General features: G+C 35.6%; 2 protein-coding genes across 3 annotated transcripts; one reads left to right on the forward strand and one right to left on the reverse strand.

Annotated features, from left to right (window-relative positions):
- Positions 1 to 38,331: 38,331 nt before the first annotated feature.
- On the reverse strand, positions 38,332 to 234,546 carry Vps13c (vacuolar protein sorting 13 homolog C). 2 transcript variants are annotated; one of them, XM_027925076.3, is made up of 83 exons: positions 234,372 to 234,544; positions 216,268 to 216,311; positions 214,359 to 214,401; positions 210,486 to 210,581; positions 209,332 to 209,433; positions 199,167 to 199,276; positions 196,036 to 196,095; positions 193,420 to 193,479; positions 192,523 to 192,603; positions 191,659 to 191,716; positions 189,949 to 190,076; positions 188,253 to 188,359; positions 187,350 to 187,521; positions 186,085 to 186,147; positions 184,988 to 185,114; positions 184,374 to 184,468; positions 155,293 to 155,435; positions 154,287 to 154,479; positions 152,651 to 152,765; positions 151,891 to 152,027; positions 149,490 to 149,613; positions 147,754 to 147,871; positions 145,349 to 145,478; positions 144,445 to 144,523; positions 143,683 to 143,822; positions 139,419 to 139,572; positions 137,921 to 138,000; positions 136,353 to 136,412; positions 134,614 to 134,773; positions 133,770 to 133,886; positions 132,702 to 132,805; positions 132,337 to 132,504; positions 131,873 to 132,177; positions 129,973 to 130,120; positions 129,155 to 129,263; positions 121,803 to 121,936; positions 119,958 to 120,114; positions 118,894 to 118,973; positions 118,309 to 118,368; positions 117,323 to 117,485; positions 115,475 to 115,591; positions 114,323 to 114,426; positions 113,633 to 113,800; positions 111,795 to 112,099; positions 110,537 to 110,684; positions 103,450 to 103,600; positions 101,369 to 101,481; positions 98,483 to 98,652; positions 96,877 to 97,124; positions 95,457 to 95,686; positions 94,153 to 94,245; positions 93,033 to 93,398; positions 92,529 to 92,615; positions 91,193 to 91,342; positions 90,765 to 91,029; positions 90,197 to 90,357; positions 89,141 to 89,262; positions 88,121 to 88,415; positions 86,530 to 86,919; positions 84,928 to 85,032; positions 84,065 to 84,229; positions 82,325 to 82,453; positions 81,917 to 82,050; positions 78,031 to 78,157; positions 74,108 to 74,343; positions 69,051 to 69,192; positions 67,907 to 68,047; positions 66,947 to 67,028; positions 66,767 to 66,836; positions 66,051 to 66,162; positions 65,808 to 65,921; positions 63,829 to 63,968; positions 61,913 to 61,994; positions 60,821 to 60,934; positions 60,045 to 60,120; positions 59,607 to 59,770; positions 58,294 to 58,339; positions 55,321 to 55,444; positions 54,730 to 54,844; positions 49,116 to 49,204; positions 43,218 to 43,341; positions 40,563 to 40,646; positions 38,332 to 40,250 (listed from the first exon to the last, which is right to left on the reverse strand). In XM_027925076.3, the coding sequence occupies exons 1-83, from the start codon at positions 234,469 to 234,471 to the stop codon at positions 40,149 to 40,151; spliced, it is 11,124 nt and encodes a 3,707-aa protein (XP_027780877.2). In that variant the 5' UTR covers positions 234,472 to 234,544; the 3' UTR covers positions 38,332 to 40,148. The 2 variants fall into 2 exon arrangements, with proteins under 2 accessions (XP_027780877.2, XP_027780885.2); XM_027925084.2 differs by lacking the exons at positions 38,332 to 40,250; positions 40,563 to 40,646; positions 43,218 to 43,341; positions 49,116 to 49,204 and adding an exon at positions 53,608 to 53,857 and having other exon boundaries at positions 234,372 to 234,546.
- A 6,081-nt stretch (positions 234,547 to 240,627) lies between these two features.
- Positions 240,628 to 242,387, forward strand: C2cd4a (C2 calcium dependent domain containing 4A). The gene is made up of 2 exons (XM_027923589.2): positions 240,628 to 240,648; positions 241,161 to 242,387. Exon 2 carries the CDS (start codon positions 241,205 to 241,207, stop codon positions 242,315 to 242,317), a length of 1,113 nt encoding a protein of 370 aa, XP_027779390.2. The 5' UTR covers positions 240,628 to 240,648; positions 241,161 to 241,204; the 3' UTR covers positions 242,318 to 242,387.
- Positions 242,388 to 288,358: the final 45,971 nt, after the last annotated feature.

The raw sequence follows: 288,358 nt of genomic DNA on the forward strand, positions 1-288,358 counted from the left end.
TGTCCCAGGGTTTATTCCAGAGGAACCCAACAAAGACAATGTCCTATTTAAGTTCTCTTCCCCAAGCCAACTGTTCCTTGTGCTTTCTCTCCCACTCCTCATGTGATCTTGTTCCCAGACCCAGCAACTCTGGCTCGGTTTCTCTAGTCATCTCACTTGCAAAGGTCTCTCTCTTAACGCCTGGGGCAGGATCTGATGTTGCCAGCACCTCTGTCCAATTCCTATAATTTCTGTTGACCAGAGCACTACCCTGCTCTTCTTAGTAGTAATACTGCAATTGCTTTTTCACTGCATCCCTTTCTCAGATTATAATCTCCTTCTTGATAATACAAAATGCGGTGGCCCACGCCTATAATCCCTTTACAGAAGGGAGGTTGAGGCAGGAGCATCACGAGTTTAAAGCCAGCCTCAGCAATTTAGAGAGGCTCTAAGCAACTTAATGAGACCCTGTCTCTAAGTAAAAACATTAAAAAGGTCTGGGGATGTGGCTCAGTGGTTAAGAGCCCTCAGGTTCCATCCCCAGTACAAAAAAAAAAAAAAAAAAAATGCTCGGGTCTTCCTATTGGAACTGCTAATGCTTATTATTACTTATTTTACTTTGGACTGGATAAGCATGTTCTCTGTATTTTTATCCAATCATTTGATATAAATGTTAGACAGGACGGGCTCAAAGGTGTGGCCCTACAGCATACCACTGGACACCTTTGGTTGGCAGCAATTCATTAATAAAGTCCTGTGGGCACAAGTTGATCAGCCACGACACATATATCTCATCATTCTCATCAAATCCACATTCTCTCTATTAGATCCGCAAGGATATCATTAGAGACTTTGCAAATGTCCTACTGAAAGCCAGACTCACAGTCCAAAACACTGAGTTTCAATTAAATTAAATCCCAGGATCTTTCATCATCCTGCCTTTTCCTGTCTCCACGTCTTTTGTCTTTTCCCGTGCTCCATGGTACTGCCTTGCTCAAATCATGCCAACATCAAAATCATTTCTCATACCGTTTGCTTTCCAGGTTCTGACACATCTCCATATAACTGTTAACATAGAGCCACAGAAGAACTGGCCAAAAGCCTGGAGAACAGAGACCACCAATCTTTTTCTGTAAAGAGCCAAATACAAAATATTCGAGTCTTTGAAAATCAGAAGTCTCTAACATAGCAACTCCACCATTTGAGCACAAAAGCAGCCATGGACGGTGGTGTATAAATGAAGGGTTACAACTGTGTTCCCATGAAAGTTTATTAACGGACACTGAAATTTGAATTTCATATCATTTTTACATGTCACCAAGTATAATTCCTTTTTGGTATTTTCTCCCCTACCATTTAAAAATGTAAAAGCCATTCTTAGCTCCCAGAACATACAAAAACAGTTGGTAGGCTAGATTGAGCCCATGGCTGTTGTTTGATGGTCCTTTCTGCAGAGCAAGAGAAAGAATGCAAGCTCCACTGATGGCCTGAGTCCTTTTATTTCCAGCCAGGGATCTTGGGCACACCCCTTACCCTCTGGCTCAGCTCACTTGCAAGGAGGAATAATATGGCGAGTGAAGGCAACAGAGAGCCCAGGGCTGGGGTGAAGCATGCCATGCACAGGTGTGCAAAACATCTGAAATCCGCTACCCCAGGACAGCTCTCTCACTGTGACCCTTTATCTCTAAATGCTCAGACCACTAGCTTGTAATTTCTTTTATACATTGGCTGGGGATTTGTATGCAGTATGTTCTCTTTATGAGAAGCCAAACAGCTAGTCTATAAAGCTCTGACCCTTTGGCTATGTGTGGCCTCTGTAAAATTCCTGATGGAGGTTCAGTGTTCACATCTCCAAGAGGTTCTAGGACCCTGAGCTGCAGCTGGACTCATCCCAGAGGACAGTAGATTTAAAGGTGCTCAGGAAGTCTCTCTTATATACTTAATGTTTTACCTCATTTGGGCTAGAGTTATTTCTCCTTGATGAAGAGGAGAACAAGTGATGTACCCTAGCATACCGGGCACCCCATCTGCTATGGTCTGAATATTCCTGTATCTCCAGAATTCCTATTGAAACTTCATCTCCATTGTAATGCTATATGGGAAGAGGAGCCTTTGGGAGGCAATTGGGTCCTGAGGACTGTGCCCTCAAGAATAACTCCTGTGGACACAAGTTGATCAGCCATGACACATATATTGAATAAGGTTGGAGCCCCAACAAAAAGAGGCCCAAGAGAGGCCCTTCTTTGGACACATGAGAACACAATAGGAATTTAGCCACAAACCGGAAAGCAGGTCCTCATAAGGCACTGATTCTTCTGTCTTTGACTCTCCAGCCTACAAAACTGTGAGAAATAAATGTGTATCGTGTGTAAGTTACCAGTCTATGATGGTATTTTGTTATGGAGTCCAAACTGACTAGAACACCCCACATCCAGTGTATGCTAAGTGTTTCCACCATCACCTCCTGATGGCTCTCCAGTCTTCTTGGGACTCATAGAGTGTTAGTGTTCTTGTCTTTGCCCTTGGCCATATACATGCCCTTTGTGGTGATTAATTTTTTTATCGGTTTAATAAATGACAGTGGAATGCATTACAATTCTATTACACATATATACCACAATTTTTCATATCTCTGTTTGTATATAAAGTATGTTGACACTCAATTCAAGTCTTCATACATGTACTTTGGATAATGATATCTACCATCCTTGCTAATCCCCTGCCTCCTCCCTTTCCCTCCCACCCCTCTGCCCTAACTAGAATTCATCTATTCCTCCCATTCTCCCCCTCCCTACTCCACTATGAGTCAGCCTCCTTATATCAGAGAGAACATTTGGCATTTGTTTTGGGGGGATTGGCCAACTTTACTTAGCATTCTCTTCTCCAATGCCATCCATTTACCTGCAAATGCCATGATTTTATTCTTTTTTATTGCTGAGTAAAACTCCACTGTGTATATATGCCACAATTTTTTTTTATCCATTCATCCACTGAAGGGCATCTAGGTTAGCTCCACAGTTTAGCTATTATGAATTGTGCTGCTATAAACATTGATGTGGCTGTGTCCCTGTAGTATGCTGTTTTTAAGTCCTTTGGGTCTAGTCCGAGGAGAGGGATAGCTGAGTCAAATGGTGGTTCATTCCCAGATTTCCAAGGAATCTCCATACTGCTTTCCATATTGGCTGCACCAATTTGCAGTTCCACAAGCAATGTATGAGTGTGCCTTTTTCCCCACATCCTCGCCAACACTTACTATTGTTAGTCTTCATAATAGCTGCCATTCTGACTGGAATGAGATGATATCTTAGAGTAGTTTTGATTTGCGTTTCTCTGATTGCTAGAGATGATGAGCATTTCTTCATATATGTGTTGATTGATTGTGTATCCTCTTCTGAGAAGTGTCTGTCAGGTCCTTGGCCCATTTGCTGATTGGGTCTTTGTGTGTGTGTGTGTGTGTGTGTGTGTGTGTGTGTTCTTAGCTTTCTGAGTTCTTTATATACCCTAGAGATTAGTGCTATATCTGATGTGTGAGGGGTAAAAATTTGCTCCCGGATGTAGGCTCTCTGTTCACCTCACAGATTGTTTCTTTTGCTGAGAAGAAACTTTTTTAGTTTGATTTAATGTTTCAACTTGGTTAAGCTATGAGGCCCTTGCTTGGACAAACACCAGTGTGGATGTCATTATAAAGATGATTAAGATTTAAATTAGTAGACTTTGGCTGAAACAGATTTCCTTCCACAGTGTAAATGGGCCTCATGCAATCATTCTTAACCTAAGAACAAACACTGAGGTCCCCTAAAGAAGATGAATCCTTGAGACTTTAACATAGGAACTCTGCCTGCGTGTACAGCCCAGTGTTCTGCAGAATCCAGACATCAGATCACACAGCAACTCTTTTGTCAATCTCTGTTCTATGGGTTTCTGACTCACCAGTATCCACAATCATGTGAGCCAATTCCTTAAAATGCACAGGTCCATCCTATTGGTCTCTTTGTCTAGAGAACCCTGATCAATCCATTCTTCATCCCCTCTTTTGCAAGACTGTTCTGGTCCTATAAGAACATTCTCCATTTCTTTCTTTTTGGGTAAAAGATATGCTTTTTTGTCTGTTAACTTCTTCCATAATAAAATCTGGCCAGGCTTCCACACAGCAATTCCTACAAAATATATGTTCCTCCCTTACGAGATTTTTATTTCACTTTGTCATTCAATCCCTGTTGACTAGTATCTCTAAGGTACTGCAGATTTTTTTTCCCCGACACCATTAATTTAAATGTAAAAGTATGGGCAAATATTTAGTCAGGATGGTGTGACTCTTATCAAATCTTGCAGAAGAATTGCCAAGGGATTTCTGAACAAGATCAAGAGTGATGGTGAACATAAGTAGGAAAATGTAACAAAAAGCTGCCCTAATCAGAGCAGTAATGGCAGTCTAATAAATAAGTGGATCAATGGGAAAGCACAGAGGGTATAGAAATATATCTGAGTCTCTATGGCAAGCTCATATATGATAAAAGTGGCATCATAGTTCCTGGGAAAAACAGGATTCCCCTTCCCCCCAAAAAAGGAAACAAAATTAGACACCTGCTTTCCCATGGACAAAAGATCAAAATATTGCTTAAAAGCATAAAATTATTAGAATACAATTGAGACTAGTTTTATATTATAAAGAAAGTCTTCTGAAGGGAGCAAAATCTGAAATGAATGAATAAATTTTTGCCACATCAAAATTAAAACCCTATTTGAAAAAAAAACATAAGAAAACAACAGATAGGATATAATGTTCACAGTGTTTACATCTTATGTAAAAATATATGTAACAACTTTATAAGAAAAATATAATTCCTTTATAATAGAACTAGGTAGAATATATGAACAGAAGAAATAATGGCCAATAAACAGGTAAGAGGGTGGATAAATTCACATGAATTAGATGATCAGTGAAATAAATATGAAAGTAACAGGATACCACTTTGCACTCATAGGTCCAACAAAAAAAAAAATTAACAACAGCATCTAACAATAGCATGGGTGTGGAGACATGGAGTTGGAAAAATGAATTGGTGCTACACTTCTGGGTGTCGGCTTTGTGATATTTATGAAGATAAAAATGTGGATAAACTCTAATTCCAACACTTCTAAAAATATATTCAACAGAACGGTTTGTACACATGTAGAAATATAAGTTAAAAAGACCTAATAGCAAAGTGATCATATGTGAGTAAGTTACCAATAAGGGAAAGCTAGAAAAATCATGCTGCATTCATCCCCAGAATGCTAGGCTGAAGCTAAAAGATCAAAGATCAGTACCAATGAGATGGAAGAAAGGAGGTCTAAATATACAGAGAAAGCAGTTGCAGGCCAAAATGCACAGGCTGATTCCATTTATAAAGATGATTCTGTGTCCACACAGATGCTTCTGCATCTCATGGGAGGAAGTTGGGAAGGACCCACCCCACACTATGGTCCCCTTGGAACCAGAGATTGCACAGGTGAACGCAGAGTCTCCTGTCCTATGTGATCATGACCACTGCTACACAATAGCAGTGGAGTTAGAAGACAATTTTCCCTTTTTGTCTTTTTCTGTATTTTTCACATAGATGTTTAAAACTAAAATCTTTCATTATAGCACCTGGTACAAATCAACTGTTCTTTCAAAAGGAGTAGCTATTATTTTGATCATTATTATGTGCTGTGCTCTGGTCAGTTTCCTTCTGTCCTGTTCTTTTAGCCAGCGGTTGTTATCCAAACTCTGCTCTTTCTTAGTTGGAAGTGGAGGCGAATCTCCCACCTTTCCCTGAAGATGCTGAATTTCTGATTTGTCTCGGCTCTGCCTTCTCCCTCCCCTACCACCCTTAGAGTTCATGTCCATTTGGCTGGTGGCATTCATTTCCCACATATCAGAAGAAAGGGTTGGGTGGACAACTGTGCCAAATTAGGGACACCCTGCAGAGGGACAGCTGACCTCCGGACAAACTATGCCAGTATTATTTGAAGACTTGGTGAAGCCAGCCACCCACCACTTTGGGCTCTTTCTCCTGAGCCTTCTCTAGGGACACTGAAGATACCCAGCTCATCCCAGTTTGCCCAGTTTTAGCACTGAAAGTTCCACATCCCAGAAACACTCTCAGCCCCATACAAACCAAGGCCTCTGGTTATTCTTTTGAGTAGCTGCTGTGTGTCTGGTGTCTGCTAAGCTTGGGCACAGGAAACAAAGATGAATAAGACACTCTCCAACTGCAAAGTCCCCTTGCAATGCGAGAAGGACAGACTGATGAGCTGCCCACCCTGCCCCGATGAACTCAGGGGTAGGGGCGCAAACCACATGCTCTGGGGAGAAAACAGAAATGAACTCTGCCTTCTGAGGTCTGGACACTCTCCACACTTTGAGGAGTCTCCTGCGGGCAGCACAATTTCCAGGGATCTGTTCTGGTCTCTCCTAGGCCATGCTCCCCCCGCTGCCCACTCCCTGCTCAGAATTCTCTTCTGACTTAGCTCCCAGGCCCCTCCCTGGCCCCTGGAGCTTTTCAAGAGCAGCGCCTCTCATCAGGCCAATCTCTGACAGGAGAGAAAAAGCACTACTACAATAGGCCTGAATTTCTAGAAATAGATCCCTCTGAAGGGCCACCCTGAAAACACTGCCATGGCAAATTGGCCTTTGGTCCCCAAAATTTCAGCTGGCCCAGCCACACTCCACCTTCCCCTTGGAAGCACGCTTGACTCATTCGCACCACCTCCTGGGATCAAAACCAGCTTTCTTTAGCAAGCAGCTGCCCCTCTGAGCCTGGGCAGCAAGCTTTTCAAATGCATCCCTCACCTCTTGTCCTGTGTGTGCTGCCCTTCTCCTTGACCTTCCTTGTTAGCAGGGGCTCTCCTGGGGTCCCCATGAGGTGTCTGGTAAGGGCTATCAGCCAGGCCCATGCTGGAGCTCTGCTGGCACCTGCACAGATGGGGTAAGACTGAATCTCACAAGGCATTCAGCACTGGTATCATTTAACAGCTCCCCAGGTGATTCACTGCTCACCAGGATTGGACTCACTAGCCTTAAGCTGTTCTGCTTTGTTTAAAGGGTAATCCATGTCAGATGTGTGAAGTATAATTCCATAGGAGAATGGCTAAGTGTTCCTTCTCTTATTTAAACACTGTCTCCTTATTTATAGATTATTCCTAATGGCAGCACTTACCACAAATTCATTGGAAATATTCAATGAATCGATATAAAATTACCTAGCCCAATGCCTGACATACACTAAAAACACCACAATGTTAGCTATCAGTCACTCACTCTTTAGTATGAAACAATGTATGTTTGTCACCTGGTGGGTGGTCTTAGAAGGGGAGCAAGAACAAGGAGTTTGTGTGTCTTGAGGATGGTAGGCATCTGGACCAGGGAAAAGGAGAGGGAAGGACCGAAGCCCAGATTTGTTGATGTCATAGACTTGGCTCAAGGATGTGACTTGCACTGATTTGTTTGTCACCTTTGAGGAGTCACCTTTCCTCTCTCTTTCCTTCTTAAAGGTAATGGTATTACTGTCCCCTTTGTAGCTCAAGGTGGGAAAAAACATGAAAATCAATGCTTTTTCTTAGGAAAATTATCAGCAGTCGTATGTTCGGGGGGCTCCTCATTCCTGGTTTGTGAGGTCATTCCCCTGGACAAACAGAGGAAACCAGGACTTGGCTGGAAGGGACCTGGAGGCACCAGGCCAGTTGTGAGCTCAGTTTAATTTCACCAGCCACAAATCTTTCTCAGTGTTGTCCAGTCTATTAAAGGCACTTGATGAATATTAAACAATTACACCACAAATCATTCTCTTTATCCTGCAGAGTCTCCCCTGAACACCAAAGCCAGAACTTGCCCAAGGAACTTTTGGAAGAAAATCCTGTCTATCTCCTTCCCTCCGGGCACCCCACGCAGCTGGAGAGAGATCACAGGCTTCAGAGAGCTCAGACTCATTGCTTCTGCCACACCTGGTTGGCTCCAGGCCCCTTCAGAAGTGGGACAAGGCTCAGGAAGGAAGCAGGAGAAAGAGAAGTGGCAATGGCCCCCAGGTACTGACACACATGACCAAAGTCTTCATGCCTCACAGTCAGTCCCCTGCCACCACCAGCAGCTGAAAGCCTCCTCCTCCCCTGCAGCATGCTGCCTCAACTTCCCCAATATCCAGGATTCCCTTGGCCTGTCCATCTGACCCACTGATTGTGAATGCCTTGAGAAGTGCATCAAGAAGGACTGTGGACTGGGGGCTGAGCTCAGTGGCAAAGCACCTGCATAGCATGCACACAAAGTCCTGGGTTCCATCCCCAGCACTCCAAAGAGAAGAAGAAGGAGGCCGAGGGGGAAGGAGGAGGGGAGGAGGGGGAGGAGAATTATTTGCTGGAAAAGGCAGCATGAATCCGTAGTTCCAGCCCCAGCCACTCTCAGGGTTGAGGTAGGAAAGTCACTTGACTTCAGAGCTATTAGCTGCCTGGGCAACACAGCAAGATCACAACTCTTTGTGGGTATGGGGTAGGGGCAAGCAAAGAAATAATGAAAAAAATTGTGGGGTGCTTTCTTTAAGGTGGGATGATGCATCTCAGGAGCCTTCTGCATGCCCTTTTGTACCTGTTGGAATTTAGGAATTACCCACGTATTACCTTCCCAAATTGGGGGAAAAAATAAATTTAAAACATTTTAAAGGGAAGAGAGAGAAGCTGCATTAGGCTGAAAAGAGGGGAGAACCATGCTCTATTAGCCAAGTTGGCTATTGTGGGGAGACAGGAGTAAATGCAAATATAAAGAAGAGTTAATCCAAGACAAAATTTAAAAAAAAATGTTCAGAAAAGACAGAAAGCTAGGGAAACCAATGTTAAAAGGATGGAAAATGGAGAAATGTGTCAAAGAATCAGGGTGGGGAGAGAAATTCAGCATTAAAATCAGTGCCCTCAGGCATCCAGGACATGTAGTGAATCAATGCAGTGAATGGTTCTAGTTATGAACAATACTTGGAGAAACTGAGGAAATCATTGCTCGGATCCTCCTCTGTATTCTGGGGTTCTGATGAGGAACCCAGTACAGAAGGACTGCAGCAAACAATCAAAATGAGTAAATGGGCCATGTCCCAGAAAGACCAAGCCAGACACTCCCAAGGAAACAGCAGCACCCCTAGTGGCCCAGGACAGAAGCAAGGATGGCAATGGCAATGATGTAAGGATTGCCACTTAGTCATTCTTGCAGCTTTAGTTTTCCTGTTTCTCCACTAGACTGGAAACTCCAGGGGGAGCATTTTCTTGTTCAGGGCCCATTTCTCCAGCACCCAGCCCAGCCAGCACCTGGCACAGAGGAAGTGCTTAATAAAAACTTGCTGATGGGAACGAATGACAGATGGGCACTAGTGGAACCCGGAACCACCAGGGATGGTTGGTAGTGCTCAGCTGAGGGACTCCAAAACCTGTTTCATGAAGTCAAGATTGAGGCCTGATGTAAAAGCCAGTCAGACTCCCCCTGAGCTGATGAGCCCCAGAAAGGCCACGACCTCCTTCCAGCCGCCACTGCATTCAGAAGCCCAGTCATGACATGGAAGCGGGAGACATCCGAGCGTGTCTGCCGACCTGCAGGCGGGCGAGCATCTCTGCATTCTGAGGAGACACCCAGGGAGAGGGGACATATTACTGTAAGTGTCCACCTCGTGCTCAAATGGAGCAGGCGGAGAGTGACCCACCGGCAGAGCATCCTGAGTGTGTGGTTCTAAGGGGGAAGAGGAATTTCCAGCCTTCTTGGCCTTGCCATGGTACCCAAATATTAAGTTTCAGGCACCAGAGAAAGTATGGTTTGGGAGCGAGTTAAGGTGCTTCCCCCGCAATGCCCACATCGCCCCTTCAGCTCGATGGCCACCTCAGGAAAACTGAGGAACCTGTGGGTTGGGGAGAAGGGAACGATATCAGGAAAGTTGAGGTGCCCACACAGGGACTCTGTGTGAGGGAGCATCTGGGACCCTGTCAGGGGCAGGAAACACAGGTAGGGGCTAGGGAAGGGTGAAGTTTGCAGAGGTCAAGTTCAGTGACTTCAATACTGACGTGGCAGTGAGAGGGAATGTCCTGGCCGAGTGTTGAGGATGGACACCCTCTGGATGCTGCCAGTTGCTCCTCACCCAGGGAAAGAGACTTGGAGCCAGAGGAAGGGAAAGGACTCCTGGACAGACAGGCTCACAGAAAAGCCTGTCTTTACCAATTCCCGTGTCCAGCAGGGCCACTAGCACAGACAGAGCCCAGCAAGAGAGTCAGCAACACCCTCCTCCCTGTTTTGCGGATTTGAAACCCCAGGCCCTGAGAGATGTGCTCACCTGCTCAAGGTCACCTGGGTAACTCAAGTCCCTGGTTCCTAGTCTTGCTCTTCAGCCTCCTGTTGTCCCTGAGGGTGAGATGTTGTGTGCTCACCCTCACTCAACTGTTCCCTCCATCTGTCTCCCAGGAAGGTGCTTTCAGATTGTCCCCTTTGTGCCTGGCTCCGGAACTCCGGGCTTGGGAACTGAGCATGTGGCTGCTCCCCACACGCTTTCATCAACCAAGCAGGAAGAACCTGCGGGAAAGCACAGCTCCCGGAAGCCACCAGGACCTGGTCAGGACACCCATTGTCTCCAGGCACCAGCATGGACCTGAGTCTTGATTACTGGGTCAGGAAAGGCAGCCTGGGGTTCCATGACCAGGGGTGCTCCTACACATGGGAGCTTGGAGCAGAGGTAGAAGAGAGTGCCCATGGTCCAGAACCCTCCAGGCAGGAGAGGGGTCTTTCTGTGCCTCTAAGGGCAGACACTCCTCCAGGGATGGCAGTTGATGATAAAACACAGCAGTGGTACCCCAGGAGGACAGTACCCCCGGCCAGGCAGAGCCACAGGCCACAACCTGGTCTCCTCTATCTTCATCCCACACTCATTTGACCAGAGTGATAGGTTCATTCAGGTTCATTCCAGCATCATTTACCCTTTCTGGGGCCATGATGGTGTGTGTCCCATCTCTTTAGGGCTGTGTCCACTCACCTTTAATTTCCCACAGTAGCTGCTCTATAAGCACGAGATAGGTATTTGTAAGAAAGTATTTGTACAAAGCTTTATTTAGTTGATGGAGAGAAAGGGATAATAGCAATGGCTGTTATTTCTTGAGTTCTTTCTGTGGGCGCCGTGAGAAGCCCCTATGCTTGTTTACTCCATCCCTAACACAACATGCTGCTGTGGGCATTGCCTCCGTCCACACGCTGGAGGCACACAGATCCAAGAGCCCACATTCATGGCCATCTGAGCAGCACCACTTCCCCATCACAAAAGAATGGATTCCCAGGGCTCTGACTTCTTCTCCAAATAAGCATGACTGTTTGGTCTTAAATTCCTGGCACCCAGTGGGCGTGCTATGAGTGTCTATAAAAGAATAATTTCATAAATAATGCAGATGTCAACACAAAAACAAACATCAAATGAAGAAAGAAGGTAAATATGACACACGTGAGCAGATATAGCCCCCATCATGTGGCATGTGTTGTGCATGGGATTAAAACACAGACAAGTATATACATCCCACATAAGTCTATGATCTTGAATTTGAGAAATTGAGAATTAATTTCTCCTATGAAAAAATTCAAGGCTTTTCTATGCCTCTGGGAATGCTTGGAAATGCTGATATTCAACTTGCCTCTGCTAATCTTGCCAATGCTACTTAAACTTCTATTGTCTATACATCATGGCATCAAGGGCTTGGTGAGAGGCCACAGGTCTACCAGGTCATCAGTGCCATCTCCACTTGCCTCTGGGCTCATCAGCCCTGTGTGTAGAACCAAGGCTCACACACGCATGGCAGACAAGCAAGACCTGCTCCCTCAGGCTTAGAGGTCACCCTGGTCCTCTGTGTGTGAGTGCACAATACAGCCTGTACATTGCAGAGGGTCCAAACTCTTCCCAAATTTACATATTTTCTTTCACTAAATATTTTCCCCCTAAGTATAGGGGTTCAGAAATGGCTTGTTGCCCCTTAGACATTATTCCCCCAAACTTAAATGATCCTTTTTAAGAAATAGTGAGTGAAAGAATGAGGACTAACAATCTGTAAAAGAAAATCCAGTTAGAAAGGGGGAGAAAAGCAATTATTTTGCAGTTCCCAAGGTGAGCCTTGGCAGGACAGAGCTCCGACATCCTCTGCCAACTAGTGGGGCCACGGGTGGATTTGACTTTGGCTGCCCAGTCCTTCTGAAGCAGCCACTCCTATGTCTTCAGAACTTAGCATCCCCTCTCCTCACAATCTCGGAACACTAACATTAAGAGTTTTCACAAACATCAAGCACATATTACTAAGTAAACTCTTCATAGGTTCATTTTGCTGACAGGAGCCAAGTTTCCTGTCTTGAGACCAAGAGGGAGGGAGAAACTTGAGTCACTGCGCCATCGTGTGGCATAAAGAAGAATTGCATGCTTTGCACAGGACCCAAAGCCAGGCTCTGGAACAATGAGCTCTCAAAGCCACATACAATTTTTAAATCCATAATAAGATGAGCACCTCCTAAAAGTCTCCACGGTAGCAATTAATTGGACTGGAAATTTCCTGCTTTCATACAATAGTATGTAAGTGTTCGTGTTTAAAGGAACTGATTCATCTATTTCTGGGTGCTTTTGTTCTACAAAATGTGGTTAGAATCCACCCCCAGGTTTGTCTAATTACTCCCGTCAAGGAAGGACACCCTCATTCCAACTGGGAAACAAACATAGTTTCCACTTTATGAAGAGTATTTGGAAGGAATGTTACAATCTCCTGATAACATACTTGTGCATTTGAAGGTCAAGGACTCCAGTTTTTTCTAAAGTCAAATTCAAATTCCCACTGATGCAAAGACCTGAAGAAAATGTCAGCAATCCCTACTGAATCACATGGTATGAATTCAAGTTCCAATTTCAGCACTTTCTTGCTGAGCCTTATTGTTTTCATTTGTGAAGCGGGAGGGATGTGCATCATAATTTCCCACTGTGCCCTGGGCCTAGGGGAGTTTCAAATGACCTCACTTGTGCAGAAGTACGTCTTAAGGCTTTTGAAATTGCGGTGGGAATATAGTCCCTGGTTATTCTTAGCAAATGTTTCAAAGTATCAAAAGTAATTCATACAGGGCAGGTTGCTTAAAATTAGAAGGAAACAGAATGGGGCCTAGGAAATAGGATGGGGCAGGCTCAGGTTAAGGGGACTAGATACATCACAGCCTCCTGCTGGGCTTGGGGGTTACAGAGCACGGGGGAGGGGGAAACAGCACCTGCAGCGCCAGACCCAGTGACCTGATGTTAAAATTCTTAGATCCGTGCTCTCCCTACCCATACAATGCCTGTGCAGAGTGACTCAGGGGCAGGAAGACCTGGGACTCTGTGACAGCTTCTCCTTTATCAGGGAGACTACATTATGGATTTTTCTGAAGTTCTGGTTTCCAATGCTCCAGGCTGTTGCTCCCATGAGGACACATGTCTTGGCAAGGTTTGACATCTAGGGTTCAGGAAATATCCCCAGAGCCCCGGATCCATCATAACCCATCCCTGCAGCACCCTTTTGAAAGAGACACTGAGGATAGAAAATGAAAAATCCTCATCAGGGTTTTAAAGTCTGGTCCTGTAACGCGGGGGGTCTCACGGTCTCCACCCTCTCCAAAGAGTCACTTCTGGAGGGATCCCTGAAACCGAGGCTGGGCCCTATCCCCCTGGGTCTGTGATTGGCAGGACCTGTCTGCTAGGCCCCAACTCCAGAGCGCAAAGGGCAGAATCTGAGGAGATGCCTCCATGGAGCACGAGCACAGCTGGTGGCCGCGCGCCCTCTAGTGGAAGACAAGAAAAAGACAACCTGGTGAGAGGCAAAATGAAATGCGGCCAGGCAAGCCAAGTGGGTTTTGCAGCTGGTTTTTCTTTCCTCCGCTGCAGGACTGCCAGCATACATCTGCTTCCACGTTGACTGGGGGGCGGGATTCGGTGCCTCCGACGATCCAGTCCAGGGAATGACCTTCAATTCATAACAAATCACAGGAACCTTGGAAATTTTTCTAACAGCAGCTCTCTCCACCTCCAAGAAAAACAATGAAGTTTGGTTTGGGGGAAGCCTTACTCCCTTGATGCGTTTCACACATGGTTCTCTGGGTTCAGGGAACTTCCAAGTCTGGGCATCCAATCCAGGCAGAGCCCTTTCAAAAAGGAGGTCTGAAAACCAAGACAAGTAGTGGCTGTTCTTTTTAAAGAGCCTCACTTCGTTGGCAGGGCATGTGGTCTTTTTATTAGTCCCTTTAAAATATAAAATCCATTCTGCAGTGCACACCCATTCATATAAACTAGATTCCTCAGAGGCTTCCAGCAGATGCACACAATCCTATTTTGTGGTTATGACCAAGAGGTGGGCCTACACTTTCATCTAAACTAAAAGATGCAACCAAGATGGAATTATTTATGCACTATATAAGGGTGATTTTTAGTTGTTTGTGATATATGCTTTGTAATTAATTTTTCTGTGTTTTAGAACTGATACAATCTACAAATATAATAAGGGTATGTGAATGTGGGCATTTAAAAGGAAGGTTGAGTCAAACATTATAAAACCAAAGAGCATTAGCTTTAAGGTATTAGCTAACTTTTATTTGGCTCCTCTGAGCATTAAGCATCACACTTTACACACATAATTCCATTTAATTCTCCTAACACTTCCATGAAGTAGGTGTTATTGTTAAGGAAACTAAACAGTTGCAAAATGACTGGGCAGGGATTCATACCAACCAGTCTGGTTGAAGAGTCTATGGTCTCTCCACCTTGCTTTATTGCCTCCTATTGAAGTGTTAAAAGTACTGGCAACAATAACCCACTCTGAAGTACCCTATACTTGAGAGTACGAGTAGAATTGGGAAAAAAGTATATGACAAATAGAATTTCAAATAAACAAGGTCAAATTAAAGTAAATGCTTAAAAGGAAAAGAATGTATATAAACATTCCCCCAAAGGTTTTCATACAAAGATGCTTCTAATCCAAATTACATGAATATATTTGGAAACTTGAAGACCAAAATAAACTTGTACATAAAACAGTGGTAAGGAATCCCAGAAAGACACAAAATATAAATTTACCAAAAGCACAGCTTTTGAATAACAGATTTGAAAACACAAATAGACACTCTCTGCAAAAAGACTGACTTTTCTTTGGTAAGATTTTAGTACTTAAAAAAACCTTCAAATGATTAATTAATCTTACACTTTACCTTTCCAAAATTAAATGCCTCTAGTTTCAGGGCATGGGTTCTGGGTCTGGAAAGAATTTAGTTAGCATTTATAAACTGTCAATGTAAATATCTTTTCAAGAAACCCATATGATTATTTTCATTCAAGAAGCCAATTCAGCATTTATAAAAGGTAACTAAATCCATCAGCATGCCTGTCCATTTTTCTTTTTGCATTAATAAGATTGTGCTTCATAATTTAACTCTGAAGTACACAAATCAAGTGTGTTTAGATTAATAAAAATTGTGCATATATTAATGATATATATATATATATATATATATATATATATATATATATATATATATATATATTAGATTGTAAATTTACTCTATTACAAGAGAATTGAGGGACATAAACTTTATTCTCCAGATTTCAAGAACAATCAAAATTACAAAGTTCAGTTAGATGTGACTGATTGTTTCTTCCTTACCTTGGTGCTCCATGGAACAAAAGGCCTGGATAAGCAAAAACAATTACTTCTGTGTTCCCAGTCTAGCATGGTGTTGAGCAAATGGTCAGGACTCACTAAATGTTTCTTTAATTGACCTGTGCTAGCAACTGCTAGATTGCAGGTTTGATCACTGGAGAGATGAGATCTAAATTTCACCAGGACAAACAAACATACCTGCATACCTGTCAGTCTTAAAAAAAAGAAAAATACCTCTAAGCTCACTGCAACTTGTGTTGTTTAATGTGTGGAAGTAGGGCTTCCATTGGAACCAACCTACTCCATTCTCATCAAGGACACAAACAAAGAGAGGTGAGGGTAGTTCTAAGAGCCCTGCCCAGGCCTGGTGCTCCTCTCTTCTGCCAGCATAGCTAGGGTCTCTCAGGGTGCCAACAGCACAGGATAACCATATCTCTTCTCTGCCTCCGGTCATTAGCCAACTGTCACATCCTCAGAGTGGCGTGTTCCAGGCAAACACAGTAAGCAGCCCACTGGCCATACTGGATGCCAACTTAAATGACTTAGTCTTTCCTCCTGAGCAACTGAGAATGAGGGAAGGGGTAGATACAAAAATGGAGTTTGGGGAATGTCTTAATTTAGGATATTTATGATGGAGAACACCCCTTCAATAATTAGGAGACAGAAGATAAAAATAAAGACTTTATTGCATACATGTCCTGTGGTTGGGGTGGGGGTACATGGCATACCCGGAGGACACATGGAGGTCAGAGAACATGTGGAAAGAGAGAGACACCTGTAGTCCTATGCCTTTATTGGGCCCAAACAAGTGTCTCTTGGAGACTTCTAATTGGTGGGCAAGTGGGTATGAGTTCCAGGAAGTCACACTGTGACTAACAGCTTTCTGTGTCATATCTGCTCAGCCCATGGGGAGTTCTAGGGTGAGCAGGAGCAGCCAAGTAGCCTGTGCATAGCTGGCCCATAAGAACACTGTCACCAGAAGGAAATTGTATAAGGCAGATTTCTTCATGGACCACTCAGAGGAACTGGGTGGGAGATAGAGGGTTGAACTAGAAACCGTGTCAAGGGTGACCAAGCCCTGCTTCTGGTATGGGAAAGTTAAACTTGTGTTGGCAACACACACCAAGACAATATAAAATTTTAAAAATTAGCTATAGGGGGATGGGAGGGAAAATCTAAAGGTGGGATTAAACGGAGAAAATGGGCACTCTGTCGAAGCCACTCCTTAGTCTAGCACTCCAGTGTGGCATTGTGTGTCCTGTTGGGTTTCTCACTCCGATAATTAGCTCTGTGAAGACCAGAGCCCCTCTGAAGGACATCACAGAGTATCTCTGCAGAGCAACTCCCTGTGTCTCTCAGAAGGATAAAGCCATGGCAGAGTCCCCAGAGCAAACGCGTGGAGGCTTATCTTTCTCTAGGCGGCCACATCATCCCTGCTTATCTTTGTTTTGACAAAGATGTAGAATCAAAAGAAAATGTTACCAGAAGCAACAAGAGAACTGCCCAGAGCTCTGCTTTGTTCTTCTTAATTAATTAATCGGATCAGCCCTCAGTCATGCTGGCTATGGATATCTGGTCCTGCCTTAAAAGGGGGATTTCCAATCAAAATGCTTCATTAGTGGTTAAATGTTATCCGTCCAGGCCTGGCTGCCATAGGTAAATGCTAAATGAGTGTCCACAGAGGGTCAAAAGCGTTCAGAGTCTGAACCACATTCCTGTCAGGTGTGCTCAGGCCAGAAACATTTTTTTTTTTTTTTTTTACCTAGGAAACCTCATTAGTGTGAATTGCCAAAGTCATTCAAGCTAGGCCTCTGCTCTATCAATGAAATATAGAAGTTAGGTAGAGCTAATTAATAGTATAAAGTACCACTTAAATTACCTTTCAAGCATTCTCAATTACCTTAGAAGGAGCAATTGACAATCATTTGGTATATGAGATATGAATCAACTTTGTCTAATTCATTAAGGCGGGTCCCCCAGAGCCCTGAGCAGACCACACTTTGACAACCTAGTTTAAGTGACTGAAACTATTTGTACCTGAAAATAATAGAAGTCGATTGCTTTAGAAATTCCATTCTGCACAGTCTGATTTTGTGTATTCTGCTATACCCTATAGCATTTCTATCTTAAAGGGGGAAAATACCTGCATTAATGTGCAGCTGAATCTCAAGTCTGACTTCCTTTCATTCCTCTCCCAGGTAGGCTCCTTGCTTGCCTGGGACTCACCTCACCCCTCTGTCAAATGAGGGGCCTCTTCTTTGAAGTTCATTAGCACTCCGAGTCCTTGGTTCCCCTCATTGCAGCGGCCCTCAGATGTCAGAATCAAACCAAGCTATCTTGTTGGGAGACTCTCAAACGTCAAAAATCTCTAATGTCAAAAATCTCAAAAATGTCAAAAATCTCTTGGGCAAATCAGTTTCTCCAGAGGAAAAAATACCCATGTACCTGTCTTAGATTCTGTGCCTGACTTTCCAAGCTCAGAGCAGAGAGTGTGAGGAAGAAAGGGAGACTAAGGGTCTCCTTAATCACAATCTTAATTTTTCTTAAAACATTCCCACTTCCCAGGTGGCTCCTCAAACTGCCCACCCTGGGCCTGTATCCCAGAGCACAGAAACCCAGGGCCGATTCCTCCAGGGTGACTGCCACCCCATTGCCCCACACGCTGCTACGTTACCTCCTTTCCCCCACCTGCCCTCGCCAAGCAGGAGGAGCACTATTAACTGTGGGATGCTAGGGTGTCTTAAAATTGCACATTAAAAACTTTTAATCATATGGGTGACTGTATGACCAATGTGATTCTGCAACCTGTACAACCAGAAAATAGAGAAATTATACCCCATTTGATTCAAATGTATGAATTGTCAAGATCATTGTACTGTCATGTGTAACTAATAAAAAATTAATTAATTAATTAAAAAAAACTTTTAATCAATCCTCTTATTTTCCCTTCCACTCAAACTTGGCCTTCTCTTTATTTCATAATTAGCTTGTCACTTGCTCACACTAACCCCTCCAAAGCCTTTGTTTCCCCATCTGCTTTGCTGGCTTCTCTACCTGCTCTTGCACCCTAGAGGGCATCCTGCTGTCAGTCTTTTCCTGGCTTTTGGGTGGGATGTGGGAAGAGCACAGGTAGAATAGGATGGCTTTTGCTTTTTGTAGTCTCAGGCTTCCAGGGTCCTTCCCCCTCCCATCTCTCCCTCCTCACATTTGCCAGCACACAGAGTGACTTCAATACCTGCTGTCTGCTCTAATAGCCCCACCCTCATCAGGAGCCCTGGCTTACAAATGGATGCTTCCTCAGACGCAAGGCCTGACTGCCCTCTGGGTTCTGTGCATCTATGAAGAGGAGAAGGAGGCTCAATTCCTGCATTCAAGTACTTCCCTGACAGTGAGGCCATACATTTCTTGTCCATCTCTACCTCTACCTCCATCCTTTAAAAAAAGAAAGAAGAGTACAAGATGAACTGGTCATGGTGGAGCATTCCCGTAGTCCCAGCAACTTGGGAGGCTGAGGCAGGAGGATCACATCTTCGAGGTCAGCCTCAGCAACTTAGTAAGACAAGACCCTCAGCAACTTAGTGAGACCTTGCATTAAAATAAAAAATAAAAATCACTGGGGATTTAACACAGAAGTAAAGGACCCCTGGGTTTAATCCCAATACTAAAAATAAAATAAGAGATGTTTCATGTACAGAACATATAAAAAGTAATCTTATAAGCATCTGTGTACTTACCACCTAGATTTAACAGCTGTCGACATTTTGACATTTTGGCTGGCAGTTTCATTCTTTTATTTGATGAACAAACCATTGCCAATAAAACTAAAACCCACCCTTCTCTGACCCCATTTCTTCTCTCATCTTCCCTTCTCAGCAATAATCACTTTCCTCAAGTTGGCATATGTAATTTTCATGTATGCCTCATGTATTATGTGCCTTAAATTTGCATGAACTATATCTGAACATGAACTATATTGGCAACTGGTACTTTACACTTGCACTTTTTTTAAGATATTATCTTTCTCTCTCTCTACACATTCTCTTCTATTCTTTAAATCCCCTCAAAGCTTATTTGTAATACTTAATACAATGTAAATGCTATGTAAATAGATGTGCTATATTGTTTAGGAAATAATGACAAGAAAAAAAATCTGTACATGTTCAGTCAATGCAAATGCACGTTTTCCCCCAAATATTTTCGATGTGCAGTTGGTTGAATCAAGAGTTGTGTCAGTCAGCTTTTCATCACTGTGACCAAAATATTTGACAAGATAAACTTAAAGCAAAGAAAAGTACATTTTGGGGCTCATGGGTTCAGAAGTTCGGTCAATAATTGGCAGGCTCCATCACTGAGCCTGAGGTGAACCAGAACATCAAGGTGGAAGGGCATGGGTAAGGAGAGCCACTTAGTTCATGACAGTAGTGAAGCAGAGAGAGCATGAGGAGCCAGGAACACGCCCCCAGTGACGACTTCCTCCAGCCACACCCCACCTGCCCACAGTTACCACTCAGCAAAAGAGTCCTTCCAAATTATTAGCCCATCAAATGGATTAATACACTGATTTGATTATAATCTCTCATAATCTATCATTTCTCATAATCTATCATACATACTCCTGTATTGGCTACCAGGAACTTTTAGGAGATATTTCATATCCAAACTATAACAGATTTGTACCCCTCAGATATGAAGAGCTCATATATGGGATGGTCTCATATTCTCTCTCTCTCTCTCTCTCTCTCTCTCTCTCTCTCTCTCTCTCAACATATTTTATTGCTTATGATGAATCTCCCTATTTTATTATTCTTTTGCATATATTTAGTCCACTACCTATAGACAGCTGTTTTGCACATTTTTGGTTTTATCTAAAGTGTTGCAGAGGAACTCAGGTGCTTAATTATTTTTGCTTGTATGAAACCTCCCTCAGTTGGACATCTAGAGGGCACTGATGTGTTTACCTGCATGTGTTGAGCAGCATGTAGACACACTGGAAACCACCCTCAGAAAGTAATTTACCTCCCAGCAGCAGTGTTTCCTTGAGCATGTGTCACTGCATCCTGTGAAACACCAGCTGTTCTCAAACCTGACAGATGTAAAATTACAAGACATCTCATTGTTTCAATTTGCATGTTGCTGTGACCTGCGCAGCTGAACCTGAGAAACCAGCAAGGTGGTGTTGGGGATTAAGAAAAACACACACACAGATATTGAGATAAAGCTGGGATCAGGTGGAACACTGCACTCTGATGGAGAAACAGTGACTGAAAGCTGGTCCAGCCAGTTTATTTATATAGGTTCTCATAATCAAGAATTTAAGGACTGCAGAGGCATTGTTCTTGGGGCATTAGAAAGTTAGAGGGCTAGAAACAGTCTTGTAGCTATTTCACTGTTGCAATGCTTGGGGCTTCCTATGGTACCTAGGAAGCCCCTTGTTCAAAATCTCTAACATTGTAGTTATCTTGCTGTGCTCAGAATCCTCTATCCTTGGGAGCTGATGTATGAAATCTAGATCAAGAGCTGAATGGCTCTGTGGCTAGCACAGAACCTCCTTTACAACAGGGCATCACCATGCAACTTGATAGGTGCCACTGCACAGAGAATATTCCCAGAGGGGAATAGCCTCTGTCACAGGACGGTTACAAAACCCATCCATTCAGTCACTGCTCCCAACAGCATGTCCTTGAATAACTTTCAGGTTTCCTTTTCTGTGCATTTACCCATTTTCCTATTGAGTTGTTGTCATTTTCACATTGAGTTAAATGAGTTGTCTTAATTTGGATCTGTAATGTCCCCCAAAGTTTCATGTGTTGAAATACCATGCAGCGATGTTCAGAGTGGCTTTTTGAGAAGTGACTGAACCACTGGGGCTCTGATTTCATGAACAGATTACTTCATTGATGGGTTCATAATTGAATGGACTTTTGGGGAGTGGTGGAAACTGTAGGAGGTGGGGTCTTGTTGGAGGAGGTAGGTCACTGGGATGTGCCCTGGCAAGGAATATACCCTCTCCTCCTGCACTCTCCGCTTCCTGGATGTTAGGCAGTTTTCCTCCGTCATAGACTCCTGCCACCATGAGATTCTGCCTTGTCTCAGGCCCAAAGCAATGAAGCCAGCGACCTTGGACTGAAACATCTGAAACCACGAGCCAACAGAAATCTTTCCTGTAAGTTGATTTTCTATGTAATTTTGTCACAGTGTTGAAAAGCTGACTAACAGGAATTCTTCATATATTCCAGACAACATCTCTTTGGCAGTTGTACTGGTTGCAAACAGTCCCTTCTGATTCGTGGCTTATATTTAACTTTTAATATTCTCTTTTCTCCCAGAAACTTCTAGCTTCTCAAGACCAAAGAGGTATTCTCTTACATTTTGTCCTACAAATTGTAAAGCACTGTTTTGTATTTAGGATTTTAATAAACCTGATGTTTATTATAATATGTAGTATTAGGGGGAAATATTAATTTTACTTTGGTCATATGAATAAAGCACTATTTGATGAATGCTTGCTGATTCAAAAGTTTTTTCTTGAGGCAAAAATTCACATTAACAATTAAGCCAAAGCATACAGTTCAATTCAAAAATTACAGTCACAGTGTTGTGCAGCCACAACATCTCTCTAGTTTCACAAGTTTACCACCCCAAAGAACACTTTGTACCTGTTAAGTAATCACTTCCTGTTTCCCTTTCTCAGAGCCCCTGTCAACCACTGATCTGGTCTCTGTATTATAGATTTGCCTAGTCTGGATATTTCATATAAAAGGAATCACATAAGATACAGTTACCTTTCAGGTCTGCCTTCTTTAATTTAGCACATGGCTGAATAATATTCTATTGCATGCGGTTGCTACAATTTGCTTATGCCTTCATCTCTTCGTAGAGATTTGGGTTATTTCCTCCTTTTGCCTATTATGAATAATGCTGATAAGACTGAGTAAAATGTAATGCCACCTCTGAGGATAAATGAATTAGAATGTGTAAAACACTTTCAGAGTACTTTTAGAATAGTGTCTAAAACTTATCTAGCAGGAGCCATGTAAGTTTTAGTTACTATTCTTATTATACTTCATATATATTGATATTACTCATGTAATAAATATATTTTTTATATATAGTATAAATATAGATTATAAACTACTATATGACTTTTATTAGTCTCTATTTTGTTCCATTTATCTGCTTATCTATTTCTCTGAAAAAAGCACATTGTTTAATTACTTCAGTTTTATAGTAAATTTTAAAATCAAAGAATCAGAATACACACTCCATTTTATCTTACTCCCAAAATTGATTTGATTATTCTAGGTATTTCACTTGTACTTGTGAATTTTTAGAACCACTTCTCAACTTCCATAAATTCATGGGATGGTGATTAAAACTGCAATTTATTGATGATTTTTCAGCATTATAACTTTTTAATTACCATCCCTGAACATTGTATAGCTTATCATTTAGGAAATTTAAACTTTGTTTCAATAGTTTTATAATTTTATTCAAAATCTTATAAAATTTCAATAAACTTCTTATGCACCTTTGTTACTATTCTAAATGGTATTTTAACTCTATCATTTCCCAATGTTTTGTTCCCATTGCTTTTTATGTTTTATTCCCTCTTTATTGGTTATATTTATGTTTTCCTGAAGAACATCCTTTAGTAGTTTTTGAAGAAATTATCTGCAACTAGAAAACTTTGTCTTTTTAATTCTGAAAATGAGATTAATTAGTCCTCATATTTGAGTGGTAAATAAGCTGATTAAAAACAGCTAAATAATTAGGTTTTCTTTCAATAGTTTGAAGATATCCCATTTTCTCCTGAATGCTATTTTTTTTTCCTTAAGAATTCTTCTGTCAGTCTTAATTGTTGATCCTTTGTCAGTAATCTTTGTGTTTTTCTAATTAGTTTTTCTCTTTGAATTTTCTATGTTACAGTTTCAATCCAAGGCCTCTTAGGTTTGGATTTACAGTACAGGGTTGGTTCACTTTTTTCCCTGCATATATCAAATCGTATCTGTCATAAATTCTGGAACTTATCAGTCATGTCCTAGGATGTGGATTAGAGTATGCTAGATATTATCATGTATCCTTTACATTGCTTAACTTTTCTATCATATCTTCCATCTCTATGCTGAATTTCAGTAAATGTATTAAATCTGTCATATTTTCCAGCTTACAAATTCTCACTTCAACTACATAAAATCTAATTTATGGCTGTCCATGGACTTTTTATTTCAATAATATTTTGATTTATAGAAGATATTGTGTATCTTATTTAAATATGCCTCTTTTTAAAGAAATAATCTTATTTTAATCCATCTAAGTGTATCTATTAAATATTTTGAGTAGTTCTTATTTGAATTTCTTGGCAATCTAACAGCATTGAATCTGATGTCTTCTGCTCAAGAGAGCTGCATTTTCATCTTCAATGTGAGCAAAGTGTGGAAGATGTGTATAACCTGGGTTGAGGGTTTATCTCCAGTGAGTAGTTTTGATTTTGCCTTTGTCATTTATTCCAGGTATACTACTGTACCCACATGTTTTATTTTTATTGGTGCTTTAAGATTATTCATACTATTGGAATTCATTGTGATATATTTGGGCATGCATGTAATATAATTTGTCAATTTAATTCCTCATTATCTCCCCTTTCCTTTCTTTCCTCCTTCTCCCTAGTCTTCATCCTCTCCTCTACTGGTTTCCCTTCTATTTTCATGAGATCTCCCATTTCTCTCCCGTTTTTGCTCTCAAGCTTCCACGTATGAGAGAAACATATCACCTTTGACTTTCTGAATCTGCCTTATATCTCTTAACATGGTGTTCTACAGTTCTATCCATTCTCCTGCAAATAACATAGCTTTGTTTTTCCTTATGTCTTAGTAAAACTTCAGGTATGTGTGTGTGTGTGTGTTTCTTTATTTTCCTCTGTTCACACCTAGGCTGGTTCCATAACTTGGCTATTGGGAATTGTGCTGCTATAAACATGGTTGTGCGTGTATTTTATAGCACTGTAATATGCTGACTTCAGTTCTTTGGAATAGATAATGAGGAATGGTAAAATTGGGTCAAATGGTGGTTCCATTTGCAGTCTTTTGAGAAATACCATTACCAATTTTCATAGTAGTGGTATGGATTTACAATGCCATCAACAATGTGTAAGTGTTCCTTTCCTACCCATCTTCTTCAGAATTTATTATTATTTGTATTCTTGATGATTGCATTATAAATGGAGTGAGATAAAATCAGTGTATTTTTGTTGTTGTTTTGTTTGGACTGGGAATTGAACCCAGCGGCACTTAACCACTGAGCCACATCCCCAGTCCATTTTACTTTTTATTTTGAAACAGGGTCTCACCAAGTTGCTTAGGGCCTCACTAAATTGCTGAGGCTAGTTTTGAATTTGCAATCCTCCTCCTCCTCAGCCTTCCAAGCTGGCTGGATTACAGGCATGTGTGAAATATCAGTGTAGTTCTAAATTGCATTTCCCTGAGTGCTGAAAGTGTTGAGCATTGTTTTCCATGCATTTATTAGCCATTTTTGTCTTTTGAGAAATGTCTGTTTAGTTCAACCCCCCATTTATTCATTGGCTTATTAGCTTTTTGGGTAGTGAGTTTTGGGGGTTCTTTATATATTTTGGATAATAAGCTTATGTCAAAAGAGTAGCTGAAAAGTATTTTCACCCATTTTGTAGGCTCTCTTTTTTCTCTAACTTATGTTTTTGGTATTTTCGTCAAGGACTAGATGATTAAAACTGTGTGGGTTTTTTCCTTTGTGTCTTCTATTCTTACTGTCTGTTTATCTGTTCTTATGCTAATATCATGCATATTTGTTATTAAAGTTCTGTAGTATGATTTGAAATTGGTGTTGTGATACCTCTAGCATTGCTCCTTTTGGTCTTTTATTCTTCTGTATGAATTTTAGGGCCATTTTTCCTAATTCTGTGATGAATGTCATTGGTATTTTGAAAGGAATTGCATTAAATTTTTAAATTGCTTTTGGTAATATGTCTATTGTATTAATTCTGCCTATCCAAGAACGTGGGGGTCTTTCCATCTTCTAATGTCTTCTTCAATTTTTCTTCAGTGTTCTATAATTTTCATTGTAGAGGTTTTTCATCTTGGTTAGACTTGTTGCTAGGGTTTTTTTTTTTTTTTTTGAGGCTATTGTGAATGAAATTGTTTTCCTTATTTTTTTTTCAGCATTCTTATTATTGGTTTAAAGAAAAGCTATTGGTTTTTGTATGTTGATCTTGTATCCTGATACTTGCTGAGTATATATATTCTTGCATCATTCATATATATATATATATATATATATATATATATATATATATATATATATATATATATATTTGGGGGGGGTACCAGGAATTGAATTCAGGGGTACTCAACCACTGAGCCACATCCCCCAGACCTATTTTGTATTTTATTTAGAGACAGGGTCTCACTGAGTTGCTCAGTGCCTTGCTTTGGCTGAGGCTGGCTTTGAACTCACAACCCTCCTACCTCAGCCTACCAAGTTGCTGGTGCCTCTGTGCCTGGAAAGTTTTTTTTCTTTCTTTCTTTCTTTTTTTTTTTTGAGAGAGAGAGAGAGAGAAATTGCTTTGTGACCTAAAATATAGTCTATTTTTGTGTAGACATATCCATGAGCAGCTGAAAAGAAAGTGAATTCAGCTGGTTTTGAATAAAATATTATATAGATGTGTATTAGGTCCATTTGATTTATAATACTTTTTAGTCTAAAGAGTCTTTACAGAGCTTATATCTGGGTGATTTATCTATTGATAACAAAGTTGTGTTGAAATCACCCAGTATCATTGTATTGGTGTCTATCTGATCTTTCATATTGAGTGGTATTAGTTTCATGTAATTAGGTGCCTGGAAAATGGGACATGAATATTTACTAGTATGATATCTTCTTATTGAATTGTTCCCTTTACCAGTACAAAATGATCTTTTGTCTCTTCTGTTAATGTTGGCTTAAAGTCTTCTTTTTCAGATATGAGTCTTCACTTCTTGCTTTTGGCTCCATTTTCAATGAATACCATTTTCCATCCTTTTGTTTTCATTCCATGAATGTCATTGCCTGTGAAATGAGTCTCTTGAAGACAAGATGTTGTTATTGTTGAGTCTTGTTTGTTAATCCACTCTGCCAGTTTATGTCTTTTAATTGGAGAAATTAGCCCATTTATACTGTTTATTATGATAAGCTTATTGTTTCCTAATATTTATTTATAATGTTTAATTTGGTCCTAAATCTCATTGTTTAACTACTCTTCTATGAGATTCATCCTTATGTGAGCTCTGAAATTTGTTTTTAATTTTTTTCTGTGTGTAGCATTTCTTTAAGTATTTTCTTCAGTTCTGGCTTAGTAGTCATGAATTATTTTTGTTTATGACCATCTTGAAAGATTTTTTTGTTTCTTCTTTGATTCTGAAGGATAGTTTTGCTGGATATAGCAATGGTTAACAGTTGCTTTCTTTTGGGTCTTGAAACACATACAAATCCTCCTTTATTTTAGAGTTTCTGTTGAGAAATAAGATTTTATCTAATTGGTTTACCTATAAATGTGACCTGACATTTTTCTCTTCAGGCTTTTAAAATTCCATCCTTATTCTGTACACTTGGAATTTTAATCATAATGATTCCTGGAGAAGTTCTTTTTTCAATATTGTCTATTTGGAGTTCTAAATCCTGTATATAGATGTTAATTTCATCCTGATGTTCTGGAAATTTTCTGTTATTATTTCATTGAAAATGTTATCAATTTCATTAACCTGTATCTAGGTTCCTTCTGAGATTCCAATGAATCTTAAATTTGGTCTATTAATTCTTGAATATTCTGATCATGGTTTCTTCTTATTATTATTTTTGTTCTTGACCAATGTTCAAGTTCATATATCTTGTCTTCAGGGCCTAAAATTCTGTCTTATATGTGTTCTACTCTACTGAGGAAACTTTCAACTGAATTTTAAGACTCATTTATTGAGTCTTTCATTTACATTTCTGTTTCTTTTTATGAATCTCTCTTTTGAAATGCCCTTTCAGATCATGTATTTTCTCTTTAGTTCATTACTTAGATCTTCTTTTAGTTCACTGATCATCTTAACAATCAACATTTTTAACCTTGGGAAATTACATCTACCTAAATATTTGTGAATTCAATTATTGGGGGATTATAACCTCTTGGAGCTATCTCACTGGCCTGCTTCCTCATGTTTCCTAAGTCCTATATTTCTGTAACTAGAAAAATATCTAGAGATAGACTTCTATCTAGAGATAGATTTCTCTTCCTCTTTTATGTGGGGGTCATTTAAGGTGTAGTTATCTCTTTATAATAATCCTTGGGTGGGGGGTATATGTTAGCTTCAACCCATCTGATTAGCACAATAAAACTATTAACTGTAACACAAGTACCAGTTTCAGAATAGTCACCACAAACCATAATAATTTAAGAGCAAACCATACATCAACATATGCTATAAAAGTTATTGTTAATAGCCAGGCACACTGGCACACACCTGTAGTCCCAGTGGCTTGGGAGGCTGAGGCAGGAGGATTATGAGTTCAAAGCCAGCCTCAGCAAAAGTGAGGTGCTAAGTAACTCATCAAGACCCTCTAAATAAAAAATACAAAATAGGGCTGGAAATGAGGCTCAGTGGTTGAGTGCCCCTGAGTTCAATCTCTCATATCCCCTCCCCCAAAAAGTTATTGTTAATAATCTCCACAGTTCTATTAACCAAAGAGACAGGTGGGTGAGAAATAAGGTAGAATAGGCTGAAAAGATTAAGGAAAATAATAGTATCCTAAATTGAATTAGAAGAAGGAATACAAAGTAAGGTGGTAGGGGAGGAAAAGGACAACAAAGATATAATGAGGAGATTAAAGAATGGAGAGAAGAGGATGGTGATGGGAGAGGTACTGAAAGATGATCAAATTAATTTTAAAAATCCATACAATTAGAATGCCAGCAAAACAGAAATGTGGGGAGACCCAGGGAATCCATATACATCAAGCAATTAACACAGTAACTGTCATAATAAATTTTTTGTTGTTGCTGAAATTTTTAAAGTGGAGACTTTTCTTTCCAGAGTTTCAATTTTAAAATCTCCCAATTATGAGTAAGTTATGTGGCACACATATGGAGCTATTTGTTCTCAGCTCTGAACCAAACTAGCCAAACTTGTTAGGGGAGTCTAAATGCTGAGCTCTGTCCTTCCTTTCTTGGCAGCTTTGTTAGGTGAACATTGTCTGATTCAGAGCAGACTTCACCCTCAAAATGGCTTTGCTATTGTGACCAGGGTGGGAATGTAATTCTGACAGGGCTGCTGGCTAGCCCTCTCACCCCAGATGCCAGTAGACTAATCTGGATAGTTACTCCTCTCTTTTGGAGAGCCTCAGTTTGTGTGGTGGTGGTGGTGGAGTATGTTGGATATGTTAGTCTATCCTCCAGACTTTTCTGGACCTGGGGAAGGTGGCATAGCAGAGTATCACAGGATCACTACTTTCCATCTGACTCTGATCCATCCCAGTTCCATCCCTTCAACCATGCTCCTTTTCACAGAGATCAAACCACCAGTTTCAGATAAAATTGTCCTTCACTCCTCTCCTCTGCAGATTGATAGACCAGCAATCAATGCTTCCATTGCTTACCTGAGCTTCTCCCCCAGTCTGTGATACAGTCCCACTCCAATGCCCAGAGACATTGGGACTCAACGTTCTAGTAAAAAAAATCAAGCTTAAGCAGCTGTTTGACCATAGGTATTTGAAAAGTAAGTATATCAACAACAAGACAAATAAGAAAAAAAATATAGAATAGAAAAACAAAGTTTAAGAAAAAAAACTATGAATAAATGGCAAAGAGATCAATAAAGGGAAGGGAGCAAGGGGTGGGGGAAGAGAAGGGGAAGGAGAACTACTGGGGTCAAAATTAGAATATCCCATACTTATATAATTATGTCAAAATAGATTCTATTGTCATGTGTAACTAAAAGGAATCAGTAAATGTATTTTTAAAAGAATGAATGGTGTAATAGGCTATATTAACTTTGAGAATGGAATAAAGAATAATATAGAAAATTAAACAAAAAGAAAGAAAAGAAAAAGGTAAACTGCAGAGATTTCCAGTTTTCTGCTCAGGAAGTCTAAAAAGTCTTTTTAAGTTTTTGTTGCAGGAGAGTGCTGGCTCAATTCACTGTATCTGAGCTTATTTTCTGCTCATACTGTGAATTTGTTGGACAGCAGCACCTGCTTATTTAAATTAAATGAGTGTGAGAATTTCTTTTGGCTCAATGGAGGGGCAGTTTCCCTCCTGCACTAAGCCATCATACCCCCAGCAATGACACCTATTCCTTTTACTAATTCTCTTTCTATTCCATAAAATGGTATTTTTGGTTTTCACCTGGTTGCTAGCTTAGTTGCCAACCATCATTGTCCCACAGTCTTTCTTCTTCAGTGTGTGGCTGCAGCATTGTTTTAATTCAATATTGTAGATTCCTCTGATTCAATCCCTCCAGATGCTTTTAATGTTAATGTGTTTACTTGGGAGCTCTAGGACCACACAGGTACAGATTTTAATCCATAAACTCATGTGGAGGAGTGCAATGATTACACTTCTCAGAGGATAATTTTTATTTTCACTCAGAATGCAGGCAAAACCATCTTTATAATTTCCCAATGCCAGCAGGAATTTTTTTCTCATCTAACATTGTCCTACAAAGAAGTTTCTAGACTTTATATGGGGTTCTGTTTTAGCTTTCATCACCAACACAAACTACCTGAGAAAAAAACAACTTGGTGAAAGGATTTATTTTGGCTCATGGTTTCAAAGGTTTAAGTCTCTACTTGACTGACTCCGCTGCTTTGTGTCTGTTATGGTTTGGATATGAGGTGTTCCCCCAAAGCTTCTGCATTAATGCAGGACTATTTAGAGGTAAAATGATTAGGTTATGAGAGCTGTAACCCAATCACCCACCCTGGGTGGTAACTTTAAGCAGGTAGAGTGTGGCTGGAGGAAGTGGGTCACTGGGGCCTGCCCTGGAAGTGTTCTTCCCTTTTGCCCTTTCCCCCTTCTTCTCTCTTTTTAGCCTCCATGAATGGAGGAGCAGCACTCCTCTACCACACCCTTCTGCCATGATATTCTGCCTCACCTTGGGCCAAAGCAATGGACTCAGCCAAGCATGGGCTGGACCTCTGGAACCATGAGCCAAAATAAACTTTTCCTTCTTTAAGTTGTTCTTGTTAAGTACTTTGATCACAGCAGCGAAAAGTTAAGAGAGGGTCGAGGTGAAGGAAAACATCATGGAATTAGGGCATGATGGAGGAAAGTTGCTCATCTCATGGCAGCCAGGAAGCAGACAATGTGCGAGGAATGGGCTGGGAACAAGATATACAATTCAGGGAATGCCCCCAGTGATCCACTTCATACAACTAGGCACCACTTCCTAATAGTCTATTCAACTATGAATTCCTCAGGATTAATCTATTGATGATGTTAGCGCCTTCAGGATCCAATCACTTCCCAAAAGCCCCACCTCTGAGCACTGTTGCACTGGAGACAAAGCCTTCGATACACAAGTCTTTGGGGGAACACTTCATATCCAAACCATAACAGGTTTTAAGTTCTCTTCACAGGGTGCAAGACCTCGTCTCCTGAGTATTAAAATCCAAGCCTTGAAATTAATAAAATTGGGAGATCCTTCAGTACTCTGGGCTGCAATAATATCACATTTATTGATTTAGTGGTAACTTCCCTTTACATTACAGTTCATAGAGAATTCTTTTACATTCTTTGGAGCTCAGCTATTCATTTCAGGAATGTTATTGTCTTTCTTCTATTTCTGTTCCATACAAATGGCTTCCTTGTTTTTAAGCATTACTGTTTTTTTTTTTTAAGAGAGAGAATTTTTTTAATATTTATTTTTTAGTTTTCGGTGGACACATCTTTATTTTATTTTTATGTGGTGCTGAGGATTGAACCCAGTGCCTTGCACATGCCAGGCAAGCACGCTACCGCTTGAGCCACATCCCCAGCCCATTACTGTTTTTTATTTTCTTATTTTACACTTCATCTACTATTACCATTTGTTTGAATCAGACTGAAGAATTTAAATTTCAGACAATGCCACCTTGACTGAAAACTCTAGATCTCTATTGTTCATTATGGCCAAGGCAATAATAAATTTGAATATTCCCTAAGGTAAGTATGTGTGTATGTGAATGTGAATTCCTAAAAAAGGTAGAAGAGGACTATGACAGACAATGCTGGTTGGTTACCAGGTAGTAGCCATCCTCCTTATTTTCTTACTGAAAGATATTTGGTTTTGTTTTGTTTTTCCACCCTTCCCTCATTGTCTCAAGGGTAAATGTTAATTTCTCTATGTCATTCCCAGTAATACCATTTGCTTTAGTGGTAGATTTTTAGCTTTGCTAGTGGTAGATTTTTAGAAAGAGACAATCTTGAACCATGGAGTCTGAGGGAGGTCTACTGGAGCCTTCTGAGAAATATTTCTTTGCTCTTATGAAAAATAGGCAGAATTAAGCATTTGCATGGTAAATTCATCAGAGGATATTCAGATATGTTGTCTGAAACTGCCATGGGCATTCTGAGACCATGAGAAGAGATGCCCACCTAGCTGGGGATGGCAAAGCAGAAAGATTCTGCCCTCTTAGATGGTGGTGAATTAGTAAAACAAATAGATTCCTATGTCTTGAGATGCCACTTTTCAATGTTAGATAATAAATTACCTCTTTATTAAATCAGAATTTTTTATTACTTGCATCTGAAAACATGCTAATAGATTCAACATGGTGTAAACTTGTTACCTACTATTGGTAATAGTCTAAAAAGGCAAAAGTGAGCATCAGTTCATGACAACTGAGAGAACGCTCTAATCAGATGACTGGTTTAGTGGTACATGCATTCCTCTATGAAAACATATGTACTGACCTTGATAGGAGAAAAGACCTGATGATATAAAGCCTAGAGAACATGAAACTTTCCTATGGAAAAAGGGTAACTGAGAAGTTGAAGCCACAAGAACCACAGGATGGCTTTTTATCTTCTCGTGAAAGAAGTAGGTCAGATGAATACATCCTAATGCATGCATAGCTAGAATCAAAAAAAAATCTCAAGCTGTATCCATGTTAGTTATAATTTGCTTTATCTATCTTGCTTTCTTCAAGCTGAAAAATGGTCTATGGCTGCTATGCTTATAAAGTAGTGAAGTGTGATAGAAAAGGAATGTCACTTGGACCAGTTCCCAAGACCATACTTCCTAATTATGTGAAGTTGGGTAAATCACTTCTACAACTTTTTCATCTGTAAAATGGAAATATTGTTATCTGACATATGAGAAAAAATCTGCTATTAAGATCAAAAGAGTGAAGTATTTATAAACTATAAAACTCTTTACTAAAGCAACCTTTTTCTGATTTTGTAAATTAAACCATGGTTAATATTTGCATTACTTTATCCAAAGCAATGATTCCATATAATTTCAAAAGACAGGGCTGGCCAGCAAGAAAGCCTTCTGAGTGGGTGATGTCTTACAGAGGGTGTAGGGGTGCAGGTTGGTTTAGTGTGAGTTACAACCACATAACACAGCACATATCCTCAGACACCTAAAAGGCACAGGTGAGCTCTGCCTGAGAAGGGAGAGCAGGATCCCACTTTCACAGCAATTGCCTGGCTCCAGACAGCAGCTACCTCTGCTCTCATGCCTCCTAGGGGCTTGCTGTTGGGACTCAATTATACTGTCTCTACATCCAGACATGTTCACAAGAGAGGGCTAACAATCTCTCACAGTTTCTCCTTTTCATTTAAAGGCTGCATTAAAAAAAAACTAATTAAGAATATATATTTAATGTTTGCTGGAATATTGTGAGAGGGAATAAAAAATTTTTCAAGTTAACACATCTCACACCTTAAAAATAATTCTACAACTGATCATTTTATTAATAATTTTAAAATCCATTGGATCACAAAAAGGCACCCTTGGCCTAAAGATCTTATTTTCAAATAAAGAAACAGGCTGAGAGGTAAAGGGATTTTCTCAGGGTTGTCTGATTTTTAAATTTACAGTATCAAATTTATTTCTACTTTTAGTAAAAGTGGTAAATCAACAATATTACTACACAAAAGCTATGATATTGACAAATTATAATGGGGACATTTCACTTTATGTAAGTGTTTAAATAGATTGAATTTTTACCATCAGAAAAGTAGCAACAAATATGAAATTGTCCAAGTATCACTCTTCCTCAATGGAGTCCTTCATCACTTATGCTGATCAAGGTACCATATCCTAAAATGGTAACATAATAAAGTGCGAATAAAACAAAGGGACACAATTATTATTACTATTTTAGGGGAAAGCCATCAAATACGTGGGATGACTCTTTGAAGTTATATCTAATTAGGGATGGCTTACGTAAAAAAAACAGTGAGAACTTAAATACTTATATGTTTGCTAAATGACTAGTAGGACATAAGGCCTGCCTTCAGTTCTCCTCAGGAACACCCCTACATACAGGTTTCCATATACAGCAAGAGTCAAGCTCAGTCTGATGGCCCCCCAAAATTTAGAATCAAGGGATGAATTTCACAAGAAAATATATGGACCTCCCCACCATGAACTATTCCTGTAATAAAATACAATTAAAACATTATTTTATTTTTAATTATAGTACAATTAAAAATAATTCCCAGGTGAATTATTTTCTCCAAAAATGATAGTGATATTAAAATTAATCCATTTGACATAAAACAAACATTAGTGTTTCTAAAAGAGCTGCTTTATAGTTTGACACTAGTCAATTGAGCATTAATTTTAAGTAGTATATATTCTTATCAGTCTAAATCATTGGTAATTAGCCATTATGGCCCTTATCAAACAGTGCTTTCAAAGGTATCCATTTACCATTTACACTGTAATATTTAGACTTGCAAGATTTACCCTCTGTTCATTTGGGGTCAACTCAAAAGGAACATTTTCTAGGTCTCCAAACTTTCACCATATGAATATTTCACATAAGCAAGCCATTGTTTCCTGCTGTCAATAATTCCAAATATGTTTGAATGTTCTACAGAACTTAGTTATTCCCGAACCTCTCAGGAATACAACTCTACAACTCTCTTATCTTGATTTAAAGAAAAAACAACTCCTACAACCATAACATAGTTGGTTACAGATTACTCAAATAAAGAGTGTTCAGAAAATAATTTTGAAAACATTAATCCTCTAATTCTTTTTTTAGTAATATTTTTCAAAGCATGAATCACTCTGAATTGAATGAAGTAGGAAAGTGATTGGAAATATTAAAGTAGGTTAAGACTCTCTAATACAACTCCACGGGAAAGGAAAGATGTCATCTTCAAATATGGCTGCTTAATTTAAACCATCAATAACTACTTGCTTAACTAATTTGCAGCAGCACCCTCTGGTGAAGCTAAAACTTTATAGCTACCATTCAAATTGCAATTTCTGAACACCTGCTCATTTGTTACATTACTAATCTATAATACCAGTACCATGCTCAAAAATATCATTTCTTCTTTGGCAAGACTCTAGCCAGTTGTAATCAAGTTCATATCTTGGGCATATTTTCTCTGCTCTGGTAGCAAAACAATCTTAATGGTTTATAGTAGAATCCCTTATATTTAATTTTTAATTCTCAGAGTATATCAGCAACAGAAACAACTTTTAGGTCTTAAGTGAAAAAAATTTTTCCTCATTTTTATACCTCAAAAGCCACATATGTTATTAAACTGTAGTGGGTGATGTCTTACAGAGGGTGTAGGGGTACATGTTGGTTTAGTGTGAGTTACAACCACATAACACAGCAGTAATGTTAGATCACATGTAAGAGTCCTCCAGGAAAAAGAGTAAGGTGTAGTTTAGATTTGGAGTGTTAGCATGGGAAATACTTATGTAACTGTTGGATTAAAACATACACAGGGAGAAAACACGTAGTTGGGGAATAAGTGCATAAAGTTCTAAAAGGAATTCAAGAGGCCAACATTGGCCATATTCATTTCACCCAGATCTGAGTGTCCCTGTTTCTACGTAGAGGAAGGAAAGGTGGAGATAGAGAGGGATGCTGATAAACATTGTTGAATCTTGATTTCAGTTCCAACTTCAGGATTTTCGATAAGTCACTTAATATCTATTTCTGTCCCATCGTGTGATCAATCATATGGTAAATATGGGATAGGTAGACTTTTTCTGTAAAGGATTGGACAGAAACAGACACCACTAGTATAATAACTACTTAATAATGATAACTGAATAATTTTAAAGAGGTATCATAAAAAGATAAATAAATTTAACACAGGAAGACATAAAAGATAGCAAAAAGGAAAGTGGTTTAGCTAAGAGGAAAAACTGGTATCATAAGGTAAATGTCCTACAAAAAACAAAACCTGAAGACCAAGACCTCCAATTTATTTTGATGACAATTATGTACATGAAATTTTGAACTACAATTAAGAAATTTTAGACATTATAGTCAATCTCTGAGGAAGTCATTTGGAGTTTAAAAGAATTACTTCCAAAGAACTAAATCCTCTTTGTAAAGTGTTCATTATCATCCTAGTGAATACTATCGACCCAGCGCACCATGTTGGCTTATTTTACCACCATTCTAATTATTTTCTTACTAGAGGTCAATTTTAAAAATCTTTCATCCAGAAGATGATATTTATCCAATATACAAAAGGAATAGAAATCATGAGAGTCTTGTTTTATACTTTACTCTCGTGTCATAAATCCTTACAATGCATGATCAAATAGCAACATTTCAGTCTTCTATATGTCAACATTAATTACTTTAAACACTTTAACAATTTACCAGCATAACTGTAAAATAAAATAATGACATGGTCTGAAAAGAGAGAAAATTCTGTAGTTTCCCATGCTTCTCCTATAGTCTATGACTTTTCTACAATTTGAGAAGCAAATTTAATAAAGTGAGAATTCTGAGGATATACAGATCTATAACCTCTTAATCTGAACCCCCTGGGGCCAGATGTGTTTCAGAATACAGAACTCCAAACTCAAGAAAGCAATGCAGTTCATAAAACATGCAGATCATACATCACCAGTGAACTCCAGAGCAATATTCCATAATCACATATACTGACATTACTACATCTTCACTTGTTTATACCAAAGAGAATTAAGAGTATGAGTGACTCACATCAGTTTAGTACAGATTTGACGGCCAAAATAACTTTGTTTCAAACTTGTGAAAAATGTTTTGGTTTTCAGAGCTTTTTGAATTTTTCAATTTTAGATAAGGGAATGTATATAGGCCTGTGGTATGTAAAAACAAAACAAGTCTTCCTGAATATTTTCCAGCTCAAAAGGAACCACAATATCAATTACTTGAATGACAAACGATAAGATATTTTCCAGTATGAATTCAAGAATGAGCTTAAATTCTTCTAGTGGAGAAAGATCACCAAGAGAAATGTGCTCCCTCTGCTTGGATAGTCTCAATGTCTATCCAGAGCCAACACACATGGTACTGTACTCCCTGGCATCAGCAATACTGCTCATTCTGGCAGCAATTCTCAACCAAACAGGTTTGTACTCAAGGACTTGGGATTCTAACATAAGCAACCACCTATCCTTTAAGAATCTTTGGTTTTTCTCCTCAATACAAAGATGGTTCTTGTAGTTCAAGTAGTAACAGCAACTCTATATTTTAACTGGTACTATTCTCGGTAGAGCCCTTTAAGAATTTGAATATTTTATGAGCATTACTTTTTAGTCCTGGTTGTGTTTTAAAAATACACATGGAAGTTTGTTAAAAAATACAGAGGTCCAGGTAACAGCAGATCAATACATTTAGAGACCCAAAGCACCAAAGAGACAGCATTCTCATCCGTAATTCAAAATAAAACAATACTATAGATAATGAAGTACATGTAAGGAAGTCTCTATTATATTGGATTTTTCACACAAAGTTTGCACTTTTCTTCCAATGTTTTGGTCCCTTTTGACTTTGATGCTCCTGCTTTGTCAAAGTGCTCAGCATGAACCTCTTCTTCCTACTAGACAGTCCAGGTGAGCCTTCAGATTTGTAGTCTGAGTCCCCAGTAGGAGAGAGGGGGAAAAGAGAAAGAAACGGTGGGGATGGGGTTGTGGCTCAGTGGTAGAGTGCTTGCCTAGCATGTGTGAGGCACTAGGTTCGATTCTTAGCACCACATATAAATAAATTAATAAATAAAGTAAAGGTCCATGAATAATTTAAAAAATATTTTTTAAAAAAAGAGAAAGAAACGGAGGAAGAAAAGAAGGGATGGAGGAGGATAGGGAGAGCAAGAGAGTGGGCAGAAGCATCCCAGGCTGCCATGCAATGTGTGAAAGATTCTGCAAAGTTCCTGAAGTGTCCTCAAGCCAAAGTTGACTATCAGGAGTTGTGAGTCTCCCAGGATGGAATGTTTAGTACTGTGCCACACTCTGTGGGAGATGAGAGAAACCACAGAAGGCATGGCCCCATTACAAATGAAGCACTAGGCCTATGCCACAGATCACTAGTGTGCCCAAGGGGCTCAGCAGCCTCAGGAAAAAGCTTTTCCTGACTAGTATCTTTTAAAGGCCTCTGTAACTATCAATCTACCTTCTCACTATTATAGGACTACTTGAATATTTAACACAAACCCACAAAGTTTCACAACTGTAATGCATCAAATGTTTTATTTCTCTCAGTTTATGAACAAGTAATTGACTGAAATGCGTTTTTTAAAAATGCAATATATATTATTAATGGATTACTTCTGTCCCAGATTAAATCAAACAAAACTGTTACAAATACTTGAAAGTTTAAGACAACTCAGATAATGAGTTTATAGGTTTCTATAAATTTCCTTAATTTAATGTGCTATACCTGTGTTTTGAAAATAAACCATCAGTGCAATATAATTTCTTAAATATTTAGGATACTGTTAATAGTGGTGATTCATATGAAAAATCTAATTAAATATCCCAAATTCCTGATTACGTCAGTTTTAAAGACACAAAATACCAGAAATACTTACTATAGAATTGTTTATAATGCTCTTTTTAATAAACTACAATCAACTACTAACACAGAAATGATGTTTAAAACTAGAAGTTTTATATATGATACTTTTATTCACCAAAATAAAAAAGAATGTTGTTGAAAAGGCAATGTCTACCAAAAATCAAACATTCTGGGCATTAAACAATGCACTCTCTTCTGAGATTTAACATTACATATCACTAGGAAAATTAAAAAAATTTTATAACCAGGTCTTAAAAAACATGAATAACACTAATAATTCACACATCACAAAAACAGCCAACCAAATGAATCCACATCTTGATTTCATTACTGACTCAGTGATTTGAAATAAATGCTAAGTTCAATACTATGAGCACATCTAAAGGTTCAGCCAAGAAAATTAAATACTTCTTGAGTATTTTGTTAAAGTTTTAATAAGCAGAACATCTCTGATCAGCATAGAGATATACAAAAGGCAAAAATATATTACACTGAATTGATTCTCATCATCTTGCTCCTCAAAGAACACATGGAACATTTTCTAATGTTGTTATACATTTATACCTTATTTTACTTATATAAAGCAACTGAAGATTTTTCATTCTTCCTACTAAGTATTTAAAATACATTATACATATGTATTATAACAAAATATTAATTTATGATGCCCTTGAAAGTCTCTCAACTTTTAATCACTATTTCTAGAAATACAAAAATATTGTATTTTACGTATCTTGAGTCCTGAAAAACTTAAAGTGCAATGTTATCAGCAAATTTTAATTGTACAATATGAGCTCATCTTGAAAGAGCCTATAAATATCTTTCAAAATTTTATGACTATTACATCACAGACAACCAAGTAGAGCTATTTAAAGGTTTGATTGACAATATCTCTTCTATTATAATGCAAGGAAGAAAAACAAGCACCAAAGTAAAAGTTATCTCATTAGAGAAAAAACAGTGTTTTTATGGGGGGGGGGGGAAGGAAACATGTCATTTCTCCATTTAGTGGGGTTTTTCCATCAATTACCTGGTTTACCAAAAAATGTTATCTCAGTTCAATTAATGAACAAATTACCTTTAAGCAAAATGTCAAAGTGCCCAACATTTTGTGGCTAAAACCATTCAAAAAACACTAATCATTCTAAATTCTTTCTCATTCTTTAGTTTAAAAAATTAATTAAAAATAAACCTATTGCCATTTGCTTCACAATTTTAATATTAATGAAAATTTCATTCTGAGTCTCAAGTGGCATTTCTTCAAAGATCTCACTCACTTAAGCAGCAGTGTACAATGGGTTGCTAACACAGGCATGGTTATAAAATTAAGAGTCAAAACTATAGGGGAAGAAAAAAAACCCAACACTAGCTATTCTATTACATAAAACTAAAAAGTTGTTTGCAAACTTCTCTCTACCATGGTAAATATGAGTGATTTTTTTCCCCCACCAGCAGCCCTCTGGGATCTATAATTATGATGGTGTTTGAGGCCTGAGAAGTTTCTGTGATGATTGCTTCATCAGCTTTTGTTGGTGTCTCAATGACTGTGCATCCTCAATGGCATTAAATGCTCTCTGTAAAATAAAATGTGTATTATGAACTGTGAAAACAAGTTCAGGTTCATCTGGCAGAAGAAGAAAGTACAGAAGAGATGGAACTCTCCCCACAGATCCAGTAGCTGAGAACAGAGCTTCTGTTCCATATATCAATGCAAACACAAACCTTCTGCCCCAGTAAGTCCACAGTTTATTATTTTAAGTTTATACATTCACCCAATTTATAACTAGAAGATTTGGGGGGATAAATAACAGGTGTTAGTTATAACAGGCTTTAAAAAAATCTTTCAGCTCAAAACCTAAGGGGTATTCTTTAAATAAACAGTTTACCTCTGCTGTGGTGGTGTCCTTCAGGTAAATTTTCCGAAGACAGCCTAGATTGGCACTATCTCTTTTGTGGAACAGACCCTGCTCCTATTTCAAAAGAAACAATGGAAGAAAAGAAGAAAAAGAAAGCATAACCTTTAATTGGATGCTTGAATGTCAACTCTATTTTATAACCACTAGACTACCAGAACATACATATTCAAGAAAGATATAAAATAAATCATCTTGGTACAATGAGAGTGATTTCATATGAGTTGTTAGAATTTATGAAATTGGATGTGTATACATCTATCTATAAAATAATGGCTTTCTGCAGGCAATAATAAATAGCCTACAGAAACACTACTTGATAACTAATCACATCTGACAAATCAAAAAGCCCTTCCTTCATTTCCTTGGCTGACAGATAAAATTCTTATATAATGTAAAATATATTGAATCAATTCTCATCACTGAGATGAAAGCAGAGTGATAACTGAGAAAACTGTAAAATATATGCAGAGTGACACAGTCTGCCCTAGCATGAGAACTGTTTCAATACACCAAGGTACTCTTTAAATTCTAGTACTGCTGAAAAACAAATGGGTAGGGGAACATGGTAGTTCCTCTTACCCGTAAATTTCCATAAAAAGCAAAGTAAACACAAACTAAAGGAAAACAACTCAAAGTGGATCAAAGACTTAGGCACTAGAACAGAGACCCTGCACCTAATAGAAGGAAAAATAAGCTCAAATCTTCACCACATTGGCCTAGGATCTGATTTCCTTAACAAGATTCCTAAAGTGCAAGAAGTAAAGTCAAGAATCAATAAATGGGATGGATTCAAATTAAAAAGCTTCTTCTCAGCAAAGTAAACAAGGAGGAGAGAGCCTACAGGTTGGTAGAAAATCTTTACCACATGCACTTCTGATAAAGCATTAATCTCTAGGATATATAAAGAACTCAAAAAACTTAATACCAAAACCACAAATAACCCAATCAATAAATGGGCTAAGGAGCTGAACTTTCTTTCACAAAGAAGAAATACAATCGATCAACAAATAAATGAAAAAGTGTTCAACATCTCTAGTAATTATAGAAATGCAAATCAAAACTACTCTAAGATTTCATCTCACTCCAGTCATAATGGCAATCATCAAGAATACAAACAACAATAAATGTTGGCGAGTCTCACTCATACATTGCTGATGGGACTGCAAATTGGTGCAACCACCATGGGAAGCAGTAAGAAGATTCCTCAGAAAACTTGGAATGAAACCACCATTTGACCCAGCTATCCCACTCCTTGATTTATACCCAAAGGACCTAAAATCAGCATATTATAGTGACACAGCCACATCAATGTTTATAGCAGCTCAATTCATAATAGCTAGACTATGGAACCAACCTAGGTATCCCTCAATAGATAAATGAATAAAGAAAATGTGGTATGTATACTCAATGGAATATTACTCAGCTTTAAAGAAGAGTGAAATTATGGCATTTGCCAGTAAATGGCTGGAGTTGAAGAATATCATGCTAAGCAAAATAAGCCACTTCCACAAAACCGAAGGCCGAATGTTTTCTCTAATATGTGGATGTTAATTCACAATAAGGCGGGGGTAGAGGGACACTAGGGAAGAATAGTGTTACCTTAGATTAGATAGAGGGACATGATGGGAGGGGAGGGAAGGGATGTGGGGATAAGAAAGATAGTAGAATGAAACAGACATTATTATTCTATGTATATATGTGACTGCATGACCAATATGATTCTGCAACATGTACACTTAGAAAAATGAGAAATTATATCCCATCTATGTATGATATATTAAAGTGCATAAATACATTCTACTATCATGTATAACTAATTAAAACAAATACAAAATTTAAAAAAAGGAAAACAATACTCTCATATTACTAAAATTTTGTGATAAAAGCTTTCCAGAGCATTTCAATAATACAGATAACATCACTATTATTTAGAAAAAAACAAAGATACTACAGAAATTACCATAATTAGAATGGAAACTATAAGTATTTTTAATAAATGTAAATACATTTATATTATATGTATGTTATAATAAACATGTTTCAAAGTTAAGTGAGTCTGAGAATTAAGTAAAAGATGAGGTATCATTTTTGCAAACTACTAAGTGATTAAATAAAGTTTTTAGAAAATGATGTGGAGATGAGACAAAAAAAAATTGCTTAAATTGTATTAGCATTCTGTAAATTCCAAATAATACAAAAAACAGCTATTTCTGACATATTATTTATTTTCACCAAGCACCTAGTAATCTTCTAAAAGCCTAAAGAAGGATATATTTCGAGAAATGCCTAAGATTATAGCAAAATGGGTATTCATATGAAGTAAAAACAACAAAAACACCTCAGTTTCACTATTGCTTAAATATACCAAAAAAAGAAAGTATCAGTACACCAGCATCCTAACTTTTTTTGTCAAACTGATATTTCACTCTATGCAATCAAGGATTGTCAGAAAATATAATTACACAAATAAATGGGTTGTAACTTTCTTCATATTTCAGCATAAAATAATAACAATAATGTTCCTTTTAATGTATTGTGTAGTTAAATGAAAAACAGAGTCAGAAAGCGCTAGTTTCCACTCATAATGAATGCCTGGATCTAGAGGTGTAAGTTGTGTTTTCTTACCTTAACTGAAATTTTCAGCAGATTTTCATCAGTACTAGGAGGAAGTACAAAATCTTCAAAAGGACACTGCCAGTCTATGGACATATGGCCAAGGATTTCAACTTCTTTTATACATAGTACTCGCCTATTTTGCAAAAAAACAAAAACACACAGGTAGTGATAAAGACAGCTAATTATTCTCTCTACTAGTTCAATCTGTACATAGTACATGCAGTGCTCACTCAGTAAACAATGAAAACTGGCACTGAAAAGAGTATGCTTCCCATTAAAAGTCTCGATATCTGTCAAATGAAGAGAAATATGACACCTGTCATCTAACAAAGTAGACTCTCAAAAATTTCCCTTCTGCTAATCTTGCAGAATTCAGAAAAGTAAAACATTCTCTAATTGACCAAAAAACTGATAGTGAAATCATCTTTGAAACACATAAGGGACAGGCTGTACTCTCATCTGGGACGCTTTAATGGCAGAAGTCCCTGAAAATGTTTTACTTGGGGAAATTTTTAATTGTTCTTTACTGTCAGTCATTTATGCCTTCCAGTCACGAAGGAATGTGCAGGAAATGTCACAAACCTCAAATGTCAGCAAAGATTCACTTGAAGCCTACTAATAAATATCAGACTTGAACACTTTAACTTTAATGCACTACATCACAGAGGGAGTATCTTATTTTACTCAATAGTAATAGAAAAAAAATAACAGAATCCTTAAAGGGCATCCACATTGATTTCCCAGTCTGTGATTCACATTAGTTACCAATATAGCCATACTTGATTTTAAGTTTCTATTACAGAAAACAAAACTTCAGTAAAGTAATTGAATTGCTAATTCAACAAATATCTAGGGTGTAAGAGAAACCAGAAAGATAAGGTTTCTCTTTGAGAGGTACTCAAAGGCTAGAAGGGGAAATAATCATGTCAATAAAAGCCCCTGTACAGCAAGACAAGTGCTGGTGAAGCAGGTAACATGCAAGGAGGTTCTCTACTTGAGAAAGGGGAAAGAGAGTCCAAAGGGAAGAGCACGCTGACAAATACAGGGATACAAAGAAGGGAAGATTTATTTAAGGAATGTAGGGGTCTACAGCTGGAGTATCAGAAAAAATACAATGATGAGACACTCTGGATGGGAAGTTTCTTAAGAGTCCAATCAGGAGGCAGTGAGAGCCTCAAGTAGGGCAATGGCTGTAAGAAGGAGGTGTTTGGAAGGTAGGATTAAATGAACCTGGTGACCACTGGAGTGCAGGAAACTGCAACAGGCCTCTGGACTGCATTTCTCAACTGAGAAGCCATTAAAACATTGGGCTTGTTTGGGACTGTGTTATGCCCTGAAGGAGGCTCAGGGACAACAGCCCCCAGCCTACCAAGTGCCATAATGCCAGGACCCCAAGCTGCTCAAACAACTTTCAACAACCCCATTCTTTTCCAAATATCTCTAGAAAGTAGATCCCACTCCCCCTACCCTAGGCCCCAGTTTAGATCAGATGATAGAGCTAAGAGTTAAAGCTGGCTGTTACAAATCCTTGTGCCCAATGTAATTCACTATTCTGTATATCTTTAAACTCTTCTTTTGACCACCAATATTATTGCTCTCCTACCACCATAAGTCTCCTTCACTCTCTTAATCCTGTTTCATGTTTATCAAAGTTTATTAAATCTCAGTCATTTTCTACCCTTACAAGGGGACTCCAAGATCTTGACTCCAGACTTTTAACCAAATTCCTATTGTTTGTCTATCTACCCACCTACCTTTGTTTCCCTATCTACTGAGGCATCTCTACTTTGATGTCTCAAAGCTGTCAAAACCCAGTTAAGTTAAAAAAACAAAAACAAGAAACACACCATTTTTTTCCCTCAAATTACTAAAAATAGTACCACTAATCCTTTTGGTGTTCAAACCCAAAGCCAAAGAGTCCTTTTCTATCCCTTTTTCTTTCATTTTCAGTCACCAAGGCCCATCTATTAAGCCTTCTCCTATTCAATTCTTATTCTTTTAATTTAGGCTCTTATCACTTCCTACCAAGACAGCTATCACAGTCTCTGTGGCAGATAAAATTCTAAGATGGTCTCTAAGATTCCCTATTCCTTCATGTATAGTTCTGAATAATCTCAGGACCATATATATCACAGATTTCCTCCCATGATATAGCTTTGGTTATTAAGGCACAGATAACTAAGTAAAAATAATTCATGCAGCAGGCCTGACCTAATCACATGGACTCTTTAAATATAGACCAGAGACTAAGAAGTCAAATTCAAAGTGCCCTTTTTGGCTTGATGGAGGGAGACACACAGCAAGGAATGAGGTGGCTTTTAAGAGCTCATAACAGCCCCCTGGCTGACAGAGTTCAACTGAATTCTACCAACATTAAATGAGCTTGGCACACTGGGATATTTGTTGTGCAGCAACAAAAACTACAAGCCACTGATTCCCTATCTACACAGACTCTTCCAATCTAGCATCTAAACTAGAGCTGCCAGAGATTTTTAAACTACAAACCTCATCATATTACTTATTGTTTATAAGCCTTCAGTGGGAAAGAAAATAAAAAGCAAATTCTCATTTGTGTGCTATGTTCAAAAACTTGTATGAGAAGCTGCCAGTAATACCACACAATAAAATAAAAGGCTATATCTTAAAAGAAAAAAAAAAAAGAACTAGTCATTCTCCGTCACACTAATAATAACACCTAAACCTTAAGATAACAGAAGCAACCACAAATGACTCTAGCTTCATACCCCAATACTTTTCTTGCTAACACTGGACCATCAGGCCACTGCCGTGATTTGACTCTTCCAAGTACCATTCCATTTTATATCTTTGCTTTCCTCTTGTTACCAAGTGGCAGCGACACATACTATAAGACTCAGCTCCAGGACCCCCTCCTACACAAAGTTACTACTCTTCCCCTTGGCACTTTGGTCCCCACATCAATGTAATCAGAACTTTTCCTATGTCTTCAGAATCTCTGTACATCACTTTTTCCTAGCACCTATCACACACAGTAATGTCACTGATGGTTTGTAGGTGCCCCTTCAGATAGGGAGTATATCTCTCTACTAACAGCTAAAAAATAAGTCTGCCCAAGGATCAATTTCCTAATAAAGATTACCAAAATAAACAATGGGGGAGTTAAGATCAATTAGCGGAACTACAACCTAATAAATTTAGGTTATGAAACATGTGCTTTGTTTCTAAAACCACTAAGTAAAAGAACCTTGAAATAAATTTTGAATGAAAACCCAATATATAGTGGGAAATAATACATCGGGCAGAAAAAAACTAATCAATAATTTTTGCAAAAAAATCTAACCTCCAAAATATCCTTTATCCAGACTGGCAATAAGCAATAAAAATAAGCTATTTTTACCAGTCTCGATAAAGGATATTTTGGTAACAATAATTTGCAAAGTACGTTTTAAATTCAGTGAGAAAAAAAATAAACCATTGAAAAATTAGAAGTAATTCACAAAATAGAAAATATAACTGGTTGATATATTAAAACATTCATATTCATCAATAATTAAAAATTGGTAATGAAAACAAATTATTTTCCACCATTACTAGCATCACTTAAGAAAGGACACATACAGCTGTACACAAAGCTAACAGAACCTTTCTGAAAGATGACTTGGCAATACATAAAAAGGCCTCAAAAACCTCACAACTTTTAAGCCAGCAATCTCACTTTTAAGAATTTATTCCAAGGAAATAACAAGAAAACGATTTTGCTGCAAAGATATAATACACTATTGATAAAAGGGAAACTGAACAACAAATAGTAAGGGAATACTTGAATAAATTGTGGTACATACTATCTAGTCATTAAAAGTCAGGTTGTCAAAAAATTTAATGGTTTGAGAAAATGATAATAGTAATATTGATATATAAAAACCTAGATTACCAAAATGTACATAATTCATTTTTTGCACATAATTTTTTAAAAATACATGTACTATACTACAACAATCTGATAAGTCAGCTAAATAGTGGTCACTTTGGATGGTAAAACTGTTGGTAAAGAATATTCTATGGATTAAATTTATTGTACATACCAGGACATTCTAAAAATAAGAGAGATGGCTCTTAATAATTATACTGGGACAAAAGATATAAACAAGAATGTCTAGTTAACTTTAATTATTTTCATCTTTTAAATTATCTGTATTAGGGGTAGGAAACTATGGCTGTGGAGCCCAATCTAGCTCAAAGCCTATTTCAATAAGATTTTACTGGAGTGTCGCCATGACCATTTTTTAATACACCGGTGGTCATGGCTATCTTTACCATCACAAGGGCAGAGTGATTCAAAAAGCTGAGAAAGAAAGCACAGTCCTTGAATTTATACCTTGCCCTTTAAAGAAAGTTTATTGATTTTGTTCAATATTATCTATAAATGGATAAATATAACTAGCAATAAAAAAAGCTATTTTAAAGAATGCTGTATTTGGAAGAAATGAGATAGACAGATTTTTTTTTTTTTTTGGTAATCATAGGGTCAAAGAGATCAACATAATAATAACTATCTCAAAGAAATCCATGTTAGAATGTTCTAAAACTAGCAGGGGCAACAATGTCACTATAGTGGTCAGGAATGCTGTTTTACTAACAGCCTCATAAAAAGTTCCCTAAGAGGGGCTGTGATTGTGGCTCAGTGGCAGAGCACTTGCCTAGCATGTGTGAGGCACCAGGTTCAATTCTCAGTACCACATATAAATAAATAAAAAATAAAGGTATATCGACAACTAATAAATATTTTTTTAAAAGTTCCTTTAAGAGACTACATAAATTACTATTCTTCAAGTTTCTTGATGCAAAAAACAGGTACATAATGTATACAGTAATATTTCCACAGAATGCCTTATATCAAACAAAACTAAAAGTAATAATTATCACACACACACACACACAAAAAAACTGGATCCCCTTATCTAACATTAATTTACATAACAGGTATAATAATTTTAAAATTAACATACTGCCACTGTCAGCTAAACACAATATGCAGCAAAATAAACATTGTTTTTGTTTTAATCTAATGGAAACAATAACATCACAGGCATACCAATGAGTGATTACTTGTTGAATGTGTAAAATTGTAAAAAAATTAAGCTGTTTTTTAGATGAATTACTTTGTGTTAATTTTTAATAGATGTGAAGACTACATAACATTCTCTTACATGACTGGTTAAACTTCTCTTTAAACAAACTTGTTTATCTCCAAGTCCTTATATTCCTTCCCATCCAGGTGTATTTAAAGGCAATTCTGAGGAATCGAAGGCAGAGTCTTGTCTATCTTAAGTACTTTGCCTTAATCACTTAGAAAGTTCTGAAAAATTATTACTCCATAATAGTCGTTTTGAGATGAATTTATTTCTAGGGTAAATTCCAAGAAAATAAGCAGATAGTTTAATACAAATCCTTTTCTTTTTTCTTTTTTTTTTTGAAAAAGTATCTAGCACTTAAAAAATGCTTAGGAGGGTGTGGGACAAATACACAGAAATAATGTCATCCCTTTAAAAAGATATAGTAATCACCTCAAATAAAACCCAGTAAGAATAAGTCACTCATGTTTTAACCTCTATAACTAGAACTGTAACTCATTTACACTGGTGCCACTACTGCTGGTGTAAAGCCCACTGCAGACTCCAATCTCAGGAGTCCTCTCATCTGGATTACTTCGTAAACCATGCTAAGTCTCAGTTTCATCATCTCCAACATGAGGGCATTGGAACAGATGATCTCAAAGGACCTATTTAGATCTGTATTTTTGTGATTCTATGGCAATTAATATTTTTCCACTGCAGTACAGTCCTTTAAATCCTCAGCCATTTCAGCCTTAAAAATTCCTATGATCTATACAACTAAGTTGTACTTGAAAAATGTTGCCTAAAATAATACCTATTTGTAACCATCAGTACTGTTCTCTTGCTTCCAGGAATAACACAGTGGTATCGGTAAGTCTCTCCTTCCAACTTTTTGATATGATTCTGAAAAGAAAACAAGATTTAAGATTTGGGAAGTTTATATATTCAAGTAATATTTGTGTAATAGCTAATTATAATAAGAACATTGGAAAAATTTTATTAGGAACAAAAGCACAGTTCTACATATTGGCACACAAAGCTAGAAAAATACCCATAGTGTGTTTATAAGTTAACTTCCATTGCTGCCCTTAAAGAAAAAATATGTATTAAGTGCTTACCAAGTGATCATCTGGTATTTTATTCTGTGGTGACACAGAAATTTTAAAGTATCTATCAGAAATAATCACACATTTTAGGTAAGAAACATAAACATATGCTAATACAAACTGCTGATTTAGCATTACTGAAGTTCACAGCAAGGACTTTCAGGTGGATCTATGAACTGTCTAGCATAGAATATAAAATTTTTAAAATGTGGTGCTGAAACAATTTTCAGAGGACAGATCATGTGTCCCATCAGAATTTTTTGATGGAGGTCTAAAATCCATCTCCAAAGTTAAGACCCAACCAATGATTTACAGAGAGGTAGATGTTATACCAATGATAAAATTCCAAAAGAACTGATGTTCAATGTTTTTAAATACTTGGCTGTATAGATTAAACATGTATTAAAAAGCAGATTTATATGTAAATCATATTTCTTACAAAAAGAAAATATAATGATATTAACATGAACATGGAGAATTTCTAAGATTTCAAAATAGTTGGCATAATTTATTTCTGAAGACGAATATGAGCATGAATAATATAATTCAAATATAAATCATAGCACATTAAAATATTTATTTTCCTTCTCCACTATCTTAAAATTATTGAATTAGTAAATACATCTTAAAAACAATAAACATTTTTATAATATATGCTAATAAAATAATTACTGAATGTCTAGAATTCATGATTAAAGATCAGGTGATAATATATAATACAGAACATAAACACTGAATAAGACCATAATGCTTTACAACCAAGATTATTCCACTAATATTATTAAAAAGGACAATATAATCAAAATCAACACAAGCAGAGAAAGCACACTTGACATTATTTTAATGCTTAAATACACATTTTTAAAAGAAGTCTGGTCCCCAGTCATTCTTTGACAGTTACAAATAGCCATGAACAGGGAAGAGAAATCCCCACAAAACTGGGGTCTCATCTGTAGGATGCATCTCACAGAAGAGCAGTTTTCACGGCGATGGTCACTTGTTTCAAGCCCTCCTATGGGAATTAGCAAAAAGCTTTTGCTATTTATAAAATGCCTCAATTTCTTCAAAGAGCAAAATGGGGGAAAATATAATAATATAGTGTATTTTTTAGCATGAAAGTTAAATGTTAAAATATTTAGATATGCAAGTACAAGAAAGTCTACCGTCTTTTTATCTTTTATGCATTTCCATTAGTTCTTAGACTACTGTGTTTCAAATTAAGAGTTTTTAAAGTATAATTTATCACCATTAACACACTTTAGAAAAGCATCTTTTTCATACACTAAAAATCCACTACAGTCTGAGATTCAGATTAAGATATTCAGTCACTGATGACAGCAGTGATTGAATATTCACCCCCCTCTTTCCCAAAATGCTACTTGAGTAAATTAACAATACTTTTCAAAAGGCCATTCTCCAGTAATTATTTCTTAAAATTAATTATAAGTAAATAACACAAAACATGAAAAAGCAAATATGTTATCATGTTTATCAGAGCATTATTACTATTAGTAAAATGAACAACTTTAATGTCAGGAATTAAAAACAGTGAAGTATACAGTGTAAGGCTACCTCAGCAGATGGCAATGCAAGGGCTTAGTGGTAGAGTACTTAAGTAATTAATGTACTAAGTATATTAGTACACTAATGACTTATTGGTAGAGTACTTGCCTAGCATGTGTGAGGTGCTGGGTTTGATTCCTCAGCACCACAGAAAAAATAAATTAAATACAAAATTTTAAAAATAGATGGTAATACAAGAACTTTAAATGCTAGTAAAACATTTCTAAGAACATGAAAAAAATAATTTAAAAGAAAAAGCAATGAACACCATTTCAAATCTTGTATGATCATTAACATCTAAACCAAAATAGACATTAAATTTAAAAACTTGCCACATGGTGTGCAATATAAGCATTGTATGTAATATAAACAGTAAGACCTTAGGATAGCAGACAGGCAGAAGAACATATCCTATGACATCATGGCATATGATTTAGAAATCCTAAAAGCTGAGTATTAAAGAACAATGCAGTATTCAGCAGAAAGAATAACTTACTTAGAATATACCTATATTACAATAAGATCTAGGATTTTATTTACTCATTTTATTATACATGGTCCCTTAAGGTCAGAGTCTTTTTTTTCTTCTGTATATCCAGCATAGCTTTAAAAAAAATCAGTAAATACTTTTTCTTACCCAACTAGCCAATCATAGCAAGATGGGTAAGGGTGAAAAAGAACACATATCTCAAGTATCAAATGCCTACACTTGCTACCCATGAAAAAAGCTACTAAATCCTCTTGGCAGTAAACAATGTATTTCTTTCAGTAAATGATAATACAGTGTAAAGGGCTGCGTAATCTTTTTTTTTTTTTCCTTGTTAATGGGAATTTAACCCAGAGCTGCTTTACCACTGAGCCATATCCCAAGTCCATTTTATGTTTTATTTTGAGACAGGATCTCACTAAGTTGCTGAGGCTGGCCTAGAACTTGCAATCCTCCTGCCTCAGCCTCCTGAGTTGCTGGGATTACAGGTGTGCACCACAGCGCTCAGTAGGGCTGTTTAATATCTTAGCAAAAAACTAATAAATACTACTATACATATGACTATATGTAGACAATGTGACTATACCTTTAGCTAAAATAACAAAGTTTCTTGAAGTTTTGTGCTTATTGACATATAATTGTAAAAAGGGAAATCACAAGGAAAGATTTAGTAACATAAAGAGATAAACAGAAAGTAAACAATAAGAAAAAAATCTTAAGTTCCCAAAAGTTGTCTCATTTAAATTGCAATACACCAGGAAAATAAAAAATTACTGCATTTATCCAAGAGCCTTGGGAAGGGTAAGTATTGGTGATGATCAAGAAAGCATCTTTAATCATTATTGTGCTTGATTCTCATAGAAAACTGTACATGTCATGACCTGCTTGCCTCACTTCAATTACCTAGGCACAGGAAAAGCCTGTCAGCTACTCTTAATACTTACATGTTTGTTATACTTGGTCTCTTACAGAAGTCTTTCTTTCTTTCTCCACCTCTCTCTCTCTCTCTTTTTTTTTTTTTTTTGTGGTGTGCAGGGGATTGAACCCAGGGCTTTCTGCATGCTAGACAAACACTCTACTACTGAGCTACATCCTCAGCCCCTTGGGAAGAAGTAATATTTCTTCCATATGTCCAGCACAGGCTGGTCTTTCTTTTTTCTTTAAAGTGTTTGTTTTTATATGTGAAGTATTTAATTATTTAAATAATTGCAGTTATCAAAAAATACATAATCCAATTGATAGTTTCACTATCTTCAAATTTACAACACATTAGAAATCTAAGTTTTACTTTGGTTTCAATTTTGGGGAGAGTGTGAAAGGTGTGAGACAAGATATCTTAAAAAGAAATTCAAATGTAACTTACAGAATTAACTTATGGGAGTAATGATTTTAAAATGATAATTTATAATCATTATTATTTTGTTCTCATTAAGATGAATCTTCCCTAAGGATTTAAAAGCAAAAAAGGTTTGGTTTTTAAAAATAAATACATATTCAAAAACCACATAATTTGCCTAATTACATATTCTACTTCTATTTATAAAAAGTAAACCAAACAATTCTGAAATAAGCATAACTAACAAGGAGATTAATTTTTTTAAAACTCTAAATACTTAAGGCTGAAAATGTATGTAACATAATTAAAAATTATTGCTATTTATTTAGGAATAGTACTAAGGGATTATAAAAGAAAACACAGAGGTTGGGTTGGGGATGTGGCTCAATGGTAGAGTGCTCACCTAGCGTGTATGAAGCCCTGGATTTGATCCTTAGCACCACAAGAACCAAGGGGTGGCGGTGGAGAGGTGTGGAGAAATAGAAACACTGAAAGAACATATTCTCAAAATTCATGTGCCAGCTCTCATTTGAGGATGAATTCAGTTCAGTTATTAAAACATGTACCCCACTCATAGTCCCATACTTGAGCAAATTTAGAGTGATTTGTGAAGCTGAGATGGGTGTAATTCCATCATCAGGACTCACAAACATAAAAAAGTTATTTATTAGACTGGACATAATAACTATCCCCTTTTTCAACTTTACATGAAATGCACATGAACATCACCTGAAAAGGTAAGATTTTCAAAATAATAGTATAAATGTCTACTTCTGGACCCAGCAGTCTTTCTCCCATTAATAGAGAACAGAGATTTCCTGTATTCTTTTATTTTTTATGGGGATCTCTTAACCCTGTATAAGTATTACCAGATATAATACCATTTTCATTTGTAGTCATTACTGAAAAAAGTTGAGAGGGAGGTGAAAGCCATAAAGAAAATTTCACTAAAATTGACTCTCAATCAAATTCACACACAATTAATACCACAGTTTGTTTTGAGTTTTAAGGATGAAATCAAGTAGTAGTATAGGAAACATTTACTCCTGTATTTCCAGTTCTTGCTGTGTAGGCAGAAAAAGAAAGAAAAAAAAGTTAGAAACACACAAAAAGTTTAAACATAGTCATATATAATAAAAAGCAAAGGTTAAAAACAATTAAGAGTCATTTTAATATCAAGAGGAACATATTTATTTCTTTTGGGGGAAATCAGTCATGGGAGAATAGCAGTTTATACATGAATATATTACTTTAAATATAATAAAGTTAAAACTAAAACAAAATATAAAAACTTTAATTTTCAAGGTTTAATGAGATTATAAATCATATACACTCTTTTTTCTCTTCCTCCAGTTTAATGTACTTAAATAAACCTAGATGTACAAAGTAGTGCAAATAAATTAATTTGGTGGTGAGAAAAGAAAGAAATGACATTCCAGTATTTACCTATAAAACAGGAAACCAAAACTAACACCATTAACTACATGAGTTTCCACAGAAACAGATATAGCCTATGACATCTTCTGATATTATCTTTCCTGCACACACACACAAAAGCTTTATTCCTGTGCCAAAAAAAAAGTTACCCATTATTTCCATTTAAAATGTTATGTTAAAATTAAAAACAGTCAAATTCTACTCTACAAATCATTTATAATCCTTCAAAAAAGTTCACGATTCAGGGACTTAAAGACCCATCCATGAAATTCTCACCCTTGAAATCTTTTTTTTTTTTTTTTTTTTTTAAATTAAGTATCACTCATGGGCTTGGGTCGTGGCTCAGTGGCAGAGAGTTTGCCTCTCACATGTGAGGTACTGGGTTCGATTCTCAGCACCACATGAAAATAAAACAAAATAAAGATATTGTGTCCATGTATAACTAAAAAATATTTTAATAAAAAAAATATCACTCATGACTGTGAAGAATAGAATTTACCTCAAATAAGTCATAGCCCTCAGATTCTTGTCTGTCATATGGACGAATGATACCATCTTCCTGAATCAGGCGTGGGGGACGGAGGCTAGACACTTCCTCAGTTGATTCTGCTGCCCTGAATAAGAAAGCAGAAAAAGGGTAAGAAACTAAGTGAGAATCTTTCAAAATAATACAATTATACATGCTGATTAGACACATAAATATTTTATAAAAATGATCAATAATTTTAAATAACTTGTCCAAGATAAAACAAAAAAACATTAAATCCATGACTATCTGACTCTAAGGCCCTCACGCTTTTCTTAAGGAAAAGAAAATGTCAAATAGTAAAAGCACAGATTGGATTATTTACTCTTTGAATCCTTGGTACCTGCGAATCAAAAGTATGAGCAAACATCTGTGGAATAAAAGAGAAACTGAGCCATAAAATGTTTTTTCTTATTCCTTTCTGGTAGCACTTTACCTTGTAAAGCTGAAAAGCTTCCAATGAAACATAGAGCTTTAAGAGCAGGCAAAACATCTCATCTATCTATGCAGTCCTAGTACCAATTAGAACACAGAAACAGCTCACACACAACATGCTCTCCATACCTCTGAATGCCTTGGAAAGTACTACTGGCCATATCTATGATTCCACCAGTTGGACGAGCCACCGCACCCACAAGCCCTTTTCCAATTCCTTTAAAGAATCCAGCAGCTCCCTCCTTTTTGGCACCTTCAGAAAACCATAAATAATGAATATAAGATATTTTAAAATAAGCAAAAACCTGAGCCAAACTTGAAGTAGGACAGAAAAGCCTGAACACCTAAGGAATTTTCAGGAAGCAGGTTTATTGACTGCAGTCAGTCCAAATTCTCTGATCAGAGATTTTGGCAATTCTTTGAACTATATTTATAGCTAGTGGGAGGAGGGGCTTAGAGGTTTTACATGACAAGTGCTTTACTTCCATCCTCTAGACCAGGAGTTTTGCAAGTTTTTTTTTTTTTTTTTCCTGCAAACCTGGCATTTACAAAAAGAGGAAACTACCAACCACGATATCCTCTGCATGCAGAAGTTTTTTCTTTTCTTTTTTGGTACTGGGAATTGAACTGGGGGTGCTCAACCACTGATCTACATATGCAACCCTATTTTGTATTTTATTTAGAGATAGTATCTTACTGAGTTGCTTAGCACCTCACTTTTGCTGAGGCTGGCTTTGAATCTCAATCCTCCTGGAGCCTAAGCCTCCTGAGCTGCTGGGATTACAGATGTGTGCCACCTTGCCTGGCTAGAAGTTTTTTCTGACATCATATGTAAGAAGCTTTCTGAGAAAAGGGGGGGATTTACAAGCCACAAATATGGTGGGGGTTTCTGCTTAATTAATGGTGAGGGTCTCTCGGTAGGGGGGTCTCTGACCTGCTTCAAATCCAGAAAACTTCAAGAATTTGAAATTCTGAACAAGTTAAATTTAAATTTAATGTGATAAAATCGTGGTTCTCTAAGTGTTAAATGCAAATTCACCCCAGACCTCCTAAATCAGAAATTAGAAGGTGCAGGGACAGCAATCTATGTTTTAATAATCACTTCATCAAATCCTTAAGGCATGCTCAAGTTTCAGAACTATTGACCTAAGAGTTTAGTCAGCATTAGTGACTGGAAGGTCTAAGAACTGACAGGAAAACCTTCTCTCTCTCTCTCTCTTTTTGTGACAACCATCAAGATTTTTCAAGCAGTGTACTTTTAAAAATTATAACAACCTTATTGCAAAAGTTTTCACATGAAACAAAGCCTATGGCCATTAGCAATCTTCCTCCATTCTCCATTTTCCCCTACCCTTCCTCACTTGATCCTACCACCCAGTTTACTTCCTTTCCCTGCTCCCTCCCCAGAGCTAGGAAACCATCTAGAGAAACTTCCTATCTTTATGGATTTTCCTATTCTGGATTTCAAACAAATGGAATCACTGAACATGTAGACTACTATACCTGGGCTCTTTTTACTAAGTATCATGTTTTCAAGCATAGGTGTCTTTCATCTTGTAGCATGTGTTCAAGCATAGGTGTCTTTCATCTTGTAGCATGTGTTAGTACCTGATTTCTTTTTATAATTAAACCCTATTCCATTGTATAGATATGCCATGTCTTAATTTATTCATTCATCAGGGGAGAGACATTTAGGATTTTTCTACATTTTGTCTACAGTGAATAATGCTATGAATATTCACATACAAGCTTTTGTTTGGACACCTTTTTCAGTTCTTTTGGATATATATCTTTGAGAAGAATGACTGAGTCATATGGTAACTCCAGGTTTAACCTTTCGAGGCAAAGCCAGATTATTTTTCTCCAACATGGCTGTACTTATTTATATTCCCACCAGCGGGGCATGAGGATCATATCTCTCCACATTCTCTTTAACACCTGACTTTAGTAGTAGGTGTAATGTAGTATCTCACTGTGGTTTGATTTACATTTCCATGTGACCAATGAAATATGTTTACTAGCCATCTGTATATCTTCTTTGGAGAAATGCCTATTCATGTCCTTTGCCTATTGAGTTATAAGAGTTCTTCACATACTCAAGATACAAGTCTCTTATAATTTGCAAAAAATTTTCTCCCATCCTGCAGCTCTTTTCCTTTTCTTGTTGGTGCCCTTTGAGAAACAAATATGTTAAAATTTAATAATGTCCAGTTGACACACATCTAGAAAGGCTTTACCTAACCCAAAGTAATAAAGATTTATTTCTATATTTTCTTTTGAGTTTTATACTTCTGCTCTTATATTTATGCATTTAATCTATTCTGAGTTATATAGTTTCTCTGTTACATTTATGAATTTAATCATAAATATACAGTGTAGGTAAGGGTTCAATTTCATTTATCATGTGGATACAAGATGTCTCAGCACCATCTGTTAAAATGATCATTCTATTCTATAGAATGGACACAACCTAGTGTTCAAGGAATAGGCTTATAGTCCTAAAAGGAATGGGAACCCCTGTCAAAGATCAATTAACCATAATTGTAAGGATTTATTTCTGGACTCTCAATTGTATCCCATTGATCTATTTGTCTATACTAATATCAGTATCAAGCTTAGTTTACTGCAGCTTTATACTGTAGTAAGTTTTAAAGTTGGAAAGTGTAAGTCCTTCAATTTTGCTCTTTTTTTTTTTTTTGAGATTGCTTCCGCTAATTTAAGACTCTCCAATTTATACATAAATTTTAGATTCATCTTGTCAATTGCTGCACAGAAGTCACATGGGCTTTTGATAGGAATTATAACAGAGAGCACATTATTTTTTTTAATGGGAATAAAAACAAATAAAAAAACAAGCCAATTGCTCCTAAGGGCCCCAAAGAATCTAGACTGTCGATGGAACTGTTGAAACCTGCACTCAAAGTCTAAATCACAGACACTACATAATCTTTCTGCTTTCTGAAGAAAATATATTACAGTTGAAGACTATGTATATAAAATATAGTCCGTACTCTCTCTATTAAACATCTAGTAGTAACAACAACTGCTAGTCAAGCATCAGCTCTTCCAGCTCTGCACAGGAAGGAGCCCATCTCAACCTACCTTCCACAGGCTTTGTTATTATTCCTGTCACTCCACCAACAACTCCCTGGGGAAAAAAAAAAAAATCAGTCACAGCCTTGACTGAAGGGAAGGTGCTTCATTTTAAACCAACACTAGGGGTCTCTACACACATACTAGAAACGATTGCTTTTTAAAAAACAGGACTTGATAATGTGAACAACATGCACATATAAGTGAGCACTGTGATTTTATAAATATTAAATCACAGAAAATTTTAAATTAGAACACCTTACAGAAGTAAAATCTTATAATAGAAAGAGCAGTAAATAAAAATATTCTAACTCCGGTTCTGGTATATTCAGCTATATAATCCAGGCAGTTGATTCATTATCTGTAAGCCTCAATTTCTACGTCAGTAAAAATGAGTAGAGTGAAATATCTCTAAGATCTAATTACAAATTTTAATGAGATTACTTTGCAAATTAGTGAAAGTGTAGAAAACTGAAAATAAAGGAAACTCCCAAGGTAGCAAGTAATCCTGACAAAGTACTTTAGAGTATATAACAGACATTAAAAGTCACTGGCTCAAACACAGCAGTTGCAGTTTCCTAAAATTATTTCCAAACTTAAAATATTAAAGTACTTACATGTTCTTAATAATTTCAAGTAATGGTACTAACTAAAATTACTTTTATATTCTGTAAACACATAGAAAGAGAACTGAACACACATTAAACTGAAAAGATTACATACCTCTAGAAAGCGGTGAGGGGTGATAAAAAATACTCTAGCTTTATCTATGTTGTTTTAATACTTTTTATTAAAAATAGAACTTAAATGTTCTTGTAATGATTTGTAAGGAAAGAATTCACTCAGTACCTATATAATTAAGCAGTAGTCACATGATATCTACATAAGTTTAGAAGTTTTAAAAAGCAATGAAAGGCAGTTCCTGGTTTATCACTTAAGTTTCATACATTCCTTGCACAAAAATGGATGACTAGAGGACTAAATCTGCCTCTCAAGAGCCCTTCCTCCCTCTAATATCACCACTACCATATTCCCCTGCTGCTCACTTCCTCCCCTTCCACACTAGGGCTAAGGTGCCATCAATTAGAGATATCCCAGTCCAAATGGAAAACTATGTTGGGGATTTGGGAATAGCACTGGTGGAGCCAGGGAGGAAGGAGAGCAAAAAGGAAACCACAGCTCCCAAAGTTATCACTATTGCTACTCTGACAGACCTAGACTCATAAGTGGCATTCTAAGTTTCAAATGATAGCTAGAGTGCATATTTTAAAGTATACATATATAAAAGTCAAGGGTTTTTGAAGAGTCAGCTGGAGACTTACTCGCAGAAAGCCCTTCCCTCCTCTGGCCAGGCTGTCTCCAAAATCTTTAGGCTGTCGACCCATCTCTTCTCTTCTTTTTTGCTGATATTCCTTGTCCATTGTAATTGCTGCCAAACCTTTCCCAACAGAACCTGTGATTCGAGATACAACTCCTGCTGCACCACCTACAAAAAGGCCCAGGAGAGTGAGTCACATTGTTTCTTTAGAAAACCATCATCACAGTACACAATATACAACTGTTTTAAACTAATAGGTGCTCAAAATCCTCATATGCAAAAATGTAGAAATTATTTTTTGCCATTTATCAAGAAGAGGAATAAACTTATTTAAATAAAGTACAGTGATTCAACACCATCAAGTTATACTAGAAAATCAGCAGGCTACTTTTATTTTCCATTTAAAAATAAGGAAATATACACACACATAGGTGATACATACCTACTGTGTGTCCAAAGAGACTTCTTACTCCAATCACTAATCCTTCAGCAAATTCTTCAGGGCCTTGAACAGCACCCTGGCTCAAAGAAAAGTTTACTACTTAAAATTTAAATTAGTTTAAGACATTCAATCTAATATTTCAGGGTTTCTGTGAAGACACAGAATGTGTTATGATCCATAAAGACTGGGATGCAACAATTTTTATCCTATATCCCGAATAATGACACCACACCCACTGTGATAGAAAATATTTTAAACACACATGACCTCAGAGGATTCCATAAGATGACAAATTTAACAGGTGTGAATCATAGGCTTTAATTACAATCTGAAGTTGGCCTTCCAGTATAAAGTTCCTTTAGAATGCTCAAACTGACTACACTAGCAATAGACTAAGTCCACATATTTTGGACTCTTTGTTCTTTCATTTATTCTTTCTGTGTTGTCCTATTAAAACCCTCACTATACTAGGCTCCTGAACAAGTCTGTTGAAAGCCTGAATATGAAGCAAAGTCAGTTTTAATGCCCCATTAATCCTTTTGTGGAAGACATGGGCACATTTATTGCCCAGAAGAGCACTAGACATGCTCATTTAGTTTTAAAATAACCTTTCAATATCATCTCAAGTACTTTTAAATAAAAAATGTAAAATTGATTTTTAAGTATTTAAACATTATTCAGTTCCTAGATACAATTAAAATATGAATTATTATTTGTCAATAAAAATAGAATATCCATTTTTCTATATGTATACTGAAATTAAAAAAAAATAATACCTGGAAAGGTTCATAGAACAATGCTTCCACTCCTTCAGACAGACCTCTAATTAATCCAAATGGGTTTCCAAGCACATCTAAGCCCAATACAAGGACATACATCTGTTTTAAAAACTAAAGAAGAAAAAAAAAAACAGTAAATTATTTACTACTGTTGACAGAAACAACATCCAGCCACACTTAATAGGAAAAAAGTGGGGATGCTGACTAAATTAGGTTTGTGTTTTCAGGCAAGCTGGTAGAACAACAACTACATACATTACCAGATCTTCAATATTGTAAGTACAAGGCACTGTGTTACACTTTACATGGAGCTCTCAAATTAGACAGAACTAAGTTTAAGGCACAGTCTGTTAATAAGCAGTTATGTGACCTTGGACAAGTCACTTAGTCTCTATCAGCCTCAGCCTTTTCATCTATTAACACAGGAGGTTATACTCATGTTGCATGGTGAGAATATATTAAATGAACATGTAATTCAGTAATTGTTAGTTGTTTTTTATTGTATTATCATCACTTTTACTAATGAACTACATGAAGAATAATTATTAACTGAAAAAATGGACAATATAACTTATTTGAACATATAATAATAATAATGTCTATATTACTATAGGTGAAAAGATCTTCCAGAAGAAGATGGAAAAAGAAATATCACCATGCAGCTCCATGGCACAGCAATGGTACTTGAGTGGCCTGAAACAACTACTTTTTGTATACACACCCAAACCATGAAGTGACTGATGCAAAGGAAGGAAACTGGCTTAGAATTCCTCCTACAACTCCACTAGACTACATTTAGAAACTGCTGTCACCGAAGAACTTAAGTTAATGATTCCAAAGTCACTATTATTTCCCAAAGTTGAAAAGGTATTACTGCAAAGGGAAAATAGCATGGGAATAAATTTTAAAAGGAATATAAAGAGTGGTAGAAGAAAGAAAAATTAATCATTTAAGAAATCACTAAGTATTGAGATTACAAATTGAGGTAAATATGTAAACATTACCACACACTATACAATTACATGCAAATATTTTGCTTAAATATTTTATGAAGTATATTCCTTATGAGCTACTATGATGGGAAATTACCTGCTCACTGTAATGCCGAACAACACTCCACATGAGCTGATCTCGCTTGTAAAACTGGTATCGAATTTCATAATAAGCAAGTCTGGGAGGAGAAAAAGGAAAGATTTAATGATATTAAGATTATTTTCTGGACAAATGTATGATATATGATATGTCAAGATCAATGTAATGTTTTGAGCAACCAATACATTTCTGATGTTTAAAATTAAAAAAAAGAGATTATTTTCTGAAAAAAAAGGACTTGAAATTTCAGCAATAGCTGAAATAACTAGTCATAGTTATTTCTTTCACAATTAACTTTGTATATCTGCCACATACAATTTATGGTTGATGTCTTATCATTATGGTAACAAAATTATTATAAATATAGTATAGTTTCATAAATTTTTCATAAACAAAAAGAGTAATAGTTTAAAAAAGTCAACAATCATCCACCCATACCATAATTTTTAAGTTTGTTCTCATTTCCCACTTTGAATTCTTTCTTTTCTGTGCAACTATAAAATATCTAAAACATTTTGTATGCCACTTTTATTCTAAACATTGTGCAAACATATTTCTCTATATCTTTATTCAAAACTCCTATGTCATCATTTTGAGCAGATGCCTAGCATTCCGTTTTGTGGTGGTGCCATAAAGAACAATGGTCAGACATGCCCAATTTCTGGTTTAAAAAAAAAAAATTAATGTTACCATGTGTATATTTTATGTAACTCTCTGGTTGCATTTTAAAGTTTCTTAAACTGAATTCCCCCATAAAACAATTACTAAGGGAAAGATAACAATAACATATGTGTGATATATATACATGTATATATTTATGATGTAAATATAATATTATATCTCAACACACACACTCACATCCTTCCATTCATACCAAAAGAATAAAAAAGTGCACATTTTTTAGATCCAACTCGCTCTAGTACTAGGATTACTCATATTTTGAAATCTTTGACAAATTATATATATTGTAAAAATAAAGTCAGACAACTCCAATACCTGTCAATCATGATCTGTTTTGTAAATTATCTCTTATTTTCCTATGGCTATTATCTTTAGATTTTTTTCATCAATGCTCAATATTAAGATGATTTATCACCTCTGTCATAATTATCAGTATTTTCCAGTTTTTTCCTTAATTGTTTTCACCAATTTTGCTATAAAGTGGTCTCTCCCTCTCTCACTTTGCAGTGATGGGTGTCAAATGCAGGACCTTGCACAACCTAGGCTAGAGCTTTACCATTGAGTTATATCTCCATAATTTTTATGTAGTCAAAATATCTTGTATTTTTTTTCTCAGTGCTTTTAAGCTTGAAAGGACTTCTCAAAATTTGATAATAATTAACTTCTCTTAAGTCTCTTCACTTTGAATTTTGTATTTTATCCTTCATTTCCTCTGAAATTTAGTGCACATGTGAGATGAGAAATGGACTTTTTTGTATTCCCAAGTAACTATTTGTTCTAATACCTTAGTTAAATATTGAATTCAAATAATGATTGAATGTACATTTGTCTGTCATACATAAACATTCTCACATTAAATGTAGCAAGGAGTTCTTATTTCCAACTTTGCTAAATGGTTATACTGAAATCTTACCCAACTGCTACATATTTCTTAAAATAACTATTTTAAAATACAGTTCCTTTACAATATTCTATACTAAAATAATTCCATTTTTATTCTACATTCATGCATTATCTAGATATGAGTATCCAAAAAAATTCACCCTTAATTGTAACAAATAAAATAAGCATACCTAAAGTATATAAAGAAATGAACCAAACTTTTCAAGTATGAGTAGTAAGAGACATCTATTTTCTAGTCTAATGTGGTACAAATGGAGAGGATATCCAGGAACATAACCTTGGCACAAATGGTACAAATGCTTTCCAATGAACTTTAACAAAAGTCTTACTTGAATATAAGGTCATCCACATCAGTTAGAGTAGCACCTATGCTTTTCAACAGCAGGTTAACAGAATGAATTGCAATCATTTCCTGTTTTTCTTTGTCTGATTCTTCACCTCCAGAACCCAAAGACAGACTCAAATGCAACTGAAAGAAAAATCATGTTCAATAAATGAAACATAAAAACAAAAAAATTAAATACTTAGGTACCAGATTGTCGGATGCAACCAAATGTATCCTTCAAAATCAATTTGATTCCCAATCTATTCCTGTGAACATTACACAGAATATACTTTTGATTCTCATTTTTTTTGATAAAAAAATTACAGTCTAACTCAAAAAGAAAGCTCTATTTGAAGTATAAATACCATTTTCATATGGAGGAGAGCTTTCACAAAAATGGCATAATCATCTTAAGAAAAAAAAACATGTCGCAAGTAGTCTGCCATCAGAACAATGGATATTACTTATTTTCAATTAAAGTAAATCATTTATGGAAAAATTAAGATAATAACTGATATAACTATGTCACAACAATAACATGACAAATATGGTAATAGTTAGCAAGTTGCCATAAGTTTTTAAAAGAGTAATAAGGTTTTCAGCTTCCATAGACACTCCCACTGATTACTTAAATGTGGGATTTTCCCATTTCCATCTGGCTTACATTTTTTGCTGTATCAACACTGGCGTATAGTGCAAGAACACATATATAAAAGATAATTCAACATGACAAATAAAGTTGATCACTCTCCTTTCTCATTCTGCATTTTTTAGGCATTTTACCTAAATGATGTAGAGCTCGAGTAGAATGGACATAGGGTGAGGCCAGGAAAACCTGGTTTGTTTTTTCTTTAATGTGGATTACCCATGTGTAAAGTCAGGGAGTGTTGAGGTCCAGGAAGATAAGCTCAGGTGGAAAGAGCTCCTACCTTTCCCTAAGGCAAAATCACCAAGTACTAAGAAAATAACTGTGGCTCATTATTCAACTTCATGGCACAATTCCCAGTGTGCCTAAAAACATGAGTAAGTAAATCACCTTTAATACTCCCCAAGATTATAAATTCCATGAAGTTATTTTGTACCTCCATGGCAATTTTATAACAGGCATTCAGTAAATTTTTGTTGAAGGTATTGTTTAACCCCATAAATAACTGATTTTCATTTACTCGTAAGAAATTGTGTATAATATATCATATAAAACAATATAAATCTTACACTTGATACTGTTGCTATGTCTGATACCATCAAACTAATATATAAATTTAAAATAATTCTATTTTATAAATCCATTCATTTAGCTGAATAGATTGAAAATGAAAATGAAACTGCTATCAACAGTTTTTGAGAATGTAAAGGATCATCGATATTTTAAAGAGTTACTTAATTGTAAATCTGGCCCATTACACAAGTTCAGAGCATTATGGTTGATAGCATTTGTATATTTGCTAGCTGTAGTCTTCCCCTGTAAAAGCAAAAACAACAAAAAGGGAAAAGGAAATGGGTTCATAAAGCACAAAATCAGGCAAGTGAAAGGTATCCAATTTTCCACTTCCTTAGTTACAAACAAATTCTGGAAATGAGAAGAACACCCCATGAACAGTATACTACCGACTTCAGCGTTTTCACATTCTGGTCAAGAGCACTCATAGCTTACTGTTTAGACAGTGCTAGTAGTTACAAAGTGCAACCAAAACATTAAATCTTGGTGAGCACTGCTATGCTTAATTAAGAAGTGCCTTTGTCAGCTTCTTCCTTGAATAAAGAGGTGATTAATTCAAGACTAGAGAACATGATCTGATGGTTTATCTGTGAGAATTATGACTGACATACATTACAGAGAATTGTCTTAATTATTATGATTAATCAAACAAAGTTCCTGGCAAATAATGTGATGAAACAAATAAGAAGCTACATTTAAACACAGACCCTTTAAAAGTTCTAAAACAATTTCACTAAATTTTCAAGATAATTATTATAACAAACCTTAACAGGAGATATATGGAAATGTTCAAAGAAACTAAGAATTGACATATCAGTCATTGATGTCTCCATTAATTCTGTGTTTAGAGCATCGATATCTTGTTGGATTAATTTTGTCTGAAAAAAATTAAATAGAAAAATGTAAATTTTTTTATCTACTATAATTTGCTCAGAAACTTTTTATCTATTATAATTTGATTTAAATTTTTTAACTTTATATTTTTCCCAAGGAATAAAAATCGTTACCCGTTTTCTTTCAGCTTCTGGATCAGTTGTTGGAGTGAACAGTGCAATAATAGCTCCAAGAAATCCTTGATCAACTTTTAAGGCCATTTCTTGAATAAGGACCATAAAATACCTATGGAAAAAAAAATTAAGATGGAAAAGGGTTTCAATCAATCCTGGTGATTTTCAATGTTAAAACTATGATTTTATCAAAGTCCACAGTAAGATCTTATTTCTTTGTCTCTTAAAAATCATGTTAATAAGATTGAAGTCTACTTAGACTGATACTTTCAGTACACTAAAAACTTCACTGAGGTAGTAGAGAGGTACTGAGTAATACTGAGGTAATATATGGTATTAATAGCACTCAGAAGTCCCAAGCACTCAAATGTATCGTGTCACAGTAAACATAATTATAATTAGAAGATGTAGCAAGAATCACCCAATTTTTAAAGTGTATAGCAAGTGCTTGAAAGAAGACAGCTCACAAATACATACTTCATTTCTTTTTCACTATTTTATATTCTAAAATAGTGAAGGTGGTTGAAGGAATTCTACATTTTAAAACATGCACTATTATATAAATACTCAAAAAAAAATTACTCAACCAAAAGTACATTAATAGGTTCAGTTGGAAAATAATTTTTATACAGAAGTCATTTTCAAAAAGAGTAATATTTAGTTTCAAAACAGAGTGTTTTAAATTCCTTTAGATAAACAGCAGAAATCTTTCTTACTTGAATTGTAAGACTTTGCTGTACTCATTAAATCGTGTGATGATACTCACATCAATGAAAGGTTTGGGCTCTAAAAGAAAAAAAAAAGAATAAAGGTGAAATTATCAAAGCTTAATACTAGGTCAAACTAAGGTCTAACTTCTATGAATAAGGTATACCTGTATTTCTTTTGTTTTTTACCTGAGTCCAAAGCAATAGATTTTGGAGGGGCCACAGGATGAAATACAACAGGGAACATTGTACCTGGTAACTGATTATCAACCTGAAAGAAAAGGAAATCAACTGAGCAAAATTTTAAATTATTTAGACATAAACTTTCAGTTTCACAGGTATTATGAAAAACATTAATTTAATCTTAACTATCAGCACATACATATGGTACCAATAAAATTTTTACTTTAAATCTTTAAAACTTTTTATACACTTCAGAAAGGATAAGCCATTATATAAAATAACAGCTGTACAATTGTATTAAGAATTGTACATCATTAATGCAAATATCTGTACCTGCATCACACAGGATTTCAAAGTTCTACAGTTTAAATAAAATACAAGAACAGACTGAACATGAAAACAGAGGATAAGCAGAAATAAGAAAAAGAATAAAAATGTCCTAAATAATACTTAATGGTTAAAAGGAAGTACAGAAGGGAGGCTGTGAGACAGTAAGCAAGCAAGTCCCCCAAAATAACTTCCAATAAAGCCCTGCTCTTTGCTAGGAAGAATGGGTGAACAAAATCTTATTTGGAATCCCTTAAAATATTTCAAGAAAAATTTAAAAATCACATAATCTCAGTCTAAGAAAATACTCTTGGCAGGTTAAATGGTCAACTCAGTCTCACAATGGTTACACGGTCTCTAGACTTGGACTGTGGGTGAGATGCTGAATCCATGGAATATAAAAACAAAAAGAAAAGATACAACTTATGGGTTGTATGTATGTATGTATGTATGTATGTATTTATTTATGTGCGGAGGACCTCACACATGCTAAACATGCACTTCACCACTAAGCTACACTCCCAGGCACCCCAAAATTGCCTATTTCAATGTAGATTATAACAATATAAAAAAGAAATTTCATTTCCAAGATTCCCAAAGTGATTAGAACATCCATTTAATTGAGGATGACAATCTTACCTGAAGCCAGTACAACCTGGCCCTTAAACTTCTCTGGTGAGGAGACTGCTTAAATTCAACTTGAATTCCTGATAAAAAGTCTCGTTTAATAGGGCACTGAACAGGGAGACGCATTTCCATTGGAACTTTACCAAAATTAACCTGGGGAGAAAAAAGCATATTTTTTTCTCGGATTAGTTACCCTATTTTAAATATCTGTTTCCTCATCAGGCAGAAAGAAAAGGTTATTTTTATCTCAACAAAAGAGATAACTATATTAAGGTGATCTATTAAGATTTCTGAAGTAGAAGCCATCACTTTTCTAGCAAATTACTAGAAAAAGAAGAATTCTATAAGTTTTCAATTATAGATGTAATACTTAAAAATTATTTATATAAAAAATTTAACAGTAAAGGAAAATTCCAGCTAATTCTAAACAACCTTTGTTACACAGCAAATAATTAATGGCTTATTTATCCTTGACACTAGTAGTATAGTTTATTTTTCACTGAAGCATAGCCAATACTAATTGGGGCATTCACAGAGAATGTAACAAACTCAATCTTCAGATATTAAAGACAAAGAGAAGCCAAAGTATATGACTAAACCAGATTGAGCTAAAAACCACTGTCAAGCTTCTGGAGTCTTCTTGGAGTAAAGATGACATTTTATTTCAGCTTTGTAAGGTCTCCTGGAGAGCACACCTTTATTTGTGGATATCTACCCACATCCAACAATCATTCAGTGAAACAATTTAATTGAGCAGGATTCATTATTTTTCATCAATGAAATACATAAAGCAGTCTTTATTTAACAATATACAGGTATCATTTGAAATATAAGAGAAAAAAATTTCAATAAGCAATCATGATTTCCCCACAGTATTACTAAAAACAAGTTCCATGAAAATGATTTGTAAATAGAACAAATTGCAAAAACAAAGACTTAAAGCCTGCTTAATAGTATGAGTTAATAACATTTTAATTCAAAATACACTAGCAATCCTACTACTAAATAAAAGTTTATTTACTAATATGTAAATTAATTTCTGCACACAGTGAGCATTAAAATTTTCTTTACTCCCAACAACAAAATAAACAAAGAAAAACTATAAAACTATGAACTACAAACATATAAGGCTTAAAACAAAAATATTTTGGCATACCTCAAAATTACTGTCTAGCTTAATCCAGCCACGGTCTCGTGATACTTGATATTTCTGATATGACTGTTCCAGTAAGATTATCTGCTTTTGACTAAAAGGCTTCCATTTCTGCTTTGGTTTCATCTCCCAAACAACACCAGAACTAAGATAATTCACACACAAAAAAATTAAATTAGAAATACATATATTTAAGTTTGTGGAACTACTATTCAACTCCAGATTAATGTGACTACTAGTTAACCATGGAAATTGTATTCATACAAGAGATTTTTTAAATACCAAACTATAACTGTGTAAAGATACATAAGGAATAGGGTCAGGAGAAAATATTTTTCAATCACACACTGATATCAATCAATTCAAGTATTGGCAAACTTTTTCTTCAAAGGGCAATGATGTTTTTGAGTATTGTGGGCTGACACAAAATCAAGATTATAATGTATGTAGTTAAGTATCAAGAAAAAAAAACTTCCATAAATTTTTTGAGGAAATTTAAAATATAAAATAACAACTGAGTATAATTTTTTAAAACAAAGGTCTATCAGATAAAAATATTATTCTATTAAGGTTTCTTAATATTAAAATCTACAAATATTCATCTATTAATGCTGATGTTGTAATGAATATCTACAATGTTTTTTCACACAGATATTGCTGAATACTGATATTAATATTTTATTTTTTAATTACTTTATTACTTGAAAGGCATTTATAAAATTCTACCTATTTCTTTCTCTTGATATTTGCTTTTTTAGCCTATTAATACCTTACAGGTCAATCATTTCCAGTGGAAGATTAAAGATTCTCAATTGCAAAAATTGATTCTGAAGTGTAGACATTTCTCTTGAATTTATATTAAAATCAGAAAAAAAATGTTGCTGGAACTGAAGGTGCAGGTCATAATTGAATCAGACATGATTCAATTAATTCCTTGTTGGTTAAAAACTTCATGGGACTGATGATGATTAAGTTCAGGGGACTTCATGAAGTTCACTATTGGACACTACGGGTTTGACAATATGGCAGATTCAAATATTTTCCATAAAAATCTGCTGACCAATAATATAATACAAAACATACACTTGAAGTGCTTCACACTTTGAAACCTTTGTCCAAGTCCTTTTCTGCTCCACACATCTTTTCCCCATAGTAAGTTTTATCTCAGAAGATTTTACCTAAGTTGTACTGAATTAGTATTTCTTCAACCTGTTTGAAAACATTCTTGCATATAAATATTCTATGTGAACTACTGATAAAGAATAAATCTTTGTCACTTCAAACTCAGCACTGACTTCTCAAATATACAGCAACTGAGCAGTACTAGGAACATCTGTTGACTCATCAGGAGCCATGGAAAAACACTCAGTATCATTTGCCCTGCCTTTTAATTGACTATTGATGTTGCTCTGAATGTCCTCAATTCTTTATGCAACTGTTCTCATGGAAAGGCTAATGGCCTTAGACAAGTTTATTTTCTGTGGACACATTTCTTTAGCTGCCACAATCAGACATGATTTAATTAACTCCCTATTGGTTAAAAAAAGCTTTCTGTGCTTGATCAACACAAATGAGTCATTCAGAAACTTACTTTGATTATAGCCTCATTTCTGTTGTTTTATTTTTGTGAAGAAATTCTGCTGCTATGAGATATTCTGTCATAAATTTTCTAATTTTTCTGGCCCTGGTTTTCCTGTGATTTTGAAATGCTGTCATGTGTGCCTAGTATGAAAATGTCAATATATTTGGTATTACTTTAGCACAGGTATAATATCATTAATTTAAAAAAAAGCTTTTGATTAAGAAGATAATCCATATTCCACTATAATGTAGAAGAGTGACATTCAAAGTCCACTATTCTTATTTTCACATGATGGATGCCCATTGAGCATCTTCACATGCAGTAAAAGCAATGTGTACATCACTCACTCTGATCAGTAGTATACTGTGCAGCATGGCTATGTTCCAGTAAAATTTTACTTATGAGCAAAAAAATCTTAAGTTCATATAATTTTCATGTATTACAAAATATTTTTGTTTTGGTTAAAAAAAATCTCCTTTACATTGAAGGCTATATAAAAACATGCAGTGAACTAAATTTGGCTTACTGATCATACTTTGCTGACACGTGCATTAGAGAATACCGTTAGCAATATGGCAAAATATGAATTGGTAAATTTTAATTTACATTGTTGATATTAGTCGACAGAATGTAAACAATGTCTTCATTATATAATATGTTTAGGGCATGAAGTCAGTGAAGGTACTGAGTAAATATAAATTTGTTGTAGTTGTTGATATAAATCCAAGAACTACACATAATAAAAACTCTGAGAAAACTAGGAATGGGGGGGAACTTCCTCAACTTAATAAAGGGCATTATTAAGATCAGGAATAAGGCAAGGACATTCATTCTCACCCTCCTATTTAACATTGTACCAGAAGTCCTAGATAGTGTAGCTGGACAATAAAATAAAACAAAAGGTCCAAATAATCTGAAGGTACAAATAATCTGAAGGGAAAATAATGCTACCTTTGTTCACAGATGACATCACTGTCAACACAGAAAATTTCAAAGAACTAACAAAAACATTCCTGTAATTAATAAGAAATTATAACAAGGTTGACAAGAAACAAGATTAATATTATTCAAGTCAAATGCTTTGATATGTTTGCAAAAAAACAACTGGAATTTCAAATTTAAAATAATATGATTTACCCTAGCACCAAAGAACTGAAATACTTAGGTACAAACAAAATATGTACATGATCTATATGAGGAAAACTACAAAAGACTGGTGAACAAAGTTGATGATCTAAGTAAACAGAGAAATAAACATGGATATAACAACTCAAGATTGTTAAGATGTCAGTTCTCCCAAATTAATCTACACATTCAGTCCAATCCCAATCAAAAAAGTATTTTGTGGATATCAACAAACTGATTCTAAAATTTATATGGAAAGGCAAAGAGACTTAAAAGATAAAATACTGAAAAAGAGAACAAAGTTGGAAGAATGATACCCTACTTTAAGAACTTTAATTTATTGGCCAAAAAATAGATGAACAGATCAATGGAAGGGAATAGAAAGCCCAGAAACAGACCCAAACAAATACAGTCAACTATTTTTTTTAAAAAATAAAGGTAACTGTGGAGAGAGAATAGTCTTTCCAACAAATATGTTAACGACTGATCATCCATATGCAACAAAAATGAATCTAAACATAAAGCTTTATTTTTCAAAAAATAAAAACTCAAATTGGAATGAAGAATTAATTGTAAAACGTAAAATTAGAAAACTCCTACAGGACAAAAGGTGAAAAATCTAAGTGACCATGGGTATAGCAATGACTTTTTATACACAGCAAAAGCACAAACCATGAAAGAGAAAAATGATAAATGGACTCCATAAAATTTTAAATTTTTGCTCTTTGAAAGATACTGTTAAGAAAATGACAAGAAGCCACAGACTAGGAGAAAATATTTGAAAAATAGATATCTGACCAAAGTCTGGCATAACAAATATCCAAAGAATTCTTAAAAATCAACAAAAAGATAGGAAACAACTGGTTAAAAATGGGCAGAAAAGATCCAGAGAGCTGAGGAAAAATATATTGAGTTGGCGAATAAGCCTACAAAGGATGGTCAACAACAGGGAACTGCAATTTAAAACAAAAAGGAGATTCCATACATATGATTCGAATAGCTAAAGTCAGTAGTTTCCAGAAGTTCAGGAAGGAGAAAGCCAGAGATGACAGGCTGAAAATAGGAGAGGTTAAGGCACTATATGACACTATAATGGAGAATATGTTTCCATACGTTTGTCACAAACAATTCAAAAAGCAAACCCTAAAGGAGACTATAGACTTTAGATAATAAAAATATATCAATATTAGCTGTAACAAATGTGCCACACTCTTGCAAGACCTTAATAATAGAGAAAACTTGGGAGTGTGCAATATAGAGGATCTCCATATTTACACACTATTTTTCTCTAGTTCTAAAACTGCAAACAAATAAAACCTATTTTAAAAATTATGCAACTTAGTATTCCTTTGAAACTTAGATGTTACTGAATTTGTATGATGATTTTAAAAATCAATCAAGTTATTAAGATGAATTTCACAAATGTCCTTTAACAGGTCAACCTAACAAAATATCATAGTGTCTATAATACTAAAGTTTAAAGAAGTGATATCAAAGAAATAAAGAGAAGGTAAAATTGGATATATAAGACTAAAAAATTATTTTCATATTTAGTTTAAAAATTCTCTGTAATATTGAAATGTAAGGACTTAATGGCATATGTGATACCATGTATAGTACCCATAGGTGTTTTGCAAAGTATGTTACATGCATTATCTGTGTTCTTATCTAATTTTACTTTCCTACTTAGCGTTAGGATTAGGAAAGTAAAATTCTCAACCTATGCTGGTTATATTTGGTATCATAATTATCATAACTATTTCATTTAATATCCCCAAGAAAGAATGAGTCTTTTATCAAACTCAGTGTGATTAAATAATAATAATAATGTTTTTCTTAAGTAGGTATAAACAGAACCAGAAAAAATAACTGTTCCATAAGTATTAAAAGTTCTCAAATGAAAGATTACTCATATCAAATCCAATTTCCTTTATGAACCTCTTTTCTAATTTATTTCTGATGGCTTTTCCTGACCCATGCCATTTTCTAGAACCTCTAACTGACAAAATGAGTAAGTTAGTTCCACCTGTTTACATTGCAAATATATATAATTCTTTGTAGCATTTCTCAGTGTTTTTATAGTTTATTTAAGAAAAACCACTCAATAAGGAAAGAAGAAACTACTTTCTTCCCCACCAAATGACAATGGATATTGTGACGGTAAAAACAATATCTTACTCATCTTTCTATCTTTTGGGATTTTCAGCCAGCTGTTTAATTATTCGGTAAGTTTTACTGCATGAATGTACAGCATAACAAATTCAGAAAGAGTATGTTTACTCTTATCAAATTGAATATTATAAACTCAGTGCCTTTTAAAGATTTCTGATGTTTTATCTTTCTTCTTGTATACCTGGTTATTCCAATGTATGAAACTTCCTGCTTATTTTCATTGTTCACCAATGAGAGCCCAAGACTGTGGAGAGACAAGGTTATTTCATGATCAGCCTGTTCCATTTCTTCTGCCTGCAGTGCTTTGGAAACCAAGGCAACATCATCGGTGAAAAGCAAAACTCTCTGGCGTCCATCTAGGAATGATACCCAATGTATCTGGATGTTTGCATCGTATGGAAACTGTCCACATTCATCCTGAGAAAAGAAAGACTTTTCATTAAAGCCACACATATTTTTTTTACTATTTAAGGTCAAAGGACAGTAACTGAGAAAGATTAGAAAACTGTTGTCAAACCCATAGTGTCCAATAGTGAACTTCATGAAGTCCCCTGGACTTAATAATCATCAGTTCTATGAAGTTTTTAACCAACAAGGAATTAATTGAAACATGTCTGATTCAATTATGACCTGAACCTTCAGTTCCAGCAACATTTTTTTCTGATTTTAATATAAATTCAAAAGAAATTTCTACATTTAGAAAACTTTAAAAAGCATGTCCATAAAATGGAAAACTCTTAACCAACAAATTTATAAATAAAACTATAATCTATGTTAAAATGTACCATTTTTTTCAAACAATGACAAAGATTAAGAGTACTTAGCATTTTTATATCTTAGTTTGTGCTGTCCAGTTAATGATCAAAGGGCACTGAGTTCTCAGAAGCAAGAGAATCCTTTGCTGGAACCAATGCCACAAGATAATTACTTGTATTCAAGCTGGAAAACAGTCTAGTTCAGATGTTTATTAGAAAAGCAACCTGATGCAAAACTAGCTTGATCTATTTTTATGTTTTAATAATTTATAACATAGCAAATATTTATGTAAATCACACTGCTAAATAGTCTAACTATGGTAATCAGTTTGAACTAAGTTTAAGAATAACCTTCGTGGCTAAAGGTTTTATATAGCACCTAAAACTATGAAGTTTGATTGGTTAGTGTTTTAGGAGACTAAATTAATATATTATTAATAAAATCCTTTTCAAAATTTTTATGCTAAACATAAACTTAACAGTTCCTTTCAACAGGCAATAAAAGTTCCTATTATATGCCTTTCCACCTTGTGTTTTGTTGGGAAAAAAAAAAAAAGATTTTACAAAAAGCACATTTTGTTATTGTTATTGTTTAAATTTTATTATTACTTTAAAAATATGCTGTATGGCAAAATTAACCTGTCCAATTTTTTTAATGTAATACTCAAATTTTCAAAGATGCCTATTAATAAGATGAACTTTGCAAACTATGAAATTTGATATGTATTTTAGTTTCAATCTCAAATTATCATTCCAATGTTCTGTTTTCCATCTACATTATCTGTTAAAAATTAAATGGAAAAAAAAATAAATAAGGTATCAAACTCCAAAAAATGTGTTTAATTAACTTCTAGCATTTTAATGCAATGTTATTCACGGCATGAATACTTGTGGTGGCCCCTCATTTTCTGTCATATTATGACAATCCAATAGTTGTGCTTTGGATTATAGTTCATTGAAACTAAAATGCAATAATTTGCCATATTTTTTTATTCTGTTTGCCTATTAAATCTTCACTATCTTTTCATGCTTAAAATTTTCTTGTTGGTTAGGTTAAGACAGATTTCTTGTAATTAGCACATAGTTAGATACAATATTCTTTTTAAAGAAACACCATCTTACTGTGTTGCCCACACTGGCCTTGAACTTCTGGCAAGTGATCCCCCTGCATCAGCCTCCCATGTAGCTAGGCCACAGGCACAGGCCACCACGACTGGCTTCAGTGTTACATACTGTTTTTTTTTTGTTTTGTTTTGTTTTTAACTTAATCTGAGTATCTTTGTGACTAGAAGAATTTAAAGCATTTTCATTTACTGAAATAACTGCTGGGAAGCATGGTCTAGAAGGAAAAGTCTAGGACTATGAAGCCAGACAGAGCTGATTTTGAATCCCAACTAGCAGTCCTAAGTTATTACTATAAAAATTAATGATAATACATGAAAAGTATCAAGATATGATAGGCACTCAATAAAATGTTATTTGTCACTTATTATATACTTTCTTACACTTCTTTCTTAGAGCAAATTTTTCTTTAATTTTCTCCATTGTTTTAAAATCCCTTAACTCAATGATTTTAGTTCTACTAATTAATAGCTTTTTTAAAAAGACAATCTTTACTCCATAATTTCTCTAATTAAAATTTAGGATTAAGTGATATACATATTCTATGCACACAATATATTGTTTCCCCCTCTGTTTTCATTTTAATTTGTTGTCATTTAAAAAAAATTTCCCCTTGCTTTCCTCTTACTTCTGTTGTCATATCTTTATAACTTAGTTGAGGAGGTATGGCATATATTTTGAAATTTTTCTTCTGATAAACAAATTTTCTAAGATCTAACTTACCTTCTCAATCTGTATGATAATGATTCATTTTTCTTGTAAAGTTTTTTTTTCCATAAATCCTATTGATTTTTTCCTGTTTATTCATACTCAGTTGAGGAAATATCTATCTATTTATTTATTTATTTTTTGGAAAGATATGTTTATACCTTATCTAAGTTTGTCAAGAATAAATGGACTTTCTTTGGACTCCCTTTTCAGGACCACTTACACCTGGGCAGAACTCCCTTCTCACATCAACTTAGTGGACAAAGAAATGGTCCATTTCCTTGTTTCTAGATCACTTTTCAATACCTAAAAGTCTATCTACTGAGTAGTACCATCTGCTTTTTCAACTGCCTGTTTCACTAACAAAAAATAGAAACATTAGAAACTGAAATCTGTTTAAAAACTGACACTGTCCCTGGGCTTCTTCCTAGACCTGCCTCTGTACACAGACCTTCATAGCCCTCTCCATAATGCTTCTGCCACCTTCTCTCTGTGTCTGCAATGTTAATTCCTAAGAGTTGTGGTTGTTAAGCAGTATCAAATTTCAGGAGAGACAAAACAATCCCAGATAAGCATAGGGTCTCCTGGTAGAGTTACTGAGCATCTGAGTCAGAAAGAAAAAAGGATCGGGCAACTGAAGTCTTGTTCTTCTGCTGTAAACCTGAGAATTTGTTATGAAAGTAAAGCACAAGCAAACCAACAGAGTGCCACCAAACTGTCTTGGTGAAAATCACTCTAATAATCTCATAACATATGAACTAGCAACCTCATTTTTCAAAGATTAAGTCTTTATCTTTTATAGGCATCTCTGAGAGAATATAGGAAAAGATAATCCAGTCACTATTGCCCAATTACAACTTCAAAGTAAACATCAAGAAAGCCTTCTTAACAACTAGCATTATTGGACAATGGAATATGACACTATATGAACCTTTCTTCATGGAATATATCTCTACAGAAACTGGATAACATATCACGAATTTAAGAGCAATTCTGACATCAAATAGGAGGCTGGTAGATGAATTCTTAGGTTCCTTCCAGAGTCTTATATCAGAAACATATTTGATTAATTTAGCTATCTCAATATTACTTCAACAAATATTTCTTATGAGATAATTTATATGCTATCAAACTCCACTGATTTTAAAAAAATAGAGCCTTATTTAAAAAAAAAAAATGCTGAAAAACCTCAGTTAACAGTGGTATGGATATGTTTAAAGTTGTTTTTCACCAATCTTAAAATTCTTTCCTTTTAAAAAAGTTAAGAAGGTGCTTTACTTAACTTGGACAGGAAGGAACAGAACTACTTTTTAAATTGTAAATTTAAATTATTTTGACTCATCTACGATAAAATATTCAGTATGAACTGTTTGTAATCTAAAGTTCCAAAGTAACTTATTCTAAAAATATTTCCAATTCACTTTTAGTTCAGTAAGGACCAAGACAACCTGGTAAACTAGCTTGTTTACTTCCCAATCATCAGGAAAACCATATAGCACCTGATCCCATCAAATGATACCTTTAACAGATCATGTTCCCCAAGAGTTGCTGCATATCTCCATGTAAGTTTTCTTGTGCCAGTAGGATCCGCCCAGGCAAAAAGTCGAGCTTGTTTTGGCAGCAATTCTACTTCCTCCTGTGATCCACTAAAATACAATCAACAGAGGGAAAATTAGAATATCTTGGCCTTTAGAATCCCAGATCTGTAGTTTATTGAGAAGGGGATTTGCATACAAGCACTATGAAAGTGCTTCAGTTAATAAACCACAACTCTACCTAAAAATAAATACCTGAAAATGTCCAATAGACTAATACTTTTGATGTTTGGGGAAATGGAATACTATAGTATAATTTTCTTTCTAAAGGTTCATTGAACTATGAATTCATCCAAGAAGAAACATACCAATGAAATCCATTAAGGTAAATAAATTGGTACATAAGTGTTCACCTACAGAAATGGCTGTGATAGTAAATATCTTTAGTAGAAGAACTTCACTCAGTGCTGAAGTTTAAACTTTTGTTAATCAAATGCATACTTAAGATGTATTATGGGTCTCAGCATTAAAAAAAAGAAAGGTCCATGTGAAACAGCAGCATTTCCTAGGGACTTGCTGGAAACGTAGCCTTGCAGCCAACCCATAAGTTTAGAAACTATAGGTCCATATAATACAAAAACATTTAGAGAGAAGTGAAATAAAAGTAATCCAACCAGATTTTGATCCTTTCTGTACTTGTAAATCTGTTCCTAGATTCATACTATGAGAAATAAGAACAGGGAAATCTTTAAGGAATTTATATATTACATATATATACATATGTGTATATATATGCATGAATGCATTTATGAAAGTACTATTATGTACTTTAAAGGCTTAAATTTATTTGTTATAGCATTAAAGAAAGACATCATCAAAATGACAACATAAAAGTAATAATAAAATTCCAGATATAATAATAAATTCAATATCTCTCTCTACTCACTGACCTCCATTTAACCTTTTATTATCCCTAACCAAAAAACTACATTTCATTTATAGGACAAGACTAACTGAGCATTACCAGATTGCAAAGGGAAGGTAATACTTTAAAGAGTTTGTGAATATACTTAGTATACAACCAGAGATATGAAAAATTTGTGCTCTATATGTGTAACATGAATTGTAATGCATTCTCCTGTCATATATACATAAAAAAATTAATTAAAAAAAAAGAGTTGCACAGTTCTTTATCAGCAATTCCGAAATTCAAAGGCTCTAAAAGCCCAAAAACTTTTCTGTAAGTTTGTTGTCAAGAAAAGTTGGCAGCAGAAAGAGAAATTAGGAAAACTACCCCATTCATAATAGCTGAAAAAATAAATAAATAAAATGCTTGGAGCCAGGTGTCTGTAATCCCAGCAGCTTGGGCAGCTGAAACAAGAGGATCACGAGTTCAAAGCCAGCCTCAGCAAAAGCAAAGCACTAAGCAACTCAGTGAGATGCTGTCTCTAAATAAAATACAAAATAGGGCTGGGGATGTGGCTCAGTGATAGAGTGCCCCTGAGTTCAATCCTCAATACACCTAAATAAATAGTTGAATAATTAAATAAATAAATAAAGTACTTGGGAATCAATCTAACAAAAGAGGTAAAAGACTTCTACAATGAAAATTACAGAACACTAAAGAAAGAAATTGATGAATACCTTAGAAGATGGAAAGACCTCCCAAGCTCCTGGATAGGCAGAATTAATATTGTAAAAATGGTCATACTACCAAAAGCATTCTACAGATTTAATGCAATTCCAATTAAAATCCTGAAAACATTCTTCATAGAACTAGAAAAAGCAATCATGAGGGGCTGGGGTTATGGCTCAGTGGTAGAGCACTTGCCTAGGATGGTTGAGGCCCTGGGTTTGATCCTCAGCATCACATTAAAATAAATAAATAAATAAATAAATAAATAAACAACAACAACAAATAAATAAAGATTAAATTCTTAAAAAAAGAAAAAAGCAATCGTGAAATTCATTCAGAAAAATTAAAAACTCCAAATAGCCAAAGCAATCCTTAGCAAGAAGAGTAAAGGAGGAGGCATCACAATATCAGATCTTAAACTATACTACAGAGCCATAGTAACAAAAACAGCATGATATTAGCACCAAAACAGACATGTAGACCAATGGTACAGAATAGAAGACACAGAGACAAACCCACATAAATATAGTTATCTCATACTAGACAAAAGCACCAAAAACACTCAATGGAGAAAAGAAAACCTGTTCATTAAATGGTGCTGGGAAAACTGGAAATCCACATGTAACAAAATGAAATTAAACCCTTATCTCTCACCCCACACAAAATTCAAAATGGATCAAAGACACAGGCACTAGACCAGAGACTCTGCACCTAATAGAAGGAAAAAATAGTCCCAAATCTTCACCATGTCAGCCTGGGATCTGACTTACTTAATAAGATTCCTAAGGTGTAAGAAGTGATTGAATCAATAAATGGGAAGGATTCAAACTAAAAAGGTTCTTCTTAGCAAAGGAAACAATCGATAATGTGAAGAGAGAGGCTACAGAATGGAAGAAAATCTTTAGCATACCCACCTGAGATAGAGTATTTATCTTAAGAATATATAAAGAACTCAAAAAAACTTAACACACACAAAAAACCCCCACAAATAACCCAATCAATAAATACGCTAAGGAACTGAACAGAAACTTCACAGAAGAAAATACAATCAATCAACAAATATATGAACAAATGTTCAATATCTCTATCAATTAGAGAAATGCAAATCAAAACTACTCTAAGATTTCATTCTCACTCTTGACAGAATGGCAATCATCAAGAACACAGGCAACAATAAATGTTGGCAAGGATGTGGTGAAAAAGGTACACTCATACATTGCTGGTGGGACTGCAAATTGCTGCAATCACTATGGAAAGCAGTATGCAGATTCCTCAGAAAACCTGGAATGGAACCACCATTTGACCCAGCTATCCCACTCCTTGGTTTATACCCAAAAGACTTAAAATCAACATATTACAATGATGCAGCCATATCAATGTTTATAAGCAGCTCAATTCACAATAGCTAAATTATAGAACCAATTTAGGTTTGTTTTAATAGATGAATGAATAAAAACAATTTTGGTATATATATCGTATGTATAATATATATACACATGTATATAATATGTGTGTATAAGTGTGTGTATATACTATACATATAATATAATGAAATATTAATCTTAAAGAAGAATGAAATTATGGCATTTGCTGATAAATGGATGGAGCTGGAGAAGATCATGCTAAGTGAAATAAGCTAACACTAAAAAAAAACCAAAAGTGGAATGTTTTCTCTGATATGAGGATGCTAATTTGCAATAGGGGGGTCGTTGTGAAAAGAATAAAGTTACTTTAGGTAGACAGGAGTAAATGGAGGGGAGGACGTATAGGGGTAGGAAGAATAGAATGAATCAGACATGATTACCCTATATACATATATAACTATACAACCAGTGTGATGCTTCAACATGTACAACCAGAAGAATGAGAAATTATACTCCATTATATATGATGTATCAAAGTTCATTCTACTGTCATGTATAGCTAATTAAAACAAATTTTAAAAATTAAAAAAAAGTTGGCAGTAGAACCTAATTTGAATTGATGTGAAACTATTAATAGTTTTAATTTTATTCCACCTAGTGTGAATATTCATAAGTTTTCATGCATAAATATTAATGTGTTTCATTATAGAATACTGTCTCAAGACATGACCAGGGTATTAATAATAAGCAACACATGCTCCACATGACCTTTCTAAAATCTGAGACCATGTGGTATGTGAAAGCTAAATGTATCTCAGAAGTTACTGTGGCCCAATAAAAGCCAGAGTTTCCATCAATCCCCTTTCATACCTCTGTTTATATGTGAGGATGTCCCATGGTGTATGGTTTATTATCAGGGCGGGTGCAGATCCCTCATGGTAATCAGAAAAGGTTATGACAGTTGAATGTTCAGCAGTGTTAACATCCACCAATATACCTCCATTCTGTTGTAGGGAAAAAAAGTACATATGCCATGTATTGGTTTAACCTCACTTACATATGTAATTTCAATCAGTTATGTAAATACAAAGGCTTTTTCTTAAGTTCTTACTGAAAAGCAAACTGGCTCTGATTTCTTACAAACATTCATAAGGCATTATATATTGATATAGCAGCATCTTCAAATAATTAACACTAAATTTTTATAGCATGGTTCAGTGAAATGTGTGAAGCAAAAATTTTTAAAAAGACATTTTATTTTAAAATATAAAAACTTACAAGATCTTCTAAACTCAACAAAGTGCCATTATCCTGTTGGTTATAAAAGAATGGTTTGGAGGATCCTTCACAGCCCACCACTCTCACACAAAGTTTGCCTGACAAATTTTCGGGCCAAAATGGAAGGCACTGAAAACACAAAAATTAATATCAGTCTTAAAATAATGCTGTGATATAAATAAGATATTGGCTAATTAAGTTTTTACCTCTGAATCTGATCTTGATTAAATGATCACCAAGTTCCTTAAAATATTTCCTTTACATCTCATATTAAGACCATTGACAATATAATGACTATTATGTTCTATTTATGACTATTAACATTCACCAGAAGAATACAGATATATTAATCCATCTATATATACAATGTCATATTCACTCTATCATATTTATATGTTAAAATATGACAGCCAGCTATCCATCCACATGTACAATATGAGAAACCCAAAAGCATGTTCAGTAAGCACATCTCAAATACCTTGAATAATTAAAAATTATAATATTTATAACATTTACTTTTGTGCATATCCCATTTTACTTCATTAATGCATGAAGAATTCTTTCATAGACTATCTTATCTGAGATAAACCAGAAAGAGAATAGAAAACAGAGAAGAGACCATCATTAACCTACTGAAAGTCCTGACATCACCTTCCTAGCTATTTGAACTTAATCAAAAGTCATAGTTCTTTGAGCCTGTTTCCCTATTTATAACACTGGGGTTTTCATTCCTAACATTATAGAAAATGTCCTTCTGTTATAGAATACTGGGTAAATTTTGCTTCTGAATAAAAAATACTACTGTTGCCAAATCTACATCAAAGACAAAAAAATAAAATAAACAGTTATTGCTAATACACAGAGATCATTTGAAGTGCCTTGAAGAGACCATGCATCTTAGAGCTCTAAATACGTTTTTACTGAAATAAGAATCCTTCCTTTTGAGTCTTTTGCTAAGTACTTTTAAAAATAATTTCAGAACATTTTTTGAGCAGTACTAAAAATGAACTTCAGCTATCCTGAAGGTCAGCTAGTTTGACTGAAAACTGGGTCAAAGTCAAGGACTACTGCTCATCTTTGCAGTAGTACCCTCTTCCCTCACTTTATCCCTCATTCTTTTCACCTCATTAAATATTACTGAGCCTGCAAAGTTCAGTTCAAATCCCAACTGTACAACAAAGCTCAACCTTTTGATATAGACCACGAATGCCCATCAATTCAATTATCAATGACCTTGTTGACCCTGTAAAAGTGTTAACCTGATTTCTTTTCTGTAAAGTGAGAGAGCTGAATTCCAAGAAAATTCCATCTTCCCTACTCAGAAATTCTATAACCACTTATAACTTTGTTTACACTATCTTTCTCTCCATTTGTTAATTGATATACAGCTTAATCCTTGCCTATAAGATTATAGTTTCTTGAGTACAGAGACATCATCTTGACAACTGAGACTATACAGAGTACATTATCTATGTGTACTTTTCACAGTACATAGCAATGGTTTATATAAGGACTAGAGAAGGACAATTAATCATTTAGATTGAGATACGGGTAAATATCAACAATTATCCTCTTTTTTTAAAAACACATATATATATAATATAAAAATCTTTTAAAGCTGGCCATCATATTTTAACACATAAATATGATAGAGCAAATATGACAAAGAGATACACAAAATCCTTATTTACATGTCAATACTGGTTTCTATACTGTAGGAATACGTAAATGAAGACTTACCTCTGAAGAAGCAATATAGTTCCATTTATTAGTTGGCATTGAGCCATCAGATGCAATTTCACCAACTTCTAGTTCTAATGATGACTTGTTTGTAATGGTACAAAAGGGAGTCAGAGTAACTATTCGTGAAAGATTAAAACTGCTCATTTTGATGCTAACACCAACCTGTGAGAAGGAAACAAGTTTATTTCCTAATATTTTATGCAATCTCTAAAACCTACACATATTCCTTCATTTACACACTGATTCTTAAAATATTTTAAAATAAGAATTCTTACATTAAGTAATGAACATAAGCTATGAACATAAGATAATGAGTATCTTCTCACTAAAAAGAAAAATTTTTGTCCCCTAATATGACTCTATCAGAAACCAATTCAAGAACTTCAATCAGGAATTTAATGACACCTTGCAAGGACAGATTTAAAGTGTCCTCTGTTATTTTTATTAGACACTTTAAATATTCCAAACACAAACTGATTTATAATTAGTGGAGAGGCTCAAGTTTTGTGGCTTTATTATCTGTCATAAAATAAATAAAATAAAAATTTTGTAGTCCTAAAACAGTTCAGTTGGTATCCAATTATTCAAATTTATGCTTGGCAGGGACTGTACAGAATGAAGATTCTACCATGCCATCAATATTTACCAAACTACACACTTGGGTAGATTCAACCCATTGTATTAATCTGTGACAAATTCCACTTCTGCTTTATTAACAGTGATCAAAGAAACTGGTAAGAGAGACCTCTCCACATAATACTTTCAATTCTGATATCTGTACTCTTTAGGACCTAAGCGGTTTAACTGAATTGTGGGATTGGTGAATGGAGTCCAAGGTAAATAGGCAAGTCGACTCTTACCAGGTATTCCATATTGTTGGCAGGACACTTCACACACCCATAACTTCCCACTGTATCCAATGAGAAACTATTGGACCAAGAACTAGTTGAAATTTTTAACTGAACCTGTAACAGAGAATAATATCATCATATAAAAAACCTGAAAGATGATATTCATTTGATTTGATGGAAAGAACTGCAAGAAATTTCTTTAGTATCATAGGACACAAAAATACAATGATAGCCATACTACAAATGAATAACAGAACCACAGAAAACACTATGGAATGACAACCACAGCACAGCTCTGACTTTCCCATTTACCTAAGCAATGAGTATAGTGAACTGAAGAGACATTGTTTTTTTTTTTTTTTTGAAGTTGTAATGCAAAATGATATGTTCCAGTGTTAGACTTATTATATAGAGTTAACAGATTCTTAACAGTTTGAGAACTCTGAGAATTCATCTTTAATATTATTCAGCAGGCACTAAATGAAAGGTATTGTGAAAGTAAGAATGGGAGAAAGAAGGACCCAGTTCCTGTCTTCAATGAGCAACTGGACCAGAGAACAAGAAATACACACTAGTAATTATGATGCAAGACTCAATGTGACAAGAGCCATACAAAAGGTACAAAATGTTATCAGGGTGAGAAGATAATGACGCTAGGATTTAGAGAATGTCTTACAGAAGAAGACATACCTGTGCACCAGATTTAGTCTCACCCGTATCTACCCAACTAGATTATTAAAAAAAAAAAAAAAAAAACTGAGGATAACCAGAGGCCAGACACATAAACAGATAATCACCACTCCAAAACAGTGGTTCTCAAAGTGGTCCTCAGACCAGCAGCATCAGCATCACCAAAGAATCTATTAAGGATGTGGTCTCTCAGGTCCTACTCAGACAGACTGAATCAAACTCACTTTGGGGGACATAATTCAGTAAATAGTTTTAAAAGCCCATTCTAATGTACACTGAAATTTAAGAACTATTCTGAGAGAACATGAGTGGTATGTCCAGATTTATTTAAAATAGTCAGAAAATCTTCACACATATCAGGCCTAAGCAGAATGCCAAAGGACAAACTATAGATAACCAGGAAAGATGAGGGAAACAGGAAAAGGGTAGGGGAAGAGGCTGTCTAGGCAGAAGGTGAGGCATATGCAAAAGCCTAGAAGTGAGCACATGGGAAAGTAAAGAAGGCAGATGTGCATCTGAAGAGGAAAGAAGGGACCAGAACATAAAAGATCAGGCTCAAGCTTTAGGCTTCTCTACCCTAGCTTAATGCTGTGCCCACCGAAGACTCAGCTAATGTAAGTATATTCAGTCACCATATCTTTAGAAATGCTTTATCACCAGGAAAGTATATGAAATAAAACTATTTTATCTGTCATGAATTTAAGAACAGAAGTAATGCTACAGATAGGAGAGAAAGAGCAACTGAGTCTTATCAAACTGCTGTAGTTCCTGCCATCCCACTTGATTTTGCACTCCTTAAAGTCCCACTGGACTTAATTCACACCAATGGTACTTAAAAAACAGGGAAGCATAGTGTCAGGTTCCTAAGTTTCTAGAGAAGAGATTCTCCTATTTAAACTTGCTTTATGAACAAAAATATACCTTGTTTTTACTAAAAATGTTCTTCTTCTTAAAAGAGAATAAAATAATGTCCCTAAAATCAGCTGGATGTTTCACGTGAATATCTTCTGAACGATACTGAAGAACACGAGAAGTCTTGTTGATCAACCAATAGGGACTAAACACAGAGAGCACTAATCGGCTGCCAATTCGCCTGACATGTATGGACAGATCGACTGTCATCACATCTGTGGAGTCGGAAGAAAAGCACACAACAAAGAATTCGGGAAGTGTATCACATATGCGGAAATGTCCATTCCAGTTTTTGCCCAGGTATTTCACCAGGACTAATTCCATGATCTCTCCACTGATTCGTGAATGTAAAACATCAGCAGTACTGCCTTCGGTTAGTTCATGAGTTTCTGCTGTTCCCTAAAAATAAACACACAAAAAATATTTGCTCAGCAATTTTTGAAACTTTTGAAATAGCAAAATTCATGTTTTACACAAATGCTAAATTAACTACCAACTCTTCAAACAAGAACCTTGTTCAAATATTATGACAACCCAGTAATCACTAAGGACTAAAAAGAAAACACTGTGCCATAGCCACAAGCAGCACTGTCTTTTGGCCATTAGTAGGCCAACAATCATAAGTTTTGATAAAATATTCATATCTATATCAAGAATCCTGGGCTAGATTCAGAAATCCTGGCTGTTGTCCACCAGAGCTACATCATTAAATAAGCCTCTTAAGTGCCTGGGCTTCAGTTTCATCCTCTATTTAAATATCACACCTGATGGTTCCATAAGGATGGAATATGGAAAATGATATTGAACTACTCTGACAAGTTATCTATGGTGTAATTTTTTTTCAAAATAAATAATAGCAAAATATAAATCAGGGTTTCTTACTAAAACTGTCTTTTGTATAAATACTATTTAGTTCATTTAATTAATTTTTGTCTGTACAACTCAGGAATAGCTCATTGTTAGATTAAAAAAAAACTGAGGTGCCATACTCTGTGACTTTAAAATATCATAGCATGTACAAATTTGAAAGTATTTATCATACCCCACTACTAGGGAAAATATTTCTTATTATTTAAGACAGTAATTATTTTTGTTTTCATTAGAACTGTAGACCAAATAATCATACTATTAACTCTTTTAAATAAAAACTTTAAGATGAAGTATTTTCTCATTGATTTTTTCTCCCCTTTAGATAATAAAATTTTACTTAATGAATGAAAAGATGACTATGGTTCTTAATTTCTGATAGATGTAGCAAGGACAAGTATTAGGAATTGAGGAACTGAAGTGCCTATGTTTAAATCCTGGCTCAAATACTAAGTGGATATGGGATGGTGGGCCAATCATTTAACCTCTCCCTAACTCAGTTTCCTCATCAGTATCTACTACAAAAAGTTACTATAAAGACTGAACATGCCAATACATGTAAAGTACACAATACAGCTCCTGACATATGAATGCTATGCTGCTTTTTCCTATCATTAATATTATTAAAGCATTATCAACTATGCTATATAAAACACGGACTTCAACTAAAAATGCTATAAAACAAAACTAGAGTTCATTCTATACAATAATAAAAGCTAAACAAGAAATATACCTCAAGTAAATATCTTAAAGAATAGGGGAGAAGATTCCGCAGAGTGAGAGGAGGGTAAAGATGAATAATGTAAGCTGGATCCCAATCTTCCCCATGTGTGCTGATATAGCTTAGTTCATCAGGCACAGCAACTGTATTCACTATGAGAGGCAGGAAGTTGACTTCCACTGATGGACACTGCAACCTGCATCTGACTTCCCTGCTCCTGTGAAGTTCTTCCTTCCAGGAAATATAAGTGGTAGATTCTTTGTACTGATGCTCTAAGATTCCGGCTGGTTGAATAAACAATTGACATCTGCAGAAAAAGAAACCAGGAAGGAAAAAGTTTTGATTGAGATATAAGAAAAATAATCTCATTAAATCTTCTTGATAACTCTACAAAATAGGTACTATTATTCTTCTCTTTACAGGTTAGGAAGTCTTAGCTAAGAAAGGTTGGGAAACTTGCCCACAGTCACATGTCTAACTCACAGAGGAACTTTCTGGGAAAAAGCACTCTGTAAACAAGGGCAATGTAAAATTTTTTTCATTTCAAATACAAAGGCAGTCAGATAAATATAGATCTCAGATAATTCTAAAACATCAAATATATATAAAAAAGAAGGCATTTCATCTTGCAAGTTCATTAATAATATAAATGTGTTTTTCTGCACTTAAAAACTGTCTTAAACCTAAAACTGCTTTTATAGCTCTTACATTATAAAAATATAAGGTTATTTTTTTCCAGAAAAAAGATGCCTAGCCAGGCACAATGGTATATGCTTGTAATCCCAGAGACTCTGGAGGGTAAGGAGGAGGATCACAAGGTCAAGGCCAGACTCAGCAATTTAGTAAGACTCTGCCCCACAATAAAAAAAGAAATAAAAAGGACTGGGAATGTATTTCAGTGGTAAAGTACCTCTGGGTTTAATAACCCATACCAAAAACCAAAAACCAAACCAAAACAAAAAAACAAAACATAAAATTCAAAATATATATTACAAAGTTTTTAAAGCTTTATATATTCAATGAAATATCTACCTATATGAATTTAAAGGAACATGGAACTCCTCTTCAGGTCTGGCTATTCCAATGGGCTCCAATAGCTTAATATTCTTGACAAATTTATAGATGATAAATGCAATAGAGAAATGGTTTTTAATCTGTTAGACAAAAGGACATACAATAGTTTAAAAACGATAGACAAATTAAAAAGCTGCACGTAATTACTTTTAGGTCTAGAAGTTTTCAAACCCAATATTGGAAGGCATTTTCATTGGTAATTGAAAAATTTTAGGATAGATAAATGCAATGTATATTAAACTTGAGATCTAAATGAAAATTAAGATATTCACATAGTCCTATAATTACATGCTTATGTTTATTTTAGTTTATTATACTATCTTTCAAATATGCATTGCTCTTTGTCAATTTCAGTCAGATTTTCTCCATTACAACCATTTATGTATGCATCATATGACTAAACTAAATAGAAGAGCAAAAGCTATTTGAGAAGTACAGTATAAGTTTATTCTTGACTACAGTATATTTGCTGGAATCAATAATAAAGAGAGATTAATTGCCAAAATTTGAAATCTTTTCAATTTTTATCTGATGTTATAGAAATGAAGAAATGTCCTTTTGCTGATCATATATTGATCAGATCCCAAAATCTATAATGTGCAAAAGAAGAAAAATGTTTAATAAAGCCTTAAAAGTAGAAAATATTTATAGATTAAAATGCTAAATTCTTTTCAGGAAAGTAGATAATTCCAATATTTCTTCATATGCACTTGAAAAATGTGATTCCAAATATTGTACAAAGAGAAGGAACTATTATCCTATTTTACAACTAACGATAATTACAATATTCCTCAGTTCTGAATTTTTAAAAGAATACAAAAACAATTTCATTAATTTAAAAGCAGGAGATAACAAATGTATCAGACATTTAAAATAAAGAATATTATAAAATCAAGTTATAGAGTAGGAACCTTTTCAGTGCACTATAATGAAGTTCTACTATATATTCTTCTATTCGGCTAAACAATATTTTCTGCTTTAGAGAAAGTGACACAATTCACCCTAAAGCATTACCTGCAGGGGAGAACGCAGGGTAATTACTTTATTCCCTTCAGTTGCATCAATCTGTACCAAGACTGAATCAGAATGACTGGCATTGGGATTCCGTACATTGTACAATCGCCGTCCAGGTCTGGCAACAGGGATGTTTCCAACTTCTGTGTATCCATGCGGTACTAAGACAGAGCATAAGTGAAAATAAGTCCAAATATTTATTCATTAATAATCATCAGCACCTCAAAATAATGATGAATATTTTATAGAATTTGAGAAGGTAGTAATTACTATCAATATTTTAGGACTTCGGAATATCATTATTTTCTCTCATTGAAATCTTATTCTTTTTGAAGCATACTATAAGTTGTATTACTAAAGAACATTGAAATAATCTAGTTTTGCAAAGTATTTCTTGAATTTAATCTTTTTCAAGTTTAGAAGAAAATAAGACATTAGTTTATTAATTATTTACTCTAAGCCTTTAGAAAGTTGTCTCCCAAGATATCTGCTGCAAAATGTTTCTTTATCTCTTATCAAAAATAAGCCCACAGCAATTCCTAAGACATTCTTAAAATAACTAGCATACCAAAGGTCAGAGTGAAGAAGGAGCTTTCTTGACGGCTGAGTACACACAGTTTCCCTTGATGTGAAGGTTCCATGCTGGCATATTCCAGCTCCAAGTTCTGACCAGCATCCACATCATAAATGCCACTTTTCTCAGGGGGGCCCATCACTCTGAGATTACGATTTGGTTGCACCTTAATGGGAACACCTACAGCATTTTTTACCATAAAAGGAGCCCTGTCTTTTAAGGAGTAGTCAAAAGTAGAAGCAGCACCCTGTGAAAAACCCTGAAAAGGAATAAATCATCATCATTTTTACAATATGTATATTTCTTTCAAACATTTTACCACTATTACACATTTTTTAACTAATTTTGATGACAAAAAAATATCCATACATGTTTCATTCTCAAGTTCTATTTAATATATTCCAAACAAGAATCAAACATACTTTTGCTAAATTGTTGAAAACACTAAGACAACTTTTGGATATTGTTATATTCATTGTATCTCCTGAAGAAATATGAATTGCCATTTGTGGCTCAGGAATAAAATCATCTCCTGGCATCAAACTTTTGTCCTGTATTTGGTTCTTCTTTACCTATAATTAAACAATATAACAAATTTAAGTTATCAGTCAATAATAAAATTAAAATATAGTATTGAATTCTTCTAAATTGGTTGCTTTACATTAAGGCTTTTCAAGTCTCATTTTCAAAAATATTCAGAGCTTCCCACTGACTTAGTGCAGATGAGAAATCTTTCTTTCAGTGCATAATCCATGGGAAGATGCTTTTTAGAACCATAACATGAAAGCACTCAAAGTCAGCTACTAGATTTGCCTCCTGTGGATCTCCCAGAGTACAACTAATTACTTAGTGTGGACTAAGTGATGATTATGAGTTGATTAGCAACCTAAGACGGCCCCAAATTCTACATTAGTCCTTATTTGGTGGTATCATCTGGAAATAAGTTTTTTCCTTCTGTTTTCTACAATTAACACATATACAAAAGTAATACTAGCTTTCAACCAGCCATCAGATTCAACCTGTTGCAGTATCACAATCATGTTTTTATTCTAATAACATTTCAAAAGGCTGTAAAACATTCTTTCTTAGCTTCTTTACATCAGAGAGACAAATACCACTTCTAGTTCATTATTCAGAGTATATAACACCTTCCCGTTATTCTAGAAAAATGTGCTTTGGTATATAGACTTCTGAAGTGCTCTCAAGTAATACATAAAGAAGTAATACAAAAGACTTGTTCATAAATAATAATAAAATTCTCTCTCCACTTTTTTGGTCTGTCTCTTAAAAATCACTGAATATCTCAAAGAGCTTCTAAATTTATCTGAGTTACATCTACCTATATCCACACTATTCAAAATGAAAACATAAGATTTTAATACACATTTGAAAATGTTAGATTTAAGTTATTTAATGAAAAATAACTATATAAAATATATAAATAGTGAGAAATGGGGCATTTACAAATCGCTTCAGCACCTGCCTTAAGAGATGAACTCTGATTTCTATTGTGCACTCAATCTGGCTCAATATTATATTCAAGAAATCCCTTGGAAACTCCATAGTTCATTCATGAGAGAATGAAGACAAAAATGATATGTTATGTCTGAGTATTACCATGAAAAGAGTTTTAATCACATGGACCCCTTGAAATGGCTTCAAGGATCCTGGACTGCATCTTGAGAATCCCTGAACTAAAAAATATTAATAAATATACAGAGTGTCACTCTATACAAAAATATTTTACGGTTTCCTTACATTAACCTTTAAATTCCATTGTCGCTTCCCCTCCACTCTCTCAATCAGTGGCTCCCACACAGCATGGATTTCATTGTAATAGTGAACCTGAAAAGTCAGAATTATGTTAGTCTTTCAACTTTAATTATATAACTCTGTAACTAGCATAGAAAAAAAATGTCAAAAACCATTTATAAACCCCACTGAAAGATACAAAAAGTGTCAAGTGTATTTCCCTTTATCCTTTCTTTATTGTCTTAAACAAATTATTTAGCCAAAGATTTCTTAAAATCAATTCCCACAATACAATTATACATCAATTTATACAAATTAAATGTTAAAATATATTATCTATTCATATATGTATTTGTTGTTACCATGCATAAACAAAAAATATATTATCTATTCATATATGTATTTGTTGTTACCATGCATAAACAATAGCAACAAAAAATCTCATCTCTTGATTCTGCAATTGTACTTTCAAGAAGTTGGCTCTGAAGATTCTAAATGATGTATCCATACCTGTAGTGTCATGTCAGCTGCAGCAGCCATCAGAGAAGTCCAATTTTTAATACTGCCTGAAAACATAGACTCTGCCAGTAATAAAGGTACTGTTCGATGCCCAAGGCCACATTCTAAGGTAATCTGAACTGACTCCACAGTAATAGCACAATTTTCCTCTATCCGTGGTTGTTCACTGTCTCTGAAATTTTCTGTTAATTCTGTTGCCAAGTCAACACCAAGAAACCAAGAGTTATAATCACTAATAGATCTGACATCCCAAAGATTTTCCATTTCCTTAGATGTATCTTTAGATTCAACTTCTTTTGCCTTTGGAGACATAGCAGCCATGATTGTCATCACAGTATTAAGAATTATGGGTGAGATCTTTATAAAGGAAAGCAGAAAAACATTTAGAACAGATTCTTTCCCAGATGAGAAGAATTAATACATATATGATAGAGCTTTAAAAATTAATTAAAATTTTAAATACATTAAGTTCACAGCTACAGAAAACATATTATTGGCATCAACTATCTAATTTTTGCATCCTTTGGAAAGAAAAAAAATGGATTTCAGAAACCATTCTGAATTTCCATTTGTAACTGGGCACAAAGTCATATTTAAAGAATCTGAATGCCACTAAAGAATAGAGAATTTTTTCAATCCTTTAAATTAAAAAAGCAAAATCTAAAAAGTTATTTCTAGCACACACCTGTCATTACAAATACTTTGTAAGTCAAATAAAGCATTTAATCACTCACTTATTAAACTGATTCAAATTTTACATCAAATAATGTAATTTATTTCAAATGAAGTAATGGCAACCTCATCTCACCACCCTTTCTTCCCTCTTTTTCTCCCCATTTCTCCTCTCCCCTCCACATGCATGCAAATATAATTGAGAAAACCACTCTGATCTTTAAAAAATATTAAAAAGTATCCTTTCAAAGGAAATCAAAATAAACATTTACATTAAAGAAAATGTCTTTTAATGTTAGAGGTCTTTGATTTTTCAAGATGACTAACACAAAGCTGGAGTGGTAAGAGACATCAAAAGATACCATTTTAAGTAACTGCAAATATACAACACTGTTAGAAAAATAAGAATTTTCACCCAAAGAACATGATAGGTACTAACCTTAATTATAAATTCTTTAACCATAATGTTTATGTTTTGTTTTCCTGAGGCCCATGTACATTTTTCCATAAATAATGAGCAGGGCTGTAAGACCTAGAAACAAATAAATGAAATTCACACTTCCTTAGTAACAGTTTCAGTAAATGTGTAACAGACCCTTATGAGAGCTACCTCTTACTCAAGCTTACTATTAAAAGCAAAAAAGGAAATCAAATTAACTAAGAACTTTGTAGGAGGGCTTCTGTGAACTATGACAAATCTATGAACATTGTTAAAGAACATTTAACAGTTCTCATAACTTTTTTCATTCTAAATTGTCAAGTAACAATGCAACTTATTATTAGAAGTTTAAAATGTTTCCTTTTGCTAAAATATTTTCATTGATACCCGCTGTAAAATATATTTTTGAGATATCTATAAAAATGAACCAATAACTGTAGTAAGGTAGATAAATGACCATTTTCAGATAATTAACAATTTAGTCTTGAATACCACCAAAAGTCCTTATTAGAATGAATCTCAAATCTTCAAAACTGATTAAAATGATGAAGTCTATATTCTTATTTACAATTAAAGAAACAAAATAATTTTGCCCCAAACTAAATGGGGTAATTACTATGGCATAATAATTTTGAAAAAATTAGGATGATCTTTCAATGAAGTGATTACTATAAGCCTTCTGTGACATATCAAAAGATGATCTGTCAAAGAACATTTCATGATAAAGTATATATGAAGCCTAGAACTATATTTTTATGCAAGTCTCTCAGCCCACAAATTTTTAAAAATTTAAACTAACACTGCCAATGAGTCAAATAACAGTGGTCCTTTTATCATAAAAATTATCACTAACATTAAAAAATAATTGGTGTTAATTGTTAATTAACTAAAATCATATTTTTCAATAATGATATGAAAATAACTGAAATTAACTTTTAATAACAGAAGAACACCATCTATTTTGGTTCTCTGACTCCATATAAATTTTTCATTTCAAAATTAAATACTCATTCATTCACTTATTGGGCATACCACAGCGAACAAAACAATAACTAAAACAAAAAATACTGATGTGTACTACAATTTAAATACTATTTAATAGAGGATAATATAAAGAAAACTAGTCTGAAGGTAACTCCTACTTTTATTACCAGCAGCTATAATTAAGTTATTTAATATCTTTGGAACTTAGTATCCTTATCTGAAAAACCCCAAGGTTTTAGTAAATAATCCGTAAAGTCCTTAAGAGCTCTCCTACTTAGGATTCTGCCCTTCTCAAAATTATGATACAAGGCAATTCTTACTGTGGTAATGTTTTTCCCTCTCTTTTCTCTGAGAAAAGGGCAAGCGAGCACTTTTAGATCTCTCACAGAAGCTTCCATTATCTGCTCAAGTTCAGATGTTGACAGAGAGAGGTTACACTGGAAGGAAGCTGTCAGAGCAGGAGCATCAGCCTTTGTCAGGTTGGCAACAAACACCACTTCCGGATCTGTGATCATGGCCTTTAAAGTTATATTTGGTCTTATAGAATCATCTGAAGAAACAAAAAAGGGAACAAAAATTTTTTAAAGTAAATTTTCACTTATCTATACATCATCTACTAGTTACTAAGTTGTTCTCAATATTCTTACTATGATGGATATGTTGAAGTTAATACTAGTAATTGGTTTATCAACACTAATTATTAAATGATATTATCAAATGCTGATAGTACAAGAAAACATAATTTGAAACCTGTCTAAAAAAGTTCATTCTCACTTTGATATTTGATTTAGTTGGGAATAATGGTGTTTTGAAATTCTTGGGCCAGAATTAAGGTATGTGCCTGTATATACATATGATAATGTATTATGCTATGTTGCAGCAGCAAGGAGGGGAAAACTAGAGAAAGAACTATCCGGGAGAAAAAAAAGACGCTGGTAAAGCAGTTAAACTGTTGTCATTTGGTTTCATCCAAAACTCCATAATCAGTATCATATAATGTATAATATAAATATATTTAATGGGGCTAGACTTGTGGCTCAGTGGTAGAGCACTCATCTAGCACATGCAAGGCCCTGGGTTCGATCTTCAGCACCACATAAAAATAAAATAAAGGTATTGTGTCCAAATTACAACTTAAAAATAAATAAAATAAATAAATTTAATATGTAAATAACTACAAATAAATAAATAAATTTAATATGTAAATAACTACAGAGATATCAAGAATGATTACTACTTAAGAAACATTAAAAGTAAATGGAAAAATAATATTTGACCTTGCCAATAAAAGTTAGTTTTCCAATCTTGTTGGGTGCTGCACTGGAGGAAAAAAATGCCTGATCTTAAATAATTATAAATGAATACAGAAAATCACTGATTTACTTGGTAATGCTAGAATATAAAAAAATTACAGAGTTGAAAGTGACTTCAGCATACATCTAGGTCTGACACTGGTAAATTTTCTGACACTTTAAAGTATTAAAAGGTGATAGGGTAGTCATGCTAGGTCTCATTTTATCTTTTTAATTGCTCTTCAATGTGCTACAATTCTTTAAAGCCCAATATATTTCTACTAAACCTTGCTCTTAAAAATATTTTCTCACTAAAGCTTTTATATAGAATATGTTTAAATTTGAAAGTCTAATTTACTTTCTCAAATTCTCTACTACTCTTTCCTTCTGTTTGTAACTTTTGTTAAAAAGCACAAGTAGTCATCTCTAACAGGTAAATTCTGCTAACCTTTCTCTATCTTGACTTTCCCTGTGGCAGTCTGTCTTGGTGGAATCTGTATTTCTTTTGCCATATTTTCAGGATTCTGTGGCATGGCTTTGATAAAGAAATCTGCCACAGTCATCAGAAACTCCACACTGGCACATACATATAGCTTGTCAAGAACAGCCTCAATTTGACTTCCATTTTTGTCTTGTTTGTAACTTATATCAATCATAGAACTGTTGTTATCTTGGTCATTCTTTTTGTCTATCATCCTGAAACAAACAAACAAACACCATTATTTCAGTTCTGCTGAAATAAAAAAGATGAAAGTTTTCCTATACATTTTAATGATCTTTCTTTCACTTTTCAGTTTCTAATCTGAATAGAAAACAGGACAGTGTTAACTGGTATGTATTTACCTAATTAGCAACCAAGACATGGTCTCCTAATCCCCAAAGTAAGATTTATGTGATTAAGCAATAACAGAATATTTTAATTAGAATGCAATATTAGAAACACCAATGATTGGGGCTGGGGTTGTGGCTCAGAGGTAGAGCGCTTGCCTGCCACACATGGGAGGCCCTGGGTTCCATCCTCAGCACCACATAAAAATAAATGAATAAAATAAAGATATTGTGTCCAACTAAAAAAGAAACACCAATGATGCTGGAAACAAATTTAGGCAATTAACAAAATATATCAATGTGGTTCATAAAACATAAGACAACCTCTATTTTATTAAATAAAATCTTGCTGAAGGAATTTATTTCCAAAGATCATCCTATGCACTTCGATTTGAAAGTATTCACTGCAACTCAAATCAGCAAGTGTTTATTAAGTGTCTTCACAAATAGTTCTTATACATCTTCACATGGGCTAGGAAGACCAGACTACCAAACAGATGGTGGCATTTATCAACCTTACCTACAGAGTTGTGGACTGCTAGATATGAAATTTAAAAACTAGAAAAGCTGGGTGCATAAAAGCACTCTTTCTTCATTTATTAATTTCTCAGAAAAATAAAGAACTCAGAACTATCCAGTATGTATTCAATGAAGTCCAAGTTTAGTAACACAGGTTTTTTTCCCTTAAAAAAAAAAATCAAGTACAAAGTATTATGTGTTTCATTAGAGAAAGGAATACAAATATAATTAAACTATTGTAGTCAGATATTTTTCTCTTTATAGTAGGCTGATCTATGTTAAACTTTCAAAAACTAGGTTGATAATGTTATCATGCTAGGGATTCAATTCCTATTAAAAGTAAAACAAAATTTGCAGAATTGTTTTGAAAGACACAGGCCAAAAAAAAAAAAGATCCATAGCTTTAAGACTGCCTATAGGAGATAATTTGGGAAAATATATTACCAACATATCACTCATATGAATTTAACAATTAAAATTCATATTCTCTTAGTCCTCATTTTCAAGATGGTACTCCATTTTACTAATAAACTTCCCTTTCATTTAAACTAAATTAAATCAAATCTAAAGCTAAATCTGATATTAGCACTACTTCTTAATGCAATTCAAATCACAAGGTATGACCAGAAGACAGATCTCTTTTGATGATCCCACGCCCAAATGCCTGGTAACAATACCAAATGCAAAGTCAACCTTAATGTACAAACCTTGATGTTGCTCTCTCAATGCCTTCTCTGAGATCATCAAGGGTGCATGTCTTAAGTTTAAGGCTGACATTTACTGAACCATCCTTGAATATCTTCCCTGCAGAGGCCATCAGATACAGTCTGAGCTCACCAAGGCGGAAACTGTCATTATGAAATGCAAGTTTGGATTCCTGTGGTGTATTTTTCAAGCAAAAAAATAAATAATCTTTAAATATTACATACTTATTTTTAAACATATTTCTTAATTCAGAGCCTAAAAATAAATAAATTTTACAGATTTTTAAAAGTATTAGTGCTAAAACACACAAATGGATCCAAGAATAATATGCATGTTTATGAATATAGACATGTATACAAGTAAATACATGTATGTATGTGCTGACATTCAACAATGGTTAATGTATAAAATTAACTTGATACACGGTCTGATGCAAATAAAAATAACCATGAAACATTTGTGTCAGTTAATCACATGATCTACTAAATATTTAAAGAGCTCTTCTATTTAAAAAAAAAAAAAAACAGTGATAAGAACTATGGAGTTTATGAGAAAGGACCAGGTTGATAGGTGATCTCCATGAGCTTACAGATTAAAGAAACATCACAAAAACACAACTGTAAATTGTGAATGATAAAATACCTTGTGATAAATAGTAATTTTATTATTATTTATATCTTTCCACATTTCAATATTATCAAACATTGGATATTAATTCCAAGTTTATTCAATATTAAGTGGCTAGGTAAAGAATATATATAATGAAAACTAAAGAGTCAAATAGATCATTATGGGATAGGAAAAATTCATGGAGAAAGTGAGAACTTCACTGCACACTGGCGGCTAAATGGGATTAAATAGCTAAGAGGATAGAAGACATTCTACATTGGGTAAAAACAGTTGATGTTTCAAGATGCGTTTCAGGGCACCAAGTAGAGTGATTAGGCTTGAACATTCCAATTAAAGGATGCTAGGGAATGAAATTAGAAAGAAAAACAGAGGCCTAATTAAGGTCTCAAATCCCACAATAAAGATTTAAACTTTTATTTACTCCACCATAACACAAAAGTCTAAGTACTCTAAGAAAAACGAGATTTCATAAAGAACAGATCCCATCTAAGAAACCAAAAGCAAAAATACTTCATGGAAGTAAAGGACATCAGTCACAGCTTCTCAGTTGGGTCCATGGCCTTGGTGAGAGGTATGCTGGTGATGTGCAATCCTTGGCACACTGGTTACTCTACACCTTCACTATTCCAGACAGTTTATTACATGCAAGTAGGTCAGAATGACATCATTATTGGGAAGTTTCTAATACATTTAACTTATAAAAATGGAAATAATTCACAAACTTCTGTTCTGTAATTATGGTTAGAAATGACCTGTGACAATATAATGATCACAACATAAAATGTTTCCTAATACAGTTACTGATATAGACAATTTGGACCACTGGATGTATTTTTGTTGTTGTTATTTGTATTTTTTTTCCTTTTCATAAAGGGACACATACATAAACACTGAATATTCCTATTAGAATGGGAATTTGCAAATGGTTCCATGGATTCACTTAGGACACTGAACTTGTACCAGTGTCTAGGATGGATGAAAGGAAGCCACTGCAGTACATGTGTGAGCCACTAAGGGTCTCAAATAAAGCAATGTGAGAACTGACAGAACAGAACAACATTCAGTCAAAGAAAAACTGATAGAACTCAGTATTTATATGAATAAGAAAAGAGAACAAAGAAGAAGCAAAGAAGATAGCAAGATTCTAAGGCTGAGGAACTAGCAGATGACTGTCCTTAAGGGAAATGAAGATCGCATTTAACTGTCCATTTTCTACTAGGTCATTTTCTGATGTTTTCATGAATATTAAACATTAGAAATGAAGGCAGTTTACTGCACAAATGACAGACATTAGCACAAAGCTCAACAGCAACAATATATGAATACTATCTAATTTTTAGAAAACATTATGAAATATGAATTTGTGTATAAAAATGAAAATTAACAACAGATACAATGCCTATATATTATATGACATATATTATGGATATTAACATGATATAATTAACTGATATAATAAAATGTTTTTAGAAGACTATATATAATTAATAGCTTTCTAAAATACCAACGATATATTATTTAGTTCAAATCATTATAGCACTAGACTTCCAATTTTTTAATTGGTATTCTTTTTTTTTTTTAAAAGAGAGAGAGAGAGAATCTTTTTTGTAGATGGACACAACTCAATGCCTTTATTTTTATGTGGTCTGAGAATCGAACCAGGGTCCCGCCCGTGCTAAGTGAGTGCTCTACCGCTGAGCAACAATCCCAGCCCAAATGGTATTCTTAATATAAATCTACCATATATAACATCTATTCAATATAAACATAATTAATATGCTTATATCACGGATAATCATCTAAGGCTCCAAAGCCACTACTAAATTATTTTTATTAAATAGGTTTATATACATACAAATAAATACACAACCTATGTAATAAAATTGAGCGTATAATTAATCACTCTTATATATAAAAGTCCTCCGTTAGCAACAGTGCAAAATGTGCTTTGGTGCTGATGTTACTTAAGAAGAAATGAACCCTGAATGATTTTCCTTAGCCTAATAAACACTAAAACAGTGAAGACCTATTAAAACATTTTTAAAGGGTCATATCAAAAAAATGCCAGGGGCTAGAGTTGTAGCTCAGTGATAGAGTGCTTGCCTCACATCTGTGGGGCACTAGGTTTGATCCTCAGTACCACATAAAAAATAAATAAAGATATGTGTCCATCTAAAACTAAGAAATAATATTTTTTTAAAATGCCAATATTCTAAAACAAAGCAAAGAATTTTTCTCTACAGAAATTTAATACACACCTGATTGATATCATTGTTATAAAGGACAATGGAGAGAGATTCAAAATGAAAGTCATATTGGAGAGTAACATTCTGGCCCACAGAAGGCTTTGAGTCTGTCAAATGTTCTTGATCTGATAGAACAAAAAGAAACATGAATATGAAATTTAGCAAGATTTTAAGTAGGTATATTGCTTTGTACATATTTAAAATCTGGGACTATGATTTATTATTCTTAGTTTATATCCAGCTTCCTAATGTTCTTTAACTCATAAGACAATAAAAATGACAACGATTATTCCATATATTTAGTACAGGGCAAAGTGGCAGAGGCAAATTATTCACAGCTTTAAAAAAGAGAGACTATCTCATACAAAATAATCAAGACAACTTTTAAAAAAGTCCCTCCAAAGTAAGACTTATAACAGAGGTATAATTATAAAGGTACTTTTATCTAACTGATTCAAGCCATTCTCAAGTGATTAAGAAGTTGGAGTACAGAAAAGCCAGATTTTTTGCCCTGAATTAGAGAGCAAAAGATACTCTGCTAGTCAAGCACTCTTCTCATTATCTTTATTTATCTGTATTACCTATTACCTCTATAAGAACAGAATGCAACTGTATTACCTATTACCTCTATAAGAATAGAATGCAACTCAACAGCAAAATATGTCAGGTGGGGAAGCCTCTGGAATTTAGTGAAGACGTTTAGAGAAATATTTTAGTCTTTTGTCTCATCTTCAGACAGATAGGACAGATGAAACAGATTCTGCTTTCAAACACTTTTATAATATGATTCTATAATCCTTTTGGAAATTGATTCTAATTTTTCGATCATTCTATAGAAAAGGCCACTCTTGTATAATTTTAACAATGTAAGGCTTCCCCAAGATGGGAAACCCTAGTTTGTTTTTGTTTTTCCTCTACTTTTCCTGAAAATAATGTATATTCCAATCTTCATTATTTTGCAGCTTTCCACCTGAATTCACAAATTTTCCGAAGGGCCACATCAACCATATAATGAGAACCAGATACACAAATTAGATCACAGCTGAACCTTATGAGATCATTAATCACATAAAGTCTGCCTGTCACGATTTATTCATCTCTACATAGTTTTGGTCTATAACAATGACCTGCTCATCTAGCATTTGTCTACATGGTAGCACAAACCCAACCTGGTGAGGAAAGAAATGCTGGCCTCACCAAGCTTATGTAACACTCATCACTGTCTACCAGAAACCTTATTTTGCACATTGTTGTCATCATACGTTTGTGTAATTCCAAAGTATGCCTGGCCTTTCTATAGAAGAAGTAGTGTTGGTGAAATTCTATTAAGTGGCAGCTTTACCAAGTAAGCTGATGGTCTGAGAGCATTCTAAAGGCCCAAGGAGTAGCCTGTGACCATGTTAAAGACAAGAGGCATTTCATCTCTTTTTAGCCATTTAAATATTAACCTATTTACAGTTTAATAAAACATTTAATAATACCAATGACTGTCAATAAAAAACAAGTGAAAGCATATTTCATGTAATTGCTTAAGAAAGAAGAAACCTTATATTTTAGAAAAATTGTCATTTAAAAATGGTTGAATTTGAAAGCTTCAGTAACTTTTAAAAAGTTCAGTTTTAGTAGTCTGAAGATTCTCTGATATATCTGATTATATCATTTTCCCAGAAAGTCAGATCTAAAGCTGTTACTATGAAAGAATGCATTCCTTTCTCATGGTTCTGACCTGTTAGCATGATTATATCACACAAAGGGCCTTTTCTCTCTACATTATTTTCGGACCTTACTTCACTGTATGCCCACTTTGATTTTTCTCTCAAGGTACACACTACCTCAGTGCCTACTGAATTCAGCTTCTAACAAGTATATGCAAATAAGCATCATGCAATCAAGGACAGATAACCCTTCCTCCTGTAACATACAACAGGCTTCTCCAGGGGCTTAAAGAAGCAAATCTGGCCCTCGCAGATTTTCCACAGTAAACAATATGATAATGAATCAATTTATACCACACTATGCTGGACAACTAAAATATACTAAATATAAATATCACATGGACAATAATCAATGCAAAAATCTTCATGGATTTATACCTTTGAGGAAGACAGGACCACTCAGAACATCTTTCCTCACTCTTACAGCCTCCTGTACAGATTGTGTAGGGATTGGCTGTGAAGAAGCTTCTCCAAGATTTTCCAGCAAAATTTTCATTAAAACTGTTAAGTCATCTTCACTGAGAGCAACCTAAAAGCCACCAATAATTTGTTAACAGAAAGTAATAAAAAATCCAGAATATGATGTCTATCTCAATGTATGGTTCCTCAAATTAAACAACTGTTCATGTCGTTTGTTTGTTTGTTTATTTATTTATTTATTTACTTATTTATTTATTTGTTTATTATTTTCAGTACAGGGGCACTTAACCACTTAACCAAGCCCAGATTGTTGGTTTTTTGTTTGTTTGTTTTTGTTTTTTTCTTTTTTGAAGACAGGGTCTCGCTAAGTTACTTGGGGCCTCCCCACATCTGCTCATCTGTTTTAAAAAGAAAGACAAGAAGCTGTGAGCACAAACATCAGGAAAAAAAAAATGTGATCCTGTTTAGTATGGGACTTCCTCTCTGTGTAAACAAAATTTTGCCTCTTCCCACAGCCCAGTCCCTGCCTCTGCCACTCCCACACCATTCCTGCCTGGCATGTGACTCTGTTGCTCTGTTCCTAGACATGAGCTGTTCCCATTCCTGTCTCTCCATTCTGCCTCTCTTCTCACCCAGGACCAGCTCCCTCTTCTGCATTATTTACTCCTCTCCATATTCAACGTCAGGAGAGTCCTGTTCAGTTTCTCCTGTTATGTGGTTGTATTCTCAGTACACATTCATTTGGACATACAAAAACAATCTATTTAATTTATTAAAAGTACACCTCTAGAATAATAACAAATACAACTACCAAGTATTTTTTTAAACCAAAACATACACCAAGAAGGCAACATCCTATTCATCTTTTACCTTTACAAAGGGTATGAGTGACCCCCCTACCAAAAAAAAAAAGGACAAAGCTGCCAAGTCAGGTAGATCCCTATCAGCTTTACCAGATTCAAGTTTTCTTGTGGCCAAGATTCTCAGCTTCCTCAATTCAAGTCTTTTATTCTTTAAAATAGGAATAAAAGTATCTTCCTCACAAGTAGTTGCAGAATAACGGGAAGTAGCTCGAAATTTCCACGTCCTTTAAGACTCATTAAATTAGTATTTCCTGTGAAGCTGGTTATCCTTCCACCTTTTGTAAATTTTCCCTACAGACACAGTGGTCCAAAAGGTTTAAGTTTTCATACATAATTTTACACACGCAAGCATACATGCACAGTACTTTCTCCTCTGAATGCCACAGTAAACTCTGTCCCCAGAATTAAACTCTATGGCCTGGAAAATTGGTACTTCCTTGCTTAAAGGAAAATAGAGAGATATTTTAGCACAAGGTAATGGTCAAGAACTTGTTTGTAGCAAGCCCCAGTCCTCAGATAATAGTTGTGACACTGGTACCTCAGAAATTCCATTCCTGGATTTGAGCCTTGCTCCCTTTTCCCTGTCTCCTGTTTCCCTATCTCCCCACCTCCATTCAGCCTTTCCGCTCAGCAAGTACCAGCATCTTCTACATTATTTATTCTCCTTCAAATTCAAATACAGAGAGAGTGCTATTCAGTTTCTGGCTCCCACTAAGAAGTAAAGAGATTTTCTCTTGCTACATGTAATATATTGTGATACCAACCAAAATATTACAGCTGCCTGAAACTACTTCAGGATTTCCAGTTTGCTGTGGATAAAATGAACAACTATATTAGATGTTAGACTGACCTTCAGTAAGTACAAATTACAATTATAAAAGGTAGCCCTACAGTTCTCTGAGAAAAGTCAAGCTGATTCACTGGAAACAACCTGTTGGTATTGGTCACCTAATGCTCTTTCTTAGCTACTCCTCAAACACAGGAAAACTATACAGTCCATGAACATAGAGTATTTAAAGAAACCTAGATCACTGACAATTTAGGCCGTGAAAACCTTATCTGCTGTGGCTGCATTGTTGCATTAACAAGGGTCATCTTTGGGCTGAGGATATATAGCTCAGTTGTGCTTGCCTAAGAATGCTTGCCTCCCATGCACAAGGCTCTGGTTTCAATCCCCAACACCACACACAAAAAAAAAAAAGAAAAAGAAAAAGAAAAAAAAGAAAGGGTCACTTCGGTTAAAGTCATAATCACACTTTGATGTTAACATGTTCTGCTACTTTTTTTGTTTCTTTTAGAATATTTCAAGCACAAAGGAAAAGAGAGTACACTATAATCAATCCCTATGTATCTACCACCTAGCTTTATGGAATCTTATCAAGTTGCTAAATTTCCTTCAGATCTTTATCCCCTTTACAAATATAGCCCCATGTGTACCTCTGTAAGATTATACTCCCTTCTACTTTCATCCCCATGGGAAGAAACTATGCTAAATAATTATTTACCACTACTGCATGCCTTATAAACTATATATGTACATATATATGTCATATGTATATATATATGGCATTGCCATGCTGCAATTTTCAAATAATACAGAACTATCTATCTTATCATTTTGCAATTTCCTTTTTTTCATTTTTGTATTTAACGTGTATTCATCTGTTTCATGCAGTTCTTAGTCATTCATTTTATATGCTTTACAATGTGCATACAGGGAAAGAGCATAATTGTATTTACATTCTCCTACTGATAAGATATTTAGGTTTTACTTTGGCTTTCAGTAAACTTATAACTACATAATCTATGCAAAGAAGGGTCAAATATTAGTCCTGGAATCTACTTTCTTCTAAGAGAGGATACTTATACTATGAAATAGAAACTATACAAAGAATATCTCCAAAAGACATAATTCAATAAATTTTTTCCATATACTATTTTGACCAATACATACATACAGAAACTTTCATTTCCACAAGATCCAATTTTAATTTCTTTCCTAGTAGAATTTTACTACTTTCACCCTTCCTATGTTATCTCAGAACCAACTTGAAAGTAATCACAAATATCAAAACTACTAAACTACTAAATTTGCATACTGTTCAATCACTCTCTTATCCCAGTCTTTGCTGTTTGGCTTCAAACTGTTTCACATGTAAGAATCACAGAAATCAATTGTGCACCATGACCAAGTAGGATTCATCCCTGGGATGCAAGGCTGGTTCAATATACGGAAATCAATAAATGTTATTCACCACATCAATAGACTTAAAAATAAGAACCATATGATCATCTCGATAGATGCGGAAAAAGCATTCGACAAAGTACAGCATCCCTTTATGTTCAAAACTCTAGAAAAACTAGGGATAACAGGAACATACCTCAATATTGTAAAAGCAATCTATGCTAAGCCTCAGGCTAGCATCATTCTGAATGGAGAAAAATTGAAGGCATTCCCTCTAAAATCTGGAACAAGACAGGGATGCCCTCTCTCACCACTTCTGTTCAACATAGTTCTCGAAACACTGGCCAGAGCAATTAGACAGATGAAAGAAATTAAAGGCATCAAAATAGGAAAAGAAGAACTTAAATTATCACTATTTGCAGATGACATGATTCTATACTTAGCAGACCCAAAAGGGTCTACAAAGAAACTATTAGAGCTAATAAATGAATTCAGCAAAGTGGCAGGATATAAAATCAACACGCATAAATCAAAGGCATTCCTGTATATCAGCGACAAATCCTCTGAAATGGAAATGAGGACAACCACTCCATTCACAATATCCTCAAAAAAAATAAAATACTTGGGAATCAACCTAACAAAAGAGGTGAAAGACTTATACAATGAAAACTACAGAACCCTAAAGAGAGAAATAGAAGAAGATCTTAGAAGATGGAAAAATATACCCTGTTCATGGATAGGCAGAACTAACATCATCAAAATGGCGATATTACCAAAAGTTCTCTATAGGTTTAATGCAATGCCAATCAAAATCCCAACGGCATTTCTTGTAGAAATAGAGAAAGCAATCATGAAATTCATATGGAAAAATAAAAGACCCAGAATAGCAAAAACAATGCTAAGCAGGAAGTGTGAATCAGGCGGTATAGCGATACCAGACTTCAAACTATATTACAGAGCAATAGTAACAAAAACAGCATGGTACTGGTACCAGAACAGGCGGGTGGACCAATGGTACAGAATAGAGGACACATAAACCAATCCACAAAACTACAACTATCTTATATTTGATAAAGCGGCTAAAAGCATGCAATGGAGGAAGGATAGCATCTTCAACAAATGGTGCTGGGAAAACTGGAAATCCATATGCAACAAAATGAAACTGAATCCCTTTCTCTCGCCATGCACAAAAGTTAATTCAAAATGGATCAAGGAGCTTGATATCAAATCAGAGACACGGCATCTGATAGAAGAAAAAGTTGGCTACGATCTACATACTGTGGGGTCGGGCTCCAAATTCCTCAATAGGACACCCATAGCACAAAAGTTAATAACTAGAATCAACAAATGGGACTTACTCAAACTAAAAAGTTTTTTCTCAGCAAAAGATACAATAAGAGAGGTAAATAGAGAGCCTACATCCTGGGAACAAATCTTTACTCCTCACACTTCAGATAGAGCCCTAATATCCAGAGTATACAAAGAACTCAAAAAATTAGACAATAAGAGAACAAACAACCCAATCAACAAATGGGCCAAGGACCTGAACAGACACTTCTCAGAGGAGGACATACAATCAATCAACAAGTACATGAAAAAATGCTCACCATCTCTAGCAGTCAGAGAAATGCAAATCAAAACCACCCTAAGATACCATCTCACTCCAGTTAGATTGGCAGCCATTATGAAGTCAAACAACAACAAGTGCTGGCGAGGATGTGGGGAAAAGGGTACACTTGTACATTGCTGGTGGGACTGCAAATTGGTGCAGCCAATTTGGAAAGCAGTATGGAGATTTCTTGGAAAGCTGGGAATGGAACCACCATTTGACCCAGCTATTCCCCTTCTCGGTCTATTCCCTAAAGACCTAAAAAGAGCATTCTACAGGGACACTGCTACATCGATGTTCATAGCAGCACAATTCACAATAGCTAGACTGTGGAACCAACCTAGATGCCCTTCAATGGATGAATGGATAAAAAAAATGTGGCATTTATACACAATGGAGTATTACTCTGCATTAAAAAATGACAAAATCATAGAATTTACAGGGAAATGGATGGCATTAGAGCAGATTATGCTAAGTGAAGCTAGCCAATCCCTAAAAAACAAATGTCAAATGTCTTCTTTGATATAAGGAGAGTAGCTAAGAACAGAGTAGGGTCGAAGAGCATGAGAAGAAGATTAACATTAAACAGGGATGAGAGGTGGGAGGGAAAGGGAGAGAGAAGGGAAAATGCATGGAAATGGAAGGAGACCCTCAGAGGTATACAAAAGTACATACAAGAGGAAGTGAGGGGAAGGGGAAAAATAATACGAGGGGGACAAACGAATGTCAGTAAAGGGGGCAGAGAGAGAAGAGGGGAGGGGAGGGGAGGGGAGGGGAGGGGGGATAGTAGAGGATAGGAAAGACAGCAGAATACAACAGACACTAGTATGGCAATATGTAAATCAATGGATGTGTAACTGATGTGATTCTGCAATCTGTATATGGGGTAAAAATGGGAGCTCATAACCCACTTGAATCAAATTGTGAAATATGATATATCAAGAACTATGTAATGTTTTGAACAGCCAACAATAAAAAATTAAAAAAAAAAAAAAGAATCACAGAAATCTTATACTTCCATGATGACCTTTGACCAGTCTCACCTACTTCTGTGAGCTGAACCTAACCAGCTAACTTACCATCAAAAATACTGCTGCATTTATATGGTTACCAAATAAATACACTTGCCTATTCAGCATAATGTTCACTTTTCTTACTAAAAGGAGGTTTTTACACATAAAAATACTACAAAATCACTGTACTTAATACGTACAAACACTGCCAAATTTTTTTTAAAAAAAACACAACTAAAGTGCTTTTGAATGTGTTTTATGAACACCACTCTGCACTCTCTTACAATTTAGCTATGTTATGACTTTAGTAAAATTTTCCAAAATTTAGACTAATATTTTCAGTAGACTCCAATAGGTCTGATTTATACTTTTGGCTGACTTTACCAAATATCTAACTAAAATGAAGTAAAGAAAGTCAGAATTACAGCTATTATGAAGACAAGCAACAATAAGTGTTGGCGAGGATGTGGGGAAAAAGGTACACTCATACACTGCTGGTGGGACTGCAAATTGGTGCAGCCAATATGGAAAGCAGTATGTAGATTCCTTGGAAATCTTGGAATGGAAACACCATTTGACCCAGCTATCCCTCTCTTTGGTTTATACCCAAAAGACTTAAAAACAGCATACTACAGGGACACAGCCACATCAATGTTTATAGCAGCACAATTCACAAGAGCTAAACTGTGGAGCCAACCTAGATGCCCTTCAGTGGATGAATGGATAAAAAAAAATGTGGCATATATACACAATGGAATTTTACTCAGCAATAAAAGAGAATAAAATTATGGTATTTGCAGGTAAATAGATGGCCTTGGAGAAGATAATATTAAGTGAAGTTAGCCAATCCCCAAAAAAACTAATGTGAATGTTTTCTCTGATATAAGGAGGCTGACTCATAGTGGGGTAGGGAGGGAGGGCATGGGAGGAATAGATGAATTCTAGATAGGGCAGAGGGGTGGGAGGGAAAGGGAGGGAGCAGAGGATTAGCAAGGATGGTGGAATGTGATAGACATCATCATTCAAAGTACATGTATGAAGACACGAATTGGTGTCAACATACTTTATATACAACCAGAGATATGAAAAACTGTGCTATAAACATGTAATAAGAATTGTAATGCATTCCACTGTCATTTATTTTTTAAAAAAAAGAGAGAGAGGGAGGGGATTTAAGCTAGGGACAGGCCATGAGAGGCACAGGAATAAATAGGGACTCAAAAAAGAAAAAAAAAGAAAGAAAGAAATGTGTGGGAAATAAGGATGACCTCACTTGCAGTTAACAAAATATTCCTTTTTAATACACACTAGAACTGCAGTATGATCAATGATAAAAGCCTATCTAGCAATTTTACATTTAATACTACATACAAACCTGCATAGGTTTTAGTTTTCCTTTTATCTCCATCCCTGGAATCTGTACATACCACATTGCTGATAAATTTCGTTGTACAGACAAAAGCATGTTGACTGGTTTTAGAATTTCAATGTCATATGGTGGCAAGCCAGACTGCAAAATAGTTCTGAAAGAAAAACAAAAATTTATTATATATTTTAAATATACATTTTTAAATGAGGACTTTCATACTTTGTAACAGCTTCTACATAGATCTTTCCTAAACATTTAAAGACTGGAACCAGAATTCTTTTAAAACGTATTTCTTTAAACAAATCAGAATAAATCAGGTTATATGCAGTTATCTAAAACAAAGCCTATATAACACTGATTTCAAAGACATGATTTCCATAGTTTATTACATTACTATCTTTTATAAAGACTGTTTGATATAGCAACTAGCACAATGTTATACCAATAAAATTTAACCCTTCTAAAATTGAAGTATAAAGGAAGTATTGGTATATTTAGCCCATATATTATTGCTATTCTCCAAACTCAAAGGAAAAACACACCAAAGCTTAAAGTAAGTGAATATATGGTAATAGTCACTTTTAGCCTATCTGCTAACAACTATTTCCACAACCAAATGAGTACTGTTGCCATTCAACACAACCAATACTCTCCCATCAAGAAGCAACAACCCTTTAGATACCTCATTCAAAATTACCAAATGTGACAAGATTTGGGAATGAGAAATCTTAAATCTTATCATAATTTAGGAAGTTTTATCCCACCTACAGAAAAGGAAATAGCTATGTGCTTAAAAAAAAAAGAAAGAAAGAAGAAAAACCATAATAGAAAGAAGGAAGAAAAACCATAACAATAAATTAAGTATTACTAATTAGCCATATTTTCTCTATTTTTTTTTTAGATGAGGTCTTGCTATATTCCCAAGCTGGTCTTGAACTTGTGAGATTCTCCTGCCTCAGTCTCCCAAGTAGCTAAAAAACATGTGTGCACCACCATGCCCAGCCAGTAAACTGTAATTTCATAAGTAACTTCTATAGAATAAAAAAAAAAAATCATATTCTGAATTCTGTAAAACAAAATACAGACTGTGAGGCACACTACTATAAACCACTGGCCAAAAAAAAAAAAAATTAGTGGTCAGGCTTCCTTAGTTAAAATAAATAAGGACTGGGATCACAAATTATTAGACCATTTTACCTCAAGCCAAAATTCTATGAAAATCCTATGCTTAGGTAAGATTCACAATTGGATTATATATTTATACCTGGACAGCTTCAACTGAGTGAGCTGGACAATCATCGTATCAACAATGGGGGGAAGAGAATAATGTTCCATAGGAACCAAGCTAAATTTGTTTTCAATTCTGATTAAACCCAGATCTGCTATAATAGCATTAGGTGATACTGAAGACTGAGGAATAATAATAACTGGTGCTTTCAAATTGATATCCATCAAAAGGCGGAAACTCTTTTGAGCCAAGTCTTTCATGCTGGAAGCAGCTCTTTCTGCAGCCTGGACTGTGGCTGTGCTCAAAGCTTCTTTGGCAGTTTGGAAATTGTTGAGAAAGTTCTGTTGGAAAAGAATGATGATCAGATAGTTCCCCAAAAAAGACTTTTTTTTGGTACCACGCATTGAATTCAGGGGCACTCCACCACTGAGCCACACCCCTAGCCCTATTTTGAATTTTATTAGAGACAGGGTCTCAGTTGCTTAGTGCCTCGCTTTTGCTAAGGCTGGCTTTAAACTCAAGATCCTCCTGCCTTTGCCTCCTGAGCCGCTAGGATTACAGGTGTGTGCCACTATGCCCTGCCATAAACATCTATTTTTAAATAAAAAATTTCAGAAAGTATTTACTCTTAAAAAAAAAACTAAACAGAAGCGATAACATAAAAGAGATATTACTTGTAACTATGTATACAGAGAAGAATAAAGTCATTAACAGTTATCTCCAGGAAAGAAAAGTTCTTTAACTTTCATTTATATTTTTCAAAATTATTTGATTTTATGATAAATTTTTCAACTTCTCAAAAAATCTTTTTTATTAATAAATGTTAGTCATGTTAAATTCAAAATTTAAATGAAAGGATTGAGAGAAAGCACTTTATTTCTCCAAAAGTGGGTTCCATTCTATTACTCTAGGTCACAGGAATAAAGATTATTCTCAGAAACTAAGGATCTGATTATTTTAAATGTACCAGGCAAGAGCACACATTGTTAATTATGTATTACCCTGGAATCATTAATAAGAATCAAAACTTCTTTGTTTATATTAAGAAGCATTTAAGCAATACTCTTAACTTTCTTCTTTCTCCCAATACTAGGGATTGAACCCAGGGACACTGAACTACATCCCTGGCCTGCTTTATTTTTTCATTTTGAGACAGGGTCATACTAAGTTTCTGAGGCTGGCAATCTTTGCAATCTTACTGCCTCTGTCTCCTGAGTTGCTAGGATTACAAAGATGCGCCACAAGCCTGGAAAAGCAATATTCTTAATGTTCATCCATTGATAATACAACAGAAACTTAATATCTTCTTCCTAGCTCAAAATAAATGACTTTCTAGAAAAGTGAACATGATATTTTGGAAAATTCATGACTGTTGTAGTCGGCAGCTCTGTTAAGAGGCACAGGAAGATTTAAACTCTTTAGTCCATGACTCTTACATGGATATAGTAAAAATGAAACAATTTCATGGTCTTGTTGATCAGAAATACAACCAAAATCTGTAAGTTCCAATATTAGTTTTTCAAATAGCTGATGAGTTTTATTAAAAAGTTCTTCTAGCTAAATACCCTAAGGTATTTCATCAAACAAGTACCACTGAAAAGCCCTAAATTAAAAATTACAAAAATACTTTTAAAATATGTAGCTATATGTTTAAAATATGTAGTTTAAATGTTAGAGAATGGCAGTTTCTATGTTTAAAACAATGATTTAAAAATCAATTTGGTTAACATTATATAAAAGATCTCTACAGAATTGAGTTCGGCATCAGGGTGTTTAGTAGATAGCCTGAGAAGTGAAGATTTTGACTATCTAAGGTTCAGGTATATAGACAAAATATTTAGGTCTCAATAAGAAATAAATTCATATAAACTTACCAAAAGAGACATGAAGAATTTATGAACATAAACAATTTGAATACAGCCCACTTTGAGACTAAGTTTGCCATCCACTTTAGACATATCTGTATAAGCCTTTCCTTCTGTGGCATCTGGATACAGAGTCATTTGAAATCTGAAGACTTCATCTCCCAAAATAGAGACAGCCTAAAAGTATGCAATACCTAGGCATTACTGCAAACTCCTTATTGCTCTATCCCTTATTATGCAATCCTTGATATATGAAGAAGCAATATATCAATGTAACCCTAAACAATTTTATTAAAAACATTTTATTTAGCAAAAGCTTTTCCTATTTCTATAAAAAACACTTTTTTATTAATATAAATATCTTCTTTGTTTTTGTTTTTTTTGGTAGTGCTGGGGATCGACCCATAGCCTCAGACATACTAAACAAATATTCTGTCACTGAGCTACACTATACCCCTGGCCCCTTATTATGAAAATATCTATCTGTTACTGAACTGTTCAGAAGTAACTTTTCAAATCACTGTGTAGCAGAAGGCCTGGTATACATACAACATGAAAGCCAACTGTTATCAACTGTAACAAAATGCCCAACATGTGACAGACAACTAATAAATGTATACTAAATACACTTATGAATATTAGCATCCCAAAGTCAAAGAAGAAACTAAACTTCAATACAAAAATCTATTTTTTAATTACCTTTTTGTGAATGGACAGCAAATCAACATTTGTAACTATGATATTCTGAAGTCTGGCAAACACATCAGTCTGCTTTGGCTTCACAGATACAGAGGCATCCATTCCTAAGGGAGACATATTATTTATAAACTTTTTACTCCATCTAAATGAACCAATTCAGTGGCATTTTAATTCAATAATATACCACCAAGATATAGAATGAATAAAAAACTACTCATTACTAAACATATTAACAGCATCAACTTTCATGTATGAGTCACCCAAGAAAGTTTACAAAACCTTTAAATGCTACATGCATCTCATATATAAAAGTTGTGGAAATGAAAACAAAAACTGTACTTTTTAAAGTACAGTCTTCTAAGATTTCTCTTCAAAAAAATCTGTCATTCTCATAATGTCTAAATGTCTCATAGTGTCTTAAACTGTCCTGCATCTGTATTCCCTATAAAACAGATATATGGTGATATCTGTTGAACAGTGCTAATTTTTTTAACCGTTTAAAAAACTGCTTACTGTGTACCAACCACTTTTCTAAACATTTGTAAATGCATAAACTTTTTTAATGCTCACCAGAACCCCATGCATAATTATTACTGTCTTCATTCTATAGAAGAAGAAACTGAGACATAGAAAAGTTAAATAATTTGCTCAAAGCTGCCAGTATTAGTTAGTTAGTTAGAACCTTGGCAAATTCTCCAGAACCTATGGACCATAATAACATGCTACCCCATTCTTATATCAAACTAATATAATGGAAATCACTCAGAAAACATCTTTCAGAAACTTTTTCAATGCTATGTGTGTACAAAAGACAAGGGAAAATAATGCTAATGGCATTCTTTTCAGTCTGCGAAATATTATGATATTCATTTCTCTGTCTAAAGTGATATTATTTTTAAAATGCACACCAAGAATAGACTAAGTCTCAGATATTCTGAATTTTTTAAGTACATAAGGAATGCCTCAAGTCAGTAAGGAATCATAAAAAATATACTTCAAACATTTGAAAGTACACCTTTACAAAGCTTGCAAAGTCTTCAACATAAGTAAATCATAATATGGCTCAGAAGAAATCCATTGTGCATAAGCTCATTTTCCCTGGATGCTTATGCAAAGAAATATAAAGACCCACATCAAAAAATAATTACTTACCATGTATTTTAATATCTGCTATGTTACACTTCTGATCACAAACAAAGATATTAAATGCATTTAATTCAGCTGTGACCTTTAAATCAAACACATCTTCTTTAGAAATGGTGCTGGATACTGAAAATCAAGAGAAATTTTGTAATCAGCAAAGTAGAAAGAAGATAAAAGATGCAAAATAATCTCAAATCCACCAAAATAAAACTACATAAAATATTATAAGGAACCCAAAAAGATCTCTGTTAAGATAACATAGTTAATATGAATTTGAATCAATTTTCAAATACTAATTAGACAAAAACTAGCATGTTCCCCTTCAAATGAAGAATAAAGGCAATAATTAATAAGACCTTCATGTACCATTTACGAGATAAATTTTTTTTTTCATCTTCTAAGAAAAAGATAACCCTCTAAATTCAAATTCTAGAATTATTTTAGTTGAAAACTGATTTTGAGCTCCTTTTCATATCACATATTAGAGCAAAGAACAATTAATGAAAAATTATAATACTGATGAACAGTTATTAAAATTCATAGTAGTATCATTTATAATACATGTTATTTAATTATAGAACCAATTCATTTCTCTATATTATAAGCTACTGTTACTGCTTCATAAAAAAATTGCACAACAAACTCAATGAAACATGAACACAAAAAGGCTGACGATTAGGGGGAAAACACATAAAATAAGATGTAAGAATCACAATTGAACTGATTACCTTAGTCTACTTTAGTGCAGGTCCTGATTAATACATTTAGAATACACTTTCCTACAAATCTGTCTTACCTGAAGAAAACAGAACCTTCCCCAGAACTGCCAGAGCAGGAGGGTATCAGTCCTGAATTACCAATATGATAACAATTTTTTTCCTTAATATTTATTTTAGCACAATCAAACCATAGAGACCAAACATGAAAAAACAGATAATTTCTTTGGGTTAATAGTATTTGTAATTCATTCTGAATCTAAATATTAATTTTTCACTGAACTGTACTTCATATATGTCATATAAATGTTAAATAAAGAAGAGGTATTTCTAAGGATATTATCTCTAAAAGATATTACTGTGGCAAGAAAATACATTAAAGACAAAGAAGGTAAAACTCTTTTACTGCAGTTTTAACAAAATAATTGCTCTGTTCCATGATTTTTAAAAAATCAGATCCCTGTATCAGATCTAGTAGTACTAACAGTTTTACACTTAAGATACCAGTAATTCAGATGTCAAACTGGTAATGGTCTGAAAATTAAATTATTCGATGTTAGACATTTAAAATGTACAATATGAAAAATTAATTCAATGATATTGGCCAATGTATCTTTATTCACTCAGGATACTTCCATCTCTAACATTTCACAGCACAAGTCATATGTCTGAGGAATATGTGCTCAAATTTATGTGTGATCAAAATATGGATTTGGTTAGAAAACCAAAGTGAGTGTCTTTCTTCCGTGACATTCCTTCTTTGGTACCCACAAAGCCCTTATAACTGTTGAGCACAAGGCAGGACTAATGGACCTTTGTTCCATGCATGATTGTATTCATATTTTAACTTCTTTTCTCACTTTCATTGGACTAAAAACTGCAAAAATATGTCAATGCAAATTATATACAACTTCTATTTAATGAAAAAGCTAAACAGTAAAATTGAATATAAATGATTAATACTAAACATTTTTTCAAAATCCTTCAATAAATTGCCCTATAATTCCAGAAAGATAAAATTTGCTTTCTCTGAAACTAACCTGACAGACCAGTTTTAATATCAAAATGTTGAATATTTATCTTAGTTTAAAAATGTAAGTTTTTATATGACAGTATTAGACCATAAGGCAAAAATTAATACCAGTTTTGATGGCAATACTTCCAGATTCCCCCACAAGGGGTTTTTGCTCAGATTCCTTCTCAGAAAAGGAAGACTCAGAGGATGGAACAGCAGATGATAGAAAATCCATGAAGGAAAGTAAAGCTTCCAAATGAAGTACCAAGTCCAAGGATGAAAATGAAACCTAAGATAATGAACAATTAGAGAGGCAGATTCCAGATATGCAATGCTTTTACCTTAAACCTCAACATATACATATATACAACTAATTAGCTTAGTTAAAGGGCTTTAAATTTTTTTTTAAAAGAATCACTATTACCATGTTATTCCTTAGGATTACTATTGCAATGTTAATCCTTACCAACAACAAACTGACAGCCCACTCCCATGTGCCACTGCAATTCTAAACTCAAAAGGATTTGATGAGTTTTATGATATAATAAGCATTCCAAGACTGATTATATATTCAATAGACTGTGAGCAATGTCTGAATGAGGCCATGCTTTATCCTTGTGCCTAGATTTGTTCTAATCCTAAAGCAATACATAATTCAAATGTTTAATATGTCCATCAACACCAAGTCAAATAACCATGGTGGAAGAAAATTCCCTTTAAAATATACAATCAACAAGTAATAATTCACATCTGAGAAACAAATATTTTTCTCAGAAATCAAATTTTTTAAAAGTTTTATTTCAATTCTTCATCCACCTATTTTATTTATTTTCTACTACTTTATTTTACATATTGTGTTTGTGTGTGTGTGTGTGTGTGTGTGTGTGTGTGTTGCTGCGTACTAAACCCAGGGTCCTGCACATGCTAGGAAAGCACTCTACCACAGGGCTACTTCTCCAAGTCCATCCACTTATTTTATCTATAAAATTAAATCTATTATTATTGTCACCCTTATTCTAATTTTAGAACTTACAATCTTCTAATTGAAAATGGCTGTAAAGCTACATTTAATCATTATGAACGCAACCTTATAGTGAATTATAAAAATTTACCTTCAGTCTCTGTTTGGTATTGTCATGAACAGTGTTAAATTCTGGTCCATCACTGTCCGCCTACAAATAGTGAATAATTAAAGCATTGGGTTACAAACACTAAAATGTAATGCATTGAAAACACTTTATTTTTTAAAACTGTTCAAAGTATGCTATTAACACAGTAAAAACATACTACTTACAGGCAAAAAGAACATATCCCCAAAACTGACCACATAAAGCATGTCTCACATTCTACAGATGCAAAAACTCAAATTCCTCATCCTACTCTGGAAGAAATGCTAGTATATGTAGATTAGGTGGACCAAACCTAAATGTAGGAGAAATGCTAGTCTTCTAGATTATAACACACTTCAGAATACAGCAGAACTATGTATTACTCATATTTATTCAACACCAAAGGATAACTCAGAAGGCTAATAGAGTATCCAGAATCTTAGGATGGTTGGAAAATTCACCACAATCAACCAATTTAGAATGAAAAAAAAAGGGGGGGGGGAGAAAATTGAAACATTAAATATGAGAGCAATATGTATAACTTCATATTCTTAAATATTCAAGAATTCTAGAAATGAAACCAGGTACCTTGATCAGCAACATTTTCAGGAGAGGTTCATCAGTTACATTAGAAGAGTTAACAATGTGAAGAGGTTCTCCTTTAGAGTCTAGAAGGGAAAAAGACAAGGTAACATCTCTTAAATACTTCAAACCATCTTTTAAGACAGAACCAGCCAGTTACATATATGTATGCTTATCAGAACTCATAGAAAAGGATGAATTAGCTTTACTATATAGAAATGATGTCTCAGTAAGCCTGGCTTTGAAAAAAGAAGCTCCATAAAAATAAGAGATAAATGAACAAACCCAGCAGTAGTCAATAACAACTGTTACAACACTTGGTACTACTGTTATTACTCTCATTTGAACAAATCATAATATATTAAGGAATGAACCTAAAAAGTTTATGAAAAGTAAGAATTACTCTCAATGTAAGTTTGCTTGTAAGATATTTCAAGAGTTTCTATAAACTTTAAATACTCATAAAAACTCTAAAAGTTGGCTTGCTATAATTCAGAAAGTGAATTACAAAGGTCCAGGATACCCACTAAACAATAACTTACGTTTATTTGGGAGGAAAGGAATGAGACTACAAGATAATGTTAAATTGTTCCTTCTTTATTTTTCTGTATTATTTAATTTTCATTTTTACAAGCAAGCATTAATGTAACTGACAACAAATTTAAAATCTCATTTAATTTAAACAGATTTTTAAAATAAGAAATCATGTTTCCTTGTAAATTAACTTTTCAAAAAAGTCCATGGGGTCTGTACCTGGTTTCTGATTTCCTAAGATGTCAGTTCTAATGGCATAGTAATGTTGAAATGGTGCCTTTTATAAGTACTGAAGTGTTATATATAGACATATGGTTAATTTTTTAGGTATATTCCATTTTATGTTAAATATATACATAGATATATTCTTTATTTATGATAATTACATGAGTGTACATTTTTTAAATATCAAATTCCTTGTTATCACTGTAATAAATTTAATCTAAATAACTATGGTGACATAAATAAATGTTTAATATTGACAAAAGGACCATCTGCCTAATTAATAATTGACACAAATAAAACTTCACACTCACCAGTAAAATCAAAGCACCGCATACTAATTTTTTTTAGATAAGCTTTAGCAGTCATGTCATATGTTTTAACTCTAGCTTCTACTCCAAGCTGCAGAACATTGAGTTCATGGAAAGGCCTTCCTTTCTTTTCTGCTTTTTTCATCAGAGTAACCACAACCTAAAAGGATGCATCAGTATTACCACAAACAATCTCATTAATATGCAATGTAGATAAATCAAGAATTTAATAACCATACAGAGTGATATGACCAATAGATTTAAACAATGTAAAAACATTTATTTCCATTTGTGCCTGAAAATTGTTTATTGTTATTTACCTCAGGAGGCACATATAACTGTTAAAACTTTGGAAGCATCACCACTATTTTCTAGTGGTTTTCAAAGGTAAAGTACAAAAATGACAATAAATAGCAATTTGGCCTAATTCCCAGATAATCTGGTCTTTCATTTGAAAGTCTGAGATTAACAGCTAATTTGAATAGAACTCCTAAGGCAAGGAAATCTCAATGGTGGCACTGCTGACATTTTAAGATGACAAATATGCATAACGGGGTTGTTACAGTCCTGTGCACTGTAAGATATTTGGCAGCATCCCTGCCTCTACCCACCAGTTCCCAGTAGCAGCCTCCCACTATGTAAGTAAGAACCAAAAATGTTTTCAGACAACATCAAGTATTCACCTGGAGGATGCAAATTTCTCGCCCTCTATCCCAATCACTGTCCCAAAGGACAGGAACTATCATAATATATATTACAAATGATATTAAAAGGACTTACAGGTTTTTTACATACACACATTAATTAAGAACTTTGGAAACAGAATTATTTATCTAACAATGTTTGAATTGTCAAAACTTAAAAATCTTTAGCAACTCTGATATTAACCAGAAAAAATACTGGAGGTTTAATATAACAAAGTTAGTCTCAACACCCTTTTAGCAACACTACAAGCATGTATTTCAGTTCAAAAACACAGAATCCATTTGTATAAAAAGTTTATAATTTTTAGCTCAGAGAACACAAATATTTAATGATGAAGGGCTTTTGGAGAAAGGTGCTTGCAGGTCCCTAGATCTACTCTTTTCTCACTTATTCAAAACTTTAAGCCTATTACTTTCTATCCCTACCCTAGCCCCTTTTCTGATCCCCCTTTTTTAAACTATTTATTTTTCCTTAAAAACTCAACTCAAATGTCACTTCTTCTAGGAAATCTTCCCAACCCTATTAGAACATCCTCTCGCTACCATCCATACCACAAGCTCCAATGTATACACTACTCTGAGTACATTTTAAATGAAAACATAAATACTTCAATTGTCTGAATTTGCATTCTGCCTCTGCATCTTTGGCATCTAGCACATACAATTTGTTCAATGTGTGAATAAAGAAGAGGAAAATCCACTTAATCTTTCCTCAAGAATCTGTAAATGGAAAGCATATGCTATATAGTAATAAACATTTATACCATATAGTAATAAACATGTTTTAAAATGCAGACATACTGTATTTTATTCTATAAGAGTTTCTAGCATTTGCAAAGGATTTCTCAATCATTATTTCCCTTTCCTGCCTTTCTTTTATGGAACTGCAAAGCAAGCCACATTCCAACTGTCCTGTAATTATAATAGTGAAAAAGCAAGTTACATGAAATACTATTATTTTTCACTATGAAATAATATACACCCTATATATACTCATTCTTAATAAACACTCAAATTTGAAAGCACCATTGCTACATGAAAACAAACTGTGTAAGATTTTTCTCTGCCTATTATTTACAGAGGTAATTCTAAGTATCTATTATTTATCTACCTCCTTTTACAAGAACATATGAAAATTACATACCTCTTTAATTTCAAAATTCAGCAAAATATTAATGATATCTACAGATCTAATTTCTTCCATTCCAGCTGTTAAAGTATCTTGTGAAGCATGTACATCTTGTGATATAGAGGTTTCACAGGGCTCTTTAATTTTACCTAAAGATGTTCAAAAGAAACTCATTTAGACATTTCTTTCACAAATATTTACTAAGGACAAATATCAGTACTTTGGATCTGGCAAAGGCCTAAAAATACAGAAATCAGTCATCTCTCTAGTCCTTAGAAAACTCATGGTATAGTACAAGACACATATTTTTAAACACAAGCAAAACAAGCAGGCCGCACTTATTGACATTAAGAGGGTAAATGTTAATAAAAAATATAAAATGCACAGAAAGCACAGAACAAGGTTTAACACCATTACAAGTAAATAAAGAAAGGTTTAACACAAGAGGTACCATCCAAGTAGAGCTCAACGACCTGCACACACAGAGAAGATATTCCAAGAAAAAGGTAAGAAATTGGGGGAAATCACAGAGTAATGACATGGGAGAGGTTTTATAAACAACAACTACAACAAAAAAGAAAAGTCATATGAATATGATGCTGTCTTTCTGAAATCAGCACATCCTGAAATACAATAAAATTGCTTTTTAAATTGTAATACACAAAATAGCAGTTGTCTCTGCTATGAGTATACTTGGGCACCAGATATTGTACTAAGTCTTATACAGGGATGGTCTCATTTAGTTTTTATAATATTCCTTGAAGGTAAAACTTTATTGTCCTCAAAATGCAGATAAAAAAATTGAGGGTTCAGACTCATTCAGTACCTTACCCAGTGTCACACAGATTACAAGGGGTGGGGTCCAAATTCATCAGTATGATTTGATAGCTTTCACTTTCAACCAACCCTCAATATCATTACATCATTCCTAACATTATCTTGACCACTGAAAGAGCAAACCAGAACCCTGAAATATCACCTACACAAGAAACCCATATAGAAAACCACTGCTATTGTTGCCTTTAAGAAAGCAATGCCTATGGCAAGGTTTCTTAATTTTCATTGTTTTCCAGCACTGCTCCAAACATAATGTGAATAGCCAGGAGTGTGGGGTGGTCCTAACAAATATTTTGCTCTTACAAAACAATTCCAGGAATACTCAAAGATTTCTTAAATATGAAATACAAAGCACTAATCATTTTTAAGACAGTAAATTGGAGTTTAATATTAAAGTTAACAAAGTCTACTAAATTTTATTAATCAAAGGACCCATGAGAGTTAAAAGGAAAACCAGAAAGGAAAAAACATTTCTATACATATACCAACACATATATTTAATACAAAAAACTAGCAAAGGACTCGTGTCCAGGATGAACAACAATAACAAAAAACTCCTACTTATCAATAAAAACAATGAACACCTTGGTAAAAATGACAGAATAGACTTGAAAAGTCAGGTCACAAGAGGGTATCCAAATAGCCAATATCACCTGCCCCCCATACACTTTTTTTTTTAAAAGGTGTTCAACTTCATTAGTTATTAGGGAACAAATAAAAAACATAGTAAAATATTACTGCATATCCACCAGAACGACTAAATTTTAAAACACTGACAATTCCCAAGTAATGGTGAGAATACAACACAAATGGGACTCATATATTACTAAAAGTAAACTGGTACAAACACTTAGAAAACCATTTGATATAATATGGTATAAGTTACTAAAGTTAAAATGAAAATCTAACATAGAACCCAGTACTTCTACTCCTATCTACATATCCAAAAGAAAAAAAAAAAAAAAAACATATGAGTAGCCTCTCCTCCTCTGAGGGGGATATATTATAAAACACCTAGCAGGAGCCTGAAACCACAGATAGTTCTATATATAACACACCTATGATACAGTTTGATTTGTAAATTAGGCACAGTAAGAGATTAACAACAATTATATAATTATTTTTTTAGTTGTTGATAGAAGTTTTTTATTTTTTATTTATTTTTTTGCAGTGCTGAGAACCTAACCCAGTGCCTCACACATGCCAGGCAATTTGCTACTGCTGAGCCACAGCCCAAGCCTGATAAAGATAATTATAAAAAATAATGTGTAATAAAATTGCCACCAATGAGTTTCCACTACACTTGAACTTTGTGGTCATATTAAATACTAAGGGTCATTTGAATATAAGCACTGGGATAGCATAAAAATCTACCTGATAACTAAGACAGCTACTAAATGAATGACAGAAAAGTAGCATATATCATGTGGATATGCCAAGCAAAGGGATGATTAATGTCCCTGGCAGAGCAGAATGCAATTTATAACTTTTAAGTTATTTATTTATGCAACTTTCCACTTGACACTTTCAAACCAGTATTGATCACAGCTAACTAAAACCCTGGAAAGCAAATCCACAAATAAAGAGAATTACTGTATGCTAAAAGACATATACAACAACACAGCAACTTTATTCACAGTAGTCAAAAACTAGAAACAAACCAAATGTTCATCAAAAATAGAACAGATAAAACAATTCTGGATACATTTTTATATTTGAACATTACATAGGAATAAAAAGAGCCAACTACTATTAAGTACAGTATCAAAAGAATTTCAGGAGGTGTTGAAAAAAAGCAGCCACATACAAAAGAGTAATTTATTCATAATTCCATTTACGTAAAACTCAAGAAGAGTTAAAACAATCTATAGTATTATAAGTTGGAATGATAGTTACATCTGGTTGGATTTGGGGGCACATGGAACTGACTGGGAAGGACATCAGGGAGGCTTTCTGAGATGCTGAAGACATGCAGTCTCTGTATCATGGTGACAGAATAGCTGTATCCACATGTAAAAGTTCATTAAGTTGTACACTTAAAATTTCTGTACATATATGTTATGTTATAGTAAAAAATTAAATGATGAAAAAATGTAGTGAAATATCATCTTTAACTCAGCAAATGAGCAAAAATTTTAAAGTCTGACAATACACTATATTAACAAGTTATAGGAAAACAACCTGGTGCCGGGCATGGTGGTGCACACCAGTAATCCCAGTGGTTCAGGAGGCTGAGGCAGGAGGATTGTAAATACAAGGCCAGGCACAATAACCTAGTAGGCCCTGAGCAACTTAGTGAGACCCTATCTCAAACTAAAAAATGAAAAAGGGCTCAGTGGTTAAAACACCCCTGGGATCAATCCCTGGTATCAAGGGGGGGGGGGGGGGAACAACCTGGTACAAGTACAAAACAGTACAAGTCCTATGGAAGGTAACTGACAGATCTATCAAAATTTTAAATTATGTTTTTAAAAGTTTATTGATTAAATTACTAATTAAATTTAAATTAATAAAGATTACATACCCTTTAACTGGTATTACCCTACAAGTACTTGTAAAAGTGCATGTACAGGATATTGAATGCAACATGGATACAGTGAAAAAATTGAAAGCAAACTAAAATGTTTATAAAATGGAGACTTGCTAAATCATGATATTTCCACAGACTCTAACACCAGGTAGTCATTAAGAAGAATAAAGGAGATCTATACATAGAACATATACCAATATAAAATGAACACAAGACATAATTTAGGAAAAAATGAGAAAATTGCATATACACACAAGTGCTACCATTTTTTTGAAAAAAAAAGATTATATGTGTGTGTGCATGATACATTCATGTATATACATATGTGTAAAACAGCTTAAAATTTGTACTATAATTACCTTATTACTAAATCAAAAGGGACACAACTAATAATTTAAATTCTCTTCATTTTATTGCAGTATAATTTTTCAGTATCATCAGGGAATAGTACTTTATCAGCAAGTGCAATTCTTTTTTTTTTTTTTTTTTTTTTTTTTTGCATGGACATGTGCTTTTATTTGGGGGAGGCATATACCTAGCAGTGGAGTCCTTTGACTGTATAGTATGAACTCCATGTCTAATTTTCTGAAGAAATTTAAAATTGTTTTCTAAAATAATTGCATCATTTTATATTCCCCACCAGCAATGCATGAGGCTTTCAGTGTCTCCATATCTTTGCCAACACTTGTTATTCTGTGTTTTTTTTTTTTTTTTCAATTTATCAATATATTTTATTTTATAGAAATGACCTTGAATAAATATACATTAGAAAATGGCCTAAATTTCATTATTACTTAATTTTTTTTTTCTTTATTGGTTGTTAAAAACATTATAAAGCTCTTGACATATCATATTTCATACATTAGATTCAAGTTGGTTATGAACTCCCAATTTTACCCCAAATACAGATTGCAGAGTCACATCCGTTACACATCCACATTTTTACATACTGCCATATTAGTAACTGTTGTATTCTGCTACCTTTCCTATCCTCTACTATCCCCCCTCCCCTCCCCTCCCATCTTCTCCCTCTACCCCATCTACTGTAATTCATTTCTCTACTTGTTTATTTTCCCATTCCCCTCACAACCTCTTATATGTAATTTTGTATAACAATGAGGGTCTCCCTCCATTACCATGCAATTTCCCTTTTCTCTCCCTTTCCATCCCACCTCATCTATCTGTTTAATGTTAATCTTTTCTTCCTGCTCTTCCTCCCTGCTCTGTTCTTAGTTGCTCTCATTATATCAAAGAAGACATTTGGTATTTGTTTTTTAGGGATTGGCTAGCTTCACTAAGCATAATCTGCTCTAGTGCCATCCATTTCCCTGCAAATTCTATGATTTTGTCATTTTTTAGTGCTGCGTAATACTCCATGGTGTATAAATGCCACATTTTTTTTATCCATTCATCTATTGAAGGGCATCTGGGTTGGTTCCACAGTCTAGCAATTGTGAATTGTGCTGCTATGAACATCGATGTAGCAGTATCCCTGTAGTACGCTCTTTTAAGGTCTTCGGGGAAAAGTCCAAGAAGGGCAATAGCTGGGTCAAATGGTGGTTCCATTCCCAGCTTTCCCAGGAATCTCCATACTGATTTCCAGATTGGCCGCACCAGTTTGCAGTCCCACCAGCAATGTACAAGGGTACCCTTTTCCCCACATCCTCTCCAGCACTTGTTGTTGTTTGACTTCATAGTGGCTGCCAATCTTACTGGAGTGAGATGGTATCTTAGGGTGGTTTTGATTTGCATTTCTCTGACTGCTAGAGATGGTGAGCATTTTTTCATGTACTTGTTGATTGATTGTATGTCCTCCTCTGAGAAGTGTCTGTTCAGGTCCTTGGCCCATTTGTTGATTGGGTTATTTGTTTTCTTATTGTTTAATTTTTTGAGTTCTTTGTATACTCTGGATATTAGGGCTCTATCTGAAGTGTGAGGAGTAAAAATTTGTTCCCATGATGTAGGCTCCCTATTTACCTCTTTTATTGTTTCTCTTGCTGAGAGAAAACTTTTCAGTTTAAGTAAGTCCCATTTGTTGATTTTTGTTATCAACTTTTGTGCTATGGGTGTCCTATTAAGGAATTTGGAGCCCGACCCTACAATATGTAGATCGGAGCCAACTTTTTCTTCTATCAGACACAGAGTCTCTGATTTGATATCTACCTCCTTGATCCACTTTGAGTTAACTTTTGTGCATGGCGAAAGGAGGGGATTCAGTTTCATTTTGTTGCATATGGATTTCCAGTTTTCCCAGCACCATTTGTTGAAGATGCTATCCTCCCTCCATTGCATGCTTTTAGCTCCTTTATCAAATATTAGATAGTTGTAGCTTTGTGGATTAGTCTCTGTGTCCTCTATTCTGTACCATTGGTCCACCCTCCTGTTTTGGTACCAGTACCATGCTGTTTTTGTTACTATTGCTCTGTAATATAGTTTTAAGTCTGGTATCGCTATACCGCCTGATTCGCACTTCCTACTTAGAATTGCTTTTGCTATTCTGGGTCTTTTATTCTTCCATATGAATTTCATGGTTGCTTTATCCATTTCTACAAGAAATGCCGTTGGGATTTTGATTGGCATTGCATTAAACCTATAGAGAACTTTTGGTAATATCGCCATTTTGATGATGTTAGTTCTGCCTATCCATGAACAGGGTATATTTTTCCATCTTCTAAGATCTTCTTCTACTTCTCTTTTTAGGGTTTTGTAGTTTTCATTATATAAATCTTTCACCTCTTTTGTTAGGTTGATTCCCAAGTATTTTATTTTTTTTGAGGATATTGTGAATGGAGTGTTTTTCCTCATTTCCGTTTCAGAAGTTTTGTCGCTGATATACAGAAATGCCTTTGATTTATGCGTGTTGATTTTATATCCTGCCACTTTGCTGAATTCATTTATTAGTTCTAGTAGTTTTTTTGTAGACCGTTTTGGGTCTTCTAGGTATAGAATCATGTCATCTGCAAATAGTGATAATTTAAGTTCTTCCTTTCCTATTTTTATGCCTTTAATTTCTTTCGTCTGTCTAATTGCTCTGGCCAGTGTTTCGAGAACTATATTGAATAGAAGTGGTGATAGAGGGCATCCCTGTCTTGTTCCAGATTTTAGGGGGAATGCCTTCAATTTTTCTCCATTGAGAATGATGCTAGCCTGAGGCTTAGCATAGATAGCTTTTACAATGTCGAGGTAAGTTCCTGTTATCCCTAGTTTTTCTAATGTTTTGAACATAAAGGGATGCTGTACTTTGTCGAATGCTTTTTCTGCGTCTATTGAGATGATCATATGGTTCTTATTTTTAAGTCTATTGATGTGGTGAATAACATTTATTGATTTCCGTATATTGAACCATCCTTGCATCCCAGGGATGAATCCTACTTGATCATGGTGCACAATTTTTTTGATGTGCCTTTGTATCCGATTCGCCAGAATAATAATTTAAATTCTCTTCATTTTATTGCAGTATAATTTTTCAGTATCATCAGGGAATAGTACTTTATCAGCAAGTGCAATTCTTAAAAATATTTTACTACTAAGCCTTACTTAAAAATCACAAGAAGTATGCTACCATAAACAAGGACAAATTAAATATTTTTTTTCTGTACATGTAAATACAATAATTATCCCAGAAATCCACAACTGAATATTGACCCCCTTCTTAATGTCCTTCAACCAACTTATATAATTTTTTTTTTAAATGTTAAAATGACAATGGATTGACTGATTAACTAAAAAGAATCAAACATCTCCAAATATAACTTCTTGTTTGCTTTCTTGGTAATACAAATTACAATTTGTAAATTATATTTGTTTACTTCTCTTATATTTTCTCTTTCAGGCTAAGGATACATGTAGCTGAGTGATATAGACTCTGTGCTTTTAACATGCACAAGACTCTGGGTTTGCTACCCAGCACCACAAAAATAGGAAAGAAAGAGATTATTGTCTACTAAATTATAAAATAAAATAGACATATTTAGTATGCCACCTATTGTCAGACTCTTACCTGTCTCTTGTATTCTTGGTTTCACTTTATCTAGGTCTTCAGTAGCCTCACCAAGATTTTCTCCCAATATTCTAAATAAAAGATTAAGATCTTCCTGGTTTAGACTAACCTGTGAGATATTATGTTAAAAAAGAAAAAAGGCATTTCATTGTACAATGAAACAATTTAATGCAGAAAACAAATTCTCAGTAATAAAACACAAAGGACAGTATAACCTAACAATCAAAAATTTATATAATTACTATCCACTCAAGTATTTCACTACTCATTTCATGTTAACATTTTTATTTTCAAAGAAAATGTTTATAGAACAATATAATTTAAAAGTCAATATGAGCCACAATGACTTATCTTTATAAAAAGTTAATTATGATTCAAGAAATCTGATCTTTTAAAAGTGACAAATTTTGAAAATGCACACACTTCACTTTTTAAACAATAACAATTCCGGTGAAATAAAGACTGTTCTTAATATTAAAAATAGGCATTTCCCTCAATGCTATAATTATCTTTGGAGTACCTTAGGTATTCTAAAAATAAAAGTATATATTTATAATAAATAGTATCAAATGGAATATGTTAATAGTTTACACACAGATCTCTGCAAATGCTTATAATAACAAATATGAAAGTTAAGTAACACTATCTGAAGATTAAATTTTACTGAAAAGAATAAAATAACCCTGTTGAATATCATCTGGCTGGAATTGTTCTTATATCATTCAGTAAAATATTCTACCTTTTATTTGAATATATACTAAGAAAGTCTCCAGAGTTTAAAATTTCAATGATGAAGGATTTTTCTCTCATGTACTCACATTCATTGAATCAAGATGTCCTTTAATTTCCACAACAGGCACTTTGTGGTACCAATTTGCAGCTAGATTTCGATTTACAGAAAACTCCAAATTAATTGGGTGCAACAGCTGAATATCAGGATGGGAGATGCCTGGCTGGATTATTGTCCTAATAACCAACAGAAATGATACATATGCAAAAATAGGAGGAAACGCAACATATAATTTTAAAAAACAAAGTGAAGCAGCTATCTTCCACTCTAAGTAATGACTTTAAGCTGAACTTATAATTAAATTAATTTATAATCCATTGGCAAGGTCAGATTAAAATATCTGATAAACAATGAAATTATTATGAATACCTTTATCTTTAAATAGCAGACAAGTGATAACTGCAAACATTTTGAAAACAAAGTCACACTCTTAAAAACATTGGAGAAATCATCAAATTGTTATTCAAGGATTAAAAACAGTTATGTGCCAATAATGATGTGTCAGTGATGGACCACATATATCACTGTGGTCCCCTGGGATTCCTCTTGCCTAGGGACTCTGTAGCTGTCATAAAGACAGTGCAATACATTATTTCTATATTTGGGGTAACACCAGTATAGATAAACCTACTACACAGCCAGTCATAAAAGTACAACATGCTCAATTACGAACAGCACATAATACTTGGTGATAATAAATGACTGTTACTGGTTAATATATTTTCTAGTCTTTCACTACTTAAGAATGTACTCCTTCTACTTAAAAAATGTTTACTATAAAACAGTATGTCATGTTAAATTGGCTGAAGCCTCATACAACATATGTCTCATGTTTACTGTGTATCCTGACCATATAGATTCTGACCAAGAGATCACATGGAATGATTGGCTGATACCACCAATGTTTGTGTAAGGACACTCTGTGATGTTCATACAATGATGAGATAACAAAATGTGCATTTCTCAGAATGTATCCCCATCATTAAGTGAAGCATGACTATATATTTTTAGGTACAAAGACTAAGGAAAACATTAGCAACGTGCATGCTAACAACATTTTCTTGGGAGTTTCATAAAGTTTTTCTCCAGAACTGTTTTATGAACTTGCTTTACAATCATTACCTTTTTATTCTGGATAAAAATCTCATTTGATAGGGTAGAAAATAATTTTCTAATCTTCTTGTGTTTTTATGCGTCATGTGTGAGCACTGATGATACAAAATTACTTACAAAGTATTCCTGCCAATAATGTCTAAGCTCCATCAAACCATGATGAATCACTCAGATAAAACTAAATTGAGAACTGTTCCAGGAAGTAACCAGACTACACTCTTCAAAACCACCAAAATCGTGAAAAATACAGAAAGGTTAAAGGACATTCCAGAATAAGTGTGTATTAGTACAGAAATCCCTCTTAATAGTAGAGAATGCAATTAAATGCCATGTGTGATTCTGGTGGGGGGAATTTACTGTAATGGACATCACTGGATCAACAGGTATAACCTCAATATTGAATGCACATTGGATAATATTATACCAATACCAAATTTCCAGAATTTGATAATTATATTATAGTCAATATAACTGACCTTGCTTTCAGGAGGCACATTCTAAAATATTTAAGGGCAATGGGTCAAGATATCTATTCTCAAACCAGTTAGCAAAATATGATTTAAATAATAATACTATGCATACATATATTAAAGCAATATAAAATTGGTAAAACTACTAAAATGTATAAAGTACACTCATGGTACTATTTCTATAATTTTTCTATAGGCTTAAAATTTTTCAAAATAAAAAGCTGTTTTAAAAACAGCTGTATGTAATATGTAGGGGAAGTTTGTTAGGTATGAGTTTCAAAATCACAAAATTTCAGAGCAAAAATTAACATAATACTTAAATCCATAACTGCAGAAAGAGCATACCTAGAAAGCTTGAGTTTTGTGAGCTGTACATCCATTCTGTCAATTACTGGAGGATTTAAGGAGTCTTCACCAGACACCAAACTAAAATGATTTTGAACTCTGATTAATCCAAGATCTACCACTACAGCATTGGTGGAAATGGAAGACTGTGGGATGATAATAACTGGTGCTTTCAAATCAATGTAGAAGGAAACACGAAGGCTCCTCTGAGCAAGGTCCTTCACACTCGTGGCAGCCTTTTCTGCAGCCTGGGCAGTGGCAGCACTCAGTGCCTCCTTAGCTGTCTGGAAATTGTTCATGAAGTTCTGTGAACACAAAGTATAAAAGGAAAAAATAAACACATAAATAACACTTTCTGTATATATATGCTTATTATTTTCAATGACTTTATAACATTTGTTATCATAATTATCAGATTTACTTATTTCTAAATTGAAAACTCAATATTTAAATAATGATTTTACCAGAAGTGACATTAGGAATTTATGAAGATAGACAATCTGAATACAGCCAACATTCAGTGATAGCACAGCATCCACTTTGGACATATCAGTATACGAATCTCCCTCAGTAGCATCTGGATACAAATCCAAATTAAAACGAAAAACTTCATTTCCCATTATTGACACGGCCTGAAAAACAGAGTTGTGAATGTTCTCTATCCAGGAAAGTAATGACAAAATAAAATCCCATTCAGAAAATGTTTTACATTTCTAACCTTTATAAAAATAAATATTTAATTGAAATATATTTGTTTTTAAAAAATAAATTATAAAATAGAATTTCATATTCAATCATCAAAAAATATTAACTGTTTACTATTACATACTTGTTTATGAACTGTCTTAGGATCAATATCTGTGACAATAATATTTTCCAGTCTGGCAAAAAGTGATTGCTTCTTTGACTGAAGAGAAAGGGCGGAATCAAGGCCTGAAAAAAACATGTTATTATTATAATTTCTACAGATCTGTCATAAATAAGATACTTATTTCCACTGTATAAAATTATTTTAAAGTTTTAATTTTTTAGCAATGTCTAAATCCCAATGAATAAAGTTCTAATATTAGATATTTTTTAGCTTTATAAACATCAAACCTATACATTTATCAAAAATTAATTATCCGAAAAAAACACATTTAGTATATCTCAGAATTACACAAATCCTTTATACTTTAGGTTATTTTTATGGAGCCTGTTAAAGTCTCATGAACCAAATTCAGACTAGTAGATGTACTGTCAAGCCAAGACAAAGAAAACAAAACAAAAAAGAAAAAACCCAGAGCTTTCTGTTTTTTTTAAATTCTTAAAGAATTTCATTAAACATATTACACATATTCTTTACCTTTACCAGATTATAATAAACTGACAAAGTTAAGGCCAGGAGAAAACCTAGATGAGTTTAGCAGATTTGCCTAAATGAACATAATGGGCTCACAGATTTTCTTCTACATTATAGGTTTGCTTTGCCTAAAGTACAAATGAATAAATATGGTGTACAATTATATGATTATATGTAAAGATAATATGAAGCTTAAAAAGGTCTAGTAATGATCAAACATTACATAGACCTTCAACTGAATTGAACTGATGCTTCTCCCAGCCCATCAATGGTGTTCTAACAGTAACATTAGTATTCTTTTCCACCTCCTAGACAACTCTCAGAAGGCCATAGCACATGTGTGTGGTTCAATTTTAAGGTCAAGTTCTGACCAACTTCTACAGTCCAAAAAGAAAGCATCCAGTCTAATCACACACTGGCAGGTATTTCACAGCTCAGAGCACTCCATTTGTATACTCCCTGGTATTGAGAAAGGGCGGGGGGGGGGGGAGATCACAAGAGAATGAGTGTGCAGGCTAATCTCTTAATGAATTTTTAGTACTATGAGATCTTTACCTTGAATCTTGATTTCAGCAATATTGCTCTTCTCATCACAAACAATGACACAGAAAGCATTCAACTTGGCAAACAGCCTAAACCCAACAACGTCACTATCTTTAGAGGACACAATCACTAAAAATAAAACAAAGAATTCTATCACTGTGAGATTCCAGTAATCCATATTTTGTTAAGCTTTTTTCTCCATATTAATTAAACCATAATTCTGCTAAATATATGTAAATACACATTTTTTAAATTCTCAAACTCTTTAAGATCTCAAATACTTTTGTTTTGTACATCCTACAGAGGTATGTTACTTTTATAATTTAAAAGCAAAAAAAAAGAAAGAAAGAAAATGCAAAATAAATAAATAAAGACACTAGACATTACTTAAGGTCACACACCTTAAGTAAAAGAGTCAGAATTTGAGTGGAATTCTTTCTGATCTAAAATCTGAACTTATTTAATTAGATGCTGTCCCTGAACCCCTTCCTTTGGTCTCTGGGTCTTGATTTCCACATGTCTAAAATGGCAGGGAAGACTGATATGGAACCTCTTCAGGAGCCACTGAGAAGGGAGGGAAGAGCTCAGAATAAATACAGGTCTTGTTCCTCTATTACCCTCTCAAAGGCAACCACCACCAAAATAAGAGCAAAAACAAACATTTTCAAAAACAATAGCATGGGTTATATTTGCCCTATAGATCAGGTGCTCACATATGATTCAATTTGAAGAAAAGGGCACAATGAGGGGGAGAACATGCATTTGAATGATTAAATTAGATGATCTCTAAGATTCCTCATTTCACCCTGGAGTACTAAAACCCCTGCTAACAATAAACAAAACACATTTTTCATACCTTTCTGCAAAGGTGAATTTTTTTGTTTTTCAGCTGAAATCTGTACATCCTTGACAACACCCACATTTTGACTATCTGATGGAATAATGGTTGTCAGGTAGTTAATAGAAGAGAGAAGTGCTTGTGCTTGCAAGAAGAGATTTAAAGATGAAAAGGCCACCTAAAAAGATGTTTTAGGAAGAAAATTAGTTTTATTTGACCATTTATAACTTGTACTCCACACAGTGACTCACCCCCCCCCCACGCCCCACCCAGAGGCTCCCAGCAGACTTTCTACCAGCTGGAAAGAAAAGAGAAAAGGAAGGTTCAGGACTCCATAAAGTAGGGAGTACATGGAAAGCAAGTTACACCCACAAAGTTGAGGGGTACATTAGAATACCACAACAACTTAATTACTCCATCCTCCAAGCATAATGATAACGGAATTTATAATCTGCCTCTCATGACCATTCTGATATTCAACATAAGCCATCCATAATGACTTACTGGATTTTTTAAATATATTTATCTTTTGGGTGTAGCTGGACACAACACAATGCATTTTATTTTTATGTGGTGCTAAGGATCAAACCCTAGGTGAGCGCTCTACTGCTGAGCCACAATCCTAGCCTCCTTACTGGATCTTAATGGCACATTTATTATGATTATTTAAAAGATATAAATCAGAAAATAAAACTCCAGAACCACTACAAAACTCCAGGACCACTATGGGCTACTAATATGTTTAGAAATGATTCCAAAAGTAGCACCCATAAAATTTAAATACATAAGATACAATTGTAAGTTCCCAGTTACTAAGTGATCTTCAAAAACCACAATAATGGTTCCATCATTTAAAAAGAAACACAGAATATATGACTTGTAAGAAACAAGTACTACATGTTTTAAAAACAAAGACTCTTTAAAGCGAAGGTAGGAACACATATTAATTCCAAGAATGTGTGGCTTTCTAATAGCACATTTAAATAAAATCAAAATTTGTTCACAGAAAACAATTTTTCATTTCCTCAAAACACTAAATTGATACAAAAACCACAAAAAGGAAGGTTCTGAAGATTATGGCAGATTTTCCCATCTCTCAAAAGCATTCATTTAAAGTCATATCTCTCATTTTCATTTTAGTGTAACACACAAGTACTTTTCTTCTTCTTCCTCTACAGTACTGCCTAAGAAGTAATAACTTCAAAATTACTTACCACCTTTCTTTATACCTTATGCACTTCTTCACTCCTATATTCAAGACGTTATTTAGTTTGGTTTGTTTAGAATCCTGTTAGTTATTTATTAATTTTTTATTTATATATGACAGTGGAATGCATTACAAATCTTATTATACATATAAAGCACAATTTTTCGTATCTCTGGTTGTATACAAAGTATATTCACACCAATTCATGTCTTTATATATGTACTTTGAATAATAATGTCCATCACATTCCACCATCATTTCGAATCCTGTTAGTTCTCTACATATCAAAGTTACCTTTTCTATAGTACTCCCTTCCCTAGAAATAATACCGAAATCTTAGAAAAGATTATAGTAGGATATGATACAGTAAGTCAAAACAACTGCTTTAATAAACTGAATCAGACACAGAGCAAGCTAAGTATCTACAAGGTTAATTTATAACTTTCAATGGTCTCATCAAATAACTCATCAATATTCCTTACAGGACAGTGAACACTTCCAGAATAGGTTATTTTCAAAAGGAATATATTTGTTTAATAAAATCCCTTACCTTAAGTGTTTGTTCCGTTTTTTCAAAAGTAGTTTGAAAGCTTGGTCCATTCTTATCAGCCTGAAAAAAGAAAGAAAATTTCTAAGGAACGAATTAAGACCAAAGCAAATAAATCCTTTATTTATAATATCTGGTTAATTTATTTATATTTACCTATAAATATATTTGTATGTATATTATATATTTAATTTTACTGTCATTATTTTAATGTTATATCCAAAAAACTTATTGTAATAATGTAAATGTTTTCTCTTCAAGCCTGGGATGATGTTCATTGAATTCTGGGAAGAATGATAAACTCTGAAGGCTGGAGAATATAAATTCCATAGATTCCATCCATTACTTAATGCTTAAATCTCTCTATAAAGTCTTTGGCAGAGCTGGGTGTGATGGCACATACCTACAGTCCCAGCTACTTTGGAGGTGAAGGCAGATGATTGTTAAGTTCAAGCAGAGCCTGGGAAACTTAGTGAAACACTCTCTCAAAATAAAATAAAAAGGGACAGGGATGTAATTCAGTGGAAGAACAAGTACTTGCCTAGTATACAAAATCCTAGGCTCAACTCCAATTACTTAAAAAAAAAAAGTCTTTGGCAAATATAAATATATCTCTCCAGTGAAAGAAATCTTGTCTCCCTACAAGGAATTGCAATCTTTACAGAATATTTTGTTTCAATGAGTTCTTCATACTGAGTAAAAAGCAAACAAACAATAAACAAAACATTCATCTCCCATCATAACCCACATAACCCACCCCTGGTCCTAGTTCTATCTACTGGGAATAAACATAGTAAATTTAAACTCAAAAAATTTACCACCTGTGAGAAACTTTTTGGCCAGACTAGTTTCCCTAACTTTCTGCTCCTACACTACTTTGTGCTTTTCTTTCTTAGAGAATCAATTATGTTGTCCACCAATCAATATTATATTTGGTTGTTTCCTTGCCTATCATGCCATTCTAGTATATAATTTCCTTGAGAACAAAGAGTATTTCTCATATCTGTATTCAAGTGCCTAACAGTAAAGGCATTTGATAACAGACATTCAATAAATAGCTGGTGAATTCTAATTAAACAAATCAACTAATCCTGAATGCAACCAAATATCATCAGTTTCTTCTTCAGCATTTTTCATGTAATCTATTTTTCTAGTTTTGTTGTTTTGCTTTTTCATGTGATATATTTGAGTCTCTTTTCAATCCTAGCAGTTTCCTCTAACCCAATCTAAGTTAACTTTTCCTTTTGATGAAGAATACTAGGCCAAATGTCACCTTTGGATACAGTGAGTGGAGACACATGAATATGCCCCAGAAGACAGAAACAGCACCAACTTTATCCCAGGCTTCCACCTTTGGGGATTAGTAGCTTAATGATTTCATAAAGCCCTATACTGAAGGGCTATTACAGTGAAAGAGAAAGAAGGTATACAAATGGAAGAGGAAATAGTAGTTATCCCTATAATTAAAAATGAAAACACATCCAGAACCATTAGTAATACATTGTCATCTTTTTTCCTCAGAGTATAATTTTGAGTATACAACAAATACACAATCATTCTATGGTCCTTACCTTAATATATTCCACTTTTAAAAGATCTAATCCAGGTTTGTCAGAAGAACTAATCAAGTGAAGGGGTTTCTTTCTAGATCCTAAATTGAAGAAAAAGGGAAAAAGGCTTTCAAATAAACAGCTCTTCTAAAATTTTGAAACTTTCTAGGTATCTTTTTATTTTCTAAAAATACTAGTTAAGCTTTAAAAAATATCTGTTCATATTTTCATGGTTACTGAAAATTACAAATCTTTATATAAGAAATCCAACTTACTTTAAAAACATTCATATTTACTTTTGCTTGATTTTTTATTTGTTTTCAAAATAATAAAAACATCTCCTACATATTTTTAAGGCTGTCTTGTACATGTCTAGGGCAGCAGAATAAACTATAGGTTTAAGAATCAGGAAATATGACTTCTAGTTCATCTCTATCCTTACCAAAGGCTACTTATTTTTTTTCTCAATCATATAACAAAAAGGCTGGACTAAAACAATCTAATATCCTATTGCACTATAAAATTTTACAAAAAGTAATTTATTCGAGAAAATTAAATAATTTTCCTTAGTTTAGGCTGAGAGTCAATTTACATAGAAAAGGTTTTTTAAGGAAGGAGAATTATTAAAACTTTCTTTTTATCTTAAGAATAAGAAGTTCTATTAAATGTCCTCTAAATCCTATGTAGAAGTGCCAAGGTACTGCCGCCAAAAGCTATGCAGAGAGGACTGATAGAGCCACCATTTCATCCACATTTTACTATTCACAATCTATAACTCCTGCTTCTAAGACATCTAATTTTCCCTTGTCCACTGAGGTCTCAACCTTCCCTTAAAAAAAGGCTTAGAAATACATTAATTATATATTTTCCCTTAAGGCAGTAATGTAAACTCTGTATTAAGACAATACCTACAGAATATTAATAACATAAAACATTTTTCTTCCAAACGAAGGCTTAAAATTATAAAACATAGGTCTTTATATTTGACAAAAGCATTAGGCAAATATTAGGTCATTTTAAGTATGTGGATTTATCCCTTCCTTCATGTCTCAAAAATATGAGCACACAAGGTAAATGGTTAACAAACTATAAAAGCTTCTAAGAGCTGACTTTGCATTCTACCATTTTAATTTGGATAACTGGTGCTTCTTATTGATACATGAACACAATTAAATAAAACAAGACCTTCAATATCATAAGACCAGAGACAAATTCTATGCTTTTGCCATTCATGAGTTACATGATATTGAACTTGGCAATCAGCCTAAAGCCTACTTATCAGTTCATTCATGGATAAATTATATGACCAATCTGACCAATCTATGACTTTGCTAGATATCAACTGGAGATAATAATGCTACCTATTTCACAGCATTGTTATAAAAATTGAAAGTTATTATTTGTAGTGAATACTGTAGAACAGTATTTGCTATGATTTATTATGTAAATAAAAGTGCTTCAGACACACAAAAGTGCTATTTTTATTACTGGCCATTATTTCTATTTTTTAAACTATTACCTTGAATTTCATGGTAATCCAAGCTGATTTTCTTTAAATAAGACACTGCAGTTAAGTCAAATGTTCTTACTGTCGCCTCTGTTCCTAATTGTGTAACATTAAATACTAGAATTGTATCTTCTTCTTTCTGTTGTTTAGTGAATTCCAAAATCACCTAAAAGAATTATCACATCCAATAAAAAAAGTATATGTCATACTTAAAATAAGAAAACCAAAATCTTTCTCCATACATGTCACCATGACAATAATGGAAACACTACTCATATTCCTGATTGGAAATTATTATCTTAAATTTTATTATCAAGAATATAGGTACACTTATAAAATATTCTTATAAAATTTAACATTATTGATTTTTAAATTTAGAAAAATAGAAAAACTACGAATTCTTAATATGATTTTCTTAAAATAAGTCATGTTTGGTGATGACAGAAGCATCACCAAAAGCATTTTATTAAAGTGAAAAGTAAGACAAGAATGTTCATTAGCATACTACTACTTAATTCTAGAAATTACAGACAATATATTCAGCCAATAAAAAAAAGAACATGTGTGGCAATTTGGTGGTGGTGGTGGTGGGGTTACTGGGGATTGAATTCAGGGACACTAGACCACTGAGCCACATCCCCAGCCCTATTTTGTATTTTATTTAAAGACAGGGTCTCACTGAATTGCTTAGTGCCTCGCTGTTGCTGAGGCTGGCTTTGAACTTGTGATCCTCCTGTCTCAGGCTCCCGAGCCACTGGAATTACAGACATATGCCACCACACCAGGCACATGTGGCAATATTTTAAAACTTGCAAGTTCTTTAACATACTCATCAAAAGGTAGAAATCTTTGTCCCCACCTTTTCAACCTGGCCAGGCTTGTGAATACTTCAATCAATAGCGTGTAAAAAAAATTATACTATAATGAATTTTGCAGGAAGCTATCCATGAACTGTGAGTGAACTAAAATGATGTTGAAGCCTTTTAGGGAGGAAAGCCTGGTATGGGAAACTTCCAGCAGCAACCCTGCTAGTTTGAGAAAGTCTGGTTCATGTGGTTTCCTACCTCGCTCCATCACAAGTTCAGCACAGCACCGCACCGGAGATGGGGTGACTCGCTGAAGCCACAAAGCCTCTCAGAGATGGGTGCAGCTTGACAAAATGCCAATGAACCTGTTTACTGCAAGACCCCAGCTACATTGAGAAGCAAGCACTGAACTCCTCCCGCTGAAACCTTAACCCTGCCTTTGATGTACTCCCCCTTAAATAAAGAATCAGACCCTTTGTTTAGTTGTTCAGTTCCAGCTCTATCAGGACTGAAAAACCTATTATATGCTTCCCTTTTTATTAATGTCTGGCTCTGTCTTTATTTCTTACTAATTATTTCAGACTTTTTACTTCCAGGCGTCTCACACCTCCTAAGCAGGAACCTACCCTAGTGGGATGCTGGTCACCTCGCAATAAATTCTGATGACAGAATTTTAAACTCCCACCTCAGAAAGTTGACCCTAGAGAAAGCTAATTGCCATGTAAGAAGTTCAGCTACCCTGACACTATCATTCGGGGGAAGGCCTGAATATGTGCTTCAGACAATAGCCCCAACAGGGCCCCCAGCCTACAACCAGTAGGAGCTAGCAGCCTAGTGAGTGAACAACTATGGACATCCACCATGGACTTCAGATTGCATCCCCAAGCAATACATGTCTGAAATGAAAGACTATACATAAAATAACCCAGTTGGATCCTTCTAGAATTCCTAACCCACAAACTGTGAGCAAACTAAAATAGCTGTTTTAAGCTCCTAAGTGTTAGAGTAATTTGACAGCCAAGAATAGTAATCAGAATGACAAAAATGCTGAATAAAAAAAGGCTAAAATTAATCTTACTAGCAGATGACACAATTATACTTAATTACACACAATTTTACTTAAGAAAAACCAGGAGTGTTAGCAGAATAACACTAAGATAACAAAAGGTAGCACAATAAAGTATTAAGTACAGCTGGGCACGATTGTGCATGCCTGTAACTCCAGCAGCTCAGGAGGCCTAGGCAGGAGAATCACAAGTTCAAAGCCAGCCTCAGAAACTTAGTAAGGACCTAAGCAACTCAGTGAGACCCTGTATCTAAACAAAATACAAAATAGGGCTGGAGATGTGGCTCAGTAGTCAAGTGCCCCCAAGTTCAATCTCTGATAACACAAAAAAAGTATAAATATAAAAGTGATAAACAAAAATAAACATCATAGAAATAAATTTTTTATTAAATGATATAAAAAGTAATATATAAAATCATGTGTGAGTTTTTGTTGTTTTTGTTTTGGGTCTTGCTATGTTACCCAGGATGGTGTTCAACTTCTGAACTCAAGGGATCCTCCTATCTTAGCTTCCTATGTGCTGGGACTACAGGTGACACCACCATGCCAACCAAGTATTTTTATGATAATTTTCTAAATATACACTAAGAGTAGGACATAAAGATAAATTTTATTACCGATTTATTTATTTATTTATTGGTGCTGGGGATTGAACCCAGGGCCTTTTGCATGGGAGGCAAGCACTCTACCAACTGAGCTCTATCTCCAGCCCACAAAATATTTATAACTTCAAGATTGTTTAAAAAAAAAAAAAAGTCACACTGGGAAAACATTTTCAAATAGCAATACTATTTTTTCCTTCAGTGTCTGGCTGTTTTTCACTTTACTTCATCATTCAATATTCAATGAAATATTTACTGGGTATTTTCTAATATGTATCAGGCTATGCCATCAACCAAGGACACACCAAGGAAAACAGACCAGACATGGTCCTTGTCCTAGTGAAGATATATTCTAGAGAAAATGAACATTGCTATCATGTGTTGTGTGATCAAGACTTTGCAATAAGATGACATTTGAGCAATACCTGAAGCAAGTAAAGAATCAAGCCATGCAGGAAAAGGGTGTCCCAGGCAAAGGAAAAGGCAAGCACAAAGAATGTGCTTTGGTATACATAAAAAAGAAAAAAGAAAAGTGTAAACTCCATGAGGCAGAAACATTCCTCACTATTGTTTCCTTCATGTATAATGACTGGTACATGATGGTACCTGGATACATATTTATTGAAGGAATAAACGAAATATGACTGCAGCAGAGTGAGCAAGGTGGGAAAGAACTAAAAACAAAGCCAAACATTCATGTGGGGTGACCTGTGGAAGGCCTTATAGGCCACAGTAAAGACTGAGTCATTACTCTGAGAAAGATATGAAGCCAGGGGTTTTGAAGAATAGTGATATGATTAGAGTTTCACTTTAAAAGGATCACTTTGGCTATTATATGGAGAACATAGTATTCGATCGAAATAGAGATAGTTAAGAGGCTACTGCATGATCCAGGTAAGAGATAATGATAACTCAGTACAGTAGCAATGGAAGAGAAGAGCCATAATCTGAATGCATTTGGAAGAGTCAAGGGACTGACTGATATTGTGGATCAAAGTATAAAAGAAAAAGAGAAGTCAAAGAAGGCTAATGGTAGAAAACATACCTCTCTTTAAAACAAATACCAATAATACTTATATTTGTACACACAATTCATATCTGACATTATTTTAGATAAGCTCTCACTTTAGGATCTAAACAATCAATAAGAAACATCTCTACTGTGTTTTGTTTTCTGTTACCAAGGTAATATAAACTTATTATCAAAATTTAGAATATGAAAAAGGAAACAGGCAAAAATGAAAAACTATAATCCCACCATCCAGACATGAACAACTATTATTAACCAAAGAAAATGTATACACATAATTTTAAATGGATTTATAATCGTTGGTATTATAATGTTTTTTCTCCAGTTTTATATTGTAAATATCTTTCCAGGTTTTCTTTTACTATATGACTTTAAAGGCAATAAAAAAAACACGTTGGTAATTTTAGGTTGTTGACATTTTTCCAAATTATAACCATGACAATAAATAATATTATTCAACACAAAAGTGGAAATCACAAATAAATAAATAAATAAATGTCACAGAGATTTTCTGCAGAAATGCAAATTCTAATTAATAGTCTCAGGCAATTCCAGAATAGATGGGATTATTCCCATGGGTCATCCTTACATTGTTCTTTAAAAACAGTATTTCATTTTTCAAACAGCCCACATGTTTAAGTGTAAGCATGCACATGCATTGGGCAATAAGAAAGGCAGAGCACATTTTCAATATACTTGATACCTGGGTCTAGCTTATAGTTAAGAAGATAGTGGCAACAAAAATATATTTGTGGACAAAAAGTCTACGTACTTCTTTAATTTCAAACTTGAGTAGAAGATTAATGAGTTCCTCATTTGGAATCTCTGCAGCTTTTTTAAATTCTGTTCCTTTGATACTTTTAGCAATCTGTGAGTCTCCATCTTCAGCATCAAAATACTCATCATCAGACTCTAAAGGAAAAAGATATTCATTTAGTCTTACATAATATCCACTGCAAACTGCACAAAACACTCAAACCTGAATTTCCCAAAAGTAAAATTCATTAGCTATAAACTTCATATACAGACTCAAAAGTCTGAATTTTAAAAGTTCCATAAAGTGATTTAATTTGGCATGTGACAATCAAATTAAAAGTCAAATAGCACTACTGTTTTCACTTAAATAATTCTGCTTTTTACCTTAGTTCATTTATTCAATATGCAGTAAGATATTTATTGGGATCACCTATCTTATAAATGCCCAGGATAGACATGATCTTGCCTTTCCAAAGCTTACATTCTAGTTCAAAATTAAAAGAAATCAGACCAGGATAGAAAAAAGTATCACAAAGAGAATGAAGCAAAAACTAAAATAAAGTAACTTATTTAGAATCTTAAGTACTATCAATCACAAACTGTCATTCATCCAATGAAGGCAGCTGAGCTTAAAAAAAATAAGTGACCCAAAGTCACAGCATTCATTAGTAGAACCAGTAAATTACTATAATACTTTCAGAATTCCTTTATTTTTTGAAAATGTTATCTCTAGGTAACAATTTATAGGCTTGGCTTGGCAACAGTTTATATTTCTTACCTGATTCCACTCCATCTAGCAACAGTGAAGTACTAAGTAGACCTTTGGTCCCTCCTGAAATAATAGGAATTGAGGATATCTGGCAAAGAATATAAAAAGCTTTCTTAAAATTACTGATTTAGCAAGACTAAATATACATAAATGAGGCAAAGAACAAAAAGTAATAGAAGGCAGAGATGAAAAGATACATACACACAATACACAAACTTTCTAATAAGACATCTCATGTAATCAGCTAATAATTGGTTAGATTCTATAAATTATTAAGTTTAACATCCACATTTACAAAGACAAAACTAAATATAACTCCAGTAGGCAAGTCTATTTCATCATTCTGTGTCATTTAGTTGTTTCTAACAACAATACTAAAATGCACGTTTATACAGGTCCCTGCAAAATGGTATCACCATCAGTGGACTCTCTGATATTTCATTTCAAAGTAAGTAAAAATACAACATTTCTTTTATGCTACAAAGATCATTATAATTAAAGTGATCTAGAACTTTTAAGTCCTACATATAAGAAAATTTTATATCATTAGTTTATTGGCAATTTAACAAAGAAGATTTCTATTTTGGGCTCTATTTAAAATGTTTTACAAATTGATAACGTTTTTACTTTCATTTCTTTATTTCTTGTACTTTCAGTCACAAATTCCATAAATCTAACTTTCCATGAATACTTAAAAATAATAATTTTCTAATCAGGCGTGGGTGTGGTGGCAGAAGATCAAAAGTTCAAGGTCAGCCTGGGCAACATAGTGAGACCCTGTCTCCAGATAAAATTTAAAAAGGGTTGGGTATGTAGCTCAGTGAGTTCAATCCCCAGTACAATGAATGAATGAATGAATGAATGGTAGTTCTGTGAAAAGAGAAGCTTCAGTATATCTATTATAACCACTTACCTGTCTCTCTGCAGACTGTGTAGATGATTTCTGTGGCAAAGGTATACTGTTAATCAAACACAGCATATCTTTCATCTTCTGGTCAGAAATTCTCACATGCATCAAAGGAAGTCCTCCTGATACTTTAAATCTAAAAATATAAATTAACTATAAGGTTTCAAAGTCAGCTTCTCTGTATTGTGAAGAGGGGATAAATTTGAGAAGGGACTATATTGTCAAGTCAAAGTTGCTTTGGACATGTTTTAATCTAATTCCACTCATGCTTCATTTAGACAACATTATCAGGGAATGGAAAGTTCTATGTAAGATAATTTAAGTGTTCCATTCTTATGCAGTTAGAACTTTTTACATTAACTAATTGTTATGACAATCCTTCACAATTGTCTACTTTTTAAAACCAAAATCACCACACATACATTATTTCCTAAAATCTCCGATTTCTTATCAGTATCAAAGAACACCTACCCCATTATTCTCTATCTTCTCACTTTTATTTTTTATATGTATGGCAGTGGGAAGCACCTGACATATCATTTGTACAATTGTTTATTTTGGGTCTCCTGATTAAAATGTAAGCTCCATGAGGACATCCATTTAACTAGTAAATCACCAAGCCTGTATTTATCTGTCATGTAAATTTGGGCAGCTGCTCTATTCTGTTCCTTACTCAATACAACTGCTTGACATTTGTTTGTGTCAATAGCTTCCTGGCAGCTATTTGCTACTCATAGAGCTCTTTTAGGTTTATGTTTGGCTTCCTGACTAAACTGTGAACAGTTCAAGTTGACAGATGCCCAATTGCTAGGTGGATTATTGGGGTAGAATAAAGCAGTATTTAGGGAGAAATTTATAGTACTAAATGCCTATATCAGGAAAAATAAAAAGCCTCAAATTAATTACTTTAGCTTCTATCTTACAAAACTAAAAATGAAAAGCAAATGTAACTCAAAGTAAGCAGAGGAAAACAAAAATAAGCAGGAGAGTAGAAATCAGGAAGATTAAAAAAATAGAAACAAAATATAGAAAATAATTTAAACCAAAAATGGGTTCTTTCAGATCAACAAAATTGATTAACACTAGTCAGATTAAGAAAAATAAAGAAAAGACATGAATTACTAATATCAGGAATGACAGAGTTAAGATCACTTAACTTAGAGATTTAACACCTTAGAGATTCTTAAGGTGTTAAAAATGTAATATGAAAATACAAAAATAACTTTATGCCAGTAAACTCAATAACCAAGATGAATATATTTCTTGAAATATACAAAAAAAAAATCACTGCAAACATACTTCAAACCTTTGCTCAAAACAACTAAAATACACAAAAGAGCACTCTAAGGAATAGATAATCTGAATAGACATGTATCTACAAAAGAAACTGAATGTGTAGTTAAAATTATCTCCAAAGAAAATTCCAAGCTGAGATAGCTTTATTGCTAAATCTACCTAACATATAAGAAAGAAAGAATACCAATTCCATAGATCTTCAAGATAACCAACATTACCCTTATAACAAAACAGGAAAAGCACAAACCAATACCCACCCCCAATCAACATAGATATAAAACTTCATAACAAAATTTCTGCAAGCAAAGACCACAATATTTTAAAAGGTTAATACATTATTTCCAAGTAAGATTTATCTGGTAAGGAAAGGCTGGTTTAACATCAACCTGACAAAGGGTATCAGGAACTATTTGATACATGCAACAATATGAATGAATCTCAAATAAATCATGCCGAAAATAGCTAACCAAAAACTCTATGATTCTATTCATATTAAATTTTAGAAAATCCTAACAAATGTAGAGTGTCAGAAAACACAAATATACAGTGTCACCTAGGGACTAGGGGAAAGGAGTTAGGTGGGGAAAGAGAAACTTGGAGGTGATAGACAACATTCAGTACGTTGACTGCGATAATAGTTTCATGGAGCTATACATAGGTCAAAACTTCATTACATTGGACATTTTAAATGATACAGCTTATAGAATTATACCACAATAAAGCTGGTTTTTAAACAGCAACATAATTTCACAATTATCTATTTAAATTCAAAATTCATTTTCTATTTTTTTCCTACATTTCTCACAATTTATATGGTTTCAGGATGAAAATAGCCTCTAATTTTTTTTTAAGATTTTATTTTATGGATATTGAATCCATTCAAAAACATGGATTATCAACTTTCATACAACATTCAAATAAGAATTCTGAAATGAGATATATGAGATATAATTCAAACAAATGTCTTCTTTAAAATGTTATTTCTGCTCCAAGACAGAATATTCAGTATTTTTCTGGCTCGCAGAGATACATTTTTTGCTTCCTTAAAATTTAGTAACTGATGGAGATATAGGTCACTTTGTTGATTTCTAATACAAAAGCAGTGCATATATTACCTGGCCATTCTAGCGTCTTTCTCTACCATTGCCTTGGCCAATTCAACATGGATATCCATTGGTTGCAATATATGCATAGTTGATGGATGCTGAAATCGACACTTTTTCCAGTTTTCCTCTTTAAAAAAAATAATTTAAAATATTAATTTTAAAAAATAATCAGATATTCTGTGGAAAACTACTCTGAGTTACTAAAAAAGAGTTATCAGAGTCAATGAACACAAATTGTTAAATCTTTCAGCAAACAAGTTAAATAATCTTTATTTTCAATATAGACTGACAGAAGTCAGTTTGTGATATAAAAATGATTCTAGATGTTTGGAGAACATTTATACGATAATACCTTGCATTTCAAAACAAAAAGGGAAAAAAACCTAGGCATTTATTACCTCAATTTACAATTGGTGATCAAGGTGAGTGGGTATAGTGAAGAGAGAAAACACAGGTGAAAAAAAATAAGTTTATGGTTCCTAAGTGCAATAGATATACAAGCTTAGCATTTAATTTCAAAGCAAAAATATTTTATCAAGCTAATTTTTTTGACCAAAAAAACATGTGTAATAATCACCATTCTTCAAAAAAAGAGATCTGAAAAACAGATTTCCCAGTGGCTAAGGATCCTTTGCAGATCTTTATTGATGGGCTTTTATACCTTGTAAGTCAAACAATTATTCACAGATAAGTATACGAGAAAAGGCAGTTTTAATCATCTGTTTAAGTACTTCACCTAAAGGAATTAACAGGTTCCTAATACATAAAATCCAACATTTTCTTTATGTTTTTATAAATCCTACAAGAATATAAATCCTGCTTTTAGAGATTATGTCTGTACCTTCCTCCAATGACTTATAAAGGGCTATATACTCAAGGATGGTTTATACTTATTGCCTCTAGAAACTGAAGTACAATGGACCAAAAATCTATACTTAAGCAATATAAAACACAAAAGCTTTTGAAAAATAATTATCTTTAAAGTTTTAGGACTATAGCTACAGGTTAGGTACCCCTAAATCAAAATGTTTTAGACCAGAAGACATGCCTTGGATTTAGAAATTTTGGGGGGTGTGGGAATATTTTCATATACATAATTAGATATCGTGGGGATGGGACTCAAGCCTAAAAACAAAATCCATTCATATTTCATATATACCTTAAACAGGTAAGATGAAAATTAATTTTACACAATATTTTTAGTGCATGTTCATTTTTACTATAACCTGTCACATGAGAGCAGGAGAATTTTTCACTGTGGTGTCATTTTAATACTCAAAAAGTTTCATATTTTGGAGCATTTCAGATTTAGGATGTTTGGATTAGGGATGTTTAACCTGTACTATATTGTAGATATATATTTCTCAAGTATCTATAAAGCAGAAGTTAAAGTAGTACTGAAATGAAGCACAGGCTAATGCAGTAAAATACTTAATAATAAAAATACTAAGGAAAACACTGAAACATTCCAAAAGCATTAGGACAGAAGCACTTGAACCAAATGAAACTTTCATTTTGTATTCTGAGCTGATAAAACAGCTACATTGCAAAAATGGGCTTAGATAAAAATATTGCTAGGTAAATTTCTATTTCTAACTGTGATGGTGATTTGCACTGGTAAGTCCTGTTTGGTGTTCTACAGGCTATATATGAAAACAGTTGTCAGAACTCATAAACATATACATATATACATACACTACTAAAGCCACTCAACCTAAGACCTTAAAGGATGAGCAGTGGTTTACCTGCTCTTGCAAAGAGTAGTTGCACACTCTTTATTTCAATGTCAAACTTGTCATATGCTTTATCCATTATTTCTTCCAGAGATGAATTAGTAGTTTTCTGTAAACCTTGATCTTTACTGTTGAGCTAAAATGGAGGAAAAAATTTCTTAAATTTTTCGCAAGAGGAAAGTACTTACATCAACACTTCGGTTACGAGTGGAATAGACGATCTCTAGATAGGGCAGAGGGGTTGGAGGGGAAGGGAGGGGGCATGGGGTAATTAATGATGGCAGAATGTGATGATCATTACTATCCAAAGTACAGGTATGAAGATATGAATTGATGCGAATATACTATGTATACAACCAGAGATATGAAAAATTGTGCTCTATATGTGTAATAAGAATTATTATAATGCATTTTGCTGTCATATTTAAATTTAAAAAAATTAAAAATTAAAAAAAAATCTAACTAAAATGAGAAGATTACCCTTAAAGAATCCAGACTTTACTTAATTTATTGGTAATTACTTACAGTACTTTATTAGGAGTATGATCTGCTATGTTTGAATAATAGGTGCCAAGCACATTTTCAATAATTAGATCAGTTACTCAGCTGTCTGCCTCAAATAACCTGACTAAAAAGGAAACTCTTCTTCCTGGCTCTCAGAAGGTATGGCTTAGGACTCAGCTCCCCTACACCTTGCATCCTTCACCTAAATAGCAGGGTTCTGTTCCTTTTCCTAGCTATGCTATGAAAGCAATTAGGCCATTAGAATTCAGTACCAATCTCTACTTTCTTTTCCTCCTTCTCAGTGAAATTTAGGACTATACTTTTTAAAAGTGTCACCTTTTCCAGAAGATTCAAAATTCAAAATATAGGAGTTCTAATTGCTAGAGATGAGTTTTTTCATATATTAATTGACCATTTGTATTTCTTCTTTTGAAAATTATCTATTTTAGTTCCTTTGCCCATGTACTGCTTGGGTTGTTGTTTTTGTTTTTGATTTTTGTTGTTAAGCTTTTTGATTTCTTTGTATATCCTGGAAATTAACACCTTATTTGAGGTGTGGGTGGCAAAGATTTTCTCTCATTCTGTAGGCTGTGTCTTCATGCTTTTGATTGTTTCCTTTACTGTAAAGAAGCTTTTTAGTTTGATACTATACCATTTATTGATTTTTTATTTTACTTCTTGCACTTTAGGAGCCTTGTTGAGGAAGTCAGTTCCTCAGCTGACGCGATGGAGAGTTAGGCCTATATTGTCTTCTAGAAGGTGCAGGGTTTCTGGTCTAATACCTAGGTCTTTGATCCACTTTGAGTTTAGTTTTGTGCTGGGTAAGAAACAGGGGTTTTATTGCATTCTACTACATATGGATTTCCAATTTTCCCTGCACCATTTGTTGAAGAGGCTATTTTTTTTCCAATGTATGTTTTTGGCACTTTTGACTAGTTTGATACTATTAATGTGGGTTTGTCTCTGTGTCCTCTATTCTGTTCCATTGGTCTTCATATGTAGTTGGTACCAATACCATGCTATTTTTGTTACTATAGCTCTGTAGTACAATTTAAGGTCATGTATTGTGATGCCTCCTGCTTCACTTTTCTCACTAAGGATTGCTTTTGCTCTGGGCCTCTTATTTTTCCACATGAATTGGTACAACCACTCTGGAAAGCAGTATGGAGGTTCCTCAAAAAAACTAAGAATGAAACCACCACTGGACCAAGTTATCCCGGTCCTCGGTATTTACCCAATGGAGTTAAAATGAATTAAATGTCACTACAGTGACACCGCCTCAATGTTTATAAAAGCACAATTCACAATAGCTTAAGCTATGAAACCAACCTAGGTGCCCATCAACAGATGAACAGATAAAGAAAGTATGCTTTATATACACAATGGAATATTACTCAACCATAAAGAATGACTTTATGATATTTGCTGGTAAATGAAAAGACCTGGAGATTAGCATACTAAATCAAATTAGACAATCCCAAAATATCAAAGGTCAAATATTCCCTCTGATACGTGGATGCTAACACACAACAAGGGGGTTGGGGGAAGAATACTTAGTTACTGACAGTAGTTAAAACAAACCTATGCTCCTAGTGTACAATTTCCTAATGTCAAAATATATTAGCAACAGTAACACTGTATACTTAAACTTTACAAACCATGAAAACTGTTTATCTCCAATTCAGAAAAGACGAAAGTAGTCTAGTCCTCAATGTCAAATCATCTACCATTACAGAAAATTCTGGGGTGTTTTATTTTAATCACCATCTAATATATATGAAATATTCTAAGCTAGGCTTGGAAAAAGTAAGTCTATGTTTAGTTTAAGTGAACCGTGAGGGAAAAAACTGCAAGTTATCAGATATCAAGCTACCAAGCTTATCAAAAACAAAAATGCATATATACATACCTGAAATGTACCAAAATCTAAAATGAGAAGATCTGACTTTTTTTGGTGAAAACCTGTCTGTGGAATTATTAGATAAGAAGGCTTTAGATTTATCCTTAAATCAAGGACTTTTCGAGTTTCAATAATATGTGTAAGTCCTAAAGAAGACCAAAAAAAAAATGATTAGAAGTTCAAGTTAAGTATTAGTGATCATACTATTAACAATCAGACTAAGAATTTTACTTCAAAAGCATTAGGAAGAGTGTCAATTCTTCTCAAAGATTCTCAATTCAACATATGAGGTGAAAACTGAATCTATTCAATAGGATATGATCACATCAGCACACATAAGTACAGTAAACCCAACACAGCTACAATTTTATCTAAAGACAGAATGATTTACTATTTCCCTGGTTAAGCAACCAGATAAAATAGCTGACTTGAGTTTAGAGGCCACATTATACAAAAACCTATATCTTTAAAATTAGTCATTCAACTTCTTAAGAAGTGAGATGGAGGGATATTTCCACCTTAAGCCCATTCTGAGGCAACGTTCCTATAAATAATGCAGGCAAGAACCATGTGTGCCAGACATTATTCTTTCTCATCTGGTGTAGAAAGTATATTTGGCTTTGGTTAAGCTATGTCCACTAAATAATACAGCCTGAATACAAATCAAAGAAGAAAACAACCTATATGATTTTAAATATAATGTTTACATTAGATTAGACAACATTTTCAAAGTTTAGTTGATGCTTATATAGACACTCAGATTCTTTACCTGTAGCTGTTCTCTCTTTAATTTCTTCCAGCTTCATCAATGTAGCTGATGTTATCTGCTCAAGATCTAATCCCCTATTTGACTGAAAGAATTCAACTACTGCATTTATGGTTTTCTGTAAAAGAATTTTAAAATACAACTAAGTTATACATAATTCTTCTATATTATAAATTGGGGGGGGGGGGGTAGGAATGGGGATTGAACTCAAAGGCACTTATCCACCAAGTCACATCCTCAGCCCTATTTTGTATTTTATTTAGAGACAGGGTCTAACTGAGTTGCTTAGAGCCTTGCTAGTGCTGAAGCTGGCTTTGAACTCATGATCCTCCTGTCTCAGCCTCTCAAACTGCTGGGCTCATAGGTGTGCACCACCACACCGGCTATATTATAAATTTTAAGGTTTCAACTCAATTCTAAAAAACTGTCGCTTTGAACTGAGAAACCTAAAGATATTCTGAGGTTAATACTATATCTTCCTCTGGAGAGGCCACAGATTAGTACATATCATTAAGGTGCCAAATATTTTCTACAGTGACATATGTGGCAAAAGACATTACTTCTGGTTTTAGCCTCCAATTAGATGGTAAAACTCCATTTATTGAAACTGTAATTGGATGTTTGAATTTTGAAGTTTAGAGTAATAAGGAAAGCTGTTCACCTTTACTGGCATGTAAAATTAAAAGTAAAAAAGAAAAATCAGGGAGCTGGGACTGTAGCTCGAGCTGGGACTGTAGCTCAGTAATAGAGTGCCTGCCTTGCACATGTGAGGCCCTGGGTTCGATCCTCAGAAACACATAAAAATAAACAAATAAAGCTATTGTGTCCATCTACAACTAAAAGAAAACATTAAAAAAAAGAAAAGAAAAATCAGAGATTTTGCAAGATGAAAAAATTTTTGGAGATCAGTTGTATAACAGCGTGACTGAATGTATCAGTACTGAAGCACATACTTAAAAATGTTCAAGATGGTATTTTTATGTGAATTTAATGACAATTTATTTTCTTAAAACATTAGAGAATACAATGAGTTCTAGAGTCTTTATAGATTGCTTCTCACACTGTTAATCTAGCTCTAAACTGTAAAGTAAAAATAAGTGATGGTAGGGCCAATCTGTAAGTGGTGTGATGAGACGCAAGCCAGGCTTATCTTGCTGGTGTGAAGACAGGCAGAATCAACAGCACAGCCACAGATTCAGAACCTGAGCCAACATTTTCAGTGACACCTAGATGCCAGTGCTTCTCCCCATGTAAACACTGAAATTCTTTTTCATCACTCCCAAGCCACTCTGAATGGGTTCTAAACATTGAAAGCAAAGGAAGAATAAGTTGAAAGGAACTGGAGTAGGAAGTCAGTATGAACTATTTGGGAATAGTTGGTAAAATGAACATGAAACTCTTTCTAATATACTAGTATTTTTTTAAACTTAACATAAGCAGAGATAAATAAACTTTATGGTAGAAAAATATAAGAAAAATCAAAATAAACCACTAATTGTGCACTGCTTTTGAAACAAGAATAAAACTGTTTGGAAACTTACCTATTAATAAATGTTAAATATGAAAGAGGAGAAATAAGACAAACATACATCAGAAATACAAGACGGTTTCAATAGAATTACTTTCTCCTTGTACTTACAGCATCATAGATGACCTCTACAGGCTGAGACTGAATAATCAGGGTCTGGTCAGCAGGACTATTCTCCGGATTAGTCTCAAACTCAATTTTAAGCAAAGATGATGCATTATCACCAATTGAAGCCACAAGTGATGGTACAGTATCTTGCTGTCTCAGACCTGTTATATACCAGTGTTCTAATTTTGCTTCTATCCTACAATCAATGTGGGGTGGGAGGGAGGAAGTAATAAGATCCATTACAATATAATGGGTTAAATTACAAGTTTTCCTTAAACTTCTTCAAAAGCCAGGTTCATGCCCATTACCAGAGTTAAAATGCAATCTCCTTGGCTTGGCATTCATTACCCATACAATCTGTTTTTGTTGCTGCTGATGTTGTTGTTATTGTTATTAATTCCATATCATTCACATGAAAAACTCACTTTAGACAACCCAAGAGTACTGCAGAGGTTCTGCTCACTGCTGTATAAATAAAAGCATATGCCCCATGGACAAACTCATCTATTTCCAAGTGACCTGTAATACCTACCATCACATCCCTACTTCTCCTAGTGTCTTGTTCAGCTAGTTTAAGTTTTCTCCTGGCCAAGTTATTCTCTTCTACAACTGAGCCTGTGTAGCACTGACTACGAGGTATTTAATTTTACATTACCTTCTCACAGTGAGTTAATATGCTACATATTTCTTGAATTATGAGCTTTTTTTTGCATATCCGCTCTTATCAACTTGAAAAAAGAAATTTGCTGGACCTATGCATAGCTTTCACAATATAGAGTCTATAGATTAATAATATTTGTGAAGGAAAGGAGGGTATGTAGAAAAAAATGATGAACTAGCTTTATAGTTTCAAAATAAAACAAACAAATATAAAAAAGACTATCTTGGCCTACATAAAGGAAAAAAGTTTTTACTAATCAGTTTATTTAATGCTGAATAATACTCCTTCTTTGGGACCTAAATCATAATTAGAAATAAAAATTGAAATAATAAGTTTTTTAAAACTTACTTCACTGCTTGTGCTCCTGGTCGCTGAGATACTTGAGTGCCAAGGCCAATTATCTGAATTTTTAGTATTTCTGGAATATTTTTACTTTCCCTGATTACAACAGAGGTACTTATCAACTTCAGGGTCATTATATGGGCAACATACTGAATGGTAAGAAAGAATGAAAATTGTTAAAGTTTAAGTAATTATTGCTTTAACAGTTTCTTCTTAATTAAATACTTTGAATTATAAAGTGATTCAATAAAATATGGTAGATTCTGGCATCATATACTTACAATAAATGAGTATTAGAAAATTCCATGAATTAGCTTGCTCAACAGGACATTTACAAAAGATCCAAAAATTCATTACTCTTAATTTTAAAAGAGATTAAGAAAAATGACAAACACTGTATAGTAGGAATATTCAACTCATCATCTTTTACTAAAGCAAATTAAATATTTCAGACCAATTCTCTAGCCAAGACAAGAAAAACTATAAAGTACATCTTCCTCATAGCTATGAATATTTACAAGACACTGGGGGGGAAAATGTGACCCAAAAACTATTGAGTGAAATTGAAGGTAGGACAAACACCAAAGAGATGATCCTAGAATCTAGGAATGTGTTTCCCCTAGACACATTTAAAAATGTAAGTGGTTGCAGCCTGAAAGCTAACAGCAAGGGTGGCAGGTTCAAAGCAGAAAACCAGGTCCCACCAAGGGACAATGGCACTAACAAAATCCCCTTGTTTTGGATGGGACCCTAAAAAGATACATGATGGGAACAAAGAAGAAGTAGGCAGACTCCCAAGACTGGTAGCCCAGCATCAAATCATCTCAATGCCTAAATAAGATAGAACTAATCCCACTTGTCGGTGGCTACATATACCAAAACACAAAAATTTTCTCTGAAGTAAAAAAAAGCCACCTCTTCTGGAAGAAGGTAGTACTTTCAATATTTCTTTGTAAATATCCATTATTTGTAAAAACAGTATGCATGCAAGAATACATACACACACACACACACACACACACACACAAACACAATTACACTTGTAGAATTCAAGATACATTAGAGCAAAAATCAGGAAAATAATAAGAAAATAGAAACAATTTCACAGGAACTGCGGTCATCAAATTTTAGACTTAGAGGAAGTCCAAGCTTAGACATAGACTACACTTATTAGGTTCAAGGAGATGAAAGACAAGCCTAAGTATGTTAGTAAAGAATTGTGAGCCACTAAAAAAAGAAACAAATGAAAATGTAAGAAATAAGAGATACAAAAACAAATTAAGAACTCAGTGAATGGGATTAAAAGTAACAAATAGCTAAAGAGAGAATTAGAAAAACTATCCAAAGAATGAATTAAGAACTTGGAAATATGAAAGAAAGAGTAAAAGACATATGAGACACATCATGAAAAGATCCAAACAAATATTTTGAGAAGGCCCAAAAAGAGAAGGAGAAGGGAATGATGGAACAGAAACAAAATTTGAAGTGATTAATTTTTCCCAAATTGATAAAACCTCAAGATCGCCTAGAAAATTCAAATAATATAAACAAAAACAAATAGATACCTAAACATATCACAGTATAACTACTAGAAAACTAAAGGAAAGAGATTTCCTTAAAAAACAGAGGGAGTAGCCAGGTATAGTGGCACATGGCTGAAATCCCAGTGACAAAGAAAGCCAAGTCAGGAGGACTTCAAGTTCAAGGTCAGCCTCAATAAATTAGTAATGCCTTGTCTCAAAAGAAAAAAAAAGAAGGTGGGGGTATATATCTCAATGGTATGAGTGCCCCTAGGTTCAATACCCAATCCGATGGGAGAAAAAACAAAGGCAGAGATGGTTGGAAATTATCTTCAAAGTGATACAGTAAAACTAACAGCTGAATATACAAGAGAAACAATGTAGGACAAATAACAATAAAATTATATATACAAACTCTGTAAACAAATCATTAACAACTTAGAATTCTATACAAAAAAAATGTATCTATGAAGAAAGAAGGGGGAAATAGTGATATTTGCAGAAAACAAAAATTAAAAAAACTACCTACCAGCAGACCAGCATTAAAGTAAATAATATAATGAGCATTCTTTAGGCAGAAGGGAAATAATGAGAGACAGATAGTCATAGAAAGAGAAAGAAATAAATTGACCATAACATCCCCTTTGCTGAAATTAATGCTTCATAAAATAATCTATAGATTCAAGATAATCTCTAACAACACCACAGCATGTACTTTTGAAAACATTAATATGAGATGATTCTAAAAAGAATATGTAAGTGCAAATAACCTAAACAGCCAAAATACCCTTAATGAAAACTAAGTTAATGGTAGTACTTCAAGACATATAAAACTTTAATAATCAACATGGGGGCATTAGTATAAGAACAGACACGAATACAACAGAACAGAAGAGTCTAACAATACAACCACACAGAGAGTCAATTTATTTTCAACCAAGGGGCCAACTAAGGACTCAATTTGCATATGGAAAAAAAAATAAACCTTCACTTCTGTGCCACTCTAAGCACAAAAATTAATTTAAGATGAATGCAAAACTAAATATAAAACCCAGACCACCATAAAATTTCTAGACAGAAAACAAAGGCAAGTATCTTTGTTAACTTTTAGTAAGCAAATATTTGTTGAACAGATCTAACATTAGTACCAATCATATAAAAATTTTAAAATTATTTTTTCTCATAAATAACCATCATTAAGAAAATCAACAGACAAGTCACAAGCTCATAAATGACAAATGATTGCATGTACTATCTTTTTATGTACATACAACAAGGCTTATAAGCTGAATATTTAAAGAACTCCCATAAAAATAATAAAAGAATAAACAAAAAAATTTTAAATAGGCAAAAAGCACTGTGTAACACTTTCCAAATGAACATATAGGGATGTCCAATAAGATAGGAAAAGATGCTCAACATCATCAGCCATCAGGAAAATGCAAATTAAAACTTATAGTGGAATTTCTACTAGAGTGTCTTAAATTAGTAGTTTTAAAAAATCAAATGTGGCAAGGAAGAGGCACAAGAGAAATGACTGGAGTGGATATAAAATATTATGACCACTGGAGAATTATTTGCCAGTTTTTTTTAAAAAGTCATATACGCATCTGCCCTATGACTCAACAATTCCACTCCCAGGCATGGAAAAATTAACAATTCCACTCCCAGGCCACTGTAAACAGAAAATGTATGTCCACAAAAGACTTGTACAAGAATGTTCACAACAGCCTTATTTGATAATAGCCAAGAACTAAAACAACAAAAATATTAAGCAACAGGAGATGGTTAATAAAATGAGGTATATTAGAACCATGAACTCCAGTGGCCCGCAGCGGGACAGAGCTTCCAATCACTCCTGCAAGGTAGGCGGGCCTGCGACCCACCGGCAGAAGAGGAGCAGCCGCCTGCTGAGAGGCTGAGCCGCCCCCTCCCCCTGTGCCGGCATAGTAGAGGGAACTGGGACCAAAGACAGAGCAGGCCCAGCGGCCTGCTGAGGGGCAGAGCCGCCCCCCACCCCCCTCGCCTGCCAGGTAGGGGAAGGGTGACCACCGACAGAAAAGGCCCAGTGGCCCAGGGCGGGACAGAGCTTCCAATCACTCCTGCAAGGTAGGCGGGCCTGCGACCCACCGGCAGAAGAGGAGCAGTCGCCTGCTGAGAGGCTGAGCCGCCCCCTCCCCCTGCGCCGGCACACTAGAGGGAACTGGGACCAAACACAGAGCAGGCCCAGCGGCCTGCTGAGGGGCAGAGCCGCCCCCCACCCCCCTCGCCTGCCAGGTAGGGGAAGGGTGACCACCGACAGAAAAGGCCCAGTGGCCCAGGGCGGGACAGAGCTTCCAATCACTCCTGCAAGGTAGGCGGGCCTGCGACCCACCGGCAGAAGAGGAGCAGCCGCCTGCTGAGAGGCTGAGCCGCCCCCTCCCCCTGCGCCAGCATAGTAGAGGGAACTGGGACCAAAGACAGAGCAGGCCCAGCGGCCTGCTGAGGGGCAGAGCCGCCCCCCACCCCCCTCGCCTGCCAGGTAGGGGAAGGGTGACCACCGACAGAAAAGGCCCAGTGGCCCAGGGCGGGACAGAGCTTCCAATCACTCCTGCAAGGTAGGCGGGCCTGCGACCCACTGGCAGAAGAGGAGCAGCCGCCTGCTGAGAGGCTGAGCCGCCCCCTCCCCCTGCGCCGGCATACTAGAGGGAACTGGGACCAAAGACAGAGCAGGCCCAGCGGCCTGCTGAGGGGCAGAGCCGCCCCCCACCCCCCTCGCCTGCCAGGTAGGGGAAGGGTGACCACCGACAGAAAAGGCCCAGTGGCCCAGGGCGGGACAGAGCTTCCAATCACTCCTGCAAGGTAGGCGGGCCTGCGACCCACTGGCAGAAGAGGAGCAGCCGCCTGCTGAGAGGCTGAGCCGCCCCCTCCCCCCGCGCTGGCATAGTAGACGGAACTGGGACCAATCACAGAGCAGGCCCAGTGGCCTGCTGAGGGGCAGAGCCGCCCCCCACCCCCCTCGCCTGCCAGGTAGGGGAAGGGTGACCACCGACAGAAAAGGCCCAGTGGCCCAGGGCGGGACAGAGCTTCCAATCACTCCTGCAAGGTAGGCGGGCCTGCGACCCACTGGCAGAAGAGGAGCAGCCGCCTGCTGAGAGGCTGAGCCGCCCCCTCCCCCCGCGCTGGCATAGTAGACGGAACTGGGACCAATCACAGAGCAGGCCCAGTGGCCTGCTGAGGGGCAGAGCCGCCCCCCACCCCCCTCGCCTGCCAGGTAGGGGAAGGGTGACCACCGACAGAAAAGGCCCAGTGGCCCAGGGCGGGACAGAGCTTCCAATCACTCCTGCAAGGTAGGCGGGCCTGCGACCCACTGGCAGAAGAGGAGCAGCCGCCTGCTGAGAGGCTGAGCCGCCCCCTCCCCCTGCGCCGGCATAGTAGAGGGAACTGGGACCAAACACAGAGCGGGCCCAGCGGCCTGCTGAGGGGCAGAGCCGCCCCCCACCCCCCTCGCCTGCCAGGTAGGGGAAGGGTGACCACAGACAGAAAAGGCCCAGTGGCCCGCGGCGGGACAGAGCTTCCAATCACTCCTGCAAGGTAGGCGGGCCTGGGACCCACCAGCAGAAGAGGAGCAGCCGCCTGCTGAGAGGCTGAGCTGCCCCCTCCCCCTGCGCTGGCATAGTAGAGGGAACTGGGACCAAAGACAGAGCAGGCCCAGCGGCCTGCTGAGGGGCAGAGCCGCCCCCCACCCCCCTCGCCTGCCAGGTAGGGGAAGGGTGACCACCGACAGAAAAGGCCCAGTGGCCCGCGGCGGGACAGAGCTTCCAATCACTCCTGCAAGGTGGGCGGGCCTGCGACCCACCGGCAGAAGAGGAGCATCGGCCTGCTGAGAGGCAGAGCCGCCCCCTCCCCCCCGCGCCTGCAAGGTAGTCGGAACTGAGACCACCATCAGAACAGGTCAGACCTGCAACCGAGAGACAGAACAGGCCCAGTGGCCTGAGGAAGGGTAGAGCCGCCCCCCCCCCACGCCTGCAAAGTAGGCGGACCTGCGACCCACTGGCACTACAGCCCCAGAGGCCTGCAGAGGGGCAGTGCCGCTGCCTGCGCCTGCAAAGTAGGCAGAACGGCGACCACCGACAGAACAAGCCTAGCGGCCCGCAGAGGGACAGAGCCGCCGCCCGCGCCTGCAAGGACGGCGGACCTGCTACCGACTGGCAGAGCAGGCCCAGCGGCCTGCCGGCGTGGTAGGCACATTGCCCCAATTGGCGGAGGGGCAGAGCCGCCGCCCGTGCCTGCGAGGGAGACTTTGCAACTATACAAGACCAATATAAATATATAGGGGGAAAATTCAATAGCACAACAGTTTCACCAAGAAGAAAGGAACGCGAACAGTATGAAGAGACAAGGAAAGAAAGGACCACAAGCATTGCAGGTCAACTCAACTTTAGAAGAGGTAATAGCTGCAGCTGATGGAATGTCAGATAAAGAATTCAGGATATACATGCTTCAGATGATCTGGAGTCTCAAGGAAGACATCAGACAGCAAAATCAGACAATGAAAGATCACTTCAACAATGAATTACATAAACAAATCCAAGAAGCAAAAGATCAACTATACAGGGAAATAGAGGTTATAAAAAACAAACAAACAGAAATCCTAGAAATGCAGGAAGCAATAAGCCAACTTAAAAACTCAATTGAGAATACTACCAGCAGAGTAGAACACTTAGAAGACAGAACATCAGACAATGAAGATAAAGTATTTCAACTTGAAAAGAACATAGACAGCTCAGCAAGACTGTTAAGAAACCATGAGCAGAACATCCAAGAAATATGGGATAACATCAAGAGACCAAATTTAAGAGTCATTGGGATACAGGAAGGAACAGAGTTTCAAACCAAAGGAATGAGCAATCTATTCAATGAAATAATTCGAGAAAACTTCCCAGACTTGAAGAATGAGACAGAACCCCAAATCCTAGAAGCCTACAGGACGCCGAATGTGCAAAATCATAAGAGACCCACACCTAGACACATTATAATGAAGATGCCCAACATACAGAACAAGGAGAGAATTTTAAAAGCTACAAGAGAAAGGAAGCAGATCACATTTAGGGGTAAGCCAATCAGGATAACAGCTGATCTTTCAACACAGACTCTGAAAGCTAGAAGATCCTGGAATAACATATTTCAAACACTGAAAGAAAATGGGTTCCAACCAAGAATTGTGTTTCCAGCGAAATTAAGCTTCAGGATGGAAGATGAAATTAAAACCTTCCACGATAAACAAAAGTTAAAAGAATTTGCAGCTAGAAAACCATCTCTTCAAAACATCCTTGGCAAAACATTACAGGAAGAGGAAATGGAAAATAACAATGAAAACCAACAGTGGGAGGTAGGACACTAAAGGGGGGAAAATAATCAAAGTGGAAAACAAACCATGTTTAGTAACATAAATAAACAAATATGGCTGGAAGAACAACCCATATCTCAATAATAACCCTAAATGTTAATGGCTTAAACTCACCAATCAAGAGACACAGGCTAGTAGAATGGATCACAAAACAAGACCCAACAATATGCTGCCTACAGGAGACGCATTTGATAGGAAAAGACATACATAGGCTGAAGGTGAAAGGTTGGGAAAAATCATATCACTCATATGGACTTCGGAAACAAGCAGGAGTATCCATACTCATATCAAATAAAATAGATTTTAAGCCAAAGTTAATCAAAAGGGATAAAGAGGGACACTACATACTGCTCAAGGGAACCATACACCAACAAGACATAACAATCATAAATATATATGCCCCAAACAATGGTGCAGCTATGTTCATCAAACAAACTCTTCTCAAGTTCAAGAGTCTAATAGACCACCATACAATAATCATGGGAGACTTCAACACACCTCTCTCACCACTGGACAGATCTTCCAAACAAAAGTTGAATAAGGAAACCATAGAACTCAATAACACAATTAATAACCTAGACTTAATTGACATATATAGAATATACCACCCAACATCAAACAGTTACACTTTTTTCTCAGCAGCACATGGATCCTTCTCAAAAATAGATCATATATTATGTCACAGGGAAACTCTTAGACAATACAAAGGAGTAGAGATAATACCATGCATCCTATCTGATCATAATGGAATGGAACTGAAAATCAACGATAAAAGAAGGAAGGAAAAAGAATATATCACTTGGAGAATGAACAATAGGTTACTGAATGATCAATGGGTTATAGAAGACATCAAGGAGGAAATTAAAAAATTCTTAGAGATTAATGAAAACACAGACACAACATATCGGAATCTATGGGACACATTGAAAGCAGTTCTAAGAGGAAAATTCATTGCTTGGAGTTCATTCCTTAAAAAAAGAAAAAACCAACAAATAAATGATCTCATACTTCATCTCAAAATCCTAGAAAAAGAAGAGCAAAACAACAGCAAAAGAAGTAGAAGGCAAGAAATAATTAAAATCAGAGCTGAAATCAATGAAATCGAAACAAAAGAAACAATTGAAAAAATTGACAAAACTAAAAGTTGGTTCTTTGAAAAAATAAACAAAATCGACAGACCCTTAGCCATGCTAGCGAAGAGAAGAAGAGAGAGAACTCAAATCACTAACATACGGGATGAAAGAGGCAATATCACAACAGACACTTCAGAAATACAGAAGATAATCAAAAATTATTTTGAATCCTTATACTCCAATAAATTAGAAGATAGTGAAGGCATAGATAAATTTCTTAAGTCATATGATCTGCCCAGATTGAGTCAGGAGGATATAGACAACCTAAACAGACCAATATCAATTGAGGAAATAGAAGAAACCATCAAAGGACTACCAACTAAGAAAAGCCCAGGACCGGATGGGTATACAGCAGAGTTTTACAAAACCTTTAAAGAGGAACTAATACCAATACTTTTCAAGCTACTTCGGGAAATAGAAAAAGAGGGAGAACTTCCAAATTCATTCTACGAGGCCAACATCACCCTGATACCTAAACCAGACAAAGACACTTCAAAGAAAGAAAACTACAGACCAATATCTCTAATGAACCTAGATGCAAAAATCCTCAATAAAATTCTGGCCACTCGGATACAAAGGCACATCAAAAAAATTGTGCACCATGATCAAGTAGGATTCATCCCTGGGATGCAAGGCTGGTTCAATATAAGGAAATCAATAAATGTTATTCACCACATCAATAGACTTAAAAATAAGAACCATATGATCATCTCGATAGATGCGGAAAAAGCATTCGACAAAGTACAGCATCCCTTTATGTTCAAAACTCTAGAAAAACTAGGGATAACAGGAACATACCTCAATATTGTAAAAGCAATCTATGCTAAGCCTCAGGCTAGCATCATTCTGAATGGAGAAAAATTGAAGGCATTCCCTCTAAAATCTGGAACAAGACAGGGATGCCCTCTCTCACCACTTCTGTTCAACATAGTTCTCGAAACACTGGCCAGAGCAATTAGACAGACGAAAGAAATTAAAGGCATCAAAATAGGAAAAGAAGAACTTAAATTATCACTATTTGCAGATGACATGATTCTATACCTAGCAGACCCAAAAGGGTCTACAAAGAAACTATTAGAGCTAATAAATGAATTCAGCAAAGTGGCAGGATATAAAATCAACACGCATAAATCAAAGGCATTCCTGTATATCAGCGACAAATCCTCTGAAATGGAAATGAGGACAACCACTCCATTCACAATATCTTCAAAAAAAATAAAATACTTGGGAATCAACCTAACAAAAGAGGTGAAAGACTTATACAATGAAAACTACAGAACCCTAAAGAGAGAAATAGAAGAAGATCTTAGAAGATGGAAAAATATACCCTGTTCATGGATAGGCAGAACTAACATCATCAAAATGGCGATATTACCAAAAGTTCTCTATAGGTTTAATGCAATGCCAATCAAAATCCCAACGGCATTTCTTGTAGAAATAGAGAAAGCAATCATGAAATTCATATGGAAAAATAAAAGACCCAGAATAGCAAAAACAATGCTAAGCAGGAAGTGTGAATCAGGCGGTATAGCGATACCAGACTTCAAACTATATTACAGAGCAATAGTAACAAAAACAGCATGGTACTGGTACCAAAACAGGCGGGTGGACCAATGGTACAGAATAGAGGACACAGAAACCAATCCACAAAACTACAACTATCTTATATTTGATAAAGGGTCTAAAAGCATGCAATGGAGGAAGGATAGCATCTTCAACAAATGGTGCTGGGAAAACTGGAAATCCATATGCAACAAAATGAAACTGAATCCCTTTCTCTCGCCATGCACAAAAGTTAATTCAAAATGGATCAAGGAGCTTGATATCAAATCAGAGACGCGCCGTCTGATAGAAGAAAAAGTTGGCTACGATCTACAGTCGGTGGGGTCGGGCTCCAAATTCCTCAATAGGACACCCATAGCACAAAAGTTAATAACTAGAATCAACAAATGGGACTTACTCAAACTAAAAAGTTTTTTCTCAGCAAAAGATACAATAAGAGAGGTAAATAGAGAGCCTACATCCTGGGAACAAATCTTTACTCCTCACACTTCAGATAGAGCCCTAATATCCAGAGTATACAAAGAGCTCAAAAAATTAGACAATAAGAGAACAAACAACCCAATCAACAAATGGGCCAAGGACCTGAACAGACACTTCTCAGAGGAGGACATACAGTCAATCAACAAGTACATGAAAAAATGCTCACCATCTCTAGCAGTCAGAGAAATGCAAATCAAAACCACCCTAAGATACCATCTCACTCCAGTTAGATTGGCAGCCATTATGAAGTCAAACAACAACAAGTGCTGGCGAGGATGTGGGGAAAAGGGTACACTTGTACATTGCTGGTGGGACTGCAAATTGGTGCAGCCAATTTGGAAAGCAGTATGGAGATTTCTTGGAAAGCTGGGAATGGAACCACCATTTGACCCAGCTATTCCCCTTCTCGGTCTATTCCCTAAAGACCTAAAAAGAGCATGCTACAGGGACACTGCTACATCGATGTTCATAGCAGCACAATTCACAATAGCTAGACTGTGGAACCAACCTAGATGCCCTTCAATGGATGAATGGATAAAAAAAATGTGGCATTTATACACAATGGAGTATTACTCTGCATTAAAAAATGACAAAATCATAGAATTTACAGGGAAATGGATGGCATTAGAGCAGATTATGCTAAGTGAAGCTAGCCAATCCCTAAAAAACAAATGTCAAATGTCTTCTTTGATATAAGGAGAGTAGCTAAGAACAGAGTAGGGTCGAAGAGCATGAGAAGAAGATTAACATTAAACAGGGATGAGAGGTGGGAGGGAAAGGGAGAGAGAAGGGAAAATGCATGGAAATGGAAGGAGACCCTCAGAGGTATACAAAAGTACATACAAGAGGAAGTGAGGGGAAGGGGAAAAATAATACGAGGGGGACAAACGAATGTCAGTAAAGGGGGCAGAGAGAGAAGAGGGGAGGGGAGGGGAGGGGAGGGGAGGGGAGGGGAGGGGGGATAGTAGAGGATAGGAAAGACAGCAGAATACAACAGACACTAGTATGGCAATATGTAAATCAATGGATGTGTAACTGATGTGATTCTGCAATCTGTATATGGGGTAAAAATGGGAGCTCATAACCCACTTGAATCAAATTGTGAAATATGATATATCAAGAACTATGTAATGTTTTGAACAGCCAACAATAAAAAAAAAAAAAAAGAACCATGAACTACTATTCAATAATTAAAAGTAACAATCTAACCATACTCATACAACATGAATGAATACCAAAAACATTATGTGAACAATAGAAGCTAACAATATACATAAATGCATTGAACAGGAAAAAACCATTTGTGGTCACATAAGTCATAAAGCGGTTGCTTTTGGAGAGCAGGAGAAGAAAAATGACTAGAAAAGGTCAGCAGGAATGTTTGAGGGATGGAAATAGTCTCTATCTTGGTTTGGATAGCTATTACATAGGCATACTCCATTATCCAAATTCATCAAAATGACCTTAAGATCTGAGTGCTTCGTTGTACATGAATTCTACCTCAAACAAATTTTAAACACACTATTTATAACAAACCCCACAAAAGATGTTCAACATGTACAAAGAAAACCAGAAAACATTATTTAAGAATAAAATGTTATGGTTTGGATATGAGGTATCCCCCAAAAGCTCACATGTGAGACAATGAAAGAAGGTGCGGAGAAGAAATGATTGGCTTAAGAGAGCCTTAACTCAAATCAGTGAACTAATCACCCGAAGGGATTTCCTGAGTGGTAAATGAAGGCAGGTGGAGTGTGACTGGAGGAAGTGGGGCATTGGGGGCATGGCTTTGGGTATATATTTTGTATCTGATGAGTGGAGTCTCTCTACTTTCTGAGCTGCTTCCCCTTGCCATACTCTTTCCACTGTGATGCTCTGCCTCACCTTGAGCGCCAAAGAATGGAGCCAGCCTTCTATGGACAAAGACTATGAAACCATGAACCCTAAATAAACTTTTCTTCATCTACAGTTGTTCTGGTTGAGTCCTTTTAGAGTCACAGTAGCAAAAAAAGCTGACTAAAAACAGGGCATATGCTTTATTTAGGGATCAGAAATTCAATACCATAAAAACTTAAATTCTCCCCCAAATTATAGATTCAATAAAATGGCTATCAAAATCTTGCTCTTTTCATACAAACCAACCATCTGACTCTAAAATTTATAGAGAATTTAAAGGGTCAAGGACAGAGGTAAAACAATCTTAAAAGAAAACCAGAGTGGAAGGATTTACCCAGCTAGCTTGCAGGACTGATTACAAAGTTTAAGTAACTTACTACTAAGACACACATATGGTAAATGTAACAGAACAGAATTTCCACAAGTGTACAGACACCTGACTAGGGATGAGGGGTGAGAGCAGTGAGAAAGCCTGGTCATTTCAATAATGAGTGCTAGGCCAAGTAAAGGGCCATAAAAATGGACCATAGGTCTAACTATATAAGTCAAAATAATGTGAACCCTCTGGCAGAAGATTAGGTATATGACCTATTGCAGTAAGGAAAGATTTTTTAAATTGGACACAAAAAAGCACTAGCCATAAAGGAAAAGATTAACAAATAAAATAACATTGAAAATAAAAATATGTCCCCATTAAGAGATAACATTAAGAAAGTAAAAATGCACATTAGACTGTGGGAAAAGATATTTCGCAAAGTAATTAAAAAATTAAAGACAATCTACTTTGTTTTACTGGGAAATAGTTAACAATCCATCTAACTAGCAAAGGTCTCATATACAGAATATGTAAAGAATTCCTGCAAACCAACAAGAAAAAGACAACCTAATAATGATTAAGAGATGCAAAAGCCACACACAAAAAAGAATGTCTAAAAGGTCAATAAATACATAAGAAAATGCAAAAGCTCTTTAGTCATCCAGTAAATACAAAATAAAACCATAATGAAATACAACTGCATACCCACCATTAAGAATGAATGAAACTGGAAAAGGCAGAAGATGGCCGAATGGAGGGGTCCCTTCCCTAGTGGCTCCATGATGAGAACCAAGAAAAACAGGCAGCTTTTCAACAAGGTGGGTGAATGATCAAGAATTAGGAGAGACTTTAATTTAATACTGAACACACAAAACAGTTCAGGGACTCAGTAGATCTTATAAAATAAGGGGGAAGATCACCAACCCCACATCTATGATAGCAGCCAGAGGTGCAAGCCAGAACAGTCTCTATGTGAATGCAGTAAAGCAATAAAGGAATTAAAGGAAGCCCCATTACCAGGAAGACTAAGGCGTGTCAAGGTAGGGAGAGCTTAGAGATAGGAGACACTGTTCAAAAACACAGTGAGCTGTGCTACACAGTATCCGTGTACAGGAGTGAAGCTGCATCTCTATCAGTGGCATACCTGAAGGACAGCAGAAGAACCATTTTGCAGCCATGACACAGGGACTGGCAGCTCAGGGAACTGATTACTGGCAAACCCAAGCCTGGCCTGAAAAACAAGCTGGGCAAACCCACTGGTTGTGGAAACCCACTTGGCTACTCCCTCCCCCTCCAAACTGGCTGCTTGCAAGACTGACCGGGAGAGAAGCACATGACCGGGAATTTGAAAGGTTGGGGACAGGAGAGATACAGCTCAGAGACTGAATCAGAGACCAGGAATTGTGGGGTCCACAGGCAAAGTATGGGGCTAAGCACAAACTCCTATACCACACGAGTGGAAACCAAAGGAGATTCCTGGGCGCAGTTTTCCAACATGTACTAGCAATTGCTGGGCCTTGGAGGTGTACTGCCTTAAAATCTCCAGACCAAATGGCACCCAGCTAAGAAAGAGGAGCATACCTAGCCCTATACCCTGCCTCCAGGAGCTTCACCTCCAGGACTAACCCTCTCACCCTAGCAACCCCAACCATCCTGAAGGTGGAGCTAGCATCAAACTCCAGACAACCCCACCTAACTGCTGAGAAGAAAAGCTCAGAAACTCTAGAACTAAAAAAAAAAAAAAAAAATTGTTCAATTTTTTCACTGAGACCGTTTTCCCTTTTCTTTTCTTTTCTCTCTCACATATCTACCATTTTCGAAACCAAGTATTTTTCATGCATCAGTTTACTGAGGACTAGGATTTCTGAATAATATAGTATAGTTTTGTTGTGTATTCTTTTAATATTACTTTTTTCTATTTCTAATATTTTTTTTATTTTTACTGTGTATACATTTCCTCTCATTTATATGTTTCCCTGAATTCTCTCTCTTTTCTCCTGCAAACAGCCAACCTCTATTAATTCCTCTTGCACACTTCCTATAATTCTTTACTTCTATATTCTCTCCTTCTTCTTCATAAACATCACATCTTACACCACTTCTGTTTCTGCTTTGTCCATCATTTGAAATTGTAAACTCTTTGCAAACTTACTGTTTATACTGTAGACAATAATTGCATACATCATTTTTGTCTATTGCAACAAAACTATAAATATCTTAATAGGAGCTATTTTAGTTAAGGCTGTAAACTGTTTACATTGGGTGCTGTGATTATTTATCTCCCCCTTAAAGGTGAAGTACAGGAAAACTTCAAGGGATTCTATACATCCATAGCACAGAAATTGCACTGCCTCAGATCCATACTGCTAGATGGGTAGACACACAAACAACATGAAAAAACAAGGTACAAATTGCCCTAAACAAATTAAGATAGTTCAATAACAGAATACAATCCACCAACACCACAGTAGAAGCAATGACAGAGAAGGAGTTTAGAATGTACACAGTTAAACTAATATGTGATATAAAGGATGATGTAAGGAGTAAAATTAGAGATAAAACTCAGGAGATGAAGAACACTTCAATAAAGACATAAAGATTCTGAAAAGAAATCCTCAATAAAGGAAGAAATGAACCAATTATAAATTCAATGGAAAGCAAGACCAACAGATTAGACTGCTTGGAAGAAAGAACTTCAGGCAATGCAGAAAAAATATATAATCTTGAAAACAGAGTTGGTCACAAACAGAAGGTGTTAAGAAACCATGAAGAGAACTTCCAGGAATTATGGGATAACATGAAAAGACAAAATTTAAGATTTATCAGGATAGATGAAGGCAAAGAGACACAAACCAAAGGAATGCACAACCTTTTCAATGAAATAATATCAGAAAATTTCCAAAACCTGAAGAATAAAATGGAAAATCAAATACAAGAGGCTTAGAGGGCCCCAAATGTTCAAAATCATAACAGACCCACAACAAGGCACATTATACTAAAAATACGTAACATACAGAATAAGGATAAAATTTTTAAATGTGGTAAGAGAAAAATATCAGATTATGTATAGGGAGAAACCAATTAGGATGTCAGCTGATTTCTCAACCCAAACTCTCAAAGCTAAGAGGTCTGGAATAATATATCCCAAGCACTGAAAGAAAATGGATGTCTACCAAGAATTCTATATCCAGCAAAATTAACCTTTAGATTCTAAGATGAAATCAAAACCTTCAATGATAAACAAAAGCTAAAAGAATTCACAAATAGAAAGCTGGCACTACAAAACATTCCCAACAAAATATTCCATGAAAATTAAAAGGAAAAAAAAAAAGTAAAGACCAGCAAAGGGAGGAACTACACTAAAGGAATATTCAAAGGAGAAACTAATTCAAACTAATAATCAAAATAAACCAAAATTACTGGGAATACAAATCATATCTCAATAATAACCTTCAACGTTAATGGCCTAAACTCATCCATCAAAAGACATGGACAGGATGACTGGATTTAAAAACAAGACCCATTTGTTGAAGAGCCTATCTTTTCTCCAATGAATGTTTCTGGAACCTGGTCTAATAGAAGATAACTGTAGTTATATGGGTTAGACTTTCTGTCCTCTATTCTGTACCACTGGTCTACCAATCTATTTTGGTGCAAATACCATGCTGTTTCTGTTACTATTGCTCTGTACTATAGTTTAAGGTCTGGGATAGTAATGCCACCAGATTTACTCTTCTTGCTAAGGATTGCTTTGGATAGTCTGGGTCTCTTATTTTTCCAGATGAATTTCATGATTGTTTTTTCTATTTCTATGAAGAATGTCATTGGGATTTTGATCGGAATTGCCTTAAATCTGTGAGTGCTTTTGGTACTATGGTCATTTTGACAATATTAATTCTACCTATTCAAGAACAAGATAGATCTTTCCATCTTCTAAGGTCTTTAGTTTCTTTCTTTAGCATTCTGTAGTTTTTGTTGTAGAGGTCTTTCACCTCTTTCGTTAAGTACATTCCCAAGTATTTTTTTTTTTGAGGCTACTGTAAATGGGGTAGTTTTCCCCATTTCCCTTTCTGTGGATGTGTCACTGATGTACAGAAATGCCTTTGATTTATGGGTGTTGATTTTATATCCAGCTACTTTGCTGAATTCATTTATTAGTTCTAGGAGATTTCTGGTGGAATTTTTTGGGTCCCCTAGGTATAGAATCATACTGTCTGCAAATAGTGATAATTTGAGTTCTTCTTTACCTATCCATATCCCTTTAATTTCTTTCATCTGTCTGATTGTTCTGGCTAGAGTTTCAAGAACTATGTTGAACAGTTATCTTTTCTCCAATGCACGTTTTTGGCATCTTTGTCTAATATAAGATTACTGTAGTTATGTGGATTAGACTTTGTGTCCTCTATTATGCCACAAAGCAAATCTTAGTAAATACAAAAAAGTAGAGAGAGTACTCTGCATTCTATCAGACCACAATGGAATGAAATTAGAAATCAATGATAAAATAAAAAAATGGAGACGAAATAATATGTTTTTGAATGAACAAGGGGTTGCAAAAGATATCAAGGAGGAGATTAAAAAATTCTTAGAGAGAACACCAATACAACATATCGAAATCTCTGAGCAAATCTTTACCACAAAAACATCAGATAGAGCACTAAACTCTAGGATATATAAAGCACTCAAAAACCTTAACCCCCAAAAAACAAATATCCCAATCAATAAAGGGGCCAAGGAACTGAACAGACACTTCTCAGAAAAGGATATCAACAAACATGAAAAAACGTTCAACATCTCTAGCAATTAGAGACCAAATAAACCAAAATGACTGGGAATAAAAATCATATCTCAATAATAACCTTCAATATTAATGGCCTAAATTTCCAAGTATGGAGATTCCTTGGAAAACTAGGAATGGAACCACCATTTGACCCAGCTATCCCACTCCTCTGTTTATACCCAAATGACTTAAAAACAGCATACTACAGGGACACAGCCACATCAATGTTTATAGCAGCACAATTCACAATAGCTAAATTGTAGAACTAACCACATGCCCTTCAGCAGATGAATGGATAGGGAAACTTTGGTGTATATATTTCACAATGGAACATTACTCAGCATTAAAAGAGAATAAAATCATGGCATTTGCAGGTAAATAGATGGAGTTGGAGAATATAATGCTAAGTGAAGCAAGCCAATCCCAAAAAGACAAAGGCCAAATGTTTTCTTTGATATGAGAATGACTCATCATAACGGGGATGGAGGCAGCAGGAGCATAGGAGGAAGGGGGAAATTTTAGATAGGGCAAAAGAGAGGGAGCGGATGGGAGGGGGCAAAGGGGTAGGAATGATGGTGGAATAAGTTAGACATCCTTACCCTAAGTACATGTATGAAGACACAAATGTTGTGAAAATACTTTGTGTACAATCAGTGGTTTGAATATTTGTGCTCTATATGTGTAATATGAAATGAATTGCATTCTGGCATCATGTATAACAAATCAGAATAAATAAATAATTTTTTTAACAAAAAAAGAGCCAGCAATATGCTGTCTCCAAGAGAATCACCTCATGGACACAAACATCCACAGACTGAAGGTGAAAGGATGGAAAAAAACATATCATTCACATGGAATGCATAAACAAGCAGAGGTTTCAATCCTCATATCAGATAAAGGACATCAAACCAAAGGTAATCAAAGGGATAAAGAAGGACATTTCAAACTGCTTAAGGGAATTATAAATCAACAACACATAACAATCATAAATATTTATGTCCCAAACAATGGAGCATCTATGTACATCAAATAAGCCCTTCTGAATTTCAAGAATCAAATAGACCACAACACAATAATATGTGGACAAATTTCTAGAGACATGCTCTCACACCACTGGATACATCCTCCAAACAAAAACTAAACAAAGAAACTATAGAACTAAATAATATGATCAATAATTTAGACTTAACAGACATATAGAGAATATTTTATCCATCAATGAGCGAATACACCTTCTTGTCAGCAGTACATGGATCCTTCTCTAAAACAGACCATGTTTTATGCCACAAAACAACTCTTAGCAAATACAAAAAGCTACAGATACTATCCTGAATTCTATCAGATCATAATGGAATGCAATTAGCAATCAATGACAAAATATAAAACAGAAGCTGCTCTAACTCCTGGAGACTAAATAATATGCTACTGAATAACTAATGAATAGCAGACTAAATCAGGGATGAAATAAAAAAAAATACTCACAGGTAAATGAGAATAGCAATATAACATATCAAAATCTCTGGGACACTATGAAGGCAGGGCTAAAAGAAAACATCATTACATATTGAACTTATTCATTAAAAGAATAAAAAGTCAAAAAATAAATGACTTTGCATTATTTCTCAAAGCCCTAGAAACAGAAAAACAAATCAACACCAAATGCAGAAGACAGGAAAAAATTAAAATCAGAGCTGAAATCAATGAAATTGAAACAAAAAGAAATAATTCAAAAAACTGACAAAACAAAAAGTTGATTCCTTGAAAAAATAAATAAAATTGATAAAACTTTAACCATGCTAATGAAGAAAAAGAGAAAACTCAAATTACTAAATTTTACGATGAAAAAGGAAATATCACAACAGACGACTGAAATACAGAAGATAATCAGAAAGTATTTTGAAAATTTATATTCCAATAAAATAGAAAATCTTGAAAACATAGACAAATTTCTAGAGACATATGACCTATCCAAAATGAATCAGAAGTACATACACAATTTATACTGATCAATTTCAAGCAATGAAACAGAACACACCCAGTAGCTCACACTTAAAATCTCAGCGGCTTGAGAAGCTGAGAAAAGAAGATCACAAGTTCAAAGCCAGTCTCAGCAAAAGCGAAGCACTGATCAACTCAGTGAGAGCCTGTCTCTAAAAAAAAAATATAGAAAATAGGGTTGGGCATGTGGCTAAGTGGTCTAATACCCCTGAATTCAATCCCTGGTACCCCTCCCAAGAAAAGAGCCTACCAACTAAGAAAAGCCTATGACCAGACAGATTCTCAGCCAAGTTCTACAAGACCTTCAGAGAAGAATTAACACCAATACTGAAATAAAAAAGGAGGGGTGCCTTCCAAACTCATTCTTTAAAGCTAGTATCATCTTGATACCAAAACCAGACAAAGACACATCAAGGAAAGAAAACTTCAAACGAATATCCCGGATGAACATATGTGCAAAAATCTCAATACAATTCTGGCAAATCACATATAAAACAATTACCATGATCAAATGGGGTTCATCCCAGGAAAACAAGGTTGATTCAACATACTGAAATTAATAAATATAATTCATCATGTCAATAGACTTAAAGACAAGAATCATATGATTATCTCAATAGATGTTGAAAAAGCATTTGACAAAATATAACACCCCTTCGTGTTCAAAACACTAGAAAAACTAGGGACAGTAAGAACATACCTCAATATTGTAAACCCAAGGTCAACATCATTCTACATGGAGAAAAACTGAAAGCATTCCCTCTAAGAACTAGAACAAGATAGGAATGCCCTCTTTCACCACTTCTATTCAAAGTAGGCCTTGAAACTCTAGCCAGTGCAATTAGACAGAAGAAAGAAATTAAAGGAATACAAATAGGAAGAGAAGAACTCAAACTATCACTATTTGCAGATGACATGATTCTATATTTAGAAGACACAAAAATTCCACCAGAAAACTTTTAGAACCAATAAATGAATTATGCAAAGTAGAAGGATATAAAATTAACACCCATAAATCAAATGTGTTCCTATACATCAGTGCTGAATCCACTGAAAGAGAAGTCAGGAAAATTATCTCATTCACAATAGCCTCAAAAAAATAAAAATAAAAATGTCTGACAGTCAATCTAGCAAAGGAGGTAAAAGACCTCTAATGAAAACTATAGAACACTAAAGAAAGAAATTGAAGAAGACATGAGAAGATGGAAAGACCTCCCTGCTCTTGAATAGGCAGAATTAACATTGTCAAAATGGCCGTACTACCAAAAGCATTGTACAGATTTAATGCAATTCCTATTAAAATCCCAATGATATTCTTCATAAAAATAGAAAACGCAATCATGAAATTCATTTGAAAAATAAGAGACCCAGAATAGCCAATGCAATCCTTAGCAAGAAAAGTGAAGCAGGAGGAATCATGATATCAAACCTTAAATTATACCACAGAGCTATCATCAACAAAAATGGCATGGTACTGGCACCAAAACAGGCACAAAGACCAAAGGTACAGATTAAAAGACACAAAGACAAACCCACATAAATACAGTTGTCTCATACTATACAAAGGCACCAAAAACATACACTGGAGAAAAGATAGCCTCTTCAACAAATGGTTCTGGAAATCCATATGAAGCAAAATGAAATTAAACCCCTATTTCTCACCCCACACAAAACTCAACTCAAAGTGGATCAAAGACTTAGGCACCAGAACAGAAACCCTGCACATACCAGAAGACAAAGTAGGCCCATTTCTTCACCAAATCAGCTAAAGAACTGACTTCCTTAACAAGACTCATAAAACACAAGCAGCAAAATTAAGAATCAACAAATGGAATGCTGTCAAATTAAAAAGCTTCTTCACAGCAAAGGAAACAATCAATAACATGAAAACAAGAGCCTAGAAAATGGGAGAAAATCTTTGTCACCTGCACCTAAGATAAAGTATTAATCTACAGGATATATAAAAGAAAGAGGGGCTGGGGTAGCTCTACCAAGCTCAATGGTAGAGCGCTTGCCTCACATATGTGAGGCACTGGGTTTGATTCTCAGCACTGCATATGAATAAATGAATAAAATAAAGGTCCATCAACAACTTAAAAAATATTTTTTAAAAAAAGCAAAAAACACAAATAACCCAATCATTAAATGGGCTAAGGAACTGAACGGACACATCAGAGAAGAAGAAATACAATCAATCAACAAACATATGAAGAAATGTTCAACATCTCTAGCAAGTAGAGAAATGCAAATCAAAACTACATTGAGGCTGGACACAGTGGCACATGCCTATAATCCCAGCAGCTCAGGAAGCTGAGCCGGAAAAGCACGAGTTAAAAGCTAGCCTCAGCAAAGCGAGGCCCTAAGCAACTCAGCGAGATGCTATCTCTAAATAAAATACAACAGAGGTTTGGGGATGTGGCTCAGTGGTCAAGTGACCCTGAGTTCAATCCCTGGTACCCCTCCCCCCCAAAAAAATACACTGAGATTGCATCTCACTCTGGTCAGAATAACAATCTTCAAAAATAAATGGGGGAGATCTAAGATGGCAGCGGGTAGCAAGTTAGCACCCCCGTGACCTGCGCGGCTGCGCTACCAGTGAGCAAGTTCGGAACAGCTGGATGCTGTCTTGTCAGGAATATTCAGCGAAGCTGGGCTACAATGAAACCTAAGGGAAGAGTTTAAATATCTGAGGGGCAGTGATGTGGCTCTGACGCGAGTGAATCTGAGCCAACCCGTGCGCGGAGGTTCTGGCCACAGCTGGAGGTGAGTGAGCATTGCTGAGACCTGCCACCAGCACAGAGAAATGGAACTTCGGATCCTGTGAGAACCTGCTAACCACGCCTCCGCAGGGCACCAGACCGAGATCTGAAGTTGGGACTTAGGAGACAAAGGGCCTAGATCCACCCTCCTCCCCAACACCCCGGCAAGGAAACCTGCCGCCACCATATTAGAGAACTGATGTCATCAGCGTTTGGCGTTTCGGATCGCATCGCAGCGAATTCGGCGATAGAACAGGTGTGTGACCCTCAGCAACCCCTGCCGCCATACAGCTGGGAAAACTCAAAAAATCTCTCCCCAGCTCTCCGGGGGTGTGAATATCAGAGCCGAGGGAAATAGAAAAGGCACCTGACCTCCAACTCCCCCTCCCACCAGCAGCGAAAATCAAAACCTTTCTCGCCAGCTCTCAGGGCGTGGCTATCAGAGGAAATCCAACACAATAGGCTGCCGGTTTCCAACTCCTGCACTCCACAACCATGAGGTCTGGGTGAACAACAAACAAAGAGAGTACCCAGTCATTCAAGAGAGCAGGGCATCCAGGAAACTGCAGGCCCAGAGTGTAGCTAGAGCTGTAGAGAAGTGCCCCAGTAAGTAGGGCCTGGCTGGCAGGAGAAACCAAGGGGCTAGAGACCAGGAGCAACACTAAGCAACTGGGATTATGATAGACACCCAGCTGCAGAGGGCGAGCCGCCTCACACGGATTGTTTCCTACATCCTGATGGCAGAGACTTAGTCCAGAAAGCACAGCTCCACCTACTGGAAGAGAAGAAAATAGAACTCTAACAGTGCATTTTTTGTTAATTTTAATTTTTATTTTTTTCTTTATCTTTTTTCTTTTTCTTTTTTTCTCTTTCTCTGTCTTGATTTCTTCCTTCCCTTTCCCCTACCTTTCCTCCCAAGCATTACTACTTCTATTATGTGTAATTTACTAAATGCAAATAGGTGAATATTCTGAGGCTGTCTATAGTGCTCCTAAGTCCTTAGCTACCCCCAAATACTCCTGTATATTCTCCTGTGAATATCCCCCTTCATGAGACAAATCCTCCAAAGAAGGTAAGATATACTAACCCCCATACCATCACATCTTCCAACCTAAACATAAAGTTCTAAGACCAAACCTCAGTTCTCTATATGCCATCAGAATCGGTATGACTTTTATGAAACTAATGAATTTACTTTAAATTACAATTAAACCCAACATCTCTAGACATTGTCTCCCATCACAAAGGAGAGATCTCGGAGCTATACAAAACCAAAACAAATTTATAGGAGAAAATAATAACACAGCAGTCAAACAGAGCTGGAAAGAAACGCGAGAATCATGAAAAAACAATGAAGAAAAGGAACACAAACAATGCAGGACAGCTTAAATTTACAGGAGATGCTAGATGCATCTTTATCATCAGATAAGAATTCAAGACATACTTGATTCAGATGGTATGGAATCTTAAAGAGGACATTAGACAGCAAATGCAAACAATAAAAGATCACTTTGACAATGAATTACATAAACAAATTCAAGAAGCAAAAGAACAACTCTACAGGGAGATAGAGGTTACAAAAAAATCAAACAGAAATCCTAGAAATGATGGAAATTATAAACCAAATTTAAAAATTCAAATGAGAGTATCACCAGTAGAGTAGACCAAGTAGAAGTCAGAACATCAGACAATGAAGACAAAATACATCATCTCAAAAAGAGTCTAATCAACTCAGAAAGGCTGGTAAGAAACCGTGAACAAAACATCAAGAGATATGGGATATCATAAAAAAAACAAACTTAAGAGTCATTGGGATAGAGGAAGGTATAGAGGTCCAAACCAAAGTAATGAGCAATCTATTAAATGAAATAATTTTATAAAACGTTCCAGACATGAAAAATGAAACGAAGTCCAAATCCTAGAAGCCTACAGGACGCCGAATGTACAAAACCACAAGAGACCCACACCAAAACACATTATTATGAAGATATCCAATATACAGAACAAGGAGAGAATATTAAAGGCTACAAGAGAAAGGAGGTAAACCAATTAGGGGTAAACCAATTAGATTAATGGCTGATTTTTCATCACAGACACTGAAAGCGAGAAGATCCTGGAACAACGTATTTCAAATGCTGAAAGATATTGGGTGCCAACCAAGAATATTGTATCCAGCAAAATTGAGCTTCAGGTTTGACAATGAAATAAAAACCTTCCACGATAAACAAAAGGTAAAAAAATTTGCAGCCAGAAAACCAGCACTGCAAAGCATTTTGGGCAAAACACTACACGAAGAGGAAATGAAAAACAACAACCAAAACCAACAGTGGGAAGTACCTCAGTAAATGGGCGGGGGGGGGGGGGGGACTAATTAAAGAGGAAAAACAAATCTAATTAAAAAATAATAAATAAATAGATAAACAAACATGACTGGAAGTACAAAATATATCAATAGTAACCCTAAACGTTAATGGCTTAACCTCACCATAAGCGACATAGGCTAGTAACCTGGATTAAAAAAACAGATCCAATAATATGCTGCCTTCAGGCGACTCATCTGATAGGAAAAGACATACACAGGCTGAAGGTGAAAGGTTGGGAAAAATCATACCACTCACATGGACCTCGGAAGCAAGCAGGGGTGGCCATACTCATATCAAATAAAACTGACTTCAAGCCTAAGTTAACCAAAAGGGATAAAGAAGGACACTATATACTGTTAAAGGGAACCATTCACCAAAAAGACATAACAATCATCAATATATATGCCCCAAACAATGGTGCTGCTATATTCATAAAACAAACTCTCCTCAAGTTCGAGACAAATAGACCACAACACAATAATTATCTCTAACCACTAGACAGATCTTCCAAACAAAAGTTGAATAAAGAAACTATAGAACTCAACAACACAATTAATAACCTAGATTTAACTGACATATATAGAATATATCAACCATCATCCAGCAGATATACTTTTTTCTCAGCAGCACATGGATCCTTCTCAAAAATAGACCATATATTATGCCATAGGGCAACTCTTAGAAATTATAAAGGAATAAAGATAATACCATGCATCTCATCCAATAATAATGGAATGAAACTGGAAATCAACGATAAAAGAAGGAAGAAAAAATCCTACATCACTTGGAGAATGAACAATATGTTACTAAATGATCAATGGGTTACAGAAGACATCAAGGAGGAAATTAAAAAATTCTTAGAGATAAATGAAAACACAGACACAACATATCGGAATCTACAGGACACAATGAAAGCAGTCCTAAGAGGAAAATTCATTGCTTGGAGTTCATTCCTCAAAAAAAAAGAAAAAAACCAACAAATAAATTATCTCACACTTCATCTCAAAGCCCTAGAAAAAGAAGAGCAAAACAACAGCAAATGCAGTAGTAAGCAAGAAATAATTAAAATCAGAGCTGAAATCAATGAAATCAAAATAAAAGAAACAATTGAAAAAATTGACAAAACTAAAAGTTGGTTCTTTGAAAAAATAAATAAGATCGACAGACCCTTAGCCATGCTAACGAAGAGAAGAAGACAGAAAACTCAAATTACTAGCATACGGGATGAAAAAGGCAATATCACAACAGACACTATAGAAATATAGAAGATAATTAGAAATTATTTTGAAATCTTATACTCCAATAAAATAGAAAACAGTGAAGGCATCTATAAATTTCTTAAGTCATATGATCTGCCCAGATTGAGAAAGGAGGATATGCACAACCTAAACAGAACAATGTCAATTGAGGAAATAGAAGAAGCCATCAAAAGACTACCAACCAAGAAAAGCCCAGGACCCGATGGGTATACAGCAGACTTTTACAAAACCTTTAAAGAAGAACTAATACCAATACTTTTCAAGCTATTTCAGGAAATAGAAAAAGAGGGAGTACTTCCAAATTCATTCTACAAGGCTAACATCACCCTGATTCCTAAACCAGACAAAGACACTTGAAAGAAAGAAAACTACAGACCAATATTTCTAATGAACATAGATGCAAAAATCCTCAATAAAATTCTGGCAAATCAGATACAAAAACATACCAAAAAGATTGTGCACCATGATCAAGTAGGATTCATCCCTGGTTTAATATATGGAAATCAATAAATGTAATTCACCACATCAATAGACTTAAAGATAAGAACCAAATGATCATCTCGATAGACGCAGAAAAAGCATTCAACAAAATACAGCATCCCTTTATGTTCAAAACACTCGAAAAACTAAGGATAACAGAAATTTACCTCAACATTGTAAAAGCTATTCATACTAAGCCTCAGGCTAGCATCATTCTAAACGGAGAAAAATTGAAGGCATTCCCTCTAAAATCTGGAACAAGACAGGGATGCCCTCTCTCACCACTTCTATTCAATATAGTTCTCGAAACACTGGCCAGAACAATTCGACAGATGAAAGAAATTAAAGGCATAAAGATAGGAAAAGAAGAACTTAAATTAGCACTATTTGCGGAAAACATGATTCTATACCTAGAAGACCCAAAAGGGTCTACAAAAAAACTACTAGAATTAATAAATGAATTCAGCAAAGTGGCAGGATATAAAATCAACACACATAAATCAAAGGCATTCCTGTATATCAGTGACAAATACTCTGAAATGGAAATGAGGACAACCACCCCATTCACAATATCCTCAAAAAAATTAAAATACTTGGTAATCAACCTAACAAAAGAAGTGAAACACCTATACAATGAAAACTACAGAACCCTAAAGAGAGAAATAGAAGAAGACCTTAAAAGATGGAAAGATATACTTTGTTCATGGATAGGCAGAATTAATATCATTAAAATGGCCATATTACCAAAGTACTCTATAGGTTTAATGCAATGCCAATCAAAATCCCAATGGCATTCCTCGCAGAAATAGAAAAAGCAATCATGAAATTCATATGGAAAAATAAAATACCCAGAATAGCTAAAACAATTCTAAGCAGGAAGAGTGAAACAGGTGGTATAGAGATACCAAATTTTAAACTATACTACAGAGCAATAGTAACAAAAACAGCATGGTACTGGTACCAAAACAGGCAGGTAGACCAATGGTACAGAATAGAGGACACAGAGACCAATCCACAAAATTACAACTACCTTATATTAGACAAAGGTGCTAAAAGCATGCAATGGAGAAAGGATAGCATCTTCAACAAATGGTGCTGGGAGAAGTGGAAATCCATATGCAACAAAATGAAATTGAATCCCTTTATCTCACCATGCACAAAAGTTAACTCAAAATGGATCAAGGAGCTAGGAATCAAACCAGAGACTCTGCGTCTAATAGAAGAAAAAGTTGGCCCTAATCTCCATCTCGTGGGGTCAGGCTCCAAATTCCTTAATAGGACACCTATAGCACAAGAGTTAAAATCAAGAATCAACAAATGGGACATATTCAAACTAAAAAGTTTTCTCTCAGCAAGAGAAATAATAAGTGAGGTAAATAGGGAGCCTACATCCTGGGAACAAATTTTTACCCCTCACACTTCAGACAGAGTTCTAATCTCCAGAGTATACAAAGAACTCAAAAAGTTAAACAACTTTAAAACAAATAACCCAATCAACAAATGGGCCAAGGATCTGAATAGACACTTCTCAGAGGAGGATATACAATCAATCAACAATTACATGAAAAAATGCTCACCATCTCTAGCAATCAGAGAAATGCAAATTAAAACCACTCTAGATGCCATCTCATTCCAGTAAGAATGGCAGCCCTTATGAAGTCAAACAACAACAAGTGCTGGCGAGGATGTGGGGAAAAAGATACACTTGTATATTGCTGGTGGGACTGCAAATTGGTACAGCCAATTTGGAAAGCAGTATGGAGATTCCTTGGAAAGCTGGGAATGGAACCACCATTTGACCCAGCTATTTCCCTTCTCAGATTATACCCAAAAGATCTAAAAAGAGCATACTACAGGGACACAGCTACATCAATGTTCATAGCAGCACCATTCACAATAGCTAGACTGTGGAACCAACCTAGATGCCCTTCAATAGATAAATGGATTAAAAAAAAATGTGGCATTTATACACAATGGAATATTACTCAGCACTAAAAAATAACAAGATCATGGCATTTGCAGGGAAATGGATGGCATTAGAGCAGATTATACTAAGTGAAGTTAGCCAATCCCTAAAAAACAAATGCCAAATGTCTTCTCTGATGTAAGGGGGGATGACTCAAAACAGAGTAGGGAGGAAGAGCATGAGAAGAAGATTACCACTAAACAGGGAAGAGAGGTGGGAGGGAATGGGAGGGAGAAGGGGAATTGCACGGAAGATGGAAGGAGACCCTCATTGTTATACAAAATACATATATGATGGTGTGAGGGGGAAGAAAAAAAAGAGAGAGAAATGTGTCACAGTACATTGGGTAGAGAGAGGTGATGGGAGGGGGAGGGAGGGGGGATGGGGAGGGCAGCAGAATACAACAGACACTAGTATTGCTGTATGTATATACGTGGCTGTATAACCAATGTGATCCTGCAATCTGTACACATGGAAAAATGAGAATTCATACCCCTTTTGAATCAAATGTATGATATGTCAAGATCATTGTATTGTCTTGAGCAACTAAATTTTTTAAATAAATAAATAAATAAAAAATAAATAAATGGGGGGATGATCTCACAACAACAAAGCCAGACACAAAAGAATACATATTTTATGAGGCCCTTCACAGAAAGATAAAAATGTTCAAAGTAAAATCACAGTGTTTATAGTAGAAAACAAAAAGACATCAAAGACGCAGTTACCATAAAAATCATGATAACCGTTATTGTTGAAGAAGCAATGATGGGAAGATGTAGGGGTGTCTATGATGGTGGCAATTTTGTAAATCTTGACACTAATAGTAATTACATACCTTTTCCCTTTCTAATCAATCAAATAAGCAGGAGAACATTCTGACTTTGAATATGCTGTATCTACATATGTTATATATCACAATAAAAAAATTTGAAAGACTCAGTTTAACACTATAGAAAGGCATTTTTATCAGATTATTCTCCCATTCACAATAGCAACTAAATCTAAAATTGAAGAGAGAATTTTAATTGATAAGACCTGACCTGAAGAATTTAACAATTAAAGTAGAAATTAATAATGACATATTTTCATTAATTACTTAAAACGCCAATAAATTACATAACTCAATTCAAGGTAATATAATAAAATGAAACAAAACACCTCTTAAGACACCTAACTAATTACCTGCTTAGGTAAAGTTAAGTTGTGGGTGCTCTCACTATAACCTATAGCAGTGAAGAGTTTATCTTTTTCCTCTGGAGTCATAAGGTCATCAATAGCTACAAAGAAATGATAATAATTTAAGAAATTAATTGCTTCAGTTTTCCAGATATAATCAAGAAGTCAAACCAAACTAATAAGTGTCCTGAAATCAACAGACTCAGATGCTACAACAAAGTCAGCTAGGTAATTTCCTCTAGCATTCTACTTTGACTAATCAAAACAAAGATCCTGTATTTGTCTATTTACATTAAAAAGCAAAAAGATGCTGTTAAGAAAATTCAGTTCTCGTTTAAAGATTTTTAAATTCTCTAAGAATCTTGAAACTTATCATTAAACATTCATGTAAAAGGTAACTATGAATGCTAAATGTTGAGATCTCTAAATTTAAACATTATGTATCTAATCTGCCTTATTTGCTTGTAGTTTACTGTACAGAGCTGATCTTATTTGAAAGTATTTAAAAATAAAATTCAACGGGCTAAAGTGTAATCTGCATATTTTTTTTTTGTTGTTGTTGTTGTTTTGGTTTGGTATTTTTTACTGGATTATAACAAATTACCTGACTTGGAACTTACTTTCAGGAATTAATGATTCTTCATCTTTTTTCTTAGACTCCTTTTTGCCCCAAAACCCACTAAACCAGCCTCCACGTTTCTCGCCTGTGTCAGATTTTTTCCTTAATTTTTGTCCTGACCGAATCACCTAAAAAAAAATTAAAAATGGATTCAAGGATAAATTCCCTCTTCAGTTTCAGGTACATCAACAGTCAATTTTTTATCACAACATTAGAGTGAAACAGTCAAGAAAGTCAATTCCTTCTTAAACAATGCTCATGGGTATGATTAGGTTAATTTACAGTTCCCCCTATTAATTTCTTTTCTATACCTATTGACAGCATTTTGACAAGGCTGCACTATATTAGCAATATAGTTAAAATTTCAAGTAAAATTTTTCTAAGGTAAAATTTTTTCTCTATAAAAAGACTCAAAGGATACACAGAAAGATCTGAAGAGCAATTACCTTTTGTGTATAAAGTAATATATGTGATAATAAGCGTCTCTATTTTCTTCTGTTGATCTATATACTTTCTAACTTTTCTATGATGAGATGTATGAATATGTCATTTATTTTTAATACCAAGAAAATCCAGAAATGACATGGGACAATGTACCAATTAATAAGCAACTATGAACCATTATAAACAGATCAATTCCAATTTGGGGAAGAAAGAGAACAAAGGAAAATAAAAGAGAAGAAATAATAGGGGCAAAAGGAGAAAAGAAGAAACAAGGGAAAACAAAAGAAAAAATGAAAGAAATAGGTCATAAAAGGCAAAAATAAGTAGATATGGGAAAAAAACTTGAAAGTCTACAAGTAAAAATGTTGGCAGCAGCACTTTAAGTTGCCAGGATGAAGAGTGACTTGTATTTACTTTGTTTTTGAGGTTTTTCAAAATTTTAGTTATAAATGTTTTAAAGATTTCCCTGCTTCATATTATTGATTTTTGCCAGTACTCCCACTTAGTTTTTTCATGAGACTAAAGTATGCAAAAAAAACTTTAATCTCTATTCCCATATGCATAAATCTCAACTGCTTCCCATAAAACTTAGACTTCTTTATCCTAGGATGAAAGGAATGATATTAACATAAATCAACTAATAAAACTGATTACCTCAACTTGTGCTTGTTGCCTTGCTAAAATTATGTTAAAAACATCCAGAGTCTTCTCCAAGTCCTATAAGAGAAAGAGACAATTTCAAACAAAGAAAATACTCAACAGATGAAAAATTATTTTCTTCTTTGATTTCGAGGTTCATCTAGTCCATTATCAGTACTTGTGATGCAATGAGAGTATAAATTGGAATGTACATGAGGTTTTTAAATTTTTTAATTTATACAATAACAGAAATGAATTTTCCAAGAAAGTAAGTCCTCATTACATACAGAATTTTTCTGTGGGACCACTGCAATTCACAGATATCCAAAAATGCACATGGAAATAAGATTATTTAAGGTGATTTGTTTTACTATTAACTTTATGATTCTTCCTTCTTACTCTCCCATACTGTATATTATTTTGCAACCATTGTACTAAAGGTATCATTATAATCACAAAATTTAAGGATGCAAATTCTCCAAGTTAATAAGTAGACTAAGGGATAAAATGATTTGCAGAATTTATATGAAAGTGTGTAGGTAAAATCTAACATCTAATGGATAAACTGTATTCCCAGTGATTCATGTATTTTTCTATTGTAATTCTTACAACTCTGTAGAACAGATATTATTTCCATTTTATGTACGAGAACACTAGACTTGAGAGGGTAAGAAATTTGTGTCCATGAGCAGAACACTGGATAAATATTCAAATACTTGACTTCAATCTCATGTTTTTTTTTTCTAATATGTCATATTAGTGACTGTCAAATATCTCAGAATAATAGGAATTCAATTCATTCTTCACATTATGAATCAGAGGTAGAAACTTCTATAATCTAAATCAGATCATATTGAGCAAATTATGTACTTGGAGTGTGTTTTCTTTTAATAGGGGGTAACTAAGACAACTCCTTTTTCATGGAGAAAAGGCTATTTTTTAGTAAGACTCAGAACTCTTAGGAAAGTTACTACCATCTGACTATGGCACTTTCACTAACAAACCAGACATAACTAGCTAATAAACATATAGTTAAATAGGTTTGATAATTATCTTCTAAGTATTATAATAAAAAACAGACACATTTCCTCACACTGGTTGCAATAATTTTATTTTATTTGTTATTAGAAGGGGGGATAGTTTAAAAGAATAAATACATTTTCTTATAAAATTCTCTCTCAAAGAGATGAGTTCTGTTCTTTTTAAAATTATATACTCATTAAAATTAATATTAAAGGGTGAGTTTTAAAATAATTCTCTCTACTATATGTAAACTATACCTGAATTTGTTTCTGTATTTCTTCTGATACTTTGGTCTGGGTTAGCTTGCTTTTGTAGACACTTTTATAACTCTGAAGCAACTGCCTGTGCTTTTTTATGTTACTCCATGACCACATTCGTGTATATCTTCTTATGTGAACTTCAAGAACAGAATTAATTGCATATTTCCACCTAAAAATCAAAATTTATTAGTAGCCATTTAAAGTTTTAAGAAAGAGCAGGGAAACAGTTTCTCCCTTCTCTCTCCCCCTTATTTTTTCTCTCCCATCTTCCTACACTGTTAAAATTTTTGTTCTTCTTTACTATCTTTCAGTAAGAGCTCAGTATAACAGTGCCAGTCCTCAATAAATTCTCAAATAGATTAAATTAAAAAACCCTCCAGGAAAGCAATATGGCAAAGCAAAATCATAAAGGCACAAAATGACATATACCATGGAAAACAGTACAGTCAGGTTCTGTGGAATAACTTTTTGGTAAGCAACAGACCATATTAACCCTGGTGGTCCCACGATTGTTATCACCTAGTGACATCACAACTGATTTAGTTCATGTAAAAGTACACTCCTGATAGTCACACAACAACAAAAGTACTTAGGGTTGCATTTTTCACAATATATCCTAATGTTAAAGTACACATGACTGTATGCCAGCATGTTTATCATACTGAGTCCATGGTGATGACTAAAGATTTTTCTGAAACACTGAAAGTCCTGAATGCTAAGTTAAAATTTGGAAATCTAGGAGCAAGAATACAAGAGGATGTGTTTAGGAAAAATTAACAAAGACATCTCCTTCTATATGTTCCTTTTTAAAAGTGGCTGGACTACATGGTTTTAAAGGTCTCTTAATTTAATCCCTAACATATTTTATGTATCTCATAAAATAAACAAAATCTAACTTACCACTGTCGACTGTTGGTATGAAGTGGTAAATAAGGTTTGTATTTCCTGTAAGGGGCATTTCTAACCATATAATCCACTGACTCCAAAAGGTCAATCATACTTAAGTACTATTAAAACAAAAACAGAATTATATTTTTACATTGCACATATGAATAAAGACCAGATTTTATTCTATTTTTCAGTCTACCAAGATTCCAAAACAATGTTGCCTGGAAACTCAAAAATGCACTATATTGTCAAAAGTACACTATTATTGGAACATCTCTGTCATCCTAGCAGCTCCAGAGGCTGATGCAGGAGGATTACAAGTTCAAAGCCAGCCTCAGCATCTTAGCAAGACCCTAAGCAACTTAGAGAGACCCTGTCTCAAAATAAAAAATAAAAAAAGGGCTGGGGATGAGGCTCAGTGTGGGTGAGCACCTCTGGGTTCAGTCTCTGATATCAAAATAAAATAATACACTATATTTAATAAAATTTAAGATAATATCATTTATACACTGTAACGTAATTTTTAGACTTCACTACAAAAAAAAGTGTTGCCAATTAAACTTTCACATCACCAACAATAAGTATCCTACTTTTAGATATGTTAAAATGTAAAATATACTCAAAAATAATGAGATATTCTGCCTGTAACTGCTAATATGAAATAATATTTTTAAAATAACGTGTTTTTCCATTGGTACATCATTTCAGTAATAGCCATGTAAGAGTTGATTTTCAAAATGCTTTAGAAAACTATTGAAAAGATAAAGCTATTTAATTGCCCATCTCACCCACTAATTCAGCAATACTGTGTGGATCTGACAAACAATTCACCTGAAGCGAAATACAGGCACAAGAGTGGATAACATGTCTTCAGGCTAGAGAAACATGCAAGTCTAGCTTCTTCCTCTCTCATTTTTCCTAATGCAATTCTAGGGATTACCTATAAATGTGACCCTTCAGTGCTTGAAATATGTCTAGTCTGAACTTAAATGTACTTAAAGTGTAAAATATATCATAGATTTTAGACTTAAGGGGAGGGAAAGATATAACATCATCACAATTTTCTATGTTGATAACATTTTGAAATGATATTTTGGAAATGATAGGTTAAATAAGATGGATCATTAAAGTTAATTTCATAATTTTCTTTTTATTTTGCTAATATAACTACTAGAAAATCTAAAATTACAAAAGCAAACTTCATTGTATTTATTGGACAGCCCTGGGCTAAAATTGCCATAGTGAAATCTCCAGTCTTCCTTTCAGTTTATTTTTTCAAGTGTGCTATCCAAACCCTCTGGGCATATAACTACATTTAGGAAACATAGAAGGAAAGAGTTGCCCTCATAGCTGTTCTAAAAATAAAGAAACAATATTTATTATAAACAGTGTCTGCTATTAAAAACTGTGAAGGGAAAAAACACATTAAAATGTTCTACCAACTGTGAATTAAATGGAAATAATGTCATTTCCATTGTCTAGTTTGATACAATTTCTAAGATTTAGGAAAAGATCAGATAAAGAAAAATATTTCTTAAATTTGAAGGTTTTTTTCCTTTAAAAAAAATTTTTTTTGAAGCTTCCAATCTCAACATAATGAACCACAAGAACCACCAGACAATTATAGAGAAAGAACAACTGCAAAGGATAAAAGCAATCAAGACTCAATAAGACTAATCAAAGCTAAAAGTGTCCCACTGAATCTTACCTGGGGCTTAGTTAGTTCAATGGCAATATTTTGGACTTCTATGTTGCAATCCAGTTTGGGTGTTTTGAGTTCTATTTCTGCATAAGGATTCATGTAAAGTTTCGCAGAGGCAGATATTGGCTGGAAAACTTAAATCACATGGGAAGACTTAAATAAGATGTTTATATGCTCTTGCATATAAATTACTGTAAATAATTATGAGAACTCTGAAATAAACATACATATGTATATATAACAAAATCACTAGCAAAAATATTTACGCACCTACTCATCTGCATACTACCAACTGTCAAGCTCTATGATTAAAGTAGAATCTGCAAAGAAATTGGAATCCTATATTTCTAGTTAAGAAATGTTCAAAACACAGCTAATCTGTATAAAATTAGGTTTCTCTTCCTTGCTACAAGATGTTTAATGACTTTATTATTCATTAAAAATACCAATATAGGGAAGGAAATAAAATGTAATTAAATAATCAGTGGCAGAATTTTGGAACAGAATCGTAAATAAAATCATCCCAGGAAAAACGTTACCACTTCATGATTCTCAAAATGGTCATTACATATATAATCTTAGAGTTAACAAAAGAAAATATTCTTGAATTGAGTAATCATATTAAAAGGTATATTAAGGTAGATGTAGAGCAAAGTATGGTAATAAATTTTAACCGGACAGCCTTAAAACTATGTAAGTTGTGACCATGTATGATAATTACAATTTTCATCGTGTATAAACAACTTAACTAACAGGCTATTTACAAAAACCTAAGAATAAAGTTGTAGATTTTTCTGAACCAGTTATTTTATTGATGAAACTAAATGTTCTCACAAACTGTCAGTACTTGAAAACATTTGTTATTAAATAGAGAAGTCTATAAACAGAGACTCTAAGTCCCAACATCCAATGGCAATTAACTACAACAGAACCTGAAGAAAATAATAGTGAAGAGAATAATATGGAATATGAAAGGACATGAATACAAAAGCTGAGGGCAATCATAAAGGAGTACACTAAATAAAAGCAAACTGATAGCTTTAGAATGAAACTGAAATGGGGGGAAAAAATTGGATAGAGAAGTAGTAAACAAGCAGGCAGGTTTCTCAGAGACCTATTTCTAAAATAAAAGTGAGGCTGCCAAGAAACAGAAAAAAGTAGTTCACTTAAAACAATGTCTAGAGTGGTTGGTTTATCTTAACACCACAACAGTGATATGCTAGGGATTTCAAAAAATGTTTTTCACACTTCTGACTTAGTGATGTACCAGTTAAACAAATGACTGGTATCCGGTCGTCATTAAGAACCGTTTTTATTAAACACACTTAGAGAATGTAGGTTATTTTTCTGAATACCCAGACCTCAGAGGCTTTTAAAGAAGGAAAGGAGGAGAGGAAGCAAAAACAATGGGTACGGAGTAAAGCCCTAAAACAAAAATAATTCAATGTCAAGCCAGGAAGAAAACATGCTGGTCAAAGAAGGCTGGCTGCACAGAGTGAACTGCAGCTACACTGCCCATCCCTCCCATTTTCCACTGGCATCCATATTATGATCTAGGCCCAAATAATTAGTTGTAATCCAAATATGTTGTATCATAACAGTAAGGTATAAAATTAACATGCTCTATTTGTCAAAGTAGTTTTTTAAAAGGTATGTTAAAGTATTTAATTACATGTTTGTTCCTATAATATGAAATAAATTATAATCATTACTTACTATACTGATGGTTCGGGGGTATATTTCTACTGGTAAGAATTTCATTTTTCAACTGATCCTAAACAAAAAATCTGAATTAAATGAAAAATAAAATGTACACATATGCAGTGACACATAACAGAAAACAATTTGGTTCTTACATAGGTATCTGATTCTTCTTTGTAACTATGAGTTCATGAGAAAAATATAAACATTATTTACAGGTATATTTTTTAGTATAAAGATAAAGAAGTAGATAATTTTTAAACATTCTAAATATCTAGAAACATCATAATACTATGTTCCTCTACATCTTTGGAAACAAATACAAATACATCCATAAATTTCTAGTCAAAAGCAAATTATCTCTTTTATATCTTTAAGAAAAAGAGATAGAGCCTTGAAATTTACTAGTTCAGAAAATTTAACTGGTATTCCTTTCTCCCCTAAGTAAAGAAACATAATTAAGATTGGCTTAGCACACTGAAGCACTGAATTAATCTCTCACTTTTCAGGAAAACATCGCAAATGCTAAAAATACTGGCCAAGGATATACGCTTTAGATCTGAAAGTTACCTTCTTTCTTACTAATACTCTTAATCATTCTCATATGAAATACCTCGATGTAACAGGAATACCACCAAAAGACCATAATGAAGTTTTTTACCTTGATTCTCACATCACCATCTACTGAATGATTTTGCAAATACCCTCAAAATCAAAAGTGTTTTTTTGAAGACACACAGTGAATTTCAAAAAATGTTTTTCACATTTAGTGATGTACCAGTTAAACAAATGACTGGTATTCTGTCGTCATTAAGAACCTGTTTTATTAAACACACTTAGAGAATGTAGGTTATTTTTCCAGGAATGATTTGAAATTACCAAGATCTGCTCCCTTGATCCATGGTAAGACATGCAGCAGTTTACATTCCAGTAAGCACTAAGACTATCCAGCCGTATAAGCTATAAAACAAAAACGAAAGAGGTCAAAGCAACAAACAAAATGAAATCATAAATCAACATAAGATTATTCTCATGTTCACTACTCCAGAATTACCCAGCTGCAACTTTCAACTTTTAAAGGAAATAAAGTAATGCAAAAATGAGGCAAAATATATACATAGACTTTATTTGTAAGTATACTATTTGCTAAATTGGACTTCCAAGAGCACAATTTCCAAGAGACTCAATTATCAAATATTTATTGGAAATTTAGCATTTAACAGACCTGATAAGTATTTTGTTTAAAAAGAAAGACATGATCCCTCCGGCAAATACCAATGGCTATTTCCAGAAGAGGATGCTGGAGGAGATTCCATGATTAACAAGACAGAAAAAGCTACGGATTAAATACAGATCCTTATTGGAGATACACAGTGTTTATTAGCATATTTAAAGTACTATAAGTCCTGTAGTTTAAAACAAACTGAAATACACCTGTTTAATTACGTTTAGCTTAGAACTTTAATAAGTAATAACAGGAGGATATTTTTTCTGTAACATCTCATAATATCTCAATTACTTGTTGCTTCTTAAAATTCCACTGAGAAATATTTTATCCAGTTTCTTCACTTGTTAGGTGAAGAACCTAAACTTCAGAGTATGTAAACAATTATATTAGGTCATGTAGTTAGTATGAAGCAGAGCCAAAACTAGACTCTAGGCTTAATTCACATCAATAGCAAATTCTGTTCCACCAAAGTTTCTTCAAGAAAATATATCAAGTACTTACAGCCAGGAAACTAAAAAGAAATGTACATTCTAATGATAATATAATACCTTGTATATAATTTTTTCTGCTTCATTTAATATGCATGGAGTCCAGTGTTCATTTGTAGTCTAAAAAAAACACACACAAAATAACTGTGAAATGTGATATGTCACACAACAGTTCTCTATTATTTGTAAAGATTAGCAAAATAATGTAGGAATAAAAGACATCTATCTAACAAATGTTACTGAAGTTAGGGGCTTCTTTATCTATTTACATAGCAAATCAAAAGGACAATGAAAAACAGAATTGAGGATGTTCTAATTTAATGAAGTTATTCATTCAGAAAATAATTATTGGGCTACTATGTGCCTGAACTGTGGAAAGAACTGGATATGAATTAAAACAGAGAACTAGAACTAGTAAGAAGGTACACATTATTTTTAAAAAAAAAAAAAAGTGACTGTAAAGTAGGAAGACAGTATGGAAATCAGCACAACCATGTTTCCAGAAGACACTGAGGGTGGCAAAGCCAATACTGACTTATTTAACAGCAGGGGCATTACTAATGAACTTGCTAACAACGGTTTCTATGGAGGAGCAGCGGGAGAATCATTGGAAAGTGGGGAAAGAAGCTAGCACAAGTAGAAAACTCTCAAAAGATCTGACTGCAGAGAAAGGGAAGGCAGTAGTTACACAGCTTGTGAGAGGTAATGGATGGTTAAGACTTTTTATTGTGTCAGAAGACATCTGAATGTGTTTAAATGCTTGCAAGAAGGAGTCTGAGGGGAGAGTCAGGGAGGGTAGGAGAGAGTGTTAGTTGAATACTCAGGAAATGTCCTAGAGGGAGATTGATGCAAAGAAGGAGGAAGGAAAGAAGGAATAGATTCTTGAGGATAAGGGGGACGATGAGATCCTGAGAAGAGGTGGGAAGAATACTTTAGATTTTAAAAAGTTAGATTGTACTTGGAAAAATAGGGGAAAATAAAGGCATGGATAAAAAGCAGGTAGAAGGTTTCCTGTTATTGTCATTATAATAATCACTTGTACTTGAAGTGGCTTAGCCAAAAAAAAATGTAACAAGTGTTACACATAAAGTACCTCATTTAATCATCATAAAAACACCAAAAGGTAGGTACTACTGTATCACTAAATAAATGTAGCCTAGAAGGAGATCAACATATATATAACCAGTATAACAGTACGTTACAGGTCTTTTACAAAATGCAATGGGGAGCATAAAAAAAAGGAATGATAAATTCTAAGAGAGAACAGCAACAACAACAACAACAAAAAAAAAAAAGAATGAGAGAGACAAGAGAATAACTCATATATGCATTAAAACCTGAGTAGACTCACTAGGCAGACAAAGAGAATAAAACAGGCAAATAAAACAGTACAAAGAGTCTAAGCAAAGACGCAGAGAGCACAACAGCACACACTATGGAAACTACACTCACACACTACTCTGCCCATTAGACTACAGGAAGTACATGCTATATTGTACTTTTTATTTTGTCTGTTAGACACCTGAAGTTAAATATTGTTCTCACCTATGGCCACTATTGTTAGACTAAGTTTTCTGGAACAATCACCACAGAACTCAGATTCTGGTCTTTTATGAGATATTACTGTATATTTCTATGCCTTATCAAAAGCTACTTCAAGTGCTTTTTGGATAAACAGTATCTGAAACACTAGCTTCCTGACTCCCTTTCTTTTGTTTCTCTAGCTCTTTTTCTTTGTTGCTCTTGCCTCAACATCAATCTGTACTTCTCTATATGCACATATCATTCTTAAGGTTGCCACCTAATTCTGTCCTTGTGCTTCTCTGCCAGTTCACCACCTTTCCATTTTTCTTCCTCTCATGTCTTCCTGAAACATTCTGCATTTAACCAATCATCAGGCAAACTGTGAGCAGTATGATTTATTGCTCACTACCCTTAATTTTGAAAGTATTTAAGTGAACCACATTTTTTCCTCCATAGAAAAACCTAATCTAGCTATTTTCCTTCATTTATATGTCCCAAAACATGTTTCCCATCATTTAATTGCCTATAATGAAAAGAATGTCCATTCTTCATATGAATAACTCTCTACCCATAAGAACTTTTAAGAGAAAAAGCAAACTGCATTATAAAATACTTTATCAAAATGAATAATTTTACATACAACCCCATGTAACTCACACACTCACACACACACACACATATACACCTATACTTGTATAAGCTATTTGGGGGGTGTATTCCACTTATACCACCCTCCAATACCAAGTTTGAGTACATAATTCAATAGTAATTTGTCTAACCCAACTTTTCTCACATATTTAGATTACAGATTTTATTCCTTTCAAATAATTTGATATTGATATTTTGATATGTTAATGAAAGACAAAATAATTAGAAAATGTAGCAACAGCATCACTAAAAATGTTAAACTTTTAGAAAGCTACATCAAGATAATTCATAAAATTTTTAATATTTGGGCTGGGGTTGTGGCTCAGTGGTAGAGTACATGTGAGGCTCTGGGTTTGATTTTCAGCACCACACATAAATAAATAAATAAAATAAAGATCCATCGATGTCTAAAATTTTTTTTAATTATAATATCTATCTGTGGTAATATTTGATTCTAGGCAATTCAGCTTGTAACTTTGAAATAATAATTTACACGTTCCTTACCAATAGACTAAATTCTCCCAATGTGACACCAAATGAAAGAGGCCGCTCTGGATCAGTGACCTACCAAAGAAAAGGGACACTTAAATATACCGATGGTGAGGACAAATCCATGCTCTACCCTTTACAATAGTCAGCAGAGGAACTGTTTACAAACAAGTCATACAACCCAACTGTACGTGTGGAAAAGAAAGGAGAGGAAAGAATAATATGGGTGGCATTATCAATATTTTACAGGTACAATACTAAAATAATATTTCCCAGTGGAAGTCTTTTTCTTACAAAAAGTAAGAGGATACAGTAACTATGACTAAAGAGACTCTTCTCTAGATAGCTGAAAGAGGACAGTCCTTCTATCTCATTAAAGATGTCCTTCATACATAAAACAAGGTGCTACAGATAACACTGCCTCTAAATAATTTTTAAAACATTTAATATGTTCACACTTGGAAATGTGAACTGTCTTTTTAAACCTTTAATTTCTGGAAATTTCAAAAATGCTTTATTAGGAAAAACTCTTAGATTGTAATATTTAATTTCCTCAATCACTTCACCCAAAACCTACCAATGTGAAGCTGCTGTTGTTTCTGATCTTCAGTATCATGGCTTTGTTTATACATACTACTTAAACTACCACAGTGTGTCCAGCTTACTGTCTGAGCCATCCCAAAGATGCTCAAGCCATAGAACTATCTGCTTCTGACAGAAATTTGGAAAAGTAGGGTGAGAGGAAGAATAGCTTTCTAAACTACCCACCTGGAGCTCAAATTTTGTCACATGGACCTTTGTCAAAGAGGATGTGTGCACATACACACTGGCTTAAGGGAAAAGCACTACAGCTTTATGAGCCTGATTTTGTCATTAATATCAGATCTCTGGATTTGTAGTAAAACATTTTCCTTTTTTCCTACACTCATCTTTACACCAAAAGATGACTGGTTCAAAACAACTTGCTGCAATTTTAGAAGGAACTTTAACAAATCCCAACTCCACAGTTGCTAATATACTACCTAAAAATTACAGCAATTAGGGGCTGGGATTGTGGCTCAAAGGTAGAGAGCTTGCCTTGCATGTGTGAGGCACTAGGTTTGATCCTCAGCACCACATAAAAATAAATAAATTAAATAAAGGTATAAAAAATTACAGCAATTATTTAATGAGCATCTTTATGATAAATTATTTTATTTTTCCCATTTCTTACATTCTATATTTCGCATAGCCTTCTAGATACAATAATTAAGGTAATCACATTGAAAGAAATAAAATACAAGAATCATTTGTTCTTTTTAATTTCATTACTTTTAAATTATTTTAATACATTTGGTCACTGACAGCAATTTAAATGATTGATGTTACTTATCCCACTCTTGTGCATCTCTATTTTTTAATTAAATAAAAAGAAATAATGTACCTTTCTAATTGTATTCAGTCAGGAGACAGCTCAGTTTAGATTCAAATTAATGTTCCCATTCACTAATATGTCATTAGGAGGTTTTTGTTTTTTAATTGACAAATAAAAATTACATATTTATGGAGTACAATATGTAAGAATCGAAGTAACTAACATACCCACCACTTCATATACTTACCGTTTATTTCTGATGAGAACATTTAAAATCTATTCTTATAATTTTGAAATATACATTGTTATTATTAACTATAATAAACTTACAGTACAACAGAATACCAGAACTTAGTCCTCCTATCTAACCAAACCTCTGTACCCTCTGACCCACCTCTTCTCTTTCGGTCCCCAATTTCTGTAAACCATCCTTTTACTCTCTACTTCTGAGTTCAGTTTTTTTAGATTCCATCTATCTTGCAGTATTTGTCTTTCAATACAGCCTATTTCATTTAATGTAATGATTTCCAGTTCCATCCATATTGCTGCAAATGACAAAACTGCCTTCTTTTTTTAAGGCTGAACAGTATTTCCTGTGTACAACATTCCCTTTATCCACTGAGAGGCACTTCAATTGCTCCATATCTTAGCTACTATGAATAGCACTAGAATAAATATGTAACTGCTGACATCTCTTCCAAATACTTATTTCAATTTCTTTTAATATATACCCAGAAACAGAACTGCTGTATCTTATGGTAATTCTATTTTTCATTTTTGAAGGAAACCTCCACAGTTTTCCAAAATTAGGTATAATTTATATTCCCACCAACAGTGTATAAGGGTCCCCATTTCTCCACATAGTTTCAGCAATAATTCTTTTACTTCCATGATGTGCTGAGCACATTTTCCTGAGTTTGTTATGAACATGGACATTAGAAGTTAGATTTCTGTTAAATGTTTGTTAACAAAATTCACTTTAATAACACCTTAAAACCAAAAAGATAATATCAATATAAAATATAATTTAAAAAAAAACTACAAGTGTGTCTTACTAAATACTAAGTTATACAGAGGACTGGGGAAGGAAAATAAACTCTAGTATGTCCACACTGCTTTAATTCAATTCAAACTTAAGACAAATTTAATATAAAAATGCAAATTCATTTTTAGAAGAGATGGAATAACATTTCTAATTTCCTAGGTCAATGACAAAATTCAAGGCTTCTTTCATATGTTTCAAACTTTTAAAGAACAATACATATTAAGATCAAGGGATCTCATTTTAACTAATCATACACACAGTTATTAATCAACTGATATTAACCTTTGGTTTTAAGTAAAGTTTGGTTTATAAATATATTGTAAGTAGCTGTGAGTAGTTCAACTATATGAAATGTAAAGAGAACAAGACTGTAGTCAAGTGAGGAGGGTTTTAGACCCCTTTCTGCCAACTACCATGACCACTGATTATTTCATCACCTTTTGGAACTAATTTTATTGTCAATATAAAAAGAAAAGTAGTTATTTAACATTATAAGTATTATTAACACATAAAACAAATTTTTTAAAAAAAATAGAGGTCAATCCACATGATAATTTTATGCTATATTTACATCTGGAGATGGCAAATAAAAGCAGCCCACCACAGGAGATATGATAACATACTTCAAAGACAGAAATCAATCTTAGATTTAAATTGGGTACAAGTAATCCCTATATGAAAAATGAAGAAATCATTAAATATTATATCTAATTACTATCTTAAACCAAATAATCTGAAATAACTTACATCATCTTCATATTTAATGTGAATATCTGTGATTTTTACTTGTACATTTTTTATTACTTGTGTTGCCAATTTTTCCAAAAATGTATCCTTTTTGGCTTCTTTTGGCTTATCTGTTAAAAAATAGAAAAATACAAGCTCAAGAATTGAAATTCACACATACATTACAAGCAATGACCAAAGGAGAGCTAGGATACTACTCAATGGAAATTATGCCTATTCTAGTGTCTTTATTTTTTTTTAGATTTTAGATTTTAATATGCATTTCAACTTAAAACTTACTTTTGAAGTTAAACTGTAATCTAACATTAATTTTGCCTTCCAACACAGAAATCAAGTGGCAGTGTGTATAAACAACACATGGCATAAAAACTACTTTTACCTACCTTTTGAGCGATCAAGACCTTTAAAACGTTTCTTAAAATGTTTTTTGTGCTTTTTACGCTTACGTCCTTCTCAGTGGAAGCATTTTAGTGAGAAAAGGATAAAATTCATGTTAGCAGACAAGAGGACAGAAAAGAAAATAAGAGAATTCTTCCTGAGAGCAAATTCTGGTACAACTTACTTTACCTTATTCTAAACTGATCTATTATTTTAATACAAACACAGATTCACAAACTTTCTTTGGTCTAGAAAAACATTCTTCAGTAAAGAATAACCTACTTTAATCTACAAAATAATTTGGCAGGTGAAATTATAAAAAAAACTGGATAAACTATCCATTTGCAATGATCTCTGTAATATATATAACTTTACAATACGAAGTTTCATTTCAATTTGAGTCTGTAATCAAAATATTGGAAATGTAATAATGACAAAAGGAACATAAATGAAATGAATGAGTATGTTGCCAACAGATGAACTCCTCTGGATGCTATACTTCAAAAACAAAATTATTTAATTAAAGATATAAACAATATAAGAGCATAAACTATACATTGAACTGTTTTTAAATTAGTTGTTATTACTTTAAAATTATATCCTCTTTTTATTTGGCACTGCCTCAGTGTATTTTGGTGTTATCCAACACCTGTCTTACCCAATTTCCAAATCTTTATATTCAATTGCCTACTAGGCGTCACTTCTAGAACTCTGAGGCAATCTCTGAATGGTCTCCTGTCCTCTAATCTCCATCCTTATCTCCTATTTAAGGTCCTTCCACACTGCTACCAGAATGTCTTCTAAAATATTACTCACAGATTGTTAATCCCGTCTTCAAAATCATTTAGAGGCTCTCTGAAGCCAGCCATATAAAATCAAAAAGTATCGGTATGGCACAAAAGGTCCTGCCATTCATCCTTGTACTAGAAACTACCAAAAAAATACTTCAACTTTCCAAAACAAGCCATACTTTCTAGTGCCTAATGCCTTTCTACACATGGTTCCCTAAACTTGGGCTGCCTTTCCTGAATTTTTTTACTAGGCAAACTTCTAGGTTTCCAAATCTCAGGTCCAGCTCTGCTGCTTATTATGAAACCTTTTAAACTCCTCAAAGCAGCTCTAGGATCTGCATCTTATATAAAATTCCAATAAACAATGATTACACTGTATTTGAAGCATCTGTACAATTCTCTTGCCACCAGGCAGGAAGCTTCCTTTAGGACAGGGATTAATTAATGTCTGGGCATAAAGTACACAATATATACCTGTTCAAATGAATTTTTAAAATCTATACTTAAACATTCTAATAAAATACAAACTCAATATTATTTAAATTTCAGAGAATACATGTGAAATTTAGCTTGAAATTTCCAATTTGTTCTTTATACCTGCAAACTTCTCTACTGTAAAGTTAAGAATCAAATTCTAATTACAAGACTAAAACCTGAGTTTCAAGAAAAAAAATATTTAATAAATATATAAAAGAATCTAGGGCTGGTGATGTGGCTCAAGCAGTTGCGTGCTCGCCTGGCATGCGCGGGGCGCTGGGTTCGATCCTAAGCACCACATAAAAATAAAATAAAGATGTTGTGTCCACCAAAAACTAAAAAAATCAATATTAAAAAATTCTCTCTCTCTCTCTCTCTCTCTCTCTCTCTCTCTCTCTCTCTCTCTCTCCTCTCTCTCCTCTCTTCTCTCTTCTCTCTTTAAAAAAAAAAAAGAATCTGGACAGTTCTAATATCATTGTTTTTTGCCACAAGGACAGTCCCTAATTTTATTCCAGTCATAAATTAAACATACTGAGTTTATTTATGAGACTGAGTTCTCCAAGAAATACCATTTGAAAAAGGACAAATCAGAATAGCCCCCCAAAACAATTTCATTTGGCTAGAATTGCTTTTAGAGACAGATTCTGATTCTCTTCAGATCTAACTTGTCGTCTTTCTAGTTACACATTTGTTCTATCCCTATGTTCTGTTTTTGATCCAATGTTAGATGCACCATGTTAGACCTTTCCAAATAGGTTCAAAACTAAGCTGAGCACTGCATAGCTCTTTAAAGAAATAGTCTAATAAATATGATGAACAGTAAATGATGATTCTCAATCATACTCTAAAGTAGTTTCCAAATATCTTGATCTTGGAACCCTTTGTCACACTTAAAACCTAAAGATTCTAAAGTGCTTTTCGTTTATATGGATTATAACTATTCATATTTACCATACCAGAAATTGAGAATTTTTTAAAATATTTTTGTTAATTCAATTAAAATCAACAAACCATTTCATCATCACATAGATAGCATATAGTTAAGAAAAATAATTACATATTTCCAAGCAATTATAGTACGAAGACTCATAATCACTTTGCTTTCTTACAAATCCCTTTAATATATGGCTTAGGAGAAGACAGCTGGATTCACATACCACCTTCTGTCTTTAATCTGTTGAGGTATGTGGTTTTGGAGAAGTATATTATTAAAGTCTGATTTAACTACAGATATACAACCAGAAAAGGGAAGAGTATTTTCAAGGCCTTTTCATATCTACGAACATGACATCAAAATTCAACAAATGGCAGTTTGTAAAAGGTAGATCCATCATGGAATATGAAACCTTGTAAATGAATTTTTCCTCCAAAAAAAATCAATGGCCCATCTTACATTTTAAATGAGCCTTTTACACATGCATGACCTTTTATCATTCATTGTTAATACAGAAATTTTGCTTAACTGAATTAGGCAAATCTTCCAAATATTGAATCATTTCATTACTTAACATCAGAAGTCACATTTGTTAAGATCAGCATGAATCTCATCAGAAAGTCTTTAAAGACTGGGAAGCTGCCCAGCTCAAGGTGACAAATACAAGTTTTCTAAAGTTCTAATTTCTCCTCAAAAAGCTCAAATTTTATCATTAGCAACAAATATTACTAGTTGATTTTACTTAAAGTTGTTTTGCTGAAGTGTCTACCACATATCCAAATCTGAATGACAGCATTCTGTCAAGTAAAAATAACCTTCTTAAAAAAGCAACTAGTTCAGTTCATAACTCAATCAAATGCAACTTCTTTTCCTTGAGATAGTCAACATCCTTCTGTGTGCAGAAGTGTTTTTATTCTCTTTTGTTTCATGGAATACTAAAGAGACATACACTCAAGAGTTAAAGTTCATTAATATTAAATTTTTCCTAATATATAAAGAAAGTTTTTCAGTAAAATTGACATTTATTTTGGTTTTTGTGTACTCTGAGTGGATGGTAGTGAAGAATATAATGACTACCAGTACAGTCTGGTGTACTGTCTTGAATCACACTAAGGCAGCCAGCAATTTTATTAACCTCTGCCTCTGTACAAGCAATGCAAATGTCAGCACAGTTAAAAATCCAATAATGTCATAGGATTATTATGAAACTGTTTCAAGAACCACCGCTCTAAGGTAAGAAAAACAGAAACAATGACAATAAAAAACTAAATTCAAATGAGGAAAGAATATACACTCAGAAACTAAAAAGAGGAAATGATTATGAAGTATATATTAAATCCTAGCCAATGAAGATATCATAAACAAAATTAACTATTGTCATTGTAGAATCACCAACATTCTGAGCCTCATTTTAATCCATGCTAATGCACCTTTTAAAAAGGGCAGAGGAAGGAATGAAGGTTCACTGGATGGGGGGAGGTTCACTGGATGGGTAGAGTTTCAATAGGGGGATAGGAATGGGAAAGATACTAAAATGAATCTGATATAACTTTCCTAGGTCCATATATGAATACATGACCAGTGTAACTCCACATCATGTAGAACCGCAAGAACAGGAAGTTATACTTCATGTATGTATGATATGTCAAAATACATTTTACTGTCATGTATAACTAAAAAGAAGGATTTTTTTAAAAAAAGGAAACTGAATTAATTAGCAACTTAATTACGTTTTCCTTTATAAGTGTCCTTGTTCTGCTATTTTTTAACAATGCCCAGAGATTTTGTTAAGATATTTGAATGGGTCACTGGAATTCATTTATATGTTAGGGGTAGGTTACTTCTAAAAGGATCAGAAAACACAGTAGCAGACTACAGAAAACTGGTTCAATTATAGCCTACAAAATTACACAGTATGTATCTCCATGATATCTTTTATATTAAAGTAACTATAAGACAACATAGTCAAACACACTTATTAAAGGGGTAAATATGTTAGAAGGGAAACTGCTTTCAAGGTACTTAATGCTGTGAATCTGCCATGCAAATTCTTCTTCCATTTATCAAAATGAATCTACATATTAAAGAAGTCGATAGTTGCAGATGTAACTCTAACAGAATGTTTAATGTTTAAAATACAAAATACAAAGCAGTATGGAGTTTCCTTGGAAATCTGGGAATGAAACCACCATTTGACCCAGTGCCTTGCAAATGCTAGGCAAGTGCTCTACTAGTCTATATATACCCAAAGGACTCAAAAACAGCATACTACAGGGACACAGCCCCATCAATGTTTATAGCAGCAAAATTCACAATAGCTAAACTGTGGAGGCAACCTAGATGCCCTTCAGTAGATGAATGGATAAAAAAAAATGTGGCATATGCACACAATGGAATTTTACTCAGCAATAAAAGAAAATAAAATCATGGCATTTGCAGGTAAATTGATGGTGCTGGAGAAGATAATGCTAAGTGAAGTTAGCCAATCCCCAAAAAACAAATGCCGAATGTTTTCTCTGATTTAAGAAGGCTGATTCATCTTGGGGTAGGGATGGGGAGCATGGGAGGAATAGACGAACTCTAAATAGGGCAGAGGAGTTAGAGGGAAAGGGAGGGGGCAGGGGATTAGCAAGGATGATGGAATGTGATGGAAATCATTACCCAAAGTACATGTATGAAGACATGAATTGGTGCCAACATACTTTATATACAACCAGAGATATGAAAAGATGTGCTATATATGTGTAATAAAATTTGTAATGCATTCTGCTGTTGTTTATTTTTTTAAAAATCAATAAATTTTTAAAAAAGAAATGTGACTAATCCAAATATAAATAAATAAAATACAAAATATAAAACGCACTTGCCATTCATTCATCATTAAATTAATATAGAAAGTTCCTGAAGACTTACACAAAGTTCAATAAATCAAAGTATTAATTTTTAAATGATTGCTATATTTGGACAACTTCCTAGTATATAAAAGAATCCTACTATAAATCCTAAAGCAAATGGCCTTCACTTTGCCTTTGTGAAGTTTCAAATCTCAATATGCTGAATAGGACAGTAGTCTAGAGGTGTCTCTGGAGTTACTACAAAGGTGAACAATCCAGAAGGATATGAGCAGAAACACAAGTACTTATCAAGGTTCTGATTAAAGTCTTGTTCTCTCCCGCCTCTGAAAACAAAATCCACTTTATTGCTTTTTAAAAGTTTGAAAATCACTGCTGTAGGAGAGAGGAACTGCTTAATTCAGAAATTATTACTGTATCAGAAAAAAAGGCAGTCCAAAATTGACATATGTAGATCAAACTGAGAGATTCCCAAGAGCAGTGAATCATGTTTGTATACCCATGCATATCTGGCTTTAGTCCCCTGCTTCAGATACACTCAAGAATCTTTTATATTCATTCTTATTAATGATGGCTATATAGCATTTACTATTTCTGTCCCAAATCTAACCTAACCTAGACATCAATGTACTTGCCACAAGAAGACACTCAAATACTTAGTGAATGAATGAATGGATGGATGCAGAAGGTAGGGAAAAGGGAAGATGGTAAACGGTGAAGACATAAATTACATTTCCATATTTTTCTAAAGGATGGCACACCGTCAAATGGACTTCACTATACACAAGCACGAATAAAAATATATTTGTATATAGTTGAATATAATTAATCATGCATACCCACCAGGCTTGACGTCCTTGTAAACAAAGTTTTCCAAGCCATATATGAACTCCCCTGAATGTGCGCCTGCATCCGCATGGCAGCAATAACCAAAATGCAAAGCATTTAAAAAACACCTTTAATCTCAAATGTAAGATATACCTAAACCTAATTTTATAGAATTAGAAATCATGTAGCAAGATAAATAAAATTAATGACAACAAAACCACTTATTTCTAATATTCACAGTAACACCATTCTTATTCTTTCAACATACAAACTTTGTTTTCATAATATTAAAACAAAAATTCTTAATAATTAAAATTATAATTTCTTATTTCAAATTAAGCAAGGTAGGCAAATATCAATTATAGTTAATGCTCCTTGAAATCTTTAACAAAATTTCAAATAGAACAAAAATTTGCTTTTTGGTTCTCTTTTTGCCTGCCATTTTGCTCATTTTTTGGAAAAAAAATATTATGTAATATTTGACATTGAGTTAGGTGAAATGACTTCATTTTACTTTAGTCCTCTGCTTCAGATACACTCAAGAACCCTCTATATTCATTCTTATTAATGATGGCTATATAGCATTCACTATTTCTGTCCCAAATCCAACCTAACCTAGACACTGCAAGTTTAACCTCCAAAATCACAGCTCTGATGCTCTGATTAGTGGCTTCCTAGATTTCTTCTCTTTCTCTCTTTCTCTCTCTCTCTCTCTCTCTCTCTCTCTCTCTCTCTCTCTCCTCTCTCTCTTTTAATAGCAGGGATTGAACCCAAGGGCATTTAACCACTGGGCCACATCCCCAGCCCTTTTTTTTTTTTTTTTTTAATATTTTTAGCTGTAGATGGACACAATACCTTTATTTTTTATTTACTTTTTAATATGTTGCTGAGAATCGAACCCAGTGCCTTGCAAATGCTAGGCAAGTGCTCTACCACTGAGCCACAACTCCAGCCCCAACCCTTTTTAAATTTTTTTATTTTTGAGACAGGGCCTCGCTAAGTTGCTGAGGGTGGCTTTGAACTTACCACCCTCCTGCCTCAGTCTCCGGAGCTACTGGAATTACAGGCATACCCACTGTGGCCAATTCCCTATATTACTAAAAAAGGGAAAGGAGAAAAGTTACTAACTCCCCCACTGGCTACAGACTAAAGTTCACTATTGCAGAGTTAAGAATATACGATCTACAGCCAGACTGGATTCAACCCTAGCTCTGCCATTCTTTCCCTATGTGATTTAGAACAAATTATGTAACTTTCAACATACTCCCCCATAAAATGGAAACAATAACAGCACCTATTAAATGAGTTAATTCATAGAAAACACTTGGAAGAGTGACTGGAAAATATTAAGTGTTCAATAAGTGTCAGCTATCATTGTCAGTATCATTTTATCATCATCATAAGGACATTTAAATCTCTTCAAATTTACCTACACTTAGCTTTCCAACCTTATATCCAAACACACCACAACAAACTCCCAAAGTGTCAGCTGTTCTCCACAGATACTCTACACTTTCCATCTTCACTATCCACTCTCCTTTCCATACTGTTAACATTCGGCTGGATATATAACTTCATAGCATCTGCCCTGATCTCTTTGGCTGAACCCAGAATGTTCATTCTGAATGCTCTTAACATTCTATTTGTACCTCTTTGGTGGAACTCAACACTTTATCCTAGTTATCATTATGTCTTATTTGCTCAGTTAAAATGTAAAGTCCTTGATACTCAAGTCCAAAGATTTTCTAATTTTTGTGTTTCCAACAATGTGTAGAGCAGACTGGCATGAAACTATCCAGGATACTGATACTAGAGGATATTGCCTTAAAAATTCTAATTTTTAACCTAGCATTGTATCCCCAGACAACATAAGTAGAAAAGTAAATCATATAGGCATCCAGCTCTGAAAGAATTGTCAAAATTATATGCAGTGCATACTTACTTAAAAACTATTAGATGTGCTCCAGAAAAAAAAAAAAGGAGTAATTTTAGAAAAAAGAAAAAGACCCAAGACCCAAGTAAGAGTGAATTAAACACAGAGAAGCAAGGAGGATTGGTCCCAAGATGAAAACTGTGTAGCTGGCCTAAAAGCAACCAGTGCAGAGGAAGAACTCAAGAAAAAAAAAGGGGTAGGTGGAGAGAGCCAACAGATGGGTTTGGGCAACTCATGGGCTGGGGCTATAGCTCAGTGGTAGAGCGCATGTCTAGCATACCAGATGCCCTGGATTCAATCCCCAGTTCAAATAAATATGTGTATGTGAGTGTGTATGTGTATAAGCAAATAAAAAAGAAAGCTCTTACAATTCAAGAAAAAAAACAAAGACTGCATAAGAAAGAAGATATAATCATAGTATATCATAATGCCCTAATAATGTAAATATCATCAGTAGTTGGCCAAAAACTATGATATATCCATATTATGAGAAGAAGAAATCTGTGGTGAAAGGAGACAAAGACATAAACTCCTTAACTACTAATTATCTTGGAAGTCCTAGATAATTCCTTAGATTAATAAAATAGATAATGATAGAATGTTAATATTGCAAAAAATACAGTTCCCTTTAAGGAGCAGGTCAGAAGAGTAGTAAAAGGGGACTACCATTTTTTATCCTAAGTTTTTTTGGCAAAACTATTTCATTTTTAAGTGTGCAAATATATTACTTTGATAAAATTAACATTGCAGATATAGAATCTAGCATTTAGTAATCTTCTGACTTTACTATGGATTAAGCTTTCCCTTTATGATAGCCTTCACAAGAAAATAAACTCACTCCAGTGAAATGAAAGGAAAAAACTATCAAAGAGTTTGTTAAAGCTAAATCTTCAAAAATGAAATCACAGTTATATTTTCATTTTTTTCCATAATATTAAGCAACACTCCAGTTTAGCAAGTGAAATAAATAAAAATACTTTTTTAGAGCAAATCAGCATGAGGATTTTATTTTTACTTTCATGTACTGCTGTTTACACTTTAATCATCTTCTCTTCTTCCTGAGTCCCTACATGTGTGCAATAGTGCTTTCATGCTTTTAAAATCAAGAAAGAAGTAGAAAAATAAGTCTGAAAAGAAGCAACTAAGCAATAACTATTAATTAATAATGTCAAAATGTAAAGCATCTAAAGGTCAGGGTTATCTTTTATCATTCACATGACTACTATAATATGAATATGTGACCTATATCCACAAAAATTAGAAAAGAATACTGAAATGCAAATTGAGGTTACTATATTTCTTAACAATTAAGGAAAAATAATTTATCTCAATATAGTAAGAAATAAACTGAATGTTTAGCAAAGTCCAACTCATCACTCTACAGACTTTTTTCTCATCATTCTTACATTATAAGCCAAAATCAAAATTTAAACCATCAAATCATCAGATCTCTTTCAATAAAAACAAAAATTAAAACTTAAAGCAAGATATTTAAACATTGATACTGAAAGAGTCAAATTTTTTTAAATATCCCAAACAATATCAAGAGAGACAACTACAACTAGAATGACAAGAGAATTTCTACTGAACATATTTCACTGTAATAATGTACTTAAACTCATTATCTTGCAAGAACACAGGTAAAAATGCATCCAAAGAAATTCTTAGGGCTTGACCAAAACTGCAGGAATTTATAGAATTTGAAAGTCTTCTGATAGCATAGTAAAAATGACTGGTTAAGAAAAGTGTGAAAAACAAACTGGCAGAGAGAGAAAAATCACACAGAAAAAGTCAAGTCTTAAATGTAGTTCTTTAAAAGTTTATAATCAACATCTTGAAATATAATTTTAAAAGAAGATTCTTTAGAACTACAGCTTAAGAAGGCTTATGAAAGCATCCTCTTTAAAGGGCACTAAATATATCTAAAATATATAGGAATATTTATATTACCTAAAACATAAATTTACTATACCTTTCTCTGCTGCTTTTTGAAGGGCTTCTTCAATTCGGGAAAGTTCTTTCTGCTTAATATCCTGCAAAGATTTGTCTTCCTTCTCAGCATCATACTTAATACCTAAAATACACAGTTAATTGTATAAGAAGAAGTGGATTTAGTAAGTAATTAAGTGGAAAAATTTCAGCCTAATTGCATAAATCATATACAAAAATTGTTTTTAAACCTGAAAAACACTTCTGCATTCTTTTTTTTAATATTTATTTTTTAGTTATAGTTGGACATAATATCTTTAAAAAAAAATTATATATATATATATATATATATATATATATATATATATATATATACATATACATACATACATACATTTTTTTTTAGGTTTTTTTAGGTGGACACAATATATTTATTTATTTATTTTTATGTTGTGCTGAGGATTGAACCCAGGGCCTCGCATGTGCTAGACGAGCTTTCTACCGCTGAGCCCCAACCCCAGCCCCAACTTCTGCATTCTTAGTTTTACAAAATGTTTAAACATTAATGAAGACCATTTTCTTATAAAACATCAAAAAGAAGGAAGGAAGGAAAAGCTTATAAGGAAAAAGAAGATGAGGAAAAGGTGGAAAAGAGAAAGTAAGTAAAACAGAAACAAAAGGAAGACAGAAAATATATCAGACTATTGTCAGTTATTATCTGAGTTATAAAAAATTTTAGTAAACCCCAAAATAATTTCATATCCAATACCACCTGGTATCAATAAAGGTTGATAAAAAAGACTTTCAAAGTAATTCAAGAATATGTACCAGCAATCATAAAATACATATACCCTTTTATCTAGTACATCTTTTAAATTTATTACATTCTCTAATCTGTCTAATGCATCTCAACAGGAAGTGTTAGATGCAAAATAATTACACATAGAGAACATCATAATTTTAAAATAGGCTGAATTTACTCTGTTTTCAACAATAACAAAAAATATTTTATAAATAAATGTGACAATGTAGCATACATACATATGTAAGATGTGTATTTTGCATAAATATATGTGATTAGTTTATTTATATTACCTTCTAGCTTACTAAATACATTAAAATACTTAGCCCAATTTTTGTTACTTAGGTAACAATTAATTTCATTGTGATGTTACTGATATACATAAAATGACATACTTGCTCCAGGGACAACAAGCAGGTATAATCCCTCGAGGGTAGCAACAACTGCTTCTCCATAAAGGTTTTTCCAAGGAATCTTCAAAGTTAATTTATCTAAAGAAATATAATTTCAATCTTAAATGTTTATTTGACTGCTCAAGTAGATAATAAATTTCTTACTTTCCATTAAGAAAAAAGTATAACAAAACTCTCCATGCATATTGTGTTTACATTGCTCAGGAAAAAAATGAAAAGACTCCAAGATTCAAGTTAACAAAGATATTTTCCATATAATAGTACCATTATAAGTAAATATTCACATTATGCTTTATCTTTATACTCTCCAAACTTTTTGAGAGCTAGTATTTCATTTAATATTACAAAACTGAAGGATAAATGCAGTGGCTATTTTTTCAATTTTGAAAAATAGGAAATTCAACAGGCATGGTGGCAAATGCCAGTAATCCCAGCAGCTCAGGAGGCTGAGACAGGAGGATGGCAAGTTCAAAGCCAGCCTCAGCAACAGCGAGGCACTAAACAACTCAGTGAGACCCTGTCTCTAAATAAAATATAAATTAGGGCTGGAGATGTGGCTCAGTGGTAAAGTGCTCCTGAGTTCAATTCCTGGTACCTCTCCCCCTAAAAAAAGGAAATTCAGTCCCAGAAAGGTTAGACTGACATGCTTAAGTCCACACAGGTCATTAGCAAAACCATATAAAACTTCAGGGGTAGGAGAGGTTTGGACAGAATTCTAATAGTAGTGTGGAGGGCAGACTGGGAGCTGATAAATATTACATATTACATACAACATATTACATACTAAATATGGTTTGCTGGAACCAGAACTCATCTGAATATTGCATATACTGTTATATTCACAACAACAACTAAATCTCTAAAAATAATATGTGTACAAGATCCCAGGAGTTGAAGTAGCAACATAGAGAAGGGTCCCAAGGAATAGATCTTTGACAGTATATAAAGTTGCTAGGACAGCAAGAGGTGAGCTTTAAAAGAAAGTCATAACTGTTTTATGGTGTTATATTAATATGACTCTATTATTACATAACTCAGACTGGTTACATTCCAAAAATCTACTTATAAATCACTTGAAAGGCAGAACACATTTTCTCTCTTAGAAACAATAGTATTAGTACCAGGCCCTTCAGGAAAGAGTCCACAGAAACTGTCACAATGTAGATAAACTCTGGCTCTAATATTTACATATTTAGGGTTCTACAGGAAAAAGAAAAAAGGACAGAAAAAAGAATACAGCTAAATTTTGAAAGGGAAAAAAATCTGTCTTTTGTACTTTCTTTATACTTTCCCATCTCCAGTTATCCCTCTTTCCAGGGCTCCAGGCAGCCGCCAGTCTGCCCTCAACACTACTACTAGAATTCTGTCCAAACCTTTCCTACCCTTGAAGTTTTATATGGTTTTGTTTTTGTTTTTTTTGTTTGTTTGCTTGTTTTATTTTGGTAACAGGATTGAATTCAGGGGCACTCAACCACTGAGGCACATCCTCAACCCTTTTGCATTTTTTATTTAGATTCCAATGTAAACTACCTTCCATATCATAACTGTAAAAAAAAAAAAAAAATAACATGATAAAAGCTGCAGTTCTCTCAGTGCTGATGATCAAGACTTTTAGGAGAACAGAATCTGATTCAACTCATGCTAGTATGTGAATGACTAAGTCACTTACACTAGCATTTTTAAATGAAGATGCTCAAAGTGCAAAGACTTGATAAACAATATAAAAAGATGAAAAGGAAATAAAATAATGCTATGTAAAGTGTGATATTTTGGTCACCTGGACAGTTTTACCTGGGAATCTATTCCAGGGTTAAAATATCAAATTATTTCTCCATTTAGATTTTATTTTCATTTCAGCCTATAAACCTGGTGAGTTTCTTAAATGGCTCCCAGGTCATGGGAGTTTAGAGGTAATGCTAGTATACTTTTGGGTCACTTCTAATTCTTATTGTTTTATACTAGGCATTGCATATATTTATAACTGATACAATTTGTAATTATCTCATAATCTTGTAACCATTTATTTAACTGCCTTCTCCATGAGCATAAGACTGAAATAGTGGGAAATGCCCCTTTAAAAATCTATAGCTGAGGGGCTGGGATTGTGGCTAAGTGGTAGAGTGCTCACCTAGCATGGGCGGGACTCAGGTCCGATCCTCAGCACCACATAAAAATAAAGGCATTGTGTTAAAAAAAAAAAAAAAAATCTACAGCTGAGGTATAATATTCTAACCTGAGAAGAAATTCAACAACTAATATAAACACTCTGGGGCTGAGGATGTGGCTCAAGCAGTAATGCGCTCGCCTGGCATGCGCGGGGCACTGGGTTTGATCCTCAGCACATAAAAAATAAAATAAAGATGTTGTGTCCACCGAAAACTGAAAAATATATATTAAAAAATTCTCCCTCTCTCCCTCTCCCTCTCTCTCTCTCTACATATATATATATATATATAAAATAAAAAAATAAACACTCTATTAACCAAGATAAAGGACGAATATGCTTTGCATCCCTTATTATGTAATGGGTCTCTTGTAACTGAGCAACTCTGGAGAAGCTATTAAATCCTTATTATACTTTAAAAGTTATAAGAACATATTTAAACCACTAGAAAAGCTCCTTCAACATATAAATCTAATTATAAGAATATAGTAAATAATGCAAAATTTCTTTAGTCTACTATAATTTATCCAATACACTGGAAAAACAATTTTACTATATGTCCTAATTTTAGATCTCTATCACATCCTTGAAAACAAAGACATCATCTTCATTCTTGATTCTCCCACAGTACTTGATTAGACATATTCAGCATGTATGCATAAATATTTCAAAGGTAAAAGGATGAATGAATGGCTACAACATCTATACTCTAAGATTTCAATAAAGCACACAGGGCCACAATAATACTTCTAGAGCACTACTAGAACAATATTACCATAGTTGGCAGTACTTAACAAACAAAAAGATGGCACATGTCCCATAGATACTTTCAATTTCAGGTAATGACTTCTATTACAAATGACAAAAGCAAACTCATGTTCCTTTATATTAAAAGGATACATGTAATTTATGTAAAATGGACCCAAACAGTATAAAAGACAAAGCCTTCCTAGAATTCAAAATACTAAATCAAGAAGAGAAGCAATGTGGTATAACAGCAAGGTGCTATAAGTAGGATCAAGGACATGGTATAAGTGAAAATTATAAAGAGTAAGCTATTTAGGGTTGTAATTATGTAATTTATGTTTACATATAGAGAGATATACATTAAGTAAAAAATCAGGTAGCATGAACTAATTGGGAGAATTTTGTAAATTAAATTTTCTGTTAAAAACTTTCTTCTACAAAGATATGTGTTTAGTATCAATGGTCTTAATCTAAGAGTGTAGCTGCAAAGAAGAAAACTTTGTACTTACCAAAATATATCCTCCATACCACACTGCGGCATAACATATTAAGTGAAAATGGTTGAACAAACTTGAGGAAAACAAGTTATATTTTAAAGTTTACTTAACAGAGTTTTCAAATTATTCTACTCTCACATATACAGAAAAAGCACACAAGTTATGAGTTCTGAAAATGAAGACATATTTTGTGCAGCAGAATCAAAGCCTGAAGAACATGACTGCAATTCACATACCTTTCATTTTAGAAGGTGATTTTCTACCCTTTAAAAAAAAATACTGAAGTATATAGGTATAATATATAAGCTTAGAACTCTAAAATTAAGATAAACCAAAAATCTCTCATGTTTTAATCAAGTTAAAAAATATTTCTTAGATTAAACAGTACATGCAAAATAAAGAACTAAAAGGACTAATAATAATTCAAATGAAGAGTGAAATACTTACCAATTTGGCCAGCCTTGACTTTAAAAGGAACATCCAATTCACTCTTCAGAAGGAAGAAAAAAGTGTAAATGACATCTTAAATTATTAAGCAATCCCCCCCCAAAAAAAAAACATTTTTGTATCATCATTTAAATACACTCACCTAGAAAGAAAAAAAAAACACAAATTCTCTATATTTGAATAACTCATAAACTGTATGCTTTATAGCCAAAGAGTTTTATTAAACTTTGACTTACAAAAATGGAAAAGAGTTTGTAGTTTTATAAAGTAATTGGATAAACTGGTTACTTGTTCCAATAAAACAAATGAAAATTCCATGAACTTAAACACAGGAACATTGTTTATCCAAAATGCTAGAACAAGAAAAGGAATAGAGTACTTTCACATAAATTAGTTGGCTATAATATCTGAATAATTGTCTCAAATCAAATATTTCTTAAAAGAATAAAAGTTTTTAAAGTAAAGGTAGATTCCCAACATATCATTTACTAAAGTAGCATTTCCTGTAAGCTGAAGACAAACACGAACCAATAATAAAAGATTTTCACTTATTTAGATTCAAACTATTAGAAAATTCAAATTACTTTTTTTTATTCACAGAATACTAAACAATAACTGATATTCATAATGACCACCAGAGTCTTCAGAATTATTAATAACTAAACCAGTCAGTACAGACTTCCCAATAGGCATTACCTTAATACACGGGAGTAATATGAAAATGTGGCCACAGAAACACAGTACTTTAGGTTACAAGTAACTAAAATAATCAATTTACATGATAATCTGATTAATTGAGCATTCTAAATGAATGGGAACTGAACAAAATACTAATAATTTTTAAAAGAAAAATCTTTTTTAGACCAAAAAACAAACAAAAACCCTTCACTGGCAATAAGAGTAATTCTGCCCTCCCAGAAGACAGAAAAGATAAATTCAAGGGAATTCAATCTAAACAGGATACAAACCATAACTACCTACTTCTGAAACTGGTTTCATGCTCATTTTTAGCTTCTTAAAATAACTTTTACACCAAATAAATGTAAAGAACCCATATCCAAAATTAAAACCTCACCAATGTGGTTATATTGGGAAAGGAGTCTATTATGACAAGTAATGGAGAATAAATCACAAAATATTTAATTTAATTATACCCGAAATGCAAATTAGGCTAACACAAATTAGACTAATGTTGGATTTATCTTCTAAGTAGGTGATATATACTCTGTCCCCACATTCTATTTATATTTATGTTCTTATAAAATCTTGTCAAAAAATAAGCTTTATTCTAAACTCTAGCAATAAAATCATGAGTTCTAAATTTTTAAAGGAAATTTTAAAAATTGTGACATGCTATATAAAGGAAGAAAAGAAAATTTTAAATTATTTTGAGTATCTACTGTGTGCCAGGCTAAACTTCTCATCTTATTTAAGCCACAAAGAAACAGATATAGGCTAAATATAAACCTAATGGGGAAGAAGGTGAGTCTCGTTTTTAGCTAAACAGAAAATAACGCAAAGTATAAGACACAGAATAAAATTACTATTTTAGCTCTTAATATTACCATAATACCATAAGACTAGGGAGACTGTTTAAAATCAAGCCCTTATTTAAAAGATAATTCTGAAGAAAAATGTTTCTGTAAAAAAAAATGCAGACTTGAAAAGCTGTATAGTCAAATTAAGGCAAGAAAAAACATTGCATTTTCAGAGACAGTATATTGATCACTAGGGGAAAAATATTCCAAATCTTTAATCTCAAATTTTCCATTAACTGTTAAATAAGTAATCTTGCTTTGAGTGACTCAATCACTTTATCTTGTACCTGGTACCAGATGCCTAGTAACCAAAGGTTTCTAAGAGCTTACCAAATTAACTGAATTTTTAGCATAGTTTAAAACAAACTTACCAGAGCATTTTCTTTTATCTGTAGATTATCTAAAGCCACATTACCTGTAAAAAAAGAAAAAATACAACATTAAAATACCAATTAGCATAACCTGTCATGACAAAGTACCAAATTCTAAGAACATAATGCTAAGAGTTAAGATTACATGGCAAAGAAGGGACCTAAAGACCCAAGTGTCCAGCAAGGAAGAATAAATCATAATACATCTGTATTACAGAGCAAAAAAATGTAGAAAGACATGGGAAAATGTTCACAAAATATTAGTGGTTTTTTTTGTGTGGGGGGGGAAATGGGGTATCAGGGATTAAACTCAGGAGCACTCGACCACTGAGCCACATCCCCAGCGCTATTTTTTATTTTATTTACAGACAAGGTCTCACTGAGTTACTTAGTGCCTCGCTTTTGCTGAGGCTGGTTTTCAAGTCATGATCCTCCTGAATCAGCCTCCTGAGCCACTAGGATTTACAGACATGCCCCACCACACCAGGCAATACTAAGATTTTTATTTTATTTTATTTTATTTAAATATACGACAGTGAAATGCATTACAATTCTTATTACACATATAGAGCACAATTTTTCATATCTTTGTATATAAAGTATGTTCACACCAATTCATGCCTTTATACATGTACTTTTTTCCTTTTTTGCATTACAATTCTTATTACACATATATATCACAATTTTTCATATATCTGTTGTATATAAATTATATGTTGACATATAATTGGAGCCTTCCTACATGTACTTTGGATAATGATGTCCATCACATTCCACCATCCTTGCTAATCGCCTGCCCCCTCCCTTTCCCTCCTACCCCTCTGCCCTATCTAGAATTCATCTATTCCTCCTATACTCCCCCTCCCTACCCCAAGATGAATTAGCCTCCTTATATCAGAGAAAACATTTGGCATTTGTTTTTTTGGGATTGGCTAACTTCACTTAGCATGATCTTCTCCAACGCCATCCATTTACTTGCAAATGCCATGATTTTATTCTCTTTTATTGCTGAGTAAAATTCCATTGTGTATACACGCCACATTTTTTTATCCACTCATCCACTGAAGGGCATCTAGGTTGGCTCCACGGTTTAGCTATTGTGAATTGTGCTGCTATAAACACTGATGTGGCTGTGTCCCAATAGTATACTGTTTTTAAGTCCTTTGGGTATAGTCCGAGGAGAGGGATAGCTGGGTCAAATGGTGGTTCCATTCCCAGATTTCCAAGGAATCTCCATTCTGCTTTCCAAATTGGCTGTACCAATTTGCAGTCCCACCAGCAATGTATAAGTGTACCTTTTTCCCCACATCCTCGCCAACACTTACTGTTGTTTGTCTTCATAATAGCTGCCATTCTGACTGGAGTGAGATGATATCTTAGAGTAGTTTTGATTTGAGTTTCTCTGATTGCTAGAGATGATGAACATTTTTTCATATGTTTGTTGACTGACTGTACATCATCTTCTGAGAAGTGTGTGTTCAGGTCCTTGGCCCATTTGTTGACTAGGTTATTTGTTTTTTTCAATGCTTAGCTTTTTGAGTTCTTTATATACCCTAGAGATTAGTGCTCTATCTGATGTATGAGGGGTAAACCTTTGCTCCCAGGATGTAGACTCGAACTGGATGTCAACACCTCACAGATTGTTTCTTTTGCTGAGAAGAAACTTTTTAGTTTGATTCTATCCCCTTTATTGATTTTTGGCTTAATTCTTGCACTATTGGAGTCTTATTAAGGAAGTTGGGGCCTAATCCCACATGATAATACTAAGATTTTTAAAAGGCTAAAGAACACACAGATTGATCCAATTTTATAAGTTTATATATATACACACACACGTGCATGTACACAGCACCCACAAACAAAAACAAGTGTTAAAAAAAAGACACCCACAATGCTCATTTCTACACAATAAAGTTCATTTTCTATGTACATGCAGTTTTCAAATTTTCTAAAATACTTTGCTAAAAACAATAAAGGAAGAGAAGGAGGTAAGAAACTTCATGAATGGGTAGAAAATATTATAGCATTATAACAGGAAGGAAGGGGGAAAAATACAGGCAGTCAAGCATCTTCTAGAATATTCTAAAGAGAAATTAAAACTTGAAACAAGGCCATAACTTCAAGGTCATATAGAGGTGGAGTCACAGGGAAGACTGATTTTAGAGGCAGAACTGACAGAATGCCATCACTGCTGAAAAATGAAGTGACTGTGAAAGCATGTGTTAGGCAAGTGGGGGATTAAAAAAAAAACCCTTGAGTATTAACAATGCTCTAAAATTACACAAAGTGAACAACTATTTCCCAGTTTAATTCTGTAACATGATGAATTACACTAAACTGAAATTGGCAACTCAAATCAACTAACAAAAGGTATCTGCATAGACATTACAGCACATTTGAAGCCACTCAAACACAAGATCAAAGGTCCACGTGGAGACTTTCAAACCTGCTTACGAGTTTTTGACTGTTCTACTCAAAGACTCCCAAATGGTGACTCAGGTGTCACCAGAGATAGTTAACTAAGTCCTCTGCATTGGAGATGAAATTTTTATAACACTTGTTAAGGCACTAACATAATATGTAAAAATATAAATGTTCTTATAAAAAGATGGCTGTTTGTCAGGAGCAGTGGTATACAACTGTAATCCCAGCGGCTCAGGAGGCTGAGGCAGGAGGATTGCAAGTTCAAATCCAGCCTCAGCAATTTAGCAAGATCCTATCTCAAAACAAAAAATAAAAAGAGCTAGGGATGTGGCTCAGTGGTTGAGTGCCCCTGGATTCACCTCTGGTGCCAAAGTAACAAATACAAAAAACAGCTGTTTGCATTGCAGTGAACTTTGGTTCTTTGATAAAGTAATACATGGTATTAAAGATGTGGAATGCTTGGGGCTGGGGTTGTTGCTCAGCAGTAGAATGCTCGCCTAGCTCATGCAAGGCCCTGGGGTCAATCCTCAGCACCACATAAAAATAAATAAATAAAACAAAGGTATTGTGTCCAACTAAGTATTTAAAAAAAAACAAAGATGTACAATGCTGAATGTGACAATTTGGTTAACAGACTTAAACATGTCTATTTAGAAAGACTGACAGAGATTAAAAATTATTATTACTGGGAGGTGGGATTAAGGATGGCTTTTTTAATAGTGGTTTTCATTATTTTCTAGTTTTTATTACTTTTATATGAAATTATTGTACAAATTACAATATGGGAAACTAAAACAAGTTTTAATGTCAATATGATATCAATATTTTCACATAAATCTTTCCTACCCCTAATATCCACATTAACTACAGACTCAGAAAAATAACAAAAGACCTATCAATTTTGCTACCTAGAGTCTAACAAATAAATGCACACTTCCTCTCTAAAACATATCAGTGTTATCTAAGTTATTTGCACTGAAGGAGGAGCTGCTAGTCCTAAACAAAAGGAAGGGAGGAACAGCAGCAGATTTCAGACTAACACCAGCTCTGGCCTAAAGAGGTAAAAGTGCATTCATTCCTTCAACCAGCAGATGAGTGCCCTAACTAGGCAAGGCACTGTCTAGCAAATGTTCACCACATTGCACACTGCTCTGACAGCAACAGTTTCATGCATATCTTATGAATGCTAAAACCACCATCTAAATAAAAATAACTAAAACAGATAATAAACATCAACCATTTTATATTTATCTGAATACTGAAAAATGATTTAGTTTTCCTTCAAGATAACCTAGTAACTACTGCTGAAGCCAGATCACCAGGACTAAGAATATGCAGCACTCATAGGAAGCTCCTGAAAACCTAAAGGAAGAATAAATATCAGTGCTTAATCTTAAGAGGGGAAAAAAAAAAAAAAACATGATGACTAACAATTGGAGATAAATACACCTGACTCTGCCAACAAGGAAAGCACTGAAGCCAATCCTACAGGCAGATGGCTCTTAAATCTTAACCCATTCAAAGAGACCAAGAAGATGGGCAACGTGGAAAGCTCTGTGAAGTAGTGTCCTATGCTGGACTGTCAGGTCTAAAGGATGAGAGTAAGGAATAGGTATAGTCTGAGTTTCAGAGAAGACTCTACACAATTCTCAGGAATAAACTACAAACATTTTTGGATGAACACATACTACTGGAAAGCTACACATGAAGTATCAAAGTAAATCCTGAAGAATATTTTAAGAAGTATCCTAAAATAGTGAATCCTGAATCAAAACTTATCTGATAATCTTTCTTAATGAACCGGAAGATGGAAGTGAAGTTAAATCCATTAAATTACCAAATGATACCAAAAGTTAGTCACTTAGAAAATAAACAAAAAAAAGAAGTGCTTACTAAATTACAGAAAACAATAAAGGTAGTATTTTTATGAATAAAAATCAAATGAAGCTGACAATAATATGGAACAACTTTGCCTAAATCCAGGAATTATTTTGAAAACACATAATTGCCAATAAAAAAAAATGTAAGAAATATAGTGCTGATACTAAATGCCTCCAGCTGAAAATAATCCTTCTGAACTTTCACAGAAGTTTAGGCTATATCATTCTTATGATACTTAACACTTAACTTTATATAAATCTCGTAGGTTACTACTTAGGAAATTCTTACTAATTTTCCTCATAGTAGGCACTTAATAAATATTGACTTAACTGATTTAGGATAGATACAATATGGGGTGGAAATAATTACAATAAAAACATAAACTTATATTTTAGAAAACACTTTCACATCTATTATATTACTGAATCCTTGTAGCCTCCTGGGCAGGAGGTGGAACATATATAATAAAAAAGAGAAATTGAGGCTTAATGAAGTTACACAGTGATCTAAGAAGCTATGACAACCGACACTGAGCCCAGATCGGCTGAATTCAAGCTCCCGTTTGCCTGCATCTCGCAGACAAACCACTGTGACTCAGCACTAAACGATCCCACTGAAACAACTGGTCGGCCCTTCTGAACCTGCGGAGATTAATATCAACCCAGCCTTCATAGGTAGTGGCCACAGGATTGAGACGGGGCTTGGGAGAGCCGGTCAAGACCCACCCGTTGCATCAGTCACCCAGCAAAGGGAACGAACTGTCACGATTTGCATGGGATACCACCATGGCAGAGAACTGACGTCACCAGAATGCGGCGGAGGAGATAACTTCATTGAAACCAGCAGCAACAGGTGTGTAACCCACTAGCCCTTCCTCTCCACACAGCAGGGAAACCTTAAGAGCCCCTCCCAGCTCTCCCGTGAGAGCGATAGTCAGACCGAGGAAATCAGGAGTGGCGCGGGACTCGAGGCGCGGAACCCCCAGTTACCAGTCCCACCAGCGCTGACAACTGAGGTCTCTTGCACCAGCTACCGGGGACGTGGCTACCGGAGGACAAGCAAAATTCGCTGAGGGTTCTCAGCCCCAAGCTCCACAAACTTAGGGTCTGAGGGAATGGCAAACAGGGAGAGAGTGCACAATTGTTCAAGAAAATAGGGCTCCTGGGAGCAGCAGACCTGGTGTGTAGCCAGTATTGTGGTGAGCGTCACCGGTGAGCAGGGCCTGGCTTGAGGAAAAGTGGGGAAGTGACTAGACACAAGAAAAGGCCCTAGGCACTCAGGATTGGAGACTCGCCCAGTCTGGGAGGAAGAGCTGCTGCACAGTGATTGGTTCCCCCGTATTGCGAGGAGAAGCTTGGCCCAGTGGGCACAGCTCCACCTACTGGAAGAGAAGTTAATCAAACTCTAAGACAGCATTTATTAAATTGTTTTTTATTTTGGTTTTTATTTTTCATTTTTTAAATTTTTTTAAATATATTTTATTATTTTTTTTATTTTAATTTTTATATTTTATTATTAGTTTTTTTTAATTTTTTTTCTTTTTTTATTTTCTATTTTTTTCTTTTGTCTTTTCATTTCTTTTCAATTTCCTTATTCCCCCTTCCTTGAATTGTACCTGCTTACTCTCATTCTCTTTAGTGACTTCTTCCCTTCCCTTCTAATACCTTTCCTCACAAGCATCAAATAAATTTATAGGAGTAAACAGTAACTCAGCAGTCAAACAGAACAAGAAGTAATATGAGAAGCATGAAAAAGCAAGGAAGAAAAGGAGTACAAACAATGCAGGACAGCCTAAATATTCAGGAGGACCTAGAGGCATCAGAAAAATGGCCAAATAAAGAACTCAAGGAATACCTTAGACAGATGGAATGGAATCTTAAAGAGAATATGAGACAGCAAATTCAAACAGTGAAACAACACATTGAAAATGAATTACATAAACAGATAAAAGAGGCAAATAAGCATCTTTATCAGGAGATAGAGATTATAAAAAAAATCAAACAATAATTCTAGAAATGAAGGAAACTATAAACCAAATTAAAAACTCAAATGAGAGTATCACTAACAGAGTGGAGCAAGTAGAAGCCAGAACGTCAGATAATGAAGACAAAATATATCATCTTGAAAAGAGTCTAGCCAACTCAGAAAGGCTGGTAAAAAATCACGAGAAAAATAACCAAGAGATATGGGATAACATAAAAAAACCAAACTTAAGAGTCATCGGGATAGAGGAAGGTATAGAGGTTCAATCCAAGGGAATGTGCAACCTGCTGAATGACATAATTATAGAAAACTTTCCAGAAATAAAAAAGGAAACAGATATACAAATTGTCGATGCATACAGGACACCGAGCAAACAAAATCACAGTAGACCAACGCTAAGACACATTGTTATGAAGATATCCAATATACAGAACAAAGATAAAATATTAAAAGCTACAAGAGAAAGGAGGCAGATTACATTCAGGGGTAAACCAATAAGGTTAACAACGGATTTTTCATCACAGACGCTGAAGGCGAAAAGATCCTGGAACAACGTATTTCAAACACTGAAAGACAATGGATGCCAACCAAAAATTTTGTATCCAGTAAAAATTAACCTTCAGGTACGAAAACGAAATAAAAATTTTTCATGATAAACAAAAGTGAAAAGAATTTGCAGCCAGAAAACCAGCACTGCAAAGCATCTTGAGCAAAACACTACACGAGGAAGAAATGAAAAACAATAACCAAAACCAACAGTGGGAAGTAACTCAGTAAAGACAGAGGGCGGGGGGAAAGCTAATCATGGAGATACAAACTAAATTAAAAAAAAAAAAAAAAGATAAATAATCAAACATGGCTTGAAGTACAAACCATATATCAATAGTAACTCTAAACGTTAATGGCTTAAACTCTCCAATAAAGCGACATAGGCTGGTAACATGGATTAAAAAAACAAATCCAAAAATATGCTGCCTCCAGGAGACACATCTGATTGGAAAAGAGATACACAGGCTGAAGGTGAAAGGTTGGGAAAAAATATACCATGCACATGGTCCTCGTAAGCAAGCACGGTGGCCATCCTCATATCGAATAAAATCGACTTCAAGACTAAGTTAATCAAAAGGGATAAGGAAGGACATTATATACTGTTAAAAGGAACCATTCACCAACAAGACATAACAATTATCAATATTTATGCACCAAATAAGGGTGCTGCGACGTTCATAAAACAAACTCTCCACAAGTTCAAGAATCAAATAGACCACAACACAATAATTATGGGTGACTTCAACACACCTCACTCACCATTGGACAGATCCTCCAAACAAAGTTGAATAAAGAAACTATAGAACTCAATATCAGAATCAATAACCTAGACTTAACTAACATATATAGAATATATCAACCATCATCAAGTGGATATACTTTTTTCTCAGTAGCACATGGATCCTTCTCAAAAATAGACCATATATTATGCCATAAGGCAACCCTCAGTAAATATAAAGGGGTGGAGATAATACCATGCATTTTATCTGATCATAATGGAATGAAACTGGAAATCAATGATAAAAGAAGGAAGGAAAACTCCTACATCACATGGAAAATGAACAATATGTTACTGAATGATCAATGGGTTACAGAAGACATAAAGGAGGAAATCAAAAAATTCTTAGAGATAAATGAAAATACAGACACAACATATCGGAATCTATGGGACACAATGAAAGCAGTTTTAAGAGGGAAATTCATCGCCTGGAGGTCATTCCTCAAAAAAAGAAAAAAACAGCAAATAAATGAGCTCACACTTCATCTCAAAGCCCTAGAAAAGGAAGAACAAAACAACAGCAAATGTAGCAAAAGGCAAGAAATAATTAAAATCAGAGTGGAAATCAATGAAATTGAAACAAAAGAAACTATTGAAAAAATTGACAAAACTAAAAGTTGGTTCTTCGAAAAAATAAATAAGATCTACAGACCCTTAGCCATGCTAACGAAGAGAAGAAGAGAGAGAGAACTCAAATTACTAACATACGGGATGAAAAAGGCAATATCACAACAGATGCTACAGAAATACAGAAGAAATTAGAAATTATTTTGAAAACCTATATTCCAATAAAATAGAAGATTGTGAAGACATTGATAAATTTCTTAAGTCATATGATTTGCCCAGACTGAGTCAGGAGGATACACACAATTTGAACAGACCAATATCAATGGATGAAATAGAAGAAGCAATCAAAAGACTACCAACCAAGGAAAGCCCTGGACTGGATGGGTATACAGCGGAGTTTTACAAAACCTTTAAAGAAGAATTAATACCAATACTTTTCAAGTTATTTCAGGAAATAGAAAAAGAGGGAGCGCTTCCAAATTCATTCTATGAGGCCAACATCACCCTGATTCCGAAACCAGACAAAGACACCTCAAAGAAAGAAAACTACAGACCAATATTTCTAATGAACATAGATGCAAAAATTCTCAATAAAATTCTGGTGAATTGGATACAAAAACACATCAAAAAAATTGTGCACCATGATCATCCCAGGGATTCATCCCTGGGATGCAAGGATGGTTCAATATACAGAAATCAATAAATGTTATTCACCACATCAACAGACTCAAAGATAAGAACCATATGATCATCTCAATAGACGCAGAAAAAGCATTCGACAAAGTACAGCATCCCTTTATGTTCAAAACATTAGAAAAACTAGGGATAACAGGAACTTACCTCAACATTGTAAAAGCTATCTATGCTAAGCCTCGGGCTAGCATCATTCTGAATGGAGAAAAGCTGAAGGCATTCCCTCTAAAATCTGGAACAAGACAGGGATGCCCTCTATCACCACTTCTATTCAATATAGTTCTCGAAACACTGGCCAGAGCAATTAGACAGATGAAAGAAATTAAAGGCATAAAAATAGGAAAAGAAGAACTTAAATTAGCACTATTTGCGGAAAACATGATTCTATACCTAGAAGACCCAAAAGGGTCTACAAAGAAACTACTAGAATTAATAAATGAATTCAGCAAAGTGGCAGGATATAAAATCAACACGCATAAATCAAAGGCATTTCTGTATATCAGTGACAAAACTTCTGAAACGGAAATGAGGAAAAACACCCGTCACAATATCCTCAAAAAAAATAAAATACTTGGGAATCAACCTAACAAAAGACGTGAAAGATTTTTACAATGAACACTACAGAACCCTAAAGAGAGAGAGAGAAGAAGATCTTAGAAGATGGAAAAATATACCCTGTTCATAGATAGGCAGAACTAACATCATCAAAATGGTGATATTACCAAAAGTTCTCTATAGGTTTAATGCAATGCCAATCAAAATCCTAATGGCATTTCTTGTAGAAATAGATAAAGCAATCATGAAATTCATATGGAAAAATAAAAGACCCAGAATACCAAAAGCAACTCTAAGCAGGAAGTGTGAATCAGGCGGTATAGCGATACCAGATTTCAAACTATACTACAGAGCAATAGTAACAAAAACAGCATGGTACTGGTACCAAAACAGGCGGGTGGACAAATGGTACAGAATAGAGGACACAGAGACTAATCCACAAAGTTACAACTATCTTATATTTGATAAAGGGGCTAAAAGCATGCAATGGAGGAAGGATAGCATCTTCAACAAATGGTGCTGGGAAAACTGGAAATCCATATGCAACAAAATGAAACTGAATCCCCTTCTCTTGCCATGCACAAAAGTTAACTCAAAATGGATCAAGGAGCTTGATATCAAATCAGAGACTCTGCGTCTGATAGAAGAAAAAGTTGGCTCCGATCTACATACTGTGGGGTAGGGCTCCAAATTCCTTAATAGGACACCCATAGCACAAGAGTTAATAACAAGAATCAACAAATGGGACTTACTTAAACTAAAAAGATTTTTCTCAGTAAGAGAAACAATAAGAGAGGTAAATAGGGAGCCTACATCCTGGGAACAAATTTTTACTCCTCACACTTCAGATAGAGCCCTAATATCCAGAGTATACAAAGAACTCAAAAAATTAAACAATAAGATAACAAATAACCCAATCAACAAATGGGCCAAGGACCTGAACAGACACTTCTCAGAGGAGGACATACAGTCAATCAACAAGTACATGAAAAAATGCTCACCATCTCTAGCAGTCAGAGAAATGCAAATCAAAACCACCCTAAGATACCATCTCACTCCAGTAAGATTGGCAGCCATTATGAAGTCAAACAACAACAAGTGCTGGCGAGGATGTGGAGAAAAGGGTACTCTTGTACATTGCTGGTGGGACTGCAAATTGGTGCGGCCAATTTGGAAAGCAGTATGGAGATTCCTGGGAAAGCTGGGAATGGAACCACCATTTGACCCAGCTATTGCCCTTCTCGGACTATTCCCTGAAGACCTTAAAAGAGCATACTACAGGGATACTGCCACATCGATGTTCATAGCAGCACAATTCACCATAGCTAGACTGTGGAACCAACCCGGATGCCCTTCAATAGATGAATGGATAAAAAAAAATGTGGCATTTATACACAATGGAGTATTACTCTGCACTAAAAAATGACAAAAATCATGGAATTTGCAGGGAAATGGATGGCATTAGAGCAGATTATACTAAGTGAAGCTAGCCAATCCCTAAAAAACAAATGCCAAATGTCTTCTTTGATATAATGAGAGCAACTAAGAACAGAGCAGGGAGGAAGAGCAGGAGGAAAAGATTAACATTAAACAGAGACATGAGGTGGGAGGGAAAGGGAGAGAAAAGGGAAATTGCATGGAAATGGAAGGAGACCCTCATTGTTATACAAAATTACATATAAGAGAGGTTGTGAGGGGAATAGGAAAAAAAAACAAGGAGAGAAATGAATTACAGTAGATGGGGTAGAGAGAGACGATGGGAGGGGAGGGGAGGGGGCATAGTAGAGGATAGGAAAGGTAGCAGAATACAACAGTTACTAATATGGCATTATGTAAAAATGTGGATGTGTAACCGATGTGATTCTGCAATCTGTATTTGGGGTAAAAATGGGAGTTCATAACCCACTTGAATCTAATGTATGAAATATGATATGTCAAGAGCTTTGTAATGTTTTGAACAACCAATAAAAAAATAAATAATAAATAAATAAATAAGAAGCTATGACAACCTAGCAAGTGCAGAGCCAATGCTCAAATCTTCTGAGGCTCAATGGTGTGTTAATAACACCATACACTCTTCGAAACAGCAAAGCAGAAAGAGTATAGGATTTCAATTCAGATGGTAAATATACTTTCTTGGGATTGGGGTTGGGGGCGGTGGGGTTAGATGCCAAGCAGGAATCAGACATAACACTGACAGACCTATATATTTGTAGGTTCCACTACTGTCTCTGCATTTTAAAAGAGATGTGAAAAAAATCCAAAATAAAAAGGGTAACCAAAATTTGTACAAAGGAATTATAAGCCAAAAGTAGGATACAGGCAAGGAACTATCAGGAACACTACCAGAAGAAAGAGTGCTGCAGGGGGAAACTTGGCAGGAGATGGCACTACAAATAGGTCTTTTTGTTATGATTTAAAAATTTACCCTTTTCTTAAAAGACAGAAATTTACAAGTTCTGCTTTAGAACTATTCAAAACCAAGCAGATCTTTAAATTTAATCCCTCTCACAAATATGAAGACTTCAGTCTCAAAAGATGAGGCAATTTGTCCAAGGTTATACAACTTCTTTGTGGCAGTACTAAGAATAGAACCTATGACTCCTAACTCCCTGGTCAATGATCTTAATATAAAACAGAGATTAATTCAAAGCTATGATTAAAAACAAAAAGTAATGAACAAAAATTCCATTTCCTAATCCATGAAACTAAATTTGCATATTGTAAAACAGTGGTGGGGGGAGGAATATATAGTGCTATGTACTTATTTTTATTTAGGATTTCTATCATTTATAACACTGCATTCATTTGAGAGTATATCAAGATGTTAAAATACATTCATTTTTCAAGGAAGTGAGCTAAAGTAAATTATTGAAGTCTTTTAAACCATGAATCAAATTATTTTAATGACTCATGTTTTAGTAAATACTGAAGAAAACAGTGAAAAATACATTCATTTCAAATGAATCTTGCTATTCATACCAAATTATCCAATCCAGACTACTGTTAACAGAAGGTCGCAGTGACTGCTGGGAGAAGAGGTTGGAGGAAAAGGGAACAGTATAGACTCTTACTTTTTCCATTTCCCTATTGAAACAGGAAGTCTTGGTGGAAGAAGAAGGAAAGCTACAATGTCACCACTGAACTTTCTCCTTTTCAACACATCATAGGGATCTTATGATATTGAGTAATGCAGAGGAGCTTTCTAGCAGAATGGTTACCAAAGTATTAACTCTCAGCTCTATTTCTAAAAATGGAGTGAATTTTTAATTAATGATGGTATTTAAATATGTGAAAAGTGTTTTCCAGCTTAAACTTTTAAGCACTTCTTTAACTAACAGTATACTATTCTATGGTATTGAACTCTTTATTGTTGTTTATTTGCTACAGGACAAGCTAATGAGAAAGGTGGCCTCCATTATACAAAGCATTTGCCTGGAGAAAAGGATTACGTTTAAAAACTCTCTCTACAGGCTTAGAAATATGTAATACTAAGGTTTTTTTAAATATGTTAATGCAAAGAAAAAAATATATTTTTCTTTCATTCTCAAGCTGTCTTACTCTATCTAGCGTTAAGACGATGTAATATTAGATTTGGATTCACAAATACCAGCATGAACCTATTATGACTGTGAAGTATTCACCATTACCAAGTGAAGAACACAAATGAAAAATAAATATATTTCTTGACTACCATTTCTCATTATGAATGCAAAGGCAGTGGCAGTACCACTTACTAAGAAAGAGCTTGGACTGCTTAGGCCTAGTTCAACTCACAGAAGTTTAAATCCAAAAGAGAAGAAGACTTGGTCCAACTCTTTCATTTATAGATAAGAAACAATTAGACGGGCTGGGGATATAGCTCAGTTGGTAGATTGCTTGCTTCACATGTACAAAGCCCTGGGTTCAATACCCAGCACCACAAAAAATAAAAAGAAAAAAGAAAGAAAAGAAAAGAACAAGTAGTCACTGGTCGGTGACTTGTCAAAAAACACGTAACTGGGCAATACCAGAGTTGAAGAATTAGAAGGTAGGTTTCCTCATTCCTGGCACTGGTCTCATGCATATTCTCCTTCCTTATGCTGCTGTGCTCCAAAAATACAGGCTGAACATCCTTAAACCAAAATTTGAAATCCAAAAGCCTCCAAAATTCCAACACTTGAGGGCTGAGATGATGCCACAGGCAGAAAATTCCACTCCTGACCTCATGTGACATCAAAGTCAAAACATGGGTATATTAAAAATACTATTTAAAAATTACATTCAGACTATATGTCTAAGGTATATATGAAATACAAATGAATTTTGTGTTTAGACTTGAGGCCCATCCCCAAGAAATCTCATTATATATATATACAAATATTCCAAAAATCTGAAAAAAAAATCCTAATTACAAAACAATTCCAGTCCCAAACATTTCAAATGGGGGATACTTCACCAGCCACTGGCAGTGGAGGGGGAAGTAACAAGGATAGGGTAAAGGACAATACAGTAAACAGTATAGGCAGAGCCTGCCTTACAGAGCTACAAAGTGAATGCACACCACCTGGACCTATTCCTGGTCACAACAGCCACCCTTGCATCCAACACATCACAGTCTCTAGCTTATTCCACAAGCCCAAGGGACAGAAGAGCCATAGAGTTCTGAAAGGAGAATTTTCTTGCTCCTCCACAGTAAAATCACTTTGAAAAATCAAACTAACAAAGATTCTACATTGCACCAATACTATTTAAAACAAATTGCAAAAGACCTAGATTTCAACATACCTTTTCAAATATATGTTATTCTTAAAACAATTATATCCTGGACACACCTCAAATAGCTAAAGGCTGTGCATTTTATCTCCTGGTACCAGCTTGTGGGCAACAAAAACCTAGATAAACCTTCCTATCTGCATAAGCAGCACTTGCCCATCAGGCACTTTTCTAAACCACTGAAAATCTAACTTACAAAGCAGCTCGTAAATAATATAAGTATTAAGTTAAATTCAAATACAAATAGGTTATTTAAGAAATTTCAGGGATAATAAATGTTTAGATTTGTACTGTTAGCTCTACAACTATTGAATATAAAACCCCAGAAATCTGTAGTTAAAAGAAACAGACTTGTGAAAATAAAAAAGAACAAATAAAGCTGTTTCCATCACTACTATCAGTAATATTAACAATTACAAAGGATTTTCACTTCATTTATATTACAGTGTTACATATCCATTTTATAGGTTAGGAAACTGAGGCTTACAGAGTTAAAATGTGTTGCCTGAGTTACCCCAATAAATAATCAAGGCCTCATTTTTCTACAACAGGAAGAGTTTTTAAAAGAGCATTCTGCCTAAATCATTTTTAACAATACAGCGGAATCATTTGGCATTAATTTTTTTATTATTTAAGGATAAAATAAAAAGAAAATAGCAGGGGTTTTGGTTATTTGGTTTGGGTGCTTTGCTTGTTTTTTGTTTTGGGGGTTTTTTTTTTAGTTTTTTGCTTCTACAATTTTAATAGCAGCATCTGGAGTGTACATCTGATTCTAGACATTTCAAAAATTTGCTCCATCCTTCTCACTCTGCAATGTTTCCCTGAATATGGATTTCACTGTGAATGCTATATGTGTATGAATGTATACACAGCACAATCTTTCAAGTTATGGTAACACAATATTTACTTCCTGAGATCATCCAAGAAAAGATTATGAATTTTTTACTGAGATGATACCCTTTAGTAACTTTTAAAGACATCTGTTTCTTTCGGGTTAGATATTTCATAATATATACTTCCTCTAAATCCATTCTTCACTTCTTACTAAGATGTCCAGCTTGCCTATAATTGCAAAAGACATTCTATATTCCCATTAGACCAGGGTTTCCCAATTTACATTTGAGGCTGAATAATTCTTCATTACAGAGAAATGTCCCCTGTACTGCAGGATGTTCAGAAGTGTCCTTGGGGTATAACCACATGCCAGTGGCACACCTCTGCCCACAGTGTGACAACTAAAAATATCACAGATATTGCCAAATACCCTCCCTGGGGAGCAAAGTCACCCTAATTGAAAACCACTGTCTTACACTAGGCACTCCAATTAGGAAGTATCAATGTTTTACACTGGGCACTCCAATTAGGAAGTATCAATGTTTTACACTGGGCACTCCAATTAGGAAGTATCAATTTAGTGTATCTCCAAAGAAAAATAATATCAGTATATGAAAGTTCTACAGGATGAATTTTTCTTTTTCAAGACTTAAAAATTCAACCAAAAAAAAACTGAAAAATCAAACATGTAAACCTTATTTTGCTAATGTAAATAGTTTTCAAGTAAAACTATATAAAATGTAAATTCTTTTTGAACCTTATTAACACCACAGTTCCCCAAATACCAACTATTTTATCAATTTTTAATTTTCCCATTTATTTGCCCTAAAACATTTAATACAAATTTCTTCACCTTATTTTCAAAGAACAGAAATAACCCAACACAGACATTTGCCTTTATATTTTAAGAGGAACTACAGCTATTAAGACAATATATTGAGAAATAACTGTAAAAATTCATGATTTCTCACTTTCTTTATAGCAACTACAAAAATTAAAGGTAGCAAAACTTCATAGACCCAGAGATGTGGGCTGACAGCTGAGGGAATCCCTGATTGGACACTGGACACAATATGTGAAAGAAGTGATCAGGTCTATAAGTTAATACTGATTGGGGGGGGGGGGGGGGGCGCGAACAGGATGAAAAAGAGTCTCCTTTCCTAGATGCTACCAAGCTTGGGGTGGGTAGGAAACAATTACATAAAATCAGGATACCTTAATTTCAGTTCTAAAAAAAGTTTAAATTCTTCAGACAGTATTATCCTCAATGTCACAGTAAAAACATTTACAGTCAGAATCACAGAATACTGACACTGGAAAGACCCTCAGATGGTACCTTGTAAAACCTCTAATTTCAAAGAAGATTTTGTATGGAAGAATTTTAGACTCTAACCATTTTATTTCTTTGTTTAAAATTCAGGGGTAATTATAGCACAATATTATTGCTTGCTAAAACTGGTATAGAAGTTACATGGAACTATCATATTGTCTGGTATGATTCAAACTTTTCAAAATTTGAAAACATTTTTTTCCTGTAGTTTAAATTAAGATAATGAAACTAAGGCTCATGAGGTAAATGGCTTGTATATCACAGCACACTAACCAGCCTAGAACCAAGTGCTTTTTCAGATTTCAAATGTTTACAACCTACAAGAAAAAATTGGCATTACCATCCATATTATGAAGAAAACACTTGATTTTTGCAAAAGACACTGGGTATTTAATTCCTTAAATGTAACTTTCATTTTCCTTTCTTTTACATTATATTGGTGGGGGTTAAGAAAAGTATGTACTATTGAGTAAACCCCAGTGAACCAATCAAATGATGAGTAGTAACCTATGAAAACAAATGGGGCTCCCATACAATTCAGAGCAGCACTCCTGGTTCTATAACAGCATTGCCTAATACGTGGTCCACATACATAACCATAAATTTTAGGAGCCAGGCTAAAAAACAAAGTAAAAAGAAACAAGGCAAACAAAATTTTAAATAATATATGTAATATAACCCCAATATATTCAGATATCATTAAAACACAAAATTGACATAAAAAATTAGTAATGAGTTGTTGCATCATTTTTCTTTTTCTCCCACTGGCTTAGAGAAATGCTCATATTCAAAACACAGTGTGTATTTTATACTTGGAGTACATCCCAATTCGCACTAGCCATACTTCTAGTGCTGAACAGCAACTGGGCTAGGAGTTACCCTATTAAGATAGGGTATATTCGTTGAATAAATCAAAAGCACTTTCATCCATATGAGCAGTTTTTCGGATTTCCCCCCCAAAGCTGGCAAAATACCCAGCTCTCGTGTAGAGTAAGAACATATTTCCAACATCTCCAAAGCTTAACACATAATTTGTGTAAATGATTTTTTTGGAAATTGCACAAGCATACTACTCATTATCTACTTGTATAGACTTAATCTCCAGGATAAAACGTTGGCAATACATCCCTGGGCATGAAACCAAGCAGGCACCTAATTAATGATGTTGCTGCTTATGACTTGAATCTCTCATGCTCTCCACACGAAACTGAAAGTCTTCTTCGTGTTGAAGAAAAAAATACACAGAGGGGAGAAAAATCTCTCTCAGGAGCCGAAAGCATTAAGAGGAAGAGTCCCTATAGACATGCCTTGCTTCTTAATGACCTTCCCCTGCCAAACCCTCCCTCAAACCTTGCTATTCTGTAGAGAAAAAATCCAGTTCCCGCTTCCTAGAATGGTAAGGAAGATAACTGAGAAACATTTCTTTTTCTTTGGTGACAGCGTTCATGACCACGCTCATCCACCAGCAGACGAGGCTTTTTCTATACTGTGAAGCCAAAGGGGACCCCCGAAGTGGGCGGGGCAGCGACAGTAGGGACCGGAAAGGTGGGAACTCCAAAAGCGGGGACCAGCTCCAGTGCATCCCCCGGAGCCCGAGGTGGCGGTAGGCATAGGCCGCCTGCGACCCGCACCTGTCGCACCTGGGGCCCCTCCAGAGCCCTGTGAAGCGGAGTCTCGGGCAGCTTGGGACTAGGGCCCGGGCAGGGGCCGGAAGACGGGAGCCCGTGGCGTGGGCCCCCGCGCCCTCGCGCTTACCGCCCCAGATGCCCAGCTTCAGCTGGGACTTGTTCAGGTTCTCAACATAGTCCCCCAGGAAGCGGTTCAGCAGGTCCGCGACCACCGACTCAAGCACCATGGTAGGGCCGTAGCGGAGAGAGAAGGAGGAGCCGGAACCGCCAGGCGCAGCTGAGGGCGGCGACCCGCACCGCGAATGACAGCCCCTCCAGCGCCGGCCCGCCCTCCGCCGCGCGCGTGACTTCGCCCGTGCGCAGGCGCGCCGCCGCCGCCGCCGCCGCCGCCGAAGCACGTGGGCCTGGCCGGACTCCTCTGCCACCGCCGCCAGGCACCCCCGAGCGGCGAGCGGAGGGATGTTCCACGCGGATCCTGTCCACCGTGCCCTAGCGGCCTGTATGAGAGTAGGACGTTGGAGAAGAAAAGGGAGCCCAAGGACCTGTACGTAACCGCTCTGCCTTAGCGCCCCTGCTGCCGACCTTGGGCCCCGCGGAGCCCACAGTACTGGCGAAAGCAGCTCCGCGTCGCTGGGCCCCGCGCTCCTGGGCCTGTGGTCCGCTCTGGGCGTGTCCCGGGCCACCACCCCTTCCTCCAAGCTTCAGGCGGAGTGAATCCACGAGGTCTTGTCCTGCTAGCTTCTGACTCTGCCGGCTGCAAGGCCTCCGCTTTTTTCTTCTTGAAAACACACTTTAATAATTTAAAGCCGGGGGAGGAGGGGCAAAACCGCACCAAATGGCAGATAGAAGGGAAACTGAATATGCGTGGAAATAAAGATCAAACGTAGTTCTTTTTTTTTTTTTTTCTTTAACTCTGGGTTGCATGTTGTTATATATCATTTTGGCCATGCTGTCATTGAATTGCTTATACTGTGGCAAGATATTCAAAGCGCAGCTTTTATACTGCGAGGACTTTCCACCCTGTGAAATGTAACCCCCCCCCCCCCGCAAAAAAAAAAAAAAAAAACAGTTCTTAAAGAACTGGAGGATTTCTGTCTTAAGTATATTTCAAAAAACTGTTGCAGTACAGCAAACAGAAACCTAAGACAGACAAAGATTACTTGTAGCCGCAAGCATTTATTAAATGCTTTGCTACAAGGTAGAGGTCATGTCTTAAAGACTTTGTATTGCTTTTGAACATCCTAGGCTCGTATAGGACCTAAAAGAAAAATAATTTCTCTGAAGTCCATTAGAGGTGAAAGAAAGAAAAAACGGCTACAAAGAACCATAGTACTAGCCAGTACTATGAGCATCTCCCTCTATCTTCCACTTTGACAGAAAGCAAGACCTTCACCATTTGTTTTTCTTTGCTGACACACAGACAAAATACTAGAAGGCACTTTGGACTTCCATCTTTCATGTACAATCTATTAACAGCCTGTCTATTGTGCTTTTGCCATATTTTCTAAATTCTTGTATTCCCCATGAGCTGTACAGTTAACCTACTAAATGGCCTCCAGTTTTGCCTTTCTCCAGTCTTTTCTGACTGAATTTCTCCATCACAGGTAAACTCAAATTAGTCACCTACTCAAAAATCTCCAATAAAGTGTTTAGGACACACTATTCAATCTATCCCCAAATTCTTTCTAATCATACTCCCTAATAATCCCTCCCCCCTTGGACATTCACATTTACTGTACACTGAGGCAAATGTAAAGAAAAATATACTCTTGTTCAGATAAGGCATGTACCATAAAAAAGAAACCAATGCAAGGATGTATGAACAACAGTGAAAGACAATATGAAAGCCAGCACAGGCAGCATGGCATGGTCAAGGAAGTGAAAAAGAAAACATAATCTTGTGGGAGAAGTGAGCAATGCTAATGCCTTTTATATTAATCCCTTACACTTCTATATTACTTCACAGTTTTGAGAGAATAACATATAAGTGTGCTCTTATATGCTTCATTCCATTTCATTATGTTTTTAGTTAAAACTTTTATATTATTAGGGCAAGGTGGGCATTGTTCCCATTATGAACAAAAATTAAGCTCAGGAATGTTAAATGAGTTACCCAAAATACACAGCAAGTATTGATTTCCTTACCTTCCCTAAAGCACTGCCACCCTTCCCTCTGTCAATAATTATTCAGTTTAATCATTACCAGGCTATTAGTAATTCTCAGAGATTTTGAAGGCAAAAGGCAGAGTAAAAATTCTCAAGGTGGAATAGTCAGCTCAAAAATTTTAGTACAAATATATGTTATTATCAAATAGTACAAACAAACTTTACCATATAGCTTTTAAATTTTAACGTTTTCCATTTTGGGCTTGTTTTTGATAAATTTGTATATGCCTGCAGAAATCACCAATTTATGGTCCCAATTTAAAACAAAACTAATGTCAAAAAACACCCCCAGCACCCTAACATACCCAAAAGAAATTTGATGCAGAGGCTAACTGAAGAAAATGAACATTCTAGTAATTATAGTTCTCACCTTCATTCTAACTTAAGAACAATGAGAAGGGGCTGGAGGTGTGGCACTATGTAGAGCACTTGTCTGGCATGCATGAGGCCCTGGGTTCAGTCCCCACCACTGCAAAAAAAAAAAAAAAATGCGAAGGACAACAAAAAGGTAATTACTGCAGTGAGGAATGAACAGCGAAAGCAGATTAGTAAAATATTATTTCTGTTTTTAAAAAGTCAAAAGTAAGGGATGGTTTAAAAGTTAATAACTCTTAAAATATTGTTAAAAGAAATATTAACTTCATACTAATCCACCCCATTCCCCAACCAACTCTATGGGTTTCAGAGGAAAAAAGGGGAATTTAGGAACTAAAGGAAATACTGGAGAAAGCTAGAGTACAAGACATGAGAGCATGGACTATATGAAAACTTAGGAAGGAACCGGGCATGGTGGTACCCACCTGTAATACCAGCTACTACAGGCTGAGGTAGGAGGAGGATTGCAAGTATAAGGTTAGCCTGGGCAATTTAGCAAGACCTCCTTTCAAGAAATAAAGAGGGCTGGGTATGTAGCTCAGTGATAGAGCACCCCTGGGTTCAATCCCCAGTACTGCCAAAAAAAAAAAAAAAAAGAAGAAGAAGAAAGAAAAGAACAACAATAAGGAGCAGGCCAGGAGTGTGTAGGAGAGGAAGGAGGAGAAGAAAAAGAAAAACAAAACTTAGAAACTAGGAGAAAGCACAGGAGTGGTTAACACAGTATGTGCACTAGAGGGAAATTTAAGGATCATCTGGTTAATCCACCCCCTTTATTGGACAAGTAGAAGCACTGAGTGCCAGGAAAACCTCCGTGTCTTGACTCCTAAGGTGTTTGTTCCAGGGCTCCAAGTTCTATATTCTATTGGGTTGGATGAGATTTATGAGTTAAAACACCAGTTATTTTATTAATTGTAAACTCCCTTCTTGTTTTCCTTAACACCCAATCTGTGTACTCTTTTTGTAAGTCTGCTTTTTTATTCTAATTTTGATTGACACATAGTAAGTGTACATTTTAATGAGGTACAAAGTGATGTTTTGATTAATACATACATTGAGAAATGATGTAATCAGAGTAATTAGCACATCCACCACCTTAAACTTTTTTTTATCAGTTTTCTTTTGTATGGTGAGTATATTCAAAGTCCTCCTCCTAGCCATTTTGAGATATGCAACGCATTAATTAGTGTTAGTTATCAGTCTTCTGTGCCATAGAACACTACAACTTGTGCTTCCTTTCTTACATTTTACTCATTCACCAATCTCTCCTAATCTCCCCCTTCCCATTAAGTCTGCTTTTAAATGTTTAGTTTTCTTTTACTCTGAAGAACCACTAGCCTCAATGATGTGTAATCTATTTATGTTCACTTCACAGAATTGTTTTTCATCTCCATTACTGGATGTTCCTATGGCTACACCTGTAAGCTCAGAACAACCACAGTCTTCCTCTGAGTAGATTTGTGTGTTCCAGGCACTTGGCCTGACCTTATTACACCATCCTCCCGAGTACTGGTAGCTTCATGCTGTTAAGTGAAACATAAGGCTTAATGTGGTCAAAGAGGACCAGGAACATGAGGGCACATCTCTGCTGTTTTCAGGAAATGTTGTACAGGAAATGCTTACTTAAGGAATAAGTGAAGAAGGTGAATTGTTAAAAAAAAAAAAATGCAAATCATCTTTGCTTGGCTGGGCAGAGAAATGTTTTTAATGGAATCTTTGTGTGAATCAGCTAATCCCTGGCTAAGCAAATGTGTATAATAATAATATTATAAATAGCAGCTGTTAGCTAGTACTTGCTACCCATCAAGCATTTTCATACCTTTTTAGCCCTCATAACAGTCTTATGTGTATATATTACTACTCCATTTTATAACTTGGACTCAAACAGATTATGAACTTGATTAACAATTTATCCAACTCAGACGGTGAACTATGATTTGTGTTCATCATTTTAATCAAAGACACTGTGCTCTTACAGAACTAACAGTATTTTGTCTCTTGAGGAAAGTTGAGTCAGAACACATACACATGGCCTTGAAGCATATAATTTGATAAATCTCCCACGGATTTTTCCCTGACCCAAGAATTTTGACCAGGAATAGAAGTGATATCAAGACAAAGAAGTAGTTAGCCAATGGCATGAAAAACCCAGGGACCTTCCAATTTTGCCTCCCAGATTAAATATATAATGTTCAATAGTCTCTTCTCATATCTGCCTTAGCTATTTGGAATTCAAGTATTTTATCTTCATCATTTCACTCCTCTTCTGATGAATGTACATAACTGATATGATCTGGTGCAGCCTGGATCCACCTGCCCAGTTTGGTGGCTAGAACCCAGGGTGCATTCAATAAATACTGCTTTTAATGAATGAATGAACTAATGAACATTTTTTTCTACAATAATAAGTATATCTGACATTGTGAAGGACAGGCTTTATGTCAAACCCTTCATATGCATTATTTCATGTTTGTGACAAGGCTACAGGTAAATGTTTGACGCTTGAGCTTAGGTTAAGTAACCCACTCATAGTGACCTATCATTCTGGAATCAAAATCAGATATGGTTTCAGACCCAATTTTCTTGGCCACTATACAATGTTCCCGCTGTCTTCATCATTAATAATCTCTGCTTTTATGCATTTAGCAGTTTGTCATGTTCCTGGCATGGTGCATAGTATTTTTTATTATTGTATGAATTTAACCTCCAAAATAATGCATTTACTATCCATTAGTAGGTATTATTTATTTCTTCCATCTCCCACCACTTTGTGACCATAGACAAATTATTTCATCTCTGAAACTCAGTTTTTCATCTATAAAACAAGGATGATCAGAAGTTACAGGGTTTCTATGACAATTCTAGAAACTATGTAAATTATCTAGTACAGTGCTTGTATGTGCTGGAAACAAAATACACATGCCCTACCCTAAGTCCCCTTTGCATGAATTCAGTTTACTTCATACAATACTATTTTGAGAAAAAATTTGCAAGGCAGTATCTTAGAAATATTATACAGCCAGACCCTAAACAAAGTGCCTCAGATCTCTTTCAGCCCAAGCTATCTGCTCTCTTACAGAATAGGCACAAGTTAAAGGATGATTCCAATGGTCCATATATTTGGCAGTATATTTTTCTAATCCAAGATCAACACACATGGTTTAAGAAATAGGTTTTGGTTTTTCAAAATTGAAGTATTATATTATACAGTAAAGTGTCTAATCTCAAGTATACACTAGAAGATTACACAAGGATACACCCCTGTAACCCCACCCAGGTCAAGATATGGAATGTTTCCATATCTTCCCCCTAAAATCAGAGTGATTTAAAATCAACAAAGATCATCTAAAACCAGAACTTAAAATCGGAAAACAAATAAAGAACTTCGAAACCTGGGCAACGGGATGGTTGGATTTGGAAAAGGGTATTAGGTAAGAGTAAGACAAACCCCACGTTGGTCTTCTTTTGAAAAGTGGGTGTAGGGAGCTTCTATGCATTCACGTTCATTTTGTCCATTGAGCCTCACAATAATTCTGCGATATAGTCAAGACTTAATCCTTTTGAGCATCGTGAGAAAACGAACTTGTTCAGGGTTGCCGAGAATACCGTCACCCCAAGCAGAAGAAAGAACTGACTCCAGAATATGCTTAGCAAATCCAAGCCACGTGGCAGAGGGACGGAAGAGCCTGGCATCAGGTTACCAGGCAGCTTCGCTCCACCGCGGGTATAAAGGCTCAGACCAGCTGTCCTTGAACACGGGTGCTGAACTCCGCCGCGGGAGCTTTGAATTTCTCTGAGGCTACCTGACTCTCCGAGTGGGTGCCCCAGGCAGAACCTTGCAGGAACCATCTGACCCTGAACTCCAGGTACATGAGGGGGACCCAGCGGCGTGCTTAATTCCACTCGGGGGCGGGGAAGCGGTTTCCTGAGGATTTGGGCTTTTAAAAGAGGAGAACAGACTACAGTTTCCTGAAGGGGATAAAAACTATATTAATTATAGCTGATGATTGGAGTGCAATAGTTCCTTAAGGATTCAGGAAACGAATGTACAGAGCAAAGCACCTCTTGGCACCGAGGACGGAGCGACCAAAGTTAGAAGCTAACATTTTTGAGAATTTCTGTCTTGCGTTAGGCAAGAGCAGAGGAAGAATAAAGCAACAAACTCCTTAAGTGTATTTGACAACGGATTTGAGATGGGACAGGGAAAATGATTGTTTTTCAATCAATCACTGAAAAATAGTTTGCATTAGGGAGAGAGATGCAATTTGTCTTGTGTGGCGATAGGCTGGGCAAAACACCCTGAAGTAGAAAAACCGCGACAGAAATTGCGGCACTCTGCGGGGCTCGCTGTCAATTGACGTGCATTTGTGCGTTGCAGGTTATCTCTAGCACCGGGTCAAGGGGATAGGCACCTGCCACCAGATGTGGTGTCTGGAGAGGCTACTGCGCAGCAGGGAGGGGCTTCTCCTGAGTAGGGCCCGGCGTTCCAGGGCCCGCTCGCCCACCGCGTGTGCCAACGTGCTCACTCCCGACCGTATCCCGGAGTTCTGCATCCCACCGCGACTTGCGCCCAACCTGGCCTTGGCTACACTCCGGAATTCTTGGGGTGAAGATACAGCGATTGACGAGGGCGCTGGCCTCACGGACTGGGACCCGCGCTCACAGGCCGCGCTCTCGCTGCCTCACTTGCCCCGCGCGCTCACCGCCTACGGCTTCTGCACGCTACTGGAGAGCCCGCACACGCGCCGCAAGGAGTCGCTCTTTCTCGGGGATCTCGGAGCCGCGGAGCTCCAGCGGCAGCCCGCCGCCCAGCCAGTGCCCCGACCCCGGGTGCACACCTACGGCCGCGACGAAGGAAGAGACGTCCCCGGCTTGCTCCTGCGAGCCCAGAACGCAGCTCCCGCCGCGGCACCTGTCTGTCCTTGTCCGCCCCGAGACGCTATCTGCCCGAGGCCCTGCGGTCGCCGCCTCCTGCGAGCACCCAACATGCTGCTGAGCCGTGCGTTACAGGTTCGGAGGAGTTCCGGCTTGGCTCGCGCCCGCTCAGTGTCCAACCGGAACGAAGACGAGGAGGGCGGCGCCACCTCTCAGTCCACAGCTCTGGCCCCCGTGTGCCAGTCGCCGGCTACGGGCCCACGGCCCAAGCTCCTAGAGGCCGAGGGCAATGTAGCTCTGGACTGCGCTGGCTGTGTCCTGCGCCTGGCAGCCGAGTACTGCCTGGATAGTGGGCGCCTCCGCATCAGGCTGCTGCGTGCCGAGGGCCTGGCGGGAGGTACCCCCGAGCCACGTGCGGTTGGTTGCCGCATCAGCCTAATCCTGCAGCCGCTGGGCGCCACGCTCAAGCAGAGCAGCTCGGTGCTGCGACGGAGCCGCAAGTTCTCCATAGACCAGGACTTCTGCTTTGAAGGGCTCACGGAAGACCAGGTGCGCCGCCTGACAGTGCGCGTCAAGGCGGAGAACAAGGGCCGCGGCCTGCAGCGGAGCCGCTTGCTTGGCCAGGGCGAGCTGCTGCTGGGCTCCCTCCTGCTCTTCTGAGCCCCTCCCTCGTGCTAGTTTGTCATGCTGGGGACTCTTGGACACTGACAGCAGCTTTGTACAAAATAAATGTGTATCTGTTTTTCTAATTAGGCCTTCGTTTCAGTCCACTATTGTCAGAGATGATATTGGATTGACTTTCACAGTAAAGGAAGTTTTTTTTTTTTTGGTGTAGTTTGATGTCTTGATAATTCTTTTCACCAAATGGAATGATGTTCTTCACTTTCCCAATGATATAGCCCAATTGCATCTCCTAAATATCACACACTTCTGTTGGGAAGTGCAGTGTTAGGTTTTTCTCATTTTAAAATTTGTTCATTGCACTACATCCATTGAGACCATCTTATGGATGTAGTGAAATGAGCAAATTTACTAAACAGTTCTAAAGCACTGTTTAAAACTCTGGATATGAAAATGAGGCCAAGAAAGATAAAATGGTGTTTCCATGGTTAACAGTGAATTACCTGGAACACCAATCTGATACACTTAACTACCCAGCTTACTGGAGAAAATGAAACCATTTTAATATTCTAAGTTTAAGTAATAATCATAATAGTTTTACAAGCATTAACTTACTTAATTCCTGAAGAAAAAAAAACTCTAAATAGTAGGTACTGCTATCCCAGTTTTACAGATGAGGATATTAAGGCATAGAATGAAGAACAGAGTCAGGGTTTGAAGTTAGACTTTCAGTATCTCACCCATTACTCTCATATAAGTAACACCATAGTATCTAAAGTGCTGATCTCGTTAAAGAGGGGATTCAGCAACCTCTCTAAGATTGTTGACTCTGAGGTTGGTGTCTCCTCACATTCCTCATCCTCTTCTGGAAAAGTAAATTAGTTGAAATGGGTCATGAATTAACTCATGCATTAAACATTAAGCACTGAGATGGGCTGCTATGCCTGAGGCTTTAGAGAATTGGACTCATAACCACAAAAACTGGTGCCTCTCTTACTGGCTGGCACCAGCTGAACTAATCTGCCAGAACAAACAGTCTGGAGTGGATGTATAACAGTGTTCTACCTCTGGCTTCTGATAATAATAGATTTACTATGTTTTAAAGGATGCTTTATTCTTCATACTTCATATTCATCAAGCATATTTATTCCTCTCTGATGCATATAAGAGGAAAATGTATTCTAAATGAGAGTTGAAAACATTAAAATATGTGGTGTGGTGTTAACTATCACTACATTATCATTCTGGATTCAGAAATGGTTTCTGTTTTTGTCAAATTTATTAACAGTTTTAACCACCAGTGCTCATGAAAAATGCTAAAAAGATCCTCAGTTTCAATCACAACTCAAGTATAAACCAAAGGTGAATTATGGTGATAGTTATTTACAAGATGATTATTGAACCATCATGTATAACTGTGAATTCATTGACTCTATCAAACTCAATCACATCCAGAAGCTTGCAGTCATTGGCCAAATGAGTGATGACATCCTAGTAGTTCACATCTAATTTGTGCTCTTTTACCTACTCAAAGCCACTATTTACTTGACCTTTAGGCCAATAGTTATTTTTTAAATGTATAATTTTCTTCATGACTTTAGAATTTGGATAGGGTAACTAATACTGAGATCACATATATCATGCTCTAAAACCATTTATCTATGTGTAAGTTGTGGGGTTCTCTTTATCTTTTTGTTAATTTTTTTTAAAAGATTGAATTGATTATTTAAATAGCAAACCATTATTCTAGAAAATGGTACAATCACTATTGTCACTAGATGATACATATATATGTCATTTTATGAAGCAGATTTCTCCAAGTAGGTGAATCAACACATTTCATGAATCTAAAATTTCCATAAAACAATAGTGGTGATTTCCAAACCGAATCGCCATTAATGCCAAGTTATGTCAGGTCAAATTGTCCAATCCAAAATATTTTTAAAAGATTGAAGTAGAATAATAGATCATAAAATCATGGAATTTCAGAGTTGAAAATAGCGTTAAGAATAATTTTGTGCAAATATATAATAAAAGTATATCAAGATGGCATATTTTTTATTTTGCCCCAAGTCACACAATAACTAAAAGAGCTGGAACCAGAACCAATTCTAGTCTCATTGTTTTTAAAATCATTGGATATGGACCACGACTTCCAAGAAAAGAGAAGCATTTGTGGATAATTTTTTCCATAAGTGAATTAATTTGAATTGTTTTTATTTAAGAAATCTTATTTATAACACCAATGTTTTATAAGAACACCAACCTTTCTGGGGGCAAATTTGGTTTACACTTGCTGCCCTCTAGTGGAACCCTCACGAATTTTGTCAGTGGCTCTATGGCCTTAGAGCATCTCAACTGAGAAGAGAAGGTGTGGAAAAACAGATTTTAAAAAATAAGAGAAAAACTTTCCTACTATACCCAGGGCATTTGTTCCAGAAGCCCACAGACACCAAAATCCATAGATGCTTAAGTTCACCCCAAATACATTGTCGTCTGTAGATCTTATAATACTTAACAAATTGTAAATGATGTATAAATAGTTACTATATTGTAATGTTTAGGTAATAGTGGTGAGGAAAAACGTATGTACCTGTTTAGCACAGACATAATTTTTAAAAAGTACTTTCAATCACAGTGGGCTGAATGTGAAACCCACAGATAGGGAGGACCAACTATTATAATAAAGCTGGGAATGTGTGCCAATGGCATGTTGGTTCCTGAAGACTGTTTTAAGAGTTCTCTTGTTTCTCATTAGGCTTTAGTACCCATATCTCCACAAATGATATGGCATAATCTTGCCTCTTTGTAGTTTAAATGTCAGAATATATTTAAAGAAAACCCCTACATAACAACTAGGGGATATGTCAATTGAAATAGCATTAGTTAAGTAAAAAACATAAAATAAAATCACTGCGTTGTCACTTGGTTTCACAAAGACAACACATTCTACACATAAAATATTAGTTTCAGTGTGACTGAAACATTCCTAGAAGAATATTTCTTTGGACCTAATTTTCTTATGTGGACAATTTCACAAACATTCACCACAAGATACTATTTTTGGTTAAAGATATTTGGTAAACAAAGCAAAAAGTGGATACTATGTGATCCCTATGATCTTGCTTTAGCACAAGAAAAATAAGTGGATAAAAAGCCATTCAAAAGCTTCCTTTACAACATGCATTGTGAACCAACACTGCTTGAGATTCAAGATTCTAGATATAAATATCCCTGCTCTTTTGGTATTAAGTTTTGAAGGCAAAAGAGAAAGCAGACAATAAGCAACTGAGTAATTTTTCAGAAATAAAATGAAAAAAAAATGTAGCTAGGGTGAGGGGGCACCTTAGACTGGGAGGGAAGACATGCCTGCATGAAGATTGCACACTAAGCCTCTTCTCCAGGTTCATTTACATTTTGCTGTTATATTTCAATCCAGTGTGCTGATCCAGGGTCCTCCCAGGGTCACCTGATAAGTGTTTTCCTAGGAAGGCTTCTAGTAACTTAGCACTAATGGAAAGTACTCCCTGTTGTGGGTTTTGGCCTTGGTATATTAGATGCTCTTCTGCCTCCATACTTGTGAGTTCAACAGATAAAAAACAGATATAAACCCAAGGCATCCTCCGGTGTTCATAAACCCAGTTTTTGTCATTTTGTACATTGCCACAGTCCAGCTGCAGCAAAATAACCGGGGGGTGACGAACAACTTGTGTATGTTGATACAGCAGGAGAGGGAGCCATTTATTACAGGACAGGAGCAGTATTTATACATTCCACACAGCTTATCTAATTAGCATAAACTAGATACATCAGTCAACCAATCAGGAATCTCCACACTTAATGGCTCGCTTTTGTTACTTCTCAAACCACTCCCTCTGGCATTTTTCCAGGCACCATCCAGACTTGTTTACGAACTCTAACATTTCCCTGGCAAAATGCCAGGTGTTATTTTGACTTGTTTACAGACTCTAACATTTCCCCCTTTTGTTTAATTTAAATAACTACCATAGTGGTTTTTACAGAAACACCGTAAATAACCTGCTACAAACAGAAAGGGAGGATACAAAATGCCACAATACCAAGCCACTTGTTGGCTCCATGCAAGAAGCCCTTGGAAAAATTATATCAGCAATGACACCATTTGCAAAGATACTGAGTTACAATTTGTTATAGATTACAGTTTGTTGTCTCAGTCCAGGTAAAGCAGTGTCTCAATAGATTAATTCACAGTCCAGGTAAATCACAGTCCAGGTAAGTTCTGCAGGGAGCTAGCTTAAATCACAGTCCATGTAAGTTCTATAGGCAGCTAGCTTAAATCACAGTCCAGGTAAGTTCTGCAGGCAGCTAGCTTGATCCGAAGTCTCGTCCATTTCTCAGCTGAAATCTCAGTCCGGTTCTCAGCAACACTGGAAATTTTTCCACCTTTGTCCTCACCGGCACTGGGACGAAGGCAGGAACTCTGGCAATGATGTTAAAGAAAATCCTGTAGTATTCCAGCAGGTGCTAAGAAAACAACCTTCTGAACAATTTAGTACATTATCTCAAGGTTTTTTACATTTGAAATAAGCCTTAATAGTGCTTATTATTCATTAGCTTCCAGGTGTGGGAGAACCATTGTAGCTTAGTTATTGGCATTGAAAATGACCAAACATCAGGGACACCAGTAGCGTCTTTTGCTGGCTGTAGCGCCTGAGCAGCCCCAGATGGCCCTGGGGAGTGTCCCAGACTCAAACTGCTACTGGGCACAGGGAGCAAGAGCCTGCGAGACTGTGCCTCCAGGTCAGGTCTAGATTTGGGCTCGCGGCAGTGGAAGAGCCAGCTCCCCGGCCAGGAGGCGGGGAAGGGCCAGTCGCCACCGCCTCTTGGAAAATCCTTGCTGCACTGTGACCGGCTTGCACACTCGGCAGCCGCCTCTCCGCTTCACACACCCTCTGGTAACGAAAAGTATTTAGTAATAGCCTTTTGCTGCAACTTTTTTCCTGATAATCTTTCTTCTTCTGAACTTTCTTTTTCTTTCTGTCTAGAGTTCCTGGGCTCTTATCAACACATGCCCTAACTATTCTTGGTTCCATTGGGGTGCCTTCTTCCCTTAGTAATTTACTTTTCACCCCTTCCATATTTTCGTCACAAAGACAATACAACATTTCAAGACAAAACAAGACACAAACATACTGTATCAATCTTCTCCATTTTCTCGAAATGGCCATTTTTCCTCTCGCCCTATCTGCCTAGGGACGAGCAGATTGCCCCCGTCCTATCTATGGACGGGCAGCTTTTTTTCGTCACTTACCCCCGAGTGTCCCGGGGCTCCCCGTATGGGCCACCATCTGCCGCAGTCCGGCTGCAGCAAAATAACCGGGGTGTGAAGAACAACTTGTGTAGATTGATACAGCAGGAGTGGGAGCCTTTATTGCAGGACAGGAGCAGTATTTATACATTCCACACAGCTTATCTAATTAGCATAAACTAGATACATCAGTCAACCAATCAGGAATCTCCACACTTAATGGCTCGCTTTTGTTACTTCTCAAACCACTCCCTCTGGCGTTTTGCCAGGCACCATCCAGACTTGTTTAGGAACTCTAACATTCCCCTGGCAAAATGCCAGGTGTTATTTTGACTTGTTTACAGACTCTAACAGTACATGAGCATAGCAATGTCTTTATTATCCTTCTGAGGCGTTAGTGGGCAAATAACATTATAATATTTTCTTTTCTTTTTTCATTTGAATTTTATGGGTTTGATAGCAAACTTTTATTCTTTATAGCTTCTTTTTTTTTAAGCAGTTAAGAGATTTTATTAGCAAACAATAAGCTATAAGGGTACAATGTGGACACAACAAAGACATCTGCCCCCAGACTCAGAAGGGGTCTGAGTTTATATGCACTCTGAGTCCTTTGTCCAGGAGTAGTTCACACTAAGCAAGGAATGATTGACAGATTCCTGTGTCTTGCCCATTATGCTTATTGCACATGTACCAAATACTTGTTCCCAGGTTTTATTTTATTTTTAATTTGTTATATATATATATAAAACAACCGAATGCATTAAAATTCATATTACATAGAGTACAACTTTTCATATCTCTAATTGTACATAAGGTGGAGTCACATCCTTCATGTCTTCATACAGGTACTTAGGGTAATGATGACCATCGCATTCTACTGTCTCCCCTATCCATATGCCTCCTCCCTTCCGCTCCCTCCACTTTTCCCCTTTGCCCTATCTAGAGTTCATTTAATCCTCCCATTCCACCGCCCCCCACTGCAGCATATTATAGATCAGCATCCTTAAATCAGAGAAATTATTCAGCATTTGGTTTTTTGGAATTGGCTTACTTCACTTAACATTATATTCTCCAGCTCTATCAATTTACCTGCAAATACCATGATTTTATTCTCTTTTAATGTTGAATAATATTCAATTGTGTGTGTATATATATATATATATATATATATATATATATACACACACACACACACACACATACCACATTTTCTTTATTCATTCATCTACTAAAGGACATCTTGGTTGGTTCCACAATTTAGCTATTGTGAATTGTGCTGCTATAAACATTGATATGGCTATGTCTCTGTAGTATGCTGTTTTTAAGTCCTTTGGTTATAAATGGAGGAGAGGGATAGCTGGGTCAAATGGTGGTTCTATTCCAAGTTTCCCAAGGATTTCCATACTGCTTTCCATATTGGCTGCACCAATCTGCAGTCCCACCAGCAATTTATGAGTGTGCCTTTTCCCCCATATTCTCGCCAACACTTATTGTTGTTTGTATTCTTGATAGCTGCCATTCTGACTGGAGTGAGATGAAATCTTAGAGTAGTTTTGATTTGCATTTCTCTAATTTCTAGAGGTGTTGAACATTTTTTCATATGTTGTTGAATGATTGTATATCTTCTGAGAAGTGTCTGTTCAGTTCCTTGGCCCATTTATTGAATGGGTCTTTTGTTTTATTGGTGTTAAGATTTTTGAGTTCTTTATATATACTAGAGATTAGTGCTCTATCTGACATGTGTGTGGTGAGAATTTTTTCCCAATTAATAGAATCTCTAATTTCTCACTGATTGTTTCTTTTGCTGAGAAGAAGCTTTTTAGTTTGAATCCATCCCATTTATTGATTCTTGATTTTAATTCTTGCACTGTAGAATTAAGATCAAGAATCTCCTTTATAGCTTCTTAACTACCATCTAGCTAGTTAATATCATTGTACCTGGGACAGATGTTGTAGCTTGGCTCCTTCAACCCCCAGTCCAAGCAGTCAACACCCAAGAAGTTTGCTGATGATGTCTTTTCAACCTCTTCCTCTTTCTATTGAAATATACAAGTTGCTTATACTTTGAACAGGGGACTTCTGAGTTGATGTAGAAGCAAATGAAGATTTGCGTTCTATTGGAATTGAATGGTTGTACTTTGCATGTGAGAAAGACAGGAATTTGAGGGTGTGGGGATGGAATAAAATGGACTAAATGTGTCCACCCCCAAACTTACATGTCAAAATTCAGTCCTAAGATGATGATATTGGGAGGTGGGCCTTTGGGAGGTAATTAGGCAGAGCTCTTGCAAAAAGAATTAGCACCCTGTGAAAGATACCCTGAGGGATCCCTCACCCCATCTTTTCGAGTTCCTGGCGACTTATACACTCAACCCTGCCCACCCAGGGACTCCACTTATCCCGTTGCACATGACTAAAACACTCAGGGGTCACTCCAGGGGAACTGGGCTGTATGAAATAACCACACAAGAGACAGAAATACCTTGTCTTTGGAGGTGCTGTGACCACTCCTCTGACTTTAAGGGTCTGAAGAGAGAGAGAGAGAGTGAGCCCATGCTGACCCCTTTTATTGAGGAGAAGCCATTCAAATGAGGCAAGGGGTTAGGTTTCAAGGGGCTGAGTCTAGCTTCATGATGTCTGTTGTCTGCAGGTTGACTGACATCTAGGAAGGCCATACCCAAGGGCACAGTAAGAGAAGGGGACACACAAAGGGCGTTTCCATGGAACATTCTATCCCGAACAGGGCAAGGGGTTATATCACAAAGGATCAGGTAAGTGTAGCTCAACCCATGGGTATGTAGGAAGGCATGCCCATGCATGAAGACACATTTGAATTTTCTCTACTCTCAAGATCGGGGCTAATGTCTTCGGTTACTTAAAAGCAACCAGATCACAGGGTGACGGGACAGTGCCCCAGCCAACCATGAGAGGAAGCAAACGCTGGTCACATGCTATGTCAGCCTTCCACACCCTCCAATACGTGACCTTACAGTGAGAAGAGCACTGACTGGGAGGCACTGGGCCCTCACCAGACACTGGATCTACCAGGACCTTGAATTTGGACTTTCCAGTCTCCCAACCTGTTAAGAAATAAATATTGGTTGTTTAGGAGCCATCTATTGCCTGCTGGAAGATACAAGTTGCTGGAGAAATGTCAGTCATTAGGAAGGAAGGAGAGGGATTTTGATTCCTCAGTAATATCCTCTGTGCCAGCTCTGGACAGCCTGTACCCCAAATTCATGTCAGTGAGATAAATGCATCCTTTACTTGTGTTCAGATATACATGAACACAATCCTAACTGATGCAATGTCCATTTTACAGAGTACACTTAGATTCAGAAAAACTTGCCTTAGATCACACGGTAAATGAACCATGAATTTAATTGCAAACCTCTTCAACTTCAGTGTTCACTGCATTTTCCACATCTCACGGCCTCTTCCCCATGTAAGCCCATTTCTTTAAAAACTGTTTTTTGAAGTAGAATTGAAAATAAGTTGCACTTATTTAAAGCACACAATTTGATGAGTTTTGGTAAGCATATTCTTCCATAAAGCCATCATTTCAATCAAGACAGTACATGTACGAAGATTTGAACTGGGTGTCAACATACCTTATATATAAACAGAGATATGAAAAATTGTGTTATATATGTGCATTAAGAATTGTATTGCCAAAAAAGTACATGTATAATGGCATAAATTGACGTGAACATACTTTATATACAGAGTTATGAAAAATTGTGTTCTATATAATAAGGGTTGTAATGCATTCCACTGTTATCATATATTTTAAAAAATAATAAAATCAATTTTAAAAAAAGACAATGAACATATCCTTCACTCCTAAGAGTTTCTCCATGCTCCCTAGTAACCTTCTCTCCTACACCACATCTCCTCCTCTCTCCTGTCCCTGGTAAATTACTGATTTTTCTCTATAATTATAGATTAGTTTGCATTTTTAAAAATTTTATATAAATGGAAAAATAAAGTATTATTCCTTTTGAGAAGTCTGGCTTCTTTCATTCAGTATTACTGTTTTGAGATGTATCTATGCTTTTGCCCATCATTAACCTGTTTGTAACTGTTTTCTTTTCCTTGCATTTTTTATTTATTTCTTTTTTTTTTCCTTTTTCTCTTTGTTTTTGCATTTTCTGGTTTTAATTGAGCATTTTGTATAATTCTTTTTGACCTTCTCTTTTAGCATATATTTCAATTATATTTCTTTTTACATTTTCTCTAGTAGTTACCTTAGTATTTGCATATGAATTTACTTAATCTAAATCCACTTTTTTTTTTTTTTGTACAATTGAACTCAGGAACACTCAACCACTGAACCATATCCCCAGCCCTATTTTGTATTTTATTTAGAGACAGAGTCTCACTGAGTTGCTTAGTGCCTTGCTTTTGCTGAGGCTAGCTTTGAACTCGAGATCTTCCTGCATCCACCTCCTGAGCCGCTGGGATTACAGGTGCGTGCCACCACACCAGGCCTAAATCCACTTTCAGATAACACTATATTGCTTCATGGTGTTGACCTAAAATAACAATCACAGAAAGATTCACCAAAGAATAATATTTATTTGGGGACAGCAGAGCATTCTAATGGGAAGACACATGCCATAGTAAACTATGGACATATCCAAGGAGGTTGAGGCAAAGGGAAGTTTTAAAAGGCAAAATGAGAATCACATAAGATATTTGGAAACAATAATCTTTGTCTACAAGAATCAATAACAAGGGTAGCAGCAGTCCAAGACTAAACAAAGAGTTCTCAGGTAGATGTCATCTCTATATTATTTCTTGTGTAAGGGCATGGTGGCCGTTGTGCAAGGTTATTTTTCTGGCAGTGTTTTGTGATAGTTCTTGTTATCAGTCATACATGCATGGGATCCCCTCCTTTGTAACCTCTCTGCTCCAATTATTTGTTTGTGTGTTTCTTTGCTTGCTTGCATTTATTAGGACTTAATAAAAGTAACTTCATTTTGATTCTAACAACTTTCACAATGCATATTGCAGGGGTATTATAAAAGAGTATTCCCAATTCATCCCTCTGATCCCTTAAACTATTGTCATTCATTTCATTTATCTCATGGTTGGTGCCTGTAACTCATTTTGGAAAACTTTTCCATTTTTACATCAAATACTTCACTTTCTCCATTCTTTTTTACTATTCCTGTTACTCATATGCCACACCTTTGAAATTATCACACAGTTCTTAGATATTCTGTTCTGGCCCCCCTGCTTTTTTTTTTTTTTTTTTTTTTTGTACTGAGGGATTGAACTCAGGGGCACTTGACCACTGAGCCATATCCTCAGCCCTATTTTGTATTTTATTTAGAGACAGTGTCTCACTGAGTTGCTTAGCACCTCGCTTTTGCTGAGACTGGCTTTGAATTCTCAATCTTCCTGCCTCAGCCTCCGTAGCCACTGGGATTATAGACGTGAGCCATGGTGCCTGGCTGTTCTGGCATTTTCTTCATCACTTTTTCCCTTGGCATTTCCTTTTGGATATTGTCTATGGACATATTTTCAAACTGATCGATTGTTCCTTAATCATGTTCCACTGCTTCAGGAAGCCTTCGAAGCCTTCCTTCGTTTCTGTTGCAGGGTCATAAATTTCTAACATTTCCTTTTGACATTTTAAAAGTTTACATCTGTTTTTGTTTACCCTCCTCCCCCCACCTCCGAATGTTGTCTACTTTTCCCATTATCTCCCTTTACACATAAAACAGAGTCAGTTTAAATGCCTTATCTGATCATTTCAAAATCCATGTCATATCCAAGTTTAGTTCTGATGCTTGCTTTGTCCTTTTACAAGGTTTTCCCCCTTGTCTTTTAGTATGTCTCGTATTTTTTTATTGGAAGATAGATGAATGTACTAGATAAAATGAACTGAATTACTAGATATTTAACATGAGGATTTGCATTCATCTGAAGGAGTTATGCTGTAGTTACGGTTTACTGTAACTGTAGGGGTTTGAACTTTCAGTTTACTTCAGTATCGTTTTTATCTCCTCTGTTGTCTTTGTATTTCCTTAAGAACACTTAGAATATTTAACTCATAGCTCTCTCATATTGCAGCCCTGGGATGTGTGTTTTGGGGAGGAGAAGCCACGTATAATTTTATGATTAAATCTCAGCCTTTTAGTGGAATTTGTCCCTGGGCTTCGATCTTCACACATGTTTCTTGGTTGTTCCCTCCTTGAGTGAAATGGGAAGGTAAGAGGGGTGGAGTTGGGTCATTGCCCTTCCACCAAGTCATAAGGCTCTGGTAAAGCCCTTTTCTTCTGTAGAGTAGGTTTTGTTATGGAGAATGCTTCTCTGGAAGTATTTCAAAATAGCTACTATTTAGATTTTTTTTTCTTACCTCTCCCTCTTGAGAACCTGCTGAGGTTTCTGGAGATAAAACTCATAAATGTATGTCACCTACAAACCCCTACCTAGCCCCAAGACTGTAGATTTCAGGAGATTCTCACATTCATCCTTATTCAGCCTCCAGCAATTTGTCAAAATGGACAGTTAAAAAGCTTCCTCTCAGTCAAAGTCTCGGCAGCTTTTGCTGCAACCAAAGCTGATCTTAACTTCATTATTTATACTAGTTTGTCTGTCTCTCCAGATTGCAGGGTGTGCTTTTTCCTGTTGCCTCAAATCTCTGACGGACCCAAGAAAAGTCATTGATTTTTAGTTTCTTTCATTTTTTTATTATTATAAGAATGGGAGTGACTTCTGAGCTGTTTACCTATTAGAGCTCATTCTAGCTTAAATAAGGGAAGCTGACTCCATTCTAGAATCTATCTTCCAGAATCAATATCCATTCACCTATTGATAGATAGTTTGATTGTTTCCAGTTCAGAATGATTATAAATTATAACTTATTATAAGAAAGCTATTATGAATATTCATGTACAAGATGTTGTGTGGGTGTATAACTTCATTTCTCTTAGGAAAATACCTAGAGTGGAATAGCTGCATGATCTCAGGGCAGGTATATATTTAACTTTTAATGAAAATGGCAAACTCTTTCCCAAAGTGGGTGCGTCATTTTCCTTTTCCAAGAACATATAAGAGTTCTGGTTGCCCAACATCCTCACCAGTACTTGCACTTTTTTCCCTTTGAAGGAAACATACTTAAATTTTCATTTTTTGTTACTGTGTATTGTTACAACCATGTATAAAATGGTCCCCTTAAAAAATTTGACTACTATATTTTCACAGTTAAAAAGCGGTAATAAAAATTAGACAAAAGCCACACTTGGACAGAATATGAAAGTAATATAATCATTTTTGTTTTGGTATAAGATATCCATCAAATATCTGGGATCATTTAAAAATCCTGGAATATTCAGTGCTGATTTAATAGTTTTAGAGTTCAGTAAGAGTTAATATGTTTCTTTTCATTTAATATGTTTCTCAGCCTTGGTCTATTATAGACCAAGATCAAATTTTGTGAGAGTTAATGAAGGAGATACCAATTCTACCATTAGAGAAAAGTCTGAATGGAGATGGGACTCAGAGATGCACTTGCTTTTCTTCTAGGTAGGTTAATAGAGATCCCCTCTGTCAAGGAGCTGACAATCCCTCCTTTCCTTTTGGTATCACCCTGCAGCTGGTAGAGAAGAAATATGAGATATCTAGTGACATCAGAGATAGAACACTGCTGCAGATCCAGTTTCTAACAGTGTCTAGTCAAAGGCACCACTCCATTGACAAATTTGGGATTGGATCGCTGGGTGCTCTATAGCAACTCTACAGTAGGATTTTGGTTCCAGGTCTTAGCTCTCATTTAGTATCTGTGCTTCTTGATAATATCAATTGGCCTTTGTATGCCGCAGTCAGGCTGGGCACAAAATCACGAGCCACTCAAGCAGGAACAAACTTTATTTTTTGAAACTGCCGCCAATGCCCCGTAAGCTCCCGGGAAGATTGCCGATCGACGCACACGGCGTTCTCCCGGATCCCCGGAACCCCAGAGGAAGTTCCTCCTCCGAAATTCCCTCCTACCGCACTACCCAACCAATGGGAACTCTCCAGGAGTCCCATAGCAGGCCGAGGTGGACAGCAGGAGTCCAATATCCATATGAATGCAAATCTTAACATAATCATATCATCTCAATGGCTTGCTGGCATCACTTTTCAACCAAAAATGCCATGCATCATATTACTTGGCTGTGGCTCTTAGCATCTCCCCCCTTCTGTTTAATTAAGCAACAAGCAATGTGGCTAGGGACCATGCCTGTTAGGTTTGTCCAATTCAACATATGGTTCTTACCCATCATGGGATGAACTGACCTCTAGGCGTCAGCCTCCTGTCTTAGGTTGATACCACTGCAATTGGATCATACCCATCACTGACTACCGGTCCAGCATATAGCCATTCTTGTGGATAGGCCTATGCACCAGTGGGGGGGTGAGGTTCTTTGCCTCACCTCTGTTGGCCCCCAAATTTGGCCTTGGTGCCGGTGGGGGGGTGAGGTTCTTTGCCTCACCTCTGATGGCCCCCAAAATTAGACCATCACTAGTAGAAGGGAGGAGGATACAGAAATGCCACAACACCAAGTCAATTGACGGCTCCTTAGGAAAAATTGCATCACTAGTGACACATCAGCAAAGATACGCCAGCACTACCATAATTCGCTGCATCAACAGATAGATCACAATGCATACAAGTGATACATAGTCCAGGCAAGTTCTGTTAAGTAGTTCAAAGTGGAGGAATCTATCAATATGTCCATTTCCTCCCAAAATAAATTGACTCATTGATTGAGCTTTACTTGTTGAGTTATTATTCATTGATGCATCAGGTTATACAGTTTGTTGTGATAACTATCGAAGAAGCTGTAGTTTGGTTTTATCTTTGTCTTCACCGGCACTGGGATGAAGATAGGAATTCTGGCAATGATGCTAAGAAAAAAATTATGTAACATTCCAACAGGCACTAAGAAAACAATTTTTTGAACAATTTACATTATCCTGAACAGAATTATTAAATATAATGAAAAGGAAAGGTGAAAGTAAACAAACAGATCTGTTAACCTGCTTATTTGTACACATTTTAAAACAATCCTCAACAGCTGTTTACCCAATTTAAATTAAACCGTTAAAATCACGTGAATAATAAAAAAAATCCAGATCCATTTATTTATGAGCGCTCCTCATATATGATATATGGACATATGCACATACAGACATACAACACAAAACAGAAGTGTGCACATGTAACATACAACACATAATAGTAAAGGCCTTGTAGCTTTACATAGGTGAAATCTCCATTGCAATGTTTAAAAACTCCACAGTCAAAAAATAAAACTGATCAGAAAAACATTAACCTAGGACTATATGAGCTCAAAAATAAAATAGAACTTTATGATGTGGGAAAAAGCAATAATAAAATAGATATTGAAAAAAGCATCCTGGTTAATCACTGTCGCAGATGTAAGAATAGCCAAGCTGGAGTTCTGGATATCAGCTGTTATGGATTTGAGTCGAATCATCTTCCTTTTGGTCTGTAGAAATTGTTTTGGTTAATCTCTCTGGAATCCAAATTGGCTGTTGTTCTCCCTGTGGAAACACACAAACAGAGCCCCGACTCCAGACAATCACTGGGTCAGGACCTTTCCATTGTCCTGTTAGAATATCCTTCCAAAGTACCTTAGGCTTTTGTACATTTTTTGGATACAAATGTCTTTCCGCAGCACTAAGCCCTGATGAATCCAAATTTTAAAAGTTTAGAGTAAAAAGGTTTATTTTAAGTTTATCTTTAGGGGTTATATATCCCTTTCCAATTCCCTCCTTTTGTTTTAATAAGTACATTTTAATAGTTTGATGAGCTCTTTCAACTATGCCTTGTCCCTGTGGATTGTATGGAATTCCTGTTATGTGAGTAATGCCAAATGATGAGCAAAATTGTTTAAAAGAGGTAGAAGCATAACCAGGACCATTATCAGTTTTTAACTGTTTTGGAACGCCCACAGTGGCAAAATTTTGTAAGCAATGAGCTATAACATCTTTAGTTTTTTCTCCGGCATGAAGGGAGCCCATCAAAAATCCAGAAGAAGTATCGACTGTAACCTGCAAATATTTTAATTTTCCAAATTCTGGCAAGTGTGTGACGTCCATCTGCCAAATATGGTTAGGTATCAGTCCTCTAGGATTGACTCCAAGATTAACTTGTGGTAAAAATGTCACACAATTCTGACATTGCTTTATTATATGTCTGGCTTGTTCTTTAGTTATGTTAAAACGCTTTTGTAAAGTATTAGCATTGACATGGAACCTTTTGTGAAAATTTATAGCTTCTTCTATTGTGGAGAAAATATATATGTCATGTGTAGATTTATCTGCTAACTCATTGCCCAAACTAAGGGCTCCAGGCAATCCTGTATGTGCCCTGATATGTCCTATAAAGAATGGATCTTTTCTGTCCCAGATTAGACATTGTATAGGGGAAAACAAAGAGAAAACAGTAGAAGAAGGGGAAATCCTACCAGCGTCTTCAAGGGATACTATAGCATTAACTACATGCTGACTATCAGAAAATAAATTAAATACAGAATCTTTAAACATCATAAAAGCTTGTAATACTGCATTAAGCTCTACCTTTTGAGCTGATTGTTTGGGTACTAAAAATGTAAAAGTTTGATCAGGGGTAACTACTGTTGCTGTACCATTATTTGACCCATCAGTGAATATATTTGGAGCATTCATGATAGGGGTTTTTCTTGTCATTTTTGGAAAAACTACAGGATGCGAAGACCAAAAAGACAACAAAGGATTAGATGGTAAGTGATTATCAAATGAAACATTAGATTTACACATGATTATTGCCCAAGTATTTAACTCATTAGCTAACTCATCAATTTGATCCATAGTATATGGAGTAATAATTTTATTGGGAGAAATCCCAAACACTCCCTTTGTTGCTTTTATTCCTTTGAGTATTAATTGTCATACAGCCTCAGGATATCTAGTAAGAATAGTGTTAGGAGAATAAGATAAATGTATCCACAATAATGGACCTTCTTGCCAAAATACTCCTGTAGGAATATTTTTTGTTGGTAGTACAATAAATAATAAAGGCAAACTTATATCAATTCTATCCAAATGCATATTTTCCATATATGTTTCAATGATTTTTAATGCCTTTCTTGCTTCAGGCGTTAACATGAGGGGTGAATTTGGATCTGATGTACCTTTTACGATATCAAATAAAGGTCCTAGCTCTCCTGTTGGTATGCCTAGATAAGGCCTTATCCAATTTATGTCTCCCAATATCTTTTGAAAGTCGTTAAGTGATTTGAGTTGATCTACTCATATTTGAATTTTTGGTGGACGGACCATGGTTGAGGATAATAGAACTCCTAAATAATTAATTGGAAGATTTAATTGTACTTTATCTATTGATATCTCTAGATTATAATTTTTTAATAAATTTGTAAGTGTGGCATAACATTCTAGCAATGTGTTTTTATCTTTATGTGCCAATAACACATCATCCATATAGTGAAATATTTGTAGTTCAGGATTTTGATTTCTAAGTGGCTGGATTGCTTTGTTAACATAAATTTGACACATAGTTGGACTATTAGCCATCCCTTGAGGGAGTACTTTCCATTCATATCTCTGATCAGGACCTTCATGATTTAGTGCAGGGATAGTAAATGCAAAATGTGGACTATCCTCAGGACAAATTGGAATTGAAAAAAAAACAATCTTTAATATCTATAGCTAAAACATACCAGGTTTTTGGTAAAGCAGACAATTGGGGAATCCCTGATTGAGCAGGTCCCATAATAACCATCTCATTATTAATGGCTCTTAAATCTTGCAATAATCTCCATTTACCAGATTTCTTTTTAATGACAAAAATGGGAGTATTATGGGGAGATACAGAAGGTTGTATATGTCCCTCTGCTAATTGTTGTTTGACCAGGTCATGGGCTACTTGTATCTTTTCTTTAGTCAGGGGCCACTGAGGAACCCACACTAGTCTTTCTGATTTCCAAGTAATTTTGATTGTCTCAGTGGCCCTTTCTGAAAACCCAATCCATGCCTATTTATTTCTTGATCTATTTGAATTGGTGCTGTCATACCTTGTTCTCGTTCTCTTAATCTTTTTTCTTTCCTAAAGCCTTGTCTAGCCCTAGTAGTGGGCGCATTAGGACTGATGTTATTTGTTAATGTAAAACCTAATTGATCTAGGACATCTCGTCCCCATAAATTTATAGGAAGATGATTCAATACATAGGGCTGTATAATTCCTTCACATCCTTCAGGATCCTTCCAATCTAATACCATTGCACTTCTATGGGGATTAGTCACCACTCCTAGGCCTCGAAGCGTTTGAGTGGCTTGTTGTAATGGCCAATGTTTTGGCCATTCTTGACGAGATATGATGCTAAGGTCAGCACCTGTGTCCAGTAGCCCATTAAATTCATGTCCTTGAATATTTAGTTTTAGCATGGGGCGAGAATCTAAATTTAAAGACAGCATAGCCCAATCTACACTTGTGGAGCCTAATCCCCTGGAACCTCTTTCTACAGTATGACTGGAAAATTTATCATGTAGGCTGGGTATTATTAATAACTGTGCTATTCTATCTCCTGGTGAAATTACTGATATACCTCTTGGAGAACTAGCTATAATTTTTATTTCACCTTCATAATCGGGATCAATTACCCCAGGACTTATCATAAGTCCTTTTAGTGTAGAAGAACTGCGTCCCAATAATAAGCCTACTGTTCCTTGGGGAAGAGGTCCTTTTACTCCTGTGGGAATGATTTGAACTCCCATCTCTGGAGTTAGTACTGCTCTGGCAGAGGCGCAGATGTCCAACCCTGCGCTCCCTCTAGTTTGTCTGATGAGGGATTTAATGGATAATGTGTCCTGGGCACTACCCTTATGGTGTTGCTGGGTTCCTCCATTGCCCCGTATATTTGTGGTTTTGGGCCCCGGAGCATTGGGCCCCCCAGTCCGTTTTTTGGCAATGGAGCCTGATGCCTTTCTCCATGATATCGTGGGTAAACACTTGGTAATGGAGTACCCTCTATGGTTGTTTGAGAACGGCATTCATTAGCCCAATGTTTCCCTCTACGGCATCGTGGGCAAATACCCGGTATTCTATTCCTTTGATACCTAGCTTTGTTAAACCCTCCTCCTATGGGGCAACTCCTTTTAAAATGTCCTGTTTGATCACAATTATAGCATGTTTTTGGCCTGGCATCTAAAGCCTGTTGTACTGCTGCCAAGGCTTGCCCTTGTTCATTAATGTCTCTACATAATTTAATATATGTGTTTAAATCTTCATGTCTCCATGGTCTAATAACCTCTCTGCACCAACGATTTGCTTGGTCATAAGCCAGTTGTTTTATAAATGGCATTGCCTGTTCTGTATCCCCAAATATTCTAGAAGCTGTTTGAATAAGCCTATCTACAAATTCAGCGTAAGGTTCATTAGTTCCTTGTATTACCTTAGATAATTGTCCTTGTAAATCTCCATACCCCTGTAAAGTTTTCCATGCCCTAATTGCATCTACAGCAATTTGTGCGTATACACCAGGATTATATTCAATTTGTTGCCGTTGACCCTCATAATGTCCTTTTCCTAACAACATTTCTAGATTTCTTTAAGGGTAACCGGCTGCTGCGTTTCGCCTAGCTGTCTCCGTGCAAAATTCCTCATTGGCAACCTTCCATAACAAATATTGTCCTCCATTTAGCACAGATCGACACATGTTAGCCCAACCTGCTGGTGTCATGTCCAAGTTGGTAATAGATTCGACCATACTTATGGTAAAGGGTGCTTGAGGACCATAGGTTGTTACAGCCTCCTTTAATTGCTTCACTGTTTTAAAATCTAAAGCACGGTGAATTCGTTGCCCTCCTGCCTGCTCAAGTACAGGGCATGCTAATCTTTGAAGTTCTGCTTCGGGATTCCGTCCATCAACTACAGGAGTTGAGGGCCGCTCAGCTGTAGATGGAGCAGTTGGTTGAATTACACCCTCTGGTGATAGAATGGAGTTAGTAGCAGCCTCCTGTTGTAATTCCCCCCCTGATGGTTGTTTTTCCTCTAAGCTTTCTTCTTTTAAATTTTCCTCTGTCTGACTAGCTCGAGAGACCTTCTCTTTTGCTTGACCTAACATGTTTTCTACCATAGTCTGGACCTCTAACAATTTACTTAATAGTCTTTTGGTTTGTTTTTTACTAGTTTCTAATCTACTATAAAGGTAACGCAACCCAATAAGATAGCATAAAACAAAACCGAAAGAGAATGAAACAAAAACGGAACAAAAAATCGCTGTATCAATTTTCTCTTTCTCAGGGCCGAACAACTTCAAACCTTGAGCCAACCATTTTTCCCAGTTTGCCTGAGAAAATTCTAGGGATAGGCAGCTTGAAATAAAAACAAAATAAATCAAAACAAGAACACATTGTTTTTTGAAATGGTCACCCATTCTCTTGCCTTCCCTCAGGGGCGAGCAATTTTACTCACCTCCAAGCTTCAGGCATTCCCCGCACGGGCCACCAACTGTTGCAGTCTGGCTGGGCACAAAATCACAAGTCACTCAAGCAGGAACAAACTTTATTTTTTAAAACTGCCGCCAATGTCCCGTAAGCTCCCAGGAAGATTGCTGATCGACGCACACGGCGTTCTCCCGGATCCCCGGAACCCCAGAGGAAGTTCCTCCTCCGGAATTCCCTCCTACTGCACTTCCCCAACCAATGGGAACTCTCCAGGAGTCCCGTAGCAGGCCGAGGTGGACAGTAGGAGTCCAATATCCATATGAATGCAAATCTTAACATAATCATATCATCTCAATGGCTTGCTGGTATCACCTTTCAACCAAAAATGCCATGCATCATATTACTTGGCTGTGGCTCTTAGCATTTGTATATGCCATTTCTTCATTAGCAGAAAGGGTTAATATTACCTACCACATGTGATTTTTTACAATTTTTTTTAGTTATAGATTAACACAATACCTTTATCTTATTATTTATTTTTATGTATTGCTGAAGATTGAACCCAGAGCCTCACACGTGCCAGGTGAGTGCTCTACCTCTGAGCCACAACCCCAACCCCCCACATGTGATTTTTGAAGGATGAAAAGAGATAAGTACTCAAAGTCCACACAGTAGCTAGTATGTGGATTAACTCAGTAAATATGTTGTGGTTTAGATATGAGGTGTTCCCCAAAAGCCCATATGTGAAAGAATGCAAGAATTTTCAGAGGTAAATGATTATTAGCTTATGCGAGGTATGACATAATCAGTGGATTACCTGGGTAGTAACTGTAGGAATGAGAAATAATATGAGATAACAAAGTAAGTGATACAAAAAGTAGTACCATAGAGGATAGGAAAGGCAGCAGAATACAATAGACACTAGTATGGCAATATGTAAATCAATGGATCTGTAACTGATGTGATTCTGCAATCTGTATACGGGGTAAAAATGGGAGCTCATAACCCACTTGAATCAAAGTGTGAAATATGATATATCAAGAACTATGTAATGTTTTGAACAACCAACAATAAAAATTAAAAATAAATAAATAAATAAATAAGTAGTACCATAGATGAGGATCCTAACAGAGGAAACCAAGAAATGAGAAAGGTTCCAAAATGTATTTAATACTATGTTCCAGGCACAGTACTACACAACAGGTATATGAAGAAATGCTCAATATCCTTGTCATCAGGGAAATGCAAATCAAAACTGCAATGAGTTATCACCACATTCCAGTTAGAATGGCTTTTATCAAAAAGACAAAAGACAACTGCTGGTGAGGATGTAAAGAAAAGGAAACCCTTACACACTGTTGGTAATGTAAATTAGTATAGCCACTACAGCAAACAGTATGGAAGTTCCTCAACATATAATCCAGCAGTCCCACTACCGAGAATATAACCAGAGGAAAGGAAATCAGTCTGTCAAAGAGACATCTGCACTCCCATGTTTACTACAGCCCTAGTCACAATAGACAAGATATGGAATTAACCTAAGTGTGCATAAACTAATGAATGGATAAAGAAATGTGGTACATATATACAATGGAATACTATACAGCCATAAGAAGAATGAAATCCTGCCATGTGTAACAACATGAACAGAACTGGAAGATATTCTTTTAAATGAAATAAGCCTAGCACAGAAAGATAAGTGCCATATGCTCTCACTTGTATATGGAACTTAAAAAGTTGATCTCATAAAATTTGAGAGTAGAATAGTGATTACCAGACTTGGAAGATAAGCAGGAGAGGGGGATTTGGAAAGGTTGGTCAAAGGGTATTAAGTTAGAGTTGGATAGAAGAAAGAAGTTCTGATGTTCTATTGAAATCAGGTGACTATCACTTATAGTAATATACTGCGTATTTCAAAAACTACAAGAAAGGATTTTAAATATTATTACCACAAAGAAACAATAAATGTTTGAGGAGATGGACACGCTTACCCATATCAGCTGGGTATGGTGGCATACGTCTATAATCCTAGCAACCTAGGAAGTTGAGGGGGATTGCAAATTTGAGGCCAGACTTGTCAAGTTCAAGGCCATCCTGGGCAACCTGGTGAGACTTTATCTTAAAAAAAAAAAAAAAAGGCTAGGGTTGTAGCTCAGTGGTAAAGTGGTATCAGATTCAATCCCCAATACCACACACACACACACACACACACACACACACAATGTTGTCTCATAAATATATACCATTTTTGCATGTCAATTGTTTTATTTAAGATGCAAAAAAAAAAAAGAAAGTCATTGATGTATGCTGGTATGATCTTGGCACCTGTCAGGCCCATTAACAATGCAAGGAAAGAGTGATGAACAAAAAAAAGAAGCAGGGGTTCAAATTCTGGCTTGTAATCCATGAGCAAGTCATGCTCTCTTTGGGCCTTAATTTCCTCTTCTGGAAATTAGAGGGTTAAAGTAGATCCAGAGCAAGAGGGTTTTTATCTCAGGTAATACCACTGGCCTTATAGTTGCTGCCTGGAGTTCTGTGGTGAAAAGAATTCTAAGACAAAGCCTGGGATCAGGAGCACAGGCAGATCTCCCAGTTGGTGAGCTGTGTTTTCATAGGTTCACACTGAAGTGGGGCTCCTAATAGACCTTGGGCTCATGAGCTCCCCAGCCTTGATATATGTTGATGTTAATGAAGAAAGATTCTTACCTTAAGCAACTTTAACTCTGATTGAGGAGATAAGACCAGCAACCAAAAATTACAGTGAACAAATCAGGATAAAGTAATTACAAAGCTTAATTTTTGTAGTAAAGAATATAAATATCAGGGGCTGGGGACATAGCTCAGTTAGTAGAATGCTTGCCTTGCATGCACAAGGCCCTGGGTTCAATTCCTAGCACCACAATAAATAAATATATTTTTAAAAAGATATAAATATAAAAATCCAGAAAATAGGACAATCAATAAAGATGTAAGTAGTCAAGAGTATTTTCTTGAAGGAAAAACTCTTGGGCTGAGTCTTTAAGGGCAGGGCATAATAATTATATATAATTATATATATATATATATATATATATATATATATATATATATATAAAATAAAAATACTAAATATTAAAAAGATAACATAAATATTTATAATGATATAGCACCTTAGAGTTTACACATTAATTTGGCATGTTACTAAATTTTAAGAAGATTTCAAATGTGTTTATATTTTCTTATGTTTTATGATTTACAGAGTGTTCATAATCATAACATTCAATCGTCAGAATAATCCTAGAGGTTGGGTGTCATTAGCCTCATCTTATAAATGAGGAGCCTGGAGCTTAGCAAAGTCAAGTAACTTCTTCAATAAATGTCACAAAGTTTTTAAGGAGCATAGTTCAAAAAACATGTAGAGGCCAAACCTAGACTAAAGTAGGAATACCAGTCAAGGTTGAGCATATAAAAGAAGTGCCCACTAATTTAAAGACAGACAGATAATTACGGTAACAAGAAGTCATCAAAACTGGTTTTAAACTTGTTCAGTCAATCAACAGCTTGCTTCAGTGAACAAACATGCTTTTGCAAGGCAAGAAATCAACAGGCTCAGAGAGTAACCTTTTTGCCTCTCAAAGTCCTCCAGTCCCTGCCTCTCATGCTTCCTTCCCCAAAGCCTGATATAATAGCAGAACATTTTTTCTGCTCAGGAGAGAATGTGCCTGATCAACAAAGCTCTCCTTGCTATAGTAAAAAAATAAACTCAATCTTCCCCCTTCTTCTCTCTTTCTGTTTTGATATGTTAGATATTGAGTGGGGCTCTTATCCTTTAATGCTTCCATTAGTTTCCACCAATGTCATTTGAAGGCTGGCTTGGTAGCATTCCATAGGGCTGACATACCAACACCTGTACTCATTGAGTCCCCTCTGCCCAAACTCCATTTGTCCTTCAAATCTGTTGCTGAATTGATTTCTATGAATTCTCATTGCTGATTATAAGTAAGTGGGTCTTTATATAACATTGCTGAGCTTAGGTCTTTTTATTTATTAATTATACCTTGTGACTCAAAAGTGTACCATTTGATAAATAATTAGAACCAGGACTATTGTTTTGAAGGTCTATCATTTGATATTTTTACCATGAATTTTCTTACTACGTTGTTTGGTTTGCTTCTGTCATTCGTGGCTACATGTAGAAAATCTTGTTTTGTATGTCTTTGTTTTAGTTTATATTGCCTCTTTCTGATGAATATATAAGGAAGTGGTCCATAAAGAATAGATAGAGGCATAGACCTAATAAGTCTCCAATCCAAACTGGCCTTGTGGACAGGTGATTGAAAATTCTTAAATCAGTGGACCAACTGGCAAAAAAGTAACTGATCAAAATTTGCCTCAGATTCCCTACAAAACTCTGAGGTGGGGAGGAGTCTTTCTTATGTTATCATTTTATGAAAGAAGGCGGTTTTTTTTAGTCCTTCCCTAAGATAAAGAATTGTTGGGTTGTTGATCATACAACCATTTCAAATTCGGTTTGGGCAGGATTTACAAGACACTATTGATGCACACCAAAGTGGTCTTTCATTTTTTGTCAAGTGTTTCCTTATGTCAAAGTCTCATCTTCCCCTTTAAATAACTTTTGCTTCTTCTATAAAGCCATTTTCTTAACCCTGGCCAAAGACAAAACTTTTTGACTTAATAATGGCCATTATGGGGAACTTGAGGCAGAAAACCAAACAGTCCCTATTTCTTCTTTAATTGGAATGCCCAGGCCTCAAATCAAAGCCTAACTAGTCTTTCTTAAAGACCTTGAAAACTTTTGACACCTACCCTTCTTTCATTTCACTCTTTCTACTCAACTTATCTGACTTCATTAATGAGCTACACTTTCTTCAGGGTTTTCTTTGGAAAAGAACAACCAGATTATAAAATTGCTATGCAGAAAGCAAATTTATAAACTCAAATTAAAACCTTAGTCTAGAACCTAGTAAAGGGTTAAAATTAAGGAGTTTTCTAAACTTCAGAAGACAGGCAAATGTGGCTACAGAATTCAGAACTTTGTGAGATATTTATTATCTGGGATAATAGTTCACTAACAAGTAATTTAATGACTTGTCTGCTTGCCAGGTGGAAAACATACTTAAAATCAGCAGAGAAAGAAAGAAGAGGTATAAATAATCCAATAAAGTGAAATGTCTTAAAAAGAGAAAATACACCAAATAAGACAGTTTTAGAAATGTTTTGTGGTCACATTAAATTAAGATTCAGAATTGTGAACTAGCTAAAAATGAAAACAGACTTCGTAAAATTTTCAAAAAGTATTCTGGCATAGACCCACCCAACACTGAAGTAAAATGGAACTTTGTCCTTTCCTTTTGTAAATGGGCTTAAATGTGAATGAGGGGATTTAATAAGAAATAAATAAACAAATTGAAATATTAAATTGCCAATTTTTATATATAACCATTTCCATAGCCATAGTAAGCAAACAGAAACTAGTACAATTTATGATCTCTAGATAAGACAATTAAAAGGCCCCCTCTTCTGTAAGATGAGCCTATATAAGGGTGCCTATAGTAGAAGAGCCATTGGAAAACCAGAGTTCCACATTAGCAACAATCAAAAGGACAACATCTAAGAATTTGTCTACTGTTGCCACTCTAAGAGACTCAGGAAATCTCATTCCTTCCTTTAATTCCTGATGATTGGGAGGGGGAGATGTTGAGAGCCACAGCCGAAGGGGCCCCAGCAAACTTTCAGACTGCCAGCTGATGATTGGCTCACAGCGCCCCAGCAACATCTAGCTGATTGGCTCCTCTGCGGTGATGCTCATTGGGCTGTTTCCCTGCCCTTTCAGACCACGGAGCTGCTCATTGGGGGACTTTTTGGCTCCGCCCATGTGACCCAGCCAATCGGCCTCAAGAGCAGGAGGATTGTGGGAGGTGGAGAGGCTTGTGGTTGTGAGAGAGGCTTGTGGGAAGCCGGTGGTGGCAGTTGGGCTCTGAGGGTTTTTCCTGAGGAGCGGGTTTTGTTTGGCGTGTGTGGTTCTAAAAATAAAGTTCGTTTCTTTTGACAAGTGGCTCTTGAATTGTGCCCAGCCAGACTGCGGCAAATTCCCAAAGGGAACTTTCTGTGATTATGGATAGACAACAATATAATTTCCTTGTTTATGTAGATGCCTATTACCTACAACTACATTATGTACTCCAACTACCATGACTATATAACATTAGATCGTTCAGAGAGAAACATTTTAAATCTGTTTGAACTGCTAGCATGCACAAGGGCCTGGGTTGGATCCCCAGCACCAAGGGGGAAAAGGAGGGTTGTTTGAAAGGCAAAAAGGAACCCAAATTGACATAGTAAAAAAGGGAGAGAGATAAAGAGGAACAATGTAGTTTAAAATAAAAATGACTATTTGTGCCATCTTGGAAAACATAACAAAAATGATAAAAAAAAGATAAATTTGAGGCTATATATAATAACTGAAACTGATACTTTGGAAATACCATCAAAAAATTTATGTGCATTCTATATAACATCTGCATATTTAATAAATGGAATCTACTCCTAGAGAAAATACCCTATATTCCTACACATGATCAAATTATAGCTGATAGAGATATAAGAACACTTTCACTATATAAGAAGCTACTAAAACTTATTTTACAATCTCTATGGCCAAAAACTCCATGGACAAGATAGATTAATCAGAGCAAGCAGTGGACCATAGAAGTTCACATTAATTCTTCCTAAATAATAAAAACTTTTCTTCTTATAAAAACATGAAAAAGCAGGCCAAGCTCTAGGGATAAATGGTCTTTTGTCTAGATCAGCTATAATCCGATCATGTGGAGGAGCTGCAGGACATTTTGTCCAGAAGTATTCTCCTTATTAAATATGTAGGTATAACAAGGATAAGAACTCAACCACATAGGGTTCATCAAAGACCAATTGCCCATATAAACCTAACCTTTTCATTAGTAACAACTACTTAGCCAGTTTGCCTCAGAGCAATTAGAGGGCCCAAGTAAATCATTTAAAACATTTTCAGAATTTATACCTCACAACATATAATAAATCCCTATTGCTAACAGAAATCTCTCATGTTTCTACACTTCTAAGTGCTTAGCTTATGGATTACTGGGACTTTCTCCTTATATTCCCATTTTCTGATATGGACATCCATACTTCATTCAATGAAGACGATTTCTAGGATTGTGCTTCTATAATTCCAGAATTGTTCATGCCAGGAAAAAACAAAAACAAAAAAACCTTTTGTGTGCTTGGATTTTTCCCCATGCAGGAAGTAGCCCACAACATTATAAGCACTTCATATTATACCTGGATTAACTCTGCAGATGAAGTAAAACAATTTTATTAAAGCTGAAAGAAGAACTGACATAGACTGAGACAGATGCAGGCAGACACTAGGACTTGTTTAAAAAATCTTGGGGCATTGTTCTGTAGGATCTTCCAGTTCCTTTTTAGAATATACAACTGGTTCTGCTTATTTGTCTCTAATCCAAATTCTTAGATGATGTCCTAGTTGTTCAAATTCTTAAACACGTCTAAGAAGGCACTGTCAGAATTATTTGACCAATCATTTTGTCATGCATGAAAATGGGATGAAATCACATTGATCAATTTACAATCAGATGTCCACCAGCAAAACTTCATCATTAAGGACAATCAGTAACAGTGCTGAAGATCTAGACAATCCTTAATGTTCTTTCCTACAGCTTTAACTCAATGAGGACCAGAAAAGGGGAACTGAGATAAAAAAATATATATATTCCTACAAACATAAGAAAGAACGGATTGATCTGTGGCCTTAAAACTACAAGGCACTAAAACTGTTTTTAAACCTGTTCCATTGATCAGTTCTTTGCTTCTGGGCCCATACTCTTGTAATCCAACCAAGCAGCATCAACCTTCACTTTCAGAAGTCAGCCAGTCAGGATGAACTCACTTTATAGACCTGCCTCAGCACCATCAGCAGCCTCAGAAAGTAATCATGCTTCTGCAGGTGAAGTCAACACATCTATCCCTTTAAAAAAACAAAACAAAACAACAACAAAAAAAAAACCCAAATCTACTAATCCCCAAACTCCACATTTCCCAGCAGGCTTATTTAGTATTACAGACTATTCTGCACAGGGAGAAAATGCCCAGCCATCATGGTTGCCCCTTACTGTAGTAAGCAATAAACATAACTTTTTTCTGCTTTCTGTTTTGAAATTTCAAAATACTGAATGTTGGTCTCATAACCCTTTGATAAGGTCCAGTCATAAAAACAGAAACCGCTCTGAATATTTCAAAATAAGCTAACACAGTGAATTGCTTACACAAGGTTAAGAACTGTGACAGCAAGAGGGGGATAGAGAGGTAATCCAGAGCTTAATATCTTTAGATGAGCTTCAAACTTATAATCTATTAGTTAAATGAAAGGGTGTACTTAGTCCATGACAAGCCTTCTTCCAGGCACTGGTATGCAGCAAGGAGCAAGACAGACGAAGTCCTGGCTCTCATAGGGTGTGCATTCTTGGTGGGGCTGGAGAGAGATGGTAGGTAAATCTTTAAAAATAGATAAACAGGGTAAATTCAGATATGATAAGTAATGCGAAGATAATCCAACAGAATGAGGAGTCAGAGACTGGGGATGAGGCGAGACTGTCTTAGCAGATAGATAACCTGAGGCAGCTCAGGCCAGCTGTGCCGGGCCTGGGACAAAGCATCCCTGGCAGAGGCAACAGCCATTGAAAGTGCCCTGACTACGAATCCTAGAGGGAGTGCTTGTGCTCTTTCCTGTCACCAGTGTCTCTGTGTCAAACTCCTTTCATACCTAGACACCAAAATCTTGCCAAGATAAGCATCTTGATACAGGTCTGTGGAAGCTTACTTTCTTTTTCCGTTTTATTTAAGGCTGGAAACAGGACAAAGTCCATAAAATGTGTCTCTGACTGGCTAGATGATTAACCAACTGTTTCCCCCATAAAGGGAAAAGAAGAGGGGGAGAAAACACCTGCTGGGGAGGAAAAAACAGAACAGATGGAGATGTTTACCACCTCATTCACCTTTGCATATGTGAGAAATGCTTGCGAAATTTCTAGGAACTGGGCGTTGCCAGAAGAAAAAATATATATATAAAAGCTAATTACTAGTAATAACAACATCAGTAAGCCTAATCACACCTGGGGTGGTTGAGCTAGAAATAGAAAACCCAGCTTATCACATCCTTACAAACCTGTCACTGGTGGTAATCAGAGCTTCAAAGAAAGAGGGGGGCAGCTCTGTTACCATTTCTCAGCAGGGAAACTCTTGAATAGACTTATTTGCAAAATGCTGCATCTTTAAAGGTGAGTGTGAAGATTTAAGATAGGCGCAGGGACAACATTTGGAGGGAATGGTAAGTGAGAAACCAACTGAGGGAAGCTGAGAGCATAACTCAGGAGAAACAGGTTGTCCTCTGGTTCTGCTATGACCAGATATTCCTCCAAGCCTCAGCTCCAAGGGAGATTGGGCCACAGTGGTGGTTTCCAAATGTCCTTTTTTTGTGCTCAATCTTCTCTTGAAATACTATCTTAGGGCTGGGGTTGTAGCTCAGTGGTAGAGCACTTGCCTCCATGGTGAGGCCCTGGGTTTGATCTTTAGCACCACATAAAAATAAATAAATAAACAGTATCTTACACAGAAACCCAACATCAAAGGTAACTTTAAAGATGAAGTTGCTCTGGTTGCTGAAGAGGCAGTAGACCTGGAAACCTCTTCAGTCATTTATTGGTTTCCTGATTCAACAAACTCTTCTTGGAACAGTTTTTGTGATGCTGTATTCTTACTGCCAAGGAAAATCATTCGTGAACAAAACAGACAAATGCTTCAGCTCTAATGGAACTTATATTCTAGCAAGAGGCCGTAGACAACAAATAAACATCAGTAAGCCAACAAATTATATGTCCAGGTGGTGGGACAAAACTGTGATAGAGAAGGGAGTCAGGGAAGGCCTCAGGGAGAAAGCAGAGTTCTAAGCGAGACTTGAGAAGAGGGTGGGGGAACTACCAAGCAGACACCTGGGAGAAGAGCATCCCTGACCAGGGATGCAGTGGAGCAAAGGGCCTCTGTGGCAACATCTCCACACATTGGAGGAAAAGTGAGGAGGCCAGGGAGGCAGGAATGAGTGAGTGAGGAGCAGAATAGCAGGAGACAAGATTGGAGAGGAAATGGGAGCTTGATCCCTCAAGGCCTTCCAGAGTCTAGTTGGGAATTTGGCTTTTGTGCTGAGTGAAGTGGAGAACCCCTGCAGGATTGTGAGCAGACAAGAAACCCAAGACAACTTTTTTTTTTTTTTTGGTAGGGGAGATTGAACTCAGGGGCACTCAACCACTGAGCCATATCCCCAGCCCTATTTTGTATTTTATTTAGAGACAGGGTCTCACTGAATTGCTTAGCACCTCGCTTTTGCTTAGGCTCCAAGGTGAATTCTGTTTTAACAGGCTGGTTCTTGCTGCTGCATTAAGAACAGCCTAGCCAGCCATGGCAACAGAAGCAGAGACCAGTGAGGAGGCCAGTGCCTACTTCAGCCTGAAATGAGGAACTGGGGCAGTAGCAGTAGCTGGTGGTAAGAAATGAGTCAAGGGTCCTGATAGGTGTTCAAGGCCCACCACTCAGCCTCCTCTTCACTCCCACGTATGTTTCTGGGAACCTCCTGGAATTCCTCAGGCTTCTAAATATATACTTTCTATCCATGGGCCTGAGGATCTGTAAATCTCCCTTTTTCTGCCTCTGGACTCCAGCTCCAGGGAAGCCAGAATACTAAGGTTCTTCCTAAGAAATGGTGTTGTAACAGTGGGCCACTTTATGCTTTGAATATAACCCTTGTTGCTCTGCCACTGCAGTTTATTTTTTAAATGGACATGTTTCTTTTTCTTCCTCTCTCCCTGCTCCTCACTTACCTCTCCCCCCTCCCTAATCTCAGAGGAAACAGGATTAACTTTCTTCCCAAATTAACAAGTGAATTACGACTCCCACAGAGAACACCTGGAATGTAGCCTTTGAGTCACCTCTTTAAAAGTCCCCTGTTGGGACTGAGGTTGTGGCTCAGCCTTACAGCGCTTGCCTCCCTCACGTGGGGCCCTGGGTTCCAACCTAGCACCACATATAAATAAAAAAATAAAATAAAGGTATTGTGTCTATCTATGACTAAAAAGTATTTTTTTAAAAGCCTGCTAATGAGCAGAATTACAGCCTTTGGGATAGGGGTCCCCTGTGTTTCTCCTTTGATAGCAAAGCAATACACCTTCTTTTTCCTTTTTCTCAAAACCAAGTCTTTGTTCGTTATTGTACTGGCATCAGGGAAAAGGACCCAGCTTTCAGCAACAGTGTGATCAGCTAGGCCTCATTTCCTCACCTCAAACAAAACTCTTGAATTTTGGATAAAATGAGAAATATTTTGTTTTATAAATCATCACTAGTATCTAGGCTTTGAGGGCATCCAGGGACCTCAGACCCAGATCTCTCCACATATGGCCTCTGTGCTGTCTGTACTATGTTTTTTGTGATAACTAGGTTTATTACATAAAGTGGATCATCAAAGGGAACAGGTGACATTGATTCAAATCAGTGCTAACAACTCCACATAAAAACAGTATTATAACTCTTTGCAAAATTAGCAAAGAGTTGCAAAATGGATGGATGCTTACTTCTGTCCACTCTAGCCAGGCTTATGTGACATAATCTGAAGGGCTTAGAATAAGCACCTACCTAAATTATCTACTTCCACAGGCTTCTTCTATTGCTGGAATTAGCCAAATGTAAGCCAGCATTCCAAATAGGATCTATCTCAAATACCAAATGTGATCAATTAGTAAAGACTGTCAGCAGCAGTGTTTGCAAATAGAGAAAGCCTCATCCAGGTTCAACTTCGGCAACAATAACAGAACTATAATAAATTACTAATGTCTACCACTGGCACAGGGGAAGAAAATATTGTCACACATTTCACTTTTCTTCATAGTAAATGGCCCTCTATTCAGAAGACACCAGACATGAATAGCTGGCACTGCCATAAGGAAGCAAGGTGGATATTCATTCAAGTTATCAAGTGCTGTGCATATATTTTGAGGGCTGAGCCCCACTTCCTAAAGTATGGATCTGAATCCTTAATTGGATGTAACCTGGCCCAAATCTGTGTGGTTAGGAAATAATGTTGAATGAAAATCTCATGCCATTCAACCCAGCTAGCTGTTTTGCACAGTGTCTTTTGGATTCATATCTTTAGAGAAAGTGACTTTGTGAGCACTTACTACTGTTTGCAAGGAACAGTTAGGCACTTTCCATATATTCTCTCACATTCTCACCACACAGCAAAGTAATATACTTCAACTCCATTTTCCAGAGGAGGTTCTGGAGTGTCCCAGCGCTACGGGTGGCAGGTAAAGGTTCTAAATCCCTTCTGCCTGTTAGGTAGTAATTAGTAGTAAGCAGTGAAATATGAATCGGTACCATGGCGGGGTCACAGGTTTTCTTCAAAATTGCCTTAGTGAACAATCATGGAACTTGTAGAACAACAGGCATACTCACTCTGAGAATAAACACATGGAAACAAAGGGAGTCAATTAAGAAATAAGTCAAGAAAGGAAGATCAATGGGGATAACTCCTGGCAGGGTCTACAGAAGTCATTGTAAAGTTAGGCTTTATGGCCACAGGTTTCTTAATGTATTTCAGAAGAGACATTTCTTTAGTAGCACAGGAGTGCACTAAGATAGTTTATCTGGCCCTTGACCCAATTGACTTGTAAATGAAGCCCCCTGAATAGGATGGCCACCAAGACAGATCCCAAGATGACCAACTAAGGTCAAAAAATGCCCGCCCCCCAACTTGAAGGAGGAGATAAACATCTGATTGGTGAAGAGTGCAACAAGGCTTCCTTTATTGTTCTCTGCTCCGAGATAACCCACTCTCTCTTTTTGCCTCTTTTCACGTACAGTAAAGTTCTTTTGTTGGCTTTTTGTGCCTGACTTAAATTTTCTTTCACAGGAACGCAAGAACAGAAGTTTGGCGCTTCAGCTCCCCACTCTTCTATGACATCAGAGGTCTCCTATGACCTCTAATGCCTTATTCTTTCCTACTTTCAAAAATTTGGAATCAGCCCTTTGTGCTTAAGCATAGCCTCTTGCAGACAGGGAAATGACCTACTAATGGAGTCACCAAGTGATTGACAAATGACGTTCATCTCAAAGACAATTCTAGTAGCTTCAGCCTGGTGATCTTTGTGGCTTCACTAAGTAAAGCCTGGAGGGCAATTAGCACTGATTCAATAAAGATCTAAGCCCTCACCCAATCATTTGTTTGCATCCCTTCAATAAAATGAAAATGTCAGTTGGACGTGATGAGCCTCATTCTGCTGGTGATATTTTGAAAGAGATGACTGTTTTCCCAGAGCTCATATTTCTTCTCCACGGGGCCTCCCCTTCTAACTCCTCCCAGGGCCACCTCCAGCCTGAGTGGTTGCCAGGAAGAATGTCAGGTGTCTGGTTTCCAAATGCTGAGCCAGGCGTGGGAAGTTCCCCAGAGCTTGTGCCTGATTTTCAGGTCTGCATTTCTGGTCTTTGTGGGCAGGAAAATTGCAGGTTTGCACTGGCACAGGTATTTTGAATATAGGTTGTAAGAAGCAAAATTTTAAAAGAGCATGTATTTTTTGTTTTGTTTTGTTTTGCTTTATGTGTTTTTAGTAAGGCTCTTTAGCTCACAAGTACCTACTGTGTGCTCTACTATAGTAGCCTCTTATCAGATGCATGGGGAACCAGAGAACCAGGGCAGACAGAGCTTAAACTCTATCTGGAAAGGCAGGTACTGTGCCCAAAAACTTTTGGAGAACATCAGGATAATAACAGCTAATGCTTACACAGCAGTTTCTCATGGAACAGATCCTGCTCTAAATGTGTGAACTGTATTAACATTAGAAGACATTACAACAACATTAAAAGTTAACATTACAACAACATTAGAAGTTAGGTACTATTTTTTAATCTCATTTCCAAATGAGGAAACCAAGGCCGAGGTCACACTGCTAGTAGGAAATCACGTTAGAATATGAACCTAGATCTTAACCACAAAATGTACTGCCTCTTGCATTAACTGCTTGGTAAAATGGCCACAAGAGAAAATATCTGAGTCAAGGGGAAGTCAGTATGGCCTGTGTGATGAAGGAGGGCTTCATGGAACAGTTGTGGATCCCTGTGTCTGCTTCTCTCTCACACTGGAAGCTCAGAAACCTGGCTGAAGCTCTGGGGTCACACTTTTTCAGTCTGAACCCTGGCTCTACCTCTTACTGACTTTGAGATCTTAGGACACATTTTTCAACCTTTCCGTACTCAGTTTCCTCAACTATAAACTGGGGTTTGTAATTGAAACTATATAAATTCTGAAGTAGTTGGAAGAACAAAACATGACACCAGGGCTAAAGGGCTCGGTGTAGCTTAATGTACCATCCAGGTTCAGTGAGCATTCGCTGTTATATTGCTATTATTGTGGACAACGGGGGACGGGATATGAATAGTTCTCACCTTCACACTGGCAATAGGGGTACACAAGAGTGTTTGTCAAGCAGGGCAGAAACTTGGATCTTTAAAAGATGCTTGGCCTCAGTAATAACCATCTGTGATTCTCCCCTGTCCCTCTCTTTATTTCCTCTACTAGTATCATTGGGTTTCTTAGCAAGTGGAGGCCATGGCTGCCAACATCTATAACTTATATCAAGCTAGCCTAATGATCCCAGAAGACAGAGCAGCACAATCCCCAGAGAAGCCTCTGACTGGCCAGGTTTAGTCATGTGACCTTCCTGGGTCAATCACAGGGGGCCACTTCTGTTGGCAGTTCAAGGAGACTTCATGGAGGGGTAGCTCCTCAAAGCAAGAGGGGTACTGTCCCAGAGGAGAGGACAGGGATGTTGGCAAGACAAAAACAACAGATGTTGGTCCTCTAACACCCACCCTGGTACATAAAAATAAGCTTGCTTTGCCACACATGGGTACATTGCTTTATTAATAACCAAACGACATTCTTTGTGATGAAAAATCACTATGTAAACCAACGTGGGAGTTTAAAACTGAAAACAACAAAAAAGAAAGTTATAAAATGAACAATTATCTGCCAATATAAAACAAATTTTAAAACATTAATCAGGTTATTGTTCATTTTATAATTGACTTTTTTCAGCTGCCTAGATGTTTATTCTAAGTTGTGGTAACTTGTTAAATTTTCTTGTCCTACAGAATTCTTTAAATAGCTTTTGTTTTTATCTGGGAAGACAGAAACCTTCTGCTATAGATTTGGTGATGCATGTTGTCAGAAATAAAATTTGTAAAGAACATGATTTTAAAAATCTTGCCCTTGTTTTATGGTATGTAATATTATTATAGCAAATTTACAAATAATTTGACTTATTTTTGATGATTTGGGGTAAAGCAGTAATGGAACTGATAATGACTTGCAGATGACTTAAAAATATCTTATGTGCTTTTTTCAAATTTTTATTCTTTAATTTCATAAATATTTCTTGATATTTCACTGTGTTATTTATTTATTTACTGACCAATTTAAATGAGATGTGTTGGAGTGGGTAGTGAGCACAAGTCAGCACTGTTCCTATATCCCTTATGACTTGTTCCGTGGTCCCTTGACTTAAAACACTACCAGATACCTGACAGCAATCAGATTGGAGTTAGGCTTATTGGGAAGCCAAAACAGGATATAAAATATTTAAAATATCAATGAATAGATGGTTACTTCTTCAGGGAGAGGAAGTGGGGTAGTCACTGAACCAGGGATCAGGAGGGCTTCTGGGGTGTTAATCATTACCCATTTCCCATTTTGAAATTAATTTTAAAATATCTTACAGTAAAATTGACTACATTTTTCTTTCAATATACAGTTCTATGAATGTTAGCACATATGGATATTTGTATGTTCAGTACCACAACTAGTACTTGGGGCTTCTAGCACCCCCAAAACTTCTTCATTCTAGCCTTTGATAATCACTCCGTCTAGTATCCCTTGACCCAAGACCTTCACTGATCTGTTCTCTGTCACAACAATTGTGTCTTTCCAAGAACATCACATAAATGAAATCATATAGTATGTAAATACATGTCTTCTTTCACTTCCCCTAATACCTTTGAGATCCATCTAAGTTGTTCAATGTTCAATGTATCAATAGTTAGTTTTGTTTTATTGTTGAGTAATATTCCATGGCATGGACATACCAGAACTTGCTTATTCTTTCACTCATTGAAGGATATTTTTGTTTCTAGTTTTTGGTTATTTTGAATAAAGCTCTTTCATATATAAGTTTTTGTGAAAACACATTTTATTTCTTGACTGAGTGATGGGTACATAGCTGTGTTGTGATTAATCATTGAGTTGTTCCTGCTTATTCTCTTGCTTATTTTCTATGCATGTTATATTTTACAATGAAAATTTAAAAAATCTTTAACACATCTTTGAGTCTGGAAAACATCATAGACGATAAATGTTTTTGAAAACTATATTTCCTCTTGGCCTTGCAACAATCCCACAGACATATAATCCTAATGAAGACCACCACATCCTCTTGCTGAAAAAGAGGTCAGATATCAAAGAATTGCATCAGCCACCACGACAGACCTTTACCTTTACTAATTGTGACAAAAACTTCCGAGGCCTCTGCCCAAAAGACTGGCAAAGATCAAAGCTCTTTCATATAAAAGCTCTGGACTTAACAGTGAAACTGATGTGTGATCTCTTCGAGCATTATGACAATAACCCAGGTGGCTGTACTCTATTCCAAAATCCCAAGAATAATTAAGAAAAGAGGGACAGTCTTTGGAGAAAGTAGAAAAAATCTGAATTATACAGTGTAATGCAACGATCCATGTACATATTAACTTTTTAATTAGTGATCTATAGTTTGATCTTATAGCCACCCAACTTCTAGGAATTAAGAAAGGAGGACTTAGAATACCATGCAACTGACTAGATGATTTATTGTCTGTAGGACATTGGTAAAAGAACTTTCTGGGCCTGGTGGCTCACACCCGTAACCCCAGCAGTTCAGGAGGCTGAGGCAGGAGAATCGCAAGTTCAAAGCCAACCTTAGCAACTTAGTGAGGTCCTGTCACAAAATAAAAAATAAAAAGGCTGAGAAAGTGGCTCAGTAGTTAAGTGCCCCTGTATTCAATCTCTGGTACCAAAAAAAAAAAAAAAAAAAAAAAACCCACACATTGAAAAAAGCATATGCTTTGACCCTTATGGTATTTCCCCCTCTACTGTCATGTGAAAACAAAGTCATAGCAAAATCTGTGCAATGTTGCCATAATGCTATGCTAGATGTTAAAGAAAATCTAGCTAAAGTTGGTATTTATCCAAGCACAATTTTATTTCAAGACTAATATTGTTAATACCATACTCATTTAAAAATATGATAATCCATTCAATGTTTGTGATTTGCATTATTAAAACATTCAGATCACATCAACCTCCCTCAGCTCACAAGCTGAAGCCCACACATTGGCCACACTAACTTAGGGTCACTTATGTGTCAGTCTCCCTTGGGGATATGCAGAGGAAAGCTACTGGAGTGTTCCATGAAGGAGTCAGCTCTTCAGTGTCTGAAGATTGATTTAACGATGTAAGAGTCATAACCAGACAGTGAAGTGTCCATTGACTGTGGCCTGTTAGGAATAGAGCTCAAAAAGAGATGGGAGGAACTGGCACTCACTGTTAGGGGCAATGGGGATCACTAGAAGTTCTCAGTCAGGGAATAAAGTGGTGAGAGACATAAGACTATCAGTAAGAAGCATTGTGTCTCAAGTATTGTCGTGCCTTCGCTTCTTAGGCAAAGAAAAAAAGACATTAACTTCCAAAAAGCTCTTGGGGAAACAGCAAAAATGCTACCGGGATATTTTTCTCTTTCTTTCTTTTTTTAAAACAGGCATTGGGGATCAAATCCAGGGTCTTATGTATACTAGCACTCTACCACTGGCAAAAATTGCTCAGGCTGGCCTTGAACTTGTGATCCTCCTGCCTCAGCCTCCTGAGTAGCTGGAATTATAGGATACATTTCATTTTTTTTAAAGGTGATAAAGATTTAAAAAATGAGATGTCAGTTACTAAGATAAAATATATCCATGTCCTGAATATTCCCCTTAGTCATTCCATGAAAGAAATGAATGTTTGCCTATCTTTAACCACCTATCATTTAAACTGTCTTCCTGTGTCTCAGAATTCCCTTAAGTCTGAGGTTTGGTAAGACTCACAACTTAGCTCTCACCACAGAAGCTGAAAAGGCAGAGCCATTTCCCCAGCCCTCCTTGTTACTAGGGGAGACACACACGCCATAGTGTGGCCAACCAGAAGTCCTCAGATACGGCCTCATGAAAGCAGGGCTAGGTTGACAGAAATGCCCAATCTCCATGGCAGCAGGGGCAGCAGTGCCAATCAATATTAGTGCTGATGGCAGCGACAACAGCATCTTCATGGAGCTGGTTAAATGGTAGATGCTCTTGGCAGTTCTTCTGGCTATATAGGCTTCTTTTGTTTCCCTTATTTCCCAAGCTTGGTCTTCTAGCCTTCCTAGAGATCCTATGAGAAAATAATATGTTGTTAATAAATTCCTTTTCTGCTTAAATGTCTAGATTTGGTTTGGATTGCTTGCATCTGAGAGCCTTCACTAGTACAGTGAAGGATCCCACACCCATCTTCCTAATGACTTTTGTATTGTTTGCTTATCTTTCTGTTTTGGGGATGACTTTATTAGTGTACTATAATCATGAGAGCAGTACTGAAAAGCTCCTCGAGGAAAATATGATGATTGCATTTATGTCCAAGGACTAATTAAAACCATCAATTTTCTCTTATTACAAGTTCATAGTCTTCCCCTGAGAAGGGCACATGCTGTGTGCATTGTCAGCTGAAAAATGAAAGGCCATCAACCAGGAAATCACTTTGAAGAAAATGCTCAGTAGCATTCTTTAAAAATGATGTAACTTCTAACTGTCCCCAAGGTAAAATAGAGTCCCCTAAAGGCCAGAGGATACAATATCCCAGCAAGAGCCAGACTGCAAAGCTGTTTGTTATGTAGAAGGATGATTAGCACCACCCGCCCCCCCAACTTTTTTTTTTTTACCTAAGTTGCCTACATCTTTCTTCGAATCCTCCTTTCTCCTAGTTACTGTGATACTGATAGAACACTAGTGGAAGCCCTTTTGTAAAACCAGCTGCAACAAGATTGAGCAAATTATCTCACCTCAAGTCACTAATCTGAAAGCAGCAGCCAGGATAATATATAGCACACTTTCTTTTCACACATTAAATGACAAGTTTCTCAAGAAACCACTTCTTGATCTTTTTTCTGTTTCCCTCAGTGCTGAGCATAGAGCCTTACAGGAAGCAGTTCATCAGTGGATGGTTATTAATTTAATTCACAGTTAAAATAATTAGAGTCAGCAATGATAAGGATACAGCAGAGGCCTGAATTATACAGACAGACAAGATCAGGGCTGCCTCTCTGGTTCAACAGATTGTGCGCTGGAAGAGAAGAGGTGAGATGAGGAATATTCACATTTAAGACAGTCCAGGTCCCTAGACTTCAATATCAGTGAATGACAGCATTTTTCTACACACATGTCCAGTGTTTACTACCATATGGGCTAGCAGTGGCCTGGTTAATACCTGGATATGGAATTGATGAGAGGCACTCAACTTGATGAGTTGAAATTACTGGGACAGGGATAAGTCAGCAAAAGGAATCCCCTTGAATAAGTTGTTATGCTTGCTACACTTGGGGTACAAGGTTTAGGAGTCAGGGGGTTGCATCATCTCTGCTCCTTACTCCCCCTAGCTCATAGTCTTGTGTGTGGACTTCATGCTGCTTACTGCCAGAGAGAGGGAGTAGGTGAAAGAGTGGGCTGCTAATGACATGCAGAACCACAGCAGTGGGTCACGTCGCCACAACAAACAATATCTGCAAAGTGCAGGGCAACAGCCATCAGCTCAGTTACTGGGGTTGCGTCCAGCATGAGAGAGTGGAGGGGAGAGGGGCTCTGTATGGTGCAGCTGGGCAACAGATTAGATAAATTTGTGTTTAAAGCTGTGGTTCTCAAAGAACTGATAGAATATCTCAGGAGGCATATTGCTAATTTGAGGGAGAGTTTTTGTTGAGCATAATAATTATAAGAATTCTTTGCATATTTACTGGGTAGAATAGAGATGCTAAACAACCTGTAATAGGCAGTACAGTTCCACACAACAAAGAATTTTCTCAAGTCAGGCATGACTTTCGAATGTTCTGACAGGTAATCACATGATGGAAAAACTTTGTATACACATAAATAAATTTTACATACAACATTTTTGCGTTATTTTAACATATATGCTGATTTTACAAGAATATAATAGCCATGTGAATTAGGAGAAGTTTGTATTTGTTTTGTTTGGAAATGTACCAAGAATTGTTCACCATAGTAGAGAATCATGCCATGTGCATTGGGTTGCACACACCTGCATTGATCTGTATTTGTTGTCTCATGTAAAAATATAATGGAGATTTTCAACTCCAGATAGCAGATTTACCAAATTATTGGACATATTTATATCCAAATATTAAAATAAGAATGTACATTAAAATGCAAGAATCTCATTGCATATCATTAATAAAAGTTTTTTTATATTTAAACTGTTATCATTTTTTCTAATTTTTAAAACAATGATAAGGAACCTAGTATTGAAACTATTCTACGCATTTATTTTAGGGTTGCCTATTTTTGCTTCTTGTCCTAATAATCACACTCAATGTCTACTCCATTGCTTCCCAAATGATTCCTGTTTTCCAGAAAAATCTTTAATTCTCTGGAAGTAATATATATATATATATATATATATATATATATATATATATATATATATATATATACTTCAGTAGGTGAGGGAGAACACACAATATATACGATCCTCAAAGACTTTTTAAGCACTACTGATGGAAGAGTAAAACTTGACATGTGACAGGACTGCAAGATAGGATTTGTATTTTCCATGAGACTTTGTCAATCCTCACTCCATGTCATAACAAAGGCAATAATAGACATGTAAATAAGTCCCAGCTCATTAATGAGGATATGTCATGCTTCCTCATTTTCTCCACTATGTCAGTATGTAGTTTATCTTGGTATCTTATCCCTACTTCAATTAAGGTCACTTCCTGCTTTCTCTTATCATAGACAAATAACTCTGGTCGGCCATTATGCACCCCAACTACCACTACTCTTTCACTTTCTTTTATATTTTGTGACATCTAAACTGCTGTCTTTGCTTAAAACCCAACTCATTTTTTGTGCACAGTTACAATCATCTAACCAGTTCATTATGTCTTCCAGGGAAACTGTACCTTACTATTTACATATTGGAAGAAGTTTGACTCTGTGTGTGTGTGTGTGTGTGTGTGCGGGGGGGTGGGTGGGAGGTACTGGGTATTGAACCTAGGAGCACTCCACCACTGAATTATATCCCGAGCCCTTTTTTATTTCTTATTTTGAGATAAGTTGATAAGATAAGTTGCCCAGGCTGACTTGTGATCCTCCTCCCTTAGCCTCTGGAGTAGCTGGGGTTACAGGAATGCACCACATGCCCCATGAAATTTTATCATTATTGCCCTCATTTTATTTATCTATTATATTATAGTTAAATTATAATATTATATTGATTTTTTAAAAAGTTATATGTGCAGATAGGTGTTATCATCTATGAATTTTATTTCAGGATATGTTTAGTTTGTTATGAAATCAAAAGAAACAGCCAAAAAGCAGGTGAAGAATATGCTTTGGCTGGAAGTTCCTAGCTACTCCAGGTCCTAGTCCTTCTGAGTCACAAGGCAAGATTCCATTTGACAGGAATTGTTGAATGTGGGGTTTGGTGGCAGCAGAGCATGTTTTCCTTTTCCACTTTTGATAAGGTACTTCTAACTGCACTCCAGGGAGAGATAGGAGTTCACTGCCCAGGGCTGGACCTGGAGCACAGGCAAGGTGCAGCCTGTAGAAACAGAACGCTAGAGGTCCAGAGCCTTCACTCTCTCCATCACACCCGAATGTCAGCACTTATTTACTGTCTGCCTGCTCATTCTCTCATAGGTATTTGCCTTCGGGTAAACATATAGGAAGGTGCTGTAACTGAGCCTGACTGGGGTTCCGATGATCGTCTTAGGTTGGTGCCCCACTGATACCACAGTATTGCTCTGGATCCAATTAGGAAAGAAAATGACTTTTTAAAACCAAGAGAACAATTTACTCATGCATTGAGAAAGCAAGGAACCAATAGGCTATGATGAGGCAGTTCAGAGATTAGCAGCAGCAGATAGTCATGCTGCCCCCTAGACAAACAGAAACTGGAAATATGGTGGGCCTGTCCTATGAGGACCTGGAGGCACAGAGGAAATCCAGCTGTTGCAGAGGGAGGGGAAGAAATGTTCTGGCCTCTTCCTTTGACTTGCCAATCTTCTTCCACCAGTGCCTCCCATTGGGATCAGGCAGCTGACGAGGGGACCTGAGAAACAACCTCTAGGGTTTGCTTCTCTTCTATGCCCCAACCTCTATCCTCTACAATTCTCCTTCCCAATAAAAGAGGAAGAGGACAAGGAAGACATGCAAATCCAAATACATGTACCTGCCCTGCATGTGATGGTAACCACTGGGGAAAGGAGTTTGGGAAGGAGGTAGAGGACAGGAGATAGGGCTTGAGGTAGGTGTTTATCAACTCTCTCAATCAAGGAAGGGATGAGCCACGGAGCAGGATTCTACTAGGATTTTCCATGATATAGAGCTACTTTCTCAGAGAGCAGAGCTGTGACTTGGTCTTTGGTGATTGTACCTGACAGAAATTCCTCCATGCCTACAATATAAAGAATACCATTCCATGATTCCAGAGCCAGTGCAGGCTGTCTCCTGATTTTATCTCCCTTCAATTATTTGAGGCAGTTTCTAGGAAGACAGTTACACATCTATTCTTTTGCCTCTATCTTTTCCAGCATTCTCCTAAAAGAACCAGGTCTTCATGAATGCAGGACAAATTCTCAAACATTGAAGTTTGATGGGCTCAAATCCCATCCAAACCCAAATCAACAGATTTTTAAAAGCATCTAAATTATTATTTCATTAAAATGCTGAGCATAATTACTCTTTCTACATCTGTACATAAGGAAAATACAGAATGAGATGTTTGCTAGTGGTGTGATAATGGACATACCAGCCAACAGTTTTAAACTTCAGATACCTCAATGATAAAATAAGGATATTAAAGCCACCTCGGGGGACAAACATCTATAATCCCAGCTACTCTGGAAAACCTAAGGCAGGAGGATCAAAAGTTCCAGGTCAGCCTAGACAATTAAGACACTGTCTTAAAATTAAAAATGAAAAAGTGGGAGGAGGCTGGGGATGTAGCACATTGGTAGAGCACCACTGGGTTCAATCCTAGCACTGAAGAAAAAAAAGTTAAAAACTAAAGCCACCTTCAAAGCAAGTTATGCGAAGCACCTTCTACATTGTCAGAGATGATGTAGGTATCCAACAAATATTAAGTATGTTTATCATTGTGAGCCATGGTAGTATTCATGCTTCACCAAAACATTTGTGGCAATAGATGAAGACAAACATACAGCAAAACTATCTTAAAAACACAAGTGTCCTCAAACCCAGTGTCTTGCTTTCTCCTCCTCCCCCTCCCCCTCCCCCTCCTTCTCCTTCTCCTTCCTACCATGATCCACAATAAGTAATACATTTACATCACAATACATTTTGTACAGGAAACTAAAGCAAAACTTTCTAAGAATACCCCTTGCCCTTAATATATGCTGGACACTGATATTATCAACACTATGTCATTCCATTCCATTTTACTTTGAAAAGAATGTTGGGGTGGGGTGGGGCTGGGCTTGTGGCTCAGTGGTAGAAGGTGTGCCTAGCATGTGCAAGGCCCTGGGTTCGATACTCTGCACCACATAAAAATAAATAAAATAAAGAAAAAAATTCTGGTTATAATTCAACATGCTCCATATGAGTGGAAAATTCCAACTCATCAGATTCTTTCTTTCTCTTTTTTTTTTAAATGTGTTTAGAAGGAAGTCTGCCTAATTCATTGACGTCAGAGGAAGTCAGACAGCCACACGCAACTCAAAAGGAAATGATTGCTCTCCAGGAGCTTAACATAAATGTGAACCCCAATCTTAGCTACCTTCATCAGGTTTTATCACCAGCACATACATTTTAAACCATGTTTTACAACTGCTAATCACATGGAAACATTTGGGTAGCCTCTAGGGAGTCCCACTGACAAGGACTTATTTTTGACTGAGTCATTACAAATGGCATACGTCCCCACATTTCTATTTGTGACCTTCTGGAGAGTGTTACTGATTTTTCTATTTTAAGCTATGAAGGATGTGCCTTCGCATTCTGAGGCTATTCCTGAGCCATTTAATTGCCAATGGCTTTGGTGCAATAGGTAAGCACTTAGTGGAGTCACATTATAAAATGAGTTGCTCAAATATTGAATCAGCTGTGTGTCGACTCCAGGTGCACGGCTCCTTCTACATAGAGTTCTATCCACAGTGGCTAAAAGTTGCTATGGGTTACAGATCTCCTGTCCAACAGGAAAAGGCTAGGTCTGGGAGATGAGTTCCAGAAATGTACTTCTCATGACAGAAGACTGACACTTTAGACTCTTGGGTCAAAAGTTAAAAAATCACAAGTTCTCTCCAGACTAGTCCTTAACATTGTGCTGGGGAATCACCAATCCTCTCCTTAGCTTCACTCATTTAGAGGAAAGAGCACATCTCTGCACCAAAGATGTTCTAAAAGCATTAATAAATATTAAAATATTTTTTCAAGTATATTCAAACAGCTTTTGAAAGAACTGAGATTCTAAACCCAGTGTGTCTAATTTATGTTGAGTGTCCTTTACATGCCAGGCATTGCTGGGGAAAATGCAGTGTAAACAAAATTTTGAAAAGGCTTAAATTCTAGTGGGGAAGCTGGATCTGTAAAAATATATTGATGTAGACTGAGAAAAGTGTTATTGTGATTGGAATCTGCAAAGTACCAGGAGGGCTCATCCCCATGTACATACATCTATATGGGGATTTCCAGTGTCACAGGGGTTGGGAAGCAGGATCAATAAAAATTGCAAGACAAACACCTATTAAATATGAAATTTATTTTTGATAATGGAAATCCTGGTATTTCCAGGCCTTGCCTTTTAGGAATGGTCTTCTCAACTCAAATTTTCTATACCTTAAATATGATATGAAATAGATGGGCCACTGACTGATGTTTATAAACTTTTTTGGCCATCAAGTAAGGGGGTTGTCTTGTCCTTAGCTGGGCCTCTCATTTATTCTTAAAGGTCAAGAAGCTGAATGCCTTCCCATTTTTAAGAAAATTAAGTTTCTTGTGTATGTGTATATCTTCCTTATTTTATTCATCTCTTATTTTATTCGTGTGTGTGTGTGTGTGTGTGTGTGTGTATTAATTGTAGTTGGATACAATACCCTTATTTTATTTATTTTTTATGTGGTGCTGAGGATTGTACCCAGGGCCCCACTTGTGCTAGGTGAGCATTCTACCACTGAGCCACAACCCCAGCCCTCATGTCCTCTTTTCTTTGACACTAACCTTGACATCTGTCAACCTAGATAAAGAACATGAATCCCCTTTCCCAAAATATCACAATTGTATCCAAGAATGCTAAATTTACTTTGATTTTCTCCCTCTTTCCCAACTAGTACACATAGCCCAGAAATCTTTTGAATACTTTTTAGACTTTATCAGACAAGCAAAATTTCTTCCCAAAAGTTTCAATAACAAAATTGATTTGAGTGTCATGGCCTCTGGTTGAGACTCATGCCCATCCCGGAGCCAACTGCTGTGGCCAGGAGGAATGAAATATATCACTGGCCTTGGATGTAGAACAGGTGCTACAGCTCTGAATTGTAGAGGTGGATCCTACTCAACTACACAGAATAATAGTTGGGGGAGGAGGAAGGACCAAAAATATTGTCTGTAGAAATAGGGTGAATAGATGCTATCTGCCCAATAATAGCTATCAGGAGAATACAAAACTCTCCCTAGGAATTGTAGGCATCTTAGGAAGGGTATTTGGTTTTTGTTGTTGTTGTTGTTGGTTTGTTTGTTTTTACAAAGCCTCTATCAGGAATTTAAGGCAAAATATTACATAAATCTTGAGAGTCAAGAAGGCATTGTCAAATATGCAGTGTACATAGGGGAAAAGATGGAGATAAGAAGAAATTTACCATGAAGGTAATAATATTCAA

Source organism: Marmota flaviventris, chromosome 2 (assembly GCF_047511675.1).
Source record: "Marmota flaviventris isolate mMarFla1 chromosome 2, mMarFla1.hap1, whole genome shotgun sequence".
NCBI classification, from domain to species: domain Eukaryota; kingdom Metazoa; phylum Chordata; class Mammalia; order Rodentia; family Sciuridae; genus Marmota; species Marmota flaviventris.

What these genes read in the sequence shown, in the direction of transcription:
- Vps13c (XM_027925076.3), bottom strand. Translation starts at nt 234,471, where the DNA reads ATGGTGCTTGAGTCGGTGGTCGCGGACCTGCTGAACCGCTTCCTGGGG. An exon ending in AAATACAGAAACAAATTCAG is followed by an intron (nt 186,148 to 187,349) that starts GTATAGTTTACA and finishes TTTCTCTTATAG; the next exon opens with GACTTGGAGAAGACTCTGGA. An exon ending in ATAACAATGATATCAATCAG is followed by an intron (nt 98,653 to 101,368) that starts GTGTGTATTAAA and finishes AATACACCACAG; the next exon opens with GAATCCAAACTTGCATTTCA.
- C2cd4a (XM_027923589.2), top strand. Translation starts at nt 241,205, where the DNA reads ATGTGGTGTCTGGAGAGGCTACTGCGCAGCAGGGAGGGGCTTCTCCTG.